The sequence below is a fragment of the Emydura macquarii genome, unplaced genomic scaffold, assembly GCF_026122565.2.
Source record: "Emydura macquarii macquarii isolate MOO-44397 ecotype Brisbane River unplaced genomic scaffold, CSIRO-AGI_Emac_v2 contig_2795, whole genome shotgun sequence".
Classification (NCBI taxonomy): Eukaryota; Metazoa; Chordata; order Testudines; family Chelidae; genus Emydura; species Emydura macquarii.
The window spans coordinates 5,137,321-5,422,577 of record NW_027132932.1 but is presented as its reverse complement, the minus strand read 5'-3'; the positions used below and the strand labels follow the sequence as shown (position 1 = coordinate 5,422,577).

The 285,257-nt window shown below is 44.0% G+C and overlaps 4 protein-coding genes, 1 pseudogene and 1 gene segment (V, D, J or C); 3 read left to right on the top strand and 3 right to left on the bottom strand.

Annotated features, from left to right (window-relative positions):
* The first annotated feature begins 15,708 nt into the window (after positions 1–15,708).
* On the top strand, positions 15,709–20,251 carry LOC137166057 (immunoglobulin kappa constant-like). The segment is given in 2 exon segments: positions 15,709–15,802; positions 19,655–20,251. Coding segments are annotated over 2 exon segments (414 nt in total).
* A 22,379-nt stretch (positions 20,252–42,630) lies between these two features.
* On the bottom strand, positions 42,631–77,471 carry RPIA (ribose 5-phosphate isomerase A). The gene is made up of 9 exons (XM_067567672.1): positions 77,180–77,471; positions 65,464–65,524; positions 63,098–63,153; positions 57,776–57,835; positions 56,237–56,301; positions 55,398–55,466; positions 54,345–54,486; positions 51,921–52,020; positions 42,631–43,775 (listed from the first exon to the last, which is right to left on the bottom strand). The coding sequence occupies exons 1-9, from the start codon at positions 77,387–77,389 to the stop codon at positions 43,678–43,680; spliced, it is 861 nt and encodes a 286-aa protein (XP_067423773.1). The 5' UTR covers positions 77,390–77,471; the 3' UTR covers positions 42,631–43,677.
* An 11,624-nt stretch (positions 77,472–89,095) lies between these two features.
* Positions 89,096–151,667, top strand: EIF2AK3 (eukaryotic translation initiation factor 2 alpha kinase 3). Of its 2 annotated transcripts, none has more exons than XM_067567728.1 (17): positions 89,096–89,403; positions 96,528–96,657; positions 117,195–117,389; positions 119,233–119,363; positions 124,891–125,125; positions 125,387–125,549; positions 129,490–129,627; positions 130,212–130,334; positions 130,923–131,140; positions 131,518–131,630; positions 133,019–133,141; positions 138,834–138,983; positions 139,755–140,532; positions 146,126–146,293; positions 147,132–147,233; positions 149,218–149,280; positions 150,490–151,667. In XM_067567728.1, exons 1-17 carry the CDS (start codon positions 89,150–89,152, stop codon positions 150,664–150,666), a joined length of 3,261 nt encoding a protein of 1,086 aa, XP_067423829.1. In that variant the 5' UTR covers positions 89,096–89,149; the 3' UTR covers positions 150,667–151,667. The 2 variants fall into 2 exon arrangements, with proteins under 2 accessions (XP_067423829.1, XP_067423830.1); XM_067567729.1 differs by lacking the exon at positions 89,096–89,403 and adding an exon at positions 93,299–93,869.
* Positions 151,668–154,856: 3,189 nt separating this feature from the next.
* LOC137166100 (histamine H2 receptor-like) lies at positions 154,857–172,221 on the bottom strand (annotated as a pseudogene).
* Positions 172,222–227,472: 55,251 nt separating this feature from the next.
* SPMIP9 (sperm microtubule inner protein 9) lies at positions 227,473–244,102 on the bottom strand. 3 transcript variants are annotated; one of them, XM_067567628.1, is made up of 8 exons: positions 243,993–244,102; positions 239,090–239,139; positions 237,142–237,234; positions 231,733–232,150; positions 230,980–231,126; positions 229,749–229,878; positions 228,760–228,934; positions 227,473–227,637 (listed from the first exon to the last, which is right to left on the bottom strand). In XM_067567628.1, the coding sequence occupies exons 2-7, from the start codon at positions 239,123–239,125 to the stop codon at positions 228,766–228,768; spliced, it is 993 nt and encodes a 330-aa protein (XP_067423729.1). In that variant the 5' UTR covers positions 239,126–239,139; positions 243,993–244,102; the 3' UTR covers positions 227,473–227,637; positions 228,760–228,765. The 3 variants fall into 3 exon arrangements, with proteins under 3 accessions (XP_067423729.1, XP_067423726.1, XP_067423728.1); XM_067567625.1 differs by lacking the exon at positions 243,993–244,102 and adding an exon at positions 239,745–240,078; XM_067567627.1 differs by lacking the exons at positions 228,760–228,934; positions 243,993–244,102 and adding an exon at positions 239,745–240,097.
* Positions 244,103–261,347: 17,245 nt separating this feature from the next.
* Positions 261,348–266,193, top strand: FOXI3 (forkhead box I3). Its single transcript, XM_067567623.1, has 2 exons — positions 261,348–262,009; positions 264,121–266,193. Exons 1-2 carry the CDS (start codon positions 261,385–261,387, stop codon positions 264,708–264,710), a joined length of 1,215 nt encoding a protein of 404 aa, XP_067423724.1. The 5' UTR covers positions 261,348–261,384; the 3' UTR covers positions 264,711–266,193.
* The last annotated feature ends 19,064 nt before the right edge of the window (positions 266,194–285,257 follow it).

Here is a 285,257-nt window from a genome sequence, read left to right as displayed (position 1 = left end):
GGCCTCCAGCCCTTCTCCACGTTTCCATTGCGCTGTTCTTGCCTTCCACATTCCCAGCCCCCACCTCTCGGCTCTCGTTTGTCCCGAGATCCCAGCAATCCTCTGCGCTGCATGTTCTCCTTGTCCCCCTCTGCTCTGCACTTCTCTCCAGCTGCAGCCTTTGCTGGGAACAGCCTCTGTCCACAGCTGTGCCTCGCCACCTCCCAGTCCTGTCTTCACACCCACGTCCGTTCTTTTCCCTTTCAGCGTCATGGCCACATGCCTGGATGTTCTGTGACTGGCTAGATCACAGGGAATGGCACCAGTGCTTCAACAGATCAGGATCGCACTGCTCTGGGGGGGGCAGGAAATCATTTGCTCCCTGACTCCCATCAGTTCCACCCACGTGCACCAACACCATCCAGGGCTGCCACCCACTTGCATCCGGCACTGGACACCAGAACCCACTCGGAGGTCGGGCACATGCCTGCCCTGGCAGCTGGGATGGGAGGAGAAAGGGGCTTGTCTTCCTACGCTACGTGAAGGGGAGGCCAGTCTGCTGTGGCCTGAGCTAGCAGCTCAGCATGTCGGCCTGGGAGCCGCCAGTCTGTCCAGCTCTGGAGCTAAGCTCCTCTCTAAGCGCCCAGTGCTCACAGCTTGCCACCAGTGCCACCTGCACTGTTGTCTGAACTAGACTCATCTCTTCTCGGCAGGGACCTTTCCTAGCTCTGTAAGTAGCCATGTGCATGCCTGGGCTCCCAGAGAAACACTCCCATTACTGAGGATAGAACCAGCCTCCTGCTGACGTGACAGCGTCATTGCATCAGCTTCACACCCAGCTATGAAGTAGGGGCACTGCCCGGCACGTGTAGGCAGAGGTTCCTGCACACTGCCGCCTCCTTCCCTTGCAGCCCTGCCAGGAAAGTGCATTTCCACAAACTGCCACCAGAGGGCATCACACACACAGTGTTGTGTAGTCTAGCCTCTGTCTCTACATTTGTGACAGGCGGCCTGCTATGCGCTTGGTGTCTGTGTGGCCGCTGTAGCTGCTGGTTAATCTACGCCCATTTCCACGCACTCGTCCTACACATCAGGGCACCTGAAGCTCTGTTCTTAGAGAGGATTGTTCTGCAGAGAGTGCTCCGTTACGTTAGCTAACAGAAGAGTAATCTAATCACACCTATGAGCCAACCAGATCTGTTCTCTATTTCAGCACAGAGAACAGTTTCCGTACGACCTTCCCCTTGCCTGGGTTCCTCCTATGCAGGTGATAACATGGACCCTTTTTATGGCAGCCTCAAATCTGAGCTTTCATTCCCACAGCTGCTAAGTAAATCAGAGTGAAAGTTCAGACTCCCACACTCACATCCGCTAGCCTTTTCACACATGCATTACAGCCAGGTCACCCTAAGATGGCTCAGTAAAACTCACCCCTGCGCAGAGAGCCAGCACCGGGTATATGCACCACTGGAGCCATGAAAGGGGGCTTGGGTCTCATTTTGTCCTGCTGCACAGGGGCTGATTTCAGCCATAGCAAATAACAGAAGAGAAATTAGCCCTGTCCGGTTGCCCTATGAAGAGGTAAATACAGAAAGATAAGGCCACTTCCTATTTCTCTGTCCCACACTCAGCACTGTTCTATCAGAGCCTTACACAATTCAAAAGCCCATGAGCTGATTTCCTGCAGACAGGTATTTGGGAGAAGATTTAGAAATATGACAGTGACACGACATTAGAGAAATGTAAACTGATATCTGAGACATTCATTCCTATTGATTCTGAAAAGGAAAGCAACTGTAGGAATTGTCCTGCTATCTTACCCACTTCACTCCTGTTATGTTTGCTCACTTGACCCTTTTCTATTCAGTTTGAATCACAAGTAAATTTACACAGAGCAGCTGCTTTGCATCTCTTATCCCCACATGGTATTTCTCTGTTCCATTTTACTCCCTCTGCTTCCATCAGCAGTCAGCCAGCTGAGAAGGATCAAGACTATCTCACACGCTCATCTCACCTGGCAGTTACTGCATTGCAGGTAAGAATAAAAGAGACACCAACAAGGAAACGATCCAAAATGATGCCAGGTGTAGATATTTTGAGTCAGAACCACAGTTAGCATGAATCAATTTCAGTGGCACTTTGCCAATTACCAGCACCTGAGGCTCTGACCCATTACCCCTTGTTTTATCAGACCATTTGCATTCCTCAGGTGTTATCTACACACACATTTTTCATGTTACTTTCACATCCCCTGTTATTTTCACTGCAATTAAATAAAAAGGTAGAAAGATCATGTCACTCTTATGAGGCCCAATACAGCTGAGATTCCTTGCCTACATACATATCTATATTTATTTGGTTTGATTCTCCTACCCCACGGGACTTTGTGCTGACTCAGACTCCAAAATCTCTGTCCATGTCTCCAGAAGACGGAGTCACCAATAACTGCAAAGCTAATTCAGACATGAGCGACAGATTAGCCTGGTACCCACAGAAACCTGGACAAGCACCTAAGCATCTAATATGTCACACTCCCTGCCTGCACTCTGGAATCCCAGCCTGGGTCAGCCACAGTGAGTCAGGGACTGATTTCACTTTCACAGTCAGTGATGTTGAAGCTAAAGGTGCTGGAACTTGTTACAATCAACAAGACTACCTGCTCCACACTGATATAGATCAGTACAAAACAGCAGCTCCCTAGAGTCACAGAATGAGTGCCTCAGCAACATTTGACTTGAGGCCATGGCTTTGCTCAGACCTTAGGGCCCTCCCACACCTCAGCTAAAAGCATCCGTTTCCCTGATCAGTGAGAACAAGGATGTTTTCTCTTAAAGCAGTGTTACAAATCCAGCGGTAACGCATCTGTGGGGGTGTCCGCAGCCCCTTCCACACAGCCAACTCGCCTTGTCCAGGAAACAGGTTCAAACACAATAGCGACATGACCACCGATTTGGGCCTCCCTGTCTGGCTGGGCAAAGTCATTCCAGAGCCCTGTGTCTCACCCAGCCACCAGGCACTGCTGCTGACTGGGGACAGACCAGCTAGGGAGCAGTTCTGCAGAAAAGGACCTGAGTGGACCATGAGTCAGCAGTGTGCCCTTATTGCCAAGAAGGTTACTGGCATATTGGGCTGCATTAGTGGGAGCATTGCCAGCAGATTTAGACAAGAGATTAGTCCCCCCTATTCAGCATTGATGAGACCTCATTTGGAGTAGTGTGTCCAGTTTTGGGCCCCCCACTACAGAAAAGACGTGAACAAACTGGAGAGAGTCCAGTGGGGGGCAACTAAAATGATTAGGGAGCTGGAGCACATGACTTGTGAGGAGAGGCTGAGGGTACTGAGCTTGTTTAGTTTGCAGAAAAGAAGAATAAGGGGGGATTTGATAGCTGCCTTCAACGACCTGTGGGGAGGTTCCAGGGAGGATGCAGATAAGCTTTTTTCAGTGGTAGTAAATGACAGAAGTAGGAGCAATAGTCTCAAGTAGCAGTGGGGGAGGTCTAGGTTGGATATTAGAACAAAACATTTTTTACTAGGAGAAGCACTGCAATGGGTTCCCTAGGGAGGTGGTGGAATCTCCATCCTTAGAGGTTTTTAAGGCCTGGCTTGACAAAACCCTGGCTGGGATGAGTTAGTTGGGTATAGTCCCTACACTGAGTAGGACGTTGGACGAGGTGACCTCCTGAGGTCCCTTCCTACCCTAATCTTCTAGGATTCCTGTCCAAGACCTCCACCCCACTATACTCTCAGCAGCCAGCTCCTTACAGAGAAGAATTCAGGGGCTGAGATCTAAAACAAGAAAGGGAAAGCCTGGCTCAGTTGCAATGAAAGTAGAATCTAAGAGAGAGAAATTGATTATGCAAGGGGCACTGAAGGTTAGATTTACCGAAGTCTTACTCCAGCTATCCCCCAACAGTGACATGCTTCAGGGACCAGCTCAGAGCTGCCCAAAGCAGTAGAAGCCTCCTGATCACAGGGACTAGCACATCCCAGAAGTGTGTGTGGTGCGGGGTCAGCAGAGGGGATGGCCAGGTAACAGGCTCCCTCAGCCCTTCCCATCAGTGAAGCTCTCGTGAGCCCCAGCCACAGCTTAAAGCTGGCCACCGATGACTGTCAGGAGGTGCAAACACAGTGGGTGATGGCCACACAAATGTGTCCTGGCCAAAGAGAGACCCTGTGTGACACAGAGGGCTTGTCTCTGCACTGGGTTTATAGTCCCCTCCACCACCCGCACTCAGTCTGCTTCGGACAGTTTTCCCAGACATTGTCAGTGCTCTTTGCATCACTGATAAAACACTGCCAAGCTCACATGCCTCCCAAGCCAATTCTCCGTCCATATTTCATGGAGCCCTTCCCCCTTAAATCCAGCACTGATGCAAAATGGCCCAGGTGCCAAACGCCACCTGCTCTCTGGGGATGTGTAGTGGGCACCAAGCTCTGGGCGTTGTTAAGTTCACAGTGACCAGTTTATACCAGTATATATACAGGGTTATGTAACAGTGACCTGCATATATACAGATGATTTGTGAGGAAGATAGGAATTGCTGCACATGATCAGACCTGGAGTTCATGCACTCCAGTGTCCTGTCTCCAACAGGGGCCACCCCCAGCTGCTTCAGACAATGCAAGAAACTCTGCAGTAGCAGGGAGGGGATAATCTCTCCCAGTGAAAAGTTCCTCCTAGCCCCCAGTGGTTAGCAGCTGGTTGAAGCACTGGCATCTCAGCCTGAACACTGCCAAAAAACCTGTCTCATCACCATCCTTTGGGATTTACCGTTATAATTCTGGATGGAAAAACAATCCACAGAAACCTCCAATTACTTTTTGAATCCTTCTTAGCCTTTGCCCTGGGAAGGGGACAGATCTGCCCTGATCCCTCACTCCAGCTCTCCTTTGCCTCCATAGGAGCAGTGTTCCTAGACCTCCAACTCTACACAGCCCTTCATCTCTCTACTGACACGCAGGGAAAGGACAGTGGCACACAGCTGCTGCTTTGCATATCTCCACCCCAGTGACATCGCCCTGCCCATGGGAGCAGTTATAAATGTTACAGTTAAACACTCGGTGCTTCTGAGCTCAGAATCTGTCACTCCAGAATTAACAAGATGATGCGGCAGACTCAGCTTCTCTGGCTCCTAGCGCTCTGGTTTCACGGTAAGAACAAACACTGATTTAAAATAAATACATTTAGCACAGGCGCTTAACACCATTCTCAGCACACACGGGATTGGAATTTAACTTACAGGGTTATAGTAATAACACAGACTAGACTCAGCTGTGATTGGTTACACATTATTTCATTTGACTGATGTTATGTTCGTTTTGGGGGTTTTTTGGTCTTGTCCCCCCATTCAGGCTCCAGCGGGGACATTGTGATGACTCAGACTCCAGAATCCCTGGCAGTGTCTCCTGGGGACAGAGTCACTATCAACTGCAAAGCCAGTTCCAGTGCTGGTACGGAGGTTTCCTGGTACCAACAGAAATCAGGACAGGCTCCAAAGCTCCTTATCTATCTTGCTTCCACCCGTCCCTCTGGGATCCCAGACCGGTTCAGCGGCAGTGGGTCGGGCACTGACTTCACATTCACAATCAGCAGGTTTGACGTGGAAGATGCTGGAGATTATTATTGTCAGCAAGACTATAGTACTCCTCCCACAGTGATACAGACCAGTACAAAAACCTCCCTGTGGTGTTCACAGCTGCTTCCTATAGTCACCTTCTCAGTGTAGCTGCCACACAACTTTACAGACTCATCGCCTTTAAGGCAAGAAGTGTTGCTCAACCTTTCATCATCACACATCCCCTGTCCTCCCACTGCCCCCACACCCATATAAAAGATGTAGACAATCCTGATCAGTTTCTTGCTAGAAGCATTTCCTTCCCTACAGAATGATTTTTACATCAGCTAGAATAATGGGATTTTTTCCCCCCTACTTAATATTATTTTGCTCCTTCCCTCAGCTTCCCAACATGATTCTTACTGGCTGCCTCAAATCCTGTCTGTGTATTTCGGGATCCAAACGGAAAGATGGGCTCAGTGTTTAATGGCAGCGTTGCCATGTTTGAGGAGCAGAACTGAGACCCTGAGGGCTGGTGCTGCCCGGGCTGGGCAGGCTAACTAACTTCAAAGACAACACTTTCACAGGGCAAAAGTTTGCTAAGTTTTAGTAGCTGTTACTTCCACAAGTTCAAATGCAAAATATATTTATGTGCATGCACATACTCACACTGTCTTATGGCTCCTTTCTAGGAGGGTTTATCCTTCTCTGGCTCTGTGGCATAGCATCCAACCTCTCTGCAGGGCATCCCAGCTCCTTACAGCTAGGAAACAAGTGTTAGTCCCACACTTCTCCTTCAAACTCCCTTTGAGCCTTTGCAACAGTGGTCTGCAGCTTGCAGCAATGCTAGTCCTCTTCTTCTTCTCCAGTGGGGGGAGGGAGCCTGCAGTTTAAATCAAATAAAACTGGCAAAGTCCCTTGGGGGGGGGGAATCTATCAAACTGACCCTTCTGGTCATTATGCCACTGCACTGCTGAGCTCTTCAGTTTGATTGACTCCCACGTCTACTTATAAACTCCTCTTCCCTTTGCGTTCCCATTGGTTCCACTCTCAGAGTGGCCTTAGGTGCGCCTTGTCAGCTGCTTGCTCACAATGGAAATCACCTAAGTAGCTGCAAACCGCTAACAGTCCAGTGCCTCCCACACCCAATTTTTGGATGATTCTGGCCCATCCAGCAGTGTCTCGCTGCCCGGCTCTGGCAAGTCTGCAGATATACAACGTATCCCAAGACAAAAAACATCTCTCTCACACTCTTTTTTGCTATACATTGACCATAAAATGCTGCAATGCAAGCACGTGAGCCACATTTGCATAGTACCCAGTCCATTGGGGGTGCTACTGTGGTAGACACTAGTAGCAGGTCTCTTACCTAGTCTCTGGACTAGCCACTAGAGGGCAGTATCTCTCACTCATACACACATTCTGTTTGCACATTACAGGAACGCCAAACTTTGTTGTTATACTCTGCTAGGGATACTATCGTGTTATAACCCCAACATGGTAGATATGACTGTATAGAGAAACCTGATATCCCAGCTCCTTATCTCAGCTACGCAAATCCCTGTCCACACTGACCAGGGAGCCTATGCTAGAAAACATCTAGTAGTTTTCATTCTGTTAAAGCACAGATTTTTAAGTTTTATATGGGCTAGGCAGACAGCCTGTCTTGCTGCTTCTTTCTTGTACTCTCAATAGCTCCCCCAGCAGGTGGAGTAGTGTCTAACCACTCCGTGGGCAGACTTAAAACCTAGTTCTCCTTTGATTCCAAAACCAGTCAGGTACATTCGATTGCAAAGAGGGTATCAGAATGGGCTTCCCAAAGCAAGGAAAACTTTTTCTTAAAGAGTCAGTAACAACATCTTGGAAAAGCATTTCTTCAAGGCATCATTTCAAACGTATTCCTTTGCTTTATACTGGGCCTGATCCTGCTGTTCTTGTTCAGGCACCGGAGACAGTGGATTCATTTTCTCAAAGGGTTTTCTAGTCGTTAAACTAGTTAGATTCATTTCCACATGGATCACTAACTAGCAGCTAAGTGATCACTCTAAACTATTGTTGTGACACCTCAGGCATATGTTCCTCAAACCAAACAATAATATTCTACGCCAAGAAATAAAACTGGGCAACACTAAAGTCAACGCAAGCCAATGGGACCATTCACTTACTTAAACTTGCATATGCGCTCAAGTACCTTCCTGAATCGGGGCCAAATTAAGCGCTGCAGTTCAGCCTTGTGGCCACCAGAGGGTATCAGAAGCCGTATGTTGAATATGCTGTATGAAGTGTATATGAATATTGCAGGTGGAAATACGTCAATATATTTCTGCAACAGTTTAGACCAATCCATTTTTCAGTTTTAAACACTAGGAGGATAGCACACAACATCAGCTATGCAGTGGTATAGCTGAGTGATGCATCCCTGCCATTCCGACCATTTTTAATTGTTCCATTTTACTCTCTTTATTTTTTACATGTCGTTTGTTGATCAAGATTGGCCAGCTCAGACTGAGTGCTTTTCCTGGCTCATTTTATCTAGATCTGACTGCTGAGACTCCAGGGCCAGTAAAGAAAAAGTAGACAAGAAATTTAGAAATGAAAATAAAAATTGTGACTTAATCCCACAGCTGTGACTTTATATATTATTTTAACGCCTTCGTATGATTAAAGAAATGAAGGCAATATTGTACAAAAATGAACTGGAGGCATACGTGACCAAATCCTCAATGGGTGATAAATCAGTGCAACTCCACTTGAAGTCAATGTCAATTGACACCAGCTGCGGATCTGGCCTACAGAGTGGAATATTGTTGACATAGTTGGATTATGTAATGGATTAAAATATATGGGGTGGGATTATTCTGTTTTGTTCTCTTTTTCAGATAATATTTGTAACATTTTATAACTGTTCAGAACCCCGGTTTGCATCGCTTGGGCATAGAGCTGAAAAGCAGGTAGTGTGTTTTGGACACACAATTTAGAAATGCGCAGCTGATTTGATTGTCCTGTGTCGGAACATGCACGGTTGGTATTAATTTATTACTATCTACACTCATCACACTATTGTACACTGTATGGTATTGAGACTTACGTCTCCTCTAGTGACAATCAGAACTCGCTGCAGTGCTTCTGGCATTGAAATACGGTGAAGGCTTGAAAGGCTGGGTATTAATAACTTAGTATGGAGAAAATGTATTTATTTCAATGAGTAAAAAAGTTCTGATCAGAAAACATGCTCACCGAATCTACAGCTTCGAACCAGATATTCAGTATCTATGGAATTTACAGACTGAGTCAATGCCAGTTAAAACAACTAAACTCCCCCACTTATCACTAGTTTTTAAAACAGAAACCTCAGATATCCCCTCCATAAAGAGCCTTTGTAAATACAAGAAACACGAGAGTTTTTCTGCATAGAATACTTGAGGTTTCTGTTTGTGGAGTAGTGGCGGATAGGGGAGGTTGAGTATTTTCATCGACGTGTCTTGTAAAGCTTTTTTTGTGAAGAAGTCTTCGTTTGATGCTGTACGTTCATTTAGAATATTTTCTGATCAACACATTTTTAGAAATCAAAATGAAATATTCCTGTGTTGCTTGTTAAAGTGTTTCCCATCTGCTAAATAGTCCCTTAAATGGAGCACTGCACTGCATCCTGATGACCAGTAGAGGGAGGCATAACAAGCCATATGCTGAATATTGTAGAGGAGGATAAATTAATTGCAACTATGTTCTGAGATGGTATCAAATGAACTACTGCAGAACATCCTAGCTGCCCCCAGAGGGAGGCATAACACAGTAAACTGTATATATTGTGACTGTTACAGATGAAATACGTTAGTAGTAATCCTAGTAATCGCAGCCTGATTTATCATGTTGATAATCTGTTCAATAGCCGTTTGCTCAAGGAGATTCCATCTTTTATCAAATCATTTCTGGCTTGATAAACAGAAACTGTCTTCCTCTCACAGGCCACTGTTGTGAGCTGTTTCTCATTGCCTCCCTGTCACTTGGTTCAATAAGCCTGATCTGCAACACACTGGAGTCAATCGAAATCAGGTCTTGTCTATGACGTTCACGAAAACCCCATCACTAGAGTTAGGCACTGATTGTTTGGGCTTTGTGTTGTTTGCTGGATTTGTGGTTAGTAGTGAGTTGTTAATATTTACCCTGCCATTCTGTCATCCCATGATTTAAACGGGCTAATGTTTGCGGCCCGCTGGGAGGGGGTTGGACCCAGAGCTGAAAGGCAAAAACTTTGCATATAAATATTTTTAAGCTGCTTAAGTTCCTAAGACACATGTGAAGACAAAAGGTGTGGAAAGCAGCTCCTCCTGCACCTACCAAGAGCTGAGATCAGGGCTCTGCATTTCCACTGGTGCTAGAACTCGGGGGAGCCAGGGCGCCATGGTCCCCCCACTTTTTCACAAAAGAAACATAAGCGCAGAATTCATGTACCGCACAGATTCTTTTCCCCCCCCCGCAGAACAATAGGAGGAGGTGCTGCAATTACACCTTTCACCCACCAGGAGCTGCTGTGGCACCAGAAGAGAGGGTAGCTGGCTCACCGCCGGAGCAGTCAGCCTCAGAGAGGGAGGGGGCACTTTGGCCTTGGCCCACTCCCCGCTTCTACAAAGTTTCCGGCACCCTTGGCTCCCCCTGCAGAAACAGTGGCATACACTCGGTGCCCATAGTCTAACCCAAGCTCCTTGTCTATATCTTCGGTGGAAATCAAAGGGGGCATCTCCCAAACAGAACCCACCCATGGCAAAGCCGGAGTCTAAGGTTCTCACCCCTCACGGGGTTGAGTAAAGCCACCCTGACCCTTCTTCAATAAGAGATGACAGGCAATGTCGTGCTGATGGCTGGCCATAGCTAGATGATGGGTACCCCATGCTGGAACGTATCCCAGGGGCATGGTGCAAGGAAAGATCCATGAGATGTACGGAAACCAGGCGACTTACCTGAAATTCTGGTTCCATGACTATGCGTGCGCACAGCACATCCACGCTGTGGGGAGCAGGCATCCCAAACAGGGCTGGCAGGCGGCTCCCATAACCTGGAGTCCACAACAGGGAAGGGCTGGCTTGTTCCTGCCGGGGACCCGCAGGACATCCAATTGCTGCTTCCTTTCTCATAGCAAAGGCCGTGTGCTGCCTTGGAGAGGAGGGGAGGGGACATATGGGAGTGGCTGCCACAGGGGGAAGGGGCTGCCTGGGTGTGAGGGACTGACAGTATAATGCAAGGAGGACAGCCTGGGTTTCAGGCAGGACTGCTGGTGTGGAAGACGGCACTGCCTCTGCGTGTATGTGTGAGAGGGGCTGACTGCGTCTGGGGAAGGGTTGCCCGTGGGTGAGGGGCTGACTGCATGTGAGGTGGCACTGCTTGTGTGTATGGGGGGGGAGGGGACAGCCTGTCTATGAAGGCGGTGTCTGTATGTTTGTGTGAATGGGGAAAGGAGCTGTGTGCGTGTGTGTGTGTGTGTGTGTGTGTGTGTGTGAGGGAGAGAGAGAGATCTGCAGAGAAGGCAAGCTCATGCGAGATATAGGGGAGGGGAAGTGGATGAGACTTTTGTGCGGAGTCCGGAGATCATGAGCAAGGGATAGTTTTGCAGGGGAAGGAGGAGTGTGTCCGTGTGATATTGTCTCAGTCTAAGTCATGTAGGAGCCTGTGTGTGCATGGTTTGTGGTGGGGACACAGGAGAATCTGTGGAGCTGGGAAGAACACGCGGAGGCTGCCTCTACGCTACCAAATGTAGTGCCCACATTTCAGCGTCACTGAGGGCGCTCCGGGGCAAGCAGTGTTGCAAGGATTGGTGTAGTGGAGACCAGGCTCCGGCATTTCAGAGGAGGGCTTTAGGACAAAGCACTGGCAGTGTCTGGGTCCAATCTATACTTTCGCTTGTGCTGGTGTAAGCAGTGGGGCACCATCGCACTACATTTGCTAGTGTAGACACAGCCAGAGAGTGAGACAATGGAAGGCAGGATGAGTAAGAGAAGCAAGAGCCTAACAATGTGGGTGAAGAAGGAAGAGGGCACAACATAGGGAGAGCAGAGGAGAAGGAGGCCAGGGAAGAGAGAACAGTTACCCCAGCTAGAAGGAGAAGAAGGAGGGAATAGAGACTGTGATAAAGATGGAGGCAAAGATAACGGAGGCGAAAAGAAGGGAGCAGAGACACGGCAAGGGAAAGAGAAAACTGAAAACACAAACACGAGCAAGAAGGCAACGTTCAGAAAATGCATCTTAAGGTCGTAGACTGACGCCTATCACCATGGCATCAAGGCTGCTCAAAGACTGCTCAAAGCATGTTACAATAGCCAACGGCTTCATTCCCAAGTAGAATAAACAACTCCCATCGATGTAAACGGGCTTTGGCTCAGACCCCCGAATCCTTCATGTACTTGGGGCTCAGGGAGAAATTCCCCTCTGGTCAGTCCCGGCCTGCCTGCCTCGGCCCCCCAATTTTAATTCTTTTTTACATCCACCAAACTTCTCCCTCCTGGCCCTGCCCTCTTTTCACAGCTTTTAAGGCTGGGAGTTTCAAAAGCACCTAAGGGAGTTAGAGGCCCAAATTTGATGGGATTTGGGCATCTAAACCCCTTAGGCTCCTTTGAAAATCCCATCCTAAATGAAGTGGTCCTTCTCTCAAACAGGCCTTTCGAGAAGAGCTCTCGCCACTTGCTCCTCATTTGCATTCTCCGATGCGGTTTCTGCAGTAACGTTTTCAGGCTGAGATTCCGTTTCGTCGCTAACATGGTCCCTGTTTTTTTCACCACCCCCGTGCGAAGGGTAACGACTGTCTTCCCGAGTACTTACAGAGCCGCTGTCCGTTTCAGCTCTGCGTCTCTTTTCAAAACCACCATCTAATGACAACCGGTCGGTACGTCTCTCCATTTGCCTAAACCGGGGACATTACACGTCCCAACACCTTGACTGCAACATCTTCTCCCCGCTTCCTTCTTCCCCTGCGACCTTGAACCAATACTCTTTTGTTTAGACACTAGGGACCAGACTCAGCTAGGGACTTAAGCACATGCCTAACTTAAAGCATGCGGATAGGCCCACAACGGGACCATTCAGGCACATCTCCTTACAGGCTTGTCTGAACTGTGGCCATATTGTATCACAGACCGGCGTCTTTCTTAGGATACATCTATGCTGCATCTGGGAGTTTAGTTCTCAGCTCAGGCAGACTTACACATGGAGCTAGCGCACTAAGCATAGCACTGTGGCCACAGCAGCACAGGCAGTGGGTCGGGCTAGCCACCCACGTCCAACCCCAGCCAAGATCCTCAGGCATTAACCCAAGCCGCTGCCCATGCCATTATCATGCGAGCACAAGCAGAGCAAGTGTGGGTGCATCTACCTGATCACACTTGCCAGCAGCAGGGCAGAGATCCCCTGGCTGACTCTTTTGCAATAATGCCACATTATAAGCTTAGTGTCCGCCCATATTCATGACTTCTGTGAACAGCATAATAAATTCCCCTGGGCAGGAGAATCTGAAAGCCAACCACTTTCTTCCTGAACCCTCAGTCTTGCTAGAGGCCTGGTAGTTTCTGATGCAGACATGAAGCACCAGGGTTAATATATTCTCCATTCTGCTGCAGCCCAGCATCTAGAAACACAGGCTAGGACAGGGCAAGCTGAGTCCTGACATCTTTAGCTTCAAGGTGGCCGTAGCCAGAGGTGAAGGTGGGACACATAGCAGAGCTATTCCCAGGCACGAAGGAGTTGTGCTCAGACACTCTGGACACACCTAGGATGGTTTCAGTGTTTGGCTCAGTTCCTTCACCATCTGGCCTGTGTTTGAAGTACAGTCAGTGCTAACCTTTCTCAGGGTACGGCATAACTTTGACCTAGGAGTCCTTGTTGGTTTTCAGCCTAGACGGGATGGTCCCAGGTATCCGGGTTATAAACAGAGGGGAAATTGGCATCTTTGGGTAGGAAGTTGGTAGCCTTTATCTACTTTGTCCCCATGGGAATTAGAAGTACTTCTAAAGAACCCTATAACTCACCAGAGTCATTCAAGAAATAAGAGTTATTCTCACCAATAACCCCATCATCCCAGATGTTTTATTCAGACTACAGAACAGCCCTGGCTGGTGGATGCATCAATAGCATGAAAGCAGGTGCAAACTTTGACTGCATAGAGAACGTTGCTGGAGAAGGCACCAGTGATAATGATGGGACAGCTGGGGCAGAATGTAATGAAGGAACTGATGACTGGCATGCAGCCAGGTCCCTACACACCATCTCACCTTACCTCAGTTGAGTTCACTCTCAATGTTACTCACTTAAAACATGCTAGATCAGCATTCTGTGCACCTTGGTCTCTTAGGAAGTTCCCAGCTGCAGTGTTTTGCTCCAACACAAACTGCATATGACCTTTTCCCTCCAAGAATTTCTAGGCCCTCCCTCCTTCCTTGACCTGATACAGAAAATACCCAGAAAGTTCTATGTTGACACTGGTATAATTCCATTGATCTCAATGGAGTGACTCCTAATTTACACCTATGTATCGGAACGCCAAATCAAATCCATTGCCCTTTTGTCTGTGCAAGTATTTTATGATTTGCTTTATGTGAAATAAGCTCTGCAGCTCATGCAAAATCTGGGTGGTGTTCTCAATGCTACATCTACATTTTCTGGAGTTGGACATGAACCAAAATCCTGCATCTGAACATCCTCAACTTTGGAAGAGTTTGCATCTGGATCCAAACTTTGCACTTGGACCCGTGTCTAATAGTTTCAGCATTTATGCTTTCAAGATAATACAGTGTGTGGCTAGGGTTACAATGTGTGTCAATGCAGATGTGGGCACAGGGGAGCAGGAGAGAAGATAGGATGTATTGATCTGATCTTTACTTCTATCTAACTTCTTGACTGTGTATAGATAATGAAACCAAGGTCACTCGACCTAGCACTGAATTCTCAGTTTTGCACAATGGAAAAAAATATTTTTATAGGGGAAATGAGCTTCAGCAAGTGAACCGAATGCCCCTTCCCCTTCTGCTGTCAGGTTTTTGTACAGCGAGGCTATAGGAACTGATCACTGTGGTGGACGTTCAGTAAAGGGACCAAGGTAGAAATAAAACGTAAGTACCTTCCAATGATTCTGTTTTCACTGTCTATTCTGTCTTTAAATCCATATTCATTAATGCTGTAAAATTTTAAAGCAACTACCTGGGGGGTGTTGGAAATTGTACATAAAGGATGTTGCAAAGTGGTTTTCATGGCAGGTGTAGTTCAACTGCAACAGCAGAGATTAACTGGAGAAAGTAGGACTTTGCTTTTCATTGTAGACCAGTGAAATTCAGTAAACGTTGCCTTGTTACACAGTTGGTAAGATCAAAAATATTGCTGGCAAGCTCTTCAACTGATGTATATCAGTGTAGCATTCCCCATTCTCAAACATTGTGACTCGAGTTCTGTGGATTTACATGACCCTCACGGTTCTAAATCATACCGTGCCACTGATGCAGCTAATGGCCTCAGTTAGGAGGAACTGAGGTTTTTGTAGAGGGAACAGGTAGCAAGGAAGCACTGTGGTACAATTTCGGCAAAGGGACCCGGCTAGAGATCAAACGTAAGTACATTTTTCTCAATGCTTTTCAGTTATGCTTTGTCACATTTGTCCATTTTCATGGTTTTGGGTTTTTTTGTGTGTTGGGGTAATTGGTGATATGACAATGCTAAGAGAATTACTGGGAGATGAGGGCTGGTAAAGCATACGAAATAAACGTATCCTTGAGGAGAGAAAACACCTCTACCTCCTTAGGTGGAATTTTAGAGCTAAATTGTTACATATTGCACGAATTAGCCTACCTCCTGTGGGCTCACTTAGTTACACAGTAAAAAGGTTTCTGTACGAGAGGAAGTTGATAGGCAATCACTGTGGTTCACTTTTGGCAAAGGGACCAAGTTGGAGTTAAAACGTAAGTGCATTTTTTACTCTCTTCTGATTCTCTTTGTCCTGTTTGCCCATTTTCACAATTTTTGAGGCATCTACAATTCATGAAATCTGAGTGCTGACAGAATTCCTGTCATCATCCTTTCGGAAAATATATGAAATAACCCTGTCTTTGAGGATAGAAAATACCATCAGCTCCAAAGACGAACTTTGGGCTAAATTGGTATATTTTACATACATTAGCCCACTTAAAGTTGATGGCCCATTTAGTTGCACCGTAAAATGGTTTTTGAAGAGGGGGCAGTTCACAGGCATTCACTGTGGTTCACTTTTGGCAAGGGGACCAAGTTGGAGATAAAACGTAAGTGCATTTGTGAACTCTTCAGATTTTCTATGTCCAATTTTTTCCATGTTCACCATTTTTGTCTGTAATTCGCTAAACAGCAGCACTGACAGAATCACTGAGGCTCTAGCTATGTAAAGTATTTGTATAAAATTAACCAGTCCTCAAGAGTGGAAAATATTTCCACCTCCAGAGCTGGAATTTGAGTTAAACTGCTCTATTGTTCGTAAATTAACCGACTGACAATTGAGAGCCCATTTAGTGGTGCAATAAAAAGGTTTCTGTAAAAGAGGAAGGTTATAGACAATCACTGTGGATCACTTTTAGCAAAGGGACCAAGCTGGAGATAAAACGTAAGTGCATTTTATTTGTGTTTAATACACGCTTCCTTTATTTTTGCTTAATTTACTGCACAAATGTGGAAAAATGCTGTTTTTTCTCTCTGTCCCTTGCCTTGCTCTTCCACCCCATTCCTAGTCGTTAGTTGTCAAATCCTTACATTTAATTGCCGGGATTAAAAATCAACTGTGAATGTTTAAAGAAAAGTCTAATTTTATTCACAAACAAGAATATGATGGCTGAATTACGGGCTAATGGCAGTGTTGGTTCTGGGTCTTCATTTGAGGACATCAACATTGTTAGTAAAAACTTAGCCATCCTCTTGTCTATAAATTTTAAGTGGAAAACTCCTGAAGTGTCATAGCTAAGATCCAGAGGGGTAGCCGTGTTAGTCTGTATACAGCAAAAACGAGAGTCCTGTAGCACTTTAAAGACTAACAAATTTAATTTCTGCAGGCATAAGCTTTCCTGGACTGTACCCCACTTCAGGCGTCTGATGAAGTGGGTTACAGCCCACGAAAGCTTATGCCTGCAGAAATTAAATTTGTTAGTCTTTAAAGTGCTACAGGACTCTCGTTGTTATAGCTAAGATCATGATCCAACGACCATTGAGGTCGATAGAAATACTTCCATTGACTTCAGTAGGACTTGGAGCAAGCAATATACAAGTGCTTCTGTTTTAATTCAGCATTTTGGCAGTACATTCCATTAAGAGAAACTGGAAATTGTCTCTCAAATAATATAGGCTGTGTGCCCAGATACCACAGCGATCAGCACACTGAAGAGTGATTAAACTGATTAGATTAGACCAGATTGATAAAATAGATTAAACAGATGTTAAAAAGAAAAGTCCAGTTTTAGGAAAAAAAATACTTTAAGAAATGAAGCAAAGAAAACACTAGAAACCTAACTAAAGAGCAGACAAACATTCCTGGTAAAATAATAATTAACCTGCATAAAATACGTTAATTGGAAGCCACCAGCACAAATACGTTACAGGGAGGAAAATGTAAAATATGTTGTAGTTAAAGTACGGTAGAGTCTGACTAAATAATCATCCCTTATTAATTGTCAGCTGTATGCTAAAAGATTTAAGTGAGCTGCAGTCTACTCATTGTTAGCTGTATATCTATCCAAATGCAGCTCATAATTATTTTTAAAGAATTTTATTTTAAGATCTATAAAAATAATTTTGACATCTGTCATATCAACTATAGCAACGTATCTCTGAAAGCAGTTGTAGCAGCAATATACAGTATATTTTTATTTTGCCCTAGAAAAAATTGATACCTCTTCTAAAAATATTCTGATGATAAAAATATATAATTGATTCATATACTTAAAGTTTTTGTTTTAGCTTAGGAAAGATTTTCGCAATAGTTTTGACACAATGCTCTACTCATACGTATTTTGAATTTTTAAAAAATTATATATATTGATAAGACCATTGTGGCAGACAATCCAATGAAATTAGTTTTTTTTCTTTTCTTTTACGATTACTGTTTTTCACAAGCAGATCAAAAGTACTTTAAAAATAGTTTGGGGCTCTATATTGTTTGTGATATAATATATATAAAAATGTGTTTTAGTTTCAAATGCATTACAAAGGCTATCAAATGTATGGTATAATCCATCTGAAGAGAGAGAGAGAGAGAGAGCATTATTCTCCTCTCAGACTGATGTAAATCAGGTGTGGCTCCACTGCAGTTAAACATGTCCCCCCTCCACCTCTGAAGTTGCGGAGTTACGGGGTTATACCGGTTAACACTGATTTAAATGAAAGGAGAATTGAGTCTGTTATCTTATACTGTACATTTGCTAAGATAAGTTTAAAAAACAAAAAGTGTAAAAGAGAATTCTTCTGGGATCCCAAGACATTTTAAAAGTCTGGGCTCCATTTTTGTTAGATTCAGTGCTGAGAGGTTATTATTTTAGCTTGTACAAAGCAGGAGACTGAGTGAACTGAATGATTTTGACACCAATCAGCTTTCAAAGATGTGATCTATGTTTTGTTTTCTTCAGACCTTAACAAAATTAGGTCTTGACCCAGCAGCCTTTGCTCATCCAAAAGGGTCACTGAAATCACTGGGGGTATTGTCCGGGGAAGGACTGCAGGACTGGGTTTTTAGTTTTCAAGAGTCTGAATATTGACATCCCGGGCCAGATTTTACTCTTTACTTTAATCTGGCCCGTCTAGTGATGATGTGGCACAACGTGAGGTACACCAACACTCACTTGAAGATACTAAATTAAAGGTTGCCCCAGCCTAACATCATGTCTTTCTCTAGTTGCACAGTGACTCTTGTTTTTCTAACTGTTTTTAATTCTAGTCGAATATGATTGCTGCAGTAGGAAGAATATGAATAATGCTCTGTGGGGCTGTAGCCTGCTTCTCCTCTTATTTCCACCTGTGTATATTAGGTCAACTCTACCAAAATCAAGGGAATCATGCAGGGGACTGGTGGGAGAGGAGAATCAGGTCTCTGATTTTAAAAGCACTGAGCAGCTGTGTTTCCCCTTGACTTTAAGCGGAGAGGAGTGTGCTTAGCGCCTCTGTAAAACAGAGGCTCAGGGGACTGGCAATGGCGTGAAATCCTGGCAATGGCAAAACTAATATTCAATGGGGCCCAGTTTTCACCTCTGGAGCCTTTCCCCTTTAGGTCACAGGGGCTCATTGCAGCTTCCAGCGGAGAGGGGAGTTTGTGTTGTCATGTGCATGGCATCAGTTAGCATCCTGGTTGGCAATCTCAGCAGAGAGACCCAGGGTTGAGTAGGCAATATCTTCTCACCTCATGAGAGGCTTCCTTTAGCTCGAGATTGAGGGCTGGCGGTGGGAAGCTGGCACTGCTACTGCTATGTGAGCTGTATCTCGTCTGTAGAGAAACAGGGTTTTAACCTCCAGAGCTGTCAGGCTGGTGAGGGTCAGGCCTCTTTCCAGGGCATCGCACGTCTTTTACACTAATGTCAAAGGCTGCCGCCTTTGCCAAGCTCTCAAGTCACGCAGGGCTAGGTTCTGCAGCCCTTCCTCACATGGGGAAGCACTTCCTCACACAAGCAGTGCCAAGGTGGTAAGCAAAATGGAACTGGATATTATGGGGCGGAGTTTCAGCTGCTGTCAATCCGGGCAGCCCATTAGAGCCCATGGAGCTATGCTGATTTACACCCAGAGAGGATCTGGCCCTATGTTTTCTCAAAGCTGACTTGTTGGCCTACATGGCCTAGGTGCACTGCCTCCCTCTGTAGCTCATTCTGACCTGCTGTGTCACCTAACCACTTTGTGCCTCAGTTTCCCCCTTCAGTAAAAGGGGGATAATGATGACACTTCCCTACCTACCAAGAGTATTTGGAGGATGAATTAGTTAATGGGCCAAATCCAGCGTGCCTCAATCACACGTGGATGAACTACTCACCTAAGTAAGGCAAGAATGATTTGGCCTGATAGTTGTGAACGGCTGGGTACGTGCTCAGTGTTACTATCTCTCCGATACCTGCTGTCATTAACGCCATGTTCTGTGCTTCCCTTTTCTGCAGGTAGAGAAAATGCCAAGCCTTCGGCGTTCATCTTTCACCCATCAGCCGACCAGCTGTCTGGGGGTTCAGCCACTGTGGTGTGTCTGGTGAAGGGCTTCTATCCGAGCGCCCTGAACGTGGTCTGGAAAACGGATAACACCATCGCCCCCGCCAGCAAAGTCCTCACCAGCACGAAGCAGCAAGATTCTGCTGACAGCACATACAGCCTGAGCAGCACCCTGACGCTCACAAAAGCCGAGTATAATTCTCATGAGGTCTATAGCTGCGAGGTGACGCATGAAACCGTGACGGGCTCTCTTATCAAGAGTTTCAAGAGATCAGAGTGTTCGCAGTAGGAGGCTCCCGGGGAGAAGATCCCTGCCACCTCTTTGCAGCCATCCTTATGCTTTGTTTATGTAACTATCAGTCTTATTAATTTTTTTTCCTCCCAAAATATTATGACAGAGATCTTCCAGGTCTCACCTCCTGCCTTCCCCTGCTAACGATACTGGATAACCAGGCCCTGCCTGATTTTACCCTGCTGCCTAATGAAGCTTCCTGCTTTTATCATATTTCAACTTGGAAAAAGGAATAAATAAATGAAATGAATGAAATGCATCTGTCCTCTCACTGTGTTTTTAATGTGATGATTGAAATAAAGTGAACTCAGGTGGAGTAAATAAATGGAGCACTATGGAATTTACTGTGGGATGGGGATGGAGAATGAGTCCTTAAAACAAGATCCTATCTTTGCTGCAGAGACACTAATATCCCATGGCACTGTTCAAATCAGAGTCAGGGTATCCAGGCTCAATATATCCACTCCCCTTCCAACATGCAGTGTGCTCAGGCCCAGAAGTACTATAGGTAATTAGTGTGTCCACCCTGCAACTTTTACCGGTTGACTTCCATGGAACTAGTAGGACTGTGGGACTGGTGAACTAATTTGGGATCCATAAGGATGCAAGGAGTACATGATATTGTTCACTCAGCAGCATTACAGCACCCTGCTGTCTATGGGTCCATCTCTGGTCCATGTGCCACCCAATCTGACAGCATACCCTGTGCTACATAAAAAGGGTTCTGGTGTGATTCTGACCTCACTCACACCAGTATAAATCAGCAGCAAATCCACTGAAATGAATAGGAGTTGTGGGTGTCTCAGCAGCTCTGATAATCAGGTCCCTTTACACAGACTTAAATATGGATTTGAGCGCCTACATTTAAGCCTCCAGAGCTGAACAGTGCGTCCTCGATTTCTAAAAACAAAATCCATTTTACTCACGTGCAGGGCAATGAAAACGTGTCGCTTCATTACTGTGAAACGAGCCACGGGACTAACCACTTTAGGTAGGAAAATGGCACTTTAGAATGTTATTGCTCACATTTAGCTAATGATCAATCATAAGCCTCATGTGCCTTCAGACCCTCTGCAGCAACTCAGGCTGGATGAAATTAACCCTAGGGCTTAAGTAGGCCATAGACCTTTTGTTGGCCTTCTGCACAGCAGTGAATTGCATCCATTGAGAGCATTGCTAGCTACTGCCAAGGGTCCAGCTATACAGTCGTCCATGGGCTCACTCGTGCTGTGCCATCTTTCCCCATCTAATGAAAAAACAACACCCCAACCCCTGCTCTTAAACTTGGACTTTTTAAGACTCCCTATGGATTTAAACCCTCAACAAGCAGCCACCAATGTTCAGAGAGGACAGGCTGCTCCAGGCTGGGATTTTCAAAGGAGTTTTAAGGGATCTAGGTGCCCGAAGCCCACTGAAATTCAGTGGGAGATGGTTAGGCACTTAACTCTGCTCGGCTTCGTTGCAAGGCCCAGCCGTAGTTGTTGGAGCATGGCACTGAGCGGCAAGACACTTGGGTTCTGTGCCATGCCCTGGGCCTGACTCGCTCTGTGGCCTTGTTCAAACTGCAAAGGCCAAAATGGTGCAATACATTTGGGTGCTTCCATTTTTGGATGTCCAGCTCGAGATGCTCAGGATGTTTCATGTTGGGAAGCCCACCGTTAAGGCACCGAACATGAATGGATAGTTTGCAAATGCTGGCCTTCGTCCCTCTGTGCCTCAGTTTCCCCATCTGCAGAATGGGAGTAATACTATGTCTCTGTCTGACCAGGGTAATGTGAAGCTGAATCAGTCAAAGCCAGGTTCTGATCCACTCTCCTCTTTCTCACACCCTGAATAGCAGCGTACTCCACAGATATTGACATTGAAATCACTGGGCCGTAAAGTGCTCTTTTTGGCGAATAAGGGGACCTTGGCCTTCATGTTGGTAAAGTGCTCTGAGATCCTTCATGTAGGACACTACATGGGCTCGATCCTACAAGCTGCAGAGCACTCTCAGCATCCCAGGCAATCTGTGGGCATTGCTGCCACTGTTATGAAGTCCCAGTGGCCCGCACACCAATGTTCTTGGTGAATACAGCAGTGGGCAGGGACTGTGCCATCACTGGCTGATTCCCAGAGCCAAGACAGAGGCAGGGCCTGTAGAGCGCAGTGCTCAGATCTGACCCTGCCTGCCACGCAGAGTGTTTCTGTCCTCTGTCACAGCAGGGCTCCTCACCAGGTCTCCACTGTGCCAACACCCTCCCGCACCGGCTCTGCAGACGTGCAGAAGTTACCGGAATCACGTCCACAGGTTTGCCAGATTAGGTTAGACAGATAACAATCACCCTTCACTGTAAGATGTTATCCTGTCAAGGTCAACAGCTTTCAACGCCCTTCATTGGTGCCCCTCTCCAAAAAAGCCATGCCAAACGTTTGGCTGCCATCAGTGATGTTCAAATGCACAAGCTGCTGTGCACTGGGGGGAAGTATTGTCTAGTGGTAAGAGCAAGAGACTGTCAGTCAGGACTCCTGATCAACAGCCTCCCTGTATGATCTTGGGAAGTCACTCACCCACCTTGTATCTCAGTTTATCAGCTATAAAATGGGATAATAATACAGCCCAAGCCACATTATTGTTATTTATATTACTGTAGAGTCTAGGAGCCCCAGACATAGACCAGGCTCCCAAGACACAGGACAATAACGTGGTTTTTTAGCAATCGTGCTCTGAATTCTCTGTTGAAATGTCACTAAAAGTTCAACATATCATTACAACATGTCTACCAAATAGCAGCCAACAGCGTTTGCCAGATGTGGTATTTCTTGTGAAAAATGTCACAGGAAAATAAAATTTTATTTCAGTTTGTTTCACAGAAATGTTCTGGTTTTTCAAAGAAAGCTGTCTGGTTGGTTTTTTAATTTTTATTTTCATTCTTTTCCTCAAAAATAGAAAGTTTGGAAAGAAACTAAAATTTGTCATGAAGTTTTTAATTTAGAAAAAAGGCCATTTTTTTGCTGGGGAACATTTCTGAATGAAAAGGTTCATCCCGTTTTAGTGGCCAGCCATTAAAGAGCACAGAACCAACTGACTGACCCTCATGTCTTTCAGAGAACTTGAAAATAAATACAAGCAACAAGGAGCAGCAAATAACTCTCAGCAAATGTCTAAACTGCATGTTCATGATGGTAATGGTGGAATGGTTTGTGGAAATTGGTATTATCAAAACAAAAACCAAACACACCCTTTCTGGAAAACAAAGAAACTAGAACCTGGAACTTTCTAGTACCTTCTGTGCAGCTTTCATGAATTAAACTTCACGACATGCCCATGAAGAAGGACGCTAACTACTATTATCTCCCTTCCACATATGGGGAAATGAACGTTCAGAGGTGTTAAGAGACTTGTCCAAAGTCACACTGTGAGTCAGTGACACAGCTGGTTACAGAACTCCAGATCTTCTGACTCCCAGATACATGTTCCTACAATTTCAACTCATTCAGGGCAGGTTCCTGTTCCTACTCAAGGCTATGGTGTAAGATCAGATAGTCACTCCCCAATCACTACTATTAACCGAAAGAACAATCCTTTCTAGCCATCACATAGCACAACAAGGACAAAGTTCACCCCCCCTACACAAAGCCCGAGTGATCAAACATTGTGTGGTGTGCGGGAGCTGGAAATAAAAGCCACCCCGGGGTCCCAATATACAGCCAGGGTGCAGCACCCTTGCCAGCTGCTATCCCAGCCTATCCGCTGAAATCCCATCTCCTCTGTGCCGGGTTTTTTGGACATTGGAGCCAGATAATCAGGAATTCCATGTCCTCTGCCCTGGCCCACCAAATGGCCTCCTCTGTATTCCGGGCCAGCACAGAGACCCCCCTAAACTTCATGGCATAGAGAGACCCTTTTGCATGGCCACACCATCTGCACTTCCCCCTCTGCAGTATTAATATGGTGTGAAGAGCCTTACGCAGACACCACACGGGTGAGTGAACATCACCCCATGAGAATAGTACACAAAGAGGTGCCCGAGAGACAAGAAACAGAAGAGCCAGCCGTGCTAGTGAATGCAGCAAGTTTACAGATTTCTCTGCTCTGAGTCCTGTTCCCAAGTGGTATGTGCACTCAGATGTCCTGAGTGAAATCCCACCCTCTTGGTGTCAGTGGGAATTTTTACCATTAACATCAGTGGAGCCAGGATTTCACCCCCTTCGTTTTCATGATCCTATTGGGTAAATCACAGGACAGAGATATCACATTCGTTTATTCTTAGACGGTAGCCACAGAACTGGTGTGTTCGAAACTAACGAGTTTAGGACATGAAGTAATGTGCTTAATCAGCAGCAAGGGAGATTTAGGCTAAATATTAGGAAAAATTTTAGAACTATGAGGATAGTTAAGCATTGGACCAGGCTTCCAAGGGAGGTCATGGGATCCCCATCACTGGAGGTTTTTAAGAACAGGTTAGACAAACACCTGCCAGGGATGGTCGATTCTGCCTCAGCGCAGGGAACTGGACTAGATGATCTCTCAAGGGCCCTTCCCACCCTGCATCTCCATGATTCTGTGTAACAGTGCAATACCTGCATGTTCATGAAGTTTCCTCTCCATTAAAAACTCTGTTGTGAAATTCTTTCCAAGCCCACAGCCAAATGAATTTTCAGGATTGCTGTGGTTTTGTGCAGGACTCCAGGCCATGGAACCTCGGAAGAATTTTAATGAAACTGGCACTTTTACAGCTGCTCTCTGTAGCTCAAGAAAAATTACTATGGCCTGTGGTGTGTACTCTGATTTAGAAGATAACAATGTGTGTGTTTGCTTTCCCGACTCTCTACGTCATTAAATGGCTGACGTTTACCATGTATGAATCATCACATGCCATTTCTGCCAGGCTGAAAAGACATGTTGCAGAGAACTTTGGTGCTCATGAGAGAAGATGGATTGACACTCCGGGAAACTGAATTTCTCCGGTTAGCCTTTCAGAAGTTAGGATTAATAAAGTTTTTTTAAAGAGATCTTCATTCTGAGAAGCAGCAAGGCCCAGTGTGTAGGACACTAGACTGGGGATCAGAAGACCGTGTTTCTGTCCTACTGTGCCACCTTAGGCAAGTCACAGCACCACTCTGTGCCTCAGTTTCCCCATCTGTAAAGTGAGGATAATGGTACTTCCTCTCCCAAGCATTTTTTGATCTAGAGTTGAAGAGTGTTACATTGGCCTGCTCCAAAGCCCACTGAAGTCAACGTGTCTCAATGTGCCCTGTGAAAGCTAGGTGTTATGATCTTGAGAATTACCAGTATTCAGCCTGCCTAGTTCTTTCTCTATCTCATTTTTTCAGCTTCATCATAGCTAGATAGCTAGATAGATAGATAGATATTTTTTTCTTCCTCCTAGATTAAATAAATACAATAATATCTCCACTATGAACACAGAATTTATTCCTCAGAGCAATATGTGTGGGTCTAAGAGCCTGAGTTGCTCTGGGTAAATCTGAACAAATATGAATTCTCCTCTCTCTGAGGAAAAGCAGACTTTTTCCACCAAATATATGAATAATACAATCTGTCTCCCATAATCAGCTAAACCTTATGTCTTAATCACGTCTCTGGGGTTAGTCAAATGGAAAGCTGAAAAGGGTTTAGTATACTGAGCTTTCTTGTTGACTGAAAATACAATCGGAAAACTGGGTATTAGCCCAAGCAGCCCTCTCTCTACTTTCCAGCAGATGTATGAAGAAATGTCTAGAGTAGCCAGGCAGTCATGGACTAGCTGGAGATGTTTTGATCCCTTACATCCAGAATCTTCAAACTTGGATGCCTCAGGATAGGCTCCTGAATCTGAATGTAGATATCTAAATAAAAGGGGTCTGATTTTCAGAGAGGCTGACCACCCAAAAATTCCATTAAAATCAATTATTTTTAAAAGGTTCCAGAGGCGAACCTGGCAGTTACAGGCCAGTGAGCCTAAATTCAGTACCAGGCAAATTGGTTGAAACAATAATAAACAGCAGAATTATCAGAAACGTAGATAAACACAATATGTTGAGGAAGCATCAACATGGCTTTTGTAAAGGGAAATCATGCCTCACCAATCTATTCAAATTCTTTGCGGGTGTCAACAAGCATGTAGACAAGAGTGATTTAGTGGATACAGTGTACTTGGACTTTCAGAAAGCTTTTGACAAGGTCCCTCACCAAATGCTGTTAAGTAAAGTCAGCAGTCATGGGATAGGAGCGAAGGTGCTCTCATGGATCAGTCACTGGTTAAAAATAGGAAACAAAGCAAAGGAATAAATGGTCCATTTACACAAGGGAGAGGGTAAATAGCAGGTTCTCCCAAGGATCTATACTGGTGCCAGTGCTGTTCAAAATATTTATAAATAATCTAGAAAAGACAGTAAACAGTGAGATGGCAAAATTTGCAAATGATACAAAAGTACTCAAGATCCTAAAGTCCAAAGCAGACTGCAAAGATTTACAAAGGGATCTCACAAAACTGGGTGACTGGGCAACAAAATGGCAGATGAAATCCAGTGTTGATAAGTGCCAAGTAATGTTTACTGGAAAAAATATTCCCAACAATATATACAAAATGATGCGGTCTAAATTAGCTGTTACCACTCAAGAAAGATGTCTTGGAGTTATCATGCATAGTTCTCTGAAAACATCTGCTCAATGTGAAGCAGCAGTCAAAAAAGCTAACAGAATGTTAGGAACTATTAGGAAAGGGATAGATAATAAAACAGAAAATATCTTAATGCCACTATACAAATCCTTGATACGCTCATACCTTGAATACTGCATGCAGTTTGGGTCACCCTACCTCAAGAAAGATATATTAGAACTGGAAAAAGTACAGAAAAGTGCAACAAAAATGATTAGGGGTATGGAACAGCTTCCATAGGAGGAGAGATTAAAAAGACTGGAACTGTTCAGTTTAGAAAAGAGATGACTAAAGGGGGATATGATAGAGGTCTGACTGGTGTGGAGAAAGTAAATAGGGAGGTATAAAACACCCCTTCACATAACACAAGAACTGAGGGTCACCCAATGAAATTAATAGATGGGAGGTCTAAAATAAACGTAAGGAAGTACTTCTTCACACGACGCCCAGTCAATCTGTGGAACTCATTGCCATGGGGTGTAGTGAAGGCCAAAAGTATAACTGGGTTAAAAAAATAATTAGAGAAATTCATGGAGGATAGGTCCCTCCCTGGCTGTTAGCCAAGATGGTCAGGGAGGCAACCCCATGCTCTGGGTGTCCCGAAACCTCCAACTGCCAGAAGCTGGAACTGGAATACAGAGGATGGGTCACTTGAAATTGCCCTGTTTTGTTCATTCTCTCTGAAGCATCTGGCCCTGGCCACTGTCAGAAGACAGGATACAGGGCTAGATGGACCATTGATCTGACCCAGTACGGCCGTTCTTATGTTCTTCATGATCACTTCATGATCACTTTGCCTAAATACAAACTTAGGAGCTTCATTTTCGATACTCGGATTTAAAAATCTTGTCCTACAGCATCTGTTTCCCTTGTGAGCTGATTCCATATCCCACTAACAGTGAGTGATGGAGTTCTTCCTAATGTCCTCTTTGAGCCTCTCTTTTCTTAATTTGTGTTCCTGGGCATGGGCTCTACTAATATCCTGTCACCCAGGCAAGTTCCCATTTCACGTGGTGTCCATAATGGATCTGTATCCCATTATTGTCAGTGTCCTTACTCACACCATTCAGCTAACCAGCTGTCAGGTTTAACTCTAGGATCCTTCAACAACAGCTTAGAAAACGAATCTGTGAGGGTGCCAAGAGACTCACCCTTTTAGCCATAGGGAGACAACATCATGGTGGGACAACTGCCCTTTCCAGATAGGAATAACTTAATGGTGGAAACTAAAGTGATTTTTTTTTCTGCTGAACTAGCAGTCTTGTCTCAGGAACCCTTATTAGGGCCCCTAAATAGTTTAGTCTTTTCTAGGAAAATCTAAGATGGACAGAACCTCAGAGGAAACAAGCTCAGAGTAAAGGCTATTAACTGTAGAATAATCCCCAAGGTAAATGACGGAAGCTCCATTGTTTGAGTCATTTAAAACTGGACTGGGCAGAAGCACTGGCAAATATCTTAAAGTGACAGAGGAACTGACAAAATAACCTAATAATCCTTTTCCCTCTCTAATTTCTATTGGCCCGACTCTGACACTGTTGGTCATATTATACCATGAATTCAGTGGGGGCACGTTTAAAAGTACTATGTAATGTAAGGGCATCAGAATCTGGTCGTATGGTAGTAACATGGGCAATGCCATCCTAAGAAGCCAAGTTCAAGAACTGCTGTGCTAAAACATGAAAGCATTTTCAGAAATATCCATGTTGAAAACCATCATATGATTCCCTGTGTACCATGGCAGATACTGCCCTGAAGCCTTAAAAAAGTGTCCATCTGAGCTGCAAGAAAGAGGTGTTGAATTTTTTATAGGAACTCAAATTGAATGGCACTGAAGGGCAGGAATTGTGCTTGAAGGACAGCTGGCATATTAACTGTATTTGATATTTCAATTAAAATACGTGGCACAATGCTCCTGGCAGCTCCCAGCTGCACTGTGCTGATGATTCACAGCAAGCATACGATACTGAGAGTAAGGAGCCTTTTTTTTTTTAACGGCACTTTTCGAACTGATGACATTTTCTGTTGTTGAACGTTTCATGGTGACTTGTTTTAAAAGCTATAAAAAGCAACTAGTGCTGTAAAGGGAGAGCCCCATCGCCCAATATAGGTGTTGCCAAGGCAACAGTATCAGGCCATGCTACATTTTTGAGGAAGTGAAAACAAAACCTGCCCTGCACCTGCAGGCAACTGGAGCACCAAACACGTCTGCTAAACTCCTACCCTGAATAGCGTCCATCTTAGGACAGAGAGACTGCAGCTGAACTGCTGAGATTCATCTTCCCAGAATTGCTAGTTGAATCAAGACGGGGAGATCAGCACTGGAAACCAGTCCCCAGAACACAATAAACTGGGGAGAATTAAGGTTAATCTTTAAAATGTTTATAGCAATATTTGATACCCTAGGGAAAAAGGAGACAAAGAGGAAATAGTTCTAATGGCCACTGAGTAGAAACTCACAGGGTGAAATTATGCCCATACTGAAGTGAATGGCAAAATTCTCATTGATTTCAATAGGGCCAGATTTCACCCCAGAGTCACTTCCAGTCGGATTGTATACCAGACAGAACTGAGTGGGGGAAAGAATGAATCAAACAGCAATTGGTAACATAGAAAGAGAGGGAAAGAATCAAAACCACTACTTAAACAAAGCCACCCATTTATATTCAAGTTAAAAAACAAACTTTAGTTGGTAAATACCCAACTAACCAGCCATGTGAAAAGACAGTCTTTCCCCTCCCCCAGATTCATACAAATACCCAGGAAGATTGGCTAAACTAAGGAAAGATTAGCCAGTTTTGCCAAATGACATTTAAAATCAGGATATATTTTTAAAACATCTTTTACACTGACACTATTGCTTGGTTTTCACAGAGACTGTCTAACATTAGACACAAGTAATCTCAGCAAAATTCCACCGTCAGCTGTACAGGTGTCAATCCAGAATAATATCATTAAACTGAGTGGAGTCACTTCAGGTATACACCAGTGTAACTGAAATCAAAATGTGGCTCTCTACATGCCTATTTCAAAATCAGTTGCTCAATAGCAGTAAATGCAGTATGAGTGAGGTTCTGATCTCAGCTGCATTTTCTGTTTGCCAAATACTGGTAGTGATTATTAAGTGTTTCCCAATTCATTCTCAATATTGTCCTTTTGTTCATTCAGGTCTCAGATTACAAACAGGTTTTACTAGTACATTGCAATGTTTCTGCAGCAAATATGCATTTATTGTAATCCAGCATTTATACTCTCCACAAACCAAATTGGAAAATCTGTCTACCCCCTACTAAAGTGATCAGCATAGGATACAGAGACTGGGATGCCTGAAATACTCAAATTCTTGGCAAACAACATGAACAAACTCAGGCTCCTTCTGTCATGTGCCTCAAAGATGTGCGAATAACATTCTACTCTCACATTGACAGGATTCCAGAGACACATCAGTGGCTTTGGTTGACTTACTCTGGATTTGCATGGATATAAGTGAGATCAGAATCTGATCATCCTTTTGTTTCCCCACTGGAGCCACTGTGGGGCTAAAGCACAATATTAGTTTTTGTTCTTTGTTCTGCACTGCAGAGGTAGGCATCCTACTCAAGGAACGTTTGAGGTTTTATACATAAATCCATGATTTGTTCACTGTGAACTAGTAGTTGTTGTGGACATTAACTCAGTTTGTTTCCAATGTTTTAATTCAGCAGATGAGTAACATTATTTCAAAGATCTGATATCTACCAGAGATCAATGAGAGTTTGCATTCATGATTTAGACTCTGAAATAAGAATGTCAGCCCCCACTGGAAAGAAGATATTTCACCAGGGTATATCTGGCCATTTTTCATTGTTGCAGAAATGTGTTGCAACCTGTGACTTTTTCAGCTGATAAAAAAGGCCTGTTAAAAAAAATGCAGTAGGAAGGCCTCTCAACCATATTAACTAGATCCCTGTTCATTCCCTGAGACAACCACAGTATGTACTTTGGTGTAGTCAAGTGTCTATCTCAGGACAGGAAGATTTAAAACCATGCAGCCACATAGCGTCCTACTATTCCAGCAGCAATCATGCATTTACTGTACTCCATTGTTTATACTCTCTCAAGTATAACTGAAAAATCTGCCTGGTCCCTGCAAAAGTGATCAATAGCCTGCCCCAGACATAGGACACAGAGGGTGAAATGCCTGCAGTACCCATCAATTTCACCACAGCATTTGCAATTGCTGCAGTACAATGAGCTGGCATGGCACTGAGAAATGGATAACGTTAGATCCCAGCTCTTGCTAGCAGAAGACATAGTTGCTGGACACAGGTGAAAGTAACTGGTGATTTCCATGCAGTCAAGCAGACAAATGCAGGGACCGGTCCCATTGAGCTGAGATGTGAAACCAGTCTTATGAAAACGAATTAGGAACATTTAATCATAGTAATATTTATTATCTAGCCAACCGGCTCCATCCACCAACAGTTTGAAACTCTGGAGTCTAACAGGTGCATCACCTGCCTCAAGGAACAAGGTTTTCTCACATTGAACAGCACAGAGCATCTGCCTGCTAGTGTCTGGCCTCGTTACAACACAAAGGAGAAATGTTATGGGCTGTAGAAAAATCCATGAGAGGGGGAAACTCTTTAAGGTTTCCCCTGGGGAGTTCTCCCCAGGTCATTACACTGGAGGAAGGGAAGGGCAATTTTTTAGTGAATCCAGGGAATCCATAGGAGGCACAGGGCCATGTGCAATAAGACTTTGTAACATCCAGACTGACACTTGCCCCCTCCCCCCACACCACCTTCCAGCAGGCTAGTGGCACAGATCTAATGGAAATGCACTGCCAGATGCCCTGCTACTCCAAAGGGCTCAGTAAAGCACACAGCAGGGAGTAGGGAATTAATGCAGCCAAAACTGCAAGCAGTTGACTCTCGCATTTCTACAAGGGCAGCTCTGTACCAGGAGCTCGCCCTTAGTGCATGGGACGATGGAGTCAAACCAGACCCACGTGTTTATAGTTCACAATGACCATGAGCTGATCAAATCAAGTCTGTGAAATAAACAAAGGAACAAGAATTTCCTCTTTGATTTTTAATCTGAGGATCTCAAAGAGCTGTTTAACCCATTAATGAAGTCTCACCAGTATAATTGTATCCATTTTGTAAGTAGGCAGATAGATACAGAAGTTAAGGCTAAGATTTCACACATGGGTGCCTAAAAGCAGGCACATAAATCCTCATTTTCAAAAGTGCTGAGCGCTCACGGGGTCCCAGCTCAGTTCCTCTGGAAACCAGCCCACTTACTCAGTTGCTTTCAAACAGATTTAGGTGCCTCACCATCACCACACATATGAAAAAGTTGGCCCAAATGATTTTGTTCAGGGCCAAACTATCAGTGAGCCCAGGGGTCCTAGCCCCCCCATTAGACAACACAGACTCCATACGGTAAGCATGATTGCCAGGTTAATGCTCAGGTACCAGAGAGATAGGGATGCTTTAGAAGCACACAGACAGAGTTTCACATATTGATAAACACGTAGAAAATGCAGAGAGCCTTAGCAAAAACATTGAGTGTAGAGGTCAAAAACCTGATGACAGTAAATGTGTGCGTCGCTTGAGCTCTCAAGCAAGGAGACAGAGAAGCTTTCAGGAAACTCCATGGTACCACAGTGTAGCTGTGATGAACACATGTGACCACAGGATAAGATTGCAAGTGACGGTGTTCAAATGTAAGCAGATCTTGCAGCAAGGAAAACAACATGAAGATCTTAACACAACATGGGGTAAAAAGGAGTCAGCTAAAATGTGCTGTCATTGACTCCTGGCAGTATCAGATGTAGTTACCAAGGCACCAAGTTATAGGAATGGGCAGAATTAAGAATTAAGAGATAGGAAGCTAAATAAATAATGTGGATCACAAACTGCATGCCATAGAGCTTTGAACATAATTTAAAAATGAACACATTGTCTGTTATTGCAGGGGGTTTTCTCTTAGTGCTGCTGGAAGATATACACCTAATGAAACTGGAGTCCTGTGTTTATCCACAGAACAAGCAAACGTAGCAATGGCAACAGTGCTAACTTCCCCACACTGGTGCACCTCAACCAAGATCACTTCTTCAGGCCCATTCGGTCATTAGCCTCTCCGCTGCGACTGATGTCAAAGCTGCCAGTCAGTGCCACATGCAGCAGTGAGGTTTGTGATGACAAGACTTCCCGACTAGAAACTACTCTGAAACCTACCGATTCATTTCGCCCAACAGCCACGACAGCTTTTGGTCATTTCTGACCTGGACTGAATTCAAATAGTTTCCACATTTAGAGTTTCAGTGAGAGGTTAGATCCTCTGCTGAAATGCTGAAGCAGAAAAACACCATTAAAATAGCAGCATGATGCAAGAACGAGATGCATTCTATACATAGATGAGACACTGCAGTTTCACAAGGCTTACAGTTTAATTGCATCACTGTGCAAAGGTCATGCATGCACGTGGCAACACACTGCTCTGTGTGCCAGCAAGCTTCACCCCAAAAATGGCAGATTAGGTTTAGAAGAAAAAGCTTCCCACCAGCCACAGATAGAAAGGCAATTTATTAGTAAATCCTATCAGCTCTAACATCTCACAATTCCATGAAGGGTTAAATGGGTAGAATTCTATGGCCTGTGATATACATACAGAAGTTCTGATTAGATGATCTAACAATTCCTTCTGGGTTTAAAATCTATGAATCTGTCAGATTTTGCTTTCTATAACAGAGATCATCTTTTTGCTCTGTGTTTGTACAGCGGCTAGCACAATGGGGTCGTGGTTCCTAGCTGCTACAATAATACAGAAAAATAACATGTTTGAACATTTATAGTACATTGTAATAACAAAAAGTACAGCATAACAAAGAATTCAGGCCTGATTCAAAGCCCATTAAAGTCAATGAGAATCTGACAAACACTTAATACCTGACACTAATTGTGATGTATTTCAGTCTTAGTAATGAATAAACATATGAGAGGAGAAAAAATTTAATGAAAAATGAAAGCCATACACCTGCTTTGGTACTGTATATTAGATTAAAAGCTGATCATATGTTAATATAATAGCATTAATAGACACAATGAGATTGCTGCCATAAATCAGCTAATTTTAATTGACTCACTTTCATTTCATGAGTACGAGTCTTTTAAAATGAACATAAAACTAAAGACACTTTTGAATACCCACTTATCCTGCATAAATCTAACCTTGGAATCTATTTAAATGCTTTTTGTATAAAAGAGCCCAGAATAGTTTGACTGTCCTTCAGTCTTTTTAATTGACTATGAAATTGATTTTAATTTTATATTCATATTGAGATTTTAAGCCAACATTCTTGTTCTTTAGCTCAGTAAACCTTGTAAGTTCATCAAGGTTTATCCCTCTAAATAGATTTCTTCATAAGATTCCCTGCCAAGATCAGTAGGAATTCACTGGGAAAGAGTTTAGCCTATTCTTAGACATATTTTTATTTGTAATGAGGAGAGTCCGTTATCAAAGTGAGGCATTTACTGTAACAAGGGAATTCAGTTTTATAGCTCTCAATTTTTTTGCTACCATACAACCAGAAATTAAATAAAGAATGAAGAACAAAGCAGAGTTTCTGAGAAGGGAAGTGAGAGAGTTGCAATGGGGTGCTTCTACAAAAAATAAATTGTAAGTAATATTATTTATCTGATCTGTGGCTGCCGATCCTGAAAGGTGTATGATGCAGATACCCTGTAGATATCAACATCTATTAATGATCTGGAGAGTTGGGAGAAGAGTGCTAGTCTGTAGAATTAAAACAGCCCACCATTATTCAGTGTTGTAAAGAATTGGAATGATTAAAAGTTATCTGTAGCGTTTTAGCCTCTTTGTTGAGATAATAACAATTCTCATTAAATTACACAGAAAAATTCTAAAAGAAAATCAAACTCTCTTGTCCCAAACAGCTGAGAAAAAGGCAGTTTACATAAGAATTTGGACAAAACAGGACAGCCTATTTTTACCAAGGAATTAAGATGATGAGAAAAGTAATTGGTATCTAATCTGTTTGAAAATTGTGCTGCCCAAATATATGGAAGGGCTTCTAAAATTAATTTGTCACAGCCAAATGTATTAAACTGGGCTTGGAATGTACAGGTTACAAGTTATCCGTTACAAAGAGATGCTGTGAAAAGTAAATCAGTTACATGCTGCTCGAACTTCTGTCAGGCTTTGAAAAATGTTGAGGAGAATTAAAGTTTCATTCGTGATTTATATTTTCTAAGGACTCTCTTATGCCCTTGTTTAGAGATTGTTAGAAAATGTTTGCAATCTATATTCATAAGCAGAAAAGATGTTTTGATCTTAACAAATATTTGGTTTGATTTTTTTTTAAAGGATATATTTTAACACTGGAAGATTTCATCGCAATAGGATGTTTTAAATTCACAGCTATATTAAAAAGGGCATCTCTGGTTAATAGACACAGTTCAGCTATTGTGATTTTTTGCACCATACTGAGCAAAGTAATTCATACCCATATTAACACTGTTAGCCGTGGTTAAACCCAAAATTAAATGGAATTATGTCAACTTCAGATGTAAAGTGACTAAGCAGTGCAATACCAAAAATTAGTCCAGATATTAAAGTGCAGGAGTGTTTAGATGTTTTAACACTATGTTACTTGTTTAAAGTCAATCAACCACATCAGTTGCTGCTCCATACAATCATCATTAAGGACTCACTCCTGTAACGTGCTGAGTGCCTTCAGTGCCGACTAATTTCAATGGGAGTGGAAGGTGCTCAGTACCTGGTACGATCAGATCCTGAATAAATAGTGTACTGGTCAATGTGCTATCAGGTTAAAATTGTCAGAAGTGATTTCAGAGTTAGGGTGCCTCATTTTTGGGGGACCCATCTTGAAACACTTTAAAAGGGCTTGATTTCCACAAAGTGCTGAGCACCTACTCCTGTAAATCAGGCCTCTTTACGGTATCTTGGGTACACACCCAAAATTACTAATCATTTTGCTTTAGGTCTGAATGTCACCGACTGAGTTCCATCATTTATATGAATCATCATCCTTTTGAAATTTTGAAACTGAGGAGCTCAGTGTGAAATGAAAAGATGGGGATTCAGCTGTATTTCAGAACGGACACAACATCTATAGAAAAAAAACATTTCGGTGAAGGGTTGGGAAGGGATTTTTTTGCCATAAAAATAGTAATTTAACCTGATTTCTTATAGTGAAAACTACCTCATGAGTCACTGATCAGTATGATGTTTTGCTCATATAATTTACTTGGACAGTCTAAAAATGTTCAAGTATGGTTGTAAGTGTAATTAAGGAAGCTTGAGAGACTGTATTAGCAAGGATATGAAGAAAAAGCTCTATTGAATTTCAAGCAAATTAAACATTTCTTAATGAATTCATTATAAAGCTGATGTTATTATAAAGGCAATATGAAAGAAAAATCTCCAGGGTTTTACATTCATTTTATTAAAATGTTATGTTGGGAGATAACTCATATGGGATTCAAGATGTCTGTAACAAATTATCGGTGAAGTTTTATAATTACGTAGTGGCCATATATTAACTGATCTTGATATGTTAATGAGATAAAGGTCTGATCCAAAGCCCATTGAAGTCAGTGGAAAGACTTCTTAGCTTCAGTGGGCTTAGCAAGCCCTGTGTGGAGATTTAGAATAGAATTGGTAGTTTTATGCACAAAATAATGACAATTAAATACCAGCACAAATTCCTTTTTAATCTGCTATGTTTTAAATATAAAAGCATATATTATAAAGAAAGATTTAAGGTGAGAGTCCACACTAAGGGTCATATTTGTAAGAATCCACAGTTTATAACATATTATCCCATATATTGAGTCTCAGTGAATGAATCACTAGATGTCAGGGATCCTGCTATGCAAGACAAATCATTGTATTCAGCCTGCAAGTGTCGAGTTTTCTTTTATTCTACAGTCCAGATGTAGATTCTTTTTGTCCATATAGAGTGAGTAAACACGAGACTCAAGAAGCCCTAGAAAGATTTGACATCATAACGCTTGCGAAATAAAATCTGGGAAAAGTCACCTAGAAAAGGAGGATTTCTTTGTTTTTCCTCAAAATCACTGACAATTCTTCACAAACCCTTGTAAAAAATGCTGAGGTCAAGTTCTGTCCTCAGTTTCAACTGGTGCAGATCTGAAGTAAATCCCCTGACTGTACCCCTGATTCCCCTTGGGAGCAATTGTGCCTCCAGATTTATACATGTTACTGAGAGCACAGTTTGACCATCCACATGATTCCACTCCCATTAATGTCCATTGAAAGGCTTTCACTGATGGCAATAGGCATTGGAGCAAAGCCTGGGTTTCCAAGGCATAATTCTCATTTTCCAGCTGATTCTTCTAGTCAAGATGATTTTTTTCACTAGGTAATTAAGTTGTGCTGATTTTCTTCTGATTATTTTAGTTACACTAAATTAACTAACCTACAGATCATAGATCACCTCTGCTGTCTGTTTAGTTACTTTCTTCCCTTTTTATGCCAAGTTTCTCAGAAATGCTATCAGATCATAAAACAAGCACTATAATGAAAATAATATAAAAGCTATGGCAAAATACATATATATACACATACACTTTGGAATAGGAACTAGAGGAATTATTTTACTTGAATATTTATTTTATTTAAATTATAATTTAAGTTATTAATGCTAATGTTTGGCTTATGTTTTCATTTATTTTATTGAAAGTAATTTACTGACTTTATTTTGTTAGATTAAGAGACAGATATTTTATTTTATTTTATTCCTGCTTGTTCATTTCAGTGCAATTACTGATCTTTCTTGAAATGTTTAAGCTTACCCCAAAACAAAGTCAATCTTCAATTCAATGTTAATCACAAATGAAGTACCCATGTTGTGGGCAAGATTTCTTTTTTAGAAAAAAGCTACTCAGGTGTTTATGTGCAGGCGGCGGATTGTCATTGCTCACTGTGGTAAAAGTCCAGTGACAGGAACCTAATGGACTAGAAAATTCTGAATGCTGTACTCTGTGCGCCATATTAGAAAACCCTACATATTAATAACAAAAACATAAAACAGCAGCATTCTACTTCTCTAGTCAACTGGGCTTCGCCTTCCAATTCTTCATAATATTATCCATCTAAGAATATGTCCAGGGCATGATCTCCATGCTGTAATGGAGGATAGTGGAACAGAAATGGCAGCACCATTTCTGAAGCTGTTTTGAAGAGTTCTCTTCTAGAGAAAGACATTGGCAAGTACTGTAATCCCAGCTGGCCACTCTGCAGAAGATTTAAGAAACACCAAGAATCAAGGATAGTAATCTAGAGACGTGGCATCAAGTCACAAAGCCACTCGGAGAAGAGTACGGGGGTAGATAGCTCTTGGTAAATGATGGATAAAAATCCCCTGAGAATGGAAAATACAAATATTTGTAGTGCATGATCCTACTTGAACTGTAACTATGGTGTGCTTTGCTACAGAGAGTAATGCCTCTGAAAGGTGTAACCTGAAAAGTGTTCACCCTAGTAGTTTGGGACTGACAGGTTTCAATGGGCTATAAATTCCCATATAGAGAGTGGGAAGCCTGTTCATCTTTGCTGGCCTCACTTGTGTCAAAGTAGTTCAACCTCACCTTTCTCCAAAATGTGTCAAAATTGTATCCTTTCTGATGCAATAAAATCTGTCACTGCTTTGGAATCACTAATATGGAGAAGGAAATATAACGAGCAGCTTCTTTCCAGCTGCTGGTTTTGATTTTACACATATGTTGCTTTTCAGTAACAACATACACGTGTTGGACTCTCAGCAGCTTTTCCCTACTTCCCCTTAGACACGTATGAAGTTGAGAAGCAAGACGGGCTCAGTGAAGGAAGAGAAGAGAAGCTCCTTATGGGTGGCCAGCCTGCATCACTCTGCAGTTTCATATAGGGATCTGCCATGAAGAATCAAGCCATGAACTCCGGGCTAATAGGGGCTGCATGTGCAGACTCTAGTGTCCAAGTTATGCTATTTTGGAGCACCCCCTGCTGGCCCCTACAAAAACAGGCAGCAGTTTAAAGGATGCTGTTAATGGGTGCACTGAGACTAATTCTGATCTTGGTTACACTGGTTCAAAACCAGAGCAACTCCATTAAAATCAGTGGGGTTGCTTTGAATTTACACTCATCATTTAGTGAGAGCAGAATCTGGTATACTTAGACTTTTGGGCCCTGGGCTAAAGACGCTGCTTTCCCTCTCTGTGCGAAGGAGCACCTCTCTGTTTAATAAAATTAAAATTTAAAAACCAGTATGAAAGGGTGGGAACGAACTATGGTCGCCATATTAAACACACCATCCGATCCCTCCTCTTTATCAGGGCTGAAGGCAGACAGGACACCTGGCCCTGAACCCTTGCACAGAAATATCAAAGGGGATGGGAGAGACCATCTAAAGACATTAATGATAGTCAGGACACCCGGCATTTCAGATCAGAATTAGCTCGCCCGCCCTGCTGAGTCTGAAGGTAAAACACTCTGGAACATGGCTCTCTGACTCTTCCAGTGGCTATTTCAAGCAAGGCTCACGCAGTCTCCTGCTGGATCAGTTTACCCAGCTCTCATCCTTGTGTTGATTGGAGCTTTTCGATATACTCCAAATTTCTAAGCCAGTTTCTGAGCAGCAATCGTAATCCACAATTCTAAACCAAAGGCCACCTTGAGGAGCTGCACCGCACATCCTCTCCCCACAGCCGCCGGAGCCTCTGGAGGAGAGAATGTGCTCCACGCATAGCTGCCCACAGCCTACTGGGGCAGAATGGCCGTGGGTGGGATGGGGCCGGGAGCAACGCGCCCAGTTTCCTAGGGAGTGAAGTTCAGCCATGCATCAGCATTAGTGACTCTTGAAGATGGTATTTAGGAGGGGCACCTAGCTGAGAGGCCTCAAAGTCCCCAGTAGCCTTGTCCTCCCGGTTAAACTAGAGACTGAACGACAGCCAGCACCAGGGAGGGGATTGGGGGTATCACTGCGGGAGACTTTCTGGTGTCCCAGACCAGTTGTGCTAAGATTCAGAACTGAACTACAGGGATCACTTGACCTGTGGTACTTACATGGCCCCAGCACCTGAGCACCTCCCACTCCTTAACACACTGATCCTCACAACATGCTCATAAGGTAGGGAGGTGCTGTTAGCCCCATTTTATAGGTGGAGAACTGAGGCAGAGAGAGAGATTAGGTGGCCTGCCCAAGGTCCTCCAGCACATCTATAGCAGAGCTGAGAACTGAACCCAGCTCACCAGTGGGCCAAGCGGGCACCCTAACCCTTGGACCGTCTTTCCTTTGGCACATCAGCAGTTTCTCACAAACCCAGAATATCAAGCTGAGAGGGATCTGCAATGCTTTAGCTAGTGCTGTTGGACTTTTTAAGGAGGAATTCTTCCTGGTTAATTTCACACTTCCTGTTCCCTTGTTTGGGCGGCTGGTAACTACTTGGTTTTCTTCTCCCACTTCAAGCCACTGTCTTCTGCCAGTCGCTCAGGTAGAGAGAGAAGCAGCGTTTCTAGCTTTCTCCCATCATACACGAACAAGGGATGTTCACTCAGAAGGTGACAGCCACCAGCACACATATAAGCGAATACATACAAAGGAAGGCCTTCCGACTGTGTGGCATGGCCTGGGCATCCCACTGCTGCAAAGGGTCAGAGATTCCTGAGGCTGATTTGAAAAAGGGCTGAATAATTTTAACAACAGCTGCATTATCACTGAGCACCTATCACTATGCATACACTGATGGGGACAATTGAGCCTCAAAATTTTAGGGTGTCAAAGGATTGCTGTGGGAGCCAGGGAGATTTTTTTTCTACCGCCACAGACAGCTTTGTGCAACTAACCAAGGACTTCAACCCTAGCAGCTCCTGTGCACCCTCAACACCCGCTCACACCAGCCCCAGTTCAGCAGCGTACTTGAGACTGTATCTGACTTTCAGCACAGGACAAGTCCCATGGAAGGCATGGGGAGGAATCATGTAGCGAAAGTTAGGCATGTGTTTATGTACCGGCAGTGAAAGCTGACGGTGCTCAGTGCCTTGGAGGTTAGAGGCCCAGATGCATGGGGTGGAAACAGCAGTAGCCTGAGGCATCACTGCTCTGTTTTAAATCCATGATGGCATTTACTGGATTTGGTGGACCACTGCTCCGCCTTTCTCTGGTAAATCCCTTGTTGCGTCTCATGCATTTACAGCCTGGGGATAGGCTGGCTCTGCAGAAAGTGTTCAATTGTGTAAGCTACAACAAACCCCATTACTACAGCAGAGGGACAGTAAACACCAAAAGATACACTGAATATAGTCAAGTATCTGACACCAGCAAGGACAGTGGGAGTTGTGTCTGCAACATTGTGTTCTTGCGGCCCTGCTGGTAATGAGACAGGCAGTATCATGCCTAATTCCACATCCAGGCAATAACTGTGCAGAGTGGGCCAGGCTGAGGACAATTCAGTAGCTTTTCTTTGATAAAAACAGAACGATTTAACCCAGTTATCAAATCTTTTTAGTGCAAGTTTTCTTTCTCGCAAAACATCCCTGCAAAGTGTTGCTACACAGGCAGTGGATTAAGTGGTTAGAGCTGCAGGCTAAGAATCACGTCTTTGATGCTCTGTTCTACTCCTAGCATTGTCAGTTAATTGTGTGTAATGTAGGGCCAGGCAACTTAATCTGTGCCTCAGTTTCCCCATCTCTAGAAATAGGTATGGTTCTTTTCTCACAGGAGTAAGAATTAGAAAGCCAGTGTTTTCAAAGCAGGTGCCTAGATTTAAGCACCTAATTCCCAGATCCAAGAACCTAAATAAATTGTCTTATTTTCAGAGCACTTAACACAATGAACATTGTGATTTTTGTGCCTCTGAAGATGAAGCCACTTCTATTTAGATGCCTAAATATGGGTTTAAAGAGTGAAAAGAGTGTCTTTAAACATGCACCATAAAGACATCCTGTTGTAATGTGCTATAGAATTATAATGAAGTGTTATTACACTTCCACTGCACCTCTGCCCCCCTTCCCCACACACACAGAAAACATCCAGATAAGGCTCTAAATGTGAGGGTGAACAAGTACAAGATGCCTGGTATTGCGTCCTTCCATTGGACTCATTGATCAAGCTCATGATGAAATACAAGGGCCCAGTGATTTAGGTTATTTTGGTGAAGTGGCCATTTATTTTAGGGAAATCAAAGTCTGCAGAAAATGGGAATTTTGCTCCCACAAAAGACTTCTTTTTGGAAAGCACAGTGTGCAACAAGACAGAATCCTGCGTAGGATTAAATTAGTTTTACTTTATTCTTCATTCTTTTTATCTATTATGATGTTATAGAAAATAAAGCAACGAAGAGTCTGAAAGTTTTACTCAGTCAATCTGAAACAACTTCTCTCTGGCTTCATGTTCCTAATCTAGGCTGCAATGATAGTATCTTACAAACCGTCTCGTCTCACAAGTGTATTCCATCATCATTACTTTACTGGACATGCTCTATTGCAGGCCATCGTGGCATAAAACTATAGGGTAGTTTTAGAACTGAAGGACACATGTGCAGGGAGGGGGAGGTTTCAGATAACCAAAATAACCTTTTTTTTTGCAAAACAGGAACAACATCTTACTCACACGTGCACTTTTTAGACACATGCAAATTCTCACTCAGTTTCATGGAATTTGCATGCAGCTAACAGATGTCATTCAGACACTTGAGCTATGGCAAAAAAAAAAATTATATTTTGATATGATCAAAGAGGAAATCAAATGTGAACGTGTGCGTTCAGCGTGGGTGAAATTCACTCTTGTACACAGAGCTGGCAAAAAGCCTAAAACCCATTTAAGTCCCACTTAAGCTACACAAACGGGGACAGATCCTCAGCTAGTGGAAATATTCATAGCTCTAATGAAGTCGATTTACACCAACTGAGGTTCTGTCCCACTATGTATTAAATATTTCATTGTAAAGGAGAACCAGAACAGCAAAAAACATGGCATTACAGCTCTTTATTTCAGTGCCCATAACGTACGAAGTGATTACTCAAGTTTCTGACATATAACTATAGCATGCAAAGCACCTATAGGTGGAATAGGATACAACAGATGAGTGCCTTATCCTCTTGCTACATTTTTATCCAGTTCAGGCAGGAAGACTCAATACTCCTTTGCTTTCCGCTCTATCCTCCCATAAATCAACCAGCTGTGAGATGTAGTAAATGGTCTTCATTCCTAACCAAATGATTTATCACTAAGGTACTATGCATTGTTCAAAGCTTCTCAAATAAAGGTCTGTAAACTTGATCAAGGCCCCAATTCTGCTCTTGTTTACAAGGATATCAATCTGGAGTAACTTCACTGATTTGATTAAACTTTGATGGGAGTTACTGTGGATTGACATTGGTTTAACAGAGCAGCATTTGGCCCAAAGGATGAAATTCACTCCTGGGCAGAGGGCCAGAAAAAGGCCCATGAAACACTTACGTCCCAACCCTCTGCACAGGGATGAGTTTTACTCATGGAGAATAACTAGGCATTCTGTACTATTAAAAACCATGACATAAAAAATACAATGGGCAGAAAATACAGAACCAAGAGGTTCCAATAAGGCCTCAGCAGGTCCCACCTGGATATGCCCTTGTTTTACATGCTACATCTTTAATTTTCCCTCCCAGCACACTAAATAAAAACAATGCATTGTGATCTATTTTCCCCCCAACAAGATGCTGTCAGAGCAACCAGTGGGTTCAAGTTCTGTGAGACGTGTCCTTTTTGGTAAATGCTTCTTATAAAACAAAATAAAAATGTTAAAAGCAACTTCTGTTCAAATGACTCTTTTTAAAAAAAGATAGCGTTCCTGAACAATAAAAAATAGAGAATATATTTTTAAAAAAAGACATTCAGTGGCACATCAGCAGATTCCGACAGATCTTCTGCCCCGACCTCTGCGACACTGCTGGCCACCCGTTAAGGCAACATGTCAGGTTGGCACCGTTATGATAGCTATTTGGAAGGCAGGGAGCAACCTGGGGCTGGACTGTGTCAGAGGGCCGGTTTCTCCCGGGCGCAGACGGAACCATCTTCCATGCCGAAGTAAACCACGTCTGCCATGTTGATAAAGAGGCCTGTCTCCACCACTCCTGGGAACAGAAGATTCACACACAAGTTAGGGCTCGAACCATCTCTTAGCTGCCAGGCTTACCCTGGCTGCTCTAACCCTCTAGAATTAGGGACTGTATTATTATTCACTGATCAGGCACTCAGGCCAGACGCTCAGAAGGTATTTAGGCATCTAACTCCCACTGATTTCAATGGGACTTAGGCACCTAAATACATTTGAAGACCTGGGCCTTAAAATCCACTATGGCTTTACAAATCAGTCTCTGTACTGACAAGCTTACAATCTATAGCCTCCATCCTGAAAGCACTTGACATTTCTGCTTCCGGACATAAGCCAACCTAGAATTTGATGGGGGAAGAAGGGGTTAAGAAAAATGTCCCTATTGGCAGATTACCCCATAACTCCCTTCTACAGGATTTCTTGCACCTTCTGCTGGAGCAATGGTAGAGGCCACTGTTAGGGCGGGACATTGGACTAGACAGACCATTGAGCGGATCTGGGATGACTGTTCTCACGTGTATGAAAAGAACATAGCGTGAAGTGCTTACTAACGCCCTGACTTTGCAACCTGCTCAGTGCAAGAGAACACCTGCACCCCTGGCGGCCCCACTGAAGTCAGGGAATCCAGCTTTCCGGTCCTCAGAAGGATCGGGGGCTAGCAAGTAGCCCCACAGCAGTCAGTAAGCACTATGCCCTGAGGCAGCATTGCACAAACACACATCAAGTTTTCACATAACAGCAGGAGTGAGATCCACAATGCAGGGAGGAAAAGCATTGCAGGAAGACTATCAGGGGGGAGCTTTGGATTAGAGTGTGCATGTCTTGATGGCTCTGTTTCTTTTCCTCTTCTATCTTACAAAGCCACCTCCCTTTTTGCAGCAGGGCATGGTTCAGAACGGAAAATAAAGGAATCGCTGTCACAGCAGCAATCAACGGCACAGGATTTTCACAAACTGCACCTGAAACCCAGCTGTGGAACGCTAAATACCGAGTCACACATGGCAACTTCCCCCAGTGAATTTAGATCCGGTTTAGTAGCATCTCTGCCTGGGGCTCAAGGCTGACATCAAGTGGCTGCTGGGAGCAGGTGCTGAAAAATAGATTCAGACCCCATGGAATGGTGATCATCAAGATACCCGGTGAAATCCCAACCCTGCTGGGGTCAATGAGAGTTTTGCCATGGACGTCGATGGGTGCAGGATTTTACCCATTACTTTTAAGTGCAATAAAGCAATGCAGATGATCCATGTCCAGCACGTTCCAGGGGGCAGACCCAGGGTACAATTCACTTCCAGATATTACCTGCTGACTGCACTCAGGGCTGTATAAAACAGAGGAAGAAACTGTCCCTGCCACCGGGCGCTCAGTCCAAGGCCCAATCCTGAGAGATTCCCCGCTGACGGGAAGCGACAGCGCCCTGCGCCTTGCCCGATCGCATCCCTAAGTGCACAGTCAGAACAGAGTGATTCTCGGTGCACTGCGTGAGAAGGGGAGGCTGGTGGAGCAGGGCAGGGGGTTTTCATTGAGAGGCGTAAAAAGGGGGCTCTCCCATTTCGCAAGGGAGTTCTAGGTGCAGGGGAACATCGGAAGAGGCAGGAAGGTGAGGGTGAGAGAAGACTACAAAGGGGGAGGAGGAGGGAGGCATTGGCAGAGCATGGGCACGTGGGGGAGAAAACAGAAACAGAAGGTGGCAGAGTAGCGCAGGGCACTGAAGGCAAGGACAAGAGTCTTGAGCTTGATGCAGAAGGGGACAAGCCAGTGGCGGTATTCTAGGAGGCCGGGAGGTGGCGGAAGGACTCTACACAGAGCTCCAAGCAGCAGAGAATGGCTATTTAAAGTGCAGCGTTTTGGACAGGCCGCGGGGGTGGGTCAGATGTCACAATGCGGAGCTGCTCCGTGCAAAGACGGGCTAGGAACCAGATGAGCAAGACGACACTTTGGTGTGACTGGCGTTATTACTAGGAGGCAAAGGAGTCGCCCCTTTGGTTGTGATTCCTGCACACCCTAAAGGGGGGGCTGGGTTTCATCATCGCTTTCTGCTCCAGGCCTCATAGCAGAGGCAGGTTTCTGCACTACTGAGCAGCTCCTGATTCTTTCATAATCCAGTGCTAGCCTTGGTCTGACACAATCTATGGAGCTGCAAACGGCCTTGGCGCGCGCCCAAACTCACCTGCCACAGAGCCAATTACTTCTGGGGAAGGGAATCTGGTGCTTACCCCACAAGCTGCCACAAGGTGGGAGACTCTTAGGAGCGGTGAGAGCAGTTCATTCATAATGGTTCAGAGTATGAAAAATAAACCAGTGAATGGCCCCTTCACAGAGATCCCCCCCTCCCTCAGCAGAACTGCTACTGAGTCTAAGCAAGGATTCTCAGCACCACACCCTCTGATGCATACGTCCATAGGCCCTGAGTCAGCAAAGTATATAGGTGCAAACCTCGCTTTTAGCATGAGTCACTGATGTCAGCAGGACTGCTCGTGTGCTTAAAGTTAGACCCATACTAAGTTCCCTGCTGAATCAGGGCTTGAGGGGGGAGAGAAAATTATGTAGAGTGTTACATGGAGCTAAAACTAGATGATCAAGTGAATTTCCCCCTCCTTGACTTAAAAGGCAAGTTACTGGGTGTGATACAGGAGTGACTAGATGAAATTCTCTGGCCTGTGGTATGCAAGATAATTTAATGGTCTCTTCTGGCCTTCCAAAAAAAAAAAAAGTCTATGGAAAAGTATCAAAAAGGAAAGAAATCACCTGGCAACCAGTTGCATTATGCAGTGAAATGGTGAAAGCTGTATTTGTTACAACAGGCCTACAGACTCCTTTTCCCAAATGACACTGCTGTGTTCATCCCGACGGCATGAAATGAGTGGCATGTATTTAAATTGTCTCTGAACAGAGTCATGTTGACTCGTGGCACTGCAAGTCAAATGCACTTTTTATGGCAGTAGAAGTGTTAACACTGACACCCAATTCCAGTCGTTCTGCCATAGGAATCCCCCTGTGGAACCCTTTTCATCTCCTGCCTTAAACAACTGCACATCATAGAATCATAGAGTTGGAAGGGACCTCAGGAGGTATCTAGTCCAACCCCCTGCTCAAAGCAGGACTAACCTCAGCTATATCATCCCAGCCAGGGCTTTGTCAAGCCTCAATTTAAAAACCTCTAAGGATGGAGATTCCACCACCTCCCTAGGTAACCCATTCCAGTGCTTCACCACCCTCCTAGTAAAAACTTTTTCCTAATGTCCAACCTAGACCTCCTGCCCTGCAACTTGAGACCATTGCTCCTTGTTCTGTCATCTGCCACCACCGAGAACAGCCTAGCTCCATCATTCCTGGAACCCCCTTTCAGGTAGTTAAAGGCCACTATCAAATCCCCGCTCACTCTTCTCTTTTGCAGACTAAACAAGCCCAGTTCCCTCAGCCTCTCCTCATAAGTCCTGTGCTCCAGCCCCCTCATCATTTTTGTTGCCCTCCGCTGCACTCTCTCCAACTTGTCCACATCCTTTTTGTAGTGGGGGGCCCAAAACTGGACACAATATTCTAAATGCGGCCTCACCAATGCCGAATAGAGGGGAATAATCACTTCCCGTGACCTGCTGGCAATGCTCCTCCTAATGCAGCCCAATATGCCATTAGCCTTCTTGACAACCAGGGCACACTGCTGACTCATATCCAGCTTTTTATCCACCGTTACCCCCAGGTCCTTTTCTGCAGAGCTGCTGCCCAGTTCGTCGGTCCCCAGTCTATAGCTGTGCATGGGATTCTTCCTTCCTAAGTGGAGGACTCTGCACTTATCTTTGTTGAACCTCATTAGATTTCTTTTGGCCCAATCCTCCAGTTTGTTTAGGTCACTCTGTATCCTATCCCTACCTTCCAGGGTATCTACCACTCCCCACAGCTTAGTGTCGTCCGCAAACTTGCTGAGGGTGCAATCTACCCCATCCTCCAGATCATTAACAAAGATGTTGAACAAAACCGGCCCCAGGACCGACCCCTGGGGAACTCCGCTTGTGACCGGCTACCAACTAGACATGGAGCCATTGATCACTACTCGTTGAGCCCTATGCTTTAGCCAGTTCTCTATCCATTTTATAGTCCATTCATCCAACCCATACTTCTTTAACTTGCTGATAAGAATACTGTGAGAGACAGTATCAAAAGCTTTGCTAAAGTCAAGGTATATCACATCCACCACCTTCCCTACATCCACAGAGCCAGTCACCTCATCATAGAAAACAATCAGGTTGGTCAGGCATGACTTTCCCTTGGTGAATCCGTGTTGACTGTTCCTGATCACCTTCCTCTCTTCCAAGTGCCTTAAAATGGATTCCTTAAGGACCTGCTCCATGATTTTTCCAGGGATTGAGGTGAGGCTGACCGGTCTGTAGTTCCCTGGATCCTCTTTCCTCCCTTTTTTGAAGATGGGCACTATATTTGCTTTTTTCCAGTCATCAGGGACCTCCCCCTGTTGCCACGAGCTTTCAAAGATAATAGCCAATGGCTCTGAAATCACCTCAGCCAACTCCCTCAGCACCCTCAGGTGCATTGCATTGCATCCGGCCCCATGGACATCGTGTTGCTGGGTGCTGTTAAACAGCTGTGACATCTCTCACTGACTCCGGTCAGTGGCACATGAAAGGGATCCCGTTATTTGTGTTCCAGAGTCATTTTGCTTTGGGATGAAAAAGGGTTAAGAAATGTAGGACCCTGAGATGTTGTTGACATGAATGGTTTCGACAGCAAACATCAATTAGGATCCAAGTCACTTCACACCTCTTCCATAACACACGTTTCATGACCACACCCCTCCTTCCGCCTGAAGGCCCCAGCGTTGCAATACATTGCCAGCAGACTGTTGCACTGGCCCATGCACAAAAAACTGTAGGACTGGGGACATTGTTTGACTTGAAAAAAACACAGATGATGAAGAATTATACCCCTGGTAAACTGGAGTAATACAAATAGGATGAAATGTAATAGTGGAAAGTGCAAGGTCAAGCAATTAGGGACTAATAACAAGAATTTCTGCTATAAACTGGGGCCGCATCAGTTGGAAGTGACAGAGGAGGAGAAGGACCTGGGCGTATTGGTTGATCACAGGATGACTATGAGCCGCCAATGTGATGTGGCCATGAAAAAAGCTAATGCAGTCCTTGGATGCATCAGACGAGGTATTTCCGGTAGAGACAGGGAAATGTTACTACTGTTATACAAGGCGCTGGTGAGACCTCATCTGGAATAGTGTGCAGTTCTGGTCCCCAAGTTTAAGACAGATGAATTCAAACTGGCACAGGTGCAGAGATGCTACTAGGATGATCCATGGAATGGAAAACCTGCCTTATGAGAGGAGACTCAAAGAGCTTGGCTTGTTTAGCCTAACCAAAAGAAGGCTGAGGGAGATATGATTGCTCTCTATAAATACATCAGAGGGATAAATACCAGGGAGGAAGAGGAATTATTTAAGTTCAGCCCAATGTGGACAAAAGAACTAATGGATATAAACTGGACATCAGGAAGTTTAGACTTGAAATTAGACACAGTTTTCTAACCATCAGAGGAGTGAAGTTCTGGAATAGCCTTCCAAAGGGAGCAGTGGGGGCAAAAAACCTAGCTGGCTTCAAAACTGAGCTTGATACATTTATGGAGGGGACGGTCTGATAGGACAGCTCAGTTTGGCCATGGACTGATCTTTGACTCCTGGTGGTAGATATGCCAATGGCCTGTGAAGGGATGTTAGATGGGCTGGGTTCTGAGTTATTACACAGAATTCTTTCTTGGGTGTCTGGTTGGTGAGTCTTGCCCACACGCTCAGGGTTTAACTGATCACCATATTTGGGGTCAGGAAGGTATTTTCCCCCAGGGCAGATTGGCAAAGACTCTGGGGGGTTTTCGCCTTCCTCTGTAGCATGGGGCACAGCTCAATTGTTGGTGGATTCTCTGTACCTTAAAGTCTTTAACCATGATCTGAGGACTTTAACCACTCAGTCATAGGTCAGGGGTCTAAGACAGGAGTGGGTGGGTGAGGTTCTGTGGCCTGCGTTGCACAGGTCAGACTAGATGATTATATTGGTCCCTTCTGACCTTAGAGTCCATGAGCTTAGTCCAGCAGGGTCCACCTGGGGCAGTCAGAGCACAAAACGCAGCCTGTGGCTTGGGCAGCCAATCCAGCAGCGCTCAAAATGGCTCGCCTCCTATCAGACCCTGACTGCGCAGTCTGCGTATGTGCCACAGCACGGTGAATGTCCCTGGCCGCCATGGCACTATATGCAGTGCTCATCGGACCCCAGTGGTGGAGAGTGACCTGTGTCCACACGCACAAAATATGCACTTGCAACATTCCTAGATCTAAGCCTGAATTACTCATTTAATAATTACATGTAAAAATTGGGAGGATTATAGAACATCAGGGAGTGCTGGCACCTCTGCATGGCAGGTTTCCTCACACGTACGCCACCCATAATGAGTCGGGTTGCAGAACTGAGTTTAAATTACTTGTCTCCCATTTCAGACAAATTTTGTTCTGAAGAGATGAATGAAACAATGCTGCCACCTAGTGGATGGTCTAATAACTATGGATATTCGGGGGGTTTTTCAATAAATGTAACTTAAGTCAGGGTAAAGGCAGTCAAGCTTCTTATTGAGAGTTGAAATATACAAGTTGTGTGTTTTATTTTATTTGACCAACAAAAGATCCTCTGACTAAATCCTGGCTCCTTTTTGAGCTATACAATGATGATAAAAAAATAATCCTCTTCCTAAAATTAAATCACTGCCTCAAGCGCTACGTATATGTCTGCACCGCACATGGGAAGTGTAATTCCCAGCTCAGGCAGATGTACACGTGCTAGCTTTGATCACGTTAACGCATAACAGTAAGAACATGGGTGTGGCAGCACAAGGGGCGACTCAGACTAGACGACTGAGTATGTACCTATGATCTTAGATGGGATTGTACCCTGGTAGTTGATGCGTACTGCCACAGCTAGTGTCGTATTTAGTGAATTAGTGTGTGTACCCGAGCTGGCAATCACACCCCCAGCTGCTGTGCAGCCGTGCTACACATCACAGCCCCACTTGAGACTTCATGGCCACTGTAAACCTTTGTAAAAAATAAGGGTGAGATTTTTTTAAAAGCACTTACAAAATCTGTATAGACCTGGTCAATTGTATCTGTATCACTGTGTCTGGTGGGATGCAATTCTTTTACCAATAGTTTTACCAGTGCCACCCCTAGCGTGGACGCATTTATACTGACACAGCTTATTCCCCTTCTGCCTGGGAAGAGCTCTGCTGGTACAAGCACCTTTACATTGATATAAACTGCTTCCACCCTAGGGGGATTGGACCACTTGAATTACCCTGACAAAGTTAGAGTCCTACTGCATGTGCGCAGACAAGCCCTTCAGTGCACAAGTCCCACTAACTCTCAATGGGACTTCGATGCTTTTGAAAAATCCCACTACAAGCATCCCTCAGCGTCGCCATGAGGAGGAACTACCTGAAGTGGCACAAAAAGCATTCCAAAAAGATTAGGATCTAGTTCTCCTAATGAAGTTACAGTGGGGTAAAGTCACTGGCATGAATGGACACCCATGTAATTGACATCTCACTCAAGATGCTCAAGCATTTGCTATCTCTAAGCATGCGAGTAGCACCCTGGTACTTACGTGCTTAAAACTAGGCAAGTGCTTATGTATTTCACTGAACTAAGGTTTTAGAACTTATCTGGACTAGAAAGTTTTGCTGTTTGAATTATATCGGGATAGTTAAAGTGACAAAAACCCCTCTAGAGTGTACACAGTTTTATACCAGTATAAGCACTCTTGTGCTGGGATAACTTATTCCAGTTCAGGAAGCAAAATAGACTGTCCCTAACCAAAATACTTACACCAGTGTAACTTCATAGACTCAAAGATTCTAAGGCCAGAAGGCATCACTGTGATCATCTTGTCTGATATCCTACAGAGCCCAGGCCATAGAACCTCCTCGACTTCCTAGAGCAGAGCTTTAAAAAAAACCATCTTGATTTCAAAATTCGCAGTGATAGAGAGTCCTCCGCAGCCCTTGGTAAACTGTTCCAATGGTTTATTGCTCTCACTGTTAACAACTGATGCCTTATTTCCAGGCCTCAGGAACACAGAGATTTTTTAATCGGCGAGATTACCTGGTATCATTTTTATAGCTGTGTTCACTTCGTTCCATTTGTGGACCCTGTCAAACTTCCAGTCCAATATGAAATTCCCATTGTCTGTCACCACGGGACCCTAGGCAAAAAGATGTGTCGTTAACTACCTTGCAAGGATTTTTTTTAATCAGGCACAAAGTTGGCTGCCCACACAGCTTTCCATTAGAAATAAAGGTCTCAAACAGAACATTTAAAACAAAGAAAATTGCTGTTATTTAACTGTATCATTGTCCCACTCATTGTTTTGCACCGTGGGGAGGTGGGACAACAAATACAAAGCTATCCAGTTTACATCAGAGCATGTGGATCTATGGACTGTGGAAAGCACCTAGACACCGCAGCGAATGTGGGATTAAAAATGTACATACTTGTGAGATGAACCTACTCCCAGTGAAAAGGGCAAAATTCCTACTGACTTCACAGCAGTGCAAGAATAAACTGCTACTAACATGGCTTTTAGTCATATTCCCCACAGAGGTTGGAAGACACAGGCCTTAATTAACCAATTTAAGCATGATAAGGGGATGCTTTTCCCAGAGGGAACCATTTCAGTACCCTAAAAGAGTCTCTTCTAGGCTATCAGAAGAGCTTCAGTTAGAAACACTGCCACCATTAATAATACTGTTATACTGAAAGGTGCTAATGGTTGGCACAAGAGGGGTCCTGGAGCCAAGGATAATCACAGCTGTCCTCATTAAGGCCAGTGGGCATGCTGAGTACTTCAGTAAAAACCACTAGCAGCTGTGATGCTAGCTCTCATGACAAGTCAGTGCTAACCCTTGTGGAGGGATTGCTTTGGTCGCAAACACAGGTGATAGCATGTTGGTTTGCAGGAGAACTGTGATCCAGAGGGGAAGCAGATGGACAGATCTTCTTGGACACAGAGCTCCTTGGAGCAGCTGACTTGGGCATTCTGAGCAAGGCCACCACCTGCTCCAGTGTTCAGGGAAACAGGACTTTATTTACAAGAAACGTCCACAAACAAGATGACTTCAAGAACACACCTGACTCATCTCATTCTCATCTAACGGAAACAAGCTTGCAAGACACCAAATACTGGTGAACTAATCAGGCCAAACGAGCACCAATGTATTTTATTAAGCATTATATTGCTCTTGTACTCCTCACTCACTAATTCTCACAAAGCAGTGAGCCAAAGAAGATAGGTGATGTTCCCAGAGTTGCACAGTTGAGTCAATGGCAGACCACAGGAGTTCCTGGCTCCCAAGGCCGGTGTGTACTGAATGACTCATTACATTTGGCACAGATTAATGAAAGTGCCATATGAACAATATATTTCAGAAATTCATCTCTTTGCAGTCTTATGAAAATAGTAGTAGCATTGCCAGGGTGCATCTTTCTATCAGGTTTCTATAGCTACGTCACATCTGAGAAAGTCAAAGAAGCTGCCTGTTACAAAGGAAAGCCGTGCAGTTCCTTATGGAAAGGATCCTATGAACAGAATATTCTAAGTTATTATTCTGAGTTTCTTCATAAGGTATCAGTAAATATTAAAAACTAGAGGGGCATTTTTTCAAAGTGCTTTGTAGAGAGACATGTGGAATTTAGCACCACCACCAAAGGAAAGTCGCGTGGTGAAACTCACAGCACGCCGCTTGGAAACGTTTATTTCTCAGTATGTAAAGATTTGCCTGCATTTATTTATCTGGATCGATTGAGCGGAAGTAAAGATCCGCTCAATCGATCCAGAAGTCGATTCAATAAAACCACCTCCAAAAAAAGCATAGCGCTGCATTAACGGGTACGCATTTTCCATTGGCGCAGCATAGTGGAGATGGTGCACAGAAGAGAATTTAGGAAGTCGACGTAAGTTACACAAGCTACTCTACATAGCTTGAGTAACTCCTGTCAACTACCACCAAATTTCCCAATAAGTATATACCAGGCGTAAGTTTGTTCAACTCTTCTTTTCTGAAGTCCAATGTTCTTATTCTGCTGCTGTCATTCCTTTCTTTCCTTAGAATCAAAAAATCTATCACTTCACGATCACTTTCACCCAAATTGCCTTGAACCCTCAGATGCACAACCCATTCCTCCATTAGTCAGCATCAAGTCTAAAATGGATGTCCCCCTTGGTACTTCTGCCACTTTCTGAAACAAAATTTTGTCCCTAATATATTCCAAAAATGTTTGTGTTTTCCTGTATTGCTTGAGATACCTTAGAGAGGTCTGAAGTTTCAGAAGGTCAGCAAATTGATGCCCAAAGTCACTAGCTACTTTTGAAAATTTAGGCCAGGAGGTTTTTGGGGTTTTTTTATAAACATTCAAAAGCACAAATCATACATTCCCACAGGCATTATCTCACACAATCCTGTTTTGCCACACTCCGCGCACACCCACATGGGGGAGCGGCCTTCTTCAGAGACCTTTGATCATACTGACCGCTTTACGAACAGCCATCCTCAACTCGGCAACGCCACCAAACCTCCTGGCCAGTGCTCTGGTGACCGGAACGTAGGCCATTGGGATGACTTCAATGGGGATTCCTTTCTTCCATTGGTCCCCCAGGTTCTTAGAATTTTTTCTATAGGAAATTGGTTTGAAACAGGATTAATATTAACATTACAGCACCTAAAATAATAATATGGTTATTAGCCAGGATGGACAGGGATGCAAAACCATGCTCTGACGGATCCCTAGCCAGAAGCTGGGAATGGGCAACAGGGGATGGATCACTTGATGAATACCTGTTCATTCCCTTTGAAGCACCTGGCATTGGCCACTGTAGGAAGACAGGATACTGAGCTAGATGGACCATTGGTCTGACCCACTATGGCTGTTCTTGTGTTCTTAATACATTTATTGTCAAATTATGTTTTGTAAATGGTTATACTGGCATATAATGCCTCAAAGGACACAACATCCAGTTCCTTCAGGGGGGAATTCAGAGGACTAGCAGAAACCTAGTGCACCATTCAAGTCCCCCTTAAACCTTTTTGGAGACAGATTCATAGATTCTAAGGCTAGATGGGACCCTTAGATCATCTAACTTGACCTTATGTATAACACAGTCCACAGGATTCCATCCAGTAACCACCCGCTTACTTGTGCAAAAAGACTGCAGGTTAATTTGCTATTATCCTATGGATCTATACAGAGGGGGAATGATGATGCCCAGCCAAGCTGGAAAGATGGCAAGGCAGCTGGGCATAGCCACTCCCAAAAGCATGGGTCCAGTGAATTCTGAAGCGGGCATATTCTGCCATCTGGGAACACTGGGGTTTTGCAGATTAAAAAACAAAAGTCAAATTCATTTCATGAGTTGGGCTCACTGGAACCCAATCCTGTTCCCATTGACATCCAGGGCCAAGCTCCCACTGACTTCTTCCCACTGGCCTCCACACGCTTACTCAGGGAATGAACGCTCATATTTAGCGATGGCTGAACTTGGCCCTGTCTCCACCTTGTGGGAATGAAGTGCAGTACGTATTTTACCTGTAGTCAGCAACGACGACGAAGCACTTTGCATAGCCTGCCACTATCTTTTCCTGCGTCAAGCAGCCTCTGTGAAGAAAATTAAGAAGTAAACACATTCAACTGGCCTTGTCATGGTTAGACAGGCCCAAAGGCTGACAGTATCCCTCGCATTCTCCCCACACATTCGGTAGGATGTTTTCCCTCCTCCCACTTACCTCAAGTGTAATGTAAGTCAGTGCTTGTGAGAGGTACCAGACTGACAGCCATGGTCACTCAGGAGCTGGCAAGCAGCCAAGTATGCTACCATACAGACCATCTCTGCCCAAAGGGGACTTAGCACAGACACTCAGGACACAGAAACCTGCACTCTCTACACTCTACAGACGGTCCCATCAGGCCCAGGGAGAGGCACAGTGATGGACACGGCAGGGAAGCCAGTATTATTATACCTGCTGTGTGGATATCCAGGGATGTCAATCTGACACCTTTTGAAGCACTGAATTCACATGGAATCCTAAAAACACAAATCCGCTCCTGACAGATCGGTGAGAAAAGATTAAGAAGTTCCCATGAACTTTAGCAAAGCCATAACCCAAAGCAACCACGGCTTGTACCACTAGATGCCGCTGCTGTTCCTACTCCCACCTAGTCCAACTTGGATACTTGGATTATAAATTCTTTGGATCAGGAACTGTCTCTCATTAAGTTTTTAGACAGCACTATGCACAGTGGGGCCCGGATTTCAATTTAGGCCTCTATGCTAGCGTAATAGAAACATTTCTAATCACATAATTCTATTCGGTTAAGCCTGGCTGCAGCATTGCAGCTATGAGCAAATAGAAGCAGGCATGGCTTACCCGCCACCTTTGATAAGATTGAGTTCAAAGTCCACTTCGTCAGCTCCGTCAATGGCGACATCGAGCTGTGGGAAAAGAAAACATGGCTTGGAAACCTTGGGAAACACATCGGCTCTTCATGAAAGCTGGCGTAATGCAGGCACCTGCTGTTTGCACAGCTGCACTCAGACACATAACACATGCATCCGTTAAGAGCTGCCCACATCCTACTGCATGGAGAAATATCCTAATGCCAACAGGAGGTCCGATGCTACATGGAGATTCTAGTCCAGTGGTTCTCAACCAGGGGTACGTGTGCCCCTGGCGTCTTCCGGGGGGTACATAAACTCATCTAGATATTTGCCTAGTTTTACAATAGGCTACATAAAAAGCACTGGCAAAGTCAGTACAAACTAAAATTTTATACAGACAAGGACTTGTTTATGCTGCTCTATATACGATACACTGAAATGTAAGTACAGTATTTATACTCCAGTTGATTTATTTTATAATTATATGGTAAAAATGAGAAAGTAGGCAATTTGTCAGTAACAGTGCGCTGGGACACTTTTGTATTTTCAGGTCTGATTTTGTAAGCAAGTAGTTTTTAAGTGAGGTGAAACCTGGGGTACGCGAGACCAAGCGGACTCCTGAAAAGGGTACAGCAGTCTGAAAAGGTTGAGAGCCACTGGTTTAGTGTACACCTTGTTTGCACCTGCTGAACGCAAAACGCTGTTGATTTGTAGAAGGCTTGTTGAGTGCACTGAAACTCGCTCTGGGAGGACTCAAGGCCAAAGGGCTCAATGCAAATGTCTCTTAAAAAACGCAACATACAACATACAGCCACAGATAAACAGCAGGCAGTCAGCAAGGCCAGCAATATCTTTCCCACCACCAGCCACACCACTTCAAGCTGCTGATCTTGTCTAGTCTTGTAAGACAAGTAGGGCTAGTGTGTGAACGGGAGACTCCCTAGGAAAATACAGGTACTGCAGGAAGTGGTGGTGTCTCCGCGTCTAGCACAGCACTGCTCACTCCAGATCAGAGCTGAACTGATACAAGGAAGGCTGGGCCGCTAGAACTGACGCTGAACATTTACCTAGGGTGGGTTGTTAGCTGCCGAATCCTGGCCAAATTCCAATAAACAATGTCTGGCCCTTCTATTTTACTTCACTTTGTGTTTGTTCAGGATTAGGGAGAGTAGCTTTAATGCTCATGAAATCAAGGCATCAAATGAATTGGTCAGAATCTGACAGAACAAGTTTCCTGCAGCTCAGACACTGGATTGTCACTCTAACCTGCACACCACCTTTTAGTCCATCCCTGGCTCTCCCCTGAGCGCAGATTCTCAGCCAGATTGTGGCTCTGTGATGTGCGCAAACTAGGACTGAAACAGATCAGGCTCATTTCCAGCTGTGCCTTAGCTCACAATCCAAACCCTTGTCCCAAGAGCCGAAAGGGGAGTGCGTTATCTTAATACAGCAGCCAGATTCTTTCTGCAGGAGAATTTATCGATGCTCCACAGACACAGAAGAGATTTCACTTCTACTGTTCCCTTACCTCCGGGTGCCTGTCCAGGTCAGTTAGACTTAAACCGTTCTGGAGGATCAACTGACGTGCCTACACAATGAAAACAATACACAGCTGGTCAGTATTTAAAAGATTCTCTAAAAGCCGTACACACAGATCAAGCTCATGTTGTCGGTCTCTCCGCTCCAATGTCTGACTAAAAAGAAGGCTTGCTCGCTCTCCAGTCTCAGCTTCCAAAGGCATCTCGTCCTGCAACAGGAACAGGAGAACCAAGTCACAAGGAGCAGTCTCCTTGGCTAGCGAGAGCCTTGCATTCTGTAACAAAGGGCATTGCCGCTGCTTTGAATTACAGTGGGGGACTGTGTGTTAGGATTCTTGGTTCCTTCACTTGCAGGACACCATCAGCTCCCATTGACTTCAGTGGGAGTTACTTAAATCCTTTAAGATGGGGAAAACACCACGCTCCTGGGGTGTACATTTGTCTCTTCCATAAACTAACTCGCTCTCTGACCTTGGACAGGCTGCTTTCTCTCCCTGTGCTTCAGTTCACCCTCCCCCCCGTGCAATGGGATTATAATATTCACCCCACGGAAGTGCAGGGAAGTTGACAGCTGGAAAATGCTTTTTGTTGCTGTATCAAAAATCATTTTCTTTTAAAAGAGAAATTGGAACCAAAATAAACTTCCCTGACAAAGACTGGTAAAGTTTCCTGATTTTGTCATGCTTTGCAATGATGGTCTAATCCACCCTAGGGAAAGTGGCTTTCTGTCTGTCCCCTGTGCTGGCTAGACTGTACAGAAGTTCAGGAGTCTGCTCTTATCCCTTTAATTCAAACAGAAGCGGTGCCCACTTATAGATCCAAAGGTGTCAGGGTCAATCCCCATCTAGGGTGGTGTGACATTACCTGAAACAAATTCATCCCTAGTATAACTTCGCTCAAGTTACAAGCTCCTAGCACTCTTTTGGGTGATGTGTAAAACAATGGCCCCACACAGCCCCCCTGCATTTAGAACTACTGCTGACACATATTGCGATTTCATTTTCGCTCTTTTGTACTGTAGCTCAGACGCGCCTTTAAAGAGCTCACGGATTCTATGCAATGAGAGGTGATTCAAACCCTCTACATTACAGTGAAGTTTTCCTTCACACATTCTAGGCCAGATCCTGAGAAAGCGTAAGAAGCAGTGGGGTACCACTTAAGTCAATGGAGCTACATCAACTGACACCAACTGAGGACTCGGCTCTCTGTCTGCCATGTGTGCGGGTCTCAGATATTATAGTCTTTGGGAGTTATTCACGCCGATGAGATGGGGAGGCCGGGTTCACAGAGTCATAAGCAAATGCAGCGTTCTCATGACCAAAGAGATAAAGCAGCAGTAACAGCGTGACTCCTGCACATACACCAAGAATTAGAATGAGACTTTCCCTATAGGTACACGGAGAAGGTTCCCTATGCGTAGCAAGACAGACGTGGAACTGCCCAGCACTTGAAATCTCGCTGATATGCAGCCTGCTTTGGCTCTACAACCGCTTCATCAGGTGGAACCCAGAGTTCTTCTCAGCATGAGAGGGAGACCTACAGTTTGTTGCCGAGAAACAGCCCAGTTGCTAGGTTATAACCCCCTGGGGGGCTACCCAGATCAGTACCTACACAGCTCAAGAGGAAAGGGACACAGATACATGGGACTTGTTTCCGATCTCATTTACACCAGGTTAGCTCCACTGGTGGAGTTGATAGATTTATTATACCCGTGCTGGGGCGGGGTTTGTTTGAATCAGGTCCACTGACACTAATTCTCCTCGGTCTGACACCTTGTGCAGTCATTCACACCTGGGGAAACGGCTGATCTGGTAGTGTTTAGTGCTTACTTTGCATAAGGTGCCAGGCAGTGGGAAATCTGCACCCGTCTCCAGGGGTCAGATCACCTGCTTGAACAGGCTCCTCTGTACACACCTCATTACAAACCGAGAGCCCAGGAGTGCTGAGCATTTTTTATTGTTAATCTGACTGTGAAAATCAAATTCCATTGTGGTGAACAGTCGTGATCATTTCATAATGGTCCCTGATTTTAACTACACACATACGGCCAAATTCACTCCTATCGTAACAACTCTCCTGGAATTAATAGATTCCCTCCAGGAATGAATCCCATCCTACAGGGCTTTATCCTGACATTTACCCTAATAACTCCCAAAAGCAATCGCTTCATCTTGAAGGTACAGGGTTGGGGAGACAGCAGTCAGCTTCTCCCTCCCTACTTCTCTACACTAGGCAACTCCTCTACTAACTTCTTAGCTACTCATAGGCAGGAAGTAGTGCCAAAGGTCCCCCAACTGAATTTGGGCCCCCACTACATTAGGCACTGTACATACCCATAGAAAGCCACTCCCTGCCCTCGAGAACTTGCAGTCTAAACAGCCAACACAGGCAAGGTGTGGGAGGGGAAACTGAGGCACAGTGAGGCAGACATTATTCAGTGTCACAAAGTAGTCAGTGGCAGAGCTGAGAATAAAACCCAGGTCTCCTGACTCCCAGTCCAGGGCTCTATTGGCTAAACCTCTCTAATATATGTATATTAGCATCGGGTAACAGTGAAAAAGAAAAGCCTATGGTAAAAAACAAGCTAACAACTTAAAATATTGTGCCAAGTGGTAGGACTACATTACTGTAGCTAGTCTGCACCTAAGACTGGAAAAAAATTCTCTTGTCTGAGTGCAACCCACGTGGTAAGGCCAGCTAAAAACTGCAACATGCCTCTGCATGCCCGAGCGTCCTTTTCCTATTTTTTTCTGGCAGTCGTGTGACACAGCATGCTTTCTCCTGGGAGCAGGGTCTGCATGAGATTCAGCTACAACTGCTCAACATGATTCATGCGAGTAGGGAGAAAGCAGTAAGAAATGTTCCATTAGCGATACTGGAATGAACACTGAGAACTACAGAATGTGTCTCTCTTGCAATTCAGGAAGACCTTGCTCCTCACCAATGAAAGGCCAATTTCCCCATATTAACGTCCCGCCTCAAATCACAGTGCAGCCTCTTACAGCCACGCGTCACACCAGTACGCTGAGGAAGGCTGAACACATTCATTTTCAATTATCACTGTGAAGAACTAATATAGTTAAGGCCAAAAGAAATGTACCTGTGTTTCTAATTAGATCATATACAGGCGGGACAAGTGTCAGCATTACCATTTTAGGGAAATTAAAGAGACAATATCAATTAATAAATAAAGTCACTTCCATCTGAATTTTTTTTCAAATACATTGTTACATGTAACATCTTAGAATCACTCCTAATGAAAGGCTACAGAAGATATTTTTATCCTTTTTAAAAAAATAATTACATTGAGCGTTTGGCAGCACTTTTGTATATAGAAAGTGAATGTTTCACTCTTTCAATAAACATTATTATTAATTATTTGTATTACAGTAGCAAGATTGTGTCCCCACTGTGCTAGGCATTGAATGTAACTCTTCTCGGGGCACCCACGGCCGTGAGCCATCTTGATGTCACCTGCCTGCAGTGTGAGGGAGTCTTGCTTGTGCCAGCTAGTTAACAACTCCATAACACAACCAGTCAGTCAGCCACTCAAGCACTCTCCTCTGGGCTGTTCCAGTCCTGCCTTTGCCTTGCAGGTTGACAGCAAATGCACCCCAGCCCTGAATCCCTTCAAAATGTTTTTCAGAGACAAAGGCACATTGGCCCCAATCAGTTGTCAATGGGCAATTACCTAGTCAAGCAGCCATTCTCCAGTAGGGGAGAAGGGACAAACAAGACATTTACTTTCAATCTCAAGGATGGTTCAAACAGTATATCCATAACAGCCTGCATGTCACCATGGCTTAGCAAAGATGTTTCTAAAACAAGAAACTGAATTATAAAAAGGGAAGGAAAACGTTTGACTTTACTCCTCTTTTTCCCATCTCTCTGCTGGAAACATCAAAGAATACCTGAAGGATGTTGAATTAAGGGGGAGGAGTCCTGGAAGGGAGGCTTTCCAGCCAGTCCAGCCTGCTGTAAGTTTTTGGTGAAAAAAACCCTTTTGCTTTTAATTCAATTAGCTTGCTAAGTTTAGACATTACATTGCGGTTTTATGTTTTTATTTACTTTGTAACCAATTCCAACTTTTATGCCTCATAACTTGTACTTACTTAAAATCTTTCTTTCTGTAGTTAATAAACTGGTTTTACTGTTTTATCTAAACCAGTGTGTTTGGATTAAGTGTTAGGGGAACCATCACTTGGGATAACAAGATTTGTGCACATCGTTTTCCTTTGATGAAATGAGGGACTTCATATGAGCTTGTATTGCACAGAGCAGACTGGGTAGGACGAGACGCACATTTCTCGGGGAAATCTGGGACTGGGAGTCTGCTGGTGTTCTTCTGCAGCGTAATTCATGAATGGCTAGCATGTAGCATTCAATACTGTGTAGCTGGGAACAAGTTAAATGCTGGAGACTGGGTGTTAACAGGCCAGGAGTAGCTGTTCCCCAGTAAAGCAGTGTAAAAGGCATCCCAGATTGGAGAACTGGGGGGGACAGAGCTGTTCAGTTGTCCAGATTGTACCCTGGGGAATGTCACAACTGTGTATTCCCATTTAATTATTAAGAAAAAGGAAGGCACAGAACAATTAACATGATTTGCCTAAAGTCACACAGGAACTCCATGGCAGAGTCAGGAACAGAGCCTAGTTCTCCCAACACCCAGTGCCAGTGCTTCAACAAGACCTTTCTTCCTCTCTCTGAAAACATTTCACAGCACAACAATTAAACTGGTATAAAGCATGTTCTTCTAAAACGTTGCACAGCAAGGGAAAGATTAAACTGACTTCTTTTCAGGAGTTATGTATGCAAGTGAGTTAGGTATACTTCTATATCCTCTTAAGAGAAAGCGCATGTGAACCCACCAGTGTAGCGTGCAGCACAATTTTACGGCTTCCCGAGCTCATGCAAAGCCCAATTAATTCAGGGGGGAGGGGTCTTTCCAATGGATTATGGATCAAGCCCCGAATTCAACACAATCCATAGCTTTTCTATGCAGTAGGAGTCGTGGTGTGAGCTATATGTAATTCAGACATTTCACATGTTGCCTGAAACGCCATACCATAAACATCTCAAAAGCTGCATGGGTTTGTGGTGCATCTCAATGCAGGGCAATGAGTATCCATCACCCTACTTGAAATTGTGGCCATTAATCTGCACTGTAATCTAGCAAAGTACTCCTTTAACTAACTGGTGCTCTGAACGGATTCACAGTACCAGCTAATTCAGAAATTGCCCTACAGTATCCATAGACTGACAGAATGTAACCCGAGATGTCTTAACCACAAGAAAGGGGAGAATATTTTTACCTGAAATGATGTTGGGACGCACACAACATTCAGGTTCTCTTGTTTAACTCTCTCAGCTGTAGGAAGAAGCAGAAGCATTGGTTTGCTCAACAAACACTCCAGTTAGAGGAAAGTGCAAAAAGTTTCACTTTAAGAAACTTTAGTTCAAACAGCCTCTTTGAACCATTCCAGTTACTTGGGCTTACCTGTATTTGCAAAGAAGAATCAGGCACAAAATACAAACAAGTGCCATCCAGTGCTTGATAAACTGTAGCTTCTGGTGACAATCATGTTTAAACAACTTCTCTGGGTCAGCCTATGATGAAAAGACTAATGACCCATCTCATATCAGAGCAGTAGAGAAGCAAGAATTGTGCCCAGTCAGTAAAGAATAGTTCATCACCTAGGGAATTAAATCCTATATTACACACATTTTACTGCACTCCTTGTAACAAGAGAGTTTTTGGTGAATAACAGCAGCTGTCTGAAAGATTTTCTGGTCTGCTCCCTCAGGGCCTCATAGTAGGTATAATAAAAAACAACATTTAAATATATGATAAGGGAATGAGTAATGGAACAAAATCCAGTAGTTCCATTAAAAGAATTAAATGTTTCCTCCCTCTGTGTCACCTGAAAAAATGAACATCTATTATTAAAATAAATATATTATTAAAATAATAGATGCTGTTATGGAAATATGAAGATAATTCCATAATAAAATTTTTCACAAAATAGTATGTTTCAAATTTAGGCAAATCCAACAGCCTGACTGAGTGAACATGGGTAACTGCTATCTAACGGCAACAGGTGATGCAGGCAAGCTCCTCAGGTGGTCTGATCATGCAGGAAAGCCAGGCTTTGTGTGTCCCACTGCTCAGACATAAGGTCAAGCTCAGCAGTCTTTAAGGCCAACAGTGCTTTATAAATGTATATGTGGCTCGAAGATTCGGTTGGCATCAGAGCAGCTGTCATACGGAGCCACAAAACCAGGCAGCAGAACTAAATCACGTACTAAAAACTAAAACAAACTCCACCACGGAACCAACAAGGTGCAAACAATGTATGTAAGTGAGCATCACCATGATCTTAACGGTGACTTTTGCTCTCTCCCGTCCTCTATTATCAGTTGCGGTGTTAGGTCTCCACTTAGGTCTTGATCCTGTGAACACCACTTGCTCATGTGCACAATCCCACTGAAGTTATAGTCAATAGATAGCACCTGTAGCCGGGAGGTGTGGCCTCCCTCGGAGGTTGACACCGAGGGAGGGCCACCGGCGCCGCTCCCTACAGGGGACCTTGTACATCACCACAAGTAGTACTGCAAGTCACCCAGGAGCATTCAGCCACTCCAAGTCCTGATGGGCAGAACATTCCAAACTCTTTCATTTTGCATGGGGGGGACCGTATGCTGCTGAGCTAACGAAAAACCCACAAACAGAGTTTGTCCAGCAGCCCCAGTTCCTCACATTGGGCTGTTCTGCTTTGTAGGGGAGGCCAATAAAAGATTGTCCACATTTTGTTGTCAAGATGAACTGCATTCTAGTATCAAGCGTGTTGCAAGTCCCTCTCTCAAGAGTAAGGGGCAGACCTGAGCTGACTGACTCAGAAAGGTTCTACACCGCTTGACGAGACTACCGGACCTAAGGCTGAAAACGAGACCTGGCCTTCTGCCCTTTGTAAACCCACAGAACACTGTTTGTACCACACGCTGCATTTTAGGGAGACGCATGTGTATAATTAACCTTGTGCCCACTTGCTAAAGGGTCACAATACTTTAATAGTTATCCTACGCACGGCACTTTATGGGATAAACTCTGCCCCGATTTACACTCAGTGCAATCAATGAACTTGCAGGGTACATGAATTACAGCAGGATTTAGTGCCACATCTTCAAAGCACCATTCAAACATGACCCTTCTCGACATTGGAGAGGTGGGTGAGTAGCATTACCCCAATTTTACAAAGGAGTAAACTGAGGAAGAAGGGGCCAGTCCCTTAACCTAAGCCACATGATGGCAGGGCAGAGCTGGGATTAGATCTTTAGCTCCAACCCGAGCACAATTCAGGAGACTGGACTATCTTACAACATGAGGAGGAGAAGTGGCAAAGCAGAGCTCAAGTCTAATAAAAACGGCAGACCAATGAAATCATTCATTCTTTGTGCTGGCTTTTGTGATGAAGCTGGGGCAGGAGGCCAGCGATTACTTTCTGCCTCAGCTCAGATGTGCTGATCAGTCAACACACCCAAGATTTTTAACTGCACGTCAGCCGCTTGTCCAGCAGGCCGGCAATAATTACATTTCACTTGTCCAGACTAGCGTTTCTGATTAGCTGGGGCTGCTGGAGAGTGGATTTTCCTTTGGGTGGAACAAATGTTATTACCATACCTAGTCGATGTACAGCAGGGACAATTGTAGAGCCGCTCCCGATTCCAAGGACTTGGTTATTCTGCAAACCAGAAAAAGATAAAAATATTTTTACAGCACATTATGGAGGGTTCCAATATAGGGTGACCATACGTCCCGTCTTGGGTGGGACAGTCGCCTTTTTAAGCTATGTCCCGACTTTTTTGCCAAAACTGGGCATTTGCCCCTTTGCTTTTGCAGCGGTGTTCGGACAACAAACTCGCAAGAGCAAACGGGACAAATGCCCAGTTTTGGCAAAAAAAGTCAGGCAAGCGGCGACTCCAGGTGGCTCGGTCCAGCCCCACGTGGCGGTGTTCTGTTTTAAATATAGGGAAACATGGTTGCCTTACTCCAATAGAATATTTCCTTTGCTTCTGCTATCCGAGTCTGCACAACTCCTACAGAAGGACTCCTGCTTAGTGATTAAACTGATATGCAAAAGTCTCCTTTGCTTGCTTCAGATAGGGAAAGAAAAACATTGCTCTACAGTGGGCAGGAAAATCAGCTTGTCTTTATGGTATGGCCTGGGCAGGAATTCTAAGTAACATACCAGATCTTAAAGGACAGGTACTCTCTATATTTATCTAGGGCCTGATTTTAAAAGACTCTGAACACACATGGCTCCCATTGGTTTGAATGGAGGTGTGGGTGCTTTGCACTTCTGAAAATCAGGCCCATGATGTCTAGGAAAAACTAGAAGGATTGTCGCAAACAGGAGCCTGACTAATCCTTCAAAGGAGTAGGAAGAGGTCCACTCCAAACACATGATATTCTTTTGGACAAATGGATATAATGGTGTAGAAGATTACAGGGGGGTTAAGAATGCCTGGGAAACACTTCCCACAATAGCAGCATTGAAAAACTTCCTGAGGCTTAGGATAAAAACTCAGTCATAAAATGTTTCAGTTGAACTCTGGGTTTTTTATACAGCATCCCCCTTTAAACCAGCATCTCTGGTTATAAACTACAATCCTGGAGAAGAACAGTTCTCTGCCCGCTGAAAACATCCAGATGTGCCTCTTCTCCCCCACCCACACCAGAGAAACAAACTAACAGTGCAGCTTTTTGGTATATCTATTACTCTGCAGGACACCCACAGCTTTCGGACGTTGCCACAGCAGGGGAGGAAGTTGAAACAACCATTTGGTGTTGTGTTTCAAGGAAACCACACCGTGAAGTACTGTTGCTGGGGACAATATTGTTCGTAAACAGGACGGCTACCCAAAGCAAGAAATGCAAGAGCATACCTGAAGCAGAATAGCAAGCCACCCCTTCCCTCACACCCACAAGTCAGATCCTGCCTGCTCTGTAGATTACATGGTATAACTGAGTCATCCTCCTCCATAGTAGCCCCCCAATGCATGTAAAACAGGATTTTAGTCGTTCAGCATAGATATGTTTTAACTGCACCACAGCCCTGGATTTTCCAGGATGGGTGGCTTTGCTCAGGAGCACGATTAAGACAGTTCAGTCTCATCTACACATTTCTGTGTCATAGGATTAGCCACAATGGGAGGTGGAGTGGATGGGCGCTGCCATGTTGCAGTGGCATTCTCTGCACTGTGGATCCACTTCTTATATTTATCGATCACCAGCGTATCTAAGTGTTGATGGGATCTAACTGCATCCCATGCATCCTTCTGTGCTGCTTGTGTATGAGCAACTTCCTCAGCAAGCATGCAAGGCTTCAGTTCACTTAAAGAGCTGTGCTCGAACCAGAAAAAAAAATCACAAGACGTTAGCTCAAGATTTTACTCTTTAGCCACGTTCCCCAAATGACTTCAGTCAAAGGTGTCACCACTTGATCCTTTACGTATTATCTAATGTACATTTTAATGTTTCTTAGCCCCAGTCTACATTACAAATTTAGATCGACCCAGCTACGTTGCTCAGAGGTATTAAAAAATCCACACCCATGAGTGACATAGCTTAGTCAACCTCACCCCCAGTGCAGACTGCACTAGGTCAAGGGAAGAATTCTTCCACCAACCTAGCTACCGCCTCTCGGGGAGGTGGATTAACTTCAGAGAAGGGAGAACCCCTCCCATTGCCATAGTGTCTACACTGAAGCACTACAGCGGCACAGCTGCACCTGTGCCATTGCAGCTTTTCCACTGTACACAAGCTTTGTGCCACTGAACTATGTATCAAGCAACTTCCTGTGGCTGATGCTTTGACTGGAGTTGAACAGCTCTGGATGGAGCTGGCTTGCGTGGCCCGTGGGAACACTGCTGCAGTGTAAGTCTGGTTGAGAGGGAAAAGAGCAATGCAGATCATACCCCAGAGTGGTTAAGGATTTAACTTGCCTCTTAAGTGACACTGACAAAAAGTTTAAACTCTTTAAATCTAGCCCAAGATTGGGGGCTCCCATGTTATCCCTGCCCACGCATTCCACCCCCAGTCAGAGATTCGTCTGCAAGAGGCGTCATGGCAGACAATCACAGCTGTCTGTTTCCAGTGCTGCCAGCAACGCTGCAAAAATGGAAGAGAATCAGTCTCCTAAGTTCTGCTCTACTCCTGCAGGGGGGCTGGATCATGTGAGGCCAACACAGGCAATCCTCCAAGGGACGAACAAGGTCAAGAACAGGAGAAGACGACGACAGATAGGGAGCTCCAGCCAGCCTACAGCAATCTAGGGAAGACAAGATGTGCATGGTCTTGTTTAGACCAGGGCTGTCTTCACTGCCCCAAAAAAAGGTATGCTTTTAAAACAGAATAACTAATCTGCATTAGCTACATTGCTGTAAAAATCCCAGGGGAGCCAAGGTCTTGTAGTTTTCACCACGATGTAGGTAGATGAAGTCAACAGGTAGGGGCAAGGTATAGCATTGATGGTGAAGACAGAGCTAGCATCTTCCAAATCCTAGACTAACATGTTACCTGCTTACTGTAGACAAGGCAAAGCGGTGTGCCTTGGGTTGAACATGTTAAGGCACACTGCTCTGTCTACACTAGTTTGTTAACATGTATTAGCTAGCATGTGCTAGAAAACATCTTTCAAATCCTAGGGGTGGTCTACACTAGGAACTTACATTGTGTAGCTATGTGTCTCAGAAGTGTGAAAAATCCAGACACTTGAGAGATGTGATTATACCAACCTAACCCCTGGTATTAACAGTGCTAGACTGATGGAAGAATTCTTCCATCAGCCTAGCTATCGCCGCTCGGGAAGGTGGATTATCTACACCACTGGGAGAACCCCTCCTGTTGGTGTAGGCAGTACAGCATCACAAATGTAGCATTTCAAGTGTAGACAAGCTCCTAGTTTAGATAAGACCTAAGAAAGGAATAACTGGGGAATCATAAAGGACCCCATTCTCCAACAAAGGACTGAAACAAGGGAAAATGTGAAGAAATAAAGTGTGCAAATCCCAAAGAGATTTATTAATGTTTTCTTTGTCTCACATCCCCATCTTTAAAACAGGAAAAATACTTTATCTCCCATTCTTTGTCTGTCTTGGTCTGTTTTGTTGCGGTGTTGTTGTAGCCATATTGGTCCTAGGATATGAGAGAGAGAAAAGATAGGTATGGCAATATCTTTTACAATATCTTCTGTTGGTAAAAGAGACAAGCTTTCAAGCTTCACATACAAAGCTCTTCTGCAGGTCTGGAGAAGGTAACCAGAGTGTCTGAGCTAAATACAAGGTGGGATAGATCATTAAACTTAAGGGTTCACACATGCTGAATGAGGCCACTGAAAAATCAAGAGAACAACTAAGGTGAGCAGACAGTAGGTTGTGTTACAAATTGATGTAATGAGCCATAAAACAAAATGTGTCTGTTTAGTACATGTTTTTTTGTGTCCAGCAGAGATATAAATTTAAGATCCCAGACTCATCTTCTGAAGGTGTTGTGCAAGTTTCCTTTGAAGACAAGGACTGAAGGGTCAGTGATCACTTTGTGAAAAGTGTTCACCTATAGGTAATACAGAGAAAAGTGATAAAAGACAAAAACAGGGTGAGTTCACTTGAGGGCGTCTGGTTTCATCATTTAGATGAAAGTGTCTGGACCATCATTTGATTGTCTGGTGTCACCCACATAGATGTTATTGGGTCATTTAGTGCACTGGATAAGGTACACTACACGTTGTAATAGGCAAGTGTAGGACCCATGGATCTTGAAAGGTGTGCTGTGGGGGGTACTGCTCATTGTGGCAGTGGAGATATGTCTGCAGGTTTTGCATCTGTTGTTTTGGCAGGGTCTGGTGCGACTTTGAGTTGGTGTGTCTTGGTCTGTGTGAAGCTTGCTTCTGATGATGAGCTTGGCAAGAAATGTTTGAAGGCAAGAAGAGGGGTTTCAGGAAAGATTTCTTTCAGGATATGGTCCCTATTAAATATGGTTTGTAAATGTTTGATGAGATCCCTTATGGATTCCAGTATAGGGTTGTAAATGACAACTAGGGGTGCATGGTCAATGGGTTTTTTTCCCAATACTGAAGCAGGTTCTCCTGGGATATTTAGATGGCCCCTTCCATGATGCAATCTACTTCCCTGGTGGAGTGTCCTTGTTTAGTGAAGGCAGTCTTCAGAATGTTTAGGTGTGTATCCGGGACTTCCTTTTCAGAGCAAATTCTGCGGTATCTGAGTGCTTCGCTGTAGATAACAGTTTTTTTCTGGTGTGTCTGGGATGGTTGCTGGATCTGTGTGGGTAATATGGCGATCATGAGTTTCTTGTCTATAGTCATTTGCAGGGTTCCATTGTGTAAGCTAATCGTGGCATACATGATGTTGATCCTGGCATGGGAGCGTTCTAGAGAGAGTCAGATGTATGAATGGTGGTGAATGAGGGAGTTTAAATCATCTGTCCAGAAAATATCACTGATGTATCTCAAGTATATCATTGGTTTTGTGGTGCATTTTTCCAGAAATTCTTCCTCAAGGTGTCCCATTAAGAGGTTGTCATATTGGGGAGCCATCCTAATACCCATGGCTGTTTCCATGGTTTGGGCAAAGTATTTGTTGGTCAAACTGTATCATAGAATCTCTTATGTGTAGCAATTCCATGTTTGAAAAATAAGAGTATAGCTGCAGGAAAATATCATCAGTCACCTGACCAGGATGGTGACAGTGACTGTGAAATGCTCAAGGAAATTAGAGAGGCTTCAAAAACCAAAAACGCAACAATAATGGAGGATTTAAACTATCCCCATATTGACTGGATACAGGTCACCTCAGGAATCCAGAGAAAATTCCTAAACACCATTAACGACAGCTTCTTGGAGCAGCTAGTTCTGGAACCCACAAGAGGAGAGACAATTCTTGATTTAGTCCTGCGTGGCAAATAAGATCTGGTCCAAGAGGTGATTATAGCTGAACTGCTGCATAATAGTGACTCTAACATAATTACATTGTAACATCCTTGTAAGAGGGAGAATATCAAAGAAACCCACCACACTAGCATTTAACTTCAAAAAGGGGGACTACACAAAAATGAGGAAGCTAGTTAAATGGAAATTAACAAAACATAAGAGTGAAATGCCTGCAACCTGTATGTTTGCAGCCTGCATATTTAAAAACACCATAATAGAGCTCAAACAAATGAATTCCCCCAATTTTTTTTAAAAAGGGGAAAAAAAGTAAGAGGACTAAAAAAACCACTACAGTGGCTAATCAACAGAGTAAGAGAGGCAAAAAAGGATCCTTTTAAAAACTAGAAGTCAACTCCTATTGAGTAATAGAAAGGAGCATAAACTCTGGCAAGTCGAGGATAACTAGGCAGGCCAAAAAAGAACTTGACAACTAGCAAAAGACACACAAACTAACAGCAAAAAAAAATTTTTTTTAAATATATAGGAAGCAGGAAGCCAGCCAAACAATCAGTAGGTCCACTGGATAATTGAGGTGCTAAAGGAACACTCAGGAAGACAAGGCCTTTGCAGAGAAGCTAAATGAATTCTTTATATCAATCTTCACTACAAATTCCCACACCTGAGCCATTCTTTTTCGATGACAAATCTGAGGAACTGCCCCAGATTGAGGTGTCAATAGAGAAGATTTTGGAACAAACTGATAAATTAAACAGTAATAAGTCACCAAGACTAGACAGTATTCACTCAAGGGTTCTGAAGGAACTCAAATATGAAATTGAAGAACTACTAACTACAGTATGTAAACTATCACTGAAATCAACCTCTGTACCAGCTGACTGTAGGATAGCTAATGTAACGCTGATTTTTTTAAAAAGGCTCCAGAGGCAATCCTGGCAATTACAGGCCAATAAGCCTAACCAGGCAAACTGCATAGTAAAGAACAGAATTATCAGCACATAGATGAACATGATGTGCTAGGTAAGAGTCAACATGGCTTTTGTAAAGGGAAAATCATGCATGTGATCCAGTGGGTATAGTATACTTGGAATTTCAGAAAACCTTTGACAAGACCTGACCAAAGGCTCTAAAGTTAAGTAAGCAGTCATGGATATCAGGGGAGGTCCTCTCATGGATCAGCAATTGACTAAAAGATAGGAAACAAAGGCCCTACACTACAGAGCTTACGGCAGTACCAATGCAGCTGCGCCACTGTAAGATCTCTATTGTAGCCACTCTAAGTTGACAGGAGAGAGCTTTCCCATCGACATAATTAATCCACCCCCAACAAGTGGCAGTCGCTATGTCGGCAGGAGAAGCTCTCCCATCCACACAGCACTGTCCACACTGGTATTTAAGTTTGTATAATTTATGTCACTTGGGGGGGTGGTTTCTTCACACCCCTGAACGACATAAATTATGCTGACATAAGTGGCAGTGTCGACATAGCCAAAGAGTAGGAATAAACGGTCAGTTTTCACAGTGGGGAGAGGTAAATAGTGGGGTCCCCCAAGGACCTACACTGGGATCAGTGCTGTTCAACGTATTCATAAGTGATCTGGAAAAAGGGGTAAACAGTGAAGTGGCAAAGTTTGTAGAGGACATAAAATTACTCAAGATAGTTGAGTCCAAAACTAACTGTGGAAAAAATCAGATCCTTTTGTAACTCAACGGGGTGGCTGGACAGGAAAATGGAAGATGAAATTCAATGTTGATAAATGCAAAGTAACACACTGGAAAACATAATCCCAAATATGCATACACAATGATGGGGTGTAAATTAGCTGCTACCACTCAAGAAAGAGATCTGGGAGTCATTGTGGATAGTTCTCTGAAAACATTCCCTCAATGTGCAGCAGCTGTTAAAAAAGCTAACAGAATGTTAGGATCCATTAGGAAAGACAGAGAATAATACAGAAAATATTGTAAGGCCACTATAAAAATCCATGGTTAACCCACATCTTAAATATTGTGTCCTGTCTAGCTGCCCTGTTTCAGAAAAGATATATTAGAATTGGAAGAAGTTTAGAGAAGGGCAACAAAAATGATTAGGGGTATAGAACAATTTCCATATAAGGAGAGGTAAAAAAGACAGATTACTAAGGGGAGGATATGATGGAGATATATAAAGTCATGAATGTTGTGAAGAAAGAGAATAAGGAAATGTTATTTACCCCTTCACATAACACAAGAACCAGGGAAACCCAGTGAAATTAATAGGCAGCAGGTTTAAAACAAACATAAGGATGTACTTCTTCACACAACACAGTCAGCTTGTGACAGCCATTACCAGGGGATGTTGTGAAGGCCAAAATTATAAACAAGTTCAACAAAAGAATTAGATTAGTTTCTGGAGAATAGGTCCATCAATGGCTATTAGCCAAAATGATGTCCCTAAACCTCTGACTGTCAGAAGCTGGGACTAGACAATGGGGGATGAATCACCTGATAATTACCCTGTTCTGTTCATTCCCTCTCAAACACAGGACACCAGCCACTATCAGAAATCAGAATACTGGGCTCGATGGACCATTAGCCTGTCCCAGTATGGCCAGTCTTATGTTCTTAAATGTGAAGTTGTTGAGGGTAAGGATGAAATGGATGAATTTAGCTATATGTTTGGGGTAGATTTCCAAGTGCTATACTTCATCTTGTAAGTATTTGAGGCAGGAAGCGATGGCATGATGGTGAGGGATGTTGGTGTACAGGGAGGTGACATCCATGGTGGCAAGTATGGTGTTCTAGAGAGGTTGTTAATATTGGGGAGTTCTGGAGGAAGTCAGCCCTTTATGCTGCAGCTAGGCCACGGTAGTGGAGAAACTTCCTACGCTGATGGAAAGGGTTTTTCCATCAATATAGTTAATCCACCTCTCGGAGAGGTGATAGCTAGGTTAATGGAAGAATTCTTCCAACGTCTGCACCAGGCGTTAGGTCAACCTAACCACAGCATTCAGGACATGAAATTTTTCACAGCCCAGAGTGAAGTAGGGGACAGAGGTCCCCACTGTGCTAGGTGCTGAACAAACACTTAACAAAAATACAATCTTTGCCACAAAGAGCTAACAAATCTAAGGTCCTGATGCTGCAAAATATATACACGTAATTTTACTACTATGAGTAGTAATCAAAGCTAGAGTGTGTGTGTGTTTGCTGGATCAGGGCCTATAAAGATTGTAAATTCTACAGGGCAAGGACCATCTCTCACTATGGCCTTGTCTAAACTAGAAAAATAAGTCCACCTAACATAGGTGGCTGATGTCCATACTACCCTCCTTGGTTCGGTGCTGTGTGTCCTCACCAGGAGCACTTCCACCGACCTAAGAGGGGCAGCAGTGTGGGGAGCTGAGAGACCAGGCTCTCAGCTCCATGCTGGGAGCCCACAGGCTCCCGGTGGGCTGCCCTTCCTCTTCTACCCCCTGCCCCCCCCAGTCCCCACTGGGAACAGCTGCCTGGGGCTTCCCCCTCCTTCCCTATTCCCAAAGGGTAGCCACCCAGGGCGTCTCGCCCTGGGAAGCAGCGTCCAGCTGCCCCGGCTTCTTGCCCCCACCCCACCCGCTCTCTGCCAGAGCCCAACAGCCTTGTCAATTCAGCTCAGCCGTGAAATTGCCAATGCTGCCCCCGTTCCCAGCTGGGAGCAGAGACCAGCCGCCCAAGCTTCTCGCCCCGCTCTACATTGACTCTGCCTTGCCCTAACTAAGTCGACACAAGCCCTACGCCTCTGGTGGAGGGGGTTTCATTATGTCAGAGAAGCAGGGGAGCCGCCACGCTGGGAGGAGCATTTTAATCTGTACACCTCGACTGTTTTGGGGACAAAACTCTCTGGGGTAGGCCAGCCCTATGTGTACAGTCAGTACTTAGAACAACCGGGCTCCTGTCTCAGCTGGGGCCTCTAGGCACTACTCGAATACGAATTAATAGTAGGAATGAGGAAGTGTGCTGCTTACTGTTGGGAGATTGTATCATTTTTCTGGCGGCCAGTCTAATTAACAGTGACTAGACTGGCAGCTGAAATACCCAAAACTACAACTACCCCTTAAAATGCTGACCTCTCCACTTCTGAGGTGAAGGGGGGCGGGGGAGAACAGAGGGAATTGTCCCCTGATAGCCAAAACCATCTAACACCCTTGCAGTGTTTCCTACCGGAGTATTTACTACTGTTTAAAAAAGATTTAGGAAGCAACCATTACAAAATTAAACAAGGCCACAACCTGCCTTATCTGCAATCTAAAGCAGACCATGCATTTTAACCAGCTTCCAGGGAAGCCAGAAAAGCCTTGAGAAGCCTTCCTGGTCACAGAACAAATAAGCTATTCATAGAATCATAGAGTTGGAAGAGACCTCAGGAGGCCATCTCATCCAACCCCCTGCTCAAAGCAGGACTAACCTCAGCTAAATAATCCCAGCGAGGGTTTTGTCAAGCCGCAGCTTAAAAACCTCTAAAGATGGAGATTCCACCACCTCTCTAGGTAACCCATTCCAGTGCTTCACCACCCTCCTAGTGAAAATGTTTTTCTCAATATCCAACGTAGGCTGCCCCCACTGCAACTTGAGACCGTTGCTCCTTGTTCTGTCATCTGCCATCACTGAGAACAGCCTAGCTCCATCCTCCCTGGAACCCCCTTTCAGGTAGCTAAAGGCTGCTATCAAATCCCCCCTCATTCTTCTCTTCTGCAGACTAAACAAGCCTTGTTCCCTCAGCCTCTCCTCATAAGTCTTGTGCTCCAGTCCCCTAATCATTTTTGTTGCCCTCCATTGGACTCTCTCCAACTTGTCCACATCCTTTTCATAGTGGGAGGCCCAAAACTGGACACAATACTCCAAATGCAGCCTCACCAATGCCGAATAGAGGGGAATAATCACTTCCCTCAATCTGCTGGAAATGCTCCTACTAATGCAGCCCAATATGCTATTAGCCTTCTTGGCAACCAGGGCACACGGCTTGCTCATATCCAGCTTCTTATCCACTGTAACCCTCAGGTCCTTTTCTGCAGAACTGCTGCGTAGCCCATCGGTCCCCAGTCTGTAGCTGTGCATAGGATTCTTCCATCCTAAGTGAAGGACTCTGATGAGGTTCAACAAGGACAAGTGCAGATTTCTTTTGGCCCAATTCTCCAATTTGCCTAGGTCACTCTGTATCCTATCCCTACCTTCCAGGGTATCTACCACTCCCCCTAGTTTAGTGTCATCTGCAAACTTGCTGAGGGTGCAATCTACCCCATCCTCCAGATCATTAATGAAGATGTTGAACAAAACCCGACCCAGGACCGACCCCTGGTCACATTCTTAACTGTATATATTTTTCCCACTTGAAAAGGACAATGTGTAAGTGTTCTATTTTACCAGAATAAAAAGCATGCTTAGACACGGAAGTCTCAACTCCATAACAGCAAAGACCTTTGCTCCGCAGTTCTCATTTGTTTTCGAACTGACTGAGGCTCAACATGTTCCAGATAGGCCTATACCAAACACCCACATCTAGAGAAGGTGGTGTTCCTAGGTGCCCTTCAACAGGTCATTCAGCTGCTCTGCCTCAGCTTCCCTATCCATAGAACATGAATAATACTTTACTAATTCACAGAGCTGTTGGCCATGAATGTCTGTGTCATGCTCAGATACTAACTGGCATGATGAGCGCCTCAGAAATGCCTGTCCAACTCAGCAAGGGCCATCAGAGTACTGGAAGAAGTTTGTATCTGGCCCCAACTTTGTTGCAGTTAGGTTAGTCAACTTGCAAACTGCTGAGAAAATGAAAAGTATTAGCATGTCTCACAAACATGTATCAACCGAAATCATCATTTATAGAGTGCAGTAGGCACACGCTGCTCCCTGCAACAGACAACTCACAGCAAGCAAAGAATGGGAAACTGTGTCCCATAAACAGCACAGGAAGGGGGGTTTGTTGTACGCAGTGCAGCTGCAGCCAAGTCGGTCCCAGGACATGGGAGAGACAAGGATATTTGCGAACAGCAATCCAAAATGACGGAAAGAAAGACTCCCTCCGGAACTGGGAAGCTTGGCAGCAACTCTGCAAGCACATGTGCGTCAGGCACCGGGCCAGAGCCGGGTAAAAACAACAACCACCACAAACTATGCCATGCCCCTCGAGCTTGGAAACTGCAAGGGCAGAACCCCCTTTTCTGATGCAAACCCCGCTACTCTTTGCACGGCACGTGCCGGTCTTGAAGGTGCTGCAACCCGGATGGGACAGGCTCGGATGCAAAGCATTTCGCGTGGAGGTTGTGTGTGGGGGTGGGGGTGGTTTTTACAACTCGAGCGGGGTGTGGGGGGGAACCAGGCGCAGCCCGCCCAGCTGAAGGCAAGCTGCTGCACACCGCGGGAGGGCGGGGGCGAGGCAGCCTTGGCAGAGGGGGGCGGAGGTCTCGATGCTCTCACCTTCACGTGGTTATCCACAGCGGCCCGGGCGGCCGCTCTCTTCGCCTCCTCGGTCATGTCGCTGCTGCTGAGCTGCCGGCGCTGTGGCAATTGCACGTGCCGCCTGCTGCTGCTCCTGCACGGAAGGGCCCGGCCCGCCGCCCCTCCTCCTGCGGGCAGCCCAGCAAGCCGCGCCCTAGCCAGCAGCAGCAGCAGCGGCTCGCGCCGCATGCCGAACCCCTCCTCCTCGCCCCCACTGCCTTTTCCGCTCTCGGGGCTGCCCCCAGGCGCGCGGGCAGGAGGAAGCCTGGGAACTAGCCGCGGCCGGCGCTGGAGCGGAGGGGCTGCGGCGCCCGGCGGCGGCTGGGAGTTGTAGTGCGGCGGGCCGGCGGGGGTGCAAGGGATGGGGAGCAGGGGGAACTACAACTCCCATGATGCAGCTCGCCGTCCCTGGCTGCCAGCGCTCGCCTGCCCCTAGAGGGCTGGCTAGGGAGAGCAGCGGCAGAGGGGGGACAGCTCAGTGCTGGTGCAAGTGTGGGTGTCCTGTGCTGGCTGCTGCTGCTAAACTGGGCTGGGTCGGGTCAGCCCGGACCCCCTTCCCACGGGTTAACCTAGGTGCAGCAATGCACCACCAGGGATGGATGGGAAGAGCTGCCAGAGACCCTGCTCCCTTGGGATCGGCACACAGCTTCAGTGGCACTTGCCAATGTCCTGTGCCGTTGTGTAGCACCGGTGCTGTGAGGATTAAGGGTGCCAGCTCAGGGCCGTGCTTGAATGGATAGTTGTGCTCGGCCTTCCTCAGCCCCCCTGCATTTCCCTTGGAGACCCCATTCCTTTTCATGTTCCCTGACCTGCTGTGTGAAATTGTGTAACTCCAGTTTACCCAGATTCCCTTTAGCTGAAAATCCTAGTTACCTGAATCCACAATCCCCTCCTGTAGCTCTGTGTTAGGCCCCGTCTACATTTCAGCAGCTACAGCAGGTGTAGCGCCCTAGCCCAGATGCATCCTAAATCAACATAAGGGTTTTTTCCATCTTTGTAGTTAATCCACCCCTCCAAGAGGCAGTAGCTAGGTGGACAAATTCTTCCCTTGACTTAGCTCCCTGCATCTGTGCTGAGGGTTAGAGTCACCTAACTACAGAGCTCATGGCGCAAAATTTTTCACTAAGTGATGTAGCTAGTTTGATCTAATTTTTAAATGTACCCCAGGTCTTAGTTAGTAGCACTTCTACTTATCTGAATAGCCAGTTATCCAAAGTGTCAGATCTCCTGCCAGTGTGAACATGACATAACTTTGTCCTATTGAAAGTCAGTATACTTTAGGCATCTAAATATAGTAAATATATTGTAAAGTAAATAGAAAGTAAATATAGTTTAGGTATTTAAATCCCTTAGGAACTTTAGAACAATTTTATCCTAGGTTACTACCTAGTTTGGTCACCATTGAGTCTAACAGTTTTTTAAAAACTATTTTAAACAAATTTACACTCCAACCATGTTGGCAGCACAACCTTGCGAGTTGAAAGTTTTAACACGTTGCTGCTTTTTGAGTGTAGATGGGGCCTCTAGACACCAACAGACAGTGCTCTATCCCAGCTTAGCGGGAGATCCTTAAAACACTGAGATGCAGTAATGAGGTACGTGACTATCAGCTTTCCTGAACGTGTTGGTATTTGTATCTACACATTATCGACCAAAGTTCTACAGCTGTGTCCCAGGATGCATGGGGCTCACTATAAAGTCTAGTATGGGTTTTCAGGCAGTAGAGGTGTAGGGAGGGGGAAGGGTGTAATCTTTTCTTTGTTGTTCCTAAATCCTGGTAAAGAATCTGGAGAATCGTAGCCAAGAATCCAGAAAATTAGGGGGGTGACAGCCATTGATAGTCAAGGCCAAAATTTCATAGGCCAAAATTTTTAGTCTTGGGTGCTTAAAATTAGGCTTCTAAATCCATATATAGGCACTTAAATAAAAGTGTCATGGCTCTCACAGATGCTGAGCATCCACAAAACCCTACTGAACTCAATGGGAGCTGTTGATACTCAACACCTTTGAAAATCTGCCCACAAGTGATTAGAGTATGTCCATTCACTTCGATTCTCACAACAAAATAGCTTCTGTTGCTTTTTAAACTTTCTATACATCATTGATGTGCCTCGATGCTTCTTGACGTACCTCGGTGCTTCTGGTGAGAACTCCCTACCATGCTCCAGTGATTTTAGGGAATCGAAATAATCCCCTTTGTCATGACTCACTGGGCAATGCTGGAGTGCCAGTCTTCAAACAATGGGGCATTCTTCCAGCAGAGCCTCTTTTGTCTAGTAATAAAACTTGATTGATTCATGCCAGCCTTCCTTATGCAAGATGTCAGTGACTTGCTATTAAGGAGTCAGTATGTGAAAAAGGCTGGACTTAGCTGCAAGAGACCTTTTCTAGCAAATTATGCACTGCCTGCAGAGAAGTATATTTTACTATGCAAATATACACACGGAATGGAATTTCTATCAGACAAAGGCAGCTACCAAAAATCATTTTCTTCCATGTTGCATTTAACCTGAAGTCTAAAGTAGTTGGTTTGATGTTTGAGCTGCTGCCATCCATAACTCTGCAGGTGTGACTGTTCACTGAGGAACATCAGCGTACCTTCAGTTCTGGAGTTGCTACCCAGGGTTCCTCAAATCTGTAACTTTACTCTCTGCGAGTGTCACAGGATTCCTTAAACCCATAACTTTGCTCTCTGCAAGTCGGTATCAGGACATAAACCAAGGGAAATGCAGTGCCTTCAATCTGCTATATGACTAGCACAGACAAGTCAGAATTAAGTACTTAATTTAGAACCTTTCCTTTATTAGTCTCCAGTATTTTCAACAGAATGCCTTTACAGAAAAATCTCTACAGTATTAGTCTCAAGCACAAACAAACACAATAGGTTATAGAGCACCCCCAAACAATAGTTACCTATGGTCTGGAGGGGTCTCAAGTGGTCAAACAGCAAGGTTCGAGTGGCCAGTTATCCGCCTGTCACTGGGGATTCCAAGTCCAGAAGGTCAAATCCAAATTCCTAAGACCTGTCTATCCCTTTTATGTTAGTAACTGCTACAATTACATCAACATGTAAATCAAAGAAAAACCATTAAGCAAGCACTTTTAAGCTGTTAGTTATACAGATGTGTTTTTGCAGAGTTTGCTGTCTCACGGGCATTGACACACACACCAGAAGTCAAATATAAAGTGACTTCCTGTTTTTCACAGATGCTACCCTAGCAATTAGAAAAAAGCGGGACAAGATGACATAGGCTCATGCTCAATTCTCGTGGTCTTCCCACCCGCCCCCTTCTCTCCTGGCCTGCCTAGTTATGCTAAGGCTACAGTGGCCTACTAAATGAATAAGCAAAATAATTGATAGTTCATCTCAAGAGTTTGGCAATGGCTTGGCCGCCTGGCTGGTTGCTAAAAATGCCCCTCTACAGAGTCTAAGCTCTATTTCAGCAAAACACGTTAAACACAGGATTTAAGCAGGTGCTTAAATCCTATTGACTTCAATAGGAATTGAATGTCCAAAATACTGGAGCCTGATTTTATCCCTACATCAGTCATTGAAGGGTCTGGTTTCAAGGATGTCTCAAAGCGTATGTGCTCAGGGTGCACAGATACTACCAAAGAAAGGCTATCTGCCAACCTTTTAAATCAACATCTTCACTGAAATGCAGGATAGGTTACGGTTGGGTTTGAGTGGATGCACACCTGTATAGTCTTTCCTAGACTATCTTTATTTATGATAAGCACAGAGTTTCTGATGTAGCTTTACCAGTGCAAAGCCCAAGGGCTTGTCTACACTTGAAATGCTACCTCAGCATAAGCTGCAGTGCTGCAGCTGCGCAGCTATAGCGCTTCAGTGTAGACACTACCTACATTGGTGCCTGTTGCTGTTGTTAATCCACCTCAAGAGATGGTAGCTAGGTTGACAGAAGGATTCTTCCATTGACCTAGCGCTGTCTGCATTGGGGGTTAGTTAGTTCCACTACTTTAGGGTGTGGAATTTTTACACTCCTGATGGACATAGCTGGGTCAACCTAACTTTTTAGTGCAGATGAGGTCTTGTGTAGACAAGAAAAGCCAAGATTTGTGACACTTACCCTGCCTTCAAGTAGGAGAGAACACCACTTGCACAAATTGCAGCTTTCCTTGTGTATACTTAGGTCTTGAACTGGTGCAACTCCATCGGTGGCTAGCCATTGACTGCTGGGATCAAATCCACAAGACAGACAAGGCCTGAGTTTGTAACCTCGTCAGAGAACATAATTAATGCCTGGTCTATGCTAAAATGCTAGGTTGACCCAGCTATGTTTCTGAAGGGTGTGAAAAATCCACAGCCCGGAGCAACGTAGTTATGCCAACCTAACCCCTGGAGTAGACAGTGTGAGGTTAGCAGAAGAATTCTTCTGTCAACCTAGCTACCACCTCTCAGGGAGGTGGATTAACTACACCAATGGGAGAACACCTCCCGTCAGTATAGGTGGTCGCTATACTGAAGCACTACAACGGTGCAGCTGCAATGTTTCAAGTGTAGACAAACCCTAATACTTGCAGGGTTTATGACAAGTCTCATGATATTTAGTGTTTTTCTTAAAGCCTCAGCTCCTGGGATCATTTGATTATACGAGACTCTCAGCTTCCTTTTTTTTTTTTTTTTTTTTTTAAGTAAGTTTCTATTGTGGTCGCAGAGAAAAGCTTAAAAACGTGAACCCCAAAGGCTCAAAACCTAGAAGGCAAATAAAAAGAAGCCAGTGTTAATAGAAAGCAGGTTTGAAACAAATAAAAGAAAGTGCTTCTTCACACTATATACAGTCAGCCTGTGGAGCACACTGCCATGAGATGTTGTGAAGGCCAAAAGTATAACAAGGTTCAAAAAAGGAATTAGGTAAGTTCATAAAGGATAAATTAATCAGTGACTATTAGCTAAGATGGTCAGGGACACAACCTCATGCTCCAGGTGTTCATAAACCTCCAACTGCCAGAAGCTGTGATTGGACGACAGAGGGTGGATCACTCAAAAGTGTCCTGTTCATTCCCTCTGAACCATCTGGCACTGGTCATGGTCAGAGACAGGACATTGGGCTAGATGGACCCACTGGTCTGACCCATTATGTCAGTTTTATGTTCTTACGTAATCTGCGTTGTGGGGTTTTGTTTTGTTTTTCAAATCTCATGATTTTTAAGTCAGTCTCAGGATTGTTTGAGGCCCGACTCATGATTTTTGATCTTAGGGTTGGCAATGCTATACTCAGTTTGTACCCATGTGTCACTCTTGCTATCAATCAAGTTGGTACATGGTTTATCCTTCTGTGATTGGTAGGTGCACTGTTTTGTTTTGCTTTTTGCAGTGTGGACAGGCCTGTTTGACTATGTTTGTGTAACCAGTCTGAATGGCTCGCCTTCCTCCAAGCTGTTTGTGCAGTAGGGCATCCCAGAGCACCTTGACCCACATGTTGTATGTACGTCCCAATTCTATCCTGTGCTGAGGCATTATGGAGTAGCTGTCCAGATATCACAATGCAGTAATATCAGTATAGTAATGCAGCAAGATAGGCATGGATGCACACGTGTGGTGGTGTTGTGAAAGAAAAGCAGCTGTGTAGATAACGTTAATTGTATTTATTTAGATCTGATTAGATTCATTTATACCATTGTACTTGTAATGTAGACAGGGCCTGAACCGATGCACTACATGTGCACAAGGGAAAGCTTGCTCTTTTTGAACTTTTTTTCCCCTTGAGTTCCAGCCAAAACCAGCTCTATCTGAAAGTAGCAAAAGTCCCTTTTGTAAGATCATGTGCTTGGCTGACATTCAGAAAATGACTACGCCCAGCACCAGCCCAACATCAACCCTGCTTTAACAAAAACAGAGGCGTTTGAACCTATTACATGTGAACAGAACTTCTTGTGAGACAATTAAGTGTTGACCATTTTCACTAGCGAAGTGCCTTAATAAAAACCTGAGAAACCCAAACCATATGACCTGTGGGAATGGCTCAGCATCAGTTTGGTACTGGGGTTCAGATGAGGGCTTTCAAGTCTGCATGTAGGTTCCCTTTACCCAGGTGCACCAGCTCCAAAGCCTTACGGCCTAATTGCTACATTACAGAAACTGCCAGAGGGCTTCCCCAAGGCTGGTTGACACCAATAGTCAAGTGGTGCTCATTCCACTAGCCACGCCTATGTAGATGTCTGAAGGGGTTGAGAAGGATAAAGAAGCCCTAATTAGTTCAGCAGAAGGTGCCAACGGATGTGTTCCAGAATGGGGCAATCCAGGACAGAGTGAAGAAAAGGAGCCCCACCTCAAGTGACAAATTACAAGCCCAAAGGACATGGCCAAATGCTAGTTAAAAAAAGACTTGTCTACATTAGTAAGTTATACCACGTTAGCTACACTGATATAATCAAAGCAGTACAAACCCCCCATCCTCCCTTCCCCGAGTGAACATAGTTATACAGTAGAACCTCGGAGTTATGAACATCAGAATTACGGACTGACCAATCAACCACACACCTCATTTGGAACCAAAAGTACACAATCAGGCAGCCGCAGGGAGAGAGGGGGGAAAAAAGCAAATACAGTACAGTACTGTGTTAAACATAAACTACTAAAAAAATAGAGAAAGTAGCATTTTTCTTCTGCACAGTAGTGTTTCAAAGTTGTATTAAGTTAATGTTCAGAACTTTTGAAAGAACAACCATAACATTTTGTTCAGAGTTACAAACATTTCAGAGTTACAAACAACCTCCATTCCCACAGTGTTCGGAACTCTGAGGTTCTACTGTATTGATATAAAGGTGCTTGTACCAGTAGAACTATTCCCGTATGGGAAGCGGAATTATTATACTGGTATAAATCATCTTTGTACTAGTATAACTGCGTCCCCACTAGGGCTTTAACTGGAGTAACCATTTTGGTAAAAAAAAAATCACACCCCTAACCAAATTAGTTATACAGATATAACTTTTAAGTGTAGACCAGGCCTAAGGTTTAGTTTATCAGGGTTGTACTGTGTACTACTGTATTGTATTATAGTAGTACAAAGGAGCCCCAGTCATGGACCAGGTCCCCATTGTGCTATGTGCTGTATAAACACAAGTAGTCCCAGCCCCCAAATAGCTTAGAAGGGATTCAATCAAATTCCTGACGACTCAACACTTTGGAAAAGTAGGATGTATAAAGGGACCCTGTCAACTTCTGTCTGAATATTTTTACTTTCGATTGGTATTTCAAGGGATACCTACGATTCCTTTAACTAAAAAAGATTAGAGAAAAAGAATTATTTTTCTGTATGTTCCTCATGCTTACTTTATGCATGCAACAGCAGGTCACATATAATTAGTTTGACTGTGTCCCTAGGTAGTCCTATTTTAACTTCCCCTCTTTGGCCTTGTGTTCCCGAGAAAAAGGGTGTGTTCTCACCTTGAATTAGCTTACACGTGGTAAATAATGCAAGGTAAAATCCTAGCGAAGACATGGCAGTTTGTGGTTTTCACTCAAGTTAGCAGATCAAATTTGTTGGAGGTCCAGTACAATTTGAGTTGCTTGATCACTGTCCTACAGGCCTAACATAGCTTCAGTTGCTTGCTTGGCTATTCTGACCCCTGTAGCATGATATCTTCCAGTTGGCAGAGGTGAATAGGAACACTGAGTAACCTTGCAAATGTCTCAGTTTCTGCACACCATGGCACATAACAAGACAAAATACACAACATGTATGCTTGCAGCTGCACATAGATAACGGTGTTAGGAACAAGAAGTTATCCTTGAATGTCTGGGAGTACACTGTTTCATTGCCAACGGGCATATTTTCACACCACCCCTCCTATCATCAGAGGTTGTTTTGACAACCCCAATTATCATGGTGAGAACGGAAAGTAGTTAAGGGTGAAAATCCAATGTAGGTAATTAGCATATATAATAATGAGTAGAGAGGTAATTAGGTGAAAGCTGTTTATGGAAGGGTATAAGAAGTCACTACTTAGACAAAAGGGCACACTCCAGCAACACCTGACTCCACGGGAGGTGCTGCCGGTGGGACCAGAGGCCACTGACATCCTGGTGGGGCCCCTGAAGAAAGCCGTTCCTGTATACAGCCTTCTGAGTGACTGCTTAGCTCTCCAGGCTTAGTGAGTATGATATATTGTAGTTAATTTTAGGTTTTGTATTCAACTAGTATATCTATAGAAAACCTTGCACATTAAACCTTATTGATCTGCAAATCGGGCGTACCGTGTCTCACTGGTATTCACACTGATCAATGTGTCCAGTATCAACAAAATTAATGATTAATCATATCAATCTTTCACATGACAACGGGAATGAGAAAAACATTTTAAAAAAACAAGGCAATGTGATGGTAAAACTACACAAATTGACAAGGGAGATTCAGGGGATGGGTTACTCTCTGAAAATACTTTGAACTATTTTTTTTAAATTGACTGGTTTTCAAATTGTTAGTATCCCCTTAGTCTCGGTGTCCTTGGCATATCCCAGTGTAGGCCATTACATTCTGCCTACTTAAAATTGTACCCTGAAATCTCAGGTTTGGAAACATATCAGATGGATATAACCTTCTTCAGTTCTTGTTTCTGTTATATCATGTTTTGATCTGTTGCGCTGTTTGAAAAGTTGGTGCATTTCATCCTGCACGTGACTGACTATCAGTGGCGGTTGTGACTAAACTGATTCCCATCTGTGTAGTCTATAGATTATGTTTGGATTTGTCTGGGTGGAAAGTACTCTGTTAATTATCATCATTCTGATCAGTATTAATTTACATCACCTCCAGGAGCGAGAGTCTCAAGGTATAATAATGTATTTATATATATCTAATGTATAATCATGTATTTTTCACTTGTTGTAACACGAAAACGCCACAAGATGGCATATTATTCCTTTCACTGCCCAGCCTCATTAGTTATAGAAAGCAGCTTCCTAAATATAGTTCTGAAACATCATGGTAGTTAGATAGATGGAAATACCTTTTAAACTGACTACAGCCCCCTGCAATGGCAGGTTATAGTTCCCAGATAAATGACTGGTGGTGAGATATTAGGTTGATTCTATACTGGATCAAAATACTGGAAGTCTCAAATATGCCATCAGGATGAATGCAGTTTGCATCACACCTTGTACACAGAAGCAAGTTTTGTTTTTCTATCACAATTTTTTTTTATGCTGTGTAACCTAATTTACTGTATGTACTATAGGTGTTTGTTTTAAGGACTTGCATATATCATTGACACATTGCTATTGAAATAACCTCCCAGAAGAAGAAATCAATCCATTTTAAATTGCACAGTGTTGTTTGTGTTTGTTTTATTCTAGGAATAATAAAACTTTTATGAACTCTTGAGAACAAGTCCAATGAGTTATAATCTGAAATGTATTACTTTTTTTGGTTACTACTATCTATGAGCACCCTGAGTTAACTAGTATTGCAAAGGGGTGAGAGATAGGTTATTGGAATTCAAGTGGGACAGCACTTATATTTTCTCTGGGACTGTACTAATTTTTAAGTGTAATCGAGTTAACTTTGGATATAGCCGTTCAGAGCATTGCCCTTTAGCATTGTGTTCTATTTAATCCCTTGTACTCACTGTTGTGTCTAAAGATTTTCATGCCACAAGGCAGCACTACATCAGTGTGTGTAAATGTCATACCACGACTCTACATCTAAATAACAGTATAGCAAGATATAGTGCAGTGCTGATATGTCTAAAAGTCTTCAGACAGCTTTGATATGTCTGAATGCCATCATGCAGCAAGGCAATGTGATGACAACACATACGCACGTCATCATACCACAGAAATCTGTCTAATCATCATGTCAGGAGGCAATGTGCTGACAGTGCAGCTAAATGTCATTCCACCACAACAATACATCCAACAGCCATCACGGCGTGACAATACAACTGAATGAGATCATGCTACACTGATGTGTCTAAAAGGCGCGCCATGGTGCAACATGTTGACAAACCATAGAAAATGGTGTCGCATTTCAACAAAGCATCTGAACTTCACACCACATCTCAGCCTGAAGATGAATGGGCTAACCAGACACCTTAATAAATGATAATAGCTCTTACACAGCATTATAACTATTTTTATATAACATCAGGCGTGTATGGTGCAGCACAGACAGGTAAGAAATAAAGGCTCTTCCACACAGAGCACTGTGAGGCCATCATCCATTAAACTGATGCTCCCGTGGAAATGCTGCTCTGCTCTGGTTCTATATCTCAGTGTCACAGCAACGCCCCATGCAGTCAGGGTGATGTCTTTTGCTGTGACAGTGCCCTGATGTCCTATGCTGATGCTAAGGGTCTCTACACACCAGTGAATTTGCTGCTGTCAGATTGATCTATCCGGATCGATTGAGCAGCAGTGAAGACCCGCTCAATCAATCCAGAAGTTGATTCAATTAAACCACCTCCTCAGAAGGCGTAGCGCTTCACTGACGGGAACACATTTCCCGTCGGCACAGCGCAGTGGAGATGGTACGCTAAAGGGAAGTTAGGAAGTCGTTGGTAGTTACACAAGCCTCCTGTCGACTGCTGCCAAATTTCCTGGTAAGTTTAGACTAAGTCTAAATCTCAATCTCCTGGCCATGACCAGTGCTGTCACAGCAATACCCTGTGCTTTCAGGCTGACGGGCCATGCTGTCATGATGCCATGTGTTGTGGTCTCCCACTGTTGAACGTAGAAATCAACATACTGGGTCAGACCTGAGGTCCACATAGGCAAGTATCATGTCTTGGACAGTGACCAGAAGAAGATGCCTTAGAGGAAGGTGTAAAAACACTAGAGTAGGCAGATGTAGGGTAACCTGCCAGTCACAGAAAGCTCATCCTACTATTTATCAGAGATTGGTCAAAACCACATAGCATGACATTTAAGATCCCATCTACGACATTATTTTATCATTAATGATGATAAATCTGTGTACTCTTCTTAGCTGGATAAACACCCAATTCTCCTTTTTGAGTCTCCCTAAATTCTTGGCCTCCAGTTTCCTGTGGCAGGGAGTTCCACAGCCTCATTGCAGGCATGGTGTGAACCCATAATTCCCTGTTGTGAATTTGCTGGGTCTCCACGTCCCCAACTGTCCCCTGGGAGGAGGTGTCAAGGGACAAGGGGACCAGAACCTGCAGCAGCCCCTCTCTAGGCCATATACTTGGGTTCCTGCCTCGGCATCACCCACAGCCCATGGGGCCCTCCAGTGTCAGCATCAGCAGACGAGGCTGGGTCACGTAGCACCAGCATTGATCAGGCTACAGCTCTGCCGCGACCAGAGCGAGCGAGTCCATTCCGCCCTGGCCCCTTTAAGATGCCCCCCTATTTTCTCATCCACTTGGTTTGTCCCAGTTTTCTCCAGTGAGACAGCCCCTTTCGACACTCAGAATCGGCCACGTATGAAACAGCAACGTTGCCCAATCAGGAAGAGGCGGAGATGGCATACCCCCCCAATCGTCGCGCTCCAGTCGACGCCTCTAAATTATCCAATCAGAAACAGGTATGATGGGTCTGATTAGCCAATCAAAGGGAGGGGAAAGGAAGTGCGCGCTTTCCATTGGCCAGACTTATTTAAGGCGGGACTACGTATAAATCTCATTGGTCAGCTTGTGTGTTGACAAATACCGTAATTCTACCCGCCCCGTCGAGCCAGATCGACCAATCAGACACGGGCGCCGGTACGAATGACACCAGATCTGTCAAATGGGATTCCTTCCTCTCCGCCGCGGGGGGGAAGCAGAGTGCGCGAGGCTGTAGGCAGGCTGCCGCCGGTACGTGGCTGCGGGCAGGCTGAGGCGAGGCGGGACGGGCGGGGTGAGCAGGGTTGGTTGCGGCGCGCGCAGCAGAGCCGCCCCGTCCGTTCCGTGCTCCGCTGGCGGCGGGAGGGAGCGGGCGTTCATGTCCTAGCGGCCGGCGGCGGCGGGCTGAGGGGCCGCTCCATGCGGGCGGCGCGGGGCCGCCGGAGCGCGCTGGCTGCCCTGGCTGTGCTGGTGCTGCTGGCGGCGGCGGCCCCTGAGTCGGCACGGGGCGATGCCCGCGGCGGGGAGCTCGGCTTCGGGTTCGGGCTCGGGGCGGCCGCGGCCCCCGCCGGGCCCGACGTGATCGTGGAGGACGATGAGGCTGGGGTGGCGGCGACGGCGGCGGCGCCCGGGGAGCAGGAGCCCGAGGAGGAGGAGACCCGGTCCGGTGTCAGGTGAGGGGGTGGGGCAGGGGACGGGACTCGGCGAGGCCTGGAGAAGTGGCGGGGATGCGGAGCAGAGAAGGCGGGGGGCTCGGGGGCGGGGGTCCAGGGGAAGGGGGCGCAGGGGGGAGAGGAGCGCGCAAGGGATGGGCAGGGGCGAGGGGGTGCGGGGAGGAAGGTGGGGCTGTAGGGGATGGGGGTGTGGGGAGGAAGGTGGTGAGGTTGTAGGAGGTGGGGGGCAGGTGAGGTAGAGAGCAGGGGGTGCGGGGAGGAAGGTGGGGGTGCAGGGAGATGAGGCTGTGGGGGGTAGGGAAGTAGGGGTGTGGGGAGGAAGGTGAGGGTGCAGGGAGGAAGGAGGGACTGGAGAGGGGTGGGGGTGCGGGGGGCAGGGAGGAAGGTGAGGGTGCAGGGAAGTAGGGGTGTGGGGAGGAAGGTGAGGCTGTAGAGAGCAGGGGGTGTGGGGAGGAAGGGGGTCTGTAAGGGAATGGAGAGGAAGGTGGGGGGTGTAGGGAGGAAGGAGGAGCTGTTGGGGTGCAGAAATGGCACTGCGGGGAAGTTTCTTGGTAGGACCCACAAGTAGGTTCACTGTTCTCTTCCTCTTCACTGTGAAGGGAAGTTGTTGCCTTAAACTTCATTACCTGATAGGAGTAGCTGGGTACCTGCTCCAGTCCCCACTGTTTGCTCTGTCTTTGTCATTGGAGGTGTGGGTCTGGCTCCTTTCCTAGTTTATTACTGGGAAGCAGTTCCACTTTGTGCCTTGCTTAAAGTGTCTGGGCTTCTCTAGTTTACTGCATCTCTTTCTTTATCCTGTGTCCTCTCCCAATCATCTGCATGGAATAGGTTGTTAAAGTGTATTATATACCTTTCTGACATCCTACTACATATTGGAGAAGAAAATAAGTATTCTAATTAGAGCTTATTTTTTATTTTCCTTCCACATGTAGTAATGTATATAGTGCGTCTAGGTGTGGTGTGCACTAGAATGGAGAAAAACATGAAAGACCTTTTCCACTGCTTTGATTTCCACCATTCTACAACCTATCTAGCGAACTTAGATAAAATCATTGGTGAACAGATGATTCTAATAAGGAGTTTTGCATTTTAATCACCAAACTCTGAGCAGTCTCCTGTACTACTCTATTCTGGGTGAGAAAAGATCAGGAATTATGTCATTGCAGGAGCTAAAGGGGAAGAATATGATCAACTATCACTTTTTTAATGCTAATAAAGCAAACTACACTTCCAGACTTTGTTTTGAAATGAGAGATTTGAAGCCTTTAGTTAATAGATTCAAGAATAATTCAGTTTGTACAAAAACTGTCTGTTTAACCCACATCCTGTGCCCGTTAAAGATTTTCCTCCCTCTTAAACAGTGAAGAGTCATTGTTTTGTGCATTGGCTCATTAAAAATTATAACCTGCCTTGTTACGCTTCTCATTCTGACTGGGGAGTGGGGGAAGCAGCCTTCTGTTCTTCAGTTTAAAAATTGCAAAATTAATTTTTCAATCAACTGCTAGAAGTAATCTTGGGGTATCTGTCTGTATAAAATATTCAGCCTAATAATTTCACAGTGAAGACTAAAGGCAGTGATTCTCTGATTAGTGCACTGGACTGGGATGACAGGTAGAATTGCTGTGTAGCTGTAGTAGGAGTGAGGGGCTACCACAAATGTTAATGCTCTGTGTCAGTTGCCTGTACTTGAAAGATGTGGACCCTTATCTGGATTCATGCTTACTCAGTTCTTGAGCAATCAAATATATAGCAGAGGTGGCCAAAGTTACTGACCCCCAAGACCCCACTCCCTGCTGGGCTGAATCCTTTAGCCCCACCTCCCTGCTGCAGAGCAGAAGCTCTGAGCTCCCCACCCCAGTCTGGTAGGTGGAAAATGGGGGGGCATAGGGGACTCTGTGACCCACACTTTAACTGTAAAAGAGCTGCATGCAGCTCATGAGCCATAGTCAGATCACCCCTGGATTGTAGTATGGCACTACTGAGGGTGGTTGTACTCTGGCCATTAATTGCTAAAATAAATTGGTGTTGCAATAACTGTTAAATCAATGCAGTGAGCATCATGTACTGTAGTTTTTGAGGGGTTTTTTCTTTCCTCCTAAGAGAGTAAATATTCTGAGGGTTATAGAATTATCAAGTTCAATAATGCAAGTGCTGAAAAAGTTCTTATACATAAGTGTTTAGCTGCATAGGTTATAAAATTGGAGGAGCAATTTGCTGTTTGCCGACTTCGTATTCTAAAGTCAACTTGTAGTAGTTTTTATGTATTATTCCTGAGAAATTACTCTTTGTAGTGCCCCATATGGCTTGCTTTGTTTAAAGAGCAGTAAAATGGTGCTGACTCTCAAGTGTTGGACAGACTTGACTGCTCAGTGTAGAGATTAGGTTTTCTTAAACAAAAATGTTAAAGCTCATCTGTACTGCCAGTACAACTGCCAGTGGACCTAGTGACAATTCAGTTGTTCCAGTTGCATGTCCCCTTGCATAGGTCTATCTTGTAGACAGAATCTTAATCCAGTTTCTGTAACTGGGCGGTTGAGGTCCCATTTACCTTGCAGTTGTAATGGGGCTAGCTGATACGATGGTAGGTGCTGTTAAAGGTGTTAGGCTCCAGATTTGATCAGCACTTTTTATCTGTGTGAAAAGTCTGTTATCTGTGGATTTGTCTTTATTCATTTAAAAAGAGAAATCAGTGCTAACAGCATTTGAGTATCATACCAGTATCTGTGAATGAAGGATGGAAAATTAGTAATTCCAAAAGGATTATTACAAACAGCTGGGTGGAAAGAGTTTAAAATTATGAAAAACATGTGTCAGTAATCTATTGAATTTCAAATATACTTGTATAGTATTTTTTAGAGTACTCTGCTGTATCAAGCAGATGGAAGGTGGTATTGACATGTCACTTTATGCTGCTGATGTTGCAAGAGATAGGGTCTTTTGTTTCTAGAACATGTTTATTTAAAAAATTCTCAGACTTAACTAAAACACAAGTTAATGGGAGAATTTTGCAGTTACAGTGGATCGTCCATTTGTTGTAGTTTACTTAATCTGATGTCTGGATTAGGTGATGCATTCAGAACACCCACATCCTCTCAGGTCTGCTCATGTAACTGAGTAGCAGTTTTATTTAAAGCATCTTCAACCAACACAAGATTTGTGGCTAAATATAGTCTTATTCCTAAACAGTTCTGCCTTTCACTAAGCATGTTCTACTCTTAAGTGTGATAACTGTTTTAAGAATTTGGCATAGTATACAGTGACAATCTGATGTAATACCAGTGGTAAATGTGACTCAAAAAAGTTTTCAGAGAAACTCTGAAAAAACAAGTAATCTACCCAGTTTATAAATCCTTTTGAGAAAACCAACTAGTGTCCTTTGTAAAGAGTCACTATCAACTTAAAAATCACGTCAGAATGTTTTAACCTAAAGCTACAGGTAACATTGCAAAATTACTATATTTGAAAGGTTAGAGGAAAATGTTTTTTGTTTTTTTTTTGCAGTTTACATCATGAAGTTGTCAGCACTTTATTTTTAATCAGTTTACTGTTTCCTGTGTATGGTCAGTTACATTGTTTGAGTCTTTCACACAGAAAAAGGGGAGAGAAAAATATTTTTAAATAGGAAAATGTAATTAATAAACTACAAATCTTGATGGGTTCTTAGAGCAGGTGTGTAGTACCTGAAACCTTTTCAAAAATTTAAGTTGTCACTTCAACCTAACAAGTAGTCATTTTTCCAAAGGGTGCGCAAAATATAGTAAGATTGTGATTTTTTATATATATATGTATATATATATATATATATATATATAAAATACACACACACACATAATTTGAAATGGTAAATTTAAAACTAATATTAATATCAGAACTAGGAAAATATTTTAGCAAATTTCTACTGGTCATGAATTTAAAATCTATGAAGTCCCAGGAATACTGTTTGACAGCAAGCTAAAGACTTGGATCAGAAGTATCTCAAATAATTACAAGGCTGTGAATGTGGTGTGCAACATTTTAGTTCAGAATGAAACAATCTCCCAATGACTAGACTGAATGTAATGTTCACTTCTCTTGAAGCCAATCACTTGATCCCAGCTCTAAATGTAGCTGGCTTTAAGACTTGGATATAGCTGAGCTGGTCTTGTCTTGTGACTATGGTCTGTTCAAACACATGAATCTTAGTTTGGAAGGAAGTATTTGCTTAGCAGGTGAGGCTTGTGATGTAAAGTCCACTATATTGTAGGTATTTACAGGGAAATGTTTTATGTATAATGGCACCCAAAAGAGTTTTGAGACAGCAAATAGGTGGTAACAAAACAAATTTTAAAACAAGTATACATAACTGTTGCAGAGTATTTTTGTTTGTTTTCAATGAAGACATGAATTAATTCTCTCCTTTAACAAACTAAGCAGAAAACCCAAGATGGTGCATCTTCTCAGCTATAATTATTCTTTCTAATGAAAAGGTTTGTGTTCATGATATAGGTAGACATGTGAAACCAATAAAGCTGGTAAAAATGCTTGATAGCCAGGTAATTTTGGGAAGGGTGAAGTTTGTATCTGGTGGAGGAAGATAGTGTGGGTGTGCAAAATACAGGAACATAAAAAGCTGTTTATATAGGGACAAAGCAAGTTGGGCAAGGGAAATGATTAGTAAAAGCAATGGTTTATATAAGAAGGCAGTGTTTGGCACTGACTAGGTGCCAATTATTGTTGAATCTTTTTCCTTTGGTGTTGATTTAGTCAAAGTGAAATTTAAATAGATACACTTTGAATAGTCATTTGTGTTAGTTTTATTGTTAAGTTTTCTATAGGTGAGCTACAATATAAAGTACAGTTGTGTGAGCATTAGAGTACTTGAGTATAGGTACACTACATTATTTGCCTGGTTGTGATTCCTGTACCTTATAGCAGTAATTATCATATTCAGCTTATACAACTGCTGGTAAGTTTGAGTGAACCTGTATTACTCAAATATTTGGCAAAAAGAGTTGATGCCTTTCCTAATAAATGAAAAGCTACATTTCTTGATTCCAAAAAATGGACATTACACTTGACCACCTTGAAAAATACATAGTGCTTATATTTTGTGGAATAGGGGGTGTGTGTAGATATTTGTCACACAATGTTTGTTCAGATTATTAATAGCACAGTATAATAAAAATCAAATATTTCTAAAACAATTTTCAGTGGTGTAATGTGATTAAATTTAAAATTGCAACACTGCACATGGTCTCTTACTGTGGTCAATGTTTTACCAGCATAGGACACTGCCTCTGTGCAACTTTTAGAATCATGCTTTATATTTTAAAGGACATTTTTATAAGAATACTGACACGTCCTTAAAATTCATTAAATTCCTCTCTAAACTCCAAAATTGTATGGTGTCAGCTGATCTGGAGTCTGAACTTTCATTATTTGACTGCAGTTTATACCTCAAATGTAGGTGCTCTTGACAAGCAGTAAAAATGCAATTAATGAAAATATTTGTAAATCCATCAGCCTTTTTTCACACCCACTTTTGAAAGTAGCCAGCCAGAAAACTAAGAAAATAGTGCATCTTCCCAACAAACACCTCCTTATCTATGCTCTGGACTCCCCAAAAGCCTGTGAAATAGGCAAGCTTTTCAGCATGTTCAAAAGGTCAACAGATACCAGTTATTTCAGGTCAGGGTGGAATGAGATTCAAAGTAGCAGGCCCTTTAAGAATGCCTCCTCAACAACACCCTTCTCATTCCTCCCACCTCTTTTTTTTTTTTTTTTTTTATTAAATAAATTAATCCTAGCCCAAACACCATTTCAGATTTTAACTGTCGTAGTAGTATATCTTATGCAGACACACAATCTCAAGTTGGCAAGTCCCAGGCCATTTAGGGTTTATAGTCTAGAAACGAACAGCCAGCCCACTACTATCATGTGCTGTCAGTTCGATACACCACTTAACAAACGGGCTGCCTTATTCTGCATTAGGTTTAGGATATATCTGCAGACCAAAAGTTATGCATTGCATAGCCTATCCAAGCCATCCTGAATCTAGCTAGCAGTGGTAACACACTACGGTATGGACTTCAGAGAGGGCTAGTGAGTAGATTACATACCCAGGGTCAGTGTCTAAATTGTACTTCTTGCAATGATATCCATGCTGCACCGTCATCACTGCTACTGTTACCTTTGCTAGCTGGATTCAGGCTAACTAGGGCAGGCTAGCTTGTTTGCTGTGTAGGCATACTTCATTTCCGAATGAATGCCTTTGCTCTGCTGTGTTGCAATTGTTAAAAGATTAGTTTCTTATAAAACGTTTTCTTACATCCAGTTTTGATTCCATACTTCATTCAAGTTTTTTGTAGATTTACTTAGTCTAGGAGCCAGAGCACAATGGAAAAGCGATGCAGAAAGACCTTTGTTTTGTGGATCGTATTTTCTGAAGGACAAACTATCCTGAATTTATCATTCAATGAGGGACAGTCAACACTCATTGTTATACTTGCTTGCTGCTAACCAACCTCAGTATTTCTTTTGTATGAGTGAGAATGTTTGAATGCTTATATCTCAACTATATCATTAATTTGATGACCCTTAATCTGGGATATTGCATATTATGTACTCTTTATATGGTATGACTTTCAGACCAAACCTTGTACCTTTTGGATAATCTCTGCATTATTCCTAGATGTACAGAAACTCTTTCCTTCAAAAAACTCTGATCATTTTATAACATTAGCTTTAATACATTTTTTATTATCTGCATGCTGATTTATTGGGTTACTTGTTTTTCAAAACCATATGATGGTTGCTTTTTTTTGATGGGGGGAGGAGAGAGTACATGAATCACATGAGCTCAGATTGATTTATGTTTTCATCACGCTATCTTAACAGTGACTCTAACTTGTTTGGGTTCCAAGTGACCTCTTGAAATGATTAGAAGTTGCTTGATGGCTCGGGGAAAAAAAAAACAGTTCTTCTAAAGCTGCCAAGTTAAATCCTACATTGCAAAATGTAATCACTATGGTTTATTTAAAACAATGTAATCTGAAGTCAGAAAATATAGTTAGGCATATCTACAGCTGAAAACAAAATCGTTCAACTGCTTTACTTCTGACTTTGAATGTTTCTGTGATTGGCAGATCCTTAGTAATTATCAGTACTTTGGATGGACGAATTGCTGCACTGGATCCTGAGAATAGTGGTAGAAAGCAATGGGATCTGGATGTGGGATCTGGTTCTCTTGTGTCATCCAGCCTTAGCAAACCAGAGGTAAGATTTTATATCTGTTACTGATTTGTTTGTTTCTTAGGCTTTGTCTGCACTAAACTTTTTTTCTTAAATTTGCCCACTGTTTGCTGCCACAGAGGCAGCTCCACCATGAAGATAGTGTGAATTTTTAAAGTAGGGAGAAATTTAGTAGACACAATCCTTCGGATTTGCTTGATGTCTATGATATCTGTAGGTTATTAGGAATTGTATGCAGTTGTTTAATAGTAACAAGTTACCAGTTATGTATAGTTCGAAGTGGCCCATGGAACTACTCTACTTTATCTGTAAAAAATAATGCATCCTTTTCTGTTGGGAGCAGCAGAGGAAGCCCTTCTTTCTCTAAGACATCATGTAATCTTTTGTTCACATGCTAGATAATACATTCTATTCTGTGGGCAGGCTGGCCTAGCAATCAAGTGGAGTATTAAAGGTGACCTGCAAATGGAAAGGAAGGGCTTTTACCCTTTCTCGCTGTTTTAGTATAGATTCAGTGGCGCAAAACTACAGTAATGCACAGTTAATGTTACTTGGTCGTATGTTATCACATTGCAGACCTCATCTAATTCCAAGGGGGCCAGTGTGAGTGTGTGTTGTATGCCTGTTGAGTCATTGCTTGAAGAGGGAAGGTGATGTGGGCAACTTTGTTTTCTTTTTGTCATTTAATAGTATTAAATGGAATCTGGTGGGTACGAGTGAACAGGTTGTAGAAAGGAGGTGAAGAATTTGTACAATGCAGGAACTGTGGTGTTGGCAGATTAAAGGTATGTGTGTTGTTGGGGTGTATTGAGACATTGCTGAAAGAAGGCAGAGTTAATGTTGCACAGGCAGCATGAATTGTGCATTTCTTGGTTTTCAGAAGTTTGAGTTTGGCTCAAGTCAGTGTTCTGCAAGGGGACAACATACCACCAAGCAATCTTAACTCTACATTAATGGAATTTCTTGCCATGGAATTTCCTACCTTTTTGAATAGGAAAAGATGTGTTGATGTAGGTGTTAGTAGTCATTTAGGTGGTTGTGCTTATCATGTTCTTCAGTTTGCGTACCGAGCCAAATCATCGCATAGTCAGCATTCCCTACGTTCTGGTGTATTCCTTACTCTCCTGCAAACTTCTGCAACTTTGTGATCCAGGAATTACCCAGAATCCACACACTGGCAACCCTACACACATCGTTTTCCTTCAGAGGTCAAGTTCCTGTGCTGTCGGTTCCAAACCTTTGTGGTATGTCTTTTTGTACACACCATATTAATCTGCCATGAAATCAAGAAGAAGCCACTTGTCCCCCACCCCTCTCCCAGGAGGTAGTAAAATACAGATTTTTCTCAAACAATCAATGCAGCACTTGCCTACCATCCATCCTTAATTTTCCATCCCCTTCTCCCCAGTTCCTCTGGCTCTGGCTCTTTCACACCTGATATAACAAAAAAGAATTGGTTGGGCTGGCTTCCAACCATTCTGTTGTGTTCACAGAAACCTCTCCATAAAATAAAATCAGGTTATAATAGAGACAACTTGTAGCAAGCAGCATGAGTTATTAAATCTTTATTGGACAAGTGTACAAAGGTTCAGACTAGAAATGGCAGTGGTGGAGTGTTTGCTGGGGCAATGGTGTTGTCTGGGTAATTCAAGGGAATGTGCCAAGGATTAAGTAGCACATTGGTGCATGTACACTGTAATCTTCCGGATGGCACATTTGAACAAAGTGAACATCTTAAATATCATTTACAGTTTGGGTCCTCCAAAGACTTAGGTGCCCTGAGCTACCTTGGGTAAACATTGACTAATTTAGACCATTTGGACCCGCATCACAGCAAGTGTTCCATCATAGCTCTGTGCAAGGGGGGGAAAAACCAAACACCACTACACTTGGAAGCTTTTTGCAAAACGGATATATATATTTTTTCAGGGCTTATATCTCTGGAAATCTGACTCAGTGACCCAAATTCGGTTCACTAACCCTACTCTGCACTCCCACAAGATATTGCAATTTTCAAGAAAATCTGAGAAAGCATGCAGATTTTAGAATACTTAGAAGCATCATCCTTCAAACAGGAAGGATAGAAGGATGATGGAGGGAAAAGGCTCCTCTACTCGGCCATCTGCAGGATGAGAGGCTCTGAAAGGTGAAGTGGCCCATTCATCACAATAAGATAGTCTCAGTTGAGGCCTGGTCTACACTGGGAAATTAGTGAAAAATCCACATTCCTGAACAACAGTTAAATCAACCTAATCCCCAGTGTAGACAGCACTAGTTTGATAGGAGAATTCTTTCATTGACATAGCTACCGCCTCTTAGGGAGTTGGATTACCCACGCCAACAGGAGAAGACCTCCTGTTGGTGTAGGTAATGTCTTCCCTGAAATGTGGCAGCATTTTAAGTAGAAAAGCCCTTAATAAGAACACCCCATGGAGAAATAAAACCGGAAACAATAGCCCTGAGACATGTGAACTGCTCCATTCATCTCAGTGGGTGATCCCATCCTCTTCAGAGTGCTTTGGAGACTGTGGTATACATGAAGTGTACCCATACTCAACTACCACCCCCGCAGTAATTAAGTCTGTCAGGCGTTTCCACAACACGCTCATTGTGTCCGTGGAGTGCATCCTCACTATCAGCACTTGAATTGGTGCATGGAGAGGTGCACTGTGGGTAGCTATCCCAAGGTGCAATTAGCCGCCAGAGGTTTTGGGAAGAGCTTGCAATGCCTCATGGGACCGAAGTATTGTCACAGGAGGAAATGTGAACATGGCTTCTACCTCCCATGATGCAGTTTCCTCACTCTCCTGATATCAATGACAAACAAATCAATACTCTCATGTTTTTTTCCGAAAGCCTGGCTTAGCCATGTGTATGCCATAGCCCGAGAAGCATGGAACATCCTCAGCTGTGTACTCTTGTTGTGAGCTTTACAAACACCTCACGACTTATCCTGCGGTATTTGCAGAGCAGAGACAGAAGCTGCCATGTGGAACATTGTGATGTCAGTCAAGCAGCTCTGCTGCAAGCCATAGAACAAAACAATTCCTGGTTGCTGCTGTCAGTTGCGCAGCAGCTGAACATGGTGGAGTGCCTTTTCTGGTCCCGGGAAACGAGCATTGAGTGGTGGGATTACATTATTATCAGCTATGGGATGATGAACGATGGCTGCAGAACTTTTGAATGTGGAAGGCTGCTTTCCAGGAACTTTGTACAGATCTTTCCTCAGCCCTGAAACACAACAACACTAGAATGAGGGCTGCTCTGACAGTGGTGAAACGGGTGGCAATTGCTCTGTGGAAGCTTGCAATGCCAGAATGCTACCAGTCAGCGGGGAATCAATTTGGAGTTGATAAATCCCACCGTTGGACCTGTTGTGATCCAAGTGTGCAGGGCCATTAATCGACTTCTGCTAAGAATAGTAGTTACTCTGGGCAACGTGCAGGACATAGTGGATGGTTTTGTCCTGATGGGGTTCCCTAACTATGGTGGGGTGACAGATGAGACACACATCCCTATCTTGGCAGCAGATGACCTTGCCAAAGAGTACATAAACTGAAAGGGATACTTTTCCAATGATATTGCAGATGCTGTTGGGTAATGAGCTGTTTTATCAACATCAACATGGGATGGTCGGGAAAGGTGGATGATGCGCACATCTTTAGGAACTCAGGGTTGTTCAGAAAACTGTAATCAGGGACTTTCTTTCCAGATCGCAAAATAACCACTGATGATGTTGAAATGCCAATAGTGATCCTTGGAGACCCAGCATACCCCTTGCTCCCATGGTTCATGAAGTTGTACATGAACTGCACTGCAGACACCTGAACAGTGATAAGAAGCAGTTCAACAATAGTCTGAGCAAGTGCAGAGTGGTGGTGGAGTGTGCTCTTTGGATGTTTAAAGGGTTCCTGGTACAGTTTTCTTACTAGGTCAGACCTCAGTGAAAGCAATATCCCCATTGTTATTGCTGCCTGCTATGTGCTCCATAATATCTGAGAGGCAAAGGAAGAGAAGTTTCTGCAGGGGTGGGGTGTGGAGGCAGATAGACTGGCAGCTAATTTTGAGCAGTCGGATGCCAGGGCCATAAGAAGAGCCTAGTGAGGGGCTCTGCGTCTCCATTTCATTAATGAGGCACAGTAATATGCACTGCTTATTTGTGTTGTGCCTTCCCCTATCATCTCTTCCATTACATCCGTTTCACTGCACCTACCCTTCCTCCCCCAACACCCATGCTTGTAATAAATAAAGAGTAATTCATTCTCAACATCTTGTCTTCTATTTCACAAACATAAAGACAGATAAAAACCAAGAAAATAATTTAACCTTGGTAAAATGGTGCAATAAATGTGGGAGGGGACAAACAAATGGAGCTTGACTTTGCCAACACACCAGTGGTGTCATTCAGATGTCTTTGAAAGGCTGCCTTTTGTTCTTACAAGCCTCCCCCGATGTTGATTGGAAGGGACACTGCACCTTCCCCCTCACCCCTGCCTCCTGGTACACTGGCAGGAGGGGGATTGGGAACAGGGTGATGCTTGCACGCAGTTCTGAAGGGGCTGCAAGGGAGTCTAGCCTCAAGCTGCTTTTCTTGAAGCTTAACCAGACACCTCAGCATGTCTGATTGATCCTTCATTATCCTCAGCATCTCATTCTGCGTGGCATGCTCATGCTTCTGGGATGCTGTCCATGTCCAGTGTTTTGGACAATGAAATCCTCCAGGCTCTTAGCTCCGTGTCCGCTCTCCCAGAGGCATTCGTTATCTCGTTGAACACGTCATCGCGTGTTCTCTTTTTCCACTTTCTAATCTGCAAAAGCCTCTCCAATGGTGTGGAGGACGCACTACTGAAGGCCACACTTTTCACTCTAAGTCACACAAAGCACAAGGCAATTATTTTCAGTGTATCCCTTGGTTCTTGTGCAAGATCGCTATATAAAAATCACTCCTCTTATTACATCAAGTGCAAACCAGAACATGAGAATCCCTAGCTCTTCAATGAACTGGTTTGCTGTTCCACCCATAGTGAGTTTAGACCAGCGGCATGGGCGATGGGACTTGTATTGGGACTTGTGAGAAACCCCATTTGGGAGCACAGGCTGGCTGGTGGGCAATGCCTCTCCCTCCCAGCACCATGGGTGTAACTTTGAGAACAGGCACCAGCATTAAGGCTCCAAAATTGCACTCTTTGTCCAAGGCAGCACGGGAAGGGAGGGAGGAAAGGAGGGGGGGCGTGGGGTGGAGTGGGGGAGAATTTGTGGCTACAAGAAAACACGTGAACACCTTCACCCATTAATGCTGCTGTTAGTAGTTGCCCTGGACTTAGATTCTGAGGTCAAGCCTGATCTCTACCAACAAAGCCACCGCTAAATAAACCTAGGTTGAGAAACCCAGACATCAAGATGCGTGGGGGATCACACCTTTGATTTTATTCTTTGTAGTACAAGTAGTTGTAATGAAAACTTCCACCATCTCCCCTAGGTGAACCTATTTAATACTAGTCTCCTGAGGGTAACACAGGAGGCAAGGGAGCAGGTGCTGCAAGCATCTGACTACAGACCTGGTCCTTACACTGCTATGGTGTGTGCCACAATGATGCCTGCAGAGTTAATACTTCAGTGGCATGGGAAAGTGTCCTACCATGGTGGAAGAAATAAGGCAGTCCTTCTGAGAAACTACCTACAGAGGATTGCAGAGTACCTCCACGAAAGTTTCCTGGAAATATTAATGGAGGATTCTCAGGCCATCCCTATGCATGTCAAAAGTCTTCCGGGATGCACCCTCTCTGTAGCTGGAGTGGCTTCTGGGAAGCAAGAGAGATTCACTGCTCCTAACTTTTTTTTCCATGTTAAACATAAAGCATAAGATGATATAGCCCCCTACAGTTAGATTAGAATCGCATACTCACCAAAGGTGCCTTCTCTGGCATCATGGTCAGCACGATGCTGTCCGATTGACCAGACTGATTTTGTGTTTAAAAGCAACTCCTGGCTCTCAGGGGAAAATAGATCCCCCACTTGCTTGTCTTCCATTCTCATTGTCATCCTCTTCCTCATCCATAATGTCCTCATCGTTGTTGCCTGCATTGGCCTGGAACTCAGAATCCTAGGAAATATCCACATAGCTTTTGTGGGTAGTGGTGGGGTCACCGCAGAGTATCGTATGCAGCTCGTCATAGAATCAGCATGTCCGTAGTGAAGAACGAGAACTGTTTGCCTTCTCTTTGATCTTCACATAGCACTGATGCATGTCTCTAATGAAGCCCTTCTCTCCCATGCCCTGCGTGATCTTTTCATAAATATCTACATTTTTTTCAGCTGGATCGGAGCTGTGCCTGCACAGACTCTTCTCCCCACAGACCAGTAAGATCCTCCACCACCTGTCTACTCCAGGCTAGAGAGTCTTTGGGGCATTCAGTTGCCATGATCAGCTGCGCTGGCAAGCTCTCTATGCTGATCAAACAGGATATGGGAATTCAAAATTTCCCAGGTCTTGACCTGGAAAGAGGCTGTTTCCTGTACCTAGCTGCAGTACAGCAGAGTTGAAAACGATCTCTGGAGTGGTCACAGTGGAGTATTGTGGGACACCTCCTGGTGACCAATTCAGTCGATGTAAGCAGCGCTGAGTCTACAGTGCCTCTCCATCGACCCATCAACAATGAATTAAACTTAAAACATCAACTTGATTCCTGGAAAGATACTGGAACAAATTATTAAAAAGTGTGTAAGCACCTATAGGATAATAATGAATAGAGAATGAGGGATGTAAAAGCCTAAATGTTTAAATGGTAATCAGCTGTTTAAATGTTTTAAACAGTTGATTATCATTTAAACTGGGTTAGAGGGAGTCGCAACTGGGGTTGGCTCCCCACGAGCGAGAGCAGCTAGGCAGCCTTTGCTCCTGGGCAGTGGCAGCTGCAGCTGGGCTTAGCTCTTGCTCACAGAGAGGCACGGAGCCCAGTGCATGTGCAGAGCCCAGGGCGGGAGAGGGGAGCCGCAGCTGGGCTCGGCTCAGCTCCCCAAGAGTGAGAGCTGCCCAGCTACGGCCCTGCATACATGGAGTGGGGAGCCGCAACTATGCAGCTCTTGCTTGGCAGTGAGGAGCCGGGCTCAGCATGGCTCCCCCCACTTGTTTAACTGTCTAAATGTTCTATTTTTAGAATGTTTAAACGGATTCTTTATTACATACATTTTTACATCCCTATAGCTAACATGGATTTGTCAAGAATAAATAATGTAAACCAACCTAATTTACCTGTATGGCACGGTTACTGGCCTAGTGAAGAGGGGGGAAGCAACAGATATATCTTGATTTTTAGAAAGCCTGTAAACACAGTCCCATGTGATGTTCTCATAAGCAAACTAGGAAAATGAGGTCTAGATGAAATTACTATAAAATGGTTGTGTAACTGGTTGAAAGACCATAGCTGAAGAGGTCCCACATGGGTCAATCCTGGATCTGATACTGTTCAATATTTTCATTAATGACTTGGATAATGGAGTTGAGAGTGTGCTCATAGAATTTGCTGATGAAATCAAGCTGGGAAGGGTTGTAAGCACTTTGGAGGACAGGATTAGAATTAAAATGACCTTCACAAATTGGAGAATTGATCTGAAATCAACAGATGAAATTCAATAAAGACAAGTGCAAAGTACTACATTTTGGGAAGGAAAAATCAAATGCACAGCTACAAAATGAGGAATAACTGGTTAGGCGATAATACTGCAGAAAAGGACCTAGTGTGACAGGGGAGACGGGGATGGAGGGTATAACGATTGACAAATTGAATATGAGCCAACAAGGTGATGCACTTGCAAAAAAGGCTAATATCATTCTGGGCTATACTAACAGGAGTGTCGTATGTAAAACATAAGAGGTAATTTTTCCACTCTGCTTGGCACTGGCGGGGCTCTGTCTGGAATATTGTGTCCCATTCTGGGTGCTACACCCTAGGAAAGGTGTGGACAAATTAGAGAGAGTCCAGAGGAGAACCACAAAATTGATAAAATGTTTTTTAAAACTGACCTATGAGATAAGGTTAAAAAAAACTTGGATCTTGGAAGAAGACTAAGGAGGGGGGGAGGGGGCACCTGATAAGTCTTCGATTATCTTAAGGACTGATATAAAGAGAATGGCGATCAATTGTTCTCTGTGTCCTACCTTCAGTGGAAAAGAAGTAATGGGCTTAATCTGCAGCAAGAGAAATACAGGTTAGATATTATTTTAAAACTTTCTAACTCTAAGGGAGGTTGTGGAATCCCCATCACTGGAGATTTTTAAGAAAGATTCGACAACACCTGTCATGAATGGTCTAGGTTTACTTGGACCTGCCTCAGCACAGAGAGCTGTTCCTTCCAGCCCTTTTCTATAATCGTATGAATTATTATTATTGAAGTTAAACTCAAATAGCTCACTACCAAAACTAGCTAGCACATCTTCAAACACGTAGTTGTTTAAATTGCTCAAATGTTTCAGATGCTCTTATTGTCCGTAAAAGTCAGTGTCCATGTTAAAAATATTCCTTGTTTGTGGTGTAAACAGCTCAGATTATCAAAACTGAAAGATATTTAACTACTTATATTATGCTCTGTGTGGGCAATTAAAATGAGTAAATTTCACTTTCTTGCTCATATTCTCTAGCATGTTTCAGTTGCAGACACTTCATGAAAATGGTTTTACATTCAAATTTCTGTAATTAGAATTTTTGAAAGTTTGACATTTCTGTCATGTTTTGTAAAACCTTATTTTCATACACTTATATGTTGGGTCTCTGTAGATTTGACAATATCCTGCTAGAAGCATCTAATGATGGTCACTGAAATTCAGGATAAATTTAGTGAGTCAGGTTGAAACTTGGTAAGGAGTATCATTCTAAAATGAAATTGAAAAACTTTTTTGTAAAGAATAACTCAGGCATTACTGGTTTTACTCCCCAGTTTTACTCTTACCTCTTTGAACGCAAATAGTATAATGCAGTGGTTCTCAACCAGGGGAATGCAGAGGTCTTCCAGGGGTATGTCAACTCATCTAGATGGCTGATTCTCAACCTAGGGTTGTGGGAGGGGGTTCGGGGGGGAGGGGGGTCGCAAATGCAGGACTGTCATTAGGATGTGGCAAACAGAACAGTTGCCTGGGGAGCCATGTCACAGGGGCCCCCCACAAAGCTACATACCTCAGTTCTGGGTGGCAGGGCTTGGGATTCAGACTCCTGAAAGGGGTATAGTAGTCTGGAAAGGTTGAGAACCACTGGTGTAATGTGTAGGGGATAAGCACACATTGTGTAAATACAGAGAACAAATGTTGGCTATTCAGCAGTGGAAGAAGGTTCTAAATACAACATTCTTGTGAGTCCAAGGGACTTGAGATGCTCTGACAGTATCCATGCATGATTCTGCACATGCCACTTGAGCAGAATGTTTGTAATAGGTGGTTTCCATCACTGTAGTATCTCAGTTCCTCACAAGCACTAGTGAATTTATCCTCACAACATAGGACTGTTGGAGGGAATGGTTATTACTTTTATAAATGGGAACAGACACAGATAAGCGACTTGCTTAGTGTGATACTGGAAGTTTGACATAGCCAGAAACTGAGCCTATATTTTTTGAGTTAAAGTTTAGTACCTTAATAACACAACCATCCTTTCCTTTCCCTCCCTTTCCGGCCTCCCTCTGACATCTACGCACATCTTACTGTGTAAGGTATAGATTGACTGCTAAATCTAACCAATAGTCACATCAGACTGATGGTATTTTAAAATCTGTTTGTAATCTCTTTTATAATCTAGTTCTCCTTTTACCTGCTTTAGTATCATGAATAAAAATGAGTTTTCCTGTTCGTTCCATTGTTTTTCACTTCTGGTTTTTTTAGCTGTGCACAGACGCAAGTCACTGTTTGCAAACAGCCTTCAACAAAGGACTATAAGATGGATTTGTTTTGAAAAACAGAGCACTTAAGTCTGTCAGTCATGTTTGTTATGAGAATCAGCGCTTTGTATTAGTATTCAGCAAATTACACAGTAATTCATAATCATCAACTTACATGATTTTGTTTTTTAGAAAGATTTTTGTTTTAAAAGTTATTGAAGAGAACACATAAGTGGTTTTATTTCAGCCAAGCATATAAGCATGTCATGCAATAAAGTTATTGTACTATACTGCCCATATAAAGATTGAACTTCCATTCTGTTATCTCCATTTTTAGCAAAAGAAAAAAAAAGGGCAAAATGACTTGAGTAATTGTCATTACTGTTGCACTATTAATTTTTGATGCATATGTGCATCTTAAAGCCTCCATGAAGGGACAGAATACATCTGCTACACAAGCAGCTTCTACTTGACAAGCTGTGGAATCTGCTTGCGCTTTGGGGGCCGTTTTGCAGGAAGGAATGCTGCAGTCTTACTTCAGATTTGCCATATAGAAAGGCAAAGGTTGGATCTTCTGGTCTCAGGTATGTGTGGTGAACCCCCCGGGCTACTGAATCCTGTCCCACCATCAGAAGTAACCCTGTCATACAGCTGCACTCAAATTTGTCTTGCTATCTTAAAATTAATTGTTTGCCCTCACAACTCCTATTGGGAGGCTGAATCCAATAGACTGTGTATAGGAGTGTTTTAAAAAAAATTTTTTGTACAGAAGGATGTTTGTCCTCAATACACAGACTTCTAGCTTTGTTGGTATATAACTTTTCATAATTTGTGTATGGCAGAACCTATGCTTCAGCTTGCATGTGAAGGGATGTTGTCAAGTTTTATAGATACTAAATTTCACCAACTCTCACCATTCCATGCAAAAAAGACCCCTTCATGTGTATTGTTAAATATCCTTTTATTAGCTTTAGAACAGTCATAGCCGTTGGAGCTCAGACTCTCAAAATGCAACAAATCAGGTGGGTTCTTCACACTTACCATTTATTTCACTTTCAGCCCATAAATATAAGAGTGCCTGTGTCAGGCTCCAAGCATTATTGACAGGTAATTAAAAACACAGTCTGGCTAAGAGGAAAAGCTGAAGCAGCCAATCAACAACTTTACTTTGGCACAAAAGAAGCCAAGTTATAAAACCAAAATTTCCCTACCTCAGTGTTTTGTTCTGTTGCTATCCTATGCAAATATGTATTTGCGAGCACAGAAATGTTAGAGTTCTGGTTATATTGTTGTCTGTCTGATGATTGCTCTTATTTTGAAGAGCTGTTTGCAAAGTAAAAATCTAGGTCGCCAGGACTGTGTCCTATTTATCTTATCTTTCTTTCTAAAACATGCATCACCTTAGGATACTGTCCATACAATAGTTTAAAATCAAAGCATTTGGGACAGTGCTTCCTCTCCCACAAAAGGGTGGTTAGAAGTTGGAGACGTTAATGGCTCCGAACAGAGAAGTAAACATTTTTTAAAATAACTACAGAGCATTTTGACAGCTGGGGAAGGGGTTCTGCATGTTTAGGTACTGTAGCTCAAGTCCATGTACCTGTCCTGAACCAACTTGAAATTGAGGAATAGCCAGATAATCTATTTCTCTGGCAGGAGCTGGGCTGAAAGATGATCCTGTACTTATGTTAGTTCTTTATTCCATCATTAAGATCTTAAAGTGTAAGTCGTCTTATTGGAGGCTTCTGCAGATCCCTGGGCAGTATTAAGGAGCATGTCAATTAAGCACTGCAGTTTTTGGGTCAATTTCATGGGAAGCACTGGGTATTGATTACAACTTACCTTGGGGGTTATGAAGGCATTTATGATGGAAGGCCTGTATAATGAAGACTCCTGTTGATGCAAAGCAACTTACATCACAAAGCCTGCTTCTGAGGAGAAAGGTGAGCTTTTGAGAGACTTTCTAGATAATATGAGGCATATAACAATAAAAGACTCCACCAATGTTGACTTCAGTGTCGAGCAGTGCATAGTGATATCTAAATTCCATATCTGCCTGTCACTCAGCTATGCATGTTGTACATACAAAGTCTGCCTGAGAGCATCTTGAAAATATTTGTTCTGCTTCATTAGCATAATGGTTGTCCTCTTTAAAAATAAATAGAATCTACCAGATGATCAGGTGCAAGGTGGCCTAATGATTTGATAGTAAAGAAGGCAAAGCGTACTGAGAATACCTTGGTTCCTATTTCCTGATTGGCCTCGTACATTTATAGGAGGCAGGACTGAAAGTAACCATGTGGTACACCAGGAAGGTAGCAGAAAGGAGATAGTAGTCCTAGCAACAGATCCTGTTGCAATATGGAGAAATACTATATTTGATGTAACGTTCTTAATGTGTTACAGTCAGGAAAATATAAAACAGGGGTCTTGTAATCAACTCCAATCAGTGGGAAATTTGTTCCTAGCACAAATATGTTCACAGAGAATGCACTTGGCACATGTGCCAAAAGTAGCATGCAGCAAATGAATATCAGGATAGACCTGAACTAATTGGGCGTAGTCCTCCAAAGTGCTGAACACTTCCAGGATTTGCTCAACACTTTTTGGCATGGTCGGGCCCATTATGAAGTAGGCCTCACAAGGCAAGAAGGCCTATAGTAGTGGTACAGGAAGTGCCCTTACATATTTCATGACCCTAAAAGCTCTCAATGCCCACTGTACTGTAACTCTTCAAGCCTGACACACTCTACCCCACACACACTGTTATCATAAGATGTATCCAAAAGGTATCTTGTAAGGTATCATCTGTAAGGTGGGTGGCGCACTGTTCAGGAGTATCATTGCATGATGTATGTATGGGTTGTGTATAAAGAATTATGTAGGTGTGCTGGAAATGTGTTTTGAAGGCAGTGCACAAATCAAGTCTGCCCTAGACAAAAGAATGTGGAATTACCTATCTGGCTGGCTTGATTGCAGGCAGAGAATAGTGAAAGTACATTTACATATAAGGAATACAAAACCATCTAACTAACAAACAACAGAGGAAAACGTTTAGAAAGCACAATGAAGATGAGAGTCTGCACCCCCAGGAAGTCTTCCTGGCTCTTGAGACAAAGACAGTGGACTTTGGAAAATATACCAGGGAACAAAAAAGACATTCTAGTTATTTATCACTTAGGGGACATAGGGGACAGCAACCTACATGAACAGGATACTCTGGCTTGGAGGGCTAGGGTTGCTTTTAACCTGACGTGAGAAAACTGCTTAGGCAAAGATTGTAATTAGCTAATGTTGTTTTAATTACTAGAAGACGTGTTTTGTTTTTGTTTGTAACCATACCTGTCTCTGTATTTTTGTTCTTTATTAATATACTTTATTCTTAGTTTTACTATAAACCATCTCAGTGTTCTATTGAAGTGTAGAGTGAGTTCTTGTTTGCCCTAAGTGGCTGGTGTGTGCACTGTCTCTTTGGAGGGAGTGAACGTCTGTGAGTGTCTAGTGAGTGGGACTGCAACCTGGACTGTGGGACCGCTGAACTTTCCAAATGCATCAACTGGGCTGCCTCTGACATTGTGATGCTGGTGTCAAGCTGCAAACTTGGGCTACGCACTGCACTTACACAGACATTCACAGGCAGGGACACACCCAATTGAGATACATGAATGATTTCCCATTCATTAATGAGCCATCAATAGAGAGGCTCCAGCTAATTCTTCCAGCCTTACACTCCAAAACTGTATTGTCTTGCAATGGTCAGCAATCTGGCCAGTGTGAGCTCATTACCTACGTCACTCCTCTGACAAAAGGGTAGTGGACGTGCAACAATCCTTGTTAACCTGAGCTGGGATTTCCCAAGCACTTCAACCAAAACACACTATTTTAGGTAAAATATGAAACAGGTTTATTAACTACAGAAAGATAGATTTTAAATGATTATAAGTGTAGGAATAAAGGTCAAAGATAGTTACCTTAAGAAAATAAGTAAACACACATTCTAAATCCTAAATCTTTAGTCAAAGCAAGAGTTGAATCAAACAATGTCTCACCCTGACAGATGGTACAATCAGGTTACAGTTCCTCAATACACACGCTGGGACTACCTTTCCGCCTGGGACCACCCTTCCCCACTTCAAAGTCTTTATCTTCCAGACGTGCTTCCTGGTGTTGAGATGGGAGGGGGAGAGAGGCCAAGTAATGTCACCATGTCTCCTTTTTTACCTTCTCCTAGCTGCCAGAAAGATCCTTGCTGTGACATGGGAGTCAGGCAGCCCCCATTGCTTACATGCTTTCTCTCAAAAATCTCTGAGATGGCTGTTGTGCAAGTGGATTTCCATTTACTGGGCCATCAGCACATGTTTGGCTGGTCCTTTGTTGCCACTGAAATGTTGGATGTGGGCATCTCCCACCGCAATGACATATTTCAGTGACATATAGCAATACTTCATAACTCCACATATGATAGCACATACAGTCCAATAGGATATTAATGTTCAACAGATCAAGACTTAAAGCAATACTTCACAAGGCATGCATTGTACAAAACATCATAATTGTATCACTGTGATGAATATGGGGGTTCCAAGATGCTCCTTTGGGGTACAGTGTTACACACGGGACACTGCAGAGAGACATCTCTGGGGAGCTCAGAAACTGGTTCGTTGATCGTTACCTGCAAGGCAAATTTTGAGTGGCAGTCTCAAAGAGTTTGCTGGTGCAGCAAGCCTCGAGCATCAGGGAGCAATTTAGCAGCAGCAAAATTCCCACTTGCTGAGGCAGAGGGGTAACGCAGTGTTTTATGGTTCTGGTTTCCCTGAGGACAGCATCACAGTACACTATATAGATGTAAATAAAAAGACAACGTGCAGAATGAGTGTTCTGATGGTGAGAACTCTGTGGAAAGTGTAGCTACAGTTTTCTTTCTGATGGGCTTATTACAACAGAAATTCCATGTAGACAGCATTAGTGCTGATGCAGAAAATGCTGACTGCTGCTCGTGGCTCAAACAATGTTATTTGGACCTGCTCTGAACTGGTTTAGACATGGTGTTAAGGCTCCTGTAGCTGGTGAAGTTTTTATCTGCATTAGTCCTGTTGCTAATGAATCTGCTCCATTGTTAGCAAATATGGGAAACTTTTTGCTAGAAAATCCTGTTGCAGACACAGCCATTGAAAAAATTTGATATCTTCCATTGTTTATGCCTAAATGAAATCACAGAGAAACAATAAGCAAAAAACACTCCATCACTCATGGACGAACATTTTTCACAAAGTAGTCATTCCATATCTTCTCTCTCAATCCTTGTCCACAAAAGAAGCCTGCACAACACAAGTCTGGGATCTTTAATTCATAACTTTGCTTGGCACTAAAAATCATGGACTCAATAAAGATACTGGATTTATGGGTTGTTATAACAATCTGTAACCTACTGATCCTCCTTTCTCCTATGATTGAAGAGGTGTTAACTGCCTACCTGACTTCAAATGGTCTCTTGTAGCATGTGTTAAGCATAAGGAGTTAACAATCTGTGCACCTTGTATTTAGCTGTGACACTCTGCGTACCTTTCCCAGACCCGAAGAAGAGCTCTGTGTAAGCTCGAAATCTTGGGCAGGTCTACGCTTAAAATGCTGCATCAACGCAGCTGCAGCTCTTAAGTGAAGATACTCTTACGCCAGCGGGAGAAAGTAATTAATCCACCTCCATGAGAGATGGTGACTAGATCAACGGAAGAAGCTCTCCTACCAACATAGCACTATCTATACACTAGGGGTTAGGTTGATAAAACTGCGTCACTCACGGGTGTGGATTTTTCACTCTCATGAGTGACGTAGTTATACCGATATCAGTCTGTAGTGTAGACCTGGACCGTGTCTCTTTCATCAGCAGAAGTTGGTCCAATGAAAGATGTTACCTCACCCACCTTGGCTCTCTAACAGCCATCATTCAGCATTTTTAACATTCTTGACCATATGGGTTAGGCTCAGTCAGTGAGGAGCTGGAGGTGGTCCTCCTAAGAATTGTCACTGATCACAACCAAATAGGCTTGAAAATAATAATAAAAAAAAAATACATAAAAAAATTAGTGTACAATTGTCAAAATTACCCTAATGTAGACATTTTACTTTGAATGTCTTCTATATTTTTGCTATCATATGGAAGTTCTGCAAATCTGAAACAGAAAAATTTGTCATTTTTCTGGCACCAAATTTCACCCAGCTCTAGTGTTTGTACATGAACATGTCACAATACTTGCTTCCTACAATAAGAATTTGGTCATAGAATAAAAAGTAGGAATATTTTTTCTATTAAATAATTTATGGAAGCTTTAGCACTTTAGATATCTTTTAAGGCTCTTCATTTGAGCCCCTTTCTAAAATGAAATGGTAGCTTTACCCATTCCCACCTCAGCCTGTACTGGAATCTCACATGTGATGCCCTCCTTTCCAGTCAACAGTCTAGACTGTGAATTCCCTGGTAGCATGTGCCATTTCTGATTGTTATGCCTTTTTGCTTTTTGTTAAGGCTTTTAGAAATTGCATTACCTCATCAGCCTGCATGGTGATTGTGCAGACACTGATTCCAATTGGCTGCTGGGTATGATACTGCCAGCCAATGTATGAATTTCAACTTAAAAGGTCTTATTTGAGCTCTATAATTTGAAGAGTCTGTGTATTTAAAGTGTTACTTCTGAAGGACATGCCACTTAACAATTATGCGCCATGCTGCTGACCAGTGAAGCTGAACAAATAGTTATTTACATTGACAGATCAGAGGAATGTGTAAGTGCATCATGGTAACCTACTTTTGCTGTGCCAAGAGATTTGCAGTTGACTGCCTGTGTGACTCACTCCTTGGATTAGGAGATGAGGTAATGCTTTTGAGATAGGGGGTGATGTCATTTCTTTACCTGAGTTGCATACCGATGCTGATTTCTGTTGCTCTTAAGGAAAAGTCCCTTTCTGCTTCCTCAGATATACTGGGTTAATGGTTCAGATAACTCTAATGAATTCCGATACTAATTCTCTGTATTTGTAGAGATCTTGCAAGTAAGATGACTTTTAAAATTGTCAACATATATATATATATATATATATACCATTTCTAAACTGAAGGTATTATAAACTGAGAGAAATTTAAAAGCTTTGTATCAAACCCGTTCCAGAACTGTTCACTCTGAAAAAAAACCAACCAGCCAAGTGTCTTCCTATATTCAGATTTACCTCTGTTAAACAGATGGTGTAATATTGTAAATCTGTTTTGGTCTCTGAAATTTGCTGAAATGACAGGATGGAAGCTATTTCAGCATTAGTTCTGTTGAATAACTGATTAAAAAAGAGAACTTACAACATAATAGTATCTGTCACTCAGTCCTCATATTTCTTACTCCATGAACTATTTCGTACTGATGTAAATATACATATGGCCAAACATGCTAGTGAGCACCTATTCATGTAAGTAGTCCCATTGATTGTAAGTACATGAATAAGAGCTCTCCAGCATAATGGCTCCACACAGCTTGGCCGACTGTGATTTTTTTTTTTCCTCGGGCACCTGCTGGCCAGACTTGACATTCTCACACCTGCTCTTTACCAATGTCCTGAGACTTTCCATCCTGGGAGAAAGTGGTTTAAATGCCTTAGTATTCAAGTTTGCATGTGCAAAACAGAGGAGCATCAACCCAGAGAACTCTTAAATGATGGAATTAGTTGAATGGGTGAAAGTAGAATGTCTATTAATTCTCAAGTAGTGATGGACCACTGGATTCATTCCATTCTTATAAAGTGTACATTTGGAAGGCTTTATGCCATCAAATAATAGCTTAGAAACCATCACCAGAAATTTACAGCATTATAAATATTAATGAATAAACTTATGCTATGAAACAGATGTGTTGTAATATTTAACACTTACGTACTGCACAAAAATCTAACTCTTAAAATTTGCTCAAATTGTGTTCAATACACAGCTTGACACCTGAAAGCATTTGATCTTCTGTTAGTTTTATTTTTAGAAAGATACCTTGCAAAATCTTAGTCTGTATTTCATTAAAGCAATCTTCTTTAATGATTTTAAATAGCAACTTTCAACTGTTAATTCTCTCATTACTTTACTTAACTGCATGTTGCTATAGATCTGTATTGTATAATTACTTGTTTTCTTGCTTTAGTTACCATATAAGTTTTTTATTTTAATTATGTACCAGCAGTAAACCAATAAGCAACATTTTTCATGCATCTCACTCCCCCATACCTGACTGGATATCCTATTTTTGTCTTTTCTGTTTTACATTATAAACACTTGGAATTAGGGAACATATCTTACTCTGCTTTGTAGTATACATACACTTGCAGGACTATATTTTAATTACCTCTGCCAATTAAATGTTTTAGTAAATAACTATGCCCAGGAAAGATCTTGCAAACTATAGCATTTAGGTTTGGGCAAAGTTCTGGTTTTTTAATATTGTTTTCCTAGCTGGAGTGTCTTTAAATGCTTGGGGGATGAGATACACACACAAGGTAAAGCCTCTCTGGTCTGCTCAGTTCTAAAGACCTAAACTCTCAAATGGAGTATTTTTTGTTTAGGACTTGCTTTGTAAATGTGATCATTTCATTGCTGTGCCGCTCATGCTTCGGAAAACCTAATGTGAATTTCACTTTGGTTAAATTTCATACGTTCTGGTCGTGCTTGAATTTGAACTGTGGGCCCAGATGTAAATGAAGAAAACTATTAATGGCACAGTGAGAACATATAAAATGCTGGCTGCCATCGTGCTATTTCATTTTTACTCAGAGTAAGATCAGTTTATTATTGCTGAGTTGATTTTTTATTCATATTTTTAATTTTACTAAGGCTCGCATGGTAATTCTAGCATGCAGGTTTAATTGATATATAGCAAATGCTAGAAATCACCAAAGTTTTGTCTACAGCTGAAGTGGTGGTAGCACAAGTGGAAGTTTCTGCAAACATTTTCTAGTGTAGATGCTGTCTTAGAGGCTGTTTTGTCTAGTGGCAAGGCTAGGGAGGTAGGACTTGAGGCTCTGTCCTTAGCTCTGTCACTAAATTGCTTTATAGCCTTGGACAAATCCCTTAAGGGTGACCTTCAAAGGAGTGATATCTAAATATTTTGGGCTTGTTTTTTGCATCTTTACAATGTATAAGAAGCCTTGAAAAGCATTTTGTTAGATTTGTTTTGTAAACATTTTTGTTTACTTGGAAATAAGGAATGTAAAGTATAGTTTTCACTGGCTCTGTTGGAAGATCACTAGTGTACATATGCCAAATGTTTTCCTTGCACTTGCACTTCATAGTATGTGATTTGAATGAGATTATGTTGTTGGGCATTGACAAAAGAGACAGTCTTGAAATAGCATTAAAGTTTGTCATGTTAATCCACATACTGAAGAATTAAGAATTTGCAGATTAGTTTCCAGCTATTCTTGACACAGCAAAGCCATTGCAGTTTCATAGAATTATCTGAAGTCTATCAGGATGATAAGATTGTTAATAAGTCCCCAAGTACTCATTGATAGTGACTCATACTTCCGTGACTCATACTGACCTATGATCTCCTTGAAAATCTGAATGTAGTGGAGACTGAATTCTCTATTCCCTTAAGGACTATTTGACCCGCTGTATGTTTAAAATAAAATATTTTAAATTTAGTAGAACAATATTTTTATTTTTAAAAGTATGTATTGTGTATGATGGTGCGTGTGTTTCAAGGGGCAGGGACGGTTAGACCTAAAAGTATAGAAAGCAAGACATTCAGAAATAAATACGAACTCTGAATTTAACCCTGCTGGGCCTAACCATTGCTGTGGCTGATATGTAGGATAATGTACTTTCTAGAGCTCTCAGTAAATATGAAAGCATAATGGTATAAATTAGAGAGGGTTCCCATATTGCTTCACAGTTTTCCCTTTAATAGAATTCAGCACCCTAACCATACTGGAGGAAATACAGGATTCATAGGTAGGATGATCAGATCAGAAGTGTGAAAAATCGGGACGGGGTGGAGGGTAATAGGCACCTATATAAGAAAAAGCTCTGAATATCGGGACTGTCTGTATAAAATCAGGACATCTGGTTATCTTATTCATAGGTAGCACACCGTGGGCTCTGAAAAGAGCTGAGGGCAAAGGCAGTGCAATATCTATAATATAAAATAACTCTGTTTTGCATCTGACAAAGCTTATGCTGAAATAAATTTGTTAAGTCTTTAAGGTACCACAGAACTCTTGTTGTTGTTCTCTTTTGAAAGCATCACAAAATGGCATGTAGTAATGCCTGTTCACCCTCCTATAGAAATATCATCATTGCTTTCCCTTAGCATCGTATTTTATACAAACTAGATAAACACTCTCCCATCAATTGACAAAACTTAATGATTATAAATTTAGCATCTCTTAAAACCTGGCACAAATCACTAACCCATTTTTTTTCCTTTTAGAAATTGAACATGGCAAGTTTTATTGTTTTTGTTTTAAATGTACAGGCAAACACTCAGTTAACTTTATTTTTGAGAAACAGCCTTTCTGTCTTTCTAATCGTTTAAAAAAAATTAAGGTATGCTCTCATCTAACACCGTACTTTATTCTGAGAAAAATGTTTCTGGTTCTTTTGGCATTATATGTGTGTGTTAGTGTTCTGTTTTAAAAGGGGTCCAATAATCAATTTTATTCAATGCATTTAGGTATTTGGGAATAAGGTGATCATTCCCTCCTTGGACGGAGACCTTTTCCAGTGGGATCGTGATCGAGAGAGCATGGAAGCTGTTCCTTTCACAGTTGAATCGCTGCTTGAGTCATCCTACAAATTTGGAGATGATGTGGTTTTGGTTGGGGGAAAGTCCCTGACCACATATGGGCTGAGCTCATATTCGGGAAAGGTAAACGTTTGACAACTTGGGGAAGTCGGTGTGTTTGTGTATGTGTTTTTGAGAATTATTTCTAAAAATGGAGTTGGGGGAAGGGTTTAGAACTTGAGATCTAATTCTAGTGTAAAACTGCTTGGCACACAAGATTTGATTAGCTATGCAAATTTTTTGGTCAACAAGTCCTGGTGGCTGGGTTTAGAATAAACTTAACCATGATGAATAACCTAGTGGATGCTCTATCATTCAGCTTCTCAAACTTTCAAGAAAGAATTAGATATTACATGAATTTCATTTTAAATTTTTTATTCTTTAATCTAAAAAACAAACAGTTCAAAGCAAGTTGAAAAGCAAAGAGGTGTGTGTGTGCTGCATGTCAATATCTGGTCAGAACTGTACTTATTTCTGGCAAGTTTATTTTACTACTTGTTATAAGAACTGTTATTTACACTTATTAAAGTCATATAAGATAACTAGTAGAATTACCCACTGACTGCTGCAGAAGATATTTTATTTTGAAAATTAAAGCTGGTTGAAAGTTTTTCAGTTTATCAAAAAGCAACTTTTAAAAAATTCACATAAAATTGTCCACATTGTTGAAACATTTTGTTTTTATGAAAAAAGTGTGCCTTTCTATGTCTTCAAAGTTTTTATTGAATATCAGTCAAATGATTATCAAAAGTTTGCATAGCAAAAACCAAATTTTTGCTAAAAGCAGTTTTGAGAATGTTTTTTTGATGGGTGAAAAAGCAGTGTGGAAGATTGCAAAACTATCTGAAAAAAACTGGTTCTGTTTTGAAATGAACCTTCTAAATGTCGTGAAAACTTTTTCATGAGACTAGTTTTTTCTTTTTTGGCCAGTTCTCTTTAAACTAACCAAGTTCTTTAGTGCAGCAGGCTGAATGTAGCACATCTTCATGGAATGGTATACAGCAGTCTCTAAAGATAATGCTTTTGAAGACCCAGGACTGCAGCAATAGTGTAGTAGTGTAGTGCATGGGTTCACTTTGAATCTCTGGTTGACATTTGGATTGTATTTGCTGCAGATGATTTCAGCATCCTTCTTGAACAGGAAGGAGCTCTTTAGGTTTCTACTTGACTTCTGGCTAGAATTCAGAGTAGCAAAGTTGCTCTGAATAGGGAACAGTGGCCTTATTTGGCCTTCCTTGGCCACAGAGTTAGAGTGATCTAGAGCGTTTTGCATGGTGATATTGAAGGAAGGATTAAGGTTTCCTAGAGTGGAGATTTCCACCCACCTTTCTAAATAAAATTGCTCTTGGAAGACCTGAATTATTTTCTTAATTCTAATCTAGTTTCTCTAGGATTAGGAATGCCAGTGTCAGTGCAATACTGCAGCAGGTAGATTAAGATACTCTTAATCACTTTCCAGGCTGATTAGGCAGTATTGAAGGAGTGTTTTCTATTCTATAGACAGCAAAGTAGATTTCTGTATAAGTCACATAAGAATTTTCTAAGAATTTAAGGCCAAGACTTGCAAAAGTGACTAGAGACTCTTGGGTCCCCAATTAGAGACTTCCTAGAGCTTTCTGAAAATCGCAGCTCTCTGAGCACCCATCATCTGAAAATTTAAATTTAGTTCAAGAATAAACTGGTTGAACAGACCTTTTTGAGATGTCTCAGTTGTATATGGCTGAGCACCCGAAAACTAAGAACCCCCAAATCACTAGTCACTTTTTAAATGTTGGCCTATGTCTCCAAATCATTTTGCTGTTAAGGAGCTGAAAATTTCTCTGAAGATTTATTAACTTTGAATGTCATCCTTGAGCTACCTAGTTTGTATTCATGTTAGTGTCCTTTGATATTCCAAGCATATGTGAATTTCTTACCTTTTTCGTAGGTGAAGTACATATGTTCAGCTATAGGCTGTCGCCGCTGGGATGATGATGAGACAGAAAAAGAAGATATTCTTCTCCTGCATCGAACCCAGAAAACAGTCCGTGCTGTCGGGCCACGTAGTGGCAATGAGAAGTATGTACAAGTATAGTTAGTAGTCTTGGAGCTATTCTTAAAACAGTGTGACAGTAGTGAGTAGGGACAAACATGTCCTTAATTCTTATTGTTTCAGGTTAAATTTCTTTAACCTCAGCCTCCAGCTGTGTCATAGATGATGAAATAGGAAAGGATATCCTTGGACATTTTAGTCTACTCTTCCTTTATCAAATGGGAAGGACTTTTCTTTGGACTTGAATACCTCTAGTGAGTTTGCCAAGATCCCACACCAAGGAAGCATTATCATTCTGATCATCCTAACTGTTAAAAATATTTCTGATTATGCAAATTGAAATGTGTCCTTTTCCAGCTTAAGCAAGTTTGGAAGGGTGCTCTGCCGTGGCCCTTCTGGTTCAGCTACCCTCCAGTTCACAAATGAGTCGAAGACCCTCTGGTTTAGTAGTTGCCAGTGCAGTTTATTTACAGTGCATTTGTGTGTCCACTGCCTTCATACCGTGCTTGGCTAGGGCTAGCAGCCTCTGGGGCTTCTCTGCTCCCTGAGAGACAGGTAGAGCCTCTTCACTTCCTGCCCTCCCCCCACCTTTCCTTCCTCTGGCTGGCATATAAGCCCTACTTAGACAGCCTGGCAACTGCCTCCTATCCACTAATCAGGTACAAACAACCTCTCAGCCCAGTTAGGCGGACAGCTGTCTCCCATTCCCTAATCAAGTACAGGTACTTCTAACCAGCTCTAATGCACCTCATAAACTCATAGACTTTAAGGTCAGAAGGGACCATATGACCATCTAGTCTGACCTCCTGCACAAAGCAGGCCACGGAACCTCACCCACCCACTCCTGTAGTAGACCCCCAACCTATGACTGAGTTAGTAAAGTCCTCAAATCATGGTTTAAAGACTTCAAGGTACAAAGAATCCACCACTGAGTGACCCAGGCCCCAGGTTGCAGAGGAAGACGAAAAACCCCTAGGGTCTCTGCCAATCTGCCCTGGGGGAAAATTCCTTCCTGACCCCAAATATAGCTATCAGCTAAACCCTGAGCATGTGGGCAAGACACACCAGCCAGACACCCGGAAAGAATTGTCTGTAGTAACTCAGAACCCACCCCATCTAACATCCCATCACAGGCCATTGAGCATATTTCCTGCTAGTAGTCAAAGCTCAGTTAATTTCCAAATTAGGCTGTCCCATCATACCATCCCCTCTGTAAACTGTTCAGGTTTGGCTTCTACCTCGACTGGTAATTTCTACCCAAAAACAATTCTCTGTAGTAACTCAGAACCCACCCCATCATATGTCCCATCACAGGCCATTGGGCATATTTACCACTAGTTAGTTAGCTGGGGCTGGTGTGACAGAGGGCTGGCTAGGGAGTTACGGCCCAGCACTCTGTCACAAAGTTGTTCTTGATTTTATTGCTATTTTTCAATGTTCTTGTCCCCACCTCTTTACCTTAATAACCTTTTGAATATTTTTATACTCACTGTTTACACTTGTCATTTTCAGTGTAACTCTTTAGAATAAAAACACTTAATTCCTTTAGTCCTCTAGTTCTCTAAACCCGATTCTTAAATCCCTTTATTTTGGCTGGTCACTTCTGAACCTATTACAGCTTCTCTATACTTCTTACAAAACCATGGAAACCAGAATAGTAATTCTTAATGCAGCCATACCAATGCACTTATTTTATATAGAATCATAGAAATGTAGGGCTGGAATGGACTTTGAGAAGTCATCATGTCCAACCCCTTGCCAAAGCAGGACCAAGTAAACGTAAACTATCCCTGACAAGTGTTTGTCCATCCTGGTCCTATAAACCTCCAGTGATGGAGATTCCACAGTTCCCTTGGAAGACCATTCCAGAGCTAAACTACCCTTATAGTTAGAAAGTTTTTCCTAATATCTAATCTAAATCTCCCTTATTCCCTTGCTTATGCCCGTTACTTGTCCAACCTTCAGTGGACATGGAGATCAGTTGATCACCATTCTCTTCATAACAGCCTTTAACATATTTGAAGAACTGTTATCAGGTCCCCTCTCAGTCTTCTTTTCTCAAGACTAAACATGCCTAGTTTTCTTAACTTTCTCATAGGTCATCTTTTTTGTAGCTTTCCTTCTGGACGCTCTCTCCAATTTATCCACATCTTTATTGAAGTGTGGTGTCCAAAACTGGACACAGCTGAGGCCTCACCAATGTTGAGAAGAGTGGGACGATTACATCCAGTGTCTTACGTATGACACTCCTGTTATACTCTCCAGAATGATATTAGCCTCTTCTTTACAACTGCTTCACATTAATTCCTGTTCAATTTGTGATCCATTCGAACCCCAAGATCTTTTCAGCAGTACTACCACCTGGCTAATTATTCCCCATTTTGTAGTTGTGTATTTGATTTTTAACTTCCTAAATGAAGTACTTTGCACTTGGCTTTATTGAATATCACCTTATTGAATTCAGATCAGTTCTCCATTTTATCAAGGTCACTTTGAATTCTCCAAAGTGCTTGCAACTCTCCCAGTGTGGTGTTAACTGAACTTTTATAAGTGCACACTCTACTCTGTTATCCAAGTCATTCATGAAAATACTGAATAGGGTGGGACCCACTTGATATGCCTTCCCAGTTAGAAAGTGAACCGTGAATAACTTTCTGAGTATAATATTTCAACTAATTGTGCACCCAACTTAGTGATTTCCTCTAGACCCCATTTCCTTGGTTTGCTTATGAGACTGTCATGTGAGACTGTGTCAAAAGTCTTACTAAAATGCAGATGTATCATGTCTGCTGCTCCCTCTCTATCTGTTAGCCAGTAACCCCGTCAAAGAAAGAACTTAGGTTGGTTTGGCATGATTTATTCTTAACAAATCCATGATTGCTGTTTCTTATAACGCTAGTATCCTATAGGAGATTGCAAATTGATTGTTTAATAATTTGTTTCAATATCTTTCCAGGTATCAAAGTTAGGCAGACAGGTCTGTACTTCCCTGTATCCTCTTTGTTCACCTTTTTTAGGATAGGTACTATGTTTGGACTTCTCCAGTCCTCTGGGACTTCACCTGTCCTGCAGGAGTTCTCAGAGATAATTGCTAAAGTTCCAAAACTGCTCAGCTAATTCTTTAAGTGCCCTAGAATGATTTTCATCAGGCTCCGCCTCCTTGAGTACATCTAACTTGTCTAAATGTTCTTTAACCTGTTCTTTCCCTATTTTGACTTGCATTCCTTCTCCCTTTATTAAAACTTTTTATGTCCCTTGCTAGATATAACTCATTTTGTGCCTTAGTCTTTCTGATTTAGTCCCTACACACTTGTGCTATTCCTTTGTATTCCTTTTAGTAGTTTGTCCATACTTTCACTTTTTATAAGATTCTTTGTTGACTTTCAGGTCATTAAAGAGCTCCTGATTAGAGCCATCTTGGCCTCTTACTAGTCTTCCTTTCTTTCCTTCGCATTGGGATAGTTTGCTGTTGTACCTCTAATACTTTTGCTTTCAGAAAGTGTGAGGTTTCCTGAAATCTTTTCCTCTTAGATTTCCTTCCCGTGGGACCTTATCTACCATTTCTCTCTTTGTTCAAGTCTGCTTTTTTGAAGTCCAGGATTCTTATTGTGCTTTCCTTCCTTTCAGTCGTGAAATCTATTACTTCATGATCACTTCCACCTTCAGAGTCTCTGCCAATTCCTCCCGGTTGATCAGAATTAAGTAAAAATGATGGTTTGCTCCACCCCACCTCCATTTGCTATATTTAAACTTAAACAAAACTTCTAAAGGCACCTATTCCATAAGGTTAAAATATACAGTACAAAATATAGTATAAAGGACTGGTCATCTCATATTGACACAGTAAATATCCACCAACTAATATAAGTATAAAAAGACCACTCTCAGCCCAAAGTCCCTATACCTCAAAAGCCTAAGGTGGGAGATGGACTTTGCAGCATGCCCTGAAAGTTAGCAGTTCTAGGCTCTGGCAATAGACAGCTCATTCTGAATCTGAGCAGGTTTGTAGCCCCATAACTCCGATTTGGAAGCTGGGATTTTCTTGCTTTTTGGCCAGGAAAGGTATAGTACTAAAGTGTAAGGTAGCTGCCACATTTCTTCTTTCGTTGGTCCCAGAATCACTGTGACATCTGATTCATCTAGGTCAGGGGTCCCCAAACTTTGAACTGTGAGGGCCACACCACTCAGTCTTGCTCTTATGGTAGGCCGGAGTGGCTGGGCCCACGTCACATGGTCGAGGGATGGGGTGGGGCCAGGAAAAGGGAGCGGCTGCCCTGCAGCACTGCTTGGGGCTGGGAGCAGCGCAGCTACGGCCAGGCACTGCTAGGCCTATGTGGGAGGGGGATGGGGACGGGAGCGGGAGGAGGGAGTGGGCCAGTCAAAATGTGTCGGTGGGCCAAATGCAGCCTGCAAGCCATAGTTTGGGGACCCCTGCTCTAGGTCCCTCTATCTGTAAGTTTGAGATCAAAAGCAATATTCTTTCCCTGAAGACACAGCGTGGTAGCTTTGATTTTGGTCTAGGATAGCAACTTTGATTGTATAAATTTCATTAGAAAAATGTAAAAGTTGAACATTATCTTGTATATAAATGTACACATTTTAAATTGGTAGTCCTTGGATCCTAGTAAGTTGCCAATATGGTCCTACGTATCTTTGGGCACCCAAACCTATTGTTACTTATGAATAAATATTTCGCCCCTCTGTCACTCAAGGCGAACTGCTCTCCATACTATGAATGTCTTGACAGTTCTTGTATGGTTCTGCGTAGTATTAGAGAAATGCTTATTAACAGTCTTTCCATTTGTGAAATAGTTCTCAACATTTCTGCCTTTGTTTATTGTACCATAAAGCTAATTGATCTCTGTCATCCAGGATATAGAACTGTCCTGACCCACATTGCTGATATAGTCTGTCTTCAAAAATTCAACCTTGTTTCTAGATAGGTTAGACTGGGAGATGATCGGTACTAGTTACACTGAGATCCTTTTGAATAAATCACAGTCGTAGCTTTCTTTGTTCCCAGAATCCAGTCTCTGGAACCAGCTTAAAATTTCATAAGTGGTAAATTACTTAATGCTTAAGAAAAGCTGCTATATGCCTTAAAATTTAATTTTAAAGTACTGTTTCTTAAATTCTACTTTTTGCTGTTATCTGATAAGATCTTCCTGGTAAACAGCTACACTGGTACTTAACTGACTGATATAGTCCTTAATGCTTGACACACATGCTCCTTCCCCCCTCCATTTCCTCTCCCCACACATCAAACTTTGATGTCTCTTTAATTACTTCAACTTCTCAACTCATAATAGGTAATCTTCAGTTGAAAAAACTGTACGCTTACTTTGTGGCTTGCATTCTGGAAATAGTACAGTTAAGTGTGTTAACACTCCCTCTAGAGGTGCAATTTGGTTCAGCAGACTATTACTGAATTTAGCAGAAATGCTAGTGAAATGTCATTACATCAAGCTTCATTTACAGATCTCTAAGATGTGTGGTTGGGGTTTCCTCTTAAACCTCTTTTCTAGAAACCTTTTTTTCTTTTTTAACTTTAAGGTGGAATTTTAGTGTTGGTCACTTTGAACTGCGCTATGTCCCAGACATCGAAACTAGCGTGGGATTCATTGAGAGTAATTTTAAATCAAATATAAACAAAGAAGAGTCTAAAATCATTTCGGATGTGGAGGACCAGGAGGCTGTGATGAAGGATACAGTGATAAAGGTCTCAGTAGCCGACTGGAAGGTTATGGCTTTTAATAAGCAGGGAGGACATCTGGAATGGGAATACCAGGTATTGCAAAGTATTACATGTTATGGAAATTGAAGTTTTACAGCATTACAGGAAAATATCCTGCATTTTGATTTAATGGACATCTGCCTAGGTGAAAAAACTGTATTTCTCCCTCTAATATTTTGTATTGAAGTTCTATATTTTGAGTTATTGAGCAGCTACAAACTGAAACGGATTTTCAGGGGTGAGAGTTATTTAGAGCAATCTCTGATAAATCTATCAAATTAGTTTAGATTTACTCTCTCCTTGCTTACTTGTCAGTTTTGCAGTCCGATTGCATCTGCCTGGCTGGTTAGAGATGGGAAGGTCTTTCCAATCAGTCTTTTTGATGATACAAGTTACACCTCTAACAGCGAGGTCCTAGAAGATGAAGAGGATCTTGTGGAAGCTGCCAGAGGAGCCACAGAGTCTAGTGTCTATTTAGGTGAGATGTCTGTTCAGTGCCTTCTGTTTAACATTGTCCTTCTCTCAACCTTCTGAAAACCTCAGTAACCCAGGTTGTTTCAAGTTATAGATTCAGAGTTCAAGGCCAGAAAGGACCATTAGATTATTTAATCTGACCCTCTGTATAATACAGGCCAGAGAACTTCAACCAGTTACTTCTGTGTTGAGCCCAACAATGTGTGTTTGACTAAAGAATATTTATCAGAAAGGCATCCAGTCTTTATTTGAAGACTTCAGGAGACTGGTAGTTTGTTCCAATAGTTAATCACCCTTATGCAGAAAATATGTGCCTTATTTTGAAGTTGAATTTTTCTGCATTTAACTTCCAGGTGTTGGTTCTTGATATGCCTTTCTTGTCATCTGCCCCCTTATTTTGATTGGACAAAAAGTTTTTCACTAGGAGGGTGGTGAAGCAGTGGAATGGGTTACCTAGGGAGGTGGTGGAATCTTCATATTTAGAGTTTTTAAACTGAGGCTTGACAAAGCCCTGGTTGGGATGATTTAGCTGAGGTTGGTCCTGCTTTGAGCAGGGGGTTGGACTAGATGACTTCCTGAGGTCCCTTCCCACTCTAATCTTCTGTGATTCTATTAGCTGAATCCCTGCGCATATGAACTTTCCAAGAAGCTACCATGCTAACTTTTTTGTCCTGACTAGATTAATTTAACTTCTAGAATCTGTTTTCCAGGGCAAAAATACTGTTAAAAATCTGAAATGTGTGTTTCAGGAATATTCTGTGCTTTTTGTGTAAAACTTGCTGCTTCAGTGGAACATCCCTACATCCCTGTTAGTAACCTCTTTGGCTAGCCCATTCGTGGAAACTGAACACCAAAGGGCACGAACTCAATCACATCAACTGCATTTAAACATTTGAAAAATACTGGTGGTGAAAGTGTGGCTGGTATTCATCCTGTTCTAATTACAAGCTACAGTGTGCCCCTGGTGATCACATGAATAATTCATCTGATCAGGCTGACCAAATTGATAGTAACAGGATAGGTTGTGAGTTTTATTAATTAATTAATTTTATTATTATTAATCAATCATATCTATTTAAGTCTATTTAAGTTCACCTGTAAAATGCTCTTTGCATTTTGACTGCAATGTGCGTTTATGTATAGTCTTGCAATTTTTGGAGTAATAGAGTTCTAAAGCTTTTTTAAACTGGGATTTAGTTAATGGAAGAGTTTTATTGCCTGAGACAGACTTCTCTCCTTTCAGACCATTGGTTTTAGTCTCATTAAGTTTCTTTTCTGCACAGACTACTGAGACTTAGTTACCATATATGAAATTTTGGCTGAAATTTCTGTAAATTCATTCTCATCCAGCAGTCAGAATTTATTTGATGTGGTTTGCAACAGCCTTGAATATTGTGCCATTAGCTTTCCTTCCCCTTAGTGCCTTTAAACTTATCACTGACTTCACTCTAGGTAAATGCACTGTGGCTTTCTGTTAACTCAGACTGGGATCTGCTATTAGTGTGCTCAGGAATTGACACGACTCTCGTTCGATAATGACAGAAAGGCTTTAATTACTATACTTATAAACATATAAAATGAGCCCCCAAACCAAAAGTCCAGTATATTTTAGTTGCAAAAGCAATTATCCTCACCAATGCAGGTAAGAGGAGGCAATGGTTTCTTAGCAGCTTCCCCCGAGAGCCTGGATCTGTGGTCTCAGAAGACAGCTGGGCAAAATGGCAGGTCTTGTCAGTTTCTTATCCAGAGTGACTCTTCACTCTTGAAGCTTGCTTGCCTTGCTTATTTCCACTGCTTCTCTTTTATATTCTTAAATTCAGTGTTTTTCAAAGCATTTTGGTAATTTACATGAGTAAACACAGGAATTCCCGAAAACAATACAAGAGGGAGAGACCCATGTGTTTTACTTAGTTGAAAGGCGCTCTCCACCTAGATTTGTTGTTTAGTTTCAGTGTTCCACCCTTCAAATAAAGGGGTATTGGGGTTGTTGTGATTAAACTGAGCTATACCTGGGGTGGGATCCAGCCATGGGCTTTAATCATAAGGTATTTTGAGAGATCTGGATCCATGGAGGTCTAGCACGCCCTGCATTTAACGCTTTTCTGTTTACTGCATAGATGAGTTACTCCCAGAGGATAAGTTTATTAGGGAAGATGGTCCAGACAAGAGAGGCAATTAATAAGCAGATATCTTAATGAAATACCAGACATACTTTGAGAATGGAAAGACAGCATGGGTGTGTTGCAATGAGAAATAACCACCCCTTTTCAAAAGGGACTCCAGTCCCCATTTCACATACTCTGCAATATACAACTTATTAATATTTGGTAGCTTAATTGTATAAGTAGGCCCAGCCTAGCTGAAATTTCATGGTCTACGCCTTCTGAGGCTGTGTTTATCTTAGACTTCTCTTTTTCCTTCTCTCTTCTCACCAGGGCTAACACCAGTATTGCTCTTCTAATGGTAGTCCATAGTGAGAGCACTAGTATAGACAAGCCAATGGCACTTTAATTACCATGTCATCTTGCAATAGGTATAAAATATACACATGTAAGTCTGAGATTAGCTGTGACTTTGCATCCTCCCATTTTAATGGGTAACAGCAATGCTTTTATTAGTGTTATTACTGGGACTTTGTCAGCTTGTGTTGCTAGCTCTTCATCATGCTATTCTCTTTTTGTTTAATGTTTCTAAAAGGGAAAGTATGTGTAGTTGGTTAGAAACTCTGAGAGCCCAGATCAGTTATAGGGCAGTTCTGATCATTTGTGTTTTAGAATGAAGAGAACAGTGAACATATTCTTAAAATTCATCTAGGCATCAAACACTTTTTCTACAAAATAGCAGAAATTGTAAAGTCTCTATTGCATTACTTAATACTTGCTAGTATGGATTCCTCTTTGTCAGGGCTCGACAAATCCCGGCCACCAGGTTGCCATGGTACTAGAAATTTAAGTCTGGCACCTAGTATTTCTCCGGAGGGGAGCGCCCGCCGCGCTCTTGCCAGGGCGCCACTGCGCCCATGTGGCAGGGCTGGTAGGGGGGAGTGTTGCAGCTGCCACACTCCAGCCAGGGCGCCCCACTGCTGGGCCCATATTGTGGGAGGGAGTGGGGGGAACAGGCGGGGCCGGGAGAGGAGAGTGGGCACTGCGCTTCGACTAGGGCGCCCGGCCGCTGAGCCCACGTTGTCTGGGTCCTTAATTTTTGGGCTGGCTCCTACCTCCAGAACAAATTTGTCGAGTCCTGTTCTTTGTTTTATCTAAGCTGCTTGATTCACAAATACCAAAAAGTTCCTCAGACTTCTTGAACTAGCAGAGTCTGGAATTTTGCACGGTCTCTTAATTAAGGGTAGGAAGCCCTTTGCATCGCTCTAGCAATTGCTGCATATGTTCTTCTTTGAGCGACTGTGCCCAAACTCCTGCATACTGGGGAATAGGAAATGCAAGGGACAACCACCCTTTTTCAGCACCTGTAAGTGTTAATGATATTGGGTTGCTGGACACTATGCTGTTCCACATTAAATAATGCTTGGTTGTGATGATGGCCTGACTCCCAAGTTGTTAGATACAAACATTTCTCCCAATGACGCAGTGTTGATTGTTCCCTCTCTGAGAAGCAAGTGTGTGAGATTTGTTTTTAGTTTGGGAGGGGGACCTCTGAAATGCTTCATATACTTAAAAGGACCCCACATCTCCAGTGGAACTCTGGGCACTGGCTCTGCATAAACTCCCAGCTTCTGTTGGTGTGGGGAGCAAGGAGTGAGTAGTAAATGGCTAAATCAGAAGAGAAGAGTCAATTGTGCAGTATGTAAAAAGTTGGTCTTAAATCCTTCCTTTTCTCTTGAAATGCCAGGAGACTTGAAACGGTGTTCCTAATAGTGCAACTTTGTGCTGGGGGAGGAGAGAACTAAATCTGAAGTCAAATATGCTGTCTGTTTTATTACTCAGGAATGTACAGAGGCCAGCTGTACCTTCAGTCATCAGTCAGAATTTCTGAGAAGTTCCCAACCAACCCTAAGGCTCTGGAATCCAGAAACGACAATGCAATTATCCCTCTTCCCAAAATCAAGTGGAAACCTTTAATTCGTAAGTGACAATCTAGCATTTTGCAAATTGTCTTTTTCAAAGCAGAGTATGACAAGACATGTCTTGTGACTTCCATTAACTGCAGAATTAGTCTGATGTCTGTAACTGGAAGATAGTATTCTCATCTGGAAACTGCTTCTGTGCTTTAACATTTTTAATCTGAATGTTGAAGGTGAACTGCTTTTGATTTGCATAGTGATTGACAGACTTTTAATACTCACACTTCCCAGTGCCTGTAAATCAAATAGGCATTCTAGTCCTGTCAGAAAAGAAACAAATGATTGTAGTGACATTAATGTCACTTACTTGGCTTGTTTAAGTATTGATGGTGGGTTTATGGGCAGGGGGGTGTTTGCTTTGTTGGTTGAGGCTTTTTTCGTGAAGTGGTGGCTTTTTTAAAGATTGATTTCATCCTTAATATTTTACTTGCATGAAAATCAGTCATTACTTTAAAGTATTTATATTTTCTGTTGTTGCACAATGGGAATTGTCATGGAATGAGTTCTAGTCAGGAAATGGTAGGAGTGTGGTGGGTTGTTGTAATACTCCTAGCTTTTAAAAAGGAATTTTCTGTCCCTGCCTAGATTCTCCATCCAGAACGCCTGTGTTGGTGGGGTCTGATGAATTTGATAAATGTCTTAGCAATGACAAATTTTCTCATGAAGAGTACAGTAACGGAGCACTGTCAGTTCTGCAGTATCCATATGGTATGTGGCAGCATTGACTGTTGTGTTTTGTCATTAACGGGTAACTGTTGCTGGAAGCACACCGTTCAGAACATGGGACAGTGTTTACCAGTAAAGCTCAGTAAACTCCTTAGATAACTCTTAAATGTTAAGTATGATAGAGACTTGATTGCTTGACCCTAGATAAACTAGAAACTCTATTGTCCAAATGTTGGTTATGCCTCTGGAGGTTTGGAGTTGGGGTATAAAGTTTTCTATATCAAAAACTTCATGCATTGAAATGTTTAAGCACTTATGCTTCCAGAATTCATTAACTCTGTAGGGGAGACCGTGATTGCTGTGGAGTTCATGGCTTTGGATTATTGAACTTGTATAGAAGTATGATCACTTAAATTTGATCAGTATTACAAAAATCTCTTAGAGTTTAGCCATGTGGAAGCAAACAGTGCACTATTTTTTGTAAGTAGCCACATCGCTTGAAAGATTACTTTCTGGTGCAGTATTTCACATCTATAAAAAGGAACAAGTTTATCCAAAAATAGAACTGTTTGATAAGTTGGGGTAAACAAACTTACATTTATTTATTTATTTATTTATTTTAAATCAAAGACAATGGTTACTATTTACCATACTACAAAAGAGAGAGGAACAAACGAAGCACCCAGATCACTGTCAGGTTTTTTGACAATATGAATTACAAGAACATCCGCAAAAAGGATCCGGTTCTGCTTCTTCATTGGTGGAAAGAAATAATTGGTACCATTTTATTCTGCATTGTAGCAACAACTTACATCGTCCGCAAGCTCTTCCATCCCCATCCTCACAGAGTAAGCATCTTGTTTAATTCTGTGGCTTAATCAAATCAGTCTGAAAAGTATTAAAATCCAGTTCAGGGTTTTTTCTGTTCGTTTCCAAACTCACGTGTGCAAGAATAAATAGTTGACAGACCTTAAATTATTAAAGAAATTGTGAGGATGAAAACCTGCTATGGTTTTTAACTGATTTAATGGAAAGCTGTTGACAGCTATGTAGGATTTACTTAGCAACTGCAGAAAGTAAATTACATTGCTTTACCTGTTTTGTAATCTTTGGAAATTTTTATATTGAGATGATTTCATCTCCTCATTTGACAATATCAATTAGTTTCAACTTTGTTTAGTGGTGTAAAGAATTTGTTGGTTTTGTTTTCTGTGATCCTTGTCAGCAGCGGAAGGAATCTGAAACACAGTGTCAGACTGACAGTAAATATGAGTCAGTCACTGGAGAGGTTAAAGATAACAGCTGGAATGACATTACCTGCTCTGGATATGTGTCAAGGTGAGAGATCAAATTATCCCCAATTCAACAAAATATGGTGTTTTAGTGTGAAAACTAGTTGTATCTAGAAAAGCAGGCTAGGACTTGGTGATTCTTAACTACTTTAATTTTTCTGTTACCCAAGAAAATTGTCAAATATTAATACAACTAATACTCTAAGGCTTTATCTCTACATTATCAGTCAGAAACTGCGATATGGTCACTCTAAACAATCATTGGGAGATCATATGACCAGTTGCATGTGTTTGTTGGACTAATGTTACCTGCTTGCATGTGGAGTGATAATATGACCCTTGAAATCCTCCATGTTTACCTCCTCTATTGCTGTGTTTGTGAATAAGAGTGGGGGAAAACTGAAGATGTCACTTCACATATGGAAGAAGGGGAAATATGCTGTAAGCAGCTCTACTGTTGACTTGAGGAGGGGTGATTGAAAAGGAGATGCTGTCGGATTATGTCATCTGTAGATTGGAAAAAAAATAGAGAAATGGAAATAAGAGATTATATTATTGGAATACCTCCAGTGCATTCATAACCTAGTAAAGGCAGGAATTGAAGTGTTTCAAATAATATGAGGAATGGAGCAAGGGGGAAATGGTTGACATGAGTAAAGGGAATGATTGTATCTAAAAGGAGATGCTTTTAGTAAACAGGGTGTCATAAAGGGATAGTGTGAGGAGAACCTGCCGCAAAAGAGATTTTGAGGAAATGGGTTGCCCTTGGGAAGACTAGTCTGTAGGAGCTGCAAAGAAAAACACAATCTTTGCTATAAAACAAGGTGGTAAAGCTATGTGTATTGGGATGAAAACTTAAACAAAGGCCATATCTTCACTCCAAAAAAAAAGTGTGGTGCTGACTTGGATTAAAATGGCACTGAAGACAGCAGCCTGGCTTTTTAACTTGTTAGCAGCTCAAGCTAAAGCTTATAGGGGAGCCTGGAATTGAACTTGAGCTTCTAACCCAAGTTAAAAGCTGAGTTTACATGCCTTCACTGCTATTTAACCTGGGTTAGCTAACATGGATTAAGAACACCTTGTTGTTTTTTATTTATTTATTTATTTATTTTAGTGTGAATACACACCTTTAAATGTCCATAATCTTTATATAAAGTGCACATGTATTATTGTGGAAAGTTTGTATAATTTCTATTATAGTAACACCTAGAAGCTTGAGCTGAGATCTGAGATTGTGCGAGGCACTATCAAATCACATAATAAAACAGTCCCCTGTCCCTAAAGAATTTACAATCTAAATAGACAAGGGAAAATGTGACGGGAAATGAAGAAACAAAGAGGTGAAATGATTTGTCCAAGGGTACACAGCAGGTCATATCTTAGACAGAAATTGTTGACATTCAAAATGTTAATTAGTAAATTTTTTTTGTCCAGGTATCTAACAGATTTTGAACCAATTCAGTGTATGGGTCGAGGAGGATTTGGAGTTGTCTTTGAAGCTAGGAACAAAGTAGATGACTGCAACTATGCTATCAAAAGGATCCGTCTACCTAATAGGTAACGAATGAGCTTATTTATAGATAGAAAAAGTAACTTCTTATGGTGTGCAATCTTGCAGTTAATTGTCCACTGTTGATCTGATACCTAGATCAGTACGTTAGGATGAGTGGTGCACTTGTTTTTTTAATTGGAGGTTGTCCTGTTGTCAAGTGGTTAATATAACTTAACTGCATCAGAGTGGTGGCCTGTTTGCTTGTGTTAAATGCTGTCAGGGTCTAATTTTGCTGTGGGGTGCTCAAGAAGATGCTGGTGCTGAGTAGGAATTCTCTTAGGTTCCATGAAGAATGGAAACTGGATCTATTATATGCAGCACTATTAATTTGCTTTTCCCCCTTCATCTCCTACCTCTTTTGCTTCCCCTTTTCCTTCTCTTTTCTTCCCTGTCTCTCTCCCTCACAATTTTCCCACTTTGTTCTGTCCAGCCTTTTCATTTTCTAATTCCACAGCCCTTGCCTTTCTTTCAGCCTTACGTGTCAAGCCAAACTGCTGAATTGCCTTACACAGAGCTTGCAGCACTTCCTTTTAGTGTGAGATGAGAGCTTGCTTCTGGAAATCTTGAATTAGGGCCATGTCTACACGACAAACTGTGGTCGATGCAGTTTAAATCGGCATAAAGCTGCCAAAGTTTGTATATCGCTCGGGCACATGCGTACTTGGCTGCTTGCATCGGTGCTGCTCATACTAACCAGAAGTGCTGGTGTCGATGTAACGTGCTGTGCACCATGGGTAGGTATCCCAGTGTGCCACTCTCTTCCATTTAGTGCAATGCCTTTTGGAGCATTTTTGCAATATTTTGTGAGATAGTAATGACTCCCCAAGGGATCTCTGGAGGAAGGGGTCAAGTTCCCAGCATGCAACTTTCTGCGTCCCATAATGTCATCCTTACCATAATTTTCAGGTCTTTTTTTAAAAAAAATTGCACAAACCCATGCAGCACTGTGCGGTGTCTGCAGTCTCTTACAGAAGCATGGAGTCTTCAGAGCTCTGCATTATTCTCTTGAATGTTTCAAATACAGGATGCATGATTCTCCTGTATTTGCATATCCTCAGGAAGTTTTGCAACCATGTGAGACATGAGGATTTCTTCAATGACATTTTACTCAGGGACATAGCGAAAAACAATTCAAGGTTCTTGGTGGTGTTCGTGAAGCAGCTGCAGACATTGGAATGCCGCTTCTGGGCCTGAGAAATGAGCACAGACTGATGGGATTGCATCATAATCCAGGTTTAGGACAACAGGCAGTGGCTGCAAAACTTTTGGATGCAAAAGGCCACATTCCTGGATCTGTGTCCTGAGCAGGCCCCATCCTTTGAGTACATGGACACCAGAATGAGAATTGCATTGACCATGGAGAATCGAGTGGCAATTGCACTCTGAAAGCTTGTAACGCAGGATTACTACCAGTCAGTGCTACTATTTTGGAGTTGGAAAACTTGCAGTGAGAGGAGTTGTCATGCAACCATCTAGGGCCATTAATTGTCTCCTACTCTGCATCACTGTGATTCTCAGCTGTGTTCAGGACGTAGTGGATGGATTTGCAGTACCTGGATTTGGTTCTGCGATGGGGCAATAGTAGCTATATCCCTAGTTGGGCACCAGCCCACCTTCCCACAGAGTACATCAACAGAAAGGGCTTGTTTTTCTGTGGTTATTTGAAGTGTTGGTGGGTCACCAGAAATGCTTCACCAATATCAGTGTGGGCTGGCCAGGGAAGGTGCCTTACGCTTGCATCTGTTGGAACAATCCTGTGGTCTTAAAGCTGCAAGCAAGGACGTTCTTTCCTGGCTAGAAGATTACCTGTGGAGATTTTGAAGTGCCGGTAGTGACCTTGGGGGACCCAGCCTACACCTGGCTCAAGAAGCTGTACATTGGCCACCTCAACAGCACTAAAGAAAGGTTTAACTACTGGATCAGCAAGTGCAGAATCACTCAATGTGCTTTTGGTAGATTGAAGAGAGCTGGCTGTGTTTACTGTCTAGTTTGGATCTCAGTGAGAAAAATATCCCACTGGTTATAGCTGCCTGCTGTGTCCTGCATAATATATGTGAGGAAAAGGGAAAAGCTGCTGCCAACGTGGACAGCTGAGGTGGAGTGGCTGCATGCTAACTTTGAACAGCCAGACACAAGGGCCACTAAAAGAATCTGACTGGAACCATGAGCTTGAGGGAGGCTTGGAAAGAGCACTTTAATGGTCAGCCACAGTCACATCCTGTGCCAGACAGATCTCAGCCTGGAGCTCTGGGTGCTGCCTAGAGTCAGGTAGTGCTTGCTGTATGTTTATAAATATGAGTGGGTGTTTTCCTGAACCTATAAATTACGTGGCACTTAGTGTGCATTTACAAGCACCGTTTGCTTTGATTATTGCTATGCCTTCTGCAATATTTGTTGTGAATTAATAAAGATAATGGGCTTTTCCAAAAAGAGAACTTGATTGAGTGGGGGAAGGGGAAAAGAGCAGAAAAGTAACGTGCAAAAAACCCCACGGCCAAGGTATACAAATTTCTAACGTAACTTAATGAATGAAAATTTAAAATGAGAAAGGAGGTAAACATTCACATCCATGTGAGTACACAGATGTAATCCATTGTGGCTGCATATGCACCAGTTGTGGTTCTCACGGGTCAGCATATGTGAAGTGATGGTTTTCCTTCCTGTTCCCTGGCATAGGGTGGTAAGGGTAGGGATGAGCCCTATGATGTTGTGTGGTATGTTGGGATGTGTCAGGTTCAGTAACCATGGAGTTCTCCAAAGACTTGCAAAGTTTGGAAAGCCTGGGATTTTTTGACCTGTAGGTCAGCCAGGATCTGCAGCATTTGAGTTTGCTATCTGAAAAGACTCACTGCGTCCTGGTACATTTCCCTCTCCTTGTTCTGCACGGGCTTCTGGGCCTTTTTCCTGGCCTCTGTCTTTTTCTATGCTGTCAGTCATATTGGCCCTCTAAGCCCTTTGTTCATGATGTTGCAGTATTGGCTTGCAGGATCTCACTGAACATGTACTCCCAGTCTTCTTCTTTTCCTCCTCATCAGAGACAGGCACGTAAGGGGGCACCCATCAAGTCGGCCATGCCAACTGCTGCTGATAAAAACAGATAAATATACCATTTGGATTTATAATCACAATGGAAAGAGACAAATTTCAAAACTCCTTTCCCTCATTCCTATAAACACTTTTAATAAGAAATGCTTATTAACAACTTCAGCTTTGGAGAGCCTCTGCACAGCACTGTTCTCCACCCTCAGCCGTGGTGAGTATGGCCCACCAAGGATGGTGGGGAGGGTTTTCTGTTGCATGCAGCTATAAAATTTTGGTTCCTACTTCATGGATATGAGTATGAGGCAATGGCACTGAATATTGGCACTGTTTTCTGCAGGCAATTGTGATTTTTAGCTGTTATCTCACTCCCGAGAGTCACAAAGGCATAGAGAACACTGCTTCTATTGGTGATGTAAAGCCACCTTGGCCCGCCTGTTTACTGCAGTGTTGCTAGTCAAAATCATTGCAGAGTGGCTTGGGAAAGTATCCTGTCTCAGAGGAAGAAATAAGGTAGTCATCCTTAGAAATTTTTGGGCGAGGACTGCAGAGTATCTCCATGAAAGTTTCATCGGGGTGTCTCAGCTAGGTAAAAGGGACATCCCTGTGTACATAAACAGAGTGCTTTGCCTGCCATATCACCCCCCCCACACACACACCTAACCCAACAAGGGAATAAAAAAAAAAGTGCCAGCTCTACCTCTCTTTGTTGTACCTCTACATTTTCTCATACGAGTAAAACAATGAAAAGTCAATATCTGTGGCTTGTTAACTTGGGGGTTGGCCAGGCATCATCTTTAAATTTAAACATTTTAAGGAAAAATGCATGCACACATTTACCTGAGTTCCCTTCCCCTTCATCATGCTCATCCGCACTCGCCGAGCTAGACTGTGGTGGAGTCTGAAACAGGTCCTGGCTCATGGCATGGCTGGAGCCCCCTGCCCACTCTCTCTCTTTTCCTGCTCCCTTCCTCCTCACTGTTCATGGCAGGGGCCTCTGTCTCAGGTTCCTCTGAGGTATCCCTGCTGGTCTGCATGGTGCTGGCGAGGTTTCTGCCGAGTATGGCATGCAACTCACTGTAAAAATGGCAGGCTTGCAGCTCAGCACCAGATTGATCATTGCATTCCCTGGCTTTGTGGTATGCCTGGGATGGTCCTTCGCTTTCCCACATCAATGCCACTAATCCCTGTTGTAACCCTTGGCTGAATCCCATGTGGATTCTTTATGTAGATACAGCCTCTTCTCCCCACAGGTTCAGGAGATCAAGTACCTCTTGTTACTCCTGGTAGGAGCACGACTAGTGAGAGTAGCTGGTATGATTGATTGAGCAGTTGCACACAACAAGGGAGAGCTGCAAGGTGTGCCCAAAGTGGGCTATCGGAAAAGGCATTTCAAATATACCTGGGGAGTTTTAAAAGAAGCTTCCAGTCTCTGACCCCTGAACAGTTGTGTTTATCATTATGATCGTAGCAGCTGGAAAACCTCTAGGGTCAATACAGGTTAGGTGGCGTGTACACTCGCACTGTGTCAACCTCAGTAGATTGACTATGGCTCCGTGTCATTTGGGGAGGTGGTTTTACTGTAATAGGTGCTTATGTTGGTGGGAGCCAAATTTGAATGTAGATTCATGCACAAATAAGTTGGTGCACGGTGATTTTTGTCAGCCTAACTTTGTAGTATATACCAGGCCTAAAACAGAAGCAGCCCTGCTGGAAGGGAATGGGGGGTAAACTATTACATTATTTTCTTCATAATTCTTCAAAGTGAGTTACTGTTTTCACTCATAGGTTAAGGTTTTGTTCAGAAAGTTCTTCAAGGCTCTGAATTTTACCTTGTCCTACAGCTAGCTGTTGAATGAAACAGTTGTGACTTGACTTTAGTCAGTTAGTCTTCTAAAGAGATTTTGCATGTGACCCAGGAGTTAGGACCCAGGTCAGGGAGTCAGTAGGCCTGAGTTCTATTCCCTGTTTGCTGTTTTATTTTCCCCATCGGTAAAATGTGGATAACCTTTACTCTCTTGTAAAGCTCTACTCATAAATAATGCTTTATAAATGCTCATTAAAGTATTATGCAGTGCAGACTAATTTTCTAGATTCTTTACTGTAATTAAAGGTTGTATTTTCTACTGATCCTGTGGGGGGGAGAGCTGAGGGGGGGTAATGGCTCTAAACAAAGACACTTCTAGATTATTGTTACTGTTTGAAGTCTTTGATGCTGAAATAGTTTGACATAAAATGGATTGAATTTTATCCTGCAAAACTTTAATTTCCTTTCCATTTAGTTTTGCTTTTGTGTGTCTAACGGTCCTCTGCATACCTGAAGATATGCCTTCTAACCCTTTCCCTACCTCTAAAGAATGACTGAGAACAGAATGAGTCTAAGAAAGTCTCTCCTTTTATGTTGCTCCTTTTTCATTGAAAAAGAGATCTCTGTGTGTGTGTGCTTATAGCTATTGAACTTGCTGTCCTTGCAGCACTCTTAACTGTAGGGAGAACGGCTGAGGAATTTAAGATAGATCTTCCGCTAGCCTGTGCAGAGCAATACCAGTAGGCCAACTCGTACTAGTCTGGTTTTGGTTATATTTCAGTGCTTAAATCCTCTTCGGAAATGCCTAAGAAAGACAGTTGCTTTATATGATATTTTTTGTTTAATCCTAGGGAGTTGGCTCGTGAGAAGGTGATGCGTGAAGTTAAAGCATTAGCTAAACTTGAGCACCCAGGTATTGTTCGATATTTCAATGCGTGGCTGGAAGCACCACCTGAGAGATGGCAGGAAAAGATGGATGAACTATGGATAAAAGATGAAAGGTAACACATTCAATTTCTGTATCATTTGAAAGTGATACTGTGTTTAGTGATGGGTGGGAAGGCTGATGCGCTATTCAAGAAGTATACTGAGACCAGCCAGTATAGACAGGCTTATACACTTTTGAACTAAAGTTGATAGACTTAATGAGCAATGTATAAATATTGTACATCTCGTACAAAGTGTTTCTCTTATCCTATGTCCTCTAGTCTTGTGCCTCTGTGGTATCTTAAAGCATTTTGTTTGACTTTTGCATTTGGGCCTTTGTGTGGTTAGAAGTTTCTTCTTTTACTACAATGTAATTTTAAACTACAACCCTTGGCTTCAGTTTCCAGACTGCATACAAAAGCATCTTTTAATAACCATTTCAAGGGATGTTCTAATAGTTTAACACATTCTGTGCTGGAATAAAAGCATAATTACGCACAAGGAACACTGAGATCCTGCCTGCTAAACTCCTCTGTTTCATTATATGACCTCCACATTTTCATTAAGTGCATTTCAGAATGCTTGATTGATGGTATTTCATAGAGTACTACTAGCATAGAGGAAAAATAATGCTGTCCGTAAGAAATATAAATAATGAAGGATCCTGATTGTTATTGATAACTCTCCTTATGTTTGCTAAAGTATTACTATGACATGCCTACTTTGCACTAGCAGAGCTAATAAAGATCTTGCTAGATACCCTTAAATGATCAGTATTATCTGCAGACAACGCATTTAGGATTAAATACAATTCTGTAGTATTAATCTCACTTTCTTTTTTTTAGTATTGATTGGCCACTCAGTTCTCCAAGTCCGATGGATGTTCCATCATTCAAAATTAGAACAGAGCCATTCTCTACAAAGGAGCACATTGAAGTTATTGCTACTTCACCACAGAATGTTAAGTCTTTCTCGGTAGGGATAGCTTGTGGCCAGTCCGAATCATCAGAGAGCCAATTTTCTCCAGTGGAGTTCTCTGCTACTGACCACAGGGACTTGCACCAGTCAACAGACCTGATGTTAAACCTGCAGGACAGTGTCCTCACAGACTGTGATATAGAGGACAGTATTGTTGATGAGACTGATCCAGGCCACTCCTTTGAACTTTGTCCTCCAGTTGTGCCTGGTGTACGGCTGAGAGAAAGGACCTCTTCCTCCATTGTATTTGAGGATTCTGGCTGTGATAACACTTCCAGTAAGGAAGGTAACAGAAATGATGCTTCACAGGGCTACTGCCACTGTGAGGAAAAAGCAACAAGCGCAAAAGGATCTGGAAATAGGAAATCTCCTTCAGGAAGCCCTCTGTCCATTTCTCCACCAAGACCAACAAGTTTAAGTCTGGACCTTTCTAAAAATACTGCAGAAAAAGTCAAACCCACCTCACCAAAAGTGTACCTCTATATCCAGATGCAGCTGTGCAGGAAGGAGAACCTCAAAGACTGGATGAGCAGAAGATGCACAATAGAGGACAGGGAAAGAACAGAGTGTCTGCAGATATTCCTGCAGATAGTTGATGCAGTTCAGTTTCTTCATGGTAAAGGACTAATGCACAGAGACCTCAAGGTTTGTATTGATAAGGAACACTGTCTAGATCTTATCCCTTTGGCTATTCAGCATAATGTAGTGAACAGTGTGCATCACTAGAAGCCTGCAGCTCCTGAATTGTAAACCTGGTTGTGTCTCTAACTCTCTGTGACCTTGGGCAGGTGTCCTTTCTCCCCTTCTGTGGCTTTGTCTTTGCTGCAGTGTTAGCTTGAGTTTTGTGCATTCCAGTTAATTCGTCTTGAGTTAACCTGGCTCAAGTGAGAACAGTCACATTGCAAAACAACACAAAGGCAGCACAGAGTGTATCAACAGTACGGAGTAGCTCAGTCCCTACTGCATTACTAGCTTGAGCTTCAGCACCTCTTGAGCTTCAACCCCCACCCCCAGAGGGACCAATTAGCTCAAGTTTAAAGCACCACTTTAATCTAGCTTGAGTTATTTGTGTGTGTATGGGATAGAGTTAGGGGTAACACTTGGTTATACCTCAAGCTAAGGCTGCGTTGAAACCAAGCTCTGTATTTTCCCTATTGAGGTAGTAGACAGTATCTCCTACTTCGAGAGACTCTTGTGAGGTTAGTTAATGTTTACACAGTGCTTTGGAAATTCACTGCTCCAGGTGGGGTAAATATTACCATTAATTATGGCTATGAAGATTTCCCAACTACAGGATTATTCCTTCCAGGCACAGTTAAGCTGCATTTGTTATGACATCTTTAGTTCACTCTCTTTCCAGTGGACTTACTTTATGCTACCAAATATCTTTGATTGTTGTTGAGCCAAAGGGCATAGTTAGTTTCCATTTTGAAATCAATTCTACAATTCAAAGTGAACCAGCTAATACTGGTATCTCTCTCCTTCCCTTTGCTGTGGTGATATTGCCTAGGAGCTCTGGTTATAGAAGGTAAAAGGTACTGTCACTCCAGGATTGAAAATTAAATTACTTGCAGTTGAATCCTGGACCAGTGTCAAAAACCCAGTACAACTGGTGTGAGGGTTGTGATGTCTTTTTAGTGTCTGATACCTATGAAAACATCAGGACTGGAAGTGAATGGGGTTTGCCATAGGGAAGTTGTTACAATGTTTGTTTCTAGTTCTTATGGTTTGAGATATTGAGGTCATAAATTAAAATGCATTATTCTGACTATCATTATATCTTTTCCCCCTTTACTTATATTCTGACCTGACTCTAGTGGCTGCTAGCCCTAGAATTTCTAGCGTTAGAATCACTATTGTACCTAATCGGTTTTTGCTGATGAATATTGAAACTTAGATACTATTTGTACTTCACTGTGGCTCCTTCTCCCAATGACTTCTGAGAAACTGAGTCCCATGCTGTTGGTGACATCAGAGGTCGTTCCTGTTTGAGGAGCTGTCATTGCCCATTTAAGTGGAGTAAATATTGACCTTGGAAGAAAAAGATAAAAGTCCACTATTTTTTCCCACTTATCTGAAATGTTATAACTCCTCAAACATGGAAACAGTAATTGTTTGACATCAACAGAAGCAAGGGACTGAAACACCTACTGAGGCTGTGCTGGGGAAGGCAACAGTCACAGATGTACAAACAAAGAATTTTAAGGTTTATGAAACTACCAACATTTCAGAGTTCAAATTCAATTACAACAACAAAAATATGCCAGGGGTAGAAAAACTTGGAATCAGTCCAAATATTTTTATTTGGCAAACTTATTTGGCAAACTTTATTTCAGCAAACTTTTCTGACTTCTATTGTTTTTTGAACCAAGAATAAGAGAAATTTTAATCCCCAAGAAATGAACAGAAGGATAATTTTCAGATACTTTAATTGTAAATATTTAATATTTAATTGTATTTAATTTTAATATTTAATTGTACCTTGCCCCACAGGTGAAGAAATGTTATTTAAACATGATAGTAATAATAATACTATAGGTTTCTTTTAGCTTTTTACACTGGTTCTACAGTACAAGGGTGCTGAAGCTCTGTAGATCTTGAGTTAGAGTTCTGCTCTTCTAAACCAGCAGCTGTGAGTTGGAATCTTGCAGGAAATCTCCTAAAAGTTTTATACACACTGGCATAGAGGTGGATAAGATGATATTCTTAATCTCTCCCAGTTCTAAATTCTTGCTTAATATAAACAGCATTAGAGGTGTTCCCTTGAATGAACAACTTTCTATATTAAAAAATCTAAAAGTGTCGAAAAAAGTGTCGAAAAGCTGTGTCTTGCAGCTACAATATTTGGATGCTGTTTTACAAGGGAAGTTTATTGATTTTCTTGGTAGAATCAACAAGCTAGTTTTCACTTTTCTGAGATTCTTGAAACTTATTAGAACAAATCTTCCCCTAATTCTGTGGTTTGTCCAGTGTGAGAGGTTGTTTGTGCTGTTTTAAATTGCACTTATAATGGTGAATAGAAAGCCACACTTTAACTGTGTAGTTCCAGAACTGTTCATTATAAACCCAGGTATTTAAGGCTTGAACAGATCAGAGCCGGCCTCATTTCAAGGTAAAAGGAATTTATGCTATTCCCTCAATCAATGAGAGATGTCACACTTGGACTTTGTTAGAAGGGAATGAGCCATGTGAACATAAAACTGTCTGTCTGGTTTTCATTGTAGTGCAGGAGTGAGCTTGAAAAGGTATTGTGTGACACCAAAGGACAAAAGAAGTCTCTTTGCATTGGACAAATTGTAGGCAGAGTTGCTGAACCAGGCAGTAGTTTTCCAAAAAGGCACTTTGCTTCCTTGCTGACATGAAAAAAGCATACTACCATGAATTTCTGTATCTTATTCAAAGAAAGTTTTATAGAAACGTTTTCCGAGAGTCTGAGTGATTGCCACATGCCTCTAACTAAGGGTATGTCTACACTGGAAACGTAAGTCGACCTATATTAGGTTGACTTACAATCACTGCAGTAATTACTGCGGTGGTTCATGTCTACTCTAGTCTCCTGGGGTCGGTGGTGCACATCCTAACAGGAGCACTTCCACCGACCTACGAGGGGAAGTGTGGGGGAGCTGAAAGCCCAGTTTCTCAGCTCTGCTGGCAGCTCTCTGCTGGGAGCCTGGCTGTCCCACAGGCTTCTGGCCTGCCTCCCCGCCCCCCCTTCACTCCTCATTCCCCACAGGGCGCAGAGGAAGTTGCCAGGGCTTCTCGCATTGACAAGACAGCCAACAATCCATGTCAAGGAGGCAGTGTGTCCACAGACACTGTGTCGCCCTAACTACTCCAACATGAGCCTTATTGCTTCTCATGAAGGTGGAGTTATTACGTCAGTGTAGCAGGGCACTTACATTGCCGGGAAGAAAAGTGTAGTGTAGACACTGACATAATTAGGTCAACATAAGATGCCTTATACGTAAGACATAGATGTCCCCTCTCTTCATCCATAACTCTTTCTTCCTTTTCATTGTCTTGGGGGAGGAAGACTCATCTTGTCTTCAACTTCCTGCATGTCTATAAACTGGAGAAAAGCTGAGGCTACAGTATCTAAATCACTAGTGGAGGAATCTGTGCCCAGAAGACTAGTTCCATACTACAGTCTGAAATATGTATTTTTTTATAGCTCACCTACAGGAAGAGAAGGTTAGGGTTGGGAGAGTTCATTCATTTCAGTTGGCAGGTGTTCATACAGTGGTGATGAAGGCCATATAAATATTTCTATAGAAAATCTGAGGATATTCTATGTTTGTAAGGTGGTAATTATCCTGCCCTAAAACTCTCAAGGCCAAGGTATTCGTTTCTGGAAATGACTGTAGAAAGTCATTGTAGGAAACAAACCCTGAGGCTGAGTTCACCAGCCCCAGGAGTGATTATTACTGAGTTAACAAGGCAGTCCTTGTCTATAGACTTACACCATGCTCATCTCAGAACTATCGACGCTCTTGACTCAAGAGTCAACAGATGTTTTTTCTCCTGCTCATCCCTCTCCCTCACACCATGGACAGGTGGCAATGGTGGAAAAGCCAAGGTAGTGAGATGGGCTTTGGAGATGATGGTGGCCAGGTTCATAGCCATTCTTTACTGTTGTGGAAAAGCATTCCAAAGCTCCAGGTCTGTCAAGAAAGTTTTGTTCCCCACTTCACGGTTAATGGACAATAAATATGTCAATAAACGTGCCCTGTGTCCTCTCAGCATTGCACCTCCCTGTGCTCTGGTGATGACTTCTATGGGGAGTAGACTTCCTCAGCTCCCTCTATCCAACTGTCTTTACCTAGCCCCATTCCTAATACCTCATCCATCCCTGCTTCTTCTGGCCTTTTCTTGAAGTCCACCCTTCCTCCACTAAAAATAACTCCTTTCATATGTTTAGTACCTGTGGTAGTGGGAGGATAGGCAGTCATGTTTGTTGTGGGCATGTCAGTACGAAGTTCTAAGGGCATTGAGATTCGCAGTACATTATGTAGAAATAACCATTATACAGATGATCTTCTCTGAGTGCAGCATTGTGTGAATAGACACACACCACACATCTCATTATGGGTCAGGAGCTGTAAGGCACTCCTGTGCTGCTCTTTGTGAGATCATTCCATTTCAGTATAATTCAGAAGTAGCTATTGCTAGTGATTGTGTTTTTTGACAGTTAGTAAGCCGAGGCTGAGGCAAAGCTGAGACTAGTTCAGTGCTGCATTCATAAATCATGAAAATATTAGATTTTAAATCAGGAATTACCTTTTGTTCCATCGTGGATATACTGGTCTGGCTTTCTAGCAGTTAATTTAGCACAGTACCAATAGGAAAGCAGGACTTAATTCTCAGCTTTCCATTATGTTTGTAATGTAATGTTGTGATTAAGAGTGTTGCTGCAGTCTGGGTCGAAACTACCCAGAAGAGAATTTAGTTTACAGGTCAAAGTAGGGAAACGGGCATGAGGACTATGGACTTCCATTCCCGACCCAGCCACTTGTTTGTGACTTCATTCCCAACCCAGCCATGTGATCAAGGGGGAATTAGGAACCTCTCTGTGCTTCACATTGTGTCTACATTGCACACCAGTGTAGGCAGTGTGTAGGTATGTCAAGCTACATGCCGCTGGCTGCAAGCAGGCTGCGTCCACACTGTGGTGCATACCTGTGTGTCAGAGAAAGGCTCCGGCAGCTCCCCGCTGTCTGCTGCCTGCCAGAGTCTTTCTTTGTGGTAGGGAAAGGTTCCAGCAGCAGGGAGGCAGCAGGACACTCCACTTTTAAAAACAGCAGTGTAGACAGGGAGACATTGCTTGGCTGAGTAGCGACCGTATTGTACAGGTACATACCCACAGACTTCAGGTCTTTACTTGTCTTAGGAATGCAGTATACAGTTTAGATGCACCTTTAGTTGCCCCCAGTTTTAGTCCCGGAGTGTGTTCTTCACACGGGTTTTGACAATAGATATTTGTAAAGCGTGTTCAATCCTTCTACGGGAGGCAGGAGCCATGAGTTCAAGGCATTTAAAGGAAGTGAGACTTCAGTTTATGCTAAATGCTCTTTGCCTGAGTAGCTGAGATTCTTAGCATGCCCTGTTAAAGTAAATTAATCTTTATTTTGCAGTTCACCTTTAATGTGGTCCGCCTGAATGAATCGCTGTAGATAGTGAGGTAGAGGCTTTTGTTTCATGTTTGTAATTCTTTTTTTCTCTCATCCAATTGGCTTTTCAGCCTTCCAATATATTTTTCACAATGGATGACATAGTAAAGGTTGGGGATTTTGGCCTGGTAACTGCTATGGACCAAGATGAAGAGGAAGAATCTGTTCTTACTCCAATGCCAGCTTATGCCAGACACACGGGACAAGTTGGGACCAAACTTTACATGAGCCCAGAACAGGTGAGGTTTTTCTCTTGCACAGTGCAGTGTTATGAGTGGATTTAATTCTCTTCTTGAAAAAAGATGTAGTGCCTTTTAAAATTCATTTAATTTGTTTCTATCTCTCAGACGAGTATTGAGTAATCAGGATCAACTTCATACCATGCATTGTGTATACTCAGATACTGTGGTTATCAAGAAATGGAGTTCAGCATCCACTTATACATGCATATCTGTACACGCATCTTTCCAGCACTGATTTATGTGAATGCAGGTGACTGAGTTCACACAAGCAAAAAAGCCCAACTGCACAGGCTGGTGCTGGAAAATGGCATGTGCAAAATTGGGTGAATACAACTGGAAAGCATGTTGAGGCCCCACTGAAAATCCAGCCTAGAAATGAAAGGAATAATGACCTCATTCCTGGCAATATATAGCAGATTCCCAGGATGCAGGACCTTGATCTGTTTTTTAGTTCGGAGGATTGTAGCTTGATGTGATCAGAGTTCTGTTTGGGTTCTTATGCTGTGCCCATAAAGTAAAATTTCAGTATGAACTGAAATCTGATATTGGCATTTTCAGTATTACTTTTAAAAAATTACTTTTAAAAATTATACTTGTTTAATAATGCTCCTAAGGAACGACAGTTACTTTGCTTCTCTCTTACAATAGGGGCAGGTAAATAAAACCTGAACGCTTGAATATAGTGCCTGATGCATAGCCCTCTTCAGCCCTGTACAGAACTGATTGTGTGTGTTTAACTGAATGGGGTTTTGTACGTTCCATAGTGATTTCAGACGCACTGCTGAATACTGTCGAAACACTGCAAGTAACATGAACCTGATTTTGCGTTTTTCAGATTTATGGGAACACGTATTCACACAAAGTGGATATCTTCTCTTTGGGACTGATTCTGTTTGAGCTGCTTTATCCCTTTAATACTCAGATGGAGAGGGTTAGGGTAGGTATGCTCTTGTTCAGAAATACTATTCTCAATTCCACCATTTCTATTTAAAATGTACTGTATGAAAGTGGCTTACCAAATATTTGTAGGAGGTTATTATGGTACAGCAGTAAGACATGACAGAGTTGGTTGCAGTGTAATAAAGAATCGTTTCTGTGTCAGCCTCCAAGTAGAGTGCCATGGAGCAGTAAGCAGGACTTGTACAGTAGAGCAAATATGGGCAACTGAATTATGAGGCCATAATTTCTTCATGGGAGTTGTGGTGGTGTAAAGCCATATAAGGGAAGCTGTAGAACTAGATTTTACCAGATCCCAGAGATCAAATTACAGCTTCTGAGTTAAAACCCACCACCTTCGTATTTATTCAAGTCTTGGATCCATTTTCTAAATGCCACCCTTCTTCCTTTCAGCTCCCCTGCCCTCTTCTTTCTTCTCCTCCCCTGCCTCCAAATCATTCAGGGAAGGTTCTTGCTGCTTTTCCCTACTTTTGAAGTCCAGTCAGACCAGACTTCCTGACATTAAAGTAGCCTAAATCACAGTACATCCAGAGTTCTACCTCTGTGGGCTTATCTGTCCAGCGATTCTGTTCATGGCAAGAGAGGGGGTAAATCTGCAGTGCACTAGTAGTAGATCAGAGCCCCCTACGGAACTGTTAGTGTGTGGCAGCAGATACACAGGGATACCTAGTGCATGCACGGCAGGCTACGGTGCTGTAGATTTACACCTGGTCTTTCCATGCAGTAAGTGGCTGTGTGGACGAGCCCCATAAGTCTATGGCTAACCAGAAGAGAGCTCTGCCTTGTTTTTTGTTTTCACTGTATTTTCTTCACTGTTTCTGTTTCTTTGTGTGTGTATGTGTGTGTCTCTAGTTGGTGACCCTTGATTTCAGCTAATCCTGCTCAGGATAGCATTTTAGCTTGTCCTGTGCTCATATCCTCCCCTATCAGCTGTCTCCCAGCCACCCATCATGTTGCTAAGGAAGGGCTGCTCAACTGGCTCTTTGAACTAGCCATGACTGAGCAGTGATAGCCAAAAATAAGAGCCTCTCCCTGACCTGTTAGCTAGACAGTAGTACCTTACCCCCAATAAAACATGGGCAACAGACAAGGAACTGAAAGAGTGTGAGAGTCTCTTCTGCTCCTTTCTCAGATCAATGCAGCAAGGTTCAGGGAGAAGTCGGGCTGTGGCAGTGCAGGTTACTTCTAACCTAGAACACCAGATGCTGATCTATTTAGTCCCACAAAGAGAGCAAGATTCATCAGAAGGCACCCTGCTTAATCCCAAGATTTCAGTGCCTTTTTTCCACGAAACTTTGTTTCCCGGACACCAGCCACCACCCAGCAGTGTATAACTCATCGTGGGTTTAGACTTTGGTTCCTGGATAGTAATATTTGACTGACTTCAAGCTTCAGGTTTTGTGTTCAGATTGCTGCAAATGGGGCCCTTTTTTAAAAAATTCAAATGCAAAGCATCTCCTGTTTCTAAAACATGCTCAAATGGGTCATGGGTTAGGCCTGGAAATTAGGAAATTTAAATTCATTTTAGCAGCAGAATAGTAATTTGTAACTGTGTAGTAGAATGTTTTCCAGCAGAGGGCGCCAACACATTTGGTATGAACAAACATGGACTGTAATGGAGATGAGTTATGTTGCCCAAAGGCAGGTTTCTATTTATAAAACTCGTAACCAATCTGTTAACTAGTCCATAAACATGAAGTTGGTGTGAGTATCCATTTGGCGTTCTAGAAGAGGTAGCCAGTGATTTTAACCTCGAATGTCCTAGGTGTAATACAGACAATACCAAGTGTCCCTAGCAGTATACTGTACATAATACTGCTCTATTGACAGTATTAGTATTAAAAGTATTCTAAAACTTGCACAGGATTGATGTGTTTGCATAGTTTATAAATTAATATCTTAACTTTGAGAATAATAATTTAATGGGCAGGGTGTTTAATGACCTCTTTTTAATATTGTTACAGACATTAAGTGACGTAAGAAGTTTGAAGTTTCCACCATTGTTTACTCAAAAATATGCACAGGAGGTAAATATATTTGATCTTAGTTCTATATTACAAAGCAGCTGGAATGCCAAGTGGAAAAGGCAAGTCAAGTAGTTTTAGCTGTTGTTTTTAAACCAAAAATTCCTGTTTCAGATACTTTATTGTGCCTCTGAAATAAGGAGTAGTAATTTTAAATCGCAGTGCTATAACCTGAACACAGATGTCTTTTGCCACATAGTCTAATTACTGTGAGTTGAAAATATGACTTTGCTAATGTAGGAGCATGCACCTTACATAATTTTTTCCCCCATCCATCCCATTCTCCTGTTTTCTTGTGTTTTAAGTCCATATTCATAATGCAAGCAACAGAGTCCTAGATAAGTGAAACTGGGCCTGCAGATAAATTCACGCACGCACACACACTTGATAATCAACAATAAGAGTTGGATCTCCTTAAGGGGAAAATGGTGTAAGCAAAAATATATCATGAGGCATGACATAGCATATTTTGGGGTTGTCAAATCTGTGTCCCTCTAAAATAGTAGGATAACTTCAGAGGAAGATAGGGTTAACCAGTAAAACCCCTTCATGAGAAGTGGTGAGGTCTCTCATTTCCAGTTTCCTTTCTGGCTGCTTCAGCCCTGTACTCAGACTAAATTAGCCTCCTTCTGACACCACTTCAGCCTGACTTCTAGGGGCGTGATCAGCTGTAAGTACTGAGTTGAAGTGAGATTAAAGATGTTTTATTTCTCTGTTGAAGGAACAGTTGAATATTTAGTTTTAATTATTTAAAATACTTATTTAATGTGTATCTACCTATATTATGCTTTGTTGACACATGGCAGTTTCCCTTTAAGACTAACTCACAGTGGTTCCTTAAATCTAAGGAATGAGCGCACACTTAAGGGAAACTTGGCCCAAGATTTGTAGGGTCTGTAAATGTGCAATTATTATTTTTCCCCTTTTTGTTTTATTAAAAGATCTTGGGCCAGATTTGACTAGAAAGTGTGCCTGTAATCCTTTAGACATAAGGGTCAATCTGATGCCACTGTGCATCCAGATTTCAGGCCTTTTATGGACTCCCAAGCAATGTGCCAAAGGATTAATGAACAAATTGCTAGAAAAGCATTTTGGGTTGTCTTCTAGTTGTTCATGTGTACAAAACTAAAGCTAGAACATTAAGTAACAAAACCATTTGAAAATGGTTTTCTGTCTGAAATATCACACAGCACATCATTTGTTTTCTTATAGTACGCTATGGTAAAGCACATGCTATCTCCAAGTCCCACTGAAAGACCAGAGGCAGAAGACGTCATAGAAAACCCTTTATTTGAAGACTTAGAACTCCCAGGAAAATCAGTGCTTAGGCAGAGGTCACGGACAATGAGTTCCTCTGGAATTAAGCATTCAAGACAACCAAGCAAATAATTGGGCACAATTATCCTGAGTACACTCAACAGGTCTCAAAGTGATTATTCAGTAGGCAGATCCTCCATCGCCGAATGTTGATCTCTGAAACAGTTGTTCTCCAATTCTCACTTTATGTAGAAAACACATAGGATGGAGCTCAGTTAATCTTATTCACTATTGTTGACCCAATGAAAGCCAGTAACTAAGGTTTTTACATTCCATTGCTCCTTCTATCTTGATCCTCATAGGTTGATTGGTCCAGCACACTGCTTACATTTGTTTGGATACTGTAAATGTCAGCTGTATGGGGAAACTGGAGAGATCTGTAATATGTAAATAGAATTAAAATGTATTTTTATAGAACAAATTAGTCTCTAAACCTGGTGAATATATTCCCTGATCTTTGGAGAAATGAAGGTGATCTTGAAACTTTGAAAAATCATGACCCCATTTTTGTCCCTGGTGGGTAAACTGGGAATCTGCACTATTTTTAAAGTAAAAGTACCACAGGTGTACATATGGTTGCTATCATATCACATGTGGTCATAGCCTGTCTTTAGAAGAACTGGTGGTTTGTATTTCCACACCACAGTAGATTTTAGGGAATGTGTTTTGTACTAACAAGCCTGTAGAGGGCAAAAGGAAGTTTTTGACCCCCCCCCAAAAAAGGGGTTATAGATTCTGTTATGAAGAGCCAGAGTAAAAAATTAAGCATATATCAAAATCTTGAAATTCTGAAATTTTTAAACCTAATTAGGTCATAAGTATTTTATGTAAGCCTGTAGATTTGTACTTTTCTAAATCAACTGTAGGCATTTGTGTAATCTGCTGATTTAATTGCCTAATACTAAGCTTTTATTGTTCATTGTAAATATGTCCATTTTTATTTATAAAATGCAGAATCAATCCGTTTGGGTTGGTGGTGTACAGAATGCACTTACTGCCATTGTGGAGTGCATTAATTATTGTGACTTCTTTCAAGTCTAAATGATTTAATAAAGTTTTTTTATTTAAAGCTTTATAGTAGCTTTTCTTTATAAACAAAAACTATACATGAAAGCAAGCCAGATGGCAGGTTGAGATGGTCTGAAGGGGATAGAAAAGCCAGTCCTCCAACTTGTTTTACTTCTGTGCCAAGTTCAGTTTTATAATCGCCAAACAAGTTTGATTCTGATTAACTTATAATACTGAGGTGGGACTTTCCACTGTGCTGCGATACTGGTTGATTGGAAGGGCCGCGCAAGAAGGAGACAGACACTGAGGTCTGGTCTACACTGACTCTGGTGGTCAATGGAAGATACATTGATGTACTTACGTTGCCATACTACAGCGTCTCTACTGCACTGCGTCAACAGGAGACGCCCTTTTCGTTACTCTTTTCGGGGGGATGGATTTATTGCATCGACCGGAGAGCACTTCCAAGATCGATTGAGTGGAGCTCCGCAGCTCACTCAGTCAGTCTTGCTATATCGATCCGTGCAGCCCCGGCAGTGAGACTTTCTCTTAGGAGAATGAACCTTTGTCCTGAAATTTCTGAAGATTGGTCTTAGTCTAGAGATGAGAAAATTAGGGAAGTTTGAAGAAAATATTTTTAGCTTTGTTGTGGGGTGAGAGAAATAATTTTAATACTAAAAATTGTTTTGTTTGGATGCTTTTGTTCTGCCCTCTAATAACTCACAGGTTAGTCTGATATCTTTTGAAATCATAGTCCTTGATGAAGAATTTTTCTGTCTCTTTAACACCGTACCTACTCCACAAAATGCCTTTATAGTTAGGACCTCTCAGTGATTCAGGTGGGGTGCACTATAGACAATATGAATGTCAAAGCTCTCTCACTGAATCTAATTGACTGCAGCATCTTACTGAAATTGTGCAATTTTATGGCATGGCAGCAGCAGGCTCTAAGGATATGTCTACACTGCAACTGAACATTTGCGGCTGGCCCATGTCAGCTGACTCAGGTTCGCTGGGCTTGGGCTGCGGGACTGTAAAATTGTGGTGCAGACATTTGGGCTTCAGCTGGAGCCCAGGCTCTGGGACTCTGCAAGCAGGGAGCATCTCGGAGCCCAGGCTTCAGCCTGAGCATCTACACCATAGGTAAGCAGCCCCATAGCCTGAGCCCCGCGAGCCTGTGTCAGCTGATATGGGCCAGCCGTGGGTGTTATATACAGTGTAGACATACGCTAAGAGGTCCTTCTATGTGATTTCCAGCCGGTGGAAGTGTTCTGGATGGTGGGCTGCTTCATGAAGCCAGATTGCCTTCAGGACGCTGCTCTGCTGAAAAATGAAATCAGATTCAGGATAGTCTGGAACCGGATAGCAGAATCACAACAGAAGGGATCAAAGATGCTGCCTTCCTTGAGAGATTTACCTAGCTTCACAGTCAGACTGACTAAGCACAGGGGGAGTTTCTCTCAGCCACCCTGAGCCCCAATATTCTTCACCCCCCATCAGCAGGGAGGTTTTGTTATGTACTGCCAGCCACATTCAAACTCTGGTAAATCCCTCCTGCCCCCCGCAACCTCCCCACTTCTGCCACAGCTGGTAGTGTTATACTGTTAAACAACTGCTGAACTCCACACCAGAAGCTTCTGTGGCCTTGTAGTGGTAGGATGAGTGATTCTTACATCCCTTACCTGCCTCTCCACTGCCCTGTAAGGCTTATTGTAAACCACTTAGAATATTTTGAGCAACAGAGACTCTACAAATTCTGTAGATAAACATTTCCCTACTCCTTTCAGCCAGTCGTATTTGTTTGGTTGGGCAGTCTTTCAAGAGTCTGGGACACAGCAAGTTCCATTTATACATTAAATGACGAGGCTCCTTGTGGAAAAAGCACAGACCGTTAGTGACTGGAATCAACACTATTTGATTTTACAACTTGAATGCACAATCTCTGTACAATAAGACCTCTCTTACGGGTCTGTATTTGCTGTTGATGAATCACTCATTTTAAATCTCCCATTTCAGACATAGTCTGGAAAGTTTATAAACTTTGCAACACACACACTTATTTTGGGGGTGAAATCTACCATAATGCAGAGAACCTGCACAAGCCCTAGGCACTGCTGAATCACTGGTGGCTGGGTCCTGTGGTGTCCCTCTGCAGAGCAGTGAATTTCATTCATAGGCTAGAGCAGGGGTGGGCCACATCTGGCCCGCGAACCTTTTTGATCTGGCCTGCGTGCTGCCGTTGAAAGTGCCACTTGAAGACATTTGTCTGCGGATGGCGTTGCCACTTGAAGAGATTTGTCTGCGGATGGCATTGCTTTAAGAGAGTCTTAAAGCGGCAATACCTTCCTCCGCAGAAGCCTGCCGCCGAAAAGCGGAAGATGCCCTGAATTTGTGGCGGCGAGCATTGCTCCTAGAAATCTCTTAAAAAGGCAATGCAGCCAGGGCCCACCGCGAAATTCCGCCGCCGGAAAGGGCTGATGCTGCGCAGCCAAAAAGGGGGAAATGGCTAGAATTTTTCGGCGGAGGACTTTGCATGGCCCCTGGGAAGGGGAGTGTACATAAATTTGGCCTGTCAACATCACCGAGTTTGATACCCCTGGGCTAGAGCCTACCAACGCCTTTGTGCATGCTTAACTTTATTCACAGTAGGGTGACTAAATGTCCTGATTTTATAGGGACAGTCCCAATATTCAGGGCTTTGTCATATATAGGTGCCTTTTACTCCCTTCCTCTGTTCCGATTTTCACACTTGCTGTCTGGTCACCCTATTCACAAGTAGTTCCATTGAAAATATGCAAATAAAGTTGAGCTTGTAACATAAGCATTTGCAGGATCAGGGCTGTAATGAATTGCTCTGAAATAGCACATACCATACTGAATTGTAGAGTATACCCTGGCTCAAAGGAATGCAGTGAGTACAATCCATGCTATCACACCTACTTTTTCAGTGCTAAGACTCAACCATTCACAGGAAACTTCTTTCTGCTATTTATATGTAGCGTAATATTCTTAATGGAAAACTAACCAATTCGTTTTGACAACTCAGCTGCACGATCAAGGTCCTTTGCCATTCTTTCCACAAGCGCTACTAATTTTTGTTCACAGCACAAAGAAAGAAGTAAGGACAACATGGGATCACTCTGTTGCTTGCATTTCATACAAATCACAGCCAAAATAAAAGTACATTTGTAATCTTGCACCCAATCTCTTCCCCCCCAAAAATGCAATTAATAGATCCCTCCCCAAAATATGCACTAGTCACCATACACTCTGCATCTGTCACATCCTGCAACAAGTAACCCAGAACATTGTTATTGTTTGTGCTTGCTCTTCAGCACTCCAGTAGGCATCGGCATTTTAATGCTGTATTCTGGGTCTTGCGCAGTCTTGGAAAAAGTGGCAATTGAAACCATATCTTCCCCAATATCCACCTGAGACCTGCGCCTGCAGATGAACAGCTTTTTCAGAGCCCGTTGGAAGTCCCGATTCAGAAAGGCATAGAGCATGGGATTGATAGTAGAATTGCAATAACCTAACCAAGTTATGATCTTGAAGGCATCAACAAGGACTGCGCTGGTGGAATCGGCGCCTTTAGCGGCTAGCCATACATTCAAGACAAAGTACGGTAACCAGCACAATATGAAGACTGAGATGATGATGCTAATTGTCCGAGTGGCTTTGTTTTCCAGCTGCAGGTTGTTCTGCCTCTTGCTGTTGGGATGGTAGTGAATTTCCAGGGTCTGAGACACGATGCGGGTGGCCTTTAGTCGCGATGCTCGATAGATGAAGAAATACATGCTGCACATAATCATGAAAGGGACAAAAAACGCCAGGGCAGAAGCTATGATGGCAAAAGTCCAGTTGGTGACAAAGATGCACTCTTTGCCAGCATCAAAATCCACACCAGGTATCTCATTCCAGCCTTGCATGACAGGTAGGAAGGAAATGAGGGAGGAGTATACCCAGACCATACAGGTCATCATGACGCACCTGCAAACGGAAGACCTGAAAGGTAAGAACTTGGGAGCCCAAATTATTCTGAGAGCTTCTTTTGAAAACAGCTGACATTAATGATACTCCACAGGTGTGTTGTGGAGATCTGTCAATGCTTCTGAAGTGCTGTGAAGAGGTAAAGTATAGAGAAGACCGAGGCACCATGTTTTGGTCCAGATTTGAACATTTCCAAAGTCTGGGTTATTTAGAATCGACTTAGATTTAGGCCGTTGTGTGTGTTAGAGTCACATAGAACAGGTTGGAAAAATAGGGAGGAACATTTCAAGGAATATTTTCTTTTTTGTTGTTAGAATACTGAAACATTTGAATTTTTCCAACCAGTTCTAGAGTCAGGTGGTTAACATCCTTTTATGCTTCAAAGACAGGGGTGCCCAAACTCTGCAACTCCTTGCCATAGCTTAGCAGGACCCTCGGGGCCCCTCCCTAATTTCCCCTCTAGATTTATAAATTTTTAAATAAAAAATGGACACATGCAGCCAGACCGTTAGCTGGAGCTTTCATCATGCTAGAGAGATTGATACAACTAGATTGCTGTGTGCAGAGGGCATGGTTCAAAGAGAAACTAGATAAGTTAATGGAGAATAGGTCCATCAATGGCTACTAGCCCGATGGGCTGGGATTGCTGTTTGCCAGAAACTGGGAGTTGGCACTGGGATAGATCACTTGATGATTATCTGTTCTGTTCATTCCCTCTGAAGCACTTGGCGTTGGCCATTGTCGGAAGACAGGATACTGGGCTGGATGGACCATTGGTCTGACCCACAATGGCCATTCTTATGTTCTTAGGGTTACGGCACCTGGAAAGTCACCCTTACCCAAACAGTCCCAGCACCCACCAGCCCTCTCTTACAGATTTCTTGTGGAACTTTGGTAGGAGCTTAAAACTGCCATGACCACTGGAACTGCTGGGTTAAGGTGAGGGTAAATCCATGATATGCCCACACCTTGAATTCTACATCCAGTTCTAGTCATCCCATCTCAGAAAAGGTATATTAGAATTGGGAAAAGTACAGAGAAAGGCAATGAAAGTGATTAGAGGGATGGAACAGTTTCCATCTGAGGAAAGATTAAAAAGACGTTTCAACTGGAAAAGAGATGACTTGGAGGTGGGATATGATAGAGGTCTATAAAATCGTGATGAGTGGAGAAAGTGAAGAAGGAAGTGTTATTTACCCCTCCACATAACACAGGAAGCAAGGGTCACCCAATGAAATTAATAGGCAGTAGTTCTACAACAAACATAAGGAAGTACTTCTTCACACCACGCACAGTTAACCTGTAGAACTCAGTTCCAGGAGATGTTCTGAAGGTCAAAAGTATAACTGAATTCAAAAAAGAAACAAGTTTATGGAGAATAGGTCCATCAGTGGCTATTAGCCAAGGTGGTCAGGGATGCAACCCCATACTGTGGGTGTCCCTAAACCTCTGACTGCCAGAAGTTGGGACTGCGTGATGGGGTATGGGTCACACTAAATTACCCTGTTCTGTTCATTCCCTCTAAAGCATCTGGCACTGGCCACTGTCAGAAGACAGGGCACTGGGCTTGATGGACCATCAGGCTGACCCAGTGTGGCCGTTCTTAGGAGGGTCCCACTACCTACATTTCTCAGGGACTTAATTCCACCCACTTTGGCATGGCTACCTCCTGAAATGCATAGGGTCGGCACACTGACTCCCCTGTGCCTGTAGATATGTACCAAACCTGTACCACTACCTAAAATTCACTTCTAGCCAAATCATTTTACAACGTGTTCCTAATACAAAAGATGCAATCAGAGAAGTGCACTCAGGCCAGGTCAGCTGAGGGGCTCTTCATATCCCACCGCATCCTCCACACACAAAAAGCACAGAAGTAGGGCTCTTTAAATGGTGCAAAGGGCTGCTTATCTAATATGGATCTGATTGGGGGGGTGGTTGTGAATGGCTCATCTGGAACTGTCATGGTGTATGCTAAGGGTGTGTTCCACATCTGTGTAAAAACTCTAAAGGATTTGGGCAATCAAAAAATAGCCCTTCAGGGAGTTAATTATAAATAAACTAGTAGCGAAAAGCCTGTGCTGTCACACAGGTGTGGCAACTGGGCCAACTAATCCACCATCTGTGCTGTCTCCCTCACAACCAATGAAAGTGTTGCATGCAAATTAGCTGTAGAGTAAGGGTGGTGATTGGTTGAGTTGCCTCTGATAGACATGCCTAACTGTAGCCGTACACCACGTGGGTGTAATTCGCAAAGTCAAATTGGCTGAGCACTTAAAAATTGGACAGTAATGGACAGCAAATCCCAGTGATGATTGAACCTGGTGATATTCTACTACAGCCATGATTTCTGTTTCCATTGCTTCACACTGACTGTACCGACATTCTGGACTTCAGAGTGACAATCCTGGATTCTTAATACGTAGATACTATTTTAGGATATGACACTTGACAGCCTGTGTCTAGGTACTTGTATGGCCACTGTTACTGTAGTATTTGATTGCCTCAAATTCTTTGTTTATCCTCACAACACATCCCTGTGAAGCTGGGCAGCGCTATGATCCCCATTTTATAGATGGGGAATGGAGACACAGAGACCGTGTCTCGTCCAAGGTCACACAGGAAGTCTGCGGCAGAGCAGGGAATCAAAGGCTTTCTCACGTCTATGGCTAGCACCCTAACCACTGGATAATTCTTTCTCTCAATTCTTCATCTTAAATTATTCTTTCGTAGTGGGTGCAGTGCTTAGTTCATATTTGAATTTGTGGTGTAAGAACAGCGATGACAATCTGTCCAAGTTAGACTTCCAGGGACATTTTATGATAGTTGTTATTGGGACTGAATTGGGACTGATGATGGAACATCTGACAAGACCCTAAAACTTTCCTCCATTTCCACAATCTTTTGAGAGCTAAGTAATACTTGCCTTCGACGTGACATCCTCGTTGAATAGTGATAGGGTGTCACCACGGAGCAATATCTATCCAGACTGATAAAGCACAAGGTGACAATGGACGCCGTGCAGAACATGACATCAAAAGAGATCCACACTTTACAGAACAGCTTCCCAAAAAGCCACATCCCCGTCACCTCATAAATTATGCTGTGGGGTGGTAAGAGAAAGAGAGCAGAAAATATTAAGTTATAACTGAGGAATGATTATTTATTTCTCTGCTATGTGGAAGCCTGTTTACCCAAGACCCAAGTTCCTGTCAGTCCCTGTTTGCAAAATAGTGAAAATTATGGCTGACGCTGTTGAGATACAGTGAAATTCTGTTAGGAGGCAAATTGGAGTTTGTTGTCCAAGGCTTTAGCCTGATTATGGTACATAGTTAAGGTACTACCTGCTGGAACACTGTTATAAAGGGATCCCTTGACAGGATTGCAGTTTTAGTGTAGATCGTCTCTCTTTTTATTTTCATATATGGTTGTGTTTGTCACAGGCTTTTCTCAGTGCCTCAAGAAGACACTTCTGGGACCAAAATGAGAGAGCTAGTCTAGATAGCTCATGGTTTTGAACTGTATCTGAACGAGTGATCGAACCCTCAGACATGTACAGCGGCATGTACTTTGTTAAGACTCCAAACCATGGAAATGGCTCTCCTTAAAAGTAGGTATGGAAAATTTCCTTCACATCTTCATTTGCCCACGTATACTTGGAGCATTGGAAGATCTACCTCATTATCTTTTGCATTGTAGAATTTTCCAGCATACTGGATTTTGCTTATTTTGTTTAAAAAAGAATTTGTATTACCATCCCAAAAGCTAAGGTCTTTAGTTTTTTTTCAGTCACCAGTGTTAATCAAATCAGCAGCATTTTTTGTCCTCTTAGCACTTTGCTGAAGAATAGAGTTTATATTCGGTTCTGACTGACATTTTGATGGATTATATGGATGTTGCTGTTTCAGATTGTGTATGTTTTTCCTTTTGTATTTGACAGACGTATTATATGTGATTTAATTAAACTGAACTGCATAATCTTCTCATGATACTTCAATTTCTGGGCCTGGAATAGCTTCCCTCCTTTAATGTTCCAAGCAATTTTGGTACTTCCTATCTGGTCTGCTACGTCAGATCTCATTCATTTGGCTTCTGGATCGTGGGATTCATATGAGAAGCCCGGTTCTCATGTTATGTAGCCCATAAATGCCTCCCGGAGGCAAGAAAGAGAGTGAACACCACACACCTGCACCAAAATATTACCAACAAAGGCAGAGAAACAGTAACAAATGAGTAACCAGTTAGGAAGCTTGGGGCAGGATTTATTTGGATGCAATTTGCTTCTTCCTACTTTTCCCAGCTTACATAAGTTGTTGACTTCTCCTGCAATAACTTTCTCTTGGACCTATGTTATGTGACAGAGCGAACGATTCACTACCTTTGTAAGAATTAATTCTCTTCTCCTTCCCTGCAACCGTATAGCTTCTAAAACTACAGCAGTTGCTCTCACCATATCAGAGTTCTTTCAGCCCTGCTGGCTAGGAAAGGAAAGGAATAAAATCTACATATACTGCTCTTTCTAATGCCTGGTTTTGGTTTAATTAATTAGCTAGTATTAATTAAAACTACTTTTACAGGTTACAGTTGTTCTGCCTCTTCAGAATGGTAATGGCACCAAATATACTTCCATCTGTGTTACAGTACCAGCTAGAGGTCCCAGTCAGGGTCAAGAGGTTTGTTATAGTAGGTGTTGTACAAACATATTTATCTAAGGAGTTAGGGGAAGCTCTGTGTGTGGTCTTACATGGCCCCATTAATGTTGTATTTGAGCACCTCACAGTGTATGACATTTATCCTCACAACATCCCTGAGAGGTAGGGAAGGGCTGTTATCCCCATTTTACAGATGATGGATTTAGACACAAAGGGTCAGATTCACAAAGGAATTTAGGGGCCTAAATCCAACATTCTGGTGACATTCTCTAAATCGTTGCTCAGCTGCCCCCTAACTCCTGAGTCTCTGAGCAGCTGAGTCTCTGCCCGTCAGCATTTGCAAAGCTGCTTACGTCCTGATGCCTCCCCACAATGAATGACCTGCTCAGAGCCCTAGTGCAAGCCAGCTCCCCAGTGGCGCTGAAGCAGGATTTTTCAATTAGGCATTCCCCTCCCTACCTCACCAAGGGAGTCCAAATCCTGAAGGCATGCTCTCAACCACAGGTCTCTCCTGTTGGAGAGGTTCCACTTTGTCTCCGAGCAGGGACTAGAATCTGAGTCTCCCCCATCCAAAGTAAGTGCCTTAACCACTCGGCAATCCCTTCAGCAGAATGAGTAACATGCAGGCTTTCAAAACACCAATAATCTCCTAAAGAGTTGAGGAGATGACATTTTGGCTAAAGACACTATGACAATCTCCCCAACCCCATGAGAAGTGCTATCAAACCCCATCTCTTGAGATGTTTAAACTGGACAAAGAACTCAGGGTCTCAGGAACAATCCTGTACTGGAGGGGTGTACATGAGTATTGTTTCCCACAAATTTCGCTTTTTTCTAAAGAATAAAGGGTGTTATGATGATGTCGTCAGTGATGTCAGCACAGCCTGTCCACTCACTAGAGAGCACTAAATAGGAGGTGCCATCAATGAAGGAATGATATTAGACTGAGAGTATCCAATCTCTGTACTACAATAAGAGTGTGTGCTGTTAACATTTCCTGAAATGTGTTCCAATTAACAAGCAGAGAAACATCCAGAAAGTGGTAGAGGCAAGAGATGGTTGAAAATTTTTCTATATAACGGTTTTCCTGCCTGAAAATGCAGTTTTGTTGAAATTGCCTCATTTCACTGGAAAGTGGCGATTTTGATAACATTTCTAATAGGGGAACAAAGTCAAGACTAATCATTTGGTCAATGTTGAAATGTTTTGTTTCAATAAAGCAAAATGCTTCCTTTCAACAATCATTTGGATTCATTTTGTTTAACTTGTATATTTAATATATGCTATAATTATTGTAATGGTTCAGCATTATCACAATGAAACGTTTTTACCTTATCAAAACAGAATGTTTTGATTATTTTTTAAATTGGAACATTTTGGAATTTTCATTCCTTGGGAAATTTTGTCATTTCATTCTGATTTGGAACCAAAACAAATCTTGAAATCTCAGAATTTCCCACAGAATAGAAATTCCATTTTCCAGTCAGTCCTAGTGGACATGGAGAAAAGATTTAGAGGCTGATTGCCAACTTCACTCAAATTGAGTACCTTGTTCCACAAGTAGCCTCGCTGATTTCAGTAGGACAATTTGTGAAACAAGATACTAGCCAATGTAAGGATGGCGGAACCTGTCCTTTAGGCCCCGATCCGGCAAAGACTTATGCACATGCTTAACTCTAGGCACTGCGAGTAGCTCTATTCAGCCACTGAAGTTGACGCAGCTACTCAGAGTGTGTAAAGTTAAGCACCTGCGTAAGCCTTAGCAGCATCAGGGCCTTAGTTAGCAGCGCACTGTAGGAAGGAAAAAGCGTTTGATGCATAGTATAGGTGCCAGTCTGAGTACACACTGCCAGCTGAACTGATGTTTTTTAGGGGTGCTCTCTCGTACTATTTTGTAATGGTTGCAAAATGTAGATACTGAAAAAATCAGAGAAATTTCAACGAGAGAACCATACTTTTTTTTTATCTTCTTGCTGCATCACCAATCTGAAATCAAAGGAAGCATTGTGTGAGGGTCCCTTTGTCTCTGTAACTAAACCTCTTTTCTTTCACAAAAGCTGGCTACGGAAGGACTGAATGTTCCTTCCATTGAATCACGCAACCTTGTTCTTTTTGGCATGTGCTAATGAACAAAACAGCGCAGCACATCTGACCAGCTGCAATTCAGCGGAGAAGCTGAAACAGCCAAGCTGGAAAGTTGTGAGCCTAAATCCACCCCTATTGTACCTGTGGCATATGCTAGCCAGCCAGCTAGCCTATGGCAGTCTTGGTTCTACCACAAAGATGTCATGCAGCTTGATACGAGTCTCTATAACCTTTAAGTCGCCATATGTAATGTCCACAGTACCTGAGCTAAGTGCATACTGGAAACTTTCTCATTCTGTGACACAGACAAAGGGCAAAGGGTCCCCTGTTCTTTGGAAGCAACTCTCACCTCAGACCTGACAAACTCACTACACCAAATCCATCTTACAGGATATTTATCCATAAAGAGTAGCACGTGAGTATCTACAGACAGCTCATAACTTGTCAAGATTCACAATCATTGTGAGATGTGCATGTGGGTAATATGTATTCATGTTGAAAGTAGGTTCTATGAACTTGAGTAGAAATTTACTACCAGAAGGCAATGTGCTGTGGTGATGTCCCATTTGGGCTAGAGGGAGTCATCCCCCCACCCTACTTGGCTTATGATACACTGCAATGCTCAATTCTTTAGCCTTGCACAATGCTAAGACTTTCAGTGGGAACCCATCAGGGGCAATGACGAACAATTGAAACCACTTATAAGTGAAAAAGAAACTTTACAAGACGGGTTCATCCTATCTATGAATAGAAACAAAAGGCTGTTTTCAGCATAACACAGAAGAGAGAGAAATACTCTGTATCTATTCACTGAGGAAACCCTTTGTGGAATGGGCATGCTTTCATGAACATTTGGATCTTGGTGCTTCTGAAACCAGCCAGGTCTACGACTAACTAAACCTGGGTAGGAGGGGGCAAATCTACTTTATTAGATAAGAGAGGTAACTATCGATAAGTGTAGTCTCTGGTTCATGTTTTATGATTTTGTTTTTTATTGTAACCATCTGATTCCACTGCTCAATCTTGTTTCTAGTTGAATATTTAGTCTTCCTTAAATCCAACCTACTTTTGTTTCACCCTAAGTACTCGCACCTGCTGTGTGGTTTACAAGAGAAGGATTTAAGGTGACACTGCTAAATTGGGGTAGGTTGCACCTTTGGATGCAGCGGATCTGGAATTTCTGTGAGTAGCCAGTATCCGGGGCTGGATGTCACAGGGTAATGATTCAAAGGGGATTGGAGTGGGGGTGTGCTTAGTGTTAACCTGCAAGGCAAAGTTAGGGCTGGCATAGCCCAGAGAAGAGCACTTGAGTGGCTGTAAGGCTGGTGGTGTCACGTTCATTAAAGCTATTGGCCTTTGGATTACTGTAGCCTTTACTTGATCCAAACTGGATTGTCTATTTATAAGTACTAGTGAAACAAAGTTTGCAAATGTATATAAAGATTGTACCTGTCCGAGTATATCTCACTCCAGCGCCATATTAACTGCATCACATTTAGAATGATAAACTGGAGCATTTTCATTTCAAATGCTTGGCATGCTAGTTGCCTTTAATCAAAATGTCAGTCGAGCTCCTTCTATGACTCACGTCGCTGTGGTATCTGAGCCCCTTAAAGCAGCAGCTAACAATGCAGGGGTAACATTGCTAGCGGCTAAAACCACAAATTTGACTCCTTCAGTCCTGGATCAGTTCCTCCGCTAAGGAGCACATTTTCTGCCTGAGGTTTGTGTTCACCTTCCCTTTTCCAATGAGAAGCGTTGCGCCGCTGAGCTGCTCCGGGCACTGTGCTAGCTCGCTCTTCCTCGCCCTAGTGGCTGGCTTGCACAATAGAAGAATCCTTGTCCAGCTGATAGCTACTGGAGAGTCTCTAGGAGCTGAAGTGGGATTTGGAGCCAAAAGCTCCCGAGTTCTTTGCTGGCTGACAGCAGTGATGCCTGGTACCTGCAGCACTTTGATGTGCTATGTCAGAGTACTTGCAACCTCCCATTCGCAGTAGTTCTGTGGTCTCCCTACATAAAGATCCGGGACTCCTGCGGTGTTTAAAATGGCACCATTGCCATTCTCCCCTCACAGTTTTCCTGATAAATATGATGTCTCTCTCCTAAGTGGGTTATTTTCTCTCTAACTGCATAATTAAGCCATTGGTTGTCATGGAAATCCTTCCCCTCTTGAAATGCCATCTACCAATACCCCCCACCCCTTTTGTTTTCTCAGGCTTATACGCCCGGCTCCTCTTCCCTATGAGACACAAGCATGGACAGATTACCCTTGACCGAGCATGAGTTTCCTCAGCTTTTATTTGTTCCTGCAGCATCCTTGGAGGTGAGAATCCCCCATCCCCTCCATTTCCAGCCCTGCTCCTGACCCACAAAGAAACATGGCATCACGTTCTCCTCTCCTCCTTTGCCGGGAAGAAAGCCCCTCCCGCGGTTATGAGGAATCCTCCTGGTTCAAGGGGATGAGCACTTTGCTGGGGAAATCCTCCCCCCTGCCCATACTCGCACACAGCAGGGCTTGCTCTGGCCCATCCTCTCATGCTAACCAGGAAGACTACGTCAGCAGGTAGAAGGCAGAGGGGGCGTGTGGGTAGTTGGGTAAGTGGGAAGGTCTTGCAGGGAGAGCTCTTATTGCCTTTAAGGTTGAAGGTCCAGGAGGGGATCCTCCCAGCCACAGGGGACACTCCAGAGGTCTGCAGTGTGCTTAAGGGCCATGAATACAATGGGAGGAAGAGAATCTGCTGAAGAAGAAGGGCTAGAATGAGAGGAAGATCCTGTCCGTTGGGTGGGGGCAGGGAGTCTGAGGGAAATGGAGGGGTGGCAGATCCTCCACTCTGGGCTCCCCCAGGGACACAGAGGTAACAAAAAGCCTGAGGAAATGGTGGTTGGCAGAGAGATTGCCAGAAGCACGCTCCAGTAGGATGCATTGTAACAACTGTTATTAGTTATCCTTTATTTGTGACATTGCTTTCCCTTCCGCACCCAGCTGGCGTTAACATGGCGCCTTTCGTCGCGGTCGCCATCAGGAAAGCACCAGCTCAGCTCTGGCGACAGGGTTTCCACAGTTCACTTGTGTTGCCACTGCTAGGAGGAACTTGCAATAGCAGACGGGTGTTGGAGCAATTTTTTAGTGGGGGTGCTGAGAGCCAGTGAACCAAACTAGACCCTCTATATCGTGGATACCACTTCAAGCCAGTGGATGCAGTCGCACCCGTAGTTCCAGCACCTGTGACAACCAGTCCCCTCCTTGGAGGGAGGAGGGAGCCATCAGGCACGTAGGCCCGGCTTGGCAGCTTCCCTGCACTTCAGAGAGTGTGTAACTGCCAGCTACTGCCTGAATCCACCCACCCTGCCTCCCAGGCCGGGCAGCAAATCCCCTCTTCCCCCCACTCCCTGTGTTCCTGTTCTTGTACCATTCTGGCTTGATCCTGAACCATGCCCCGAGGAGCCCAGTGTAAACGATGCATAGTCCCGAATCTTACTCCCAGTGAAGTCTGCCAATATTCCCAATGACTTCCCAAGGGCCGGAAGGAGAGGAGTGGGTTATTTCATCATACAACCAAAGCCGGCACTGTTGGAATTCATACGCCCAACAAAGCAGACCCAAGTTTGTGTAGCAACAGGCGAGGGTGGACAGTGGGTGGAGAGGTAAAGGCAATGCCAACAATGAGGTTGGAACGGGAGCTGACCCCAGAGCATGATAGTTGCGTTTTGTGGCAATGTTCAAGGTTTTGAAATTTGAAAAAGCAGAACATTGGAAGGAAACCCAAACTGTCAAACATTTGCATGAAAACAGAAGCACGTGGATCCAGTTATTGGCCTGGGATGCGGGAGACCCCGGGTTCCCGTCCCTTCTCTGCCTGATTTAGAGCACAGTTTTTCACCCCAGAGCACTCCAAATCAGAGCATGCAGTTGACCCTGCTTCTCCCACCTCCCATTCCCAGCTATGCCAGCCACCCAGCTATAGAGACACACTCACTCTTCAGCCTGCACCCAAAAACCTTCCTGATGAAAGTTTTATGGCAACTGGTGCATCTCTGCTAAGCATTTCAGCTTTGATGAAACAGTACATAGAAAATGTTTCAAGCAGCTCTTGTTGGAACCTGAACTGAGATTTTCCTAAGTTTAAAACTATGACAGTCTATTAATGTTGTTGGAAAGGGTGACTTTAACTCTCTTCTATCAACATTTTTGTTTTCCTCAGAGAATATTTAATATAGGCTTCCACTCAATCTGTACCTCTTCTTGCTGAGAAACCCATTCAGATCCACGTTATTTTAACATTTTTGTGTCTTATTTCTTATATATCAGGAATTACACTTAAATAAGAGGGCCACTTCACTTGTAGACTCTGGCTGCTTTGCTCTGCTCTGATGTCTGATAGCAGATGCAAATTCTTGTTTAACCAGGTGGTTAAACTGGGTTTATGGCCATTTTGCATCACCAGACCAGAGCAAAGCAGTCAGAACATAGTGGTGAATCTGGCCTAAAAGATCTAAAGTAATTGGTCTTTTTATCCTCATGTCAATAATTATAGCCATGAATTTGTTTTCATCAGTGAAAATGCAGTCAGTACAATAACAAAAAAAACCAATCCTGAAACACAGTCCTGATCACTTTTCCCTTCAATGCAGATAGCTTTAAACAGAACAAAATTTTCAATCGTCAACTTATAAATCACAAGCAGATCCAGACAGTTGAAAATGACAGAAATTGTTCTGTTGTGCTTTTGTAAGCAAAATGTTTCTTTTGCAAGAACATCACTCCCCTCCTCCACTTGTGTTTGGATTGGGCTAGAAGCAATGTTAAAGAGGGCATTACTGGGATAAAAATAGGGTGGATAATATAATCTTTTAAAAACATGTCAGGTTTACTTATCCAAGTGTTATGTGCTACATAGGGGGGATGTCTTTCTGAAAATATGGGCTCAATTTTTTTCCCACACTGGTTTTATATTGTTTTAACTCCAATTGACTTCAGTGGAATTGCTCCTGGTTTCCATGAGTGTAAATAAGAGAACAAACTGAGCCAAGATTTTATCCTAACAGAAACATTACAATGATTAAATTCTGATCTTGTATTCCTTGAGCACTCAAAACTCCCATTGCTTCCAGTGGTTTTTGTAGGCTACAAGGAATGCCAGACTTGTCTCTAAGGGAGTGAGAACACGTCTACACTACAGCTGGGTGCTGCCTGAGTGCAAACTTGTCCGGACTTCTTGGGCCTGAGTTGCTGCTCATGCTACCCACAGCTACCCTGCTGGTTTTAGCGGGCTGTCTCAAGCAGACCCAGCCCGTATCTATCTACTCACAGTGGGAAACAGGATCCCAGCTCTAATGTAGTAGCCACTGAGCTAAGTGGTACTGAATGCCATCAAACAAGGACATTACAAGCAAGTCTTACCTTACAAGGAGTTCTTACCTGAATGGCATGACCAGACAAGCAACGAGGAGATCTGCCATGGCTAAGGACATAATAAACATGTACGTTGCGGTACGCAGCCTCTTCTCCACCACAGGGCAGATAAACACCACTGTATTCCCAAACAGAGTGATCAAGTCTATAAAGGTTAGTATCAATCCAACAGCCACCTCCCGGAGACCAATTCCTGCCCTTGTCCAGTTGCCATCTCCTCTTACCAAGGATAGGGCAGTGGAGGAGATGTTGGAAAGCGACGATGTGTTTTTGTTCATCAGCATCTTCCCCCGGGGTTCAGAGCTGATGCAGAGAAGAAAAAAACACAGGCTTTCAAGAGCAAATTAATTCCAGGTCTATGAAAGAAAAGATGAAAACTATAATTATGCCTCATTCACTTAAAAAATCCCACGCATCCCACTGAACAATCTGCCATCGCTGTGTCTTTGTTACCGATTCATGGGGCAGTGTGTGTGTGTTTGTAATCCCAATGATAATGTTACAAATGTGCCACAGTGGCTGAAATTCATCATGAAAATTAAAAGCCTTCCTGTGAATAAAAAACACATCATTAGGTGAAGCTTGATGCAGGGAAAAAGCACTGAGAGCTGGAAAAAGAAGCAATGGCAATCTAGAATTAAAGCAGCCTTGCTAAATCCCACTCTGGAGTGAGTAATTTTATGTGATAGACAAGTAAAATATTTTCTCATTATCATCTTGGTCATCAGCAAGGTGGGTGAGAAGATTTGTTGCCTAGGCTGGATACATATGTACCCCATTGTTCAGTATGTGCTATGTGATCCCCTCTGTCTCCAATCCACTGATGCTATGGGTCTGTTACAGCTCCTAGTCATGGAATTTGGTCCTAAAGTTCAAGCTATGCTCATGCTCTTATCTGGAGGTTCCCTGGTTTGGCTCCCAGAAGTGATCAGAATGGTGGTGTGATATGTACTGATGGCTAGAGCTGGATGGAAAATGGAATTTCCATTTGGGTGGAAATTCTGACGCTTCTTTTCATTTTGATTCAGAATGAAAAGTTGAAATTTAGCACCCAATGGATATTTCCACAAATTTTGATTTGATTTGGAGACCCCAAACTGTTTGAAAATGCTGACTTGCTCCATTTCCATGTCAAAGTGCTAGTGCAAACGTATTTAAAGAGGAGCAGTAGAAACAGACTGCTGCTCTAGTACTGATCCATCCATATGTGCTGCAGTCACAAGCGAAGTGCATACATATGGCACAGCAACTAGATTTCACCTCCATAAACTCAAATAGCCAAACCCAACCTCCGGAGTTTCTGGAGAAGCTCTAGGTGTGATAGAATATACCCTGTGTCCACACCCGACACACTACTGTAATAATTTTTGTACAAGGCATGTCTTGTAAAGTATCATTTGAAAACTCATAATTTGCTGGTCAGTATTGTCCTGATAAAATAAGTGTGGCAACATGATATGTGAAGTTATCATCATTCTCTGTATGATGTTATTAACACATGTTCCAACCCTCACAGCCCTCTCCAAACTGTGATTGGCAAACAGGTCTGTCCTAGCCAAAGGAATATGTGCTCTGCTTAATTGGAATTTAACCAGGAAAGAGTCATCAAGGAAGAAGGAAAACAGATCAATCAGGTGAGAAAAAGCCAGCAGGGACCATCTTTTCACATGGATTCTTTATGTCCTACTGCCCAGCTGGAAATGCTTTTTCAAGAGGGGGACTGATACTATAAAAAGTAGGGACAAATACCCCAAGATCCCCCCTACATCACATTCATTGCACCTGAAGTGACCAAGGAAGCATTTGTTGGACTCTGGGGTACAGATCCTGCCCTATGTGGTTTGGTCAGTAAGACGCTGAAAGCATGTAGTGAGAAACTGTGCTTGAATCTGATGTAGTTTGTTAAGTTAGGTAACAGTAAACGTCTTTATTTTTCTTGTAACCATTTCTGACTTTTATGCCTCATTATTTGTCCTCACTTAAAATCTCGTTGTAGTTAACAAACTTTTTTTACTGCTTTTTTCTAATCCAATGTGTTTAAAATCAAAGTTTCTGAATAACTATTTGAGACAATAAGCTGGCATCTTATTCCCTTTGAGAAATAATGGATTTAATCTTGTACTCTCTAGGAGATGGCTGGACAGTCCAGGACATTGCTGGGGTGATATTTGGGACTGGGGTCACCCTGCAGTATAACCAAGGCTGCTGAGAGCTGGAGTGTAACCCCAGTGTGGCTGGCAGGCTGCAGATCCACGCAGACACTTTGGGTGTCACTTGCATGCTGGAGGCGGTTTGTGAGTGGCCAGAGTGGGAGCTCCTTCAGGAAGGCATTGTAAAGCACCCCAGGCTGCAGGGTAGAGGTGAAACAGCTGTGCATGAGTCTCAATTGTAGCCTGGTACGTCACATGAGGCACCTGCTAAAATGTGATCCATTAAATCAAAACAAAACCCTCCTAACGCCAGCCAGTCCCGCAAGGCATGAACCCATCTGCAAAATATCAAGACTGGCTCTCAGAAATGCTTCCTCTCCCTCCTGCCAAAACAACTCCCACACCACAAAGCAAAGTCAGTTCCTTCCCCACATCCACCCCTGGATAGCTCCCCTCAAACACTCTGGAGTTTAGGATTTTTGATGCTCTGACAAACCCGCATGGGGAAAAAATATCCAGACCCTGGAGCCCATATTTCCTAGTGACTAGTGATTTTAGGTATCCAGCCTGAGACCTCAGCTTGATTTTTGAAAGGGCAAGTGAAGGGCACTTTGTGAAAATCAGCCTCTTTTCAGATGTCTCAGATTGGGCATCCAAAATCACTAATTCCTCTTGAAAATGCAGGCTTAGATACCTTCAATGAGAATGCCCTGCCACAAGCACCTGCTATATCAGACTCACAGGGCTGTTAGCGTGACTGCCTCACGCGCTGATTACTGCCACGGTATCACATGCACGGCAAGCAAGACACTCCCTCAGATGGCCAGGACTCCAACCATTTAGGGCTTTTCCATTTCAAGCCAACACTTTAAAGAGCACCTGGAAGTCAAGCGACAAGTCAGTGAAGGTCACAAGGACCTTGTGCCGAGGTAGGTACTGATAGCTACTGGAAGTACTTCTCTAAGGAATGGGTCATTAAGAACCTCCAAATAACTGTGGCACTGAGATTTAAGTCAATTTTCAGATCTTATTGCAAATATAGAGGGGATGTTCTTTCCAGTGTCATGCTCTTCAGTTCCTAATAGTCTAGGAGGCGCTGAAGGTTAACTGAACTCGTACGTCAAAATCGAGAACCTCATGGGAAAATTACTTTACCATAGGTAGCACGCCTTCAGCTTCTAGTCTAGCAGGGAGTCATGTGTGATTGTTCATACACACCGCCAGACGTTCCCTGTTCAAACATCCTTCATACTATATCCCGGACAGGTTAATCTCTGAAATTTAGCCACTTGAAAGTGTAAATTAGAATATGCATAATCCTACTTTTGGTTCTTGATTTGTAATCCACTTTACTGACACAGACATATTTCAATGACTGAAACTTCCTGGGAACTGGTTTCCCGCCCCGCCCCCTTACCCCCCAGTACTTTCTCCGTTATCAGTACCTAACACAACTGCCAGATTTTATTCGCTTGCTTGCTGTGTCCCTACTATATTTTTTCTTGGATGAGTGTAGGTACACAGGATGCATGTGTGTTTTATCCATGAAACAGAACATGGACATAACTGTAAAATTAAAATAAATGCATAAGAAATAGGCACTTCTATATGCATTTTCAATGTGTGCGCGTATGTGCATATGTACACACACACATCTATCACACACATTCTGTATTCTCTGCATACTGAACTGTGTACTAAGTGTGAATTAGCTGCTAGTTAATTCCTCTGCTAGGTGAAATAACACAACGGAATTAACCATGTGTAACTGGCTTTAGCTAACTAGCCCACCTTTTCGACTGGAGAAAAAAAGGAAATCCATTTTGCTCTTTTCTACCATCTTTCCCCCTCACCTGCCCTTCCAAGTTTCCCTAAATCACTGTAGAAATCCAGCTTCTAAATGCCATAATTAAAACCATAACTAATGAAGTCGTATTGACACTGCTAGTTTATACATTCCTTGTTCCCCCCTGTGCTGTGCTAGTTGTGGGGTGTGAGTTAATGTGTTATCCCAGTTGATGCATTTGGATTTGAAAGAAAGCGGTCAGTGGATGGCTGGCTAGATACACACACGCAGAGCGCAGGGGGATGCGATACCAGGTACCGGTGACACACAACAGACAACGAAGGGACTCACTGAATGTGCACTCACCTTGCCTTCCCTAGGGCTCCTGGCTTGAAGTTATCTCCGGGTTGTTTCCTGGAGCGAGAGCCAGGTGGGACAGCAGCATCGCCTTCTCCAGCCGCGAGTGTGCGCCCGCCGCGTGCCCCCCTCCCGCAGCGCAGCACAAGGGCACAGCGCTCCCGGGCAGCTCCGAGGCTCCGTGTCTGCAGCGCCCATTGCAAAAGTGAAATCAGCAAGAGCCCCTTCCCGGGGCCGGCGGCGGGCGCAGAGAGAACGCGAGACTCGCCCGCTCACCGGCTCCTGGCGGCCGCGTTAACATCTGCGGCCATTAGGGGGCGCAGCGTCATCGATGGACCGAGCGCCTCCGGCCGTCTCCCGCTGCAGGTTGGCCGAGCTGGGGGGTCAGGGGGGGGGGGGGGGGCGGCGGCTTCTTGCCCTTCCCTGCTCGGGGCGGGGCGGGGCGGTGGGGGCGGCCCTTGCAATTGGTTTCTGTCCTGGGATTGCCGCGTGGGAGGGAAGCCAGGGAGTCCCCCCCCATCCCTACCCAGTCTGTACCTGGCCCCACTCAGCCCCCCAGCACTAGCTGTGCCCCCCAGCACTCAGCCCCTGGCCAGCCCCAGGGAATGCCCTCCCCCCAGCCCCCCAGCACTAGCTCTGCCCCCCAGCACTCAGCTCCTGGTCATCCCCAAGGAATCCCCCCCCCTTTACCCTGGCCCCACTCAGCCCCCCCCCCCCGCACTCAGCCCCTGGCCAGCGCCAGGGAATGCCCTGCCCCCCCCCCAGTCCCCCCAGTCTGTACCCTGGCCCCACTCAGCCCCCCAGCACTAGCTCTCCCCCCTCCCCCCCGCACGGCACTCAGTCCCTGGCCAGTCCCAGGGAATCCCTTCTCCCCAGCTCCCCCCCTCCCCCCCGTTTCCTCCTCTCTGTTCCCTGGCCTCAGTTAGACACTGACTAGCCCCAGGGAGCCCATCCCTTCCCCCTGACCCATTGACTCCCTGGCCCAGTCAGCCTCAGGGCAGGGATCGCCTTTGCCATCTTTGCTAGCTGTGGCCAACATCAAGCTATTTACGATGGAGACCTTGAGGTGCCTGTCCTGCCCCAGCCCTACAGGGAGCTGTGGGCCTCTGGGGCCGCGCTCTGTCCGCTCCCCATCTCCACATGCACGCACGACCTCCCACTCTGGGACTCCGAGCGAACCCCATAGCAGCTGTCAACGTCCCCCCGGCCACGGGTGACCGTAGCGCAGCCTAGCTCCCCTTCCCAAACGCCACCCCGGACGGACCACAGGGACCTCTCCCTCAAGCTGCCACCCGCGCCACACAGGCATGCCACGCTGTGAGCAGGAGCCTGCTGGAAGCCCCCTCCAAGCCTTCCCCTCTCACTTTCCACCGTGCTCCAGCTACCGCTTTCCGCTCAGATACTCTCTTCCTTCTTTTGCTGTCATTGACTCAGCATCTTCCAATGGAAAACATTCTTCAAAACATTTTGGACCCTTGGTACTTGAGTGATGAGTAAGGATAAGGGATGACACGGAGGCCACGAATTCTGTGACTTCCAAAGACCGGCACGACATTTTTCTGCTTCAGCCCTGGGGCAGTGGGGCTGGAGCTGTCAGCTGCCAGGCCCCCTCCTTCCCGCAGCTCTCAGCTGCTTGCCCAGTCGCTGTGGGCTGGCCCCAGAGCACCGACCCACTGCGGGTGGTATGGGAAACTGGAGCTCCCAGCTGCCATGAGTTGCGGGGGGACCAGGAGCTCTGAGCTGCCAGCCCCAGAGCACCGATCCACTGTAGGTGGTGGGGGGATCTGGCGCTCCCAGCTTCTGTGAGTGACAGGGGAACCTGGCGCTCCCAGCCTCCATGGACAGTGGGGAGAACCTGGAGCTCTTAGCCACTAGGGCAGCAGGGGGTCCCCACAGCGCCCAGCTGCTGTGAGTGGGGGAGGGACCTGAGCTTTGAGCCGCTGGCCCCAGAGTTCTGCAGGCATCAGGGAGTTCCCTGGAGTTCCCTGCTGCCACGGGCCACAGGGGAGGGGTCCTCACAGACCCGGAGCACCCGATACAATGGAGGTACCCCCTCAGCTCTGAGCCACCACAGGCGATGGGGGGAAGGCACAGACTCAAAGCTCTGAGCTGTCGCAGGCAATGGGGGGGGGGAGAGGGAGCTCGGAGCAGTCAGCTGCAGTGTTGGTGGGTGCTGGACCCCGTTCTCCCCACGAGCGGGGCTCAGGCTCTCATCCCCCCAGTCAGGCTTATTTTGTCACAGTTATTTTTTGCAAAAGTCAGAGACAGGTCACGGGCATTTTTTATTGAGCCTGTTTCGTATCCCTTCACCTGTGAAGTCAGACTCCTTCAGCGCCGCTTGGATCACATTGTTTTGCAAATGGGATGAACAGCCGTGGCTGCAGAGCTTCCTCACGACCAACAGGACCTTCCTGGCTGTGTGTGAGGACCTTGCACCAACCCTTGAGCATCAGAACGCTTGATTCAAGAAGCCAGACCTGTTGAGAAGCGGGTAGGTATGGAACTGACTACATCGCCCAGCTATAGGTCCCTGTCACACCAGTCTGGGGATTGTCCACTGTAGAGGTTGTGGTTGGTGAGGCAGTTAACACAGTAGTTTACCCCTTGGTGGTTGGCATAAGTAACGTTCCAGAAATAACAGCTCATTTTGTGAGGCGCGGTTTCCAAGCTGTACAGGGTCATCGATGGCACTCAAGTCCCAACAGTTTGCCCCACCACAAGGGGCAAGTGAGTATGTCAACAGAAAAGGGCACCATTTCATTGTTCTGCAAGGCCTTGTGGACCACAGAGGCAGATTTCTGAATGCTCATTTGGGGTGCACAGGTAAGGTTCATGACACCAGAGTGCTGAGATCAGGATTGTACATAAAGGTGGAAACGAGGACTTTATTCCCACAAATGAAAGAGCCCTGTTGTATGGTGTATCTGCGCCAACTGTTATTGTGGGGGACCCGCCCTATCTGCTCATGACTTGGCTGATGAAACCATACCCGGTTGTCTATGACCCTGGGAAAAGGGATGTCAAGTTCGAACTAAGTAGCTGCAGAATGGCCGTAGAATGAGCTTTTGGTAGGCTGAAAGCTCATTGGCGATGCTTACAGACATGTCTGGATGCTAATGTGAAAAGCTCAGTTATAATAAAAGAGCCGTGCTGCGTGCTCCACAACATTTGTGAGCACGGAGTAGAGTGTTTCTGTCCTGAGTGAGCTCAGAGCAGAGCTGGTTTGAGATCTGCATACATACATGCATACAGATTGTGGGTCCCAGTAGGCAAAGGAAATTAGGGGCACCATATGTGCACGCATCATGGCACATCAGGGAGAGAGAAGATGATAGCAGCCTTTTGCTTATGCCGTGGGACACCCTAGCATCCTTTCCTTGTGACTGCTGTATATGTAAATGAGGGGCAATACTTAGATACTTAGAGGCAGACATAGCTTTATAATTGTTTTGTTCCATTTTGAGTTGCTGTTAATGATGTTTGATATCCACTCCCACGTGTCACAGTGCACACATTAAGTAAGGCAATTTTTGCTGGGAAACCACTTTGTGTTATCAGGCTGGTGTTGGTTAATTGCGGTTGATGCTGATGGCTGTGTTGTCATACGCTCACTGCTCTCTCTCTCTGTTTTGTCTACATGGTCAATAAACACATTAACAGAGAAAGACACAGATTTCACCCTTTACTGATTATATGTGGGGCCCAAACGAAAAGGAAGGTAATACACATGAGAGAGGGGAAACAAACTGTAAACTTTATTAACACTACGTGATAGCTGATGGCTCTTTATTGTCAAAGGAGAATGTTAGACAGGGGCAACGTATAAACCCATAACAAAACTGCACAAGTAAATGATTAGAAATATATCGTCAGTGCAACATGATGCAAAACCTGACAACGTATTGTGTAAAAATAACTGGCAGGCACAATGAACAGCACCCACCAGTTACTGCCTTTGGTGCCCTTCCCTTTCTCTTCAGAAGGAGTAAATACTGGTGAAAATGTCTCTTAGGGAAATGCGGGTCCATCTCCTCCAAGGAGTTTTGGGGTCAGGTACTGGCTGCTGTTCCTGGACTTGTCCTCCTTTCCAGTCAGAGGGGGACGTACGGGCTCCACAGTGGCAGCCAGTGGCGGAGGATTATGAGGAGGCGGTTGATAGATTGGAGCTGGGGCTTTGGCAGCAGGTGGATGCTGCACTCTATCAGCCACCAGTCCTACTAACCACTCCATTAGGGAATGCTCCCATTTCCTTATGGCTTTCCGCCTCCAAAAGTCAGTCAACCAGTCTGCTCCTGGGCGAGGGAATGGTCCTGTCTTGCCCAGAAGAAATCCAAATCCTCTCCATCCCAGCAAGCAGGTCCTCTATAGCCTTGCTCCTCTTCCTGCCCATGCTGTCCGCTGGGGTTCTGCTCCTGCCTTCCTGTGGAATAGGCTTGCTGTCAGGAGTCGCAGGTCCTGCCAATTCAAAGAGAAAGATTATTATATTTTGGGCCTTGGGAAATAGCTGAGAAATCCTCCCACATAACATGATTTTGCTGTAGAACAGTGGTTCTCAACCAGGGGGGTACGCAGAGGTCTTCCGGGGGTACATTAACTCATCTAGATACAATATTTGCCTAATCTTACAACAGGTTATAGGAATAGACTCAATGTGAATAAAAACTTAATTGTTGCTGTCGCTTCACTGCCTCCCAGAATGACAAGGCTCACAAGTGAAAAACAGGTTCAAGTATTACACTCAAATGCAAGTATAATATTCAGATTCCAATTCATTTATTTTATAATTATATGGTAAAAAGGAGAAAGTCAGCAATTTTTCCAGAACCGTGTGCTGTGACATTTTTGTATTTTTGTCTGATTTTGTAAGCACTTAGTAGTTTTTACATGAGGTCAAACTTGGGGTACGCAAGACAAATCAGACTCCTGAAAGGGGTACAGTAATCTGGAAAGGTTGAGAACCACTGCTGTAGATAGTCACTCTTTTGATACTGTTGAGCATTCCAGGTATATAACTTGTCTCCACATCCTTGGTTCTCAGCCAGCTTTTGAATCCCCATGGGAAAGCAGCAGAGACATAATGGTGAGAAAAAATTATTGCTGTTTTTTAATTATTAAAGGTCTTACTATTATATTAAGAGATTTGATGAATTTTCAATGTTAGTAATTTCTGAAGGGCTTGTAATGATGTCGGGATATCTGTTCTAGGGGGCACTTTCTATTTTGTTCCTTTAAAAACTGGCCAACATCTTGAGAACACTGCGGTTCTCGAAGTACCAAAATGGAAAAGAGAGGGGGCTTTCCAGTACTGTGCAGGAGATCCAGAGAGATGTTTCTAGTGGGGTTCGGTCAGCTGTGATGGTAGCCCAAGTTGATTTCTACTGCTGGTGAATCTCAAGAACCAGCTGGAGTTTCTACTGCATGATAAATTTGCTGAATATGCTTGGAGGACTGGGTTCACATAAAAATGGAAATAGCCTACATTCCCAGCTATGATGGGGAAAGGAGACCCATACCAGGAATCCAGCTCACACAACACCCTGGCTGACCCAAGACACCCTGCTCCCTATGCCTGCCAAACTGCAGTGGAATGGAAAGAGATGGAGAAAGACGCTGCAAACGTGTTAGCTTTCCTTAAAAATTCCATGCAGCAACACATGCTTTTGACTCAAGCACCTGCACAAGGGCATTGTAATGATTTTCAGTGTCCACAAAACTGGACACTGGACACCGGACCCCTCCACCCACCAGGCTTAGCCAGGGTGGGTCTCAGCTGGGAAGAGCAAGGAGTGGAGATAGTTTTTATTTGGAAAAGTTGCAGGGACAAAGCTCAGCACCTTTTGGTTCAGGCACCTTCAAAGAGACACTGGATGCTGTTCTAAGAGAGTGAGACAGGACTGGTTTTACACACACAATCTCTGCTCCAGCCAGAGTTTGCTGCCTGGGTCTCTACAGAGACAGTGCAAAGAGGAGTGCAAATTCTGTTGCTTTTTGATACTTCCCATGGAGAGAAACATGGGCTGTTACTACCATACTCTTAGTCAGCTGTAAGTTTTCTGGAACATTGTTCCTTTAGCAAGCGGAAACTCCCCCTCCCACCTCCGGTCCTGCCGTGCATGTGTGCCTTCTCTGTGGTAGAGCAGATCATGGAAGAGGGCTTTGAAACCGAAAGACGTGCTGAGCATGGCAGATCCTTAGCTAACTGTTAAGTGTTCTCTTCGCCACGTGGGACCTGCCCCGCTCCCTGCCACCCAGGTTGCAAAGCACAGGTCCTGGCTGCCAGAGTGGCAGCAGCAGATTAAATGACAGCCCTGGGGCACAAGTTGCCAAGTGTTTACAAAAATTGGCTTTGAAGCAGAAACACAAACCTGCACCCAGGGTTCCTCTGACATGAAGAAAACGATTGCCTTATAACTCTATTTTGGTAGAGCAAGATTTCGGGGGTGGAGCACTGCATGGGCTGGGTGGAGAGGATGGGAACTTGGAGGAGTTTGTTAAGTGGATGGAGGCTGGACAGATCCGTGGCTTCAGCAAGGAACCTCCACACCCCATGGACACAGAGCAATGCATGCCAAAAATAATTACCGGCTACCTCAAATGCCCTCACTGGTAGAATGGGCAATTTAGCAACACAACAAGAGGGTATATTGGTGGGGAGGTGACTTACCAGCTGGGGGTTCTGGTTCCTGCTGCGGCACCTGGCCTCCCTCAGGATGGTTATCTAGGGCTTCAGCAACAAGGTCAGCTGGGTACAGCTGGACAGTCACCTCCTCGTTGCCCTCCCTGTCTGGGGGAGGGGACAGGAGTCCATGGTCCCTTCTGCTTCCTTTCCCTCTCCCTCCTGTGTGTCCTGCTGGAGAATGATGCTGGTGGGGTTTACCAGGACATCAGGAACCACTTCAGGTTCAATACAGGGGTGTTGGACAGCACCTGATCCAGTTCCTTATAGAAGGTATCCCCAGCCAGTCTGATTGCTGGAGTCCCTGGCCCTCCTGTACAGGAACTTCAGGTGCTTCCTTCTTTCCCTGCACTGCTTTGCTGCCTCGTGGTTGCCCACCCACACCAGCCTCTCTGAAATATCACCGGAAACGTGAATATTCCTACTGCTCCGGCTGCAATAATGGAGTATGGTGGTGCTGGCTCCTGGAGACGGAAGTAGGAAACTCTTAGCTGCTCCTCCTACTTCCATCACCCAGAAGCATCACAATGGTGTCTCTGCCCAGATATTGATGAACAGCCAGGTATGGTCAGTGGGCCAAGCAGCTGCTCTCAAAAATTCCTTCATGGTAAGCTGATATTGCTGTGAAAAAAATGTGTAGCAGGAAGCTGTTCCGGGGTGGTCAGTGCAGCTTGCCCCTCCAGGTGCATATGGGGTATAGGGTAGATCAGGTAGGGGACAGGAAGAAAAGCGTTCAGTGCATTGTGGGAACAGGAGGGGAGAACTATTGAAAATCCAGTCCAGGTCTAAGCCCCTTAACCCTGTCCACACTGGTTATGGAGGCATGCTGCAGCCATAGGTGCTTATTTCCTCCTGTAACCGCTGGGAGGTGTGGCCTCCCTCGGAGATTGATGGCCTGGGAAAGCCAAACCCCCTCTGGTGGGCGGAAACCAGAAGTCCACCCCCGCCTGACCAGAAGCAGAGAGGCGGGACAGGAAGGGGAAGTATAAAGGGCGAGCCTTCCAGCTCAGTTAGGGGAAAGCAGGCGGAGGAGAAGGACATCCTGCCCTGGGTGCTGGGCCCCGATCCTGACCGCTACCCTGAGGAGAAGCTGCTGGGGCTGCCTACCGCCTGGAGCCCCGAGGACTGGCTGGAACTGCCCGAGCCCTGTGACCTGGAGGAACTGCCAGAGCTATCTAACTCCTGCGAACCGAAGGAGAAACCTGAGCTCTGTAACCTGGGCGAGCTGCCTTCCACCGGTGACCTCGAGGAGTTGCCGGACCTGCCGCCTGTCGATGATGTCGAGGGGCTGTGGAGCCTGCCCCTCGGCGAGCGCTCCAAATAGGCAGAGAGTGACTCCAAGGACCAAGTACTCCGGCGAAGGGGGAAAGGCAGGAATCCAGGGAAGCCACACGACTGTCTGTATTGTGGCCTGCAGCCGAGCCTGCGAGTTTTGGCTGGAGCCCCGCTGACTCAGCGGTGGAACACCCTGCCACTGATAGGGCCCTGGACTGGGACGCAGTGGGATTGCAGCCGCCAGGGCCTTAGACTCTTTGCTTGCCCTGCCTGGGGCTATAGACTATTTGTATTGCCTGCCCCGCCCTGCCTGAGAGTCTGGGCCACCGACTCCTTGCACACCCCGCCTGAGGGCTTGGGCCCGGGGTTCTGGGATTGCCCAGCTAGGCCGAAGAGGCCCTGAAACTGTTAAATTCCCTCTCTAGTTTAAGCCTTCCCGCAGGACTTAGATTCCAGGAGGTGTGGCCTCCCCCAGAGATTGATGGAGAGGGAGGGGCCACCCTCCCACCTGCACCAGGGAACGTTTACACCCCTCCATCTATAAGGCATTTAGGGCTGCTCATCTTCCACTCATCTTGGGAAACATGCTTCAGGGGTTTCACTGTGGACAGCAGGGGGTGGACAATGCACAGAACCACTCATTGACAGTCACTAATGTAGCCATCCCTTAGGCTCCATCTGCACTATGAGCTGGGATGTGATTCCCAGCTTGGGTTCACATACCCGCCCTAGCACTCGGCAAGGTAACATGAGTGTAAATCACAGGGGAGTGGCAGTGGAAGCCCAGCTCAGCCATGCCGATGAGATACTGTGACGCTAAGAACCACTCAGTGCCAGCTGCCAAAGGGGTCACTGTTGTGTAACAGCCACTCCTAGCAAACTCACTACATCTACCACACCACTTGCTTGGTATTTATCCGTGAAGTGTTTCATGTGAAGTCTCTAATAAAAGCTTGTGACATACTGGTCCTCATAACTGTTGTGAGATGTAGGAATGGACGACAGTGAAGGAGTTGTGTATATATACTGAAAATAGGTTTGAAAATCTGGTGCCAACCAAAGAGAAAATGAGGTTTCTTCCAGACAGAAGATAAGAGGGCTAGCTCTGTTGAAATGTGAATGAAGCATCGTAAGCCAACATAGTGGAAGCCCCATTTACACAGCCCCTGAATCAACAGGAAAGGAGCATAGTTGAGCATGAATCACAGAGGTTGCCCTATCTGGGGGCAAACAATGAATTTTGGAGAATAAAAGGGGAAGGTAAAAAGACACTCCTTTATCCGGCACCTAAGGGAGAAATTGGGCAATGTGATTACAGTCATGAAAACGGGATCCCAACCTGCCCTGGTTGGATGCACCATAATGGACATTTGGATGAAATAGATGTCTCTAGACAGGAGGTTAGCCTGTTAAATTAAGTTTAATCCCTAGAAAGTGTGTTATGATTTTGTTCTATATATAAGCTTTCTAAATCATAACCTTCAATAATAAATTTATGATTGTTTCCACTATAAAGATAACTCAGTGCTCTGGTGTTGTACAAAGAGCTGATCTTGGGTTGAATCATTCAAGCTGGTGTGTACGCCATGCCTTTGGTAGTGGATAAGGGGCTGAACACTACAGCAGAGTGCTTCAAAGGGTCTTGGGGACGGGGGGCACCTCTTGTTAACCAGCAATGCAAAGTAAGTGCTAGTATAGCCCAGAGGAGATTGCTTGGGTGGCTAACAGATTATAGGTGTCAGGAAGCTGACACAGTTTAGAACCAGCAAATCTCTCTCTCGTTGAAAGCAGGGGGGTAACAAGGTGCCTCACAGCCCTGGACATCCTGAGAAAGCATCAATAAATCCACCAGTTTCAGGCAGTTTGTACTCAGGGTGGTTAGCCTGTGCTGCTGCTTGCCGTCACCCGTGCTACTGGGGTTACGCTGCTATTTATACTCGCGTTAGCTTGATGACAGCTAGTGCGAGTGTATATATATACGGGAACTGGGAATCACACCGCAGCTCATGGTGTAGGTGTACAGTTAGAGGCAAGTCAGGACTGAAACACAATAACAGGTTCCTGTGGCACAGTTTACACTGTTGATGCCTGTCCTGTGACTGATCTGTAGAAATTCAGCACCCTGCTCAAGCACATTGTTATTTCCGTTAAAAAGCTAAACACATACAATCTGTCCTGGAGCTCTCAAAACAGATTTCCCAGAAGGTTCCTGCTAGGGAGATTACATCCCTTTGGCCATTAGATGAAGCCCTCATCTGAAATCAGAAGAGTCAGTGTCATTTTGTATCCTGTCTGTCTCTGAAAGCCCATTGTTTGAAATATTTAATGTTCCCTTTTGCTACTTGCATAACACTTGACAGTGAAAGCATCCCATAGTCTTAGCAGATTGCAGTCCATCTGACTCATGCATTTCTCAGCCCAAGAGAATCAGCTGCTGTAATAATTTGTTTGCTGGACTGCATGACAACCTTTACACTCAGTCTCAGGAAGCAGCAGCTTGAGTACTGCCAGAAAATGAAGGAAGCTAGACTTACTATATCATCTTTGTTTTTTGCTTAACTGCTTGCTGGACCCAGTGCCTCACAATCTTCAAACCTGCATTTGACACCAGCTATCAAAATGTGTGACAAATGACCAAAACCTGTAGTTGGCTGTTTACTGCCCCATACATGACAGGTTATAACATTTTGAACTGTAAACCTGTTTTTAAAGATGCTTTCTTGTTGTGTGACTGAAATAACTATTTTTTTTTAAAAAACTGGAAAAACAAGTTCTATCATATCCAACCATAAGGTTCTCTCACATTGCTTATCTGCAGATCTTCACATCCCCAGCCTAGACCTCTACCACTTGAGCTACAAGAGTAATTGTTATTGTCAGTGTGGACCAGCTACTAGAGGGACACTCGACACGGATTTTCTGACAACAATAGAATATTGGAGATCACTTGTCAGATCCATAATTAGCTCTCAGGAATTCATGGCTCTCAGGTCTGTGCTCTAGCCACTAGATCAGACTTCCCTCTCCTTTAGCTGACCTCCGTACTCATGCAGGTAGTCCCATTGAATTCAATTGGACTAAACGTGTGACTAAAGCAAGCAATTTTAGTCTATTGTACTGAAATTCACTTAAGGAATTAACTTCTTTAAAAGGCTTAAAACAAGTCCTGCTATTTCTCTAATACATGGTGCCATCAATAAAACAAACTCAAATCAAGGTATAGAAATAACAAATACTTGACATTTAACTAATGGCTAGTTTGTCTCATATAACTAGCAGAGCCTTTCTATATTTTATAGCTTTTTCCTCCCCTAGTTTCATTTCCAAGACCGACATAACAAGGAACAGTTAAAAACCAAGCAACTAAATTCCATTAGTACCAATATATTATAAATTAGATTATTGCTGCTAATACTATAAACTCCAATCCAACAAAGCACTCAGGCTTAATTTTAATCATGTGAGTAGTCCCACTGACTTCTATGATTAAGTGCTTTTCTGGATCAGGGCCATACCATTCTTCTGGCTTTGCTCTGTCTGGTGAGGAGCTCGAGTACCTGTCCATGGTACTGAAGTCTTAATGGCAACATGGAGTCCTGTGTGGAGAATTTTCAATCTGGTTTCAGGATGGTATAATTGTTCTGCTATAGCTGTGATTTTCTTTGGCCAGGCGTAATCTAGACAGACTCCCACGCTGACATGCACAATGCTTAGGGTAATAATTGTGCTTTGTAGTTCTGCAGCACCATTCACCCCAGGGATCTGGCTGAGATATACAGAATAATGAATAGCACAGAGCTAGTAAATTAGATGCTCCCATTGACTCCGTCTCATCATGTAAGAAGAATGAAACTGAAAAGCAACAAACTTAAAAATAAGAAAATGTAATACTCCCTTTCTCTGGCCACAATGTACAATTTGCCAGTGGATCTCATTCCCTAAGTGATTCCGTCTCTGGAACTGCCTGGTCACTAATGGACTCTTTACTGGGCTCTTATAGGAGCCTTTTCCAACGTGCTCTTCTGCTAACCTGATCCAATAAATCCAGCAGAGACAAGTAGTTGCAGACCTCAGGTGGTCATTTTGCTGCTGACTGCTATAGGCTGCCCACGCATCTTACTGCCAGCTGGTGTTTTGTGTTCCCAGTAAGTGTCCCACAGCTCTTCTTTTTTATTCCTGAGTTGGTGAAGTGCCTCTGATGTTACTATTCCACCACTTAACATTAAGCTATTCCTAGCGCAGCAGCAGCCAAAGAGAAAGAGGGAAGAAATGAAAGACAGCAGTTCTACTCATACCTGTCCTGGGATAGAGGCCTATTAAAATCTGAGGCGATCTGGGTAATAAACAGGGATTCTGACTGGAATCCACAAAAGATATTCTCACTGATTACATTATTTTTTGCTGTTACAATCTGAAAGAAACACATATGATTCTGAGATGCTGCGTCCTGTCAGTTCATGTCTATTTGCAGCGTCACTCAGTTTCTGTGCAAATCTTAATGTTATTTATCAGGACTAAAAATTAGGTTTCTTTAGGACGTGATACCTGCTGAGAGTCGCCATACTTAGTCTGCTGTTTAAATATATGCCATATTATACACACACAAAACCCCTACATTTAAAATAACTTTCTGATGTTTGCACTCAAAAGTTAGGAAAGGCCAAAGGAAAAGTTGCCAATTTTTTTTAATGTTGAAAAACATTTTTTTAAACATTTTTCCTTTGCATCATTTTCAGAAATGGGTGAACTATTTTGGCTGAAATTTTCGAAAATTTAAGCCTGAGGCAGACACCCAGATTGGAAAACTTCAGCCCAGAGGATTGAAGTTTGGCAAAGTTATAAGCAACTGTAAACAAGGTCTTACAATGGGAAGTGTCAAGGAACCTTAATAGTAGATGGGGCGACCAGCCCCCTACCCCTCTTATAATGTAGTGTTATGACTCCTTTAGTATTTGTGATTAACACTATTTTCTCCTCCACCTTCAGTCACCAGAGTCCAGCACATTTATATTTTCACTGTCAGATGTTTTCTCTGTTTTCTTCATTGATGTGTTTGACTGATGGTGAACACTTAGTGTCTGATTTTCAGTAATGGCCTCTGGTTCTTGTGGGAGCAATTTTATACCTGCAAACAACTGCACCTGCATATTCATACTTATCAGTGTTCTGACAGTAAAGGTTGTTAGCCATCCAACCGCCTGTTTGCATACGCAACTCAATGCCAGCACAAAATTAGGAGCACAACTATTTGCAGGTGCAAAATTGCACCCACAAAAATAGAAGCCAGATTGAGGCTCAGATGAAAATCAGGCCCCTCAGTGGCCCTCAGAAGCCAGATCAGACCACAGAGATTACTGGAGCTACATTTTGGGTGTAGTGCAGCAGATGTTTAACATCTGGGAGAATTTGGAGAGAGAGAAATCCTGAGCTGAAATTTGGTCATGATACCAGGGTTAGTGCCATAATTCAGAGGAGAAGTAACATGAGATGTTTATTGAAGAGAAGCAATCAACCACTCACTGTCCCCAGCATCATGTCAGGCCATTGGTGTAAGGCTCTACAGGTCTAGAACCAAGGCCTATAGCACTACCAGGAAGCTGACCCACTCCAGGCTGCCACCAGCATGCACTCCACTTTCAATGACTCACAGACTATGGGAAGTTCCGCCTCCAGGATTTGACAGACAGCAGCCCTATGGCGCCTGATTGGCTCCCTGCTCTATATAAACCCAAGGAGCATTCCAAGAAGTGTCTGGGGAAATGTGGATTTTCTGTAACTGCCACAACCAGTCCGGCTCCTTGCTTTTGAATTCCTGGCTTGACCTCATCTTGATTTGGATTTTGCCTCCTGACTCGGCCCTTGGTATCGACCCTGGACCTGACTATGAACTCCTCAGCTGCTCCTAGCCTCAGGTTTGCCCCTGCTATGACCCTTGGACATGACTGCCCTTGTTGGGATCCTGACAATTGGGTCAGTGTTGATTTAGAGGGGAGAGTGCCACTGCCACGCCACATCCAAATTCTTTAGCACATTTGAGATCTCCTATCGAAGTGCTAGCCCAGCCCAACTTTGCTAAGGGTGGGAAATCTGAAATACACATACACCACAGTACTAAAGCTGCCCCCAAATTGAACATCTTGAAATTCAGAATGAGAGCAAAATCCTCTTCTGTTTACGGCTCTGTGCTTTTTTGTGCCTTCTTAGTTGCATTGTTGGAATTGTGCCTTTCATTGAAACATCCAGCATTGACCCCTGTTAGAGGCTGGGCACCGATTAGAGAGGCCACTGGTCTGTTCTGATGTGGACATTTTTATTTTATTACTATGAAAAATGTGGGGCTACTGTGTATGAGTTAATGAATACTTCATATGCTATGTGATTGTTCAGGTGTAGTAAGAGGTGTCTCCTGTCTGACTAGATGCTGTTAATCTTTTCTGTTAGGAAAAGCAGGAAATGAAACTATGTCTAGAAACAAGACTCCTCTGAGTAAACCACCTCAGGGTGGTTAAGAAAAGATGGCTGCCTTATTAACTGTAAAGAACCTACTTTCCTTAGGTTGTGAAACTGTTTTGCCAAGGTTGGGAGCCTAAGACCAAAAGGACACTAAACAGTTAAAAAAAATCACTTTCTAGAGAGTGAGATGGGCAGTTGTCAGGAGCTGTCTGGGGGATCAGGCCAGCACAGAGGGAGTCTGAATAAATTCGACTTATCTGGCTAGCACGTGGGGGATAGGCCTGTTTTATTGTTTTAAAATTCTCATTCTCTAACACCATGAGGGGTTCTTTTAAGAATAAATGATACTTTGTTTTGAAAAGTCCGTATGGCCACTCTGTATATACCACTGGTCACAGCTTCCAAAGAACAGAAATGCAAGTCCTCAACTGAAGCCAGCCTGCCGAGGTAATCATGGTTAGTGCACAGGGCTCGGTAATCCAGATCCTGGTCTGAGGATGAGCAAATGGAGTATTTTCTCTCTGAGAGAGGTCAGAGCCCAAGGTGTGTCACCAGCAGGAGTCCTCTGAGAGCCACAGAGGACGGTCAGTTACCAGGCTGGTTGCACGGCTATTACTAAATGCTACATGCAGCGCTATTTTAACTATTGCATTGTGCAGTTTCTCTCTTAATTTTAATACAACAAAAATGTATTTTTATTATTTCACAATTCAGTCTTTAACTATTATTGTATATTTCTCTGATGCTCCAAGGGGGGCTGTAATTTGTACTATGGACGTGTCTCATTGATCGGGATAGAGCCATTCCACTTTGACTGACTGTCCAATAGTCATAACTGGAACTGGAATTGTAGAGCCTCTCATGAACAGTTCAAACAGTGGCAACTAAAGATGGCAGGGAAGCGTTCTTGGCTCTAATCCACAGCAATAATGATACATATAATAAGATCAAGTGTTGCATATCCAGGGGTCCCTGTTGTACCTTTTGTGAGTTTGACAATGGTGGGTATAAACTCTTAAGTATTATAATAGTTGATTTATTTGTTTATTTCTCTGAAGTGGCTTGTTTACTGATCTCTGTATAGCCACAGAGCAGTTGTCTTGTATTTGTGTGGGTGTTTATCCCAGAACAAGATAGAGAGTGTCCTTTTTAGGCAAATTTATCTATCATACTGTAGGGTCCTCAGTAAGGGCATGCATCCAGTTCTATTCACATTTCTGAAAAAGCCTTCCATCTGAGACTTTCAATGTGCTTTGCAAACGTAAATTACCATTGTGAATAAGGAAGCGTTATTCTCATTTTACAAGAGAGGTAAACTAAGGCACAGAGATTAAACCCTACATTTCTTCATGTGTCCATGGGTGCCTCAGGTTTTTTTTTTGTTTGTTTTTTGTTTTTGAATACCCAACTTGGGACACCCAGGACTGGATTTTCAGAAGAACAGAGCTACTCCACTCTGACTTCAGTGGGTACTTTGAGTGCTCAGAACTCTGGAAAATCAGGCTCAAGATGTCTCAAGTACAGGACTCAAAAAAAGAAGTTATCCAAAATTAGTGAACTCTTTCGTAAGCTTCCACAGCTTGCCCAAAGCTGCGTAATGAGTCAGTGACAGTTTGGAACAGAAGCTTCCCGTTCTGCGCATTAACCATTAGACATTGCTAACGTAAGTTAGAAAGAGAAATTTAGCCTGAAATCCCAGTGTCTAGGTGCTATGGGAATGATCCAAAGCCCATTGAAGAAAGAGACTCCCATTGACTTTGGACCAGAACCTATCTGTGGACACAATGAAATATATTCACAGTGCACTGTACTGAATGTGGAGTGAGAAATGAATTCCCATTTTCTCCATGCCTCACACCTTTTCAAAAAAGAAATGTAATGCACCTTGACGCATTATGCTGCACATGATCTCTCACTAATAGCTTATTTATTACCATGAAGCCGTACTATTCCCTGGTAGCTGGCAATGCTATGTTGTAACACTGACATTATATCTTTCTGACAGGCACACACTTCTGCAGTCGGGCTTTCTTTTCACCTCATAAAATAAGAATCAACGAAAAGTCATCCATGAAACCTATCAGGCAGACTCAAGAAAGCTGCCAAAGGGAGTTATCTTTTCTTTTCTCCTTTCATGATTTTCCTGGCAAGCGCAACAAGAGCTGTTTTTCCTAACTGCAAAACCTAGTTATGAAAAATAAGAAGGTGGCACGACCATTTGTCTAGCATGACTCACTTTTCTAATTCCAAATGTCATAAATCCTGGCAAGCAAGCGGAACCTCCAACACAACACATTCGTTTCTCACCAGGCTGCTTGGCTGGATTGCATTTTCATAGTGTTTGGATTGAATCACTTGCCCAGGGGCTGGGGGAGGTCTCTGGGATTATTGTATTCTGGAAACAATTTTAAAAGACCAGCTAGTAGGGTACAATCTGGGGCATTCCCAAGGCAGACTGTTGGGACTCCATTATAGTCCATATAGCCCACAAGAAGTTAGAGAAGAGAAACATCGCCCGGGTGGTAGTGGCTTGAGGCTTTGGGCCCGTATAGCACTTAGGGAGCATGCTGAATAGCAGTACTTTCTACACTTGTATTCGGGATTTAGCTTGTGCTCCTCTCCAGCGTTGCCCAGCTTTAACTGGGGTGCCCAGTTCTTCATCTGGGAGCTCAAATCCGCACTTAGGTCTATTTTATTATGCCTAAAATACAGGATTAAGAATCAGAATTGGGCACCCTGCTGTAATATGAATACTGGACTCTCCTTCACAAGGCAAAAAGCTCATTATAGCCAAATTCACTGTGGGCCTCACTGGTCCTGTCGTCAGGCTGTGCTGGGCATAAAAATGCTAAAAATATCACACCAAACAATACTGTGTGATTCTGAAGCAACTTCCTGAGAGTGTGCATGAATTTATCAAACAGAATGCACACTGCTCCCAAATTCTGTTCATGACACGTTTTGTTGATTTGCTGAAATGGACCCCAGTGGCCAGAGCCTGTATGTTCACACGGAGCTGCAGTCATTTGTTGACAAGTCTATTTTGAAATTCATTTCCTAGCTCTTTAAATTCCGTCTTGCAGCGGCAATACGCTTCACCTCCTTCCCTTGCAGCGCAGTTCGAATCAGACTGGCTGCCTGGCTACGACATGTGCCTTTCCACACTGCAGGCTTTTGCCTCCGTGCCCGTGGCATCAGGCTTTATCTTGCTCACCGACGTCAGAACAATCCGACCCGATCTTCAAAGAAGAGTCACAGACAGCTAAAAAACGGAGAAATATTCCACCTGGAGGGGAAGAGGCAGGAAGAAAAAAAGAAATATACACGTTGAGCTGTGCTGCGGCCCTGCCAATCAGCTGTTTGGTGGCTCCCAGGAGCCCAGCCACTTCCGGCTGCTGGGATGCTGCTCTGTGCAGCATGGCAGCTGCCTGCGAAGAGCTTGGATGGGGAGGAATCTTCCACTCCCTGCCTGGGCCCAGCTGCCAGGGATGGGCCGAGTAAGCTGGAAACGTGGTGGGGTGTGGGGGCTCTGGCTGACTCGGCCTGTCCCTGGCAGTTGAACCCGGGCAGGGAGTGGAAGCTGCCTCCCCAGGCATGCTTTCTCGCAGGCAGCTGCCGCGCTGCAGAGCAGTGGCTGGGAGGGGCTGGCTTCATCCAGCTTTAAAAGTGGCTCCCGCTCCCCGCCCGGGCCCAGCTGCCAATGAGAGTGGCTGAACGTGCCGGGAGGAGAGGGGGTCACAGTGGGAAAAGGACAGAGCTTTCCCCTTCTGCAGGTAATGTGGGGCAGGGAGAGTGTGGCAGCCGTGGGCTGGGCGCAGGATGAGGGGGCGTGTTGCTGCACAGAGGAGACATATAACTGATCACATGTCCTTCCCCTCACCCACAACCCACCTCTACCTGCCCCTGCTCCGCCTCTTCCCCGAGGCCACACCCCCACCCACCGGCAAAAACAAGATTCAGCACGTATACTCCCAGTACTTTCAACCACCTCGGTTAAAGGACTCATCTTTCTCAGCTTGCAAGAGCTCTGGCCTCTTGTGGCTGTCTAGTGATGGATGCCAAGATAGCTGCTTCTCTCACCTTTTATTAGCTTTCCAAACTCCCTGTTTTGTCCCCAGACTCAGGGTGAGCTCATACTGTTCTTCCTTCCCTGTGGGCTTCCCGTCTCCCTGCTGATTTGTAAGTAAATGGCACTTCCATTGTTTTGGGTCACACTTAACTATCTATCTGTCGCCAATGAAATTAAGCAAACTTCCCTCCTGCCTGGGAGAAAACCTGTTTCTCCCTGTATTTGATCAGACTTCAAAATATAATATCAGTGAGTATCCATAATTCTTCTGTGAATACATATGTTCCACAATATTAATCACCAGTGTGTCATTAGCTTTCAGAAAAGACCTTTTATAATGCAGTAATCTTGTATACAATCAGTTGATTTGATTACTTGTCATTTGAGGTTCAGACCCCCCATCTTTATAGCCCAGTAAAGTTTCTCTCTCCTCCTAGGGTGTAGATGTCAGGTTGTCTTCCCCACTGCCTGACAGCTTTCTTTACCTTGTATATAAATAAACCTTCATTACCTCTGCTTGATGACGAGGATGGACTGACAAATAAGGACCATTTTTTTATGTCTAGTGCAGACTGGATTTATGCATGGCTTGCCAAACACATTTTTAAAACATTCTAGCACAACTTTTTGCACTCACCCTGTACATACATCATGCAAGAATACTAATGATCAGGGAGTTACTAGTTTTCCAGTGATATTTTACGTGTAGCCTTTTCGAGACAGATTCTGACAACAGTGTGTTAGGTGTAATGAATGTCAGACCTGAGAAGAACAGCTGACAAAGTAATGAACCACTAATGGCCCTTTGTCACAAGGGGGCACCACTCCTAGCACGATGCAGCAGCTACAGATCAAACAGATGGATGTATCATTGTATTTACAGTCACAATGGAAAGTGAAAAATAAATTGCAGAATTCCCTTCCCTTAGTCTATAAGTTAAATCAGACGTGCTTATTGACACTTCAGCTTTAGAGTCCCTCCACACAACACAGCTGTCCAGTCACAGCCATGGTGAGTATGGCCTGTCAGGGTGAGTGGGTGGGGGAGGAAAGAATTGGGGGAGAGGATTGCAAAGTTTCATTGAGATCTCTCAGTTGCTACAAGGGACATCCTATGTACATAAACTGCTCTGCATACCCCAGCCCTCCAACCTAACCCTACGGGGAATGAAAAGCAGATAACTCTACCTCTGATATATAGTTATCTCTTCTAGTATGAATAAAACAATGGAAAGCAGATACCTGTGTCCTGATAAGTTGGGGCCGGGCCAGGTGTCATCTTCCTATTTAATTTTTTTTAAGGCAAATGCATAAACATTTGCCTGAGGTTCCTTCTCCTGAACCAGGCTTGTCTGTGCTTGGCGGGTGGGACTGGCTAGATTGTGGTGGAGTCTTTGAAAGATCCTGGCTCATGGCATTGCTGGACCTTCCATTGCCCCATGTCCCTCTTCCTCTTCCTTGCTGTTGATGGCAAGGGTCTCTCTCTGTCTTGACCAAGGTATCCCTGGTGGTCTGTGGGATGTTGGTGGGGTCTCCGCCAAACATGGCATGCAGTTCATCATAACAGCAGCAGGTCTGTGGCTTGGCACCAAATTGACGTTTGGTCTCCCTGTGGTATGCCTACTGCAGGTCCTTTGCTTTCCCACTGCACTGCTACTGATCTCTATCATACCCCTTCAGCTGCATCCTCTGTGCAGCCTACTTGTAGATGTCTACATTTCTATGGTTGGTCTGTAGCTATGCTTGCACATCCTCTTCCTCCACAGTTCCAGGAGAGCCAATACCTCCTATCTCCTCCAGACAGGAGCATGTAACTGGCATGGTCAATTGAACAGTTGCATACAAGAAAGAAAAGCTGCTCTATGTGCTTGCCAAGATCATAGAATCATAGAATATTAGAGTTGGAAGGGACCTCAGGAGGTCATCTAGTCCAACCCCCTGCTCAAAGCAGGACTAACCTCAGCTATATCATCGCACCCAGGGCTTTGTCAAGCCTCAGCTTAAAAACCTCTAAGGATGGAGATTCCACCACCTCCCTAGGTAACCCACTCCAGTGCTTCCCCACCCTCCTAGTAAAAAACTTTTTCCTAATGTCCAACCTAGACCTCTCGCCCTGCAACTTGAGACCGTTGCTCCTTGTTCTGTCATCTTCCACCACCGAGAACAGCCTAGCCCCATCCTCCCTGGAACCCCCTTTCAGGTAGTTAAAGGCCGCTATCAAATCCCCCCTCACTCTTCTTTTTTGCAGACTAAACAAGCCCAGTTCCCTCAGCCTCTCCTCATAAGTCCTGTGCTCCAGCCCCCTAATCATTTTGGTTGCCCTCCGCTGCACTCTCTCCTGCTTGTCCACATCCTTTTTGTAGTGGGGGGCCCAAAACTGGACACAATATTCTAAATGCGGCCTCACCAATGCCGAATAGAGGGGAATAATCACTTCCCGTGACCTGCTGGCAATGCCCCTCCTAATGCAGCCCAATATGCTATTAGCCTTCTTGACAACCAGGGCACACTGCTGACTCATATCCAGCTTTTTATCCACCGTTACCCCCAGATCCTTTTCTGCAGAGCTGCTGCCCAGCTGGTCGGTCCCCAGTCTATAGCTGTGCATGGGATTCTTCCTTCCTAAGTGGAGGACTCTGCACTTGTCCTTGTTGAACCTCATTAGATTTCTTTTTGCCCAATCCTCCAGTTTGTTTAGGTCACTCTGTATCCTATCCCTACCCTCCAGGGTATCTACCACTCCCCCCAGCTTAGTGTCATCTGCAAACTTGCTGAGGGTGCAATCTACCCCATCCTCCAGATCATTAATGAAGATGTTGAACAAAACCAGCCCCAGGACCAACCCCTGGGGAACTCCGCTTGTGACCGGTTGCCAGCTAGACATGGAGCCATTGATCACTACTCGTTGGGCAATCAGGAAAAGGCATTTCAAAAATAGTTTTTAGGAGGGGGGTGACTTCCGTCTCTGACCCCTGGGTCAATGGAGATCACAATTGTGACCAGAGCAGTCACTGTTGGGCAATTGTGGGACAGCTGTTGGAGGACTGCTGGTGAATAGCCAGTGATGGTCGCTTAACACCTGGTTGTGTATTGGTCACTCCTATTTGCCAGTGAAGAGCTAATCTGTGGATGTTTCTCAGATTCACAACGTTTCCTTAGCAAACATATAGCAAATCTCCCAACTTCATGTACAATGATTATGCATATATTTCAACAGGATAATTAGATTAATCAAATCAGACTTTTCAAATGATACCTCACAAGGCATACTTTGTACAAAACATATCAATCATAATGGGAGTAACATGGGGTTCTTTATGTCAGGGGTATTGCTGTTTGATGTTAAAACAATTCTCACATTCCAACACTTTTGTTGTTAAAATGTCTGAGATTTGATGTTAAAACAATTCTCACATGTCTGAGATTCACTATATTAGTGAATGATTTATATAGTTTCAGAAAATTCAATCTGTACCAACAATAATGCAATAAATATAAGAGAATACATTATATTTTTCAAACATAAGAAGAGGTGAAATTCCTACTTTAAGTGAAAATTCAAATACCTTCACTATGGAGGCACAACCAACAACTCTGTAATAAAAGTGGCAGAGTTCCTGATATTCTGCTTTCTTCCAAGAAGTCCACTCCCAGTCTCTTTAGAGCAAAGTTTTGAAAGTGAGGTCTTATTGGTTAGCATCAGTACTGTAGTAGTAACTACAGGCCCCAGTCAGGAATCCAGGCCCCATTGTGCTGGGCACTGCACACACATGCAACAAAAAGTTGGTCCCTACCCCAAAGAACATAGTCTATGGGCCTGACCCAAACCCCACTAAACTTAATGAGTATTTTCCATTTATTTCAATGGGATTTAAATAATGAGATATGTTGGGTTGTTCTAAGGGGAGATAATAGGCCTTGTCTGTATTCAAAGTTGCACCAATTTAACTAAAGGTGTGATTTTTAAACTAATTTAGTTAAATCAGTGAAAAATACAGAGTAGATATTACTAATTTGATTAAAACCAGGCTTCTGTTAGTTTAGTTTAGTTTGATGAAAAATTGATGTAAAGTGCGTTAATATAAGACTGGTTGAAACAGAATTAAGATATCTAGGTTATATTTTGTACGAGTTTAACTAATTTGATTGGATAAACCAATTTAAGGATAAACTTGTGAAACTATGAATATAGATAAGGTCTCTGTTAAATACTTTAGGGTCATTTGGAATAATAGGTGCTATATAAATGTAAAATATTGTTGTGATACTGGGCCAGAAAGGGTTAAGAACAAGCAGGTTGACAGGTCCAAACTTGACCTTCAGAGACATGTTGAAAGGAAATGCAAATAGTAATTAAGTCCATTCACAGTAAATAGGTAAAATGTTGAATTTCTATTGTTAGGAGTTTTGGAAGTAAATAATGGCTCTCTCTCTGTATTTAACTATAATCTTGTTAGTAATTATCGATGTAACCAAATAGTTCCTGTGTCATTATATTCTTTTAATTTAGGAATCAAAAGACGATATTAACATTTAGATGAAACTCTATTGTAGTAATGTCATTGTTTTCATTTGTCTTTGAAGTTTAAGTAGTGACTACCTGTGAATGGTTGTAAACATTGCTAATGTAGCCTGTTACCAGTGTAGGGAATAGTTGGTTGGCTCTGAAGGCAGTTGGAGAGAAGGACGCCCTAAGGTGGACCCTGGAAAAGGCTGACCCCCTTCAGTCAGACAGAAGGAGGAGATGGGGTGGAGTTGCTGCAATGCTGGATCTTGCTGTGAGGGGATACCTGCTGGATGATATGGCCTAATCTGTGTGTGTGATAACACAGGTGTGCAATCATTAATAATGCTGATATTTACATTTTAATCATTTCACTACAGATCAAAGCATGTAAGAAAATTGCACAATCCTTTATGAGCAATGTCTCATTTTTGGCATCGCAAGTGGCTCAACCTGCCCATCAGCATACCCTGCTTTAGAAAACTACCTTCTCTCAACCCTATCATTTGTAAACATTTGGTGTAGTAGTTTGTTACTTGGGAACATGACAGCTGGCTAAGCCACTTTGCTGAAAAAGGCTTAGAGGAGTAAAAAGCTTGAAAGTAAAGCAAAGCCTGAACACGAGAATTAATTACTTGTGGATTGCATGATTCACAAACTAAACTTGAATTCTCTTTGAGTAGACGCTTGTAACCCACTTTTTCCCTCCTACTATATTGTTTTATTTATCAATATATTCCCCAGATCTCTTTGATAGCAAGGCTCTCTCTTAAAAAGAACAGCATTACATTTATAGGAACCATGTGTTCATGAATTGCAAAGCCAATATATGGATGGGAACAGGAAATTTTGCAGTTACATTGTAAATGAAGCAGCATGCTGACTGATTGGTCCATTCAGATGACCTGTGTAGTCTGTGGAATAATGGACACTTCTTAACCAAATCAGTTTTGAAGACTAGCAGGTACTTGGAAAAAGAATCTAAAGTGGTCCAGGAGAAAGATTCAATAGTAAGGCTACGTCTACACTGCCGGCAGTGCAGGATCAATTTTGCAGGTTTGATTGAGTGGCAGTGAAGACTTGCTCAATCAAACCCGGAAGTCGACTCTGTAAATCCACCCCAGCAAGAAGCGGAGCGCTGCGTCGATGGGAGGGCATTTCCCCTCAGCACAGCGCAGTGGAGACATCGTGGTAAATAGACGTTGGGAAGTCGATGGGAGATACGCAAGTTACTGTACGTAGCTTGCGTATCTCCCATCGACTGCTGCCAAAATCCGTGGCCGGTGTAGACCAGGCCTAAGTGTAAGCAAAGAATGTCATATAAGCTGATGTAAGATGAATAATCAGTATCTAAACAGCATTAAACATAGACTTCTGTCAAGATTGTAACTTACAATGAAGTTGGAGGGTATCTAATAAGCATACTGCAATCTTTTTCAATTAGCTTGTATTTTTGTTTTGGGTAGGCAAAGCATATCTCCGGTTTATCCAATATAATGTATTTGTATACAGTGAATTTACTCTTACACAGGTGCAAATCAGAAATTGCTCTGTTGAAGTCAGTGGTGTCAGGCCACTGTGAAATTAGTAGAAACGAGAAGAATCAGGTCCATTGTCTTGTATAACAAAATAGTTCACAAAGAAAAAAGGGGAAGGATAAATTTAGCTTTAAGGTTCAAAAGTATAGTGACATTTTCACAATAAAAATTGGTCAGAATCGATGTGTTTTCACATTTGTTACAAGATAGAAAACTCCCCAAAAATTGGGTGGGGTTGGGAGGAATCACTGAATTCCTTGTTTTCAAATGAGCCATTCAGTGAAAAATCATATTGACTTTAAAAATTAAGCACCTTTTATACACTGTTCAATTTTGAGTGAAATTAATTTTCTGCAAGAATAGATTTGCACTGAAATCATGGGGGAAATCTCATTTTGGGTGAAATTTCAGATATGAATACCCTACCTATTAGATCATACTACAAAACAATATAATGAAAATGTAATTCAATACAGGCAATTAAAGGTGCACAGCCAGGGTGAAGTGGCTAATCAGAGATGGAAGATTAACCTGAAGCCAGCACTACATCACACTTATCCAAAAGTTATTTTCAAGTCACTCAGGGAGAAGACTTTGAAATACTATGAGTAAAACTTAAATGTAAAAGAATCCAAAAGTATAAGATGATCCAAATTTAAAGGTGTGTGATTTATAGGTTATTATGGAAAAAGCCACCCCCACTGCTCTTCCTGAAATCCTTTTTACAGTGGATCATCTGCTGTTGAGATCTGAAATGGCACCTAGAATCTCCTTGTGACTCACTCACTCACCCTGTCATATGCTACCAAGTGCTGTACTCAACCTTAAAGGCAAGGGGGGAGGGCAGGGGGGCTACCTTGGAGATATATAAATGAAACAAGCCTCTGCAACTATTTGGCCTCTCAAATCCTAATCACTCTGCTTCTTCTGACTCCAGCATAGGACTCAAACATAGCAAAGGAATTGAAATTAAAAGATAATCACCTTGAACAATCATCTTTGGCATAGGAAGGATACAGACACTCAGGGCTCCCATCAGCTCATCCAACCCTTTCAGCTTGTTCTGACTGCTCATATCCCAGCACTGCTGTGAATGGGTTGAGAGTGGGAAGGGCATTATGGGTACCCATATATCACTGTGCGTGCTGAATTCTTTATCAGTTGCAAACAAGAATAATGGAATGATGGTCTCCCATCTAGCTTCTTGACCTCTTAATTTCCCCCTCAAACCTACTTTGATGGCACATGCCTTTAGCAAAGTAGGAGTTTGTTCCTGATGCCAGCATACCACATTAAAGGTCTGATCTCCTACAGAGGTAGGGGGACTTCTGGATGTGCAAGAAATGCAAGATGGGCTCAATGTCTTGCTACAAATTCTCTATCAACTGCCAAAAGAAAACAATAACCACTGAAAAACATTGATGCCCAGGTCCACAAAGGGCCATAAAAAGTCTGACACTGAGCATCACAATGCTTAACGTTTAGACTGCTAGAATAGCACAGGAATAATGCTGAGATTCACACAGCCTGAGTTAGGCACCTAGGCTTCCTATACAATGAATGGGGGAAGAGAGGCACCTAAGATAATAAGATTATGATCGCAAAAGCCAGGACAGTGAGTGGAGAGCTGCTGAAGCTAGCCAGTGTCAGATGCCAACAGGAAGGGTATGTCCTAAGCCCCACGCTTCTTAGGGAGATGGGCACCTTCCTGCAGCCAGGACTTAGGTGCCTATCATTGCTAGCAATCCACAAACCAGAACCCACTGCTTGGAATCAGACAGCTTAGGCACTTAAATAATTTCTTCTTCAATGCCTCTCTTACGCCACACAATGGCTGGAGGAGGAGGAGAAGGGAGTGCAGCCTACCTTATAACTCTTAACCCATTGGTTAGAGCACTCGCCTCTGATTTGGGAGAGCCAGGTTCAATTCCTCACTCTGCCTGTGATGCAGAAAGGATTTGAATTGGGGTTTCTGATGGAGGGGCAGCTGAGTAAATTTGAATGAGTGGAATTGTGCTCTGGCCCATGAGGTTGCAATGCAACTCAGGTTTGGTCTGGTCACCCCTCCATCACAGCTGAAGAGCTGCTGGGCCAAACCTGAATAGTTGATGTCATGGCACAGGGTCACAGGATCACCAGGCCAAACCTAAGTGGCATCTCCATCACAATCTACTGCCCTACACAGGTGGACAGAAATCTGCCACCCTAAGCACATTTCTAGTTTCTCTATAGCTAGAGAGGCCCCTGGACCTCTGCATAACTAAGCAACTCCTCCCCCCACATTACCCTCTAGGGATGGGGGCTGTTGGAGGCCAGATCAGTTGACCTACTTAGGTAGATCCAGTGACCCCTAACCCTATGTAGAGAGGCAGCAGCCATGTTGATTCAATTGTAAATGTTATCATAGAATGAGTGGGTGGAAAAAATGCTAGTATGGAGTCAGTCTCTGATTTAATCAAGTCCATTTCTATCATTTTGATTGAAGTCACTTGTTGATCTTGTCAACCTGGATGAATATCCCAGTTTGGGTAGCACTTGACAGTGCTTCTAACGACACCAGAGCACCGCATCTTTGAACAATAGTTATCTTTTGCTTTCATGTGGGGCTTCTTTGGATGCCTCCTTTCTTCTTGATGAAAGAGGCGGTAACTGTATTATCCAATAATACCTGCCTAAAGAGACCAAAGGTGGTCAGAATTTATCAAGTAAATTGCTGGGGTGGGGGGTGGAGGTTCCTCCCATTGTCCTGCTATAATCTCAAAGGGACACTATCAACTTTTAAAAAGGAAGCCAGCCAGGAAGGGTTTGGAGAAGGTTCTAGGCAGAGGCTCTACAGTGAAACCAAGAGAGTCAGAATAACTAAGGATAATATTGTTTTTCTCAGATTAAACTCCTCATTCAGTCTTAGAACAAAGTGACTTTGTGATTCTTTACAATGGCACATCACACCCTTCTTAAGCCCCCAGTATTTGACTTGCAGCAAGAAAAGCTTCTGCTTCATCTTTCTCTTGGCCCAGTAAATATCTACCTACCCTGCTTGGTAATTGCAAAATGGCCATAGAACCTTAGTACTTCTGCTTGGCTTAGATAGCCTGCACACTTCATGTCACAGAAAGGCAAAATAAAAAGCTTAATGCATTGCCTGTGGAGAGTTATATTTGGCTGGCTTAAAATCACTGCCCCATTTAAAAGAAAACTATTTCAATTGTTGTTTTGTTTTCCAGTGTGTTCCAGCATGACAATGTTAGAACTAACCTGGCGTGAGATGGGTGGGGAAACTACAGTCACACTTATGGCATTAATAGGTACTAAAACCTGACATTCTGTGACCTGGGTACTGTTGTTGTCTCTCACTAACAGAAGCTGGCCCAATAAAAGATATTACCTCACCCACCTGGTCTCATTATGGGATTTGGCAGTTAAATATTTATCCTTCAAGTGCAGTGTCAGCTATTCAATACTCTCTTCAAGAAGATTGTGTTTTGCTGCCAGGGAAACCAAATTATGATGACATGGGATGCGGGTCAGAGAAGATATTGAAATCTAGCACATTTGTGTGTCTTTACTGCACAAAGAGTTTGTAAAGAATAGAACTGCATGTTTTCCTCATCTGAATGTGATAAAAGGCCAATCAGTTACTTCTATTCACTGCTCTTATTTGCATTTGAATAACTAATCCTTTCAAAAGGAACAATTTGTCATTGGCTATGCCTACACTACAGCTTAAATGGACAAGTTATGTTGTTCAGGGGTGAGAGTTACCTCTCCCTCTCCCGCCGAGTAACATAATTGATGCCAATTTAACGCTGTCCACACACGCGCTTATGTCGGCAGGAGAGCTTCTCCAGCCAACAGAGCTATCACCGCTCTCAGGGGCTGTAGTAATTAAACTGATGGGAGAGGTCTCTCCTGTCTGCTTAGAACAACTCCACTAGAAAGCTTATAGCAGCTCAGGGGGTTGTCTCAAGAATAACTGTGGCCTTTAAAAACTTGTTGTTTGCATTTAGATAACATTCATATTTGCCGTATTCTAGGTATTCCTTGTAGTAAATACAAGAAGTTATAAGGGCATCTGTCTCTGGTGTATTCACTTAACTTATTTAAAATAGGTACATACGTAAGAACTACCATGAAACCTGTTTCCCTTTTTACTAAAAAATTGTCCTTGAATTCCTAGTACACTGCTATGAAACCTCAAAACCTGCCACTTTTTAATCCAACAGATCCACCAGGATCTTGTAACTAATTGCCTTGGAACTTCAGGTGCCACATATCTCATTACACAAACACACACCAAATCCCATGGGAACTTCGGGCCCTCAGCATCCCATCTGACAGCTTCCTCAAGAACTGCCCCCCCCATCTACACTACAGCATTAGATCGACATAAGCTGCTTTATGTTAACCTATTTATGTCAGCATACACACTACAGCCTTGCTCCCACCGATGTAGGTGCCCTACTACATCGACATAAGCCCTATTCGTCTTGGAGGTGGAGTTATGCTGTTGGTGTAGTTAGGGTGGCACAGTGTCCATGTGGACACTGGGGATTAATTCCATTGGAAGCTGGCTCTCATTCTTGTCAATTTCTCTCCCCAGCAGGGAGCCCAGAGCCTCGGGGCAGCACCCAGGCTCCCAGCGGAGCTGAGTGACCAGGCTCTCAGCCTCGCACGCTGCCCCTCTAAGTCGGTGGAGGCACTCCTGGTGAGGATACACACCACCGACAGAAGAAGGGCAGTGTGGACATGAACCATCGCAGTAAGCTGTAAGTCATCCTGACGTAGGCTGACTTAAGTTATTAATGTAGACGTGCTTATACACACACTTGCTTCCATATAACCTTCAGGTCCTCAGCATTCCCTCTGACAGCTCCAACACCACCTGCCATGTGCTGCCATAAAACAGTTGGGCTCAATCCTTCTATTTGACATCTCCCCTACCCTCCCACTAGCACTAACTTCTGCAAAACCTTCAGGTCCTAGATGTTCAGGCTCACAGCTCCCCAAAGATGTCCTCTACCCCAAATGCCATGGACTCTTCAGTACCTCATTCTGTTACTGCTCTGGGAGTTCTGAGTACACAAACATAGCACGGGGCCCCGATCTTTTTAGAATCAGTATGTTAATCATGCATTTAAAATAACAAGTTCTATTAAGCTAGGAATAGCTTCCCAAGGCAACTGGTGTAGTTTTCAAACTCGTGTAGCCAAAATAATGTGGCATGTGGTGGAGGGAAAAAATCTTCATTGCAGAGTGACTGATTAAATGACCTAGTGTATGTCTAAACTGATGGTGGCAAATTCACCACTGTCAGATCGATTTATCCGGATTGACTGAGCGGAAGTGAAGACCCACTCAATCGATCCAGAAATCGACTTAATAAATCCACCCTTTGAAAAAAAAGTAATGCTGCGTTGATGGGAACATAATTCCCGTCGGCGCAGTGTAGTGGAGACGGCATGCAGAGCAGACTTTAGGAAGTCGACATAAGATATGCAAGCTACTCTGTGTAGCTTGTGTATCTCCTGTTGACTGCTGTTGAATTTGCTGGTAAGTGTAGACCAGACCCTAGTAAGTCTCCTTCCTCTCTAACAGATTTTTGTTTCTCTAGATTGAGTACTACCCTCAAAGACTAAAGACAGTGCTTTACCACCAAGGAGCTGCAGACCAGGCTTCTGGCTTCTTCCTACTTCTGCTGCCAAAAGCTAATGAAGGAACATTTCCCTCCCTCCTGCCCCCAGCAGTCTCTTTTCTCGTGTTTCTCTGCTTTTCTCCCTCAGTTTCCTAAAAAGCTAGAACTATGTCAGTGACACTGGAAAGCCTGGTCTGCAGAATGGGCATCCTGCCCCACACAGCATCTCCTGCTAGATTCTTGAAAGGAAATAGTTACTTTCTTTTTTGTAAATTCCCTTCTCCTCTCTTCGCTGAATTGCCCAACTGTCATGGCATCTGCCCACTTCCCTCCTCCATCATCACACTCTCCTAACTGCCATGGAACATTCAGGTCCCAACATTCCATTGGCTCACTCCACAAATGCCCCTACCTGAGGCAGGAGCAGTGCTGCTCACCCAGCTGTGACTCAGCCCTCAGGCTGCAGCAGCCTATCCCTGGGCAGAGCTCGGGTCAGATGACCACAAGGCACAGGTATTTCCCCCTCACTGCCAGAGCCGCAAGTTAGTCGGTGCAACAGCACCGCAGGACTAGGAACCCTCCTGCTGCCCTGTGGTGTCACAGACTTCCTAGGGTTCCAGCCTGCCCTCTATCCTGTTCCTCCCCTAGCCTTGCCCAAGCCTTGTTCCAGATTGCTTCATCCTTGTTCAGACCCTATTCCAACCTTGCTCCAGCCCTGTTCCTGACCCACTCTAGCCTGGCACCTCCCCCCAGTTTCTTGGACTGACTCCAATCTGGCTTTGGCCTGTATCCAGACTCAGATCCTGATTTGTCTTGTCTACAGACTCTACCCTGGTTGTGACCCATGGCCTGTCCCTCGGCCCCCGTTTCAGTGCTGACCTCAGCTTAGTCCCAACTCTATGTCCGGCTTTGACCCCGGCACCTGTCTTTGACCACTGCTCCAACCACCAGGCCTGGAACCCTGAGCCTGACACTAATTGCCATGGAACCTTCCTATCTCCCCATTCAACCAGCATAAGTCTCCCAACGGCCACGGATCATTCAGGTCCCAGCATTCCCTGGGATAATTCCACAAACACCGAACTGCCATGGAGCCTTCGCATCTCCCCACTCCACCATCATAAATCTCCCAACTGCCATGGAACATTTACGTTCCAAAAGCTTCCCAAACACAATCTCTCTCTTTTTAAACTATGTTTGGCCAGTAGGAGGAAGGTGAGATAATGCCCAACTCCCATGGCTGGTCCCTCTTTTACTTTCCTTTTACTTTCTTTACCTCTTTTACTTTCAGAGCTTTCCTTTATTCTCCCCTCTACTTCTGTGAGCCACAGGCAGCGGCCCTGATGGATGCCCTCCTCAGACAGCAATGACACTGCTTTTACAGTTTCTCCACAAACACAATAGTGTGCCCAGGGTTGGGGGTGGAGTAGAAAAAGAGGCCTCTAAAAACTAAACCAACACAGCAAACAACTGACCATCTGTGGCATAGTGGGCTGTATAGGTCTATCTTCAGTGAAAAGCACATTAGTCTGTAACGAGCAAGCACAGAAAACTAATGCAAGTGAGAGAAATACTAATTAAGCACTGCTCATTACATGCTGTATTTGGAGACTTTCCACTTGGAGGAGTTTTAAATTAACAAAATAAAAAGGCAGGTGACAGCAGGAACAAAAGGCAATGATATTTATAGCCCATGCTATTTTCATGGAAACATAGATGATGAGCAGAGGGTGGGAGGGGGCTCTTGCTAAGTGAGCATATTGCGGGGAGAAGCAGGTGGAGGGAAGGGGCTTTCTGGATGGGGTGTACAGGTCACCAAGGTACAGGAACTGGGCAGACGGGGTTGGTGGTGTAGTGGGGACTGGGTCTGCTGGAGGCAGGGAGAGGGCAGAGTTCTGTATGGTGGAAAAGGAGGATGGAGTGTTGGTTGCTGGAGGGGAGAGCGCTGGCATGAGGGTGGTGGGGAGGAGATAGTTTCACATATAAGTCATGGGAAGGGGAGGAGATGCTGGGAACTTTTTTGGGTGGGTGGCTCTTCCCAACAAGGCTACTTTTCTCAAATGACATTGGTCAGACCCAGGTTTTTAGGCACCCCACTTCCAGATTTAGGTGCCTAAGTCCTGTTTTTAGGTGCCATTGTGTTCTGCAAAAATTCCACTTCATGGCTGCCTAATCCTGTAGGTAGCCATACTCCCTTAGCACCTATGCTTCTGCCTCTGCACACTGCTGCCTCAGTCTAGGCTCCTGGTCACCTTTCTTTGCTTAAGCCCTAGAGTAATCCATGAACCATAGGAAGACAGGCATTTGTCCTCCTAACTTGTATACTGGGGCTAGCCTGGTAGGCATGCTCAGAGGCTGCCTAACTCCACACAAGACAGCTAGAGGAAGCAGTCCCCCTTCTTTGTAAACTCTAGCCCAGTGGTTGGCGCACTCACCCAGTATGTGAAAGACTGCCAGTTCAAGTCCACCTTTGCCTGATGAGGAGAAGGGATTTGAACAGGGCTCTGCCAACGCCCATATGAGTGCGCTAACCACTGGGCTATAGAGTCTCTCACGCTCGGGTTGATAGCCCAGGCTACAAGGAAGCACCTATCTCCATGAGAGGAATGGGATTTAGCACACATCCCTGTTTCCAGCATGTCCCATTGGCTAGCAGGCTGGCTTTTGTGGATTGCATTCTAAGGCACCTAGTTTCTCTCCATTCATTGTATAGGGAACATAGACACCTAACTCCCGCTCTGTGGATTGCAGTATTCCTGTGATTACTTTTTTTCTAGGAGCCTAGAAGTTAGATGTTGCAATTTTTAGCATCAAGTATTGTGTGACGGGGTGTGTCTATGACACAATATGGAAAGATTAGAATTTAATCTGTAAATGTTAATATGTTTTGATTCAGGAATGCTGAACCAAGCCAAAATGTTTCATGTTGACTTGGTTCAATACTATTCTGTCCCAATGAGCTGTCATGGTGCCTCATGTGAGTTTAATTCAGGTGTCTTATGCTCCTTTTCTCTATGAGTCAGGCTATGAAGCTGGACTACATCTCCCATGATGCACTAATCTCCCTTCTAGTTAAATAGTTATGGTGCATCATGGGTGATGTAGTTCAGCCAGGACTCTGATGGGATGAGCAGAATGGGGGCATGAGATACACTAGCTGCAACTACCATGAGGCACCATGGCAGCTCAGGCAGAAAAAGATTAATATTGAACTGACCCAAAATGAAATGTTTTGATTCTGTTCAACAAACCAAATGTTTCAATTTGAGTCTAGTAGAAAATTCTGGCAAAACTGAGATTTTGCAGAAACTGCATTTTCTGTCAAAAAAACTGAATGGAAAATCCCTGAGCAGTAGTATAGGTGAGGGCCATAACTGATGAAAACGTAATTAAGGAATGAAGCAAGGAATTTACAGAATTGGTGCAAACTAGCAGTTGTCATCTCCAAACCCATCAGCGTGCATATACTCTTTTCCAAAGAGATTGAACCATTGCAAAGTATTTGGGATCTGCGCTCAAAGTCTAAGCTGATCTTTGGCAGAGCAGCTTGAGTTGACTCTATTTACATCTGCCAGTTATTATCCTGCACTTGCTGCTAGGACATTCACACAATACCAGACAATAATACATTTTCAGTTTCTTGAAAGAAAACTATTTTATTTTCTGCTGGATAACTAGTGTATATTTTGAGCCAACCCCTCATTTATTTCAGAGAAGTCAAATCAAGGAAGTAAAGACAAATCCAGTATCCCACATACAAGTGTGACAGGTATGTCACTGAATACTAAGAAAAGCTGAGATGCCACACACCAAAACGTTGTGAAGAGACACCAGCTTCAGACCATTGCTTCAGTCAGTCACTGGTAGCATTCTCACTATTGTGGCAATTAGTAGGCATAAACAACAACATAAACAGAAGGGTGATGAAGACAGAAAAAACAGTGTCTGCAAAGAATCAAAGACGTGGCTACAAAGATGAGACTTGTACTACATAGTCTGAAGGCCAATGGACATTATCTCAGATGGCTCTTTGGAAGGAGGGCATTTCATAGTCATGAACCCGCCCCAACCGCAGCCTACCCATGGTGATTTCCCCATCTGCTGATCAGATCCATTAACTAGTTTGGGGAAGAATCCTCTCTGACCATTATGTTATGAACCCGTAAGGATGGGTTCAGATATTCCCAGGTCAGAAGGGTTCACTATAATCAATTTATCTAACCTGCTGTATAACACAGGCCACACAACTTCCCCAATAATTCTTGTTTGAACTAGAGCACAAAAAAAATCCAATTGTGATTTAAAAATTGCTAGTGATGATGAATCAATGACCACCCTTGGTATATTGTTCCAATGGTTAATTTCCCTCACTGTTAAAAATTCACACCTTAATTCCAATCTGAAATGTATTTGTGCCGGAAGGCCCTCATTCAGCTAAGCACTTGAACTTATGCTTAACTTCAAGAATGGGAATAGTCCCCTTGAAGTCAATAGACTGGGAAAATCAATGTGGGCAGGCTATGTTGGTAGGTGACGTCTGCCTACTAAACTCCTTCTCTCCAGAAATCCATCTGATCTTGCTTGTTAAGCATAGGAAGTCAATGAAAGTAGTCATATGCCTAAAGTTAACTATATTAGTTAAGCACATGCTTAAGTACTTTTTCAGATGGGAGCTACAGTCATGGTTGCAGAACTTTCTTTAGAGAAGAAGAAGAAAAACTGGTAGTCCAAAGTTTATGTTGATACATCAGAAGACTTGACACACTTTTCAGGCAGAAACTTTGTAGGAAACAGTCATTTTTACATCAAACAATACAATTCTCCTGGTGTTAAGAATATGGAGTACAGAGAATAACGATTGTGATATTTCATTTTAATTGGTGGGTTCTAAGAATTTCTCCATTCTGTCTTTCAGAAGAGACTTAATTTTGAATCTGGTAATCATCACAGCAGGACTTAAGTTGATTTTTGTAAACAGAGGGTTTCAAAAAGACCTCAGTTACATTAAATATTTAGGAACCTGATTTGTAAGGAAATTGTGTAGGTGTTAATGTGATGTTGCTGCAGGCCCCTTTATGTGAACTGCATAGAGTATCAGCTGGATTCTAAAAGAAAACTCTAGATGTTCAAAACGCCAATATTTTGACTATGCTATTTTGGGCCAACTTTATCTTACTGTTATATTTGTGCAACCCCACTGTGGTATTGAATCCATAAAAATGATAGCTAAAACTATTGGTTCATCTTTATCCATGTCCTTACAATGCAAGATAGATATCTGTAAAATATCCTCACGCCTTTGTCCAGTCTGCTTTTAAAAGATTGCAGTGATGGGACTTCCACCAATTCCCAGTGGGGTTGTACAGCTAAGAATGAGAGAGATCCAAAACTTCTTAGAGCCCACAAGAATAATTTATGGTGGGATCTAGAAAGCCTTTAAATAAATAACCAGTTTAATTAACTTTTGAAAATTCTCCTATAAAGAATGCATTAAACAATAATAAATAAAATCAAAAAAGATATTATCGCACCCATCTTGTCTTCGAATATCCTGGGATCAACATGCCTATAACACCGCAAACTGAAAACAATGTGAAGGTCTGCCTTAAACTGTCCAAAAAGCTTGTAATTTCAGAGCTTCATAGAATCATAGATATACACGACTGTAAGAGCCCTTGATAGGTAATCTAGTCCCGTCCCTTGCACTGAGACAGGACTAAGTATTATCTAGACCATCCCTGACACGTATATGTCTAACCTGTTCTTAATAATCTCTGACGAGAGAGATCTCACAACCTCCCTAGGCAATTTGTTCCGGTGCTTATCCACCATTACAATTAGGAAATGTTTCCTAATATATAACTTAAATCTCCCATGCTGCAATTTAAGCCCATTACTTCTTGACCTGTCCTCAGTGGTAAGGAGAACAATTTATCACCCTCCTCTTTATAACAACATTTTACAAACTTGAAGATTCATCATGTCCCCCCTCAGTCTTTTCTTCTCCAGAGTAAATAACCCCATTTTATTAATCTTCCCTCATAGATCATGCTTTCTAGACCTTTAATCATTTTTGTTGCTCTTCTCTGGACTTTTTCCAGTTTGTTCACATCCTTCCTAAAGTATGGTGCCCAGAAATGGATACACTACTCCAGGTGAGGCCTTATCAGTGCTTGAGCAGAGTGGGAGAATTCTCATGTCTTTCTTATAGCACGCCTGCTAATACATCCCAGAATGATGTTCACTTTTTTTTTTTTTTTTTGCAACAGTATTACATTGTTGACTCCTATTTAGGTTGTGATTCACTATACTCCCCAGATCCTTTTTTGCAGTACTCCTTCCTAGGCAGTCATTTCCCATTCCATATTTGTGCAGTTGATAATTCCTTTCTAAGTGCAGCACTTTACATTTGTCCTTTTTGAATTTCATCCTGTTTATTTTAGATCATTTTTCCAGTTTGTCAAGATCATTTGAATTCTAATCCTGTCCTTCAAAGCATTTGCAACTCCTCCCAGCTTGGTAGTGTCTGCAAGCTTTATAAGTGTACTCTCTTTGCCATTATCCAAATCATTTATGAAGACATTGAATAGAACCGGACACACGAAAGATCCCTAAAGGAACCTCACTCGATATGCCTTTCCAGCTTGATTGTGAACCACTGATAACTACTTTGAGTATGTTTTTCCAATTAGTTGTGCACCCACTTTACGGTCCGTTCATCTAGGCTATATTTCTCTAGTTTGTTTATGAGATGGTCATGTGAGACAATATCAAAAGCCTTACTAAAGTCAGGATATATCACAGTTACTGCTTCCTCCCTATCCATAAGGCTTATTACCCTATAAAAGAAGGATATTGGATTGATTTAGAATCATAGAAGATTAGGGATGGAAGGGACCTCAGGAGGTCATCTAGTCCAACTTCCTGCTCAAAGCAGGGCCAACCCCAACTAAATCATCACAGCCAAGGTTTTGTCAAGCTAGCCCTTAAAAACCTCTAAGGATGGAGAGTTCACCACCTCCCTAAGTAACCCATTCCAGTGCTTCACCACCCTCCTAGTGAAAAAGGTTTTCCTAATATTCAGTCTAGACCTCCCCTCCTCACTGCAACTTGAGACCATTGCTCCTTGTTCTGTCATCTCCCACTGCTGAGAACAGATTAGCTCCAGTATCCCTGGACACCCCCCTTCAGGTAATTGAAGGCCGCTATCAATTCCCCCCTCACTCTTCTCTTCTGCAGACTAAACAAGCCCAATTCCCTCAGCTTCTCCTCATAAATCATGTGCCCCAGTCACTAATCATTTTTGTTGCCCTCCTCTAGACTCTCCAATTTGTCCATATCTTTTCTGTAGTGGGGGCCCCAAAACTGGACACAGTACTCCAAATGTGGCCTCACCAGTGCCGAATAGAGGGGAATAATGACTTCCCTCCTAATGTTCCTTCAGAATCATGAATTCTATCGTTTCATGATCACTTTCATTCAAGCTGCCTTCCACCTTCAAATTGTCAATTTGTTCCTTTCTTTTTGTCAGAATCAAATCTAGAACAGCCTCTCCCCAAGTTGCTTTTTTCACCTTCTGTAATAAAAAAGTTGTCTCCAATGCATTCCAATAACTTCTTGGAAAATCTGTGACCGGCTGTATTATTTTCCCAACATATGTCTTGGTAACTGAAGTCACCTGTCACTTGTGTTTTGGGTAGTTTTGTTTGTTGTTTAAACAAACTCTCATCCACCTATTCTTCCTGGTTAGATGGTTTATAGTTGACACCTACCATGACTTTACCTTTGTTTTTTATCCTTTTTATCCTTACCCAGGGACTTTCAACAGATCTGCCTCCCACTTCTGTCTTAACCTCAGTGCAAGTGTATACATCTCAGATATGAAAGGCAACGCCTCCTCCCTTTTTTGCCTGCCTGTCCTTCCTGAACAAGGTGTAGCCTTCTATACCAGTATTCCAGTCATGTGTATTATCCCACCAAGTTTCTGTGATGCCAATTATATCATAATTGTGATTATTCACTAGTATTTCTAGTTCTTCCTGTTTATTCCCCATGCTCTTTTATTACCATACAGACATCTAGGATGGTCATTAGATTTCCCCTCTGTATTCTCTCTTATCTCTCCTTTGTCCCTGTTGTTATTGCCCATGTTTCCTCCAGATTCTGACACTTCACCCAGGAATCCATGTTTTGGAGTTACCAGTGGGCTTTCATCTTCTGACCCCCATCAAATTAGTTTAAAGCCTGCCTCACTGGGTCAACCAGTCTGTTCCCAAATATATTCTTCCCTTTCCTTGATAAGTAGACCCTATCTCTGCTCATCAGCCCTTCTCAGAACAGCATCCCATGGTGAAAGAAGACAAAGCCCTCCTGGTGACACAATCCGCAGAGCCATGCATTCACCTCCAGGATGTGTCTGTCTCTGCTGGGTCCCCTACGTTTCACCAGAAGGATTGATGAGGAACCTGCACCTCCAGCTCCTTCAACCTCATTCCCAGAGCTCTGTAGTCATTTCTGTTCTGCTCAGGGTCATACTTTACAGTACTATTAGTGCCCACATGGATAAGCAGCATGGGGTAGTAGTCAGAAGGCCAGATGATTCTTGGCAAGTCTTCTGTAATGTCTTGGATATTGGCCCCTGGAATGCAGCACACCTGCCAAGATGCCAGGTCAGGCCGGCAGAAGGATGCCTCCATCTTCCTTTAGAAGAGAATCCTCAACCACCACCACCCTTCATTTCTTCTTGGGAATGGTGACCATGGTGCTCCCAGCCTTGGCGATACGTGGCTTCTCCACCTTTTCGGGAGATTCCTCAAACATCATTGCCAAGACAGCATACCAGTTTTTATCTCTATGGACAGTTGGTTGGGACCAGAGCTGGAGCACTGCCTGCTGCCAGAAGTAACCAGTAACCAAGTCCTTCCCTGTGAAGGAGCAGTTTCCTCCTCTCCTGGTGGTGTTACTGCAGTCCTCCAGCTGGGATGTTTCCTCAACCTTGGAGGTCTCCATATGTATTTTTTTCAGTGAATTCCTCCTGTGCACAGATGGTCTCAGTCTAGTCACTTCCCCTGTCACTCTCCCACCTCCTTCCTGAGTGATCTGCTCCTCCATCTCAGGACATAGAACACTGAATATAATGGAGAAAATTAAGGTTGGAAATTTAGCCTCCAACAAACATGCTTTAGTTTTGATTAAAAAAGATTAATCTCTTGCCAGTTTAAATTATCCAGAGCTGACAGTCCTTAGATTTGAGTGGATTCTTGGGACAGGAGGGAGAACATTTACAGTGAGGAATTCTCTGGAAGTCACATCCCCCCCTTAGGTCCCACAGAAGCTGAATTTACCGACCTTCAAGTTACTAGGGAAAGCCTATTCTATTTTACACAGGATATTGATGAGAAGATTGAGTGGAAGACTTAGTTTGCATGGACAGGAAGATTTTTGTACTTAATTCTGTGTGTCTATCTGGATATTTTTTTGAGATACTTGTTCTATTTTCTTTAAGTAAACCTTGGAAAAGCCCAAATAACTGTGGCACAGGTGAACTCATGATTTTCACTTCATTAGCCCAGTTGGTTTAGTCATTCAGAAATAGACTTGACTATTCAGTTCAGAATATATTGTAGAGAATAGTATACTATCTCTCCAAATGCCCATAGAGATTCTACAAGGCCAACTTATTTTAGTTGGTTTATTCTTGACTACTTCTTGGCCCTGATGTTTGTTTCTTAGTTTTTTTCACATTCTTCCCCTACCTGTTCTCCCCACCCCCATTCCCTGCACCAGTGAGGAATTTGTTTCAGACAAAAGTTATTGTTAATGGGAACCTACAAAACCAGTCATAAAAAGCTTAAAGCACCAGCACTAGTTTGCACATCAGTGATTTGGAACTGCTGACTCATGCGGTGCTAGAGGAAAACAAAGGATATTTTACGTAGCTATTTTGTAAAAAGATGACTGTGATGGAATGCATCCCTGTATTCAACCCTGACACACTATTGCAATAATCTTTGTACAAGGCATGCCTTGTGAGATATCATTTGAAAGCTCATAACTTGGTGATCATCATGGTGAAAGGTAATATCATGGTAAAAGGCCTGTAACAGCATTATGTGTAAAGTTATGAAAATAAGCTGAAATCATGACTGAAATGTGTTTCTCGGATAAGACTGGGGAGTGTTTAAACTAGTTTCTGAAAGACAAAGGGCAAGTGGATGCGAGCCAAGTGTCAACAAAGCTGATGGGCCATCGCCTATCAAGTGGCCATTCTTTGGCAAGAAAGGGAGGCAGAGACAAAGAGATCTGCTTCTTAGCAGAGAAACAGCATGAAATCTCCTTCTGCCACCAGCACCCTCTCTCTTGGTTATCGGATGGACATGCTTTTCAAAGAGGGACTGAAACTATAAAAAGAAGGGACAAACATCCCAAGACAGCCCTCTCTCTCTGTCCATCCCACTCTCTGCACCTGAGAAGACAAAGGAAACAGCTGCTGGACTCTGGGGGTGGGGTCCTAATCTGAAGAGTTTTGTGAGTAATGCTGTTGGAAGCATGTGGTGAGAAATTTTGCTTTAAACCTAATATATTTTGTTGTTAGGCACTAGAAAGCACTGGATCTTTATTTTTCATGTAACTATTTCTGACTCTGATGCTTCATGGCTTGTATTCATTTAAAATCTCTCTCTTTGTCATTAATAAACTTGTTTTATTGTTTTATCTAATTCAGTGTGTGCTAAATTGAAGTGCCTGGGTAACTCCATTTAAGGTGGTAAGCTAGTGTATATTATTCCCTTAAAGGGAATAATGACATTAATACATTTGAACTGTCCAGGAGAGGCCTGGACTGTACAAGACATACGTTTGAGGTGGGGGAGGGAATCAGGACTGGGAGTGTGTTGCGGTCACCCAGAAGAGGTAACCCAGGCTGGTAAAAGCCAGAGTGTAACTCAGGTGTGGCTGGCAGGCTGCAGTTACACAAACACTCAGGGTGTGACTGGCATGCTGGAAGGCTGCTTGTGAACAGCTCAGGTGGGAGCTACTGCAGCAAAGTATTGTAAGGCACCCAAGGTTGCAGGGCAAGGGTGACACTGGTCTGGATTACATCCCAGGACGTCACAATGATGGGATGACCACCTGACATAGGCCATCAGCAGAGTTTGACCTCTGGGCCTTCAGCATGAAAGCACAGATCTTTAGCACTTGACCTAAAGGAGTAATTCTGCTAGCTGGCAGCAGTAGCTGGCTGTTATTTTCTCTATAAGCCAGTCATGGCTGGGGGGCATGGCATACACTTTACAAGCATGTGACATAACATCTAAACAGATAGGATATCTGTAGCCATACTTCAAATCTCAGCTTTTGAATGTGTGCAGGAGAGCAATTCACATGGGAACTGGTGCATTGAAACAGGGCGTTAAGGGAAAACTGATGCGGGGGAAGGCATTGTGCTAGAAACACTCCATTGTTGCATTCCACTTGGAGACATTAGAGGTTGTTCAACCTTAAGAGGCAGTTTTACTGAGCTGGCATGTGTCATTTGTTGCCAAGGCAATACAGAGCAGCTGTACCATTAAAGTACTTTATGTTGTTTGAAAGAAAGTGGTTAACTAAATGGAAAGGACTAAGCTTGTCCTGGTCTCAGCTTGATATCAGATAATGGGCCTGGAATTAATGGCTTCCTCAAGCAAGAACGAGCATGTTTTCTGTAAATAAAAACAAACAAACATGTAATTCAAATGCACCTATCAGATGAGGAGTTGTTATGATCAGTGTCGCACAGAAAATAGGAGTTTGCAGCTGCCCTGGCGTTTTCAGTGTTATATCAGATTTTCTGCTTTAGTGTTTCCCAGTCCAGCTGGGTAAGATCTCACTAATTATAGCAGCACTACAACTAAAAAAGCTGAGACTAGGGAAGAAAACTTCTGACTCTCTTTAGACTAAGATAGTGCTGGAGCTTTTCTAGAATGCCAGTGAAATCTGATTCAAGGGGGGGAGCAACACTGAATTTGTTATTGGCTACAGCAGATGAATTAAATGCCTGCAGTTTGATCCCTTTCTTGTGAAGAGCAGTAAACTAACAGTTTTTAAAGTCCCAATTGCTAGATCTATTGTAACAAATTTGTGGCAGTGTAAGAACTTCACAGCTGGCATTAAGCTACATACCATGGCTATTTGGAAATTCACTGGGACAATAAGGATAGAGCCTAGATTCTCCTTTTCCAGAAACCAAAGCCCCTATCATATGAGTTAGAAGAGAATATCCTTTAAGAGTTAGCTGTACTGGGGCTTTGAGACATAGCTGAGATGTTCTGATTCAATACAGCAGAAGGCTGTAATACACATGTGTAGCAGTGTAGTGAAAGAATACAGGTTCACCTACCCCAAAATGCCCAGGCTCCTGCCACTAAAGTTTATGGGGCATCTGTTAGCTGATATCAATATAGGGCTGAATTGAACAACCCCTACTCATTTTGGTGCTTGCTTACTCACATGAGTAGTCGGTAAATACTCACAGCCATGAGTAAAGATTGCACACCTGTTCAATAGCATTTGGAAAGAACATGCCATATTGTGGTTGAGCAGTTCTTGTTACACCCAGTAGGTGGCAGTGCTATATACACAAACTAGCTCCTATAGAGCATCTCAACCTGTGGTTCCGGGATGATCAGAATGTTTCGAAGGATTACGTGTTAGCTCCTGTCCCATGGGAGTGGCTGGGCTCGCCTCCCTGCTCCAGGCACTGCAATCTCTGGGGTCCCAGCACCACTCAGGTTTGCCCCAGCCATCATGATGACGGGAGTCCAGTCAGGCCAAATGTGAGTGGGTGGCACTGCAACCCCATGAGCCAGGTCACAAGTCCACTCACACAAATTTGGTCCAGTCAGTGGGATGGGACCAAACCTGAGCAGCGCTGCAGCCCCAGATGTTGCAATGCCCAGAGTGGAGACCCAAGCCCCACCAGCCCCATAACACAGGAGCTGCCACTATGGGATGAGTGCTGGGCAGGCCCCAGACCCCACTGGGGGCGCAGAACCTGATTGAAACCACCCCAGGGCTTCTACCCCTGGACTATTTACTGGGTCGCGACAGGCCATAAATATTAACAAATGGGTCCTGAGCCCCGAAAGGTTGAGAACCACTGCCCTTGAGATACAGCATTTTTTGAAGCTTACGCCGTGATTGTACTGCAAGTGAACCTGAGCTGTTGTAGCCACATGGCCAAAGCCCTGACCAGCAGATGGACAGTAGAAAACTTACTTCATCTGGATTGTTGCAGCCTGTAAGAGAGTGTGAACGCCTCTCCTTGTGAGGAATTTTCAGATTAATCTGCAGACAAAATCACTTTTGAATTTGAACTGTTTTTTCTGTCTCCGTAGCAGCCAAGTGTTCTCTGGTTCAGTATTACCAGGGGTCACTCACCAAAGCTTTGGAGGACGTACAGGCTCCAGCATGTAAGATCCATGCTCCTGATGGCTGGTAAAAGGTCAGGGGGGGAGTATCGAGGCCACTAACAGAGTAGACTGTCAACTGTTTCTTGCAAAAGAGCAGGAAGCCAACTTAAGAGCCAGGCTCAGCAAACCACTTCTTGGCATATATCTTCTCTCCAATTATTGCCCTGTCCTTGAATCTTCCTTTCTGGAAAAGATTCCTGATGATAAGACTTGCCCCACTGGATGAGACCAGCAGGTCACCCTAAGTACACTGTCCTGTCTCCGATAGTGGCTGATATCAGATGTTTTAGTGGTGCAAGGCACCTGCCGTAGCAGTTATGTGATAACCTGCCCTCAAGGAAAGCTTTTTCCTGACCTCTGTTAGTTAGAGGTTGGTTTATGCCCTGAGGTATGAGAGATCGACACCTTCCCAAAACCTTGTTTTGTGTGTGTGTTTTTAATACGACTCTGGATATTCTCCATATAAATAATCCCTTTTTAAATTTTGTTAAAATCATGGCCTTGATGTGGCCTCAATGTTATTCTGCAGCAATGATTCCACCAGCTAACTATGTGCTGTGTGGGGAAAAGGATTGAAAAGTTGTGGTGAGCAACGTGGTAATACTTGTAACTTCCAAGTCTCTGACTCCATTTTAGTTTAGTTTGATTTTTAAGCCTGGGTATTTGTACAGAGAGACCCTTTTGGAGGGCCTTTCAAAAGGATCTTACTAAACTGGCTGACTGGTTGACAAAATGGCAGATTAAATTCAATGTTGATAAGTGCAAAGTAATGCACACGGGAAAAAATAAACCCAACTATACATACAAATGATGGGGTCTAAATTAGCTGTTACCACTCAAGAAAGAGATTTTGGACTCATTGTGGATAGTTCTCCGAAAACATTTGCTCAATGTACAGTGCAGTTAAAAAAAGCTAACAGAATGTTAGGAACTACTAGAAAAGTGATAGATAATAAGACAGAAAATATCATAATACCTCTATTTAAATCCATCATATGCCCATGGCCGAATACTGTCTGCAGTTCTGGTTGCTTCATCTCAAAAAAGATATATTAGAATTGGAAAAGGTGCAGAGAAGGGCAACAAAAATGACTAAGGGAATGTAACAGTTTCCATATACAGAGAGATTTAAAAGACTGAGACTGTTCAGCTTTGAAAAGAGACGACCAAGGAGGGATATAATAGAGGTCTATCAAATCATGAATGGTGTGGAATATGACACAAGAACCGGATGTCACTTGATGAAATTAATAGGCAGCAGTTTTAAAACAAACAAAAGGAAGTACTTCTTCACATAACATACAGTCAACCTCTGGAACTTGTTGGCCGGGGATGTTCTGATGGCCAAAAGTATAACTAGATTCAAAAAAGAATTAGATAAGTTCATGAAGTTCAATGGCTATTAGCCAAGATGGTCAAGGATGCAACCCCATGCTCTGGATATCTCTAAACCTACAGCTGCCAGAAGTCGGGACTGGATGACAGGGGATGCATTTCAAAATTGCCCTGTTCTGTTCATTCCCTCTGAAGCATCTGGCACTGGCCATCATGAGAGACCAGCTACTGATCTAGATGGACCATTATGGTGACCCAGTATGGCCATTCTTATGTTCTATGGGGGGCACCAAGGATTGAGCTCTTTGACTTTTTCGGCTAAATCTTGTATTCAAATTCATCTTTCCTTCCTTAATTTTCACACAAGCTGAGTGTCACCAGGGACGTCACAATGTATTTTCAATAATGATTACTCCTACAAAGTGGCTAGAAGGCTTGTATGAGTCACGCTTTGCATTGTCAAGCCATTGGAATGTCTAAACTGGCTTTTAGTCATCTCTGCCATAGCAGGGGGTGAAATGAACCAAGCATTACGGACATCACTGGCAATAGCAGAAAGCCTGATATTAGAGAGAGCAACATGAGTTTCTGCAAACGTGCCAGGCATGAAAAAGGAGTCACAGAAAATAAATAAGATCTCTGAAGAACAAAGGTAGAATCTGAAGATGTCAGGAGCTAGAATCTTTTCGCCTGCTCTGGTCACTGATGTAACTTGCTACATGGGAATTCACAAAGGGTTCATAACTATGTAGTTGTTTTCCACCTTCCCCGTCCAGGCTCCTGGCAGAGGGAGTGTGTCCAGTGAAAAAGGGGGGTCACTGCGATGCCTTTGCACTTCTACTATTCCTGGCTGCCACAAAGGCCCCATAGGCCTGCAGCTTTCAGTTTGCTCGAACTTACGCTGGAGACCAGCTTGATCCCCAGTTTGTTGAAGAATTCGGGGGTTCAGAGGCTAAAAAGGTGACACACAAGAACTTCACGCCTGCCCTGTAAGCACACCTCAAAACCTGGGACTAGCTCTCCAAAGTTGAAAAGGAGCTAAATAATTATTGCTGAAATAGCTACCAGGGATGACTATGCTCAATAGTGACAACCTTTTTCCTTTCCAGAGGCACTGTTCTATATTGCACTAATAAATATAATTGTGATGGAGGCCCCCAGGGATCGTGATCTGGACCCCTCTCGACACAGCCAGCCAGGACTCTACTTCTTCGGAGTCTTACCCCTTGGCAGTGCAGTCATCGCGTACATCTGGCCTCGGAGGATTCAGCATCCCAGCTCCGCCCGTTCACTGGGATGCTAGGAAGCACTATGCCCCCCAAGGGGCCATGCACCCCGCCTCCGCAGTCAGAAGCGATTCACAGCCAGCGTGGAAGTCAGAAGGGTTTATTGGTTCTCAGGATTACAGCGTAGAAGGACTTTGCTAGCAGCTTATTTAGAAGGTTACTGCAGTGACCATCTGGGGAGCCCCATTCTTGGGACTCCCTCCCCACCGGCCCCTCATGGGGGACTGGACCTGTCCCCTAGCCCCTCCCCAGTCCTTTGTCTCCTTCCCGGGCAAGGTGGCCACTCCTCTTGGTCACAACCTGTTGCAACTGGTTGGGCCAGGGCAGGGGGTCCTGGCTAGATCAGTGTACGTGTGGCTGGGAAAGGCCCATCCACCCTCTAGTGGTCTCTGAAATGATCACACACCCGGGTCCCATCACCGACACACATGAGTAACGTCTGAGGGGAAACTGAGGCACACACACAGCACTCAGAGAAAACCCCAAGAACATCTCCACTTCGTCACAATAACGTTAGTATATCTGATTGCAGCTGGCATCACTTTTGATGTCTGATGAAACAACTCATATTTTCCCTGTTTGCATAATTTTTACAAGTACCTAACGGCATATTTCCTGTTGTCAAAATAGCGGCATTTCCCATGGGATGGACATTCCTTCTTTTAATCACCTCTATCCCTCATGATGGTGCTTTGGATAAATTGATGTTCTCTTGGTGCACCGAGGATTGAAGGCTATGGATATTATTATTGCCATCTGAATGATTTGGATTGCTTTCTATGTTTCGGTGCAATCCTGATGGACATGGCTGACCTCACCAGGCGGTGGTCAGTCCTCTCATGGGATGGGTGACTTGGGCATCTCTTAGATCCTGTGTTCTTACAATGGCGTAGTCCAAGAGGTGCCATTGCTTTGAATGGGGATGTTGCTAAGTTGTTTTATACTTGTTGCTTTGTCTGAAGATTGTGTTTGTGATCACAAGGCCGTGCTTAGTGCATTTGCTGAGTAGAAGGATGCCGTTGGAATAAATCTTGCCCACTCCTTCCTTCCCAATGGTGCTACTCCATACATTAGAGTCTCGGCTAACTCTTGCATTAAAGTCCTCTAAGAGGATTATCTTGTCTGTTTCTGGAAAGGATGACAGAATTCTGTAAAGGTCAGTGTTGAAAGATTCTTTCTATTCTTCTTTGGCATCAAGTATTGGTGCATGTGCACTAATGATGGTGGCAAATGACTTATTGACCAGTCGGATGTGGAGGGGCGTAAGGCACTTGTTCATGCTGATGGGGAGCTCAGCCAGGTGGTTAACTAGAAGGTGCTTGATTGCAAAGCCAACACCATGCATTCGCCTGTCGCTTGCTGGTTTCCCTTTCCAGAAGAAAGTGTAGCACCACCCTCTTCAAGAGAACATTCTTGCAAGAATCTTATTGAATCATCTGCTCCCTCTTGCAGAGGAAGTACTCCAAGAGTCCCAAAGTGGTTTCAGACCATTACAGGGCACCGCCAACCTGATTTTTAGCAGCTAGGTAGATCCAGGAAAAATGTCAAGGACAACACTGTATATGGCCTTTATCGATCTGACCAAAGCCTTTGACTCTGTCAACCATGAGGCTCTGTGGAAAATCATGTCAAAGTTTCGTTGTCCAAGCAAATTTACCACCATTCTAAGACTCCTCCACGACCAGATGACTGCCTTCATCCTGTGTAGTGGCTCTACCGCTGAGCCCTTTGCCATTCAGACTGGCGTAAAGCAAGGTTGTATACTGGCACCCACTCTCTTCTCCATTTTCCAGGCAGCTGTGAAAATGCTAATCCAAGACCGAGCTGGCATCCAACATCAGACTAACAGTAACCTCTTCAACCTCTCTCGCCTCCGTTCTAAAACTAAAGTAACGTCGGCAACAATAACCGAACTCCAGTATGCAGATGATTGTGCTGTAGTTGCACATTCAAAAGAGGATCTACCAACAGCCCTCAACTGTTTCTGAGAAGCTTACAAAAGCTTAGGACTAACCCTGAACATTGGCAAAACAAAAGTTCTCCGTCAGCCTGCTCTTGGTCAATCACCAGACCCAGCAAGGAAGATCGATATTGACAGAGAGGAACTAGAAAATGTAGAACACTTTGCCTATCTTGGCTGCCATCTTTCACAAAGGGGAAACATAGACATCGAGAATCAGCACAGAATCTGTTGTGCCAGACTTGCTTTTGGCATACTGTCCCACCGGGTGTTCAACAACCATGATATCAGAACACACACTAGTTTTTTGTTTATAAAGCACCTGTAATCCCAACTCTCCTTTACAGCTGTCAGACTTGGGTGACCTACAGAAAATACCTACAAAACCTGGAATGCCAGCACTTGCACTTTCTCCAGAAGAACATCAACATAAAGTGGGAGGATTGCTGTACTAACGTCAGCGTCCTCACAGAGGCCAACATCTTCAGTGTTGCAGCCCTGATTATCCAGCACCAGCTGAGGTTAAGCAGGCGTGGCGTCTGCAGGCCTAATGCACACGTACCAAAACAATTGCTGTATGCCTAACTCACCAAAGAAGAAAGGAAACGATAAAGTCAAAAGAACGATAAAGTCAAAGATGCCATCCAGGCAAACATCAAGAGATATGGCAATGACATCACACACTGGGAGATAGTAGCCCAAGACAAGACTAACTGGCGAAAATTTGTCAGAGAAGGAATGACCATTTTGGAGGAAAATCATCTTGCCCTGGTCGCAGAAAAATGCCAGAAAAGAAAGGACAGACAACTGTCATGCGGTAATTGTGGCCCAACCCTGCGTTCCAGCACCACCTGCAATGTCTGCTGATGAGTCTGTGGCTCAAAGATCAGATTCCTCAGCCACCAAAGAACCCATATAAAATAAAACCTGTAAAAGATCATCCTCAATTTGAGGGATTGTCAACAACAACACTGATGTTGTAGCTTAGCTTTTATATAGCATTTGACATTTCATTTTTATTTGCTATTAAGTGACTGTTTTAATGCTGCGGAAAGGTGTAGGTTGACATGCTTGGAACCTGGTATCTTTCATTTAGCTAGAAAACAGGTCCTGCACTAGCCATGGGACCCCACCAGGGCTGCTTGATCCTAATTAGCACCTCTCATAACGAGAAGGCAGTTCTGGCTCCCTGGCTCATTGCTCTCACGACTGAGCCTGTCATCTGAGATGCCTGTAAGTGTCAGTTGTGACAGTTTGGGGTAACTAGTCCATCTGTTTGCAGGAATTAGACTGAGATTATCACACACACAGTTAGTTTTTCCTGTGATATTATTCTCATTAAAGAAGTGACAACCTGGGATGGAATTAAACTCATGACAATGAGGAGCAAATATTTGTGTGCCATTAAAAAATCTATCTACTTACATGGCCTCATTGCCAGTGAAATTTAAATGCCTCGCATTCATTAACTGATGGATCCCCACAGGACCCAGCAAAACAGGGAAGTATTTTTTTCCATTGTAACAATGGGGATCTGAGGCACAGGTTCACTGTATCTGTCCTCTAATTACTACAGGGTTTGCCTTCAGATTATATCCTCATTTGATATCTCTGTAGCCCCATTATCTTCCCCATATGCTCACAATGACTCCTGCCCCAGCCCACTGTCTTCAGCTGTGGTGCAAATAGCATATCAAAGCCCTGAGAATAGTTTGATAGCTAGACAGAGTCAGGTACTTGACCCCTGCACTGATTACTCTTTAGTAATGTCCCATGGGAGAAAAGGGGGCTTCCTGAAACACTTGCAGTGACTAGAGAGTCAGGATCCTTTTATTTCCTAGTCTGACTCCTTTCTGCTACTAGCTGTTCCAACCTCTATGCCTTTCCATTGGCCCTGCCATCAGGAATGTACAGACATCAGTTCCTCAGGCCACACAAAGCCACTGTGCAGTGTGCATGGTGAGAATTAGCCCTGTTCTACAGCTGAAGAAGTTAAAATACTGACATTTGTGACTCGCCCAAAGTCACATTTAATAGCAAATCTGAGCCTAGCCGCCAGACTTCCAGATTCCAGTTTTTGAGCTTTAACTACCAGTCCCACCGCCTCCCGAGGTAAGCATGGCCCAAGAGGGCAAAATAATGAATGGCTGGATCCATTTCAGGAGGAGTGCGTTATGAATCCTTTGCACTTTAATGATGAACAGACAGAAAAAATAAAGTAAGAGCCAGGGCCGGCCCTACACCAAATGGTGCCGCAGGTGAGACATGTCTTCGACACCTTCCCTACTTCAATTTGTTAAAATTTTGAATGCCTTATTTTTTTATTGCATTTGTAGCCCATTTCACTACTTTGCCGCACGATTCGCAGGCATGGTTTAGCCCTATTATATAAGATGATAAATTTGCATGCTAGAATCTGTAAAGCTGCATTTATTCATTCTATACATAAGCAAATAAAAAAATAATTTCCTCTAAGCTTATGGAAACTTTTAAATGTTAAGAATAACTGAAATGAACTACCAGCAAGAAATTGAACTGTGCCCCAGCATTGGGTGGACTAGTGTTACCGTAGGTGACAGCCTTAGACTGTCAAACCTGTTCCTTTATTGCAAAAAGTCGCTTTCTCACCTTTGCCCTCGCGAGCTGAAGCACAGCGTCAGAGAGATCCAAAGCCTGGCCGGTGGCATTTTCAAGTGATTAAATAGCAAGGGATGTCAGTCTTTTGTCACTAGCAACAAAAACAGCACCCCAAGTTCGGTGCCCAGGAGCCCAGCACCCCAAGTGGTCGCCTGGGTAGCTTGCCCCTAAATCCAGGCCTGGTAAGAGCATGGTGCTGTGTTTTCAAGATAGAAGGAAACCGGAAAAGTAACTGATGTACTTAGATTGGCAGCTCGTTGGGGTACAGACCATCTGGTTGTGCTGTGTTCGTAAAGCTCGTAGCACAATGGAGTGCTGGTCTGGGACATGGGCCTCTGATTACCACTGCAATACTAATCAATACTAATCAATCACCTTCTGTACATTTGTTAGCACCCATTACAATCCAGTGAAGGTAAAGGTGTTGCAGTGGGTGCTTTGTGGGTAAACCGTGTCACACACCAGCCCTTTTCCCCCTATCCTTTGACATCATCCCCTTTGGAGGCACCACTTAGTTCACATCTTTTACGTCTTCTCTAGTCTCACTGAACTGTTTCGCTGAACTCCAACCCCGTTGTTGGAAGACATCAGCAGCTATGCAGTGCCATCTGCAGGCAGGACGTGGCATTGCTGTCTGATTGCCAAGAAATCTCTTTAACATCAACTGCATCCTGAACTAGATACTGACTGAACAGCTGTTAGCTGGAATCTTATGACCAAATCACAGGACTAAAACCAAGGCATTAGCCAGGCTCCTTGATTACCATGGTGCAGAATGCTGTATACTTCGATAGCGCCAGCTGCAGAGAACCAGTATGCTAAAATTCTTCTTAAGGCTAGTGCGTCCTTTATTACACATGCAGCAAAGCAATATAATGCCCAGAAAACACTCAGTTCATGATAAATAACATGCCATAGTAGACGATGAGGCTTCTAAATCTCCTAAGACTGGTTAAACAAAGCACGTGTACAGAATATTTGTAACCTTAAGGACGTATGGCTAATGTGCAGTGGTCCTAACATCACTTTCTGTTTAAAGGTCAACTATTGGAAGCTCTCTAAAATTTGCATGTGTGCTCTGACTGTTATGAAACTGTCTGTGCCTCGTGGGAATATTGGGGCGTTTCAGTGGCCCAAATTTGGGGTCATGTGAGCAAAGGGTTACAGAGATACAACCTCCCCTCCGGCCAAAGAACAGCACTTTTCAAAAATCACTTGAATCCGATGCATGACCCATGCACTACCAGTTTGAGCCCTGGCATTTTACATCTTGTGTGTGTTCCTTGCCATCTGTAAAGGCTCATTTTGGGAAGTTATGCCTTGAGCAAGCAATAGTCTAAAGGACGCTAAAATCCACATGCAGACTCTGATTTTTACCTCAGAAGTATCAGCAAGGCAATTAGCACTGATTATAGGGAAGCTGAAACACAAGAAGCCGTTAGGGTAATGTCCACATGACTCAGGGGTAGTCTACACTTGACACGTACAGCTGGGCTGCGGTAAGAGCGCTTATGTAGCCGTGCTACGTCGCTCTCCCACCGACACAATAAAACCACCTAAACGAGCAGCTGCAGCAATGTTGGCGGGAGATCATCTCCTGTCACTTTGGTTTTTTTCACATCTCTGGGAGACAAATGTTTTGCCAGCATAAGCGTGAATGGAGACCCGGCTCCATCTTTATCTATTGTCTGAATAATGGTCAAAGCAAGCAAGTCTATGGGTCGTTTGGTCAAGGGGATCCTAACACAAGCTGCTCCTGACATTGTCAGCTTCTTATAACTTTTTCGGTGCAGAGTTAGGGAATAAGAGGAATTGGAGCAATGAGATGGAATGTGTCTGGTGTGGGGGGGAGCACAGGATGGGGGCTCTGCTCTTTGGCCTTTTAGGGCTGTGATCTGGCAGAGCTATCAAGGGGCAGCACCCTCTTAGCCAGTGACCCAGATTAGTGTACAGCATCGGGCACGGTTTATGAAAACCCCGTCTGATGGCTAGAGCCGTAACAAAGAGCCGGGGTTCCAGAAAAGGTCGTTTTTCTGTGATTCCTTGATGAGTAAGGGAGTAGCCTCAAAGGGATCTTTGCTTTGTGGGCTCTGACAGAGCAGAACCATAAGGGTGTGGGGGGGGAAGTTGGGCACCTTCCCCTGCAGTGATATATTTTGGGGGGGAGAAGTGAAGCATCTGTGTCCTCCCCCCATTCTCCCACACTTACGCCGTAGACCTCGTGGCTTCTCCAGCAGAGTGAAGGGGAAAAAATCAGGGGCCTCCCCTTCCCTCCATCGCTCCCCACTCAGGGGAAGGAAACCAGCACCCCTAGCTTCCCCCTGCTGCATCTAGCAGTCAGGAAGGGAATCCCGGTTCACCTTTCAGAGGGAAAAGATGAGGCAGTGCAGTGGGGCACCTAGGGGGTGTCAGCTCTGTCCCACAAACCCATCCCACTTCCATAGCCTCCATTTCTGTCTCCCTTCAAAATGAGACCAGGCTGGGCAGCTGGACCAAGCATGGGCTGTGGGGAGTTAAAAACAGGCCCGCTTGCACTGCAGAGCCAGGGGCGTGAAAGGGGTGTGTTGAAGTGTAGCACAGTACACAGCACCGACACTAGCTGGGAGTCGATAATGGGCATGGTGGGAGCATACACCAAGCACACAATGCGGAGACTAGGGTGAAGAGCTGAGAACAGGTAAATTCTGTGCATGCTGAAACCTAGGGATGGAATGAGATACCCATTGAGATGAATGGAGCAGTTTATTCCCCCCACCCCTGCTCATCTGGGCCTGTATTCATCTCTTTGAGGTGTTTTCATTCAGCTGAGAACATCACATTGAGATGACTGGGCCACTTCATACCTCTCTAAGCCTCCCATGTTGCTAAGGGGCAGCTGTAGCTGTGGACACAGGGACAGACAGGGAAGGGGGACCTGGAAATGCAGGTGGCTGTGGCAGAATTATGATGCAGAGGGGACTGCAGGCTACAGGGGATGCTCTGTACTGCAGGGGACAGTGAGACACAGGGAGGGGAGACAGGTTGAGAAGGAGAAATGCAGACTGGTCTCTTCTCACCCATTTCAGATTGCTATAACCTACATGGACTAAAACTTCCAAAATGTTGTGAAATAGCCCATGGCTGTGGTCTGTCTCCTTACCCCGTCAGTCCCTCCACCCTCAAACTTCCATAGCATGGCCCTTATCATTCACCTCGAACAAACTGCACAAGGGGCAGGGAGGACAATTTACAAACCCTGTAGCATCCTGTACTTGTCCTAACGCCAACCTGCAAACCCAGCTGATAATTGCACCTCCCTCACCCCCCCCCCCCCCACTCTCCTCCAAAGAGCAGCTCTTTTTCTGTTTATAAATAAACCACAAAACCCTAGGAAATTCACTGGCTAAAAATTTTATTGAGACAGAGTTCAGATTTGTGTCCTTCCAGGATGTCAAATTCAGCTACACTCAGACCTCGGAAAACCAGTTAAGGCACCCACCACCCCGTACAATGCAACCTTACCGCTGCCCTCATTGAGCAATGCCTCAACACAGCCATCAGGCCCCTGCTAACGCTTACAACCACTTGAAGAACAGCCCACATGAGCACTGCAGGATGAATCTCTCGTTTTGCCAAGGCAAAACTTGTGTTTAGGTCAGGAATGAGCGTAGGCAGCCCCCTGTTCGCTAAACGCTGAGCCTACTCCACACAGACGACCCCAGAATTCCTGCATGTTATAACCCTTTCACCGGCCTGCTGCCACACCTATGAGAAGGCAGCCCCTGTGCGCCGCTTGTGATGCTGCCTTCAGAACTCAGTGCTGAAATAGGCACAGCTGGTGTTCCAGAGCAAACGTGCAGCTCTTCTCATAGCTGGGACGGCTCTTCCAAGTAACCCCTCCACTTTTCCGTACAGCCACACTTAACTCAGGCCTGGTCTGCACCTAAAAATTAGATTGATGTAGCTACATCACTCTGGGCTGTGAAAAATTTTACACCCTGTGCAATGTACTTAGGCAACCTACCTCTCCCCCTCTACCCTCCTACCCACGTCAACAGAAGACTTCTTCTGGCAGCCTAGCTGTTGCCTTCTGCAGAGGTGGATTCGCTACAATGATGGAGAAGCCCCTTCCATTGATATAGGAAATGTCCACGACGGTTCAAATAAATGCTGGAATTCAAATCTGCCAAATACAGTACTAACATTAGCACATTTGTGCTCTTGTTCCTCACGTCTGCAAACCTGGGCACCACCCTTCCTGAATCATTACAGTGGCTTTTGCTAGCTGCAGGGGCAGAGTTAAGGCTGTTTTCTAGTGATAGTGTGTATCTAATGTGTTTCCTGGTTTCCAGAGGCTTGAGGGTAGCTGATCTCAATATTCAGGAAGGGCACAGCAACCTAAACTGAGAGTAAACAAAGCTTTTTGTCAGAGAATGCAGGTGTAAATTTACTGTCTGAGAATACAAGCCATTTAAGAGACAAATCGTGTGGATTTAACCTACTAACACCTTCTATTGCTTGTTGGAAAATAAATTTTATTGCTAATTTTTTTTTATAACAACTAATTGAAGCATTCTGAATATTTCTTTAGCTAAATATACTGCTCTGTACTAAAGTGAATTCTTCATATACAATTACACCAGTGTTCTAGTTTTATTTTAATAAAAATCTATGTAAAAATTGATCTATGTTAATTACTTCAAAAATATTCTATAAAGACAATAGCGAATGTGGAATATAAAAGATCTTCCAGGCCTCCGCAGTCTTGCATAGACGTTATCACAGCTGGCATCTTGGAGGGCTCCCAGAGCTACAAACACAAAAACAGAGCCATGGGTGACACATGCTAAAGAAATCAAGGACCTTAGACACTAGGAAGAAAGCTCTCATTATGAAAAATTATAGGCAAATTACTTTTTAAGGCCCATTTGAGAAAAGCATCCCTATTCGGGACAGCATTTAACAGTGGTGACAGCTCTTGCAATTGTATCACAAGTTGCATGATATTTGGTGTCTTTCTTAAAGCCCCAGCTCCCGGAGTCAAGTGATTACATGGTATCTGAATCATAGAAGATAAGGGTTGGAAGGGACCCCAGGAGGTTATCTAGTCCAACCCTCTGCTCAAAGCAGGACCAACCCCAACTGAGCTGTCTTTTTTTTTTTTTTTTTTTTTAAATCAATCAGTTTTCGGTCCGCATTTGTGGAGAAAAGCTTGAAAATGCAACTCCTAAAAGCCCAAAAACCAGAAGGCAAATAAAAGGAACCAAACGTTTATTTATTTTTTTAAATCTCATGATTGTGTGGGGCCTGACTTGTGATTTTTGAATGCTTGAGGCTGGCTGTTTAAGCGTGTGCTCAGCTTTCAGCACAGGCTTTGGGATCCAGCATGTGCTTATCTGCTGTCCTGACTAACGGTGGATTTAAAGCTTAAGAACTTTTCTGAATAGGTGTCCTACTCAAGGCACAAGCCCTGCTCATTCACAACAACGAGGCAGGGTCAAAAGTTACAGATTTGGAGCAGATATCTGAGAAACGAAGAACAGCTCAGAGTCCACAGCAATAACTATTGCTGAAGCCATTTGACCCCACTGGCAGGTCTTTCCCTATAGGTTTCTAGGATTCCAAATGCTTGTAAAAATAGCCACACACCTCTGATCTCTTCCCTTTCATGCATCAAACAGGAGCCCTGACCCAAACTCTAGGGACCAGTTGCATGAGTAAAGAGACCCAGTTTTGGTTCTGCATGGACTATTTCATTGTTAGTCCCAATTAGTTGGTTGAAAAACTGCTTTCCTTTTTAAAAACAAAAAAGCGCCTGTCAAAAGTGTCCCAAGTTTGGGATTCTTAATTTTAAAAAGTGTTAGTTTCTCATGGCAATGTCACACTGTGACATGGCTCTAGTGATAAAGTTGTGGGTGAACCTGGCACCTACCAAGGCTCAGAAGGCTGTATTCACGGGAATGGGCTTGTGAGAAGACAGCCCATGGGACAGATGTGAGATGGGCTTTACAGCAGAACACAGAGCTGACATGGCGCTGTGAGACGGCCAGTTCAGCTTCCGCAAGAAAACACTGTAGCTGTCCTTGTACTCTGAAACCCAGGGGTGCCTGTGGAACGCAGGAATAAGTGGGTGAGGAGGTAACATCAAAGCCAAACTCTGCTGTATCAGAACAGACGCACTGAGACCTTGCCTAGACTGGGGATTTGCCCCCAATTTCATCAGCGGCTGGCCAGTGCAAACCCTAGATGCAGATGAGGAAAAACACAATTTGTGACTGCTTGAAATTGGGATAAATCCCACTGGTGCAAACGACGACTTTGCCTGTCTGAACTTGGAGTTGCACAGTTACTGCTACACCAAAGGCTGTAATCAGGGCAAATCCCTGGCCTTAGACAAGGCATTTCTAATTCCAGTAAGGGTCCCTGGCCATCACATGATTCTGAGGCCCTAGATCAAAATCAAGACTTCAGTGCGAATCTAGGGGAAGTCACCCTTCCAATGAGACATGGCATGGCCTTCAATGCCTCAGAAGGCATTTGTGCCTGGCTGTTTGGCTGGTACAGACGAGTCCTACAGGCAGCCAGCTCCAGGTCCCCAAACTCCTTTCTTGAGGGGATATTTGGTAGGAAGATCCACCGGATTTTAACAGCCCCTTTCACCCGTTCCTATGAGATTTTCCAAGGAAGGGGTGACTCGACCTTGTGAAATTATTTTATCCTGAAGGAATGCTTGATTTTTTTTCCCCATTTTATTTATTTACTTACTAACTACGCATTGCATAATATGGGCAAGAAAAGAGACACCTGGGGAATATCGTGTAATCTTATTCTGTGGTTCTGAAACATAAGATCACTAGCCCCATGCTCTCTCACTCTCTCCCCCTCTCCCTCCCCCCATCCCAATGCCCAGTTATCACTTACTGATTACAGTGGCCATCTTCAAAGAAGATGTTGGAGAAATTCCTCTGCGCTTTGCAATGTCCGTTGCGGACTCCAGGCCAGCGTTTGTAATCGGTGCTGTAGGTACTTGCCCCATCCGAATTGAAGCCATCTGTCAAAAGATCAGAGATAGCAAATAAGTAAAACGTCTGTCCGCGCTGCCTCTCCTGTTACCATTGTGAGTTTCACCAGCCTTTTTTTGGGTACATGCACATAGCAGCTGGAAGGTGTTTTTCCCAGCTCAAGCAGATGTAAAGTGCTAGCTTGACTAGCAGGGTGGTGGCTCAGGCTAACTGCCCAGGTACAAGGCCCTCTTAGACCCTGGGTACGTACGCAGTCACCTCGCCCATCCTGCTGCCGGCTGCATCCATACTGATATTTTTAGTGCAGTAGCTTGACCAGAGCTAGTGTGTGTGTGTGTATATATGCTTGCGTGAGCATGCACGCCTCCCAGCTACTCCATAAACATGTCCTTTAGGGTCCACTGATGGCAACCTTAATGTAGGCAAGGCTCCTTGAGTGCATTGTTTTGGATTCCTGCTTAGACATGATGTTTCAAATACCAGCACTTTGTCTACAGTCTAGGGCTGCCACTGCTGCTACCACCAGAGGAGCTGAGCCAGGGATAGCAACAGCGGGAAAATGTTTAGCAACGTCTCCATAGGGTAGGCCAGGCTTCCTCTCCTAGCCACTGCAGAGATAAAAATCAGCCTCCCTCCCATACAGTCTGTCCTACTCTCTAAGCTGCTAACAAGTGACGCATTTTAACATGCATGGCAGAGGTCTTGTGCAAGATTCCACGCGTGTGGTTAAGCAGATGGACCATGGGATCTGTATAGATGCGGCCAACCACAGAGCTCTGTAGAAACTGGCAAAAGCAAATTTCAAGGGGACTGGGCCCCAGCCTCCTTTGACATGAGTGAAATTTGCACTGCACCCACAAAAATGAATTATGGGTGCAAATCTGAGCACTTGCACTTCTAACTAATATCAACCTGCAATCGAATTGTTGGTGACAAATGGGAACCTGGGGAGATCCCCTTCCACTCTGCCCTGAAATTTAGCTAACGTCCTCACCCCGCTTATTCAATTCCCGTTCTTTCTCCCTAGCATCTTTTCATTAGCTTTAACCACAAAACCCAAAGCTGGGCCAGCAGCTCCTCTGTGACTACGCCTCAGGTTAGACTGTTGCCATGCAGCTAAATCAACCAACCTTCCCCAAACACACAAGACCCCAAGACCATGCTTTTGTTCTGCTGAGCTTTCGTTTGCCTCGCTCTACATGTCTCCAGGATAAATTGCGGATAGGTGTCCCAGGTCTGACCTTGTCTTCGCTTGTAAAACACTGGCCCTTCCTGACCTAAGAGGAGGAGAACACACATTGTGATACAAGAAAAGTCACTGTCATTTTAAATTACTCTCTTGGCTTCCGTCCTGATAAAGAGGATGGGCCAAATCCTCAACTGGAATAAATTGGTGTAGCTCCATTGACTTCAGTAGAGATTCGCTGAATTATAGCAGCTGTGATCTGGATCACAGTTTATTTCATGAGTGAAGTGAAGGGAAGAGATAAAATGATGTGAAGCAAGTGGATGTTAATGTCTTTGTGAAACAATGCTGTCTACAAAGCGGGTCAAGCTACTGAAAGAAGGGATGGCTCAGTGGTTAAGGGTGCCAGCCCGGCTCAGAACAATGGGCTCCTAATTTCCACAGTTGGCCATGGAAGTTGGGAGTCTAAATACATAAATGGATCTGGGCTTAGTCTCTCTGTGCCTCAGCTCCCCATCTGTAAAATGGGGATAATAGCACTGCTGTAGCTCACAGGGGTGGTGAGGACAAATACGTTAAAGATTGTGAGGTGCTCTGATGCTATGAGAGTGGGGGCCATCCAAGTTCCAGCTATTCAGTCACCTAATTCAGATATGCATTCACAAACAAACTACAGCTGTAGTACAATGAGAATTACCTTCTTTTTCTGGACATTGTTCAGGGGTTGCAGGAGGCTGAGGGTAAGATGGCGAAGGATAAGAAGCCTCTCTTTCTGGCATGGTGGGAATTTGTGTTTTCTCCATTTTGTCCTCCTGGGTTGCCATTTGCTCAGTGATGGGATAACATTTAGAGAGGTAGCATTCTGCATTTGGAAGGACTGTATTAAAATACTTCCTCTGATCTTCCCGAACCTCTTGGAATGATTCAGGACCAAATGAGCCGCCTGTGTGACCTTTCTCCAATTTATCAGTGCTAATAGCTGCTTGAATGCATGGTCCTTGGGCAGTTTCTCTTCGCTGGCTGACAGAATCTTCCTTATACATCACTGCAGACTGGTACTTGGAAGGCCGTGCAAACTCCTTGGCCTTTAGCTGGGCTTCTCCTAATTTAATCTTCTGCAGAAACAAATCACAGGGGAAGGAAGGTGAGGTGGATAAATTGAAAAGATGATTCAGTGACTTCCAAACATGAGATTACCTGAATACTGCAAAGTACAGGGCTCCATGGGATCAGTGCAGCCAAATACATTAAAAGCAGCCATAAGAGAATATGCAATAAGATACTTTGTTAAATCAGAGACACTGGGGAACTGCAGCATTAGAAAATATGCTTTAGTCAAACACAAGTTATTAGGCTCGATAAAGGAGGTGAAAAATCTATGGCTTGTTTGTGATGCAGGAGATCAGACTACATGATCTCATGGTCCTTTCTGGCCTTTAAACTTTATAAACCTATGAAACTTACAACAATAACAATGTACAGAAAGTCACAGATCAGCATCTTCCTCTTCCTGCCCTTTGTATTGCTCCTTTGGTTATGGTTGTGTGGGGTTATTTTGGGTGACTAATAAACTTTCACTTGGACATTGGGTCAGTCCTCAATGATCCAGTTGTAGGGGCAGGATCCAAGACCGGACCCACAACAGACCTAATAGGACTCCAGCAAGTTGTTGGGAAATAAAGCCAGCCCACTTCCTTATATCGCTACAGAGAGCCCTGGAACCCAGTTGATCAGATTCTGAGCAAACAGCAACCTACTGGTACCCATTAAATACAATAGAATAATAATTCACAACCCAACAAAGAGGGATATCCAGCCTGCTGATTACTGGCAGCGTGGATAACACCTTCAGAACAGCTGAAACAGACCTATGATGCTTGGAATCGTGGCTGATGGACGGCAAAAATAGCAGCCTAAAGAGCCAAAGTGCGAGTTATTGACTAACCTTTCCATAACACAGGAAGAGGCTAATGTAACATATTAGAATTGGAAGGATTCTCACTTCAAGAACAATCTACGTAGTCCTCCAATACCCTGATTTCCACTCTAAAATGGCAAATTAACCAATGAAGTGGAGCAAAAATAATATAGGCTACTAATTTTATAAAAAGCCTATGGGTGGGCAATGGAAGGGCAAGGAATAAATTCCATCTCACCCAGGTGATTTTCCTGAAGTTAAGGCCAAAAATCAACAAGATGAAATTCAATAAAGATAATTGCAAAGTACTACAATTAGGAAGGAAAGAAATCAAACAAAATACTACAAAATGGGGTATAACTGGCTAGGCAGGAGTACTACTGAAAAGGATCTACAGTGGATCACAAACTAAATATAAGTCAACAATATGATGCCGTTGTGAAAAAAAGCGAACAACCTTCTGGGATGCATTGACAGGAATGTTGTATGTGAGACATGGGAGCTAATTTTCCCTGATCTAATTAGCCCCAGTGAAACCTCAGCTGGAGGACTGTGTTCCATCCTTGGCACCCCTCTTTAAGAAAGATGTGGGCAAATTAGAGAGCATTCAGAGGAGAGCTACCAAAAAAAAAAAAAAAAATTTAGAAAACCTGACCTATAAGCAAAAGTTTAAAAATTGGGTATGTTCAGTCTGGAGAAAAGACGACTGAGGAGGGAGACCTGAAGATAGTCTTCAAATATGTTAAGACCTGTTATAAAGAGGACAGTAATCAACTGTTCTTTGTGTTCGCTGAAGTAGAATAAGCAGTAATAGGTTTAATCTGCAGCAAGGAAGATTTAGGTTAGATATTAAGAAAAACTTTCTAACTAGAAGATAATTAAGGAATTATCTTTGGAATAGGCTTCCAAATTGATTCTGGAATTCCCATCACTGGAGGTTGGATTTTTTTTTTTAAACTATTCATTTATTTATGAAGTTTTAACAAGTTTACAAATACTTGCCATGTAAACAACATACAAAAGAATCATTACAACAGTTCTCTTTTGTGTAAAGAGACATCATACAAAGATATAGTCATCAGATCTTTCTGTTTAAAGGGGTGTTACTATGTTATAGAATGAGTATCATTATAACAAGTTGATTCTAGTGTGGGTTTTTTGTTTTGTTTTTTAAATTAAAGTGACATTTGTAGATACACATTTCACAGAGCAAAGCGTGTCTATCAAAAGTTATTAAAAACAATTGGATAAGTTCACTGGTTTTATTGCATGGGAATGTATTTTATCGGAGTATTGAATGAAAGGTAACCAAATACCTAAGAATATGTCTGTCCTCGGTCTATTTTGATGTGCACATAATTGGTGTGTTTACTTTTCCATAACCACAACCTCCCATATTTTTTGAACCATTCGTCTATGGTTGGATTATTTTCCTTTTCCCAATGGGAGGCTATCAGAAGCTGAGCAGCTACTAGCAGATGAAGAATTAATCCCTTATTTCCTCTTGTGTGACCATTTCCACTAGGAAGCCCTAGGAGGATTACCAAAAGGTATCATTTGGTAATAAATATTCAACAAATGGTGATATTTGTTATGGATCGAAATCCAATACTCTCTAATGACTGGACATGTCTATGATACCTGCATAAAGTTTCCTTTTCCACCACAATTTTTCCAACAGCCAGCCAGCCAACCATCATTAACCTGACTGGTGAAACAGTATCTTTTTATTTTCTTGTGCTACAGACCGAGGTTGCTGGTCCTCTTTCATTGGAGGTTTGTAAGAACAGGTTAGACAAACACCTGTCAGGGATGGTCTAGAGGTATACTTGGTCCTGTCTCAGCATAGGGGCCTGGACTAGATAAGCTCTCAAGCTCTGTTCCAGTCCTTCATTTCTATGCTTCTTTGACAATCCTATTCTGTGTTACGTGGTAGGGATAGAAGGGAGTAGGAGGATTCCCATCTAGTGATATGGGAGTGGCTAGTGCAGCTGCTGGAATGACTATTATCAGGTTTGCCACTTCTGGGGTGTTCTAGGCCTACGGATCCCCGATGTAGATCGTGGCTTTGCCACCAAGTGCTAGGAGGAGAACATGCTGCTCCTTACTAAAAGGAACAGTAAGGTTTACTCCAGCTGTGCCTGCTACATCATCCCTCAGCAAATCTATTAAGCATCAGCAAGATGACTCAGGAGCCTCCTTCATGACCGGCTCCAATTCATCCCCACTCATATCCTGTGTGGCTCTTTCTTTGGGACCTCCACATCTTCCTTTTCTCTCCTCCAATCTCAAAAGGTCCCTCTGAGATTCTCCCCTCTTTCTGCAACTTCTCCATCCTTCACTGCCCTACCTTTAAGAGAACTCACAATGGGGCAGGCCTGGGCTGCTGGGCCAATGACATCTCCTGTGTTTTAAGAGCATCTGACAAACCCAGGGTGAGCGGTACTTACATCTGATGGGAAAGCTCATTGGATCTACCACGAGAAAGTTAAACCACTATACTTCACATCTAAGTTAAGGAATTCCCTGGTTTCTCCACACAATGTGGCTCATTTAAACTCAGCATTTCACAGAAGAAAATGACCAGGTAAATCCCTTCTCTTAAAAACCTCTAGAGCCTAAGACAAGATGATGAATCTCTCTGGAGTTCTTTGAAATGAAAAGGAAATAGAATTAAACTGGGCAGTCCCCTCTCTTCTCAGCCTTTGGATTTCATCCAGACACAAGAATGAAGAGCCAGCAGGAGCTGTAACTCAGAGACGTTCCACAGTTCAGGCATTTCCCTGCATTCTAATCAGCCAAACAAGCGCACTCACATGCCAGGACATTCATACAAAGCACATTGCTTCCTATGGCTCTTTACCAAATAAAAGCCGCAGTCTTGTCAGATGACACAGAAAATACCACTTCTTCTCTCAAGTTGAGCTGTGGGACGGATGATCCCTAGCAGGCAGAGGGTTAAAGCCAGGATCTCAGTGTGGAAACAGTCACCTGAGGCTTGGGCTTGCTGCAAAACCAGTAGCCAGTCTAAGAACAGCGGGAGTTTAGTGCAGGGAATGTTAATGAGCCTGCACTGGCAGCATATACTGTACCTGGTTCTCAGGAGGATAGAAGTTGGCAATGAAGGGGAAAAAGCAGGAGGGAGAAGGGAAAAGAAGAGTGGAGCCTTTGTTTTCAGGCTGCTTTACACTGAAAAGATTGGAGGCTACTGTGAGTCTTTGCTCTCAAATGCAGTTGTGCCAGGTTAATGCTGCATGTCAGTATCCGCTGCCCCCTGGCCAGGCTGTGACACCTCTCAGAACCACCTAGCAACATCAATAGAAGCAAATGTCTCCATCTTTTCCCCCCAGCCTGGGCTCTTTCTATTTTGGGCATAGGGCAGATCATGCCACTTTAGCAGCTGAAAGAACAGCCCCCATGGGGCAGGCTCCTCTCCCAGCACAAATAGCTGCAGTAGGGACCAGACTGTCCCAGTCAATTAGGCCAGGCCAGTCCAAAGGAGGCAAATCAGATTAAATAGTTCAGGGGTTCACGCCTGCTACAAGGTGATTTAAAAAGAAACAAATTACTTCTCTTCAGAAATCTGCTGTGGTGGAGTGAGGTTTCAGGATGAATACGATCTCTTGACATTAGCACAATAGGCCTGATCCTGACTCTTCCAGTTACACCAAAAGGACTAGTCATGTGACCTAACTCAGTAAGAAATTGGAGAGTCCTGATTAGGGGGTGTCTGTATCATCAGCCACTGGGGACTGACCCTATAGAGGGATTTAGGAGCTCAGTGAATGACCATGGGACCAGTGCTCTTAAATTACCCCTTTGGCCCCTCTGAAAGTTTCCCCTGCATGGCCAGTCACGAGAGGACAATTCCTATTGTAACATGATGCCCCTTAATGGATCAGCGGCAGCAGGGATCTGAGACCTCTGTTTCTAAAGCATTAATCTCGCTCGATTTGCATTAACTAGTAAGCTCACCACCGTTAGCTCAAAGTCAGTAGCTGACTCTCAAACTGCTCTACACAGGCAGCCACTAGAGGGGAACAGAGGTACACCGTGAGAGTGGGTCATACTAGGTGCTCATCATGGAGAGTTGCTGATGGTGGGAAGCCTGGATAAGCCAGTATGGCTATGCTGCCAAGTGGCCTCTGTAGGTCAAGAAGGATTGATGAGCTAAAAGACCCAGTGTACCTGTGAGTGATTCTCAATGGATGGCTTGCCGTCATTGTACGGTCTGTAGTCCATCATGTACGAGCTCTTGTACATGTCCAAAGACACAGGTGGCTGAATAGAGAGAAGAAAACAAATCTGTTACTTACTCCAAGAGTACAGCATGCTATCACCCAGTCACACCACTGAATTATGTGGAGGGGGATGAGCTTTGGAAAGGATCAGCTGCCGTTACACAAAAGCTGCTAAATGCTTTATCAAATCCAATAGCAGGCAAGCACATGAGAGACTGAGAGCTTCTTCTAAGGCCAGTCTGTCTCCCTGGGTTGCTGTGTGTTCAGTCCACAAGGGAAGGCAGCTATTGATGCTGGGAACGTGCTTTGGATAGCTGGACTGTTCTTGAGCCTCTACGCCAGCCTGGTGTGAAGCTGTGTATATCAGGCCATTGGCAATGGGCAACGGAGCCTCTTCCCTTTTAATTCTGGGGTTTTTTTAAACATTTTCCTGGTTACCATATTGAACCTGTTCTGAGTAGTGATGAAATTCACCCCGGTGCAGCAGGCCAATACCAGGCCCCTGCCCCATGAGGCCCCCCACACCTTAAGCCTTCAAAATTCAATGCAAGTCGTGCATCAGCCTTGGCCCTCTGAAGCTCACTTTATGGGCAGATCCTCGGCCCATGTAAACTGGGACAGCTCTATTTATTTTGATGGAACTATGCCAGTTTACACTAGCTGAGGATCTGGGATGTATTTAAAACATCATTCATATGGCGTTTGATCAGTGTAGAATGAGTGATTAAGATGGACCTAAACATGAAACCTGAAATCTGATGGCTGGATTTAATATTTTTGTATTGTTCATTATCCAGTTGGGAAAACAGATGCTCCTGGACACCAAAGCCAGTCGGAGTGACACATCCTGCTGCAGAAGAAAGCAGCTGTTGGCCACAAATCAAATCTGTTCTTGACAACATGCCAGATTTTGTATGGACGTTTTACAGGGTTATGTGACGGGGTTGCTTACAATAACCAGGGACTGGACTTGATAACCCAGGAGGTACCTTCCAGGTCTAGGTCCTGTTTTTTTTTTTGTTTTTTTTTTTAATATGACAGTTTTTCCATTAGCAAAATAAAAGGTGACCTTCCATTTAAAATTACCATTTTCAAGCAATTCTGATCTCAGATCAGATAGATGGTCACATTCTCATTGCTTTGTCATTGAGCCACTTTGGCCAGCTCCTGCAGACATTACTCATGCAAAACTTCCTGTGGGAGCCAAGGGGGCTTTTGTGTAAATAAGGTCAATCTCCTCAGGCCCTATGTTAATATATGCCCTGCTTCAGCAATGCACATAAGCATGCGCTAAAATCCCTCCCTACTCAGCAAAGCATTTAAAACACATTCTTAACTTTAAGCATCTCCAGTCTCATACTTCAATGAGACTTAACATGGGCTTAAAATTAAGCATGTGCTCATGTGTATCCTGATTCAGCAAAGCAGCTAAAATGTACTTAAATTTACCTGTGCTTAAGTCCCTTTGAAGTCAATGGGAGTTAAGCATATGCTTAAGTGCTTTTAATATTCAACTATATTTTAAAAGGAAAAAGGGAGAGCTTAACTAATTCAAACAGTTTTCTTTTTCCTTAGCCATGCCATTAAAACAAACAGAAGCCAGTAAATAAATCATCACATAGGAACATACATTTATCACTGCTTGTGGTACAAGGATGTTTTTTGTTACGGGTAAGAATATATTTATATGTCTGGTTCACTTTTTCCCCAAAATGTCACCTATTTCCCTGAGTGCCTGACAGATCTGACTTAGGCATGAAAGAAAACTAGGAATCCTGTTATCCTTAGAGACCAGTTTTTTCTCAGTTTGACAAACAACAGGAGCCCATGATCCACTTTCGCCATCATGCAGTGGGAAAATCCCAATGAGAAAGAGGTCCCAGTATGTGCTTCACCTTGGAAATGGATAGTTTCCGCAACACGTCCACCATGGTGCACCAAGAGCCTGGAAGGAGGGAAGAGAGTGATGGGTTAGTAAAACAACCATCAACCAACCAACCCCTTGTTTGCTTCCTCCACTCCTGCTGAGCTGACTCTGGGTCAAGGACTCCTATGGCCTGGGGTGGGGCTGTTACTCCTGTGAATAAGTGAGTCAGGATTGTGGGCCCAATCCTAGGGGGTGCCTGGCACTGAGCATTGGGCCATTTGCTCATTTGTTTCATCAGGCGGGGGGAGATTGCACAGTCTTTTGAGGGCATCTGTACCGGTTTATCAGATTCAGCCCTCAGCTGTGCCAGCCAGCATCTGCTCCCTCCCCCCGAATGACCCAAGGAAGTGTAGTGCTTGGCACTCCCTGGGATGCCAGCAGGTGGGATACCATGGTGCCCTATGGCACAACAGAGCAGTCCATTAATATGGGGTGCCTGGCTACCAAGAACAACAGTCCAAGGCCCTGTGGTGACACAGATGGGCCATTATGCACCAAAGGTGACCACTGGCCATGGGTGGTAGGACCGGGGCACGTGGGTGCAGGCAGGTGTGGTGTGTGTTTGCCCTGGCCTCGCTATTATCCCCTCACCCCGGGTGAGGGGCTCTCAGGAGCCCTGGTACCTGTGAGGCTAGGTCTGCGATGGAGAGAAGCTGCAGCGTTGCTCTGGCCCCGACGTGCTGCCTGTCGGGGCTGGGCCGGGCAGGGCAGTGGGTGTGGGGCCGGAGCGGTTTCCAGGGCAGGCAGGGGAACATTCCACCCTTTGTGAGGCGCCTGGCTCCAGAACCCGGGGATGGAGCGGGCCTTCTTCTGCAGCAAGATGTGGGTGGGGTCCACGTCCATGTGCCCCCCTGAGCACCCTGCCACCCAATGGGCATAGCTGCTGCTGGGCAGCATGCAAGCCTGAGCCCCTTCAACCCTGCCAAGTGACATCCATGGCCGGGGAGAGATGCCAAGTCTACCCAATATGCCTACTATTGTTCTTCAGCCGCAATGCCCTTCACTCCATCCCCTCTCACTCCCCCCTCGCCCCAGTCCCGTCCACTACCCTTCTTCCCATCCCCTCTCTCTCCCCCACCCCCAGTACACACCACTGTCCCTCACCCCATCCCCCCTCACTGCCCCCCCACCAATATCTTCCATTGCCCCTCACCCCATCCCCCCTCACTTGCCCTACCCCCAGTACTTTCCATTGCGCAACTCCCCATACCTCTCACTGCCCCCACCAGTACTCCCCACTGCCCTTCTCCCCATACCCCCTCAGTGTCCCCACCACCAATATCTTCCACTGCCCTTCACCCCATAACCCATCACTGCCTCTCACCCCTAATACCTCCCATTGTCTCTTGCCCCATTGCCCCTCACTCAGTGGCGCACAGAGGACAGAAGCCAGGTTGGAGGGGATCCACAGGGCAAGTCAAGGCAGTCTTTGTAAACCAGCCCATTCCAGGAGCTCAGAGATGACAGCTGCCCCGGGGAGGGGGGTCTGCACCTGTGTGGGGAGAGGGTGAGGGGGTGCAAATGTAGGCTTGGCCCCGGGGCACCAGAGACCCTCCGTACACCACGGCTTTTTCTCCCTTTCCCTATCCCCCCATAAACAAACAATTATTACCATATAAAAGCTCGTCAAACAAGGGGATTTTTCCTCTAAAAACTCTCTCCAGTCAAAGGGAAAGGGAACAAAGGATGTTGTTAAAATAAAAGCCTTATTTAACACCTTACCTTCTTTTTCTGTATCTGTAATATAAAGGTAACGGGATGTTTAATGGCATGTTTGCCGCGGTGCTGAGCAGGCTGAGATCTCTGCATACCAAATCCCAGACCTTTATTAAAACTGCTTAATGTTGGAGAGTGACTGGGTCATCTTAAACAGCTTTAACTCTCGGCCCCATGCGTTCCATCCAAGTTAATGCAATAGGGGTAGGGTCATGGACTATAGGCATGGGACTGTATTAGGGAAGGGCAAAAAAGCTGTTTGGTGAGAAAGATGGCAGAACTAAAGGAGAAGACTGCCTATTTGTAGTAGAGGAAGGTTGTGGGTTCACTGGGCTGTGTGGATGCCAACATGGCAGGTCTGAAAGTAGCAGGAGTGGAGGAAGCAGGCATGAGATGCTAGGCAGAACTGTGGCTAGTAGGATGAGTAGAGCAGTAGGAGAAGAACAGTGGAGTCAAGGGTGGAGAAGAGGGTGGATCTAAATGTCTCATCACCGGTCACAACATCAAATTTAGAGCTAGTATATGACCCTTGTTTTAAAACCACTCCTACCACCACCATATTAGTTCCAGTGGGAGCTCTAGGCAGTCAGTGGGTTTGATGACTACAGCATGCAGTGTATCTATCCCTTTTGAGACCGTGCTCGTCTTTGAATGCTCCTAAAACAGCCAGGCTGTGTGGTGGGGTTTTCTATGACCCTGCAATGAATTGCCCAGATTTAGCAATTGGTCTGAAAGAGAGAGACACAAGTGCATTCCACATCAGAAGTACAGAAAAGACTGGAAATGGCTGCTCATTAGAGAGAGTTTCAAGTATTATGTGGACTATTTTTTGTGGGTCCCAAGGGTGCCTGGTTTGTGGCTCAGAAGTTCAAGACTTTAGTGCAGAAACCCCTTGTTGTTAGAGGAATACCCAAGATCTGCCCATGGGGGTGGGGTGAAATCCCTGCCACTTCCACAGGGACCACCACCTAGGATAGGGATGTATGGGGCTTTTAGAGCCCAAGTTTCTTTGGGCAGGGACTGTGTTTGTAGTCTCTGTGAGCGCATCCATATGCAAAGTGCCCACGCAGGCCGTGCACCATTAAAGTTCTCCAAAAACATTATTTTATTCCTGTTGATGTTACAGAACCAATACAGAGAGGGGAAAGTGAGCTGGAATCTATTCTACCTCATTCTAACTAGAGATGGTTTTAAAAAATAAAAAGTTTTGCAAAGTTTGTTTGGTTTTTTTAACTGATTTTTTAAAATTTCAACATTTTTCAAAAAGTATTTTTATCTATTCAATAGCTGGTCAAAAAATTACAAAATTAATAATTTAGGAGGTGGAATTAAGAGGTAAAGCAGCTTCACTGAAATTAGAATTTTCTACAAAAACAGTCACGAAAAGTCAAAATTAAGAAAAGAAAAGAACACTTAGTCAGCTTCAAATATCATCCAAAAAAGCGTGTTCTTCAAGTTCCAGTTGCAGGATATTTATTATTTGCAAGGAGATGCATGAACTGGAAAGAAGCCAGCTTGACTTTCTGATCCTGGGCTGAGTGTGCAGAACCAGCAAGAAGAAAAAATGTCTGTTTGTCTTGGACACCGAGCCAGTGTCTGCTTCTGAGTGGGCATCAGCATGGAACCTTTCCAGGTAGTACTTAATTTGAGCCAGGGCTTGCCAGGACTGAGCCCTGGCAATTCTAGGCATGGCAGTTCATAGCCCTGGCACCTCTGGGCTTGGCATGTCAGTTATGGGGGGGAGGGGAAATCATTTGAGTCCTGACAACAATTTCATTACAAATTAAGCTCTGCTGCCAGGCCCTTTGTAGAAAGGAACTTTTCTGACTCTAACCCAGTGGCAGGAACTGTCTTTTTGTTCCATGTTCGTGCAGCACCTAGTACAAGAAGATCCTGTTCTATGACCGGGTTTCCTAGGCACTACAGAAATATAAATAATCCTATAATTGCAGTCTAAGTGATGCACTTTTGTAATACACTCTTAATACTCCATCATAAATGGAGGCATGCACTGCTAATGTTCCAGCACTGAAATTAGGTAGAATTAGGACTGCCTGCTCTCCATTCATACGTTATACAAATTACCATTAGTATAGATGCTGCATGGAGGAAGGAAATTCTTCCCAGAAATGTGAAACTATCATATTCTCCTGTTCTTAGATTAAAGGGATTACAATCCATTTCCTTCTTAATACAGCTAATACGCTATGGGAAGCCCTCAGGCCAGGGATTAAAGTACTCTTTCAATTAATTAGGACCAAACCTCTGCCTTAAAATCATACACACAAGCATCAGGTAAACATTACAAAGAGGTCTTCCTTCCAAGGCTTGGATATTGAGTGCATTCCCAGTGTAAATAAAGCACAGTCTGCTCTTTAACACTACCTGGAATAATACCATTTTAAAAGTCATTCCATTTCTAAAACACAGGGATCCCACAAGCACTATGTCATTAAGGGAACAATTCTGCTCCATTGAAGTCAATAGCAAAACTCACATTAATGGCAAAAGAAGTGGGATCTAATAAGTATGAGATACAGTCTTAAGACATAAAATTAGCCTCTAAATCTGAATTTCAAGCACACCAAAATGTGGTATGTTTGCACCTGGGGGTAGGATCCTCACTCTTGTTGAAGTCAATAGCAAAACTCTCATTGACTTCCATGGGGTTAGGATTCCACCCTGAGATTTACTTCAGTTCGCTATAAAGATAAGAGCTATGTGCAAAAATTTGGACCCAAATCCAGGTCTGGAGTGGAATATTTCCATCTTTCCACAGGCAAAGCTCACATTAACAGCAACATGAGTTTTGCTAGCACAGTTCGGGTCAGACCCCCAGTACTCTTATACTTCCCATAAAAACATGTCTCCCTAAAGAATAAATAATAGGCAAATAATTAACATTATTCAAATTAGACATGGGCCAGAACAACAATACCAGCTCAGATCATCCCTTAACTCTGGGAGCCTTTGCCTCCAGACCCATTTCTGATTCAAATACAGAAAAGAGAACAAAACATCCACTTATCACATATTAGTGTATTTTATGTATGGGCATTTCCTTAGCCACTATCACCATAGTATTTGAGCACCTCTGATCATGTCCAGTGCTAATACTTTTCATTTGATTGCGATTCACAACAAATCTCACAAACCTGTCTGTACACGGAAGGATCAGCATGAGATACTGCTGTGGACTGGAGCTTGACTCTAATTACACACAAGAAAAGGCACTAGCACAAGAGTTCTGACAACTGCTGCTCAGACGCAGCTCTTAAACTGCTCTTCTCTGCACCTTTTTCTCAAGATCACCATCATTAACGGGGCACAGCTGCAGGTTTCCACATCAACTGCAACACCCTATAGCCTTTTACTATCCCCACATAGTATTAGTCAGCAGGAACACACCAACTCATTTAGGGCCTGATCCAAAGCTTGCTGAAGTCAGTGCAAAGACTCCCAACAGCTTCAATGGGTTTCTGCTCAGCTCCCGGATACCATCTTGTCCCCTGTGCATTGCATGCTGTGAGCCCATTCATGGTTTAATTCTTGGTTTAAAATAGAACACGGTGCAGAGCAACTGGTGCAACAATTCCCTCAGGTGTGGCTTGTGAATGATCCTGTTGTGGTTTGTTTCCCCAGCTTCTGTTGGATCTGATCAGAACACACAACTGAACAATTCTCTCAACACACTCAGTTTGGTCCCTGTGTTTGACCCAGTAGCTTTTCCTGTGCTCCACCTTCTCCTTTCCCCTCCCCACCTGTCTTTACACTGAAATATCTATACCCTGGCCTAACGTTTCCCTGTTCTTTTATTTAAATAAGTCCCCTCAAGACAATTCCTTGTGAATATTGTCTGGTTTTAGATCTCTGATAGAAGTGCGCGTTTATTCCCAATGCTAATAGCCCTTCGTACTTTTCACCTCCGAGGTTTTTGCAAGCATTATCAGCTAATCAATCTTCATGACATCTTCGTGGCAGGCAGCTGTTAGCATCCTCATTTAAACCCAGCAGAGAGGCTCAAGCGCAAAATTTCACACTTGGGAGCCTTAAGCTAGACACCTAAATAAAAGCAGTTCGGAGTTCTCTAATGTGTTGATCATCCCTCAAACTCACACTGATGCTAACAAAGGAGCAGTGGAAATCAGGCCACTGCTTTAGGCACCTTAATATAGCTGTAAGAGGGCCAGAACAAGGCTATGCATCACTCAGCGCTTAAATGGGACGTATATGGCACGTCAGCATTGTGCTGGCCGTCTGCATAGAGGTGATTTTCACTCTTAAATGCCTAAATTTGACTTTACCTCTCTGCCTCAATTCTCCCCACTTGTAAAATGGAGACCATACTTTCCTTGCAGGGATGCTGTGTTTGAAATTCATAGAGCACTATGGAAACTTCATTTATTACCAAACTGTTGACAGTTTTTTACAATAAAATGTGAGCAGTGTTTATAATACCTCCCTGGTGACCCAACTCTTTGCAAGTGCTCTTTGGGGTGGGAATAGGGGTCGCTGCCCTGCTGGCGAATTTGAATGTTGAAAGAGAATAGTAATCAATAAGTAACACTCCTATTCTGTGTCTGAGCGATGGAGTTTTGCAGAGAGTAATCTGTGAGAGGATCTCCATTTATGTTATCACTGAAAGAATAAAGAGCAGAGGGAATCTTCTTCCAGGAATAAGTGTTGACAGGTTATTTAGTCAGTGCAGGGTCAACCACCTGTTAGGATCTAACAACAGAAACTTTCAAGGAGGTGCTGCAGTGGGGTGGCTTCTGGATAAACACTTTTGACAGAGCTTATTTCATGTTTCTCTCTATTTTTCTTTCGGGGTGGTTATGGAGGCAGACTGTCAGCACTCTGCAGCTTCTATTATCCCCCACTTTGGAAAACCCGACCACTTACCTTGGTGACTAAATAGCTACTACTGGGTTCTGAGCTCATTTGAAACCCTGGCCCTTAATCTTCATCACAGCCAACTTCATCAAACTACTGAACATCTTTATCCCTTAACCCCATTTTTAACAGATGTTCCGCAAACCACTTCAAACCAAATTTATGAGCAATTGGATGCCAGGAATCTTTTTTGCTACTTCGTCTGTAACAATTCTCTTTGACATTTATAGTCCATCGTTCAAACCCCAGGATCTCAAAGCACTTGATACTGGGCCAGTCTTGCATTTTTTACATAGCCCAAACACCAACCGAAGTCAACAAGAGTTGTGATGTGCACAGACTTCAGATTCTACATCTTTATACACCACCGGCAGGGTTGCCAACCATCTGTAAATTTACGGACAGTCAGTAAAAAAATGTACAATTTTAACACTGTCCGTAAATCTATAAATAAATTAAAATGTTTGTGAAATTAGGTAGAAATAAAACATATTGTATTTTGACATTGATTATCATCATTCAGAATCAGTTCTTATAGCATAAAACTACACTGACCATGACTTTATCAATTTCCTGTTTTCTGTTATTGCACACACCCAAAGAACCCGATTGATCAGCTAAAACAATTGCGTAATTCCGAATTCCTGTGTACAGAATATCACAAGTGAATACACACTTTTGTGACATTATTGTATTGTTTATGGTATGGCAGTAAAATGTTTACCGTGTCAGTAAAAAAAATCAACTTCAGATCTTCATGTCAATAAAAACTAAAATGCAAGGTAGGCAACCCTGCTGGGGTAAGTGCACTGCCTGCCCTTCTGGGTAGAAGCCAGCATCCTGAAAGTCTGCACAAAAGAGCAGGTGAGAGAGGGAAATTTTGGCCAGCTACCCCTGCTTTTGTAAACAGTGCCTTTTGATTGTGCCTGTCTTGTACAGTTATTCAAACAGGGGAAAAGCCACAAGCCACCTTCTTTCCTATATGCACCCCTGCACATGGATTGGGCACTGTCATGGATCTGGCCCTCAGAGACCACAATGGAGTTGCACCATGGAAGTATTTTTACCTTTAGTTTTTTCTTTATTTTTACCTGAGCCGGTCAGAAAATGGATAGTATTTGCAGTGAAAAATGTTTCACATAATTTTTCTGTTTCTCTTTTACATTTTTCAGTTTTTGAAAAACACATTTTAGAGTTTGTTTGGGGTTTGTTTTTTCATTCTAAAACCCCAGGAAATTTGAAAAGAAATGATCGCTTTCATTTTGAAAAGAGGCTATTTTCCATACAAATACACAAATAAATACATAACATTGACCAGCTCGTAGTTTTACAATTAGATTTTTAAAAAAAAGAAAAACAAAAATGTTCTATTTCTTCAAAAGAGAAAACAGCATTCTGTTGTCAGTATTCCAAGACCCATAATCTTCTCTGCTCCAGAGAACAATTATTGACCTAGTGTAAGTGACTGAGGCCCCTCAGTCCTCAAAGGAATTTCATTGCCTTTAGGCACCTCAATATCTTTGTGGATCTGGGCCTGGGAGAAAGACACTTGACTTCTGTTACAACCTCTGCTGCTGACTCGCTGTGCAAACTTGGAGGAATTATTCAACGTCTCTGTACTCACCTTCCCCAACTGTAATGTGGCTATAAAAATATCCAGAGAGCCACTTGGGTATATTCTTGCAAGGATATCAGATACCACAGTAGTACTGTGGGACTGGCAGATACAGGGATGTTACAAGGTAGCCTTATTAATGAATAACAGAAGGCACTAAAGCACTGCAGCAAATTATTATTAAGAATTAAAGACAAACTGTAACTAGCTTAGGGAAGGATGGTGCTGTAGTTAAGGCACTGGACTAGGCTCAGGAGATCTTGGTTTGATTCTTAGCTCTGCTGCAAACTTAGGGTGTGACTTAGGACAAGTCACTATAGGATCGAAGTCTCTTCTGCACCAAAGAGCTGCTCTGCATAGCAAACACATGGGCTATTGAAATCAGTATGACTCGTGACCTCCTGATTCTCTGGTAGTTCTGCCGCCCCACCCTCTGAAGTCTGCTCTAAACTGTCAGCTGTTAATGGTGCCCCAGAGACCATTGGCCATCTGAGAAGGGCCCTAATCCAGCCATGCTCCCTACACCCAAGCCAGGCCTATGCTGGCTGGGAGAATTCCCAGCTGGGAAGGCAAAGCCTGTCTCTGCTCCCTATGTCCTGCCAGGGAGGAGTGGGAAGAGACTGAGTGTGTATCTGTCCTCCACTTGGAAAATGGAGATCATAATACTTCTTCCCACACAGGGGGGCTGTGAGGATAAATTAATTCATGTTTGTGAGGTGCCCAAACACAATGTACTTGGGAGAAAGGGGGAGATGAAAACCTAGAATGACATCATCTTTAGGTACAGAAATGTATTCTTCCTTACTACTTCTACCTCCTTACCAGACTGTAGAGTTTGCATTTTAATATATTAGTATTGAGTGTGTTGTACTAACAGTCGGTGGCTTTGCTATGTCAACATATCATTTGGGAAGGTATGTGAAGCAAATGTATATGTATATTTAAAGACACAGATTCCGTGAAACTGTTGTTTAAACGGCCCGTTAACCACATCACTTTTCTCCTCATTAGGCTAAATTGCTTGAGGTGAAAAAGCCCTCTAAAATGGATTTCACTCACTCACTCAATCCAAGGTAAACATGCCTCTGGGACCATTACCTCTTGTATCAAATATCCAAGGCTTTGTTAAGAGCCTGAGGGTTTGATAAATTCTACCATTCTTCTTCTTCGGAAGATGGTTACAATTAGTGATGGGCCCGACCGCAGATCCGAGACCACAGGCCTGTCTGTATAACAGGGGAAACCAGAACACCAAATCCAAACACCCTGAACCTTGGGGAAGTCCCTGTTCCGATAATTCCAGAGACAAAAGTTGTGACTCAGATTTATCTCTAGTGACAATGAGGTATAAGGCTGACTTGCAACATGGACCAACACCTGAAGTCAAAGGGTCCAGATTCTGCCACCCTTACTCATGCTGAGTGGAGCCAGTATACACCAGCTGAACGTCTGGCCCATCAAGTGCTAAGCATGACTAGCAATAAATACACCAGGATTTTACTCTCACTAAATACAACAGAAAATACTGACCATTTGGCTAACATCTCTACACAGAGTAATGGGCCTGAACTTGCTGGACTTTCCTAGAACAATTCCTTTGCGGCATCTAGTTCTTAAAAGCAACCTGGGCTGAGCAATGACCATTTAGAAATGACTCATGTCAGCAGGATCCAAAGTTCAGTCAAGTCAGCGCGAGCCTTTCCATTGATTTCAGTGGGCTTTGGATCAGGCCTGCAGTGAGGACACTTCCTAGTTTTGGCCATTTAGCTGTTCAGCTGCTGTAAACTTGTCAACGAGAATAAAGGAAGCTTAAAACAACCACCTGTTTACAGTGACAGGAAAAGTAAAGTGAGATCCGACTCTTGCAGGAGGAGAGAATTTAAACAATGCAAGAGGTGGTTGCATGTTATTTCAGCAGTAGCCCTTTCTCTTTGATCTGTGCTTAAGAACTTGGTACATCATGGATCATATGGTCTTTAGAGAAGTGTGCCACTGAATTTATTCCACCTTGAAGTCTGAAGTGTTTGCCTTTCCTTAGACTTCTCCTCCTACTTCCTTCTCAGTGTAAATCTGCCCTCTGGATTCCTTTAGAAGAATCAACTAATACGTATTACAAAATAGGAGCCATTTGCATTTCTGAGTAGTACCCTTCTCTGAACAATTTATTGCAAGAAAGTTCAGACTGCTTCTTTACTATTTGTATTTCAGTAGAGCATTGAGGTTCCTACTGAGATAAGAGCCTCATAGTATTTGGTGTGTTACAAACATACTAAGAGCCAGCTCCTGCCCTGAAGAACTTACACTCTGAATAGAAAAGATGGATAAAGAAAATTTAGAGATGGGGAACTGAGGCACAGAGAGATCAAGTGACTTGCTCCAGGTCACACAGAAAGTCTGTGGCAAAATCAGGTTTGAGTCCAGCTTTCCTGCATCCTAGCTCTGTGCCTTAGCCACAACTCTGTCCTTCCGGGAGCATTGGCTGATTACACCAATGAAGAATTTGACATAGCAATACGTACTGGGGAAGCAAAATATCATGTTGGTTCAACGTGGGGAAGGTGTGTCCTTTAAAAGTAGAGTCCTCGCCCTCTGTCAGATTTTAAAGCAGGTGCGTTCAGAAAAATTGCCAAACCTCTCTGGCCATTTCAATAAAACAAACTGTTTTCATTTCTTTGAATTTAGAAAGGAGCTTTAGTTTGTTGATACCTTCAGCAAGTGTTAACAAGAGGTAATGTCATGGGGAAGTAAGAACCATATCTCAGGTTACCCTATAAATTGATGAAGGCTTCAGAAAGGATTACAGGCGCAGAGCCCTCCTAAGTACTGGGATGCCATTACAGCTAAATCAAAGGTAACCATGGGGCTTGGCAGGTAACTGTCAACAGCTAAGGGAAGCAGCAAGCCCGTGAAAGAGTTCTGTGTCAGGATTAAATTCGGCCAGCTTTATTTTTATTTCGGGTGAAGGGGTCAGACAGAAAAGCTATCCCCAGTGGCCTATATTTACAATTATCGAGGGACAGCAGATGAAGTGTTTAGAGGAAGAAGGATGAGCCAGGTCACTCCTGAGTTAGAGATCATCCTGATGACAGACTGAGGATGTCGAACTGACATAAAAGCTAGGAAGGTACACTGACTCTGCAGTCTTTTATGAATGAAACGTAGGGTGAAATCCTGGTCCTGGCAAAGTCAGTGGCAAAATTCCCATTGATTTCAATAGGGCCTGGACTTTTACAGGTACAAACATTTACAGGTGCAAACATACCTGCTTTAAACTCTGACAGAGGGTGAGGACTCTGTTTTTAAAGGACACACCTTCCGCACGTTGAACCAATATGATATTTTGTTTCCCCAGTACTTATTGCTATATACTTTTAATAAAGGACTCAGCCCTAACCTGCATAAAGTAAAAATTTGTTACCTCTCTACTCCCTGCAGCTCCTTTAAAACTCCTATTTTGATAATACTTAGCTCTCAGAGAGCAGTTTCCACCTGCAGATCTCCAGGCAATTTACAGAGAAAGTAAGTATAATTATTTCCACTTTACAGCTGGGAAAACTGAGGCCTTGAGCAGTGGCGTGACTTGCTCAAAGTCAGATAGGAAGTCAGTGGCTGAGGCAGGACAGGACAGTCAGATCTCCTGACTTCTACTCTATTGCTTTATCCACTGCCTCTCCTAGATGACTTCAACCTTTCTCCCAAAAGGACAAAAAAGTAACTTGCGCACTACAAAAATAGATGTTGCATGTTCTCCTTACCCCTGTAGCTCTAGCCTGTTAAATGCACACCTATGAAATTTGATACTTACTTTAAGATTTTGCTATTTTTTGAAGTTATGAAAGAGTTACCCATACATACATGCATACATGCATGTCAGTTCTAAATCATCACAATTTAAAGCTGACCTCTATTGGAAGGGACTAATGCGGAATACTGGATTTGTAGTCCAATGACTTGTGCAGTGGACCAGGCCTCAGGAAAGTGGGGTTCTATACCTGGCTCTGCCCTAGCCTGTTGGGTAACTTCAGGCAAGTCATTTCACCTCTCTCTCTGCATCAGTTTCCCATCTGTAAAATGGGGTTAATGATACTGCTCTCCTTTGCAAAGCACTTTGAGGTCTACAGATGAAAAGCACTATACAAGAGGGAGGTATTATTATTATTTGCTTCTTTTTTTATGTAAGATATAAAAGGTTCCTGAGGATGTTTTTTTCCCACCCGCAAACACACATTTTTTTTCTGCTTGGTTTTTTACTTTAGAAATTCAGGTGTTTTCTACCCTATTTTTGCTGGAAGACTCTATGGACAATTAGACAACTGATAGAAAATTACGATATTGAATATACCATAATGCAAATAAAATCTTACTAGTTGAGATGGGAAGTGCTTTTATTTTTGTATTCAAATGTTTAAAATGCCCTGACTTTTGCTTATTTTTGTTAATACCTATTTCATTCATATACCTAGGCATCATTTGGGAGAAAAGAGGTCTCTGTTAAAGAAGCAACACCACTTTATCTTACAATTAGGGTTTGAGAAGGCACCCTATCTAGGTCTGAGGGGCCCATAGGTGAATTCATTCCTCCACCTCATTCCCTCACAAGTCCTCCTGCAAACCCAGGAAAGAGCAGACTAGACATTCCTGATACATTTAAGGTGAAGAGCAAGAAGAAAAACTCCTTACATGTTAGGCTCTCTATAAAATATAGAAACAAACAAGAAAAAACACAACTTCCTTTTTTAGGTCTTTGCAGGAAAGTTTTAAGGATGATGGGACAGTTGATTCCACTCTCAGTGAGGCTGATGGGAATTTAGAGTAACTCAGCTGAAGTCGGTGGCATCTGGCTCTAACCAATTTGATGCAAAGTCAGCTGAAAAAGACCTTCCCAGACTGCAACAGATTCAAGCTCAAGCCCACGAAAACAGATAAGCTTTGCCAGGTGTCCTAAAGAGCGACATGGTGCCTGCTGTGAGGTCCTGAGCATTCTCAGCTCCCACGGAGCATTTCACAAGAAAGATGGGTTCAAAATAAAAGTCCTGCCGCATTTGCCTCCCAGATGTGGGAAATCCTCACTCCCCCTAGAAGAGCAAACCCATCTGAAAACCCCACAAGGAGATAGATTTATAAACGTTAACCAGCACTGGCTGAAATTGGAGAGACAGGCCTGGATCAGATGTGCTTATTATTTGTCAGACAATGTGCTTTATCTCCTGCTAATCGCCTCATCTGGAGATATGCTCGCTTCAGACCAGAGTCAATTAGGTTATCTCTGATGATGGGGTGCTATGGACTACTGGCTGCAACGGTGGGGAGGTGAGACTGTGGGGAACACTTTAAATATACTATGATCTGTGGTCCGGGAAACTGAAAGTCCATGGTTTAATCTACTAGAAATTATCTCTTTTAACAGATGAAGGGATTACTTTAGATCTGCAGCCCCCCGGCCTCACACACCAAGAACAGTGTGCTATTCCAGCTGCTGATGGAACATCACAGCACTGACTGAAACCAAAAACACAGAGAGACGGGTCTGAGGCATCAACATCACTTCTGGGGAAATTCACATTGATTGTCCCCCTTTGATGCTGTTTAATCACCTCCATCTCACTCACCTTCCCAGAGCACAGCATAAATCATCTTGTTCCCCCTCCCTTCCCACCTTTGATTTTTAGGGCTTCAATCCAAGAATTTCAGAATAGGTAATGTGACTTCTTGACTCGGCCAAAACCTCTTGACTTTTATGGGGGGAAGATTATCTCACAGCTGCCTACTGTCTGGTATTTTGCAGTTTCCTCTGAAGCATCTGGTGCTGGCCAGTGTCAGAGACAGCATACTGGACTAAATGGACCATGAATCTGCTCCAGTATGGCAGCAGCTACATTGCTAAATTCAGAGTGGTTTGATCTCTCAGGCCCTGATCCTCCAGCCCTCATGAAGGCAAGACTCCCATTATCAAACCTTGATAACTAATTTTTATTGTATTACTTATTATTTATATTATCATAACCCCGCCCATGAACCAGGACTCCATTGTGCTAGGTGCTGTACAAACACAGGACAATTAGTCAGTCCGTTTGTCTTATCTGTTTGCAGTGGTTGGGTTTTAGTGTACATTAAAATTTGCCCTGTAGCCATCCAAGGGACCAGTCAAAGTCAGCTGCCTACTCAATATGGTCTCTAACTAATAATCGAACTAAACTGTACTGCAGACCTCAGGGATGGTTATAAGTAGTTGCCTACATTGAGGATTGCCTCTTGTCTATCTGTCTACCATACCTATCTAGTTCTACTTAGGTACAGTAGAACTTAGACCCAATGCACTTATGGTATATGAGCATTTCTGAGGTGAGTTCTTTAGTGCAGGTTCCAGTGCGTTCTTTTGAATTATGCGAGTCAGAATTTTGGGAGGTGTTTTAATTATGAAATCACTGCTGTTGGGTGCTGTTGGGTGCCCAGCACATTTGAAAATCAGGCCATTTTTTTCTATATGGATTTAAGCACATCACTTAGGGCTCCAGTTTTTTAAGTATAGTTCACCAGTCAAGGATCTTGGGGTAGGAAAAAGGCGGGGCTTTTCTGAGAAGCCCTGGAGCTTTTTAAAGAGGTCAGCACCCACAATTGGAGCCAGGTTTTCAGAACAACTCAGTTCCCAAATAAGTGACCAGAATTTCAAAAGATATTGAAAAGATATTGTTGGATATTGAAAACCTGGCCAGAAGGGTCACTACAAGAGCTGCTGGGAGCAGAGTTCTTTTGAAAATCTGGCTCCAATTGTGTATGTTGAGCACTTGAAAATCTGTCCCTTGATTATTAATTACTATTATTATTATTGTAGTGCATAGACACCCTACTTATGGACCAGGTGCTATACAAGTACAGAACAAAATGTTCCTGCCCCAAAGAGCTTACAATCTAAGTATAAGACAAGAGACAACAGATAATCCAAACAGAAAGGGGAGTACAAGGAAACAATGAGACATTGTTGGTCAGCATGATGGGCAGTGATCCCAGCACACCAGCAGCCTAACCATTGTCACCTCGTTTGGAACACCCACCCCCCATCGCCCAGCAAAGGAGAGTTTTCAGGAAGGTTTTGAAAGAGGACAATGTATTCATTTTGCAGATGTTTATGGGGAGTTTCTCCCAAGCATGATGCTTATACGTCAGAGCAAGCAGCCGCAAATGCATGCAGGCATTTAAAATACCATGGTCTATATTGTCCCCCTGCTTATTGGAATGCAGGGGCCCTAGCATGCATTGACTTCCCCCTTTGGGTATGGATGGGGGCAGTACCATTTCCACACCACTGTCTCTCACTCAGACCCTCCACAAATGCTCCCTGCAGGAGAAGCCCAGTGCAGTGGTGAGAATAGCGGAACAATTCCCTGCCAGTGCAGGACTGGCCCCCACGATACATGTTCCAGGATTTCTTAAAGCATTAAAAAGGACTTTTTGGTAAATAGATTTGTATCAGTAACAAAAATGTATTAACTTGGATTCAAATCCAGGAACTCCCCAATGGGTATCCCAGGTAGCAATTGCCCCTGTTGTCCTGCTTCCATTAATTAAGACTGCAGGATTGAGCCCTTTAGCTTAAAGCACAAAGGGGGTTATGATAGTTTTGCTGGAAAGGACAGAACAAAATCCTTGCAAACCCTGAGCTACCAGCTCCATTTAAAATACCACGTTATGCTTCCATAAGGGAAAAGAGTTATCCTAACGCTAACAGTAACTTGGTTTGATCTCACGCATCAGTTTCCAGACTCGACTGGGAGAGATAAAGCCCCTTGCTTAACATCACTGGCAGGAAAGGAGCCTTCAGATACAGCGTTAGCCACACATTCATCAGGTGGACTTTTTTATTGTTACCAAAAAAATAAATGTTTATGGGCTCAGCGGTGGGGATTCTTTATATGAATCTGCTTAAGCCAGAAGCGACACTGTTTTTTGAAAGCAGCAGAAAGGAATGCAGAGATCTGAGTGCTTCTGGGAACTTGTTTCTAAACATCTGGAGTGTGTGCTTAATCCATCCTCAAACAGCTGACTTACTTCTGTTTCCTTAGAGTAAAATCTCCATACGCCCCCTCTCCCCCGTTCTTCCCATCTTCCCTCCTGCACATGGTAGCTCCCCTGGCTCGCCAGACTTCTCTTCCAGCTTGATCAAATCTATTACAAACTATAAAGCCATTCAAATCTATTCTGAAAAACCCAATTCTTCTGTGACACTTGTAGCTGCTAACCCAGGGCAGCTACTGCTGCCATCACCTGGTTTATATTTAGTCAGACGTTATGTACAGGGCACATGTATGAGTAGCTTATAAAGGACTGATAAATGATTAACCATTTATTAAAACATCTGTTGTTAGGCTCCAATTCAGGAAAGTACTTCGGCATGTGCCCAACTTGAAGCATGTGAGCTGTCCCATTGGTTTAAAAGGGGAGGAGGTAGGTCAGAGAGGGAAGCCACAAGTGATTCCTTTCTCTCTCTCTTTTTGGGGACTTTGAAGAAGTTTATATAAGCTGAGATATATTCTTAATTATTCTTCTTAATTATTATTATTATTTGTATTGCAGAAAGCATCTAGGGTCCCCATTCATGGAAGAGTATCCCACTGTGCTAGGTGCTATACAAACACAGAACAAATTGATGGTCCCTGCCTGAAAGACCTTATAATCTAAGTACTGTAACATGGTAGGGAGGCAAAGTTAGGTGATCACACGGGACTAGTAGATACTGGGAGGGAGGGAAATGCACAGTTTTTCCTTAGGTAAAGGGTAAAAGCCTTTTCAACATGGACACACATGGACACGGTGCCTTCCCACATTCATGCCAATAAACCTTTGATACCACACTATCAGATATTCTCTCTATTATCTATATACAGAACATACTATATGGTGAATGAAAAACAATTCCCTAGAGCAAATTAATGGGAATGAGGGCCCTGATTCAGCACAACACATAAGCACATGCTTAACTTTAAGCATGGGAGTAGTCCCATACTCATATAGTTAAAGTTCAACTTGGGGTCCAAATGTATGGCCTTATTGCCCCCTCCTGCTGATTTTCCTGCAGAAAGAGGCTAAAGGAAACAAGTCTGCACTAGGTTATTCTTGCAGGGCGGGATTTGTTCCCAGTTGTTCTGTCCAGGGACTAGAAGGGTGGGAACTGCGTCTGAGAGATCCCCCTTCCCTCCCATGTGGATCATGAGGGGACACCATCAGGCCCTGTTATTGGCTTGCCTCTGTAGCCATTGGGGAAGAAAAGAGACTGACATCCACCAACCATAGCCAAAAGGAAACAAAACATGATTGGGAAGTAAAAGTGACGTACACAGCTGTGGGTGATGAGATTTGCTTATTGCCAGTTGCTTGGGAGCACCCAATATTTTTTTGTTTGTGTAGAGCCAGCTCCAACTCCCACTGAAGTCAGTGGCATCTGAATTGGACCCCTAGGCTCTGAACTTGCAGTGTGATCCATGAAACCAATGATCTTCCCCGGGGGTGCTGTAGTCCACTCCAGTTCATCACATACAGGACTTAGATGTCAGATCTCAGTCCTGCAAACACTTACTCACATGCGTAACTTCAGGTGTGTAAAGGTATGTCTACACTGCAGTTAAAAACCCATGGCTGGCCTATGCCAGCTGACTTAGGCGTGGGCTAAGGGGCTGTTTTAATTGAGATCTAGACGTCCAGGCGTGGGCTGCAGCCCAGGCTCCAGGACCCGGAAAGGTGGGAGGGTCACAGAGCTCCCAAATGTCTACATTGCAATTAAACAGCCCCTTTGTCCAAGCCCCAGTGAACTCAATGCACTATTCACATATGTAAAATTAAGCATGCATCCAAATGTTTGGAGGGGCGTGGCCTTAGATCATAAGCCCTTTGAAGCAGAGACATTGTCTTCCTACTAGTCAAGACAGCAGCTAGCAAGCAGTGTGATATGAAGTACAATCAAGAATAAAAAAATGCAGTGCCAAAAAATGAATGCTACCATTAATTCAATACAATAATAATATCTAGCTCTTACATAGCACTTTTTATCTGTAGATCTCAAAGCGCTTTTTGAACATCAATAGCATTATCCCCATTTTACAGAGAAGGAAACTGAGGCACAGAGCGGTGAAGTGACTTGTGCAACGTTATCCAGCAGGCCAATAGCAGAGCCAAGGATGGAATCCAGGTCACCTGAGTTTCTGTTCAGTGCTTTATCTACTAGTTACCATGGCCTCCAGAACATAATTACTAGTTAATGAGACTCTTCATGGGATAAATGTCTTTAAAATGCTTTGACACAACCAATGGCTTGAGAGTACTTTTTAAACCTTAACTCTCTATCTCCTTGCTTTGGTGAATTTTATTCAGGCTGTTATGTTGAAGATGATTTTATTTTTGTATTTCAATAGCTCACTTGCCTCATTCCTTCATGTATTTGTTTGGCGTGAACTTCTCCCAGGCCATTCTTAAAAATAGAAAGAATAAGGATGCTAATAAATGGGGATGAAAATTCTGGATCCTTTCACTTTTTATTCTAGATAAGAATTTGTTTTGGCAAAAATTCAAAGCAATAAGATCTTTATCATGTGGTGAGAATCTACCTATACAGTATACTAATTTATTACATGCTATCTAATGCTACACCAACAACAAATAAAATAAAAGTATGTTCAAGACCGTGCACTATAAGCGTTTCAATCACCTGTATGGAAAATAGGTGTCTAATTTAGGTGTCATAAAAGCAATTTCATAACTTTATAAAGTTGTTTTTTTATTGTTTTGCATTTCATATGGTTTAGTTAAACAAACATGATTTTAACAACTCATATTCCTTGTTAGATATAAATTAGCATTAATTTTTAGCCCGGGCCCTTTGTTTGATACAGAAATTAATTAAGGAGAACTCAAAAGAGACAGGCATTCCTTTCAGGAGAATGTCCTTTCTCCTACGTTGTAATAGCCGGGATATGCCTGTAGGTGGCTCTGCAATTTTCCAAATAAAGCAAGCCCCCGAAGCAGAATTCGTAATATAAAGCGATGTAAGGAAACAACACTTATAATTTTTCTTCCCAGCGGGATGATCACAGACTTTTTGAACTAACGGATGAACACAGAATCACTGTAATTTTACAGAATCCATATATCAACTGAGATCTTCAAACACAGAAGTCACTTGCTTTTAAAATCCAGGCGCTTCTTGTTCTTCGGACGCCCCTAGAACTCGAGAAACTTTTTTCGAAAAGAAATTAAAGTTCCTATCGTCTACTTAAAACTTTCAATCTGTCGTTTTCTAACCCAACCCTTAGCAAACTAGTTGTGGGACTGTTATAAATGACGAACGGCTCAGAGTAAGAGTCAAAGACAATGCAAAACATTGTAAAAACTCATTGTATTTCGACGGATGTTTGGACTACACGAATAATATAAGTAGCAAATTCTTTTCTACATGGAAAAATGCACAACCCGGGGTATAATTTAAAAAAGGAAGCACAGATTCCTATCACATTACACCTACCGGTGAGAATAGTGTGTTTAAAAAGGGTTGTGTATTTAAAAAAAAATAATAATCGATAACCTTTTTCAAGTGTTTATATTCCCTGTTCAATACACTGTGAATAAAAATTGGGGGGTCTGAAATAGTCCAGTTAAAGCGTCTGTCTGATACTTCGCTTTCACGTTTTATATAAATATTTTATCGACAGCAAAAGAAGTGAAGGCATTTTTAAAAAGATTTGTTTTCTGATTTTTCCCCTCTTAGATTAATGTCAATTTAAAATCTAAGTACGAGAGTCCTAAAAGGTTTGTAAAGTGTGCTTTTGATTTATGGCAATGGTTTTACACGTTTTATCAGCGGCAACCGTCTTTAAATCATAATTATTAGGCTTTAGAAAAGGATTTACATCTTCAAAGCGAAGATTAACCAAATTCGCCCAATCAACCAGCGAGGCATTGACTGCATCGGTTATTATTATCGGCGTACGAAAAGGAAAGCATTTTATCCCAGAAGAGTATGATTTCTCTGTGTTAATTTCCCTGCCCGATTCCTGCTCACAAATCGGTGTAGACAGGAATGTCCAGAAATTCAGAGACGCGTTGATATTAATCGAAGATCGCTTGGAAAACAAAACGTTGCAAAGACATAAATATTTGCCCTAAATATTAGCCCAAATTGCACTTTTATTTGAAAACCACTTGCGCGTGTGTTCAAGGAAAACTTGCAGGGTCTTTCCTCTTGAAATATAAGTTAAAGCAGCGCATTTTCGTTTGGTTCATTTCAGGTAATTTCTTATCCAAAGTTATTTAAGTGTGATCTATCCCTATATATTACAAGAGCCGTAAAAGACACTATAAATTACACAAAATATATCGTTTAGCCAAATGCTGCCTTCAAATTCCAGTCCAGGGGATTTTAATAGGTTTGCACGTAATTTAGAGCCGAATTTGGAAATTGAATTATTTGCACGTTGTGATTCGTCGAAAACGTTTTCGAATGATGCCCTTTATTTGATGTTAACAAATCTGCTTTGTTTGTGGGCTGAAATCACGGGCAATCTGGGAACAGCTTTAAAAATACTGTTATTCTTTTATTTTGATTTTCGAAATGATGCATAGATACAAGTGAAAAAAGTACGCACAGACTACGTGCGAGTGAGCGGACCAGGGTGCAGTTTCGTGCATTGAAAGGGAATTAAAATATAGCAAATGTCATCTTCACATGGGGATTTTTAAAAATTAGAATGGTGTTTTAAAAACATCTGCGCACCTGTCTCATAGTTTAAAATACAGTTGATCGGATCTCGGGAAATCCCTACATCGGGACGGCTTTTAAATAAACGCAACATTCATTTAAAAGTGTAATTTCTTTTTTAAAAGTTAGTTTAAAGTAGGATTTTTTGGGGAAGGGGCAGATGCAAATATCTGAGACGATCTTTTCCCTTTGCGACTTCCAAATCGGGGGAGAAAAACAAACCCTAAAACTCTTTCAAAATCAAATCACACAAAAGAAAAGAAGGATCTTTCTCAAGTATCCTAAACCTTGCAAAAAATAATTCGATTTCTCCCTCGTTCTTCTGAATAGAACAGGGTTCAAATCGATTTCGATGAAGTTTGTTTTCGTTTGCACGCACTCGGGAGCAGGCAGAGCCCGATTCCCTTTACACGGGAGCTGCGGAAGTCTGAAGCCCAGGCATCTTTTTAATCACAGGCCTGATCCAAACCCCGTGCAGGCAAGGAAGAAACGTCGATTTGTATCAGGCTCCCAATTAAAAAGAAGGCGTGTGTGTGTCCCGCGGTGGGTTAGCGAGCGAGGCAGTCTGTCCCAGCCCCAGTGCAGGGAGCGGGGCCGGGGCAATGGACTGACTGTGTACTCCATCCACCACGCCGCATCCCCGGCTAGCTCGCATCACATCCCAGCAGGGCGCACGGAGCCATACTCCCCACCGGGGAGGGCCGGTCCGGTCCGGTCCGGAGAGCTCCAGTAGCCCTAGACCAGCTTCTCCTTCTTCTCCAGGCTGCCCCACCCCCTCCAAAGTCCTGCCTCGCCTGGACAGACAGCTCGGAGGGGAGGGGGGCCAGGCCAGGCAGGAGACAGACAGAGATCGCCTCTCGGCGGGGAGGGACGGAGGAGACAGACAGATCGCCTCTCCCTTGGGGTGGGGAGGGAGGCTGCAGAGACGGACAGATCGCCTCTCCTTTGGGGGGGGGGGGGGGGAGGCTGCAGAGACAGACAGATCGCCTCTCGCTGGGGAGGAGTTGCCTCTTCCCCCCCCATTTCCCCCCGATCTACCCACCCAGCCCCGCATTTGCCTCCCTCCCTCCCTCCTTCCCAAGGGAGCCATCCCACTGGCTGCGGCGCGGAGCGCAGCCCCTGCCCGCCCAGCCCTGGCCCCAGGCGGGGAGGATGGGCAGAGATTAAGGCGCTATAAGGAGCCAATTGCCGCGCCCCTCTCGGCTTGTTTTGGGCAGGGGGGGGGGCCGGGCCGGGCCGGGGGCATCCGCAGCAGCCGGCGGGGAGCCGGGCCGCCCTGCCTGGCCAGGGAGGGACCATGAGCGCCGGTGACTTGCAGACGGCGCAACCCAGCCGCTCCCCCGCCAGCCCGCAGCCCCGCCGGGCCCAGGAGGCGCCGGAGATGGCCGTGTACTGCGCCGAGCCCTTCAGCGTCTACCCGGCTCCCGGCCTGCCCCCGCCGGGCGCCTCCTCGGGGCAGCGGCCGGCCGCCTACGCCTTGGGTGACTACGGGGCTCCGGCCAACGCCGGCTACCTGTGGGGCGTGAGCAGCCCGGCCCCCTACCTGCAGGGCCCGCCCGGGCCGGCCGCCCCTTTCCTGCCGCCCGCCTCCTACGCCGGCTCGCGGGGCGGCCAGCTGGGGGCCGCCCCGTCGGCGCCGGGCTCGCCCTCGCCGGCGGCGGCCGAGCTGGGCTGGCTGAGCCTGGCCGGCCAGGAGGAGCTGCTGCGCCTGGTGCGGCCGCCCTACTCCTACTCGGCGCTGATCGCCATGGCCATCCAGAGCGCGCCGGGCCGCCGCCTGACGCTCAGCCACATCTACCAGTACGTGGCCGAGCGCTTCCCCTTCTACCGGCGCAGCCAGGCCGGCTGGCAGAACAGCATCCGCCACAACCTCAGCCTGAACGACTGCTTCCGCAAGGTGCCCCGCGACGAGGACGACCCGGGTGGGTGAGCCCCGGCCGCTGGGGGCGGCAGGAGGAGGAGGGTGGGTGGGGGTCAGGGGCACCGCGGTGGGGGTGCCCAGGGAGCTGGGGGGCAGAGGGGGCTGAAGAGGTGCCCCCGGGGGGCAGAGGGATCGGGATGCCCGGAGGGCTGGGGGGAGGCGGTGCCCGGGGGTTGTGGGGAGTGGGGCTGGAAGGGGCAGGACTAGGGGGGACGGACGGGACACGGGGGCCCGCCATATAGAAGCGGGTCCCGCTGCTGTTCGCTGCCCCGGTGCGATCCGGCCCGCCCCGGCCAGGCTGCGGGGAGAGGGCACCCGACCCCCGCGGGGAGCGGCCGGCGAGCAGCCTCCGCCCCGAGCTCGGTTCTGTGCCGAGCCCGAGGGGTAGGGCGGGGAGCCGGCCCGGCTGGACGGGGACGGGCCCGGGCCCGGCAGGAGCAGCCCCCTGCGCTGTAACCTGCTCCGCCAGGGGGCCCCGGCGCTGCGGGCTCGGTGGCGGCCGGCGTGGCACGGAGCGGGGGACGTGCAGAGCCGTGCAAGGCCAGCGCCGATCCCAGGGGCGCCTCGCCCCCTTCCGGGCCGGGTAGGGAGACGGGAGCCGAGGATCCTACGGATCCGGGTCCTGCTCAGCCTCCTGGCCGGGGATCCAGGCGGGGTGAGAGACACCTGCAGGAGGGGTCCGACTCCAGCCCGCACGGGCAGACACCGCCCCTCCCACGCCGGACCGGGGACCGTGGGATCGGCGCGTGGGGCAGAGCTCCGTGCCGGCTGGGGAGGGGGGTGCGATGGACGGGCGTGACCCAGGGGTGTTGTACGGCCCTCACCCCGCCCCCTCTTGAGCCTGGGCAGCTCTGCCTAGCTGAGGACGGTCTCACTCGTGTCACCTGTGCGGGAAGGACACAAAGGGGCAGATCGTACTCGGGGTGATGGAGAGCAGGGCCCCGGGGCAGGATATTCTCCTAATGGGAGCAGCTGGATCCAGATTCACTTCCCAGCAGGGCAAGGCAAGGCAAGGTCGCTCTGGGGTTGGTTGGCTGGATGCCCGTGGTGCGGTGCCTGTTCTCTAGGGCAAGGGGTGGGGACGTCGGAGCTGAGTCCATCCCTCCCACCCCCCTGCTGCCCCCTTGGCCTGAGCGTGCCTGCAGGGTCCCTTCCACCCTGAAGGATGGTGTAGTTCAGATACAGGCATTGGGTGCAGAGGCCCATGTGTGGGGTGTGTGTGTGCATGTCCTACTCAGCAGGGAGAGGGTTAATGGGGTGCAGATTCTGCACAGGGCCCCTGTTGGTGGAAAGGGATTCAGGACAGATCCTGCACAGGGGTCAGTGACTCAGTGGGGGGGGCACGTTGTGTGCATGACAGGCTGTGCCCAGGAGGCAAGGGGAGCGTGGCTGTTTTGTATTTATTCATATACACACCAGGAGACTCTCCTTCCCCAGGCAGCGGCTGTGTGTCTAAATCTGCCCCCACCACAAATATGGGCGAGACGGACTCAAGGCTGGCAGTGCTACTCTGCTTCCCCTACCCCGGATGAGCTGTATCAGGATGAAAGAGCAAGCGTGGGCATGCACTGCAGTGCAGGTCTCCCTGAGATGGGGGTGTCAGCTGCTGAGTGTGGATTACGGGTCCCTCTGAGCATGAGCCACCGAGGAGCTGAGGCTGTTAAAGCCCCAGCTAGCTTAAGATGGAGCAGCTCATGCTTTTAGCTCTGGAAGGCTCTCCCTTGTATGTCAGCCAAGATGGCGGCTGTCCCACCTGACTGAATGGGGCAGCATTTGGAGTTCTGTCTGCAGGTCTCTTTGGCTCTGTTTGGGGCAAGGCGGTCGGCTGTGGGAGGGGTGGTTCTGATTCTGCTCAGGGGCTGCAAGTTTCACTCGAGGTGCATGGTCTGTGGGGCAGGTTCTGAATTCCTGGACCTAAACCAGTGAAATTCCACCAGGATGAGAGGAGAATCAGGCTGGTCAGCAAGCCAAGGGTCCGGAGTGGGTGTTTGACGGATACAGATTGTGCAAATTGCAGAGGGAAAGGTTAGAAGGAGGGTGCAGATCCAGGGTGTTAGTATTAAGAGTGCAGGGCATCTGGGGTCTGACTCTTTCTCTCTCTCTCTCCTGCAGGGAAGGGGAACTACTGGACCTTAGACCCAAACTGTGAGAAGATGTTCGACAATGGCAATTTCCGGCGCAAGCGCAAGCGGCGCTCTGAGCCCAACACCCCCACGGCAGCGTCCTCTTTCAGGGGCCTGAAGGCTGAGGAACAGCGTCCCATCCCGGCTGCCGCAGGCAAGCCATGTGGAAACAGCTCCTCCCCAGAGCTGGAACCGTCGCCTGCCAGGGACCATCCAAAAAGCTCCTCTTCTCCAGGCATCATCTCAGCCTCCCCTGGCTGCCTTAGCACCTTCTTCAGTGGCATGAGTTCGCTGAGCAGTGGAGGGAGCCGCCTGGTGGGGGGGCTCGGCAGCGAGCTCCATCATAGGAACTTCCCCGCTGGGCAACTAAGTGGTGGCACCTTCGCCCCCTCCTCCAGCAGCTCATCCCAGGAGGTGCCCCCCCCCGACCAGCTGCAGCGAGTTCCGGGGCCCACTGCTGCCTATTACAGCTCCTTCCACCCCGGCGGCGGCAGCAGCAGTCAGGGCAACCAGTACAACCATTACTACAACTTCACAGTCAACAGCCTCATCTACACCCGGGATGGCACTGAGGTGTAGGACACCGGGCCATGAGCATGGGGCCTGGAATGCAGCTAAAGGGAACAAGAGAGGCAGGTTCGTTCCGCACCGAGGAAGACCATAATATGCTTTTGCAAACTGCATTCGAAGCAGGACGCCTGCAGTCTGGGTTTTTTATGTTTTCCCAGGAAGAAAAACGTCCAATCTATGAAAAATATACATACCAGGGATGTACAAATTTAGTTTAATTAAAAATCCGTTTAAACGTTCTAAAAATAGAACAGTTAAACGCTGGGGGGGCGGGGTGCTGCCAAGTGAGAGCAGCCCGGTAGCTGGGTAGCTCTCACTCATGGGGAGCTGAGCTGAGCCCAGCTGTGGCTTCCCCTTCCCTGCCAGCAGGAGCTGCCCAGCTGCTCTGACTGGCAGGGAGCCAGCCCAGCTGTGGCTACTCTACCCTTCCCCTGCTGGGGAGTTGAGCCTTGTTGTGGTAAATTCTCCCCACACTGGGCTCCGTGCTTCCCCGCCATTAAGAGGCATGGAGCCCAGCTGCGGCTACTTCCCCCACCCCCCACACTCCCTCCCCGCCAGGCTCTGCGCCTCTCCCAGCTCGTCAGGGAGCCAAGCCCAGCTGCGACTCCTCCTCTCCCCCAGTTTAAACTGTGATCAGCTGTTTAAATCGTTTAAACAGCTGATTACCGTTTAAAAAGTTAGCCTTTTACTTCCTTAATACATACACACACAATGCGGAGTATTTCCCTTCACTCATCCCTGCAACATCGTGATCAACACAGGATACCTATTTGCTACTAAATTCTGCAAATGAGAACAAGAACTGGATTAGTGACTTCAGAAGTTTTTAATTTTGAATGAAGAGTTTAAAAAATAACCACAAAGAGAAATCAGCAAGGACCAAATATAGACAAACAGCAGGGGAGTATTGCCTGTTGGTCATTTAGTTGTGAACTTCTGTTTACGAGTGCTTTGGTCTTAGAAGAGGAAAAAAATGAAGAGATTTCGAATGAAGTGCCTTGTAAAAATCCCTATGTCAGTGATTGCCTGTTTAGGTAATTGCTTTAGGCCATGATCCTGCAATGTATAATGCTTGGGCAAATTCTGTGCCCACACAGAACCCCTTTAGATACAATGCAGCTCGCCAGTCTGCCTGTGCTTTGTATATTGAGGAATCAGGGCCTTAATTATGTAAAACAATCATTTTACTTAAGCTTAGTACCAAAGACAAAATCTAGTCATCCAGCTTTAGCAAGAGAATAAACTCCATGGATATTTTTATACATAATTGTATGTAATGTACTACTCTGTAAATACATTTCTATGTGATTTTTATATTTGTAAATTATGCTCTGGAGTTGTACTTATTTATAATGTGTTTGAAATTTGGTAAAGTTTATTTTCCCATCTCTGCTCTCTCCCCCCACCACTCGATTTCCCCCCCACCTCCTTTTTTTTGTATTGTAGTATGAATGAAACATTTCAAAGTGAATAACATTTTTGGGAATAAAATATTTACAGTTAGATTTTTTGCTTGTTTGTTCATCAACAGATTTTATTTTAGTTTTTGAGATTGGTAGTACACATGGGTTGGGACAAAAGATACAGGGACTCATTATCACTTTCCTCTGTGGCAAGAAAAATGTTGCTTTCAGACCAAAAGAGAAGTGTGGGGTTTGATTTACAACGTACTGATGGGTAATTGTGAAAGATAGACTGATCAAATTCAATAGAATTAGGCCCATGAAGCCAAATTCAGACCCAGGAGTAACTGGAGTCAAAGGCATTATGCCCATTTATGGTTCTTCAGCACAGTAATCCAATGGGAGGTCAGAGGGCCAAAATGTGCTCAAATACACTTATTTAAATCTGGTTTAAATCTGGAAAACCCCATTAACCTCAGTGATGTATCTTTTGGTTTACAGTGGTGAAAGGAGAATCAGTCCCATAGTGCATAACATCCACGATGTAAACAATCCTCACATCTGAGGATCATCCAGCTAGCATAAATGCTTTTTAAAGGCATATAACATATACAGTGAAAACAAAAGCAAGAAGCTGAAATGGTAGTACAGTTAATTGCAGTACTGTATTTAGCAATGAATCATGTGCATCCATGCTATGATGCAACACAAGCAGGTAGCTTTTGTCTCAAAATTCAAAACAATATTTCCTCCTGCCGACAATGCAATCCAGCATCCATAGGGACAAGCAAGCACTGTGATAACCATGCACTGTACCAATGCAAGACAAATCTAGGGCCTGATCCAAAAGCCATTGGCGCCATGGAAAAAATCCTGTTGACTTCAATAGGCGTTGGATCAGGCCCGCAGGCTTAGCTTAGGAGTACTGTGTCTATGCAAGCCTTTTCCCTCCCTGTTAACACTGGTTCAGCTCCATTTGTGGAAGCCCTGGGTGGAACACTGGTGTAGATGGCTCCATGTGTCTTAATGTTTTAACCGTCCTGTTCAGAGCAGATCTACTCAACGTGGCTTACAAAGGCAATCAGTCTGCTGGAGCCTTTCATGCCATGGCTGCCATTGCTGGAGTTTAATTGGGATAGCAACAGTGGAAGATGTTAGGAGAAAAGCCAGGGTGTTCTGAATGAGTAAAAAGTGAAGGTGCATTTTCAGGGGGCCCCAAATCTCTGGCTTGGTCCTAATTTGTCAGGTGCTGAAGATTCTTAATCTGTCATTGAGGGTTCAGTGCCTTCCAGGGGACAAAACCAGCAGGAGGAGGATTGGTCCCTTAGGGCCTAATCTGAAATCACTGGTGAAGGCTGCAACGAAAGGAAGAACCTTCTGTGTTTGGGAAAAAAATCCCCTTTTCTTGGGTAGTTTGAGAATCTCAAAAAAAAAAACAAGCTTCCAGAACCTGCTTATTATTTATTTTTTTATTATTGGGGGATGTGTGAGGGAAATGATGGAAAGTAATCGAGTTACTGTATTATTGGCTGCATCCTCAGGACCAGGAACATCACTGAAATTCCTTAGTGTAATTAGTTTGTGGTTCCTAAGTTTAATTAGTTTGTGGAGTTCTGGGAAAAGTTTGCAAATTAAATTTAAATAAGGCTGGCTCATCTGAGTCAGGGTTGTAGAATTGGGTCCACAGTGCAGAGCTTTATTAAGGTCCCGATCCTGCAGCCTTTACTCAGCGAAACCCCCAATGGTAACTTTGAAACATGAACGCACCCTATTAGTAGGGGCCTGATCTTGCAATGTGCCAAAAATGCCCCAGTGAAGTCAGCGTGATTAGATGACTGCAATCCAAACATTGCTGGAGCTGGGCGTATAGTTACATTGCTCATCTGTGCAACCCTCACAAGTCAATGGGACAGTTTGCGTGAGCAAGGGTTTCACATTGGGCTGTTAATAGGTTCAAACATTCTAATCACGTTTACACTTTTCCTTTTCTTGGCGGTAAGGTTAAATCCTGCTCTCCTTCTGTTGCATAGATGGAAGCCCTTGCCTGATGTAGGTAAGCATTGGCTTGACCCTAGTGTATGTGTGAATATAAATGCCTGGATGTTCATGATAAGGTAACCTGCCAAAGGGACACTTGACACTAGCATTCAGACTAATAGACACCTCATCTGCGCTCAGGGGAGTTGAGTGAATGAGTCTTAATGGCAGCCTTTAGCTTTCCCTTTTGTTGTTAAAAATGACTCCTCATTTAAAACCATTTAGCAACGCCCAAGTCATGGAAGAATGAGGCAGCGGGATTGGGCTTAATTAAAGACACTCAGAAACAGCAGTGCTATTGTCATGAGCCTTCTTCATTTAAAATGAGCTTCCTAAGAGCAGGGGGAAAAGGACAACGGGGACAAAAGACAATGAGTCCCACCCCTGAATCTCTCCGCCTTCTCTCAAGTCCCAAGAAGCCAGCAGGGCTGGGGTTTTTTTTGGACTGTGTTTGTCCAGTGCCTAGTGCAGTGGGGTCCTGGTCCATGACTGGGGCTCCAACACTATGATAATAGAAATAATAAATAATAATACTAGCAATGGGACCAGCAGCTCAGCACAACAGCAGGCATACTCCCAGTCTAAGTATGTCTACACTAGAGTTTAGATGAGCATTCTGAGGCCAGATCCTGATCCTACTGAAACCAATGGGAAAGGCCCAGACTAACTTCTGTTGGTGCAGGGTCCAGCCCCTGGACTCCACTTCTCTCCACAAAAGCCAGGCAATGGAATCAGCCCATGAAGTTGGTGGTTCTTCTTCGAGTGCTTGCTCCTGTCCATTCCCAATTTAGGAACTTTTCCCCCTGGTGGTGCCTGTAGGAGCTGTCTCTAGCGCCCCCTGCAGTGGTGCGCACATGTGCTCGCAGATAGGTGCCATCAACTCCTCCTCACTCTCAGCTCCTTCTTGCCGCCAGTGACGGTGCTGGAACGTCTCTTACCTTCGCAAGTTCTCTCGCTAAAACCCAGTGCTTTATTCATTGTTCTAATGTCCATAGTTAATCGTTTGGTTATAGTTTGTTAGTTGTTAGAGTCCCAGGCTTGGGACATGCCCCGTTCCCTGGGATTTAAACCCTGCACTTCGTGTAAAGAGCCTATGCTAAGGAGCGAGCTGCATCAAAGTTACTTAAAGTGTCTGGGCGAAGTGCACGTCCGTGAGAGGCGCACAATCTGTAAAAGTTTTTGCTCACGGACTAAGAAAGACTGAAATATTCGTCTCAAGGCCATCCTGATGGAGTCAGCACTTAGACCGGTGTCGGAGACCGGCAGATCGGACTCAGTGCCGAGCACGACGACCTCAGCGCGCAGTGCCCCACTGGCACCCTCCTCCTCCTCTCGGCATAGATCACCATCTCCGGTACCAAAGAAGGGGCTGAAGAAGATCACACGGAGCAGGGACGCTCCCCTGCGGAGAAGGCTAAGCGGGACCGGGCGAGACCCGTGTCAGGCCGTCAATTCTCCCCGCCTCAGAAGGGTCCCTCATTGCTGCAAGCATCAAGTCTGGCACCAGGCCCTCCACCAACTCCGGGTATCGGTAGAGGCCTTCACACCTGGTGGTACCATAGACTCTGGAGGCTTTCCAGGTGATGAAGGACCTCCTGGCATTGCCCGTGTCACTGATGCTGAGGGACGGCAGTCTGCGGCACCGCAATTCCACACCCGCACCAATGGCCAACCTATCAAGGGTCAGATCTGCCCAACAATCCCCGTCTTTGAGGCATCATTCACTGGTGCACAGACGGTCCCCGGAGTTAGGACCAAACTTTCTGGGTCTCCTGAGGACCAGCACCGAGCAGAACACCACCATGGAGCTACAGAGCGATGCAGGTTGCCGGACTCACAGCACGTTTCCCCGGCACTGCGACCCAATTCGCCTAGTCTATACAAGAAGCCAAAAGACAAGAGCCGGTCCCGTCAAGCACATCGTTCAGGCTCGCCGTGCCACTCACCAGTGCCATATGGTGGCCTGCACCTACGTGATCCCCCGTGCCAGACTGCACCTCAGACCCCTCCAGATGTGGTTGGCATTGGTGTATTCTCCAGCCAGGCACCACCTGGACAGGGTACTTATGGTTCCTCCGGAAATACTTACCTCCCTGATGTGGTGGATGGGTCCACGTCAGGTGCTCTCCGGTATGCCTTTTGAAGTGTCCCAGCCATCGGTAACACTGCTTTCTGATGCCTCAAACCTGGGATGGGGAGCTCACTTGGGTTCCCTAAAAATCCAGGGCATGTGAATCTCAGGGGAATTGCGGCTACACATCAATATCAAGGAGCTCGGAGCAATTTGTCTAGCCTGTACAGTCTTCCTGCCACATCTTACCAACAAAGTGGTGCAGATACTCATGGACAATATGGCCTCTGTATACTATATCAACAGACAGGGTGGAGCCCAGTCCCCGGCCCTGTGCAAAGAGGCCATGAGTTTCTGGGACTTTTGCATCAGTCACAACATTCACCCAATAGCAGTACGTCTCCCGGGAGTCAACAACTCTTTGGCGGACCGTCTCAGCAGGTCCTTCTGCTCTCATCATGAGTGGTCCTTCCATCTGCAGGTAGCGACCTGCATCTTCCAAAGGTGGGGCAATCCCCAAGTGGATCTCTTTGCCACCAGGGCCAAAAAGAAGTGCCATCGTTTCTGTTCCCATCAGGGACTCAGTGCAGGCTTTCACAGATGCCTTTCTCCTCTGCTGGTCAGGGAGTCTCTTGTACGCCTTCCTGCCAATACCTTTAATACACAAAATCCTCCTGAAAGTAAAGAGAGACAAAGCATGGGTCATCCTTGTAGCGCCAGTATGGCCCCGACAGCATTGGTTCGGGATGCTTCTAGAGCGGGCGGGACCCAGGCAATGGACTCTCCCGCTGTGACCAGAGCTCCTGTCCAAGGATCAAGGTTGCCTGCTCCACCTGCAGTTGGCCTCTCTACATTTGATGGCATGGATGCTCCATGGCTGAACCGGGAGGAGCAGGCCAGCTCAACCCAAGTCCATTGTGTGCTCTTGGACAACAGGAAGCCATCTACCAGATGGCCCTATAGGGCCAAGTGGAAGCACTTCACCTGTTGGACAGCCGAATGTGGTGTTTCCCCGATGGAAGCATCGATCCCAATGATCTTGGAGTATTTGCTCCACTTGAAACAAGGGGGATTGGCCTTCTGGTCAATCAAGGTTCATGTAGTGGTCATATTTGCTTTCCAGACAGGTAGAACAGTCTTTTCACACAAAATGACCGCTTATGGGATTAGAAAGGCTTTTTCACGCCAATAAGGGACCCTCCTTCTCAGTGGGATTTGAACTTGGTCCTCTCCAGACTCCCTGGGGCACCCTTTGAACCCATGGCTTCGTGCCCCCTTATATACCTGTCCTAGATGGTCACCTTCCTGGTGGCTATTATGTCCACCAGGTGAGTTTCGGAGATCAGGGCATTAACATCAGAGCCACCCTGCACAGTGTTTTATAAGGACAATGTCCACTACGCCCGCACCTGGCCTTTTTGCCTAAGATGGTCTCCCATTTTCACCTTAATCAGGAGATTTTCCTACCTGTCTTTTGCCCCAAACCGCACAACTCCAGAGAAGAGAGGCACCTGCATTCTCTCGATGTGAGAAGGGCCCTGACATTTTACATCAACAGAACCAAACCCTTTCGTCGTTCTATGCAGTTCTTCGTGGTGGTTGCGGACCGGATGAAGGGTCTGCCGGTTTCCTCGCAGCATATTTCGAAGTGGATCAGGGCCTGCATCTGCATATGAGCAGGCTGGAGTCGAACCTCCGGTGTCCGTGACAACTCACTCAATGGGAGCACAGGCATCATTTGTGGCTTTCCAAGCACATCCCCCTACTGGACATCTGCAGGGCAGCTACCTGGTCATTGGTACATACCTTCGCGCCCCACTATGCCTTGATGCAGCTAGCTCGGGATGATGCTGGCTTTGGTAGAGTGGTGCTTCAAGAGTCATGTCCATGAGCTCCTGCCCGCCACCAGAGACACTGCTGGTGAGTCACCTAAATTGGGAATGGACATGAGCAAGTACTCAAAGAAGAAAGAATGGTTACTTACCTTGTAACTCTTGTTCTTCGAGATGTGCTGCTCATGTCCATTCCATTACCCGCCCCTCCTACCCCTCAGTCGGAGTTCCAGCAAGAAGGAACCGAGAGGGAGCCGACAGCGCCTATATGTGGGCGCAGATGCGTGCCGCTGCAGGGGGCTCTAGAGTTGACTCCTACGGGTACCACTAGGGTAAAAGTTTTCTGGCACCGGTGCATGTGGTGCACACACACACCTAAATTGGGAATTGACATGAGCAACACATCTCGAAGAAGAAGAAGTTGCAAAGTAAGTAACTGTTCTGTACTGCACTGAACTAGCTAGTGAGTTATTTCTGAACTTTCTGAGAGTTGGGATGAAGAGGAAGCCATAAAAACTCTTGCATTTGCAGATTCAGCTAAATAATAATCTGATATTTGTACTACTAATTTAGTGGGTTTTTTTTAGGGTAATCCCCAGAAGCCCCCATCATGGACCAGGGCTCCATTTTGCATGGCACTATATGCATATGTAATAAATAAACCCACTTCTTGCCCTAAGGAGCTTACAGTCTAAATATACAGCAAGAGGTGATGTTGGGAGACATAGTGTAGATGGCCACTGATTGCCACCAGCATTTTTCCAACACTGTGTCATTTAGTTTTGCTCAGAGCAGGTCTTATTAATGTAATAAAAATTCTGGCAGCTGCCATCTCAGGTCTGTACTAGACCTCCCAGTATTGCTAGCATGGATGAAGCTAGACCAACATTAGCAAATCTTTAGAAAATTTCCCTGGTGGAGATAAGGCCTAAATATCTATCATGTATTTTATCTCACACTGCCTTAAATCAGGGAGATTTATTATGTACCAGGGGCCAGATCCTGTCTGATTTACTCATATGAGTAGCCCCATTGTGATGTCACAGTAGTTTAAAAGTGGTGTAATTCCATTAAGTGGAGTTACTTCTGTTTACAACGTTTGCAAGATCAGATTCAGGCCCATTCACTGTAACTGGTGATTTATGGAGAGGAGCCAACTAGAAATACCTAGCCTGATAGAGACGGGGCGGTTGGGAAATGATTTTTTTCCCACATGACAAGCTTTGACAAAAATGAATTTTGTTTTAATCCAAAACTCCTCTGCGTTTTCATCCAAAATCAAAAACCCTTGAAACTGAATGTTTTTCAGGTGCTGGCACTCCTATTTTTTCAGCAGATCAAACCAAAAATAATTGGGTTTTCAGGCTGTGGGGTTTTTTTCTTCCAAAAAATTTCATTTAATTGAAAAAACATTTTTTGTGTGTGGGGGGGAAATGTTGATGGGATGTTTTTGACCAAATCTAATAACTAGATTGATGTTCCTGGCCGGTAAAATGAGTATGATTTACCTCTGCAGGAATAACATGAGTGTAGTGTAAAATATCAAAGGTGTTCTTTCATATTATACTTGTGCTAGCTCTGAATCATATCAAATAATCTTACTGCTTCATCGTACAATGTGTGATAAAAGTGCATGTGATCCGCTTAATATACCACTGAATAGACTATTGGAACATCTCTCCTAAAGGATATTCATTTAGGGCCTGATCCAAGCACAAATGAATTCAGTGGAAAGACTCCCATTGGATCCAGTGGCCCTTAGTCAGCCTGTCTCTAGCATATTTTGGATGGTCTAATCTACTGTGCCAGGGAGAGGGGAAAGAAGTAAAAAAACGGCTCATTTGTGAGTTGCATGCCATGGGCCCAATCCTGACAAAATTCCCATTAGCTGCTGTATATAAGCAGAAGTTGGCCCCATGGGTTTCCTGTGATCATTTCCCTCTTTCCTGCAATCCATTGTGTCAGGGTTTATTGACAAAGCAAACATCTCGCCGTGTAGCCAATCTATGATAGCAATAAACAATGACAGATCAGCTCAGGATTGATGGTTAACCTGCCCTTCACCCCCGTGGGTGCCACCGATTTTATGTCTAATTAAGGTAAATAGTGGAAATGTGCTGTCTTCCTCCAAATCCCTTTGGATGGTGGCAGACATCAAGCATTGCCCTGTTGCTTTGGGACTGCTGCACTTTATCTTGACTTGCATGCTGCATTTACAAGCAGTGAGATACCATCAAAAGACTCTTTAAAACGTATAGGGTTAGATCCTCAAATAGCATAAATTAGTGCAGCTGACTCATAATTGTTACACCCAGTGGAGCCTGATTCAATTCTCACTTACCCCTGCTGCTTTGCAGTGGGATGTGATTGCAGTGACTTCAGTGGAGTCACTCCTGATTGACACCCATTATTCAAACTAGGCCACATACTACTCTCATTTACATCTCTGTAAATCTGGAGTAACTCCACTGATTTCAGTGTAGTTGCTCCGAATTTATATTAGTGTAATTGAAAGCAGAATTTTGGCTTATTTTGATTCTGAGCCTGCGAAATGTTGAGCACCCTTCAGTCCCATTGACTTAAATGGGCATTGAGGATGCTGATCACCTTGCAGGATCTGGCCATGTTATTGCAGACATGGGAGTCTGGGGGCCACAAGGAATGTGGGGTCATGCCTATAATATGTGTACGTCCCTGTCTGTAAAATGGGGATACTTATTCCTCTAAGGGTGGGGTATTGTGCGGAGTAATTAATGGACTCAAATCTTTCCGCCATCTCTCATTGACTCTGGTAGGACTTTTGAATACGCCAAAAATACAGGAATCAGACCAACTGCCAAATGCATTGCATGCATGCTAAGTATTATTACGATAATTTTATGATATATAGCTGACCCTGGCCCTTCCTGGGAAGCATGTTGACTTCCCACCACAAGACTGGAGGGTTTGAATCTACCCAGCTCTTTAACTGGCCTATTCACTGTAATATCTAAATATCTCCCAAAGATCTCAAAATACAATCTGTCTGTCTCTCTTCCTTCTTAGCCTTTGGGAGATATGGCTTGGTTAGTTGTGTGTGTGTGTACTTGAGGGAAAGGTAAGTTAAAGAGATAAGTTTTGTACTCTTTTTGAAAGCCACGAGGTCCGTGGTCGTCCTTATCTCCTTTGGTTCTTTTCGCTGCACCCTTAAGCCTCACTCCCCGCGTTAGTCAACAGTTTCATTGTTCTGGTAGAATGTAGCTGTCATGAGAGGTCATGGTCACGGAGGGGGAGATGATCTCCTGAGTAACTACAGTCAACCCCATGGAAGGCTTTGACTATCAGGACAGAATCTTAGAGCTAGACCAGCAAAGAGAGTGGAGCACTGGGGCGATGTGTTCATGATGACCTGTGTTGTTAAGCAGACTGACTGCTGTGTTGGTACCCCTGGAGCAATTTCTGCATGTGTGCACTTATTCCTAAACAAACAGAGTTGCAGTAACCAAGGCAGGAAGCTGGGAATGTGTACATCACTGTGGCAAGGTCTGTATCCACTCATGTGGGGCTCATTCCTCTAGCCAGTCATAGATGGAACTGGGCATTTTTACCACTCTGACTGTTGGGGCATCCGCTAGCATATAAGAGTCCAGAAAACCCGAATGCTACAGACTGACTTAACTGTAGACGGATACCCTGGACAATGGGAGGTGTCTCAGAGCAGACAAGTTCTCCAAAGCGCTTCTGACTTCCTATCAGCATCCCTCAGTCTTGCCGGTGACCATCTAGATCCAGCAGCTCTTCATTTTGGCTAGGCCTTGAGAGAGACGGTGTGGTTCATATTTGATTGAAAGAAGATGCAGAACTGGGTGTTTTCTGTGTACTGCTGGCTCTTTAGCTTGTTTTTCTTTGTTAGCTTTTCAGCCAGCTTGGATGCAATGAAGTGGGTTTCTGCCCACGAAAGCTTATGCCCAGATAAATGTGTTAGTCTTTAAGATGCCACAGAACTCTCGCTGTTTTGCTAAAAACAGACTAACATGGCTACCTCTCTGGGTTTCTTTAATACTTGTCAGAGTGCTGCACATTTTAGGGTAGGTGGTAGATTCCCCTCTTCAAAGGAAGTGTTGACATTACCTGTTAGCAGGGTTCCCAGGTGTTACCTATTTGCTCTTCCCACCTGAGGAGGGCGGGGGTCAGACTCACATATGTACAGGTGATAGCTCCGGTTGCTGTCCATGCTTCCACCACTATTTCTTGTGTAAACAGAGGCGGGTTAGCTTTCTGCAGCAGGCTGAACTTTTGCTGGAGTTAGTTAAGTTGATCCACTATAGACGCGATAACTGTTTTCTAATAGCTTTTTCGCCTGGCCATAGATATTTTCCGCATTCTGTATCCTAAATAGATTTTAAACTCCTTGTTATGCATTTTAAAGAACACTGTCAGGTCAGATTTGCCCCTCTCCCAAATTAAAGGTATTCTGTCAAAACAAGCTTTGACAAAACCTAATACTTCCAACAGAAGTATTCCCCGGACATTTTAAAACTTTTAATGGAAAAAAACCAAACATTCTTCTGCAGCATTTGCAATATACGCTTTGCTGCTTCGTGCTAGCTAGTGCCCGGGAAGTCAAACTGAGGAGGAACCGACTAGAAGCCAAACTGAACAAGCGAGTGTATTTTCATTGTCCCAGCTGAGGAAAATATAAAAAAGTCAATACCAGGAATAATAAAAAGACAACTAGATTGCAAATAACGCTAAAAATAATTAATAATGTGTAAGAACCAAAGCTGTGATTTCTCTCTCCAAACAGCAGCTTTTCTCACAACACTGCATGGCGTCAGTCCTTGTTCTGAAGAGTTTCCAGTCTAAACAGACCAAAGTGACAGAGGAAATATGAGAACCCCTGTTTTACAGATGAGTCCAGAGAGTATGTTCACACTGCACTCGTAGGCAGGCCCAGCCTAGCTTACGGAAAAAACCCAGCACTTTTGCTACAGGTTTATGGGCTAGCTGTCCAAGCTCCAGGGTTTGTACTCCCACCTCTTAGTTGTAATGTAGATACACCCTAAGCAGTTGGTCACAGAATACCCAGGAAGTCTTGCAGGGGAGGCAGGAACTGCACCTATATTTTCTAGTGCCTTAACCACAAGGCTGTCCTTTCTCACCAGCCAGCCAGGCTAAGCCATGTTTGAAAAACATGCACTAGACAAAGCTTCTTGTTTTACAGCGCCTTGCTCTTCGGAGTATCTCTACACTGCAGCTGGGAATAAGCCTCCCAGCCAGCCAGACGCGCACTAACTAGTAGGGCTTGAGCGAGCATGCTAAAAATATCAGTATGGACATTGCAGTTCAGGCTTTCAAGTCCCAGGTGTCCCCAAGCTCCAGCCTGAGCATTAACCCAGCTATTTTTAGCATGCTGCCTCAAACCCTGCTAGCACATATCTGTCTGCCCGAGCTGGGAGGCTGATTCCCTGCTGCAGTGTAGATAAATCCATGGAGCATGACTGCACCAGAGACAACGGACTCAGGGCCCTAGTGCAGCTCCATTTATCTTCCTTTCTGAAAACCCCAGGAGTGAAATGGACAGTCAGTAGCTGGTTCCACACCAAGGAATTTTCATAATGGGCAAACTTTGTTCTTTTGAGGGGATTAACTGCTGGACAACTCGAAATGTGTTAAATTTGCCAGAAATAATCCTGGCAGTTGGAAATTACAGAGCCTGCTGATGAACTAAGCCATGTAACCAGCTTTCGTTTGTTAGAATCAGTTCAGGTTTATTATTTAGATTGGACCCAAAAGTGTAGTGAGCTGGTTTAAAAATGTAGTATAAGCTGGGTTCCTGCCCCAAAGAGCTAATTAAGGCAGCTGAGGTCTCATCTATACTATAAGGGCAACCCTGTGTTTGTGTCCAGCTCATGTGTTTGTGTCGAGGTCCGGATCTGACTCAGTTAGAACAAACACAGTTTGAGTTCTCGCAGAGCAGCACAACACAAAATGGGCCAATCTCATTTGTGCGTTTGCACCTAGCCTGCTGCCAAACCTGGTTTGTACCAGTGCATTCTGGGAAAATCTGGACAGCTATTTCCCCCAGTTCTGTGTACACTAGGAAACTGAGCCCTTGCTGAAAACTTGTGTGAATCACGATCCAACAGCCAAGATGGTATCCTCACAATCTCAGTGTGTCATGCTCTCTCCCGTTCTAGGGGAGCACTACCAGTGTCACTACCAGTGACAAACCAGGTCAAACTGGTGGGGGGGGAGAAATGTGGTGGTGCTCCTCCATGTTCCACCCACAAAATAAACTCCACCCCCTTGAGAGGCTGATTACAGCAGATTGTGCAGATTTTCCAAGTATGATCATGTGTCTTCTCCCTGGGCTTCTCCAGCATGGCTCCGTGACCCTCCCCGGGGTTCAAAGGCACCCATTGTCTCTGCTGGGCCCCTCATACTTGGCTTCCCTGCAGTGAGCTCTGTATGCACCGTTAGGCTTCTGCAGCTCAGTTCCCGCTTGGCAAATTCCGCTTAGATGTCTCAATGGCCTTTTCTAAGCTCCCTGGGCTTGGTTGCTTCTTGACTGTGAATGAAAAGAACCGGTGGTAACTCCCAAGCTCACTCAGGTGTGGTGCGAAGCTGAGTGGTCACTCAGAAAATTGTGGAGCTCTTCATTCTGTGACCCTCCCTCTTCTTCCCTACATGTTTGATGAGCCGGGGAGTTGTGAACAACTCATTTGACATTTGAGCATCCGAGTTAGCCCCCCATTCAGGTGCACTTCTCAGAGCTCCTGTCTCAGGTGCTGCCAACTCATGCAGACACCACTGTATCGGTCACAGATGGGTCACACTTCTGAGGCTCTCTCAGCAACCCTGAAAACTAGAGACTTCCTTTCGATTTTAAAATGAAAGCTTGGATTCAACAGAACAGGAAGGCAGCATGAAAGAGGTGCTGGTATGCCATGCCGCTATGTGCCAACTTAACCTGGGCCCTGTCCGCAAGTTACGTCTTCCAGTGTAGACAAGGTTATGGTGCCCCAAGACGGGATGCATTCAGAGCGACACCAGGCACTCTGGTGTGTCCTAGCACACAAGGAGATGGGATGATGGAAGAATGGCCAATGTAATTAGATAGGCATGGTGATGGGTCCTGTCCACGTTCTAAAAGAGTGTGACCAATCTGTTACAGGAAGACAAATGTACTCCAGTCTAGGCCGCTTGAAAAAAACAATCATAGTTAGCTCCCATGGTTATTAGATGAGTTGTTAATAGCACTGGGTGAAATTTTTTCAGAGGCCAGTAAATTCACTGAAAAATGCAATTTTGGGTAAGAAAAACTATTTATGAATTTGTGTCAAATGTTGCGAAAAGTTTTGGCTGAAACAAAAATGAAGAAAAATATCAAAAAAGTGGAAATAGTTCCTTTGGGCATTTTTGAAAGGAGCCATTATCACATTGTTGTTGGTTTTTAAACGAACCATTTTGCCTGTTTGTTTGGAACATCGTTTCATTCGACCCGAATGAAATTTTGGGGGTTTTTTTGTTTGTTTTGGCAAGAAAAAATGAACAAATTCAGCCACTAAAGTATATTCATTGAGTTATAGTTGTTAGCCACATGGTGTGAGGACACAACTCACATTTAGAGGCATAATGCTACCAGGTGACAAACTCAGTGCCAGATTCTGTGCTGAATCTTCTGAGACACACACAGAGTCCAGCCCAGGTGGTAAAGGTGGATTTATATCTCCTTTGTACTGACCAAATCCCAGCATAAGTTAGAGCAACCGTAGGCGTGTTCTAATTTATGGCAACCTCTCCAGGGTGGCCTATGGGCAGCAGTACAGCCAAGAGTCCCCCATAGCTCTGAGGGATGTAGCTTCTCCCTCTCACTGTTTCCCAGAGCCCTCAATAGGGTTATAACTAGTCCCCGTGCCACCCCATGACACTTCTTCCTTTCCTCAGCATATCCCCTCCATCATGGCTGTGAGGGGGACAGTGTAGGGCAGTTTACACTGGCTGAACACTTCTCCTGAGATGAGAGAATTATTCTCTAGCTCCTTGCATCTTAGTTATGGCATGTATGCACTGACAGCGTGGTGTACAGGGACTGGGAGCAGGATTCAGAGAATCATAGAATCATAGAGTTGGTCATCTAGTCCAACCCCCTGCTCAAAGCGGGACTAATCTCAGCTAAATAATCCCAGCGAGGATTATGTCCAACCTAGACCTCCCCCACTGTAATTTGAAACCATTGCTCCTTGTTCTGTCATCTGCCACCACTGAGAACAGCCTAGCCCCATCCTCCCTGGAACCCCCTTTCAGGTAGTTAAAGGCCGCTATCAAATCTCCCCTCATTCTTCTCTTCTGCAGACTAAACAAGCCTAGTTCCCTCAGCCTCTCCTCATAAGTCTTGTGCTCCAGCCCCCTAATTATTTTTGTTGCCCTCCGCTGGGCTCTCTCCAACTTGTCCACATCCTTTTTGTAGCGGGGGGCCCAAAACTGGACACAATACTCCAAATGCGGTCTCACCAATGCCGAATAGAGGGGAATAATCACTTCCCTTGATCTGCTGGCAATGCTCCTACTAATGCAGCCTAATATGCTATTAGCCTTCTTGACAACCAGGGCACACTGCTGACTCATATCCAGCTTTTTATCCACTGTTACCCCCAGGTCCTTTTCTGCAGAACTGCTGCCTAGTTCATCGGTCCCCAGTCTGTAGCTGTGTATGGGATTCTTCCATCCAAAGTGCAGGACTCTGCACTTGTCCTTGTTGAACCTCATCAGATTTTTTTTGGCCCAATCCTCCAGTTTGTTTAGGTCCTTCTGTATCGTATCCCTACCTTCCAGGGTATCTACCACTCCCGCTAGCTTAGTGTCATCTGCAAACTTACTGAGGGTGCAATCTACCTCATCCTCCAGATCATTAATGAAGATGTTGAACAAAACCGGCCCCAGCACCGACCCCTGGGGCACTCCACTTGTGACCAGCTGCCAGCTAGACATGGAGCCATTGATCACTACTCGTTGAGCCCAATGTTCTAGCCAGTTCTCTATCCATTTTATAGTCCATTCATCCAACCCATACTTCTTTAACTTGCTGATAAGAATACTGTGAGAGACCGTATCAAAAGCTTTGCTACAGTCAAGGTATATCACGTCCACCACTTTCCCCACATCCACAGAGCCAGTCACCTCTTCAAAGAAACAATCAGGTTGGTCAGGCATGACTTTCCCTTGGTGAATCCATGTTGACTGTTCCTGATCACCTTCCTCTCTTCCAAGTGCCTTAAAATGGATTCCTTGAGGACCTGCTCCATGATTTTTCCAGGGATTGAGGATTAGCCCCTCCCTTAACTGTTGTAGTGTAAACAGCGCCATGGTGTGTTCACCACCTTGCAGGTTCAGATCCTTAGGAAGCAAAACCCCTTAGGAATGCTCAGCTGGGTCTGATGGGTCATGTACCCCACATAGGTAATGAAAAGGTTAACTGGAGCTGAAGAGCTCAATTAAGGCACCTGGTTGCACCTGAAGGGTAGTCCAGGCCTAATTCAAGATGGAGCCCAACTGAGGAGGAGCTGGGTGGTGTTATAAAGAGAGAGAGCCCTGGAGCAGAAGGGGGCTGCAGGAAGAGAAGAGAAGGAAGAACTCTTCAGTCACTGTCTTGGTGCTAGGGAATGGAGAGCCCTGAGAGGAACAGGAAGGTTCTGACAGGGCCAGGAGGAAGCCCAAGGGAGAGGAAAGACATAGGATTGGAGCAAGCAGCTCCTGTGGCTGACCCTGACACAAGATCAGGAACCGGACCTCTGGGGAGAAGGGCAGGAAGGGGCTGGAGTAAAGTCCAGAAGAAAGGTTAATGGCAGGATGGAGTCCAGGGAGGCAATGTCTGAACGAGCAGACCTTGGCTGCTCACTTCGGGTACCTGGACTGGAACCAGTGTAGAGGGTGGGCCTGGGTCCCCCTGCCAGCCACTGTAAGGTGGTGTGAAGCCCTCGACATAAAGCGAGAGGGGTGATTCGAAGCCTGGGCGAAGGCTGTAAGGATCCAGACTAGGGAAGGACGGCAGTGAGGTAGCCCCAAGAGTCAGCATTTTGCAAAAGAATGGAGAGCTGTCACTGTGAAGGACCCACGGTGGATTCAAGCCTGGGGGAGAGCAGAAGTTACGTTCGTTGTATTTTGTTTTGCTTTCAAGTTTGGGTGAAAGACTCCAAAGAGATGCCCCAGAAGAGGTGGGACTAAAATGTGACCTGCCTGGAGGGCCGACTCATGAGAAGAGGCAGGCCTGGAGCGGTTGCCACTGGCAGGGGGCAGTAGAGAGGAAAGAACTGCTATGCCGTGCCCTACCATGAGGGGGCATGCCAGCAGAGAGTTCACTCCTGCACCTGGGGTTATCCCAGGAGGAGTTCCATTACTGTTCTTTGGTTTTTAAATAAGGGCCTTTGTTGAAACCTGATCAGCCTAGAAAACTGACTGTGTTTCACTGGCTAATTGCTCAATCTGAGGCCAGATCCTTCAGTTGCTGTACGTTGCCCTGGCTCCAGCTTGCATTTTTGTGTATGTGCGAGTTCATCTGTTTAAAAACACAGAGGGCGTTGCTGCATGTTGTCCTGGCTTTATACGGTGCTCCCAAGTTGACAGCCTGATAAGAGGAAATATAGCTCAAAGGGGATGATTGTTAACTGGAGCAACAGCCCTTATGGACGCATTTAAGTAGTTTGTTCCAAAAACTAGTCTACATCACATGTTCACTGTGTACCAATATTGTGTACCAGCTGTACCAATATGCTATATCAGTGAAGCCCCCTTGTGGAGACGCAATGTATACCAGCAGAGGAGTTCTTTGGTTGGTGTAGTTCAACCAGCTCTCTGAATGACATAATCCATACTGCCAAAAGGATTCTTGGTTTTATAGCAGTGTAACTTCACTGACTACCATAGTGAATCCTGATTTAAACCTGTGTAAGAGACAGTAGAATCAAGCCCATATTCCCCAGATTACCATCCAAATGATGATCCTAACTATACTGTGAAAGAAGACCTCTTTCAGTTTTCATGGAAGCAGATGCTCAATGTGCAGTTGCAGTCAAAAAAGCTAACAAAATGTTAGGAATCATTAGGAAAGGGACAGAAAATATCATAATGCCAATACATAAATCCATGGTATGACCACACCTTGAATACTGCATGCAGTTCTGGTTGCTCTGTTGCAAAAAATATATTAGAATTGGAAAAGGTATAGAGAAGGGCAATAAAAATGATTAAGGGTATGGAACAGCCTCCATTTGAGGAGAGCTTAAAAAGACTGGGACTTTCCAGCTTTGAAAAGAGATGAGTAAAGGGGGACATGATAGAAGTCTATAAAATCATGAATAGCATGGAGAAAGTGACTAAGGAAGTGTTATTTATTCTTTCACAGAACATAAGAACCAGGGATCACCTAATGAAATTACAGTAGAACCTCAGAGTTACGAACCTCTCGGGAATGGAGGTTGTTTGTAACTATGAAACGTTCATAACTCTGAACAAAATGTCATGGTTGTTCTTTCAAAAGTTTACAACTGAACATTGACTTAATACAGCTTTGAAACTTTGCTAGGTAGAAGAAAAATGCTGCTTTTTTACCATCTTAATTTAAATGAAAACAAGCACAGAAACCGTTTCCTTAACTTGTCAAATGTTTTTAACTTTCCCTTTTTTTTAGTAGTTTATGTTTAACACAGTACTGTACTGTATTTGCTTTTTTTTTTTTTTGGTCTCTGCTGCTGCCTGATTGCATACTTCCGGTTCCAAATGAACCCTCTGATCAGTTTGTAACTCTGGTGTTTGTAACTGTGAGGTTCTACTCTAATAGGCAGCAGGCTTAAAACAAACAAACAAACACACAAACAAACAAACAAACAAACAAACAGAAGTACTTCATACAACAACAGTCAACCTGTGGAACTCATTGCCAGGAGATGTTGTGAAGGCCAAAACTATAACGAGATTCAAAAAATAATTAGATAATAACATGGAGGATAAGTCCATCAATGGCTATTAGCCTGGATGGTCAGGGATGCAATCCCATGCTCTGGGTGTCTTTAGTCTCTGACAGCCAGAAGCTGGGAGTGGACAACGGAATTGCCTATTTCTGTTCATTTCCTCTGAAGAACCTGGCATTGGCCATGGTCAGAAGACAGGATGCTGGGCTAGATGGACCATTGGTCTGACACAGTATGGCCATCACTATGACAATAAGTGAATTTGCTCCTGGTTTGATTCACCTGTAATGCTATAAAATGGATCATTGGAGGGAAAAAATGATTCATCTGAAATTTCACCCGGAATTTATAAGATGGAAATTCAGCCTTGAGTGCTACCGATTCATGATTAAAAAGTAAATCTGTTACTCCAATGTAAACTGGGCATGACTCCAGTGACTTCATGGGCATATACCAGTGTAAAACTGGAGTAAGTGAGACCAAGTCTAGTCTAGTCAAGTCTAGAGACACAAGGGAGTTCCATGATGATAAAGTAAACTGGGGGGGGGGGGGCTCCAGCTCAAGTACTTGACTGACTCCGATGGCAGTGTGGGAGAGATGATCCCTTCAGGCAAGATGGCCTAAGGCAATTTAGCACTTTGTAGGTCACTGTCAACACCTTAAGCTCCACCCAAAGTTTAGAAGGCAGCTGGTGCAGATCCCAGAGCATGGGTGTAATGGACTCATGTCCATGGAATCATATGAAATATATCCTAGGTTGCTGAGGGAATTGGCTGATGTGATTTCAGAGCCATTGGCTATTATCTTTGAAAGCTTGTGGCAATTGGGGGAGGTCCCTGATGATTGGAAAAAGGCAAATATAGTGCCCATCTTCAAGAAAGGGAAGAAAGAGGATCCAGAGAACTACAGACCGGTCAGCCTCACCTCAATCCCTGGAAAAATCATGGAGCAGGTCCTCAAGGAATCCATTTTAAGGCACTTGGAAGAGAGGAAGGTGATCAGGAACAGTCAACATAGATTCACAAGGGCAAGTCATGCCTGACCAACATGATTGCTTTCTATGAAGAGGTGACTGGCTCTGTGGATGTGGGGAAAGCGGTAGATGTGATATACCTTGACTTTAGCAAAGCTTTTGATATGGTCTCTCACAGTATTCTTATCAGCAAGTTAAAGTATGGGTTGGATGAATGGGCTATAAAATGGATAGAGAACTGGCTAGAGCATCAGGCTCAACGGGTAATGATCAATGGCTTCATGTCTAGCTG

Bases quoted from the DNA above. Each gene is read 5' to 3' on its own strand.
- RPIA (XM_067567672.1), bottom strand. From the start codon at position 77,389: ATGCGGCGCGAGCCGCTGCTGCTGCTGCTGGCTAGGGCGCGGCTTGCT. The intron at 63,154-65,463 runs GTATGGTAATAA...TTCTTCCTACAG, and splicing joins CCCTGCTGTACATCGACTAG to CTGAGAGAGTTAAACAAGAG. The intron at 57,836-63,097 runs GTAAAAATATTC...TTCATTGTGTAG, and splicing joins GCGTCCCAACATCATTTCAG to GCACGTCAGTTGATCCTCCA.
- EIF2AK3 (XM_067567728.1), top strand. From the start codon at position 89,150: ATGCGGGCGGCGCGGGGCCGCCGGAGCGCGCTGGCTGCCCTGGCTGTG. The intron at 117,390-119,232 runs GTAAACGTTTGA...CCTTTTTCGTAG, and splicing joins TGAGCTCATATTCGGGAAAG to GTGAAGTACATATGTTCAGC. The intron at 129,628-130,211 runs GTAAGTGACAAT...GTCCCTGCCTAG, and splicing joins CAAGTGGAAACCTTTAATTC to ATTCTCCATCCAGAACGCCT.
- SPMIP9 (XM_067567625.1), bottom strand. From the start codon at position 240,054: ATGTCACTTGGCAGGGTTGAAGGGGCTCAGGCTTGCATGCTGCCCAGC. The intron at 239,140-239,744 runs GTACCAGGGCTC...CCCTCCTTCCAG, and splicing joins TCGCAGACCTAGCCTCACAG to GCTCTTGGTGCACCATGGTG. The intron at 237,235-239,089 runs GTGAAGCACATA...CTCTCTATTCAG, and splicing joins GGAAACTATCCATTTCCAAG to CCACCTGTGTCTTTGGACAT.
- FOXI3 (XM_067567623.1), top strand. From the start codon at position 261,385: ATGAGCGCCGGTGACTTGCAGACGGCGCAACCCAGCCGCTCCCCCGCC. The intron at 262,010-264,120 runs GTGGGTGAGCCC...TCTCTCCTGCAG, and splicing joins CCGCGACGAGGACGACCCGG to GGAAGGGGAACTACTGGACC.